Source organism: Drosophila teissieri, chromosome 2R, assembly GCF_016746235.2.
Source record: "Drosophila teissieri strain GT53w chromosome 2R, Prin_Dtei_1.1, whole genome shotgun sequence".
NCBI classification, from domain to species: Eukaryota; Metazoa; Arthropoda; class Insecta; order Diptera; family Drosophilidae; genus Drosophila; species Drosophila teissieri.
Genome location: NC_053030.1, coordinates 10,358,542 through 10,598,071, shown reverse-complemented (window position 1 = coordinate 10,598,071; position 239,530 = coordinate 10,358,542). Strand labels below are relative to the sequence as shown.

The window sequence follows — 239,530 nt, the reverse complement described above, 5'->3', positions numbered from 1 at the left end:
ATAACATCCCTGCCGCCATCCGGCCAGCACCCCCCTCCCCGTCCCCCCCTTTCGCCCAGTGTATTTAGTCACCTTAATGAATTCTACACATGATGTGCTCGGGAGTTTGTGACAAAAGCCTGCACAGATTTGCCAGCGTAAATTTGCACAGCAAAGAAAGTTTTCTCAAGTACTTACCCCAGTTATTCCCCCCCCCCCCCATCTCGTCCTTCGGCGAAGGATACTTTATAATTTTATGCGAAATTTTGCCGGCATGTGTTTGGGATTCTCTGAGGTTTTTTTCGTTAGCCTAAGAGGGAATGATCCATAAATTGGCAGGCAGGCAAAGTCACAGGAAGTGGGCCCAGATTGGTATTTATGCCATGTAAATGTTCCCAACTTGAAAATGTGATTTTAGAAAGTAATTTTAGTCCACTCTAACACTTTGGTCTTGGGATTTACGGAAATGGAATATTTAATTTTAGGCAAAGTCATAAAAATCCGTACCCTAATCCTTTTCTAACTCAAATCCACTTACTTTCCAGCTTGAGTAAATCTTAGAAAAAGTATAAATATGTTGATCTTTTTCCCAAGCGGTGATAACCCATGAATGGTATTTTTCACTTTCCACTCTCCAGCTGGACTTTTCTATTTCCGCAGCCATCGTGATCGGGTCACTGGCCAAGCTTGCTCCGCAACAAGTCACAGTTTTATCCAAGTCAAGAGAGAAACCCTCAGCCAGGAGTCCCCTTCTCGAGCTATATTAAATAATTATATTTTTAATTAAAATAGATTAAAGCCGTGTTGTGTGCTCGAGCGCCTTGTGAGGTGATTAAATAAAAAAAAAGGCAGACCGAGAGTTGAGGAGAGCCCGGCGTATTGGATCCTTTCGCAGGAAAGTTGAGGTGGAAGTGGGTTTTGGGGCTTGGGGCCTGGGAAAGTGGCGCAAAGGAAAACTGCCACAGGATGTGGCGATGTGGATGTGGAAAAAAGAAGACGGCAGGTGGGAAAGCCTTAACCATTGCAAGGCGGATGAAAAACACAAATCACTTCAAGTTGTTGATGTTGCTGTTGAGATTATGACGATGATGAAAAGCGCGCGCTCGGGTTTTCCTCCGCGCTTTTCCTATACAAACACGCGCAGACACCCACACACACCGAGACACACCAACACACACCGAGATACAAACGGATATACCGAATGAAATAAAAGCCAACAACAAGAGCAACAAAGGCGCTTGGGCGAAGGACTTGAGCCGTTCGCCGGGATTAAAAAGTGAAAAACTTTGGCGGCTGGCGTTGATGAGCGGCAAGGACTTGCGGCAAGATTTGGATTTGGATTTGGATTTTCGCACAAAACTGACACAGCGAGGCAGCCTCTTTGAGGTCGCTCAACGGCGGTAGCCATTCGCCATTCGCCATTCGCCATTTTAATTATACAGTCTATATGTACATCAATTAAGTCGGCATTATTAAAATGAACGTTGGCTCAAGATACGTATCGCGTAAGAAAGCCATTAATTCGTTGCCGTATTGTTCTCTCCCGGCGGCGATTGAAAAAATGCCTGAAATTTCAGACATCACATTAATGCAGCTATCTAAATCCAGCTCAAGGCACATCCTTTCAATGGATTATCCATCATTACTTGGAGACAAACCATCGAGCAGAAAACAGAAGCCAGCGGCTTCCCAGTCGCCCGACTGTAAGACGATATCCAAATAGGCAAGTCGACAAGTCGGCAAATCAGACTGCTGTCTATCCACACAAATCCGTTCACAAAGGGATAACTCTCGAGTGAGCCTGGCAAACCATACTTCCGCTTGTCCTTGTGGGTCAAGCAGCCACCAGGACACAAACAAACCCAATAGCTGATGCCTGCAACCTGATCGCATAACCCAAACTGTTGACTAATTAATGTCACCAAATGCAATGCGATATTTTCGGGCCTCCCAAAAGGCTCGAGGCGCAGGGTCAGAGGTTAGGCGGTCATGCCTTGGTGTTGATATTTGAATTTAAACTAATGCCTCGCTCATAAATAAGAACCCAAATTGGCCGGCGAGGATGTTTGTTTGTGCGCCGGCAGGCTGCAATTAGCAGGCCGAAGGAAGCCTCCTCGGCTTTGTAGCAGTTATGTATCTGTATCTCAGCGCGACTATATCTCGAGCACCCATGTGGCACAATCTCGTCTTGGATTTTATTTTTAACCGCACATTCCTCAACACGCCCGCTGGGTCTGTTCGATGCCCGGTCCTCCAGTAACTCCGAATCCGTTCATATGGTCTCTTTGACTCGTTGGGTCTTCTCAGTTGCTTTCTGTGTGTGTCATGTGTGTGTGATGTGTGTGCGCTGTGTGTTGTGTGTCGCCGACAGTGATGTTTTCATGACCTTTGCGGGGGTTTTCATTTCATTTTACTTCGTTCCATTTCATTCCGCTGCTCTGGCACTCGCTCTTCCTCGCTAGTCTCTTGTTGTGTGCGCCTTTGTGAAATCATTTATTGATGCCGCCTCGGATTGGCTGTGTCAGATGCCTCGCAGTCCCTTTGGGGCAAGTGGCGTGTACAAAAATACACATGATTTTCCTTCGATTTGCCCCCTTCCCCCCCTTAATTTTCCTTTGGAGCCCGGCTCGTTCATGTATGAGCACACACAATTATTTCAATACATTGTTCTTCCTTTAGTCTGTAGTCATTCGAGCACATGCGACGCCGCTTATTATGAATAGATACCACCATATATCCCCAAGATTTGATGATGAGACAGCCAAAAAAAGAACAAAATAAACGCATGAAAAATGAAAATTGAGTTGCTAGTCTAGGGCCATGATATGTAAATGGATGTGTGCGCGCATGGAGATGTCGGTGCGTTAATAAAATAAAATTGTTTGATGTTGTGTTAAGTAGCTATAAAATTTGAAAAATGAGCCCATTTGGTAGGTAGTTAGAGGAGGGCCACTCTCATTTGCATGGGCAACAGCCTGTTGGATCGAGGAGCTGATGCTGCGCCATCCGAATCCGAGCCAAATGAAGCTCATGGCAGCAGAGTAGCCTACTACTACCAGGCTCCACTGACAGCCCCGTAATATATATGTATATGCCTTCGGCTAATGAGCTTTCTGCCAGCCCCATTCCCCACTCCCCAATCTCCATTCCCCATTCCCTATTCCATCGCCGGAGACTGGCAGGCGGAGCAGCTAAGCCCCAGTGAGCTAATTACGACATCGAGTGAATACCCTGGCACATGATGTACGACCTGTGTCGGATAGCAAAGCTCCTTGTCTGCCTAAATCTCTTTTATATAAACTCTTGGACAACATATTTCACACTTTCACAGCAATACTGTTAGGGCTTTGGTGCACTTGAACTGGTTGATGGAAGTAAGGAACCTACAGCAATTATGAAACGATTTATTTATTAAGGTAGCGCGCAGTATGATATATGTACATCGTATTGCTGATAAAGAAAGTTCTCAATGCTAAGGTGACCAACTAGGTGTTTCGACTTTAAATATTGTTTCAGATACCAGAAGCAAGTGCTGAGATAGAAGTATACTTATAAATATTATATATAACATCTGTATTAATGTTATTTAATTGAGTGCGTATTATATTGAGCTGTGTCCCTTTTGGGCCCTCTGTACATACATACATATTCATATGGAAACGATGTTGCAAATCATTCCACACAGATTGCTGGTTAAACAGCCATAATCTGGCGAGAGTGTTTGAGTGTGCTCGGCCAGGGTAACCGCATCTGCCAAGAACATGCAGATGGCCAAGACAATCTTTCAATCAGACCGCGCAAACACCAAAGCCACCACTCCGCCGAGAAACCGCAGTGCAAACAAAAAGCGCAGCTCAGCGCCGCACAGGGACGACCCATCGGTGGCAGTCCCTGCCCTTGACACCCCCCTCCCCTCCACCTGGGTGCACACCCACCCACCCAATCGCCACACACACCCACCCACCTGGCACACACACGTGTCAAAGCAAACGGCAAACGGCAATCGGCCGCAGCACCTTGAGCAAATGCGGCTCAGTGGGGCGGCGATTGTGCGGCAGCATAAGTGGCACGTTCTGGGCTGCATATTTGTTCAAGTTTATGGCGACAAGCGATGCCATTTGCCATTCGCCGCCACTCGCCACTTGCCCCTCGCCATGCAGCATTCAGCATTCACCATTTGGTTCAACATTCTGCAGCCGGCTGATGGCTGATGACTTGTTCGATACAAAAGTCGTGGCAAACTCCTCGAGTGCGGCTGGGAATAAGGAAAAGGATTTCTCCGCCTCGGCAGGTGAGCAACAAAAAGTGTTAAGTGTGGGGGTTTTTTTATTTAAGCATAAAACTCGTGGGCCAAGTCAGCAAAAGAGCAGCGGAGCCGAAAAGAAAGGGGCTTAAAAGTAAGCAAGGTTTTCCGCGGAAATTGGTTCTTAAATACCCTTGGATTACAGCAGCCGATGCTTGCCGCGGTCTAAGTCGTTGAGGTGAGATATTAAACCAATAATTACTCGGCCAACAGGTGATAGTAAGTTCTAATTAAGATCGAAATTCCATAGTAGTTAGTTCAGATAGTTCTAGATAGATCTCCTTTAAATAAAAGTTGTTCATAGAAATCTTTGAGCCTATTCCAGTTTTGTTTCCTAACTATATTTACTTTATATATTTCTAAGATCCCAAACGTCGTGTGACAATTATAGCACCTTCGGCATTAGGGTATGAAAACATAAAGTTTCAGGCCGAGTTATCGCAAAAATACGAGGCAGGAAATCAGGGGTGTTGGCAAAAAATTTGCATGCAAGTCAGAGAAACGACTTTTCGGACTGGGTCCTTTCGATACATTCGACGTGTGTGTGTGTGAGTGTGTGCGTGTGTGTGGGGCTTGTGCTTAGCGATAACACTTTGACAGGATTACGCCTGCTTAAGGACCGCATCAAAGCCCCGACACCCCAAACACACCCACACGTCCTGCAAAGGATATTACCGCAATGCTTCTTGCGCCGCCTTCGATTGCCAATTGAAAAGACATTTGCAGGCACATTTTCCTCCACTTGCCACTTTCCACTTGCCACAGCTCGGCTCCATTCAACTTAACTGAACTCAACTCAAGCGGACTGAACTTGATTCGGTTCGGTTTGGTTCAGTTCGGTTCGAGTCCGGAACAAAGTTTGCATGACTTAAAAGTTATGTGGGGGGTCGTATTGGGTCGCAGGCCGAGAACGTGAGGTAATTTCTAATATTTAGCTCTAAATTAAGTTAAGAAAAGGGTTGCAGGCTCTTTTGCGGTCGGTTGGAGGTCTTAAAGGAACTCGATGACTTTACCAGGCGTATTTTATTGCAGCTCGCAATACGAAACCATTTCGTATTCGTAGTCGTAGTCGTATTCGTATTCGTATTTGTCTGCGTCTGGACAGTTGGTTTATTGGTCACACTTGGGCTCTCGCATAATTTATGTGGGAATCTTGGGCAAGTCACTCCCCATCACATCAGTCAGCCCAGTCAGCCAAGTTACCAAGTTACCAAGTCACTGCCAAGACACCGAGACACCAAGACACCGAGACAGTTGCCTAGTTGCCTGGGCCAAGCTCAAATGAATTGTGTGAACCAAATTAAAATCAAAACAAAGCATCGGCAGGGAGAACTGCACAGTACATATATGTATTTATATGTATACGAGATACCATATATCCCGGGCAATGCACGACAATCAGATATCCTACCTGTTGCAGATTGGGCGAGGGAATACACGCTTTCATCTGCATTAAGTAACCCCGCTGCCAGATGCACATACCCTGCAATCAAAGAGTCGACGACTTCTGCGGAAAGCCCACAAGTGCAGAATCACATTTCGCACAGGGAAACGCTTCATTGGCAGCTCAAGATACAGATGGAATATGGATGGAATATTCTGAAATGAAGTAATAAGCAGTTATTAGTGAGGCCTGTGTGAACCCAGGCTTTTTGGCCAAATACTCGCCACAAAACCCCTTGAAATCCTCCCCCAGTCTCGCTTAGTAGTGAAGTTGTTCGATTGAAGTTTGAAGCTACCAGAAGGAGGTATACATTTTCTCGCGGTGTGGCGCAGCTGGCTACCTCTGAACTGAAACGGGAACTTCCCTCTAACTGGGACTCACGGTTCAAGTTGCACGTTGCGTGTGCCCGAAACCAATGCATGCCGCTAATTGCCGAGTACTTGAGAAACTTACTACCGCTAAAAGTCAAGCAAGCATTTATTAAACTCATTTTAAAAATGAGGGAACAAAAGGGAAAAACTGGGAAAATTTGTTGCAGAAAAACCATTGCGTGTGGGCTCCATGATGCTCGTGATGTTCACGATGTTCTTGATGTTCATGCTGCTCATGCTGCTCATGTGTCTGAGCCCAAAACAAAGAACGCACTGATAACCCAGCCACGCCCCCTTTCCCACTTTCCCGCTGGCTTCTGCTTTTGATATGCAAATTTGCGAGTGTAACGAAAAACGCGAGCAGAGGGGGCGACATTTTAACACCCACCCGTTTTACGACCTGACGCAAACAGTTATAATTAATTGCCTGCTCGAAATTGACAACCCACTCGCCGAGTCGCTCCACTGCGGCCCACGCGTTCAGCTCCAATCAATAAAAAAAAAAGAATAAAGCTGAGCCATCCGAAAGTTACACTTGTAGAAACTGAGATATGGATACTTTGTGACGGACGGAACAGGTTCGCCCGGCCAGCCGAAGATCAAAGCCCCATCATCAGCGGTAGTATCTGCCGCTCAACATCCGCTGTCTGCCCACACTGAGGAGCCTCCAACGCCGCCATCGTACAGTGGATCCGGTGGATTGCAGTTAAGTCTCCCCCTTTCCCCTTTTCCCATTTACCCATTTCCCGATTTCCCGATTTCCCCACTGAAGTCCGCCTTTCGTCATAAATATAAATTCTTGGATTAGGGCTTTTGTAAGAGGTTGGGAGCTGACGTTACCTCGTCAAGCGCCCTGAAATATTATTTTAATATTTCGACGAGCTTATCACAAGCTGATAAAAACACTATGCAACAAATCAAGCATTTATTCTCCCAATCTATGCATTTTGGCATTGGTAAGAGCTATGTTTTTGACTGCATGAAGCTGCTCTGTGCCCAATTCGATCCACTGTGCAATATCTTGTGAACTTGATTTGGGGGAGCGAATGTGTGTGAAATCTGGTTTGTGTACATGGCTCAAACTGGATTTGGCGCTTGGGATTTTTATGAATGAATGAGAGTGGCAACAGCAGCTGTAGTTCGCTTCCCCATGGCCATTTACGTTTACTACGTAGAAGTTGCGGCTGCTGTTGCTGTGGCTTTCGCAATATGCTTTGCCACAGATACAAGATACAACACACCAGATACGAGGGCAGCCTGCAAGCTGCGGAGCGAGCGGATCCGGTGCGGGGCTGTAGATACTGGTACTGTGGTGTTAGGTTGGGTACTCGCATCCAAAGTCGGTGCCCGGTGCCCGGTGCCTGGGCAAATAATGAACATGGAACGACGCGTCGCAGGTGTATCGCCAGTCAGCCAGCCAGTCAGCCCGTTTCCCGTGTTTCCCGTGGCAAATGCTTGAACCATAGCCCCATGGCTCTCGAGTTACTTTCCAGAGCCGCAGTTGGCCACAGTTCATTAATAAAATTCACTGAAGCGAAGCAACTCTGCTTACCCGCCCATCTATTTTGCCATGTGTATCCCACCTATCGGTAGGTATCGGTATGCTATGGATTCATTTTGGGTTTCATCGCTTTTTCATGTATTTGCGAGCCAACATTCTAGTTCGGGTTTTCTTCGAAAACGTAACTAATTGAATAATAATCCGTGCATTTCCATATGAATAGCCGATTAAGACAAGTTGTTCATTTAGCATACATGGCTTTTGAGTATCGGAGATTCGGGGGAAACGCCTTTGCCAGTTTCTCTGGTGTGGTGTATGCTTACTTCAGGCTTTCTCGATTGGGATTAGGTTTTGGTGTGAGCTTAAATGGATATCAGCTCATACGCTCATTAGTTCCCATTAAGAATGTAGGCAACGCTAATTAACTTTAAATGCAGAGAATTGGCTGTAATCCCCGTGCAAAAGTGAAGATGTTCGCTCAAATCACATTGAAATTATTGGTAAATATGTACACAATTCTGGATAAAATTTGTACTTCGCAGAAAACCAACGTTTATTTGGTTTAATAAGACTTGGAGAATCCTGTATTTTATGTACCTCGAGGGCGCTTTTTACTTTTTATTTGGTCCATCGCCTGAACGAAGAACTTTACGCTGCCCACATTTTCAGTATTCGTAGAATTGGAATCACTGAACATCAGGATGATTTTGTACTGTCCATGGGGGAACGGCGGAACGTAACTGGTGTTCAGATACCCGTTCCTTGCGCTCACCTGACCCGGCTGTTGGGGGGAAAAAATAAAATAAAAATAACAAACTTAAAAATGCACTAATACCGAAAAACGGCAGCTTTTGGCATTCGTGAAACTCTTAAAAAGTTCCCAAACCATGACGCCATAGGGCAGAAAACTCCTCCTTTCGACCACCTCGCATAATTTGAAAGTCGCGTCAATCAAGAAGGGCTTGAACTGGTTGCTGTAGTCCTTCATAAACACTTGCACTCGAATCTGAAAAGTTGAAGTTCGTATATCGGGGTTTTTGAGGAGTTTTGGCGCAGTCTTACTGTTGGGTCATTTACAGGAAAAATTAGGTAGCAGTCCATGTTCACCACTGCCGTATTCCAATTAACCGCCTTCACTTTGCAGGTAACATTTTTAACCCGCGACTGGTTTGGTAGGCACTCGATCTTATTCAATTTGTATACCAACTGGGAGTCCGTCTGGTGGGATATTAACCTTATACGGGCTTATTCTAGGTTCTGGGCTTAATTCTCACCATATGCCAACAACAGCAGATACCCAGAAGCACCAGCCATGTGAGAGGCATTTTGATAACTGACTGCCCATTGTATTTTAATGAATTTGGGTTTGTAAGCATTCATAATTGAGATATAATATGGTTTTAATGATAGACCAGAGGTCAATGTTGGCAAATCAAATAAACGCTTTAAAAAGCAATTCATTTTTCAAACAACGAGAACGGTAAACTCAATATGTTTGAAATGGCAAACATACGTAGTTTTTTGCATTTATTGGATAAAGTATTATTTTTATACCTGTTACTCGTAGAGATTCCGCAAACCACCAACAAACCGCCCACAACTGCTACGCCTACACTTTTCGAAAATTGTAAATTTTCTATTCATTTTAATATTTTGTTCCCCAATTTGTAGCGATATTTAAGAAAATATTGAGTAACGGATATCTGATAGTCCGGAATCTGGGCAATAGCTCTTTCTCTTGTTTCTGATTAAGTTAAAAATAAAAATATTCTATTAATCCGGACATTTATTTATTTTTTATTTGTAGGAAACGGTATACTATGTACGTTTTTTATTTCCTCTTTATCAGTGGTAAGTATAAACGGCGTTTAACAAAACCTCGACATCTATACATTTTGGTTTATAAGGGCGGCATTAAAAGTTCATCACGAACTTTAGGAATCGTAAAAATCAATAATTATAGCAACTTATTCGATGAAACGAGCGCTAACTCTTATAAAAGGTGGCTGCTATGCAGTTGACGGCAGTCTTAGAAGTCAGTCTCCAAAATGAACAGGCTTTTTGTCGTCACTTTCTTGCTGACCATGGGTCTACTATCCGCTTATTCTGCTGAAGTAAGTAACAGAAAAGTTTTAATTTCAAGATAATTGAAATATGTCAATGTTCAACAGGAATACGATTTTTGTGAGGATTGTGTTCAAAATTGTGTTAAAAAGGAAATTTATAATGTTATAAACAAAACTGAATTCGAGTGCTTTGAATATTGTTTATATAATATTTATAGAAACATTTCAGGTTTATCTTTACCTGCATACCCGGACATAGGGTTTTGTCCCAATTCAAAGATAAAACACAATTGCGAGTTAGCCCACGAAATACAAGAGTGCTATCCAAAAAATTTAGATAAACATATCCGGATGAATTTTCCAGATAATAGCCGTACAATTCCATATATGAATTTTGTTATATGGTATTCAGCTACGTTACAGAATTTTCTGCGATGAATAAATTTTCAATGTTGTTTCAGAACACTTTTGATTTTTGTATTAGTGTAGCCTGTTATGCAAACAAAAAATAAATAAAATATTGATTACGAAAATCTTGTTGTGTAAAAAGATCGGGGCAACATTAAAAGTTCATCACGAACCTTAGTAATCGTAAAAATCAAAAATTGTAGCAACTTATTCGATGAAAGGAGCGCTAGTCTTATAAAAGGTGGCTGCTATGCAGTTGACTGCAGTCTTAGAAGTCAGTCTCCAAAATGAACAGGTGGTTTGTCGTCACTTTCTTGCTGACCATGGGTCTACTATCCGCATATTCTGCTGAAGTAAGTAACAGAAAAGTTTTAATTTCAAGATAATTGAAATATGTTAATGTTCAACTGGCAGACGATGCAATTGATTGTATTAAAGAAAAGATTGAATATCTTGTATACAAAAATGAATTACCGTGCTTATTTTATTGTGTATACAATATTATAAGAAACGTTTGGGATTTATTTTTACCTAAATACCCGGATATGGGGATTTGTCCCAATTCAAAGATAAAACACAAATGCGAGTTAGCCCAAGGAATACAAGAGTGCTGTGCTTTCCAAAAAATTTGGATGATAATTTCTGGACAAAGTTTTTCAAAAGGACTCTTAATATTGAATATGAGGATCTCCTAAGAAAAAGCCTTTCAATGTTTTAAAACACTTTGAATTTTTGTATTGGTAAAGCCTGTTATGCAAACAAAAAATTAATAAAAATTTGATTACGAAAATCTTTTTGTGTAAAGAGAGTCATGAAAATCAATAATTCGGGCAACACTAAAAGTTAATCACGAACCTTAGTAATCGTAAAAATCAAAAATTGCACAACTTATTCGATGAAAGGAGCGCTAATTCCTATCAGCCTTGCTGACCATGGATTCGTTATCGGCATATTCTGCCGAAGTAAGTAACAGAAAAGTTTTAATTTCAAGATAATTGAAATATGCCAATGTTCAACAGGTAGACAATGTAATTCTCTGAGCTAGTGCAAAGATGTTGTTTTATAACACTTTGAATTTTTGTATAATTTGGTATAACCTGTTATGCAAACAAAAAGTGAATAAAAAATTGATAACGAAAATCATTTTTCGTGATCGTGATGATCAATAATTGGGGCAACATTAAAAGTTTATCACGAAACCTTTAGTATTCGTAAAAATCAATAATTGTAGCAACTTATTCGATGAAACGAGCGCTAATTCCTATTAAAGGTGAAAAACAATAATTCGGGCAACATTAAAAGTTCATCACGAACCTTAGTAATCGTAAAAATCAATAATTGAAACAACCTATTCGATGAAACGAGCGCTAATTCTTATAAAAGGTGGCTGCTATGCAGTTGACTGCAGTCTTAGAAGTAAGTCTTCAAAATGAACAGGTGGTTTGTCGTCACTTACTTGCTGACCATGGGTCTACTATCCGCTTATTCTGCTGAAGTAAGTAACAGAAAAGTTGTAATTTCAAGATAATTGAAATATGTCAATGTTCAACAGGAAGACGATGCAATTTATTGTGTTATAAAGGAATATTTTATTCTTATGTACAAAACTGAACTGGAGTGCTTTGAATATTGTTTATATAATATTTTTAGAAACATTTCAGGTTTATATTTACCTGAAAAAACGGACATAGGGTTTTGTTCCTATTCAAATGTAAAACACAATTGCGAGTTAGCCCAAGGAATACAAGAGTGCTTTCCAAAAAATGTAGATGAAAATTTCTTGACAAAGTTTTTCGATAAGGGCTTTGGAATTCAATATAAGCAGATTGTATCGTATTCAACTATGTTAAAGAATAACCTTACGGAATGAATAAATTTTCAATGTTGATTCAGAACACTTTGAATTTTTGTATTAGTATAGCCTGTTATGCAAACAAAAAATTAATAAAATATTGATTACGAAAATCTTGTTGTGTAAAAAGATCGGGCCAACATTAAAAGTTCATCACGAACCTTAGTAATCGTAAAAATCAAAAATTGTAGCAACTTATTCGATGAAAGGAGCGCTAATTCCTATCAGCCTTGCTGACCATGGATTCGTTATCGGCATATTCTGCTGAAGTAAGTAACAGAAATGTTTTAATTTCAAGATAATTGAAATATGCCAATGTTCAACAGGAAGACGATGCAATTGATTGTATTAAAGAAAAGAAACGTTTCAGATTTATTATACCCGTTACTCGTAGAGTAAAAGGGTATACTAGATTCTTTGAAAAGTATGTAACAGGCAGAAGGAAGCGTTTCCGACCATATAAAGTATATATATTCTTGATCAGGATCAATAGCCGAGTCGATTTGGCCATGTCCGTCTGTCCGTCCGTCTGTCCGTTCGTATGAACGTCGAGATCTCAGGAACTACGAAAGCTAGAAAGTTGAGATTAAGCATACAGACTCCAGGGACATAGACGCAGCGCCAGTTTGTCGATTCATGTTGCCACGCCCACTCTAACGCCCACAAACCGCCCAAAACTGCCACGTCCACACTTTTGAAAAATGTTTCGATATTTTTTCATTTTTGTATTAGTCTTGTAAATTTCTATCGATTTGCCAAACAACTTTTTGCCACGCCCAATCTAACGCCCACAAAACCGGCAAAAACTGTATGTGCTGAAGACTTTCCTTCGCACTTCGAATATCTGAGTAACGGGTATCAGATAGTCGGGGAACTTGACTATAGCGTTCTCTCTTGTTTTTACCTAAATACCCGGACATGGGGATTTGTCCCAATTCAAAGATAAAACACAAATGCGAGTTAGCCCAAGGAATACAAGAGTGCTTTCCACAAAATTTCGATGATAATTTCTGGACAAAGTTTTTCAAAAAGACCCTTGATATTTTGAATATGAGGATATTGTAAAGAAAAGGCTTTTCGATGGTATTTTAAAACACTTTAAATTTTGATGTAAAATTTTGTTATGCAAACAAAAATTAATAAAAATTTGATAACGAAAATCATTTTGTGTAAAGAGAATCATGAAAATCAATAATTCGGGCAACATTAAAAGTTCATCACGAACCTTAGTAATTGTAAAAATCAATAATTGAAACAACTTATTCGATGAAACGAGCGCTAGTCTTATAAAAGGTGGCTGCTATGCAGTTGACGGCAGTCTTAGAAGTCAGTCTCCAAAATGAACAGGTGGTTTGTCGTGACTTTCTTGCTGACCATGGGTCTACTATCGGTTCTTTCCATGGATGTAAGTAATAATCATAGTTCATAAATCTGGAAAGTTTTAATGCTTATTATTCACTAAACTTTATGTCTATTCGCGAAGGACAAAGTGGTGGTCGAAAGAGACGATATCGATATAAGATGATGACGAATGTGAGCTCGCCTACAAACTTATAGATTGCCTAAGGAAAAACCTAAAAGGTGATGAATTTTTACAGTTTATCCATGCATTATGACTAAAAAAATGTTTTATCAATAAAAAATTGTATTCACTCCATAAATGAAATATTAAAAACTTATAGCTTATTCATTTTGTTCAAACATCTTGAGCTTGAACGAAAAATTTATTTATATCTAGCAAAAAATGTATTAGTATTTTGCACAAGCTTTTGCTATTTAAATTAGATACTAATTGTAGATCTTTAATACCCGTTCTTCGCAGAGTAAAAGGTCATAGGGTTGAGACTAAGCATGCAGATTCCAGAGGCGTCAAGTTTCAGAGCATGTTTCTTTACTCAGATTCCCACGCCCCCTCTAACACTCACAAACCGTCAAAAACTGCCACGCCCACACTTTTTGAATATGTATTGATATTTTTCCATTTTTTATTAGTATTGTGAATTTTGAATAGTCGAAGTAATAAACTATAGCGCGCGGCCTAACTTTTTGTTGAACTACAGTAATATTGATTGATTATTAGTTTAAGCTTCAGAGATATTTTTACTAGAAAATTTGTATGCAGGATGTCCGAAGTACTCGACTTTCCTATCGTTCTCTACACCGAAGTTATCAAAATTCGGTGCTCACATCATACCGACAATAAATGATTTTTTGAGAACCCACATAAGCTTGTGTTTTCATCTCGGCTAATTTAATCAGCACCATTCAAAATCAATGAATAAATGATAAAAACCAATATTACCCACATTCCACGGGCTTAACTAAAGTGCTATCCACGCTGCTCCTTTTCGGTCCGCATAATCCCCATTAAATGCCATTCAATAGCCAATGTACGGGTAATACTTTAATCCGTTAAAGCCGCTGCAGTTGTGAAGTTTTCGGTTGGCATTCGACGTTGGCCGTTTGCTCTTCCTTTTTTTTTTTTTGTTTTATTTCTGTACGACCATTTCCCCACTGACAGCTGGCAATTGTTCAATTATTGCACAGTGGCTCGGCTCTGTGGATCAGTGGCATATCCTGGCAGACAGGACCTCCATCGGCAGCGGCAGCGGCATCGGGAGTGGGAGCGGGAGCGGGAGCGAGAGCGGAAAAAGGAGGCAACGAACTATAGTTTAATCATAAAAAATGCATGCGCCCATAGAATAAATCCCAATGCGTCAATTGCCCTGCCCTCCGTTCCCCTGATGCTGTTAATTGCATATCAATGCAGCATCAGCATTGGGAAGTGAAACGGAATTGGCTTGCAGAAGGAGATGCAGATGGAGCAGGAGCAGGAGCCGGATCCAGATACTGATGATACCGATGATACTCGTACTGAAACACCGACTGCAGTTCATCAGAGTGTCATTGACATCGCCGGCGGTGGCTATAATATATATGGGACCGCCAGCTGCTCGCCGGCTGATAGTTGTAGCCACGAACGCCAATTAAACTGATAGACTTTTAACGCATTTTGCGATTTTAATTATTAACTTGGTCTATCGATAAGTCAGCCATCCAGCATGACTTCATTTCGCACATCTCCGCCCCCCCTCCGCCTCTCGTCCTGCATGATGATGAATGCCTTTTTAATGACATCACATGTGTCCATCTGTGTGCGGGGGCGGGTGTAATTGTGTGTTGCCACGTGCTTGGTAGTGTGTGTGAGCTTATAGAGGCAGTGCTGCCGGTGCTAGCGAGTTAAGCCAAAAGCACAACTCCATTATCTGTAAAACTGCTCATAATATTTTCAACAAAAATCTACTTTTTACATTTATATTCCAATTTATTTTATTTTAAGGAATTAACCGCCATAAAATAGGCAGTAAAACAGCTATATCGACTCGTTCAAGATTTAAAGTCTTAGTGTCTTTTAATTAAACACAAATATTCCTAATATTTCGTAATTTAAAATTAAATGACACAGAAAATTAAACGCTAAAAATTCATCCTTTTTCATGTGGGCATATATTCAACTAAAAAGCTGGTAATATTGATATAAATAAATATACTCATAAATATTTTATAGCTTAAAAACCTGTAACACTCGAAATTTTAACTGTTTCAAAGCAAGCTAAGGTAAATATTTTTGACTACAGATGGAAATGCCAAGAAGTATTAACATTTGCTACCCAGTTTTCAGCACATTTGCTGATTGCATACGACAGATTTCAGCAAACCCGCCAATAGACCTACATTTTAATAACCACTCAAATCGTGTCTTTTACTATATAGTCAGAGCAATATAAAAATATTCTAAAGTGAAGAAAATTTTGCCACATCTGAGCAACAGTTTTCGCATAAACTCGATTTGCTACCAACTATGTGGCAGCATGTGGTTTATCCATGGCTTATGGATCGGTTTTGCACCCACATCCACATCCACTGTTGCTGGCTGTGTGGCAACATCACTTCTGTGTCATGTGCCCCTGTACGCCTGTATCCTGTATTCTGTATTCTGGCTTGTCATTGCACATTGTCCTTATTTTAATGTTTTGCAATTTGGCAAATTTATTATGCCAGGATTTGAGTCACAGGCGCCCAACGTGTCACTTATTGCATTTATCATGGATGCACATCGACCCCGAAAACGTCACTGCGTCACTGCATCAGTACATCAGTATATCAGTAGAGCCGGCCACACACAGCACCGCACACTTCAGCCGAACTGCCAAAGCCTGACACTGATTGCAATTTTAATTTACAATAAAACTCATTAGCAGTGATTGCTGTTTACTGTTAGTCGGAGACAGCCGTTAGGGCCCAACTAAATGTGCCACAAGTGCAGCGACCACCCAGCCCATCATACCACCCAACTCCCGAACTCCCCTTTTCGCCCCAACTACCCCATCCTAAGTGCATAAACGTGTCGGTGTATTACGAGTTCATTTGCTCCGCACTTGCCGGCCTAGGGTCCTCATTCTCGTGCCCCTCATCCTCCATTATGCACCCAATGCCACAACTCGTCCTCCCTGCTGATTTAGTGTGCCACCTGTGTTGACTTTGCGAGGCATTATCATTACCAGGATGGGGGCAACCTTAAGCCGTAATGTCTTGGGCCCACGGAGCACCGACTGCCCCTGGAATCAGTCACCTTTCATTCGATGGGCATTCTAATTGCTATTCAGCTGACCAGCAAATCCCAAAATGTTTGACTGTGTAAATATGATTGTGATCCCGCTGGTAACAGTAATTAATGCGTTTTCCATTCTACGCATTTAAAACCTTATTATTACGGGCCTAATACATCCTTATTCGGTTACAGACGTACCTAGTATGCACTCGCACTATGATTTATAAATTATTTCTATTCGATTGTTTAGCTTTTTCGATTTTAATTGGATATTTTTTAGCCTTATGACTCACTATTAATTGTGCCTGTCCAGCTAGAAAGGGTCTGTGATCCGATTTTCGGCATTTGCGTACAAATTTCACATTAGCTCCAATTTCCTGCGAAACATCAACTGTTTTTCGATGCTGATGCTGGCCAAATTTAATATAATACGCACTACATGGGCTCATGTATTGGGCCAAATGCAATGCAGCTCATTACAATTAATCATGCGACCGGTAAGCCGGCTAAGCCGCATGGCACTAAAATCGAATAACCATAGTCCATACAGGTCGGTATATATGTACATATATGTTCATGTATAGTCTGTATCGTGTGCTGTCATTCACAGGCCTAAGCCGACAGTGTTAAACATTCGCGTCCCTTGGGCTTGAATCCGTTTTAATTAAGCAAACGCCATGGCATATTTTAGTTAATTTCATTATGCAACCTATTGGGTGAAGGCGAGCCTTTGTGATCGACCACACCAGCTATTATTGCTATTATTATTACTGTTATTGGCTTTAATTAGGCATTACCGCCAGCATTCGCATATTAGCCATGGCTTTCTGCACACGCATTATAGACCGTGTGCGTGAATTATGTGTTAATTTATATTAATGATCTTTCCCCCCAGTCGCCGTTTGGTGGTGGAGAATGCAATTGAATTCCTCTTCGCACTGCAGCCGATATTTTACAGAACTTTAAGAGGTGCACTTAATTACGGATATCTTGGTAATACGTTTACACAAAATCACAAACATCGATGGAGGCATAAGAGGTAAGAGAAACAATTTAAGTCGCTGGATAAATGGGTAATAAACAAACCGCCACCTATGAATATTTTATGAAAAGCGTTAGCAGTTTAAGGATGGGAATTTTCACCAAGGACAACTTAGATATACTCTATTCTAAGATTTATTTCTTCAATGCTTTCTACATTCCTTTCAATAAATAAAGAAAAATCCCTATATCTTTATTCCTTTTTTAATGAGGGGAAACATGTTGGGTACTTGTACTTAAATGAAAGTAATATGAAAGGAGAATGTAAGTGCTCGAAGAAGTAAGTGAACCAGGGCTGTGAGTGTAAAACCTCATCCAGACAGACCTGCAGCCAGCTCTCTTTTTGCCATTTTCCCTTGGATTTCGCCGGGTATTTTGCATACGCTGACCAGTTGATGACCAGGTCCAGAGCCAGGTCCAGAGCCAGAGCCAGACAAGGACCACAGACTCGGCCCAGAAGCAGTCTGCCGTGGGGCAGGTGATGTTGATGCCGCGGCGCTTGCGTTAATAATTATGGAAAATCAACGCTTCGGCATCATTTGGCAACTCATTAAAATTCATAAATTATACTTCAGCGTTTCATTAAAAAATCAGCCGGCGATTGCAGACACCATGATGTTGGACCTCCTCTTCAATAGATGCTGTGTGTGCTTTCATTTTTTAGTGCTGAAGGTAGCGAGACAAAAAACGATTTAATTGATACGAATACTGTCATTTAAGCAATGATTTTTTTTTAGAGAAGGCCGCACTGCAATGGCAGTTGGAAAAAACACATTAATCCAAATACATTAAATCAATATGAAATAATTTAATTAAAACTTAAATGTGCGCAGAACAGAAAGAAAAATGATAACAATGATGTTAATAATTCGCATTAAAATTGAGAGCGCTTTAAACAGCTTGGAAATAATTAACGATGGGTTTAATTAATACGGTTTTTAATTTCATTTACAAATTTAACAACATCAATTAAGCTAATTCAACAGGAGCCTCTCCAACATTAATTATTATGCTAAGTGGTGATTAATTAATAAATGCTGATACATTAAATATATCCGGCTGGCTGTCATAGATGAAATGTAAGCACTTCATTTTTTATCTGCATTGTGTTAACTGGTAATCCCAGTAATTTGTTGAATCCGAGCTTATTAAATTATTATTTTCGGGGTTTTAAATGCGCTATGCGCACTGCTCGAATTGCATTCAAATAATGTCTCTTAAATCAATCAATAATTAAGTGGAAAGTTCAAGTTTTAATAATTAATTCTGCGCTCTACTGCCAATTATGCGGGATTACATTTGCAAGGAAATCGACAAATAGGCATATAAACGCATTTATAAGCACATAGTTTTCGGCAAACAAGCAGACATTTAAATACACATTAATGTAATCAATTTGGACATTAATGATTTATTATTTGTGCTTCGATTTCAATGGCAATTCCCAGCTTAAAGCCTCCAAAGGCAGTCATGTTAAAAACGATTCAATAATTAACGAAATTAAATAGCGCAAGAGCAGCAAATTCTTTTTACCTCTATCGGTGTACATACATATACTCGTATGTTTGTTGCTGTTTTTTCGGTATTTTCAAATATGTAAATAAATATTTGCGCAAATGTTGTTTGCGGCATGGCAGGCAATCGAATAGTGGCAATGCAGCTATAAAAATAATTCAATCGCCCACATCCACCACCCACTTTTCTTTTGGCCTGCAACCCGGCAACCGATTGCGGATTAATTAAATAAAGCTGCATGTTCGTTTTTATAATTTAATGTCCGTACTCCAATAAATATCCAACTATTGCTATAATTTCGCCCGGCTCTCGCTGCGCATTTATTTTACAATTTTAATACTTTTACAAACTTTCTTAAAGCCCATAAATTGGTCAAGCGCCATTCACTGAACCGGAAAGTTGGCTCTTTCCTGCCGTTGGCCGCTCATTTAAACGCGTCAACGGCGATGATATGAAAATTATTTTTAATGGCTGCTCTCGGTAGGGACACCTTGTTAATTTGTGTTTCCCTCAGCAGGGCCGCGACTATTTATGCTAGTTAAGCTGTTCAGCTACGAGAAACTATACTAATACAAGATATTCTTACTTCAAAGTAGTAGACTTACTTTAGCGTACAAGAGATTATGCTACAGTCTGCTGGACTCGTTACTCTTCTCTACAGACAAACAGCCAGGATGTTGAAAAGAGCATGCAAAAGTCCCCTGCGAAAGTCAAAGTGTGTTATTTGCATTTCATGCTTCCCTTTCTGCAATAATTTGCCCGGCCAGTGCTCAATGAAAAGGACTCAAAGGGGCGAGCCAGTGGGTGGGTCAGTGGGCGGTGGGTGGTGGCTGGGAGGCGAAGGACCAAAGGCGGAGCCCCGGAATCAGCAACAAAATATACAAACACCCAAACAGCCGGCGTCACGGGAGCAACGAACGGCCAACGAAATCAATTAATGAATTGGTAAAAATTAAGTGCTTCAATCGCATGAAATTGATTTCGAGCAGTAATTTTCAGCACGAACGATGGCGGGCATAAAATGTGCATGTACACATACATACATACATACATATATATGGGGGAAAATGCAGCTGCATCTGAATCAGAATCACAATCACAATCCGCATCCGAATCCGAATCGGGCAGCAGCAGCAGCAGCGGCAGGATAATAATAATACATAATGGCCACAGCCAGCGGCGTGGTAAGTTTTTTCCACTTATTTCTGCTGCGTTCGTTGACTCCGGAGTCCGGAGTCCTGAGCTCCAAGCTCCCAGCTCCAATCTCCCAGTTTCCCAGTTTCCAGCTCCAAGCTCCGCGGTTCAAAAGGTCGTCGTCAAGCATCGTTGGTAGTTGGTTGGTTTGTTGGTTGGTTGGTTGCTTCGTTGGTTGTTGGTTGTTGGACGTCTGGACAACTGGCCCCAAAGGAGGACTTTTCTGTTTGTAGCATAATAAAAAAATCATTCCTCCTTTTTGCGCGCGTGCTGCTTTTCTTGTTGTTTTTTTTTTTTGTTGCAAGCAAACGGGAGCTGTGCATTATTTTCCTTTTGCCATTTTTAATGCACTTAGTTTGCGGCTGAGAAGGCATAGCCGCCAAAGGGACCACTCGTCTCGTCCTGCGAGAAGGATCGGCGGCAGGTGTTGGGCCACCTCTTTATCACGTTTGCCCTTTTTCCGGCATATTTTAATGGGCATTATCTGCATCATGAAAATTAAAAACTTTCTGCTCGTTACCCACTTGCCTTCCGTTCCGCGCTCCTCATTGTTGTTGCTGTTGCCGTTGCCGTTGTGGCAAAGCACACAAATTAATTTCTCTAATTATATGAGCGAGTCAAATGCGCACAATGCAATCGTAAATTAGCCAAGTTTATGTGCACCAGGCCACCAGATCCTGCCACCTTGCCACCACCACCTTGCCGCTTCGGCAGCAGAACTAGTTTGCAACAGTCGGCGCAGTCCAGGCGATAATGTTATCTAAACAAGCACAAAGTTTTGCATCTAGGGCTAAAAATCTAAATATTATTACCAGCATCCGGTCGGCCAGAACCGCACTGCCTCCTCCTCTTCCCGCCTCACCCATTGATTAACTTCGTAAAGAACTAGTTTACTCCGTCTTCGTCTTGGCAGTAGTTCTCCATCATATGCCCTTGCAAAAGGGGTTTCTACTTTGTATGTCATTTGGAAATATCAATATATATTCCTCTAAAATCATACAGTTTCCATATAAATGAGGTAACAGAACCAATTTTTCAGCTTTTTGATATATAAGATCCATTGCTTACGATTTCTATGTCACATATTGAAACTACATTTCTTGAGAGGGCAAAGCAACTGTGGCTTTTCAATCGAACCTATTTCGCAGCGATTTATTTTTAGCTCAAGCTGGTCCGTTGATTGTGGGCAATTGCCGGGAGTTGGCCAAAAGGGGGAGGGGCTGGAGGAGGTGCCTTAATTTGCCTAAAGGAAGTGGCTAGTGGCTGCTTTAAGGAAAGGAAGGGAGAACTGGCTTGTAGCAACAACAACATTGTGGCTTTTAATGTGGCAAGTGAGGCGCACATACGATTTCTTGCCCCAGTGGATTTTAAAGTTTATTGCTACGTTTGAGCGCACTCCTTATTTATTTGCAACAAGGGCGATATACAAACCGGAATAAGCCTTTTATTTTCCATATAAATACATTATTGATTAATCTGGGAATTATATGAACAGGGTAGCACGTTTTTTAAATTATATAAACTGAAGAATATTTAATTCGATATTTAATATAATAATTACATGTTATTACTACTTAGCAAATGCAATTTCATTTGGAGAATGCCAGACTTTCACATACCAAATTAACATCTAAGTCTTAAATCATTACTGATATTTTGATTCTAACACCTAACACAATCGAAAATACAGATAATTTTTGATAAAGTGCCAATTTGAAACCAATCGCCAAGGCTGTAATTCCTGATTTCCCATTGCGTTGAAGGCCTGCAGTCCGAATAATTAAGTTGCCACATCCCAGATCGCCAACGTGGCCATAAAATCGAGTAAACAGCTCCTCCAGACGTTGGCACATGCAGCATGCAAGGATGGCTGATTGCACACATGCACATTTGGCCTAATCCATGGCCATGCATGGCCAAGACCCAACACGCTTCGGGCCACATACGAGAGTATACTACATACTACATACAAGTTGCAGATTTCTTGCATTTTATTAGCCAATTTTTTGTGCACATTGCCGGAAACGCTGGGAAATGTTGACAACGGACGACATGCGACAAATGTGCCTGATTACACGAAATTAGCTTTGATTTGCTGGACGCTGCTTGTTCAAGGGGGCGCGGGGGGAAAACAGCAAAAAATGACAGAGCGATAAGGAACGGGGAGGGGGAGGGGGAGTGGAGAGAGTGAGCCAGACTGACAATATGGCCAAATGGAAATTGCTGTGAAATGTATGAACTACCAATTCTGTTTGCAGCAACAGCAAAAACCACTTTCGAGGGCTTGCTGTGGGGAGGAAAAGTGGGTGGGTGGCTGGTGGGTCGCATAAAAAAGGGGAAGGCCATCGAGACATTGACACAATAACACCTAAACTGGCATTGTCCGCCCCGCAATATTGACTGTCGGAAAAGTGCTCGCCGGCTTGACCAAAAGGGAGATGGCAAAAAACTGGGCGGAAAATGAAAACCACTTCTGGTGAGCCCTTCGAAAAATATCCATTTTCCACCCGAAACCCACTCCGTCCCACCCGTGGGCCATTCTGAATTCATGCATGAATTTTGAGAGAGAACCATTTTTATACCTTTCGCAATATTCCGGCAGTATCTGCTGGCTGGTGGCCCCTAGAAACCCAGCAGTCCGTTACTTTTCAATTTCCACTTTCCACTTGCGACTTGGTTACCCGGTGTCTTCGGTGCGATTTTCCGCAACGCTGCATTTTCATTACCATCAAGTAAATGGGTGCGAGCAGTCGAGCAAACTGACTTTGTCTCCCACTCGATCCATTTTCGGCTTTTTTGCACTTTTTTTGTGCTTTTTTGAAAGGCGGCGGCGCCTTATTGCAAATTGTTTGAATTGCTACCGACTTTCGAGGGAGTCAAGTTTCCCGGCGAGGCGCCACTTACACCTGCCCAGCCATCGGTGGCCATCCGCTGTTTGCTCACATCTCGGCCACAACGGACCCGAAAATCAATTGGCCAGTCGGATGGGGCTAAAGATAAAAAGATGGCCATCACCGGCAGGCAGCAACAGATTATGTTGTTTAACAATCAAATAAGTCACGCGGCGCTTAACACGGCCAAGTTGGAGGACCACAAAGGCCGAAGCCTGCCACTGCAACACTAAGTGGCTGCTTAGGACATGACCGACTGGGAAATACCCTTTCCAGGCAAACAGAAATGGCATCCAAAAAGAAGTTCGAAGCAATCAAAAGCTATTGCTATTACTATGCTTTAGTTTCATTATAGATTTAAATTTATATTTCAGTGAAGTATCTTTGAGTCCAGCTGGTTTTTAGAATCAAAGTGCCTGACTTAAGCGAGGTGCTTTCTTCGACTTTGCGTTTATGTACATGCCAGTTAGCAGAGACACCGCCGAGTTCTGCACGAAAGAATTTAGTTGCCTTTGGGCGCCGGTCGAGACGAGGTCCAAGCTGCAGTGCCCTCCGCGTGCCACCACCCACCCGACGTGCCCCATCCAAGCACCTAGCTCCCCTGACTCACCTGGTTCAACTGGCTCACCTGTGTGGCTTATTGTGGCATCGTGGCCGAGTGTGGGCGTATCGTATGGCGACGGCTCCTTAGTCTGGCTGCCTTTAGCTGCCTTTGGCTGATTGTTTTGATTCCTGCTCTTGGCCAGGTCGCATATGGTCGAGCGGGTTCTGTGTCGCCAGTAGACGTGGATGTGGATGTTGCCTCTGCCTCTGCTTGTGCCTGTGCCATCAGCCGTGTAAACATTGGCGCGTGCCGTTCGGCCAGCAAAACAGCAATAATAACACCGGCAGCAGTGGCATTAGCACCTTTGTATGTGCGCCCTCCTGGAACTGATTCTAATCGGGCTGTGGACTATGGTGTTGCTGCTGATGTATCAATTAATTTTTATTAGCCCGACTCTTTATGAAAAATGATGTTGAACCGAGCATGTGAGGTGTTGTGTTGCAGGTGGGCTCCAAAATACAGAAGACTCCAGCTACAGAAGACTCCAGTTCAATCAGGGAACACGCTTAAGCCCAAGCTGTTTATACCCACTACTCGTGGTGGAGAAAGGGTATATACGTATTGGTATAAAGTGTGTAACAGGCTTTAGGCTACATATGTTCTTGCTCAGGTTCCTTGGACGATAGCATATATCTGATCATCTCTCCTTTCATTTCTCCATGGAACCTGGAGATCTGGGGAAGCTTAAGCTCCAGAGACGGGTATCTGCTAGTCGAGGCATGCGGTTTTTTCTGGTTTGTCCTCTGCCCCGGGGCATATGGACACGACCCGGCCGAAGATCCATCAATTTGCATATTGCAGGCGGCGTCTGCTCGCTCTCACCTATAAATCCTTGGTTTCTGCCGCTTTGCACGCCGTAAATAACCAGCCAGTTGGCCAGTTGGCCAGTTGGCCAGCAGGAAGCTGAAGGAGGAACGGGGGAAGAGGGGGACATGGCCCGCCAATCATTTATCAAAAATATTATCAATCAGTCAATAGATGAAATGGCTTGATGAATGTCCAACAAGGAGGCGGGATGGCGCGATGGCGGCATGGCAGGCGTACAGGAGCTCCAAGGATCGGGTGTCGCCGCTGACAGGCCTCCTGTATGTATGGAACTACAGTGTTGGAAGGGGAACAGCAGCCAAACGGATGCCTGCATTTGATTGATTTCGGAAAATGAAGAAAAATCGTGTCGAAAACGCCAAGACAAAGTGAGGCAACCCAGCAATGGCCAAAACAGAAATTGGATAACGGCCGGGGGGCCCAGTTTGGACCAAAATAGGATGTGTGTGTATTTGGGTGTGTGTGAGGGGTAAAAGCACTTACCTCTTTTTATTGCTGGACGTTGGCCATTCTACGCATGCACTTTGTGTGGCGATGAATTGAATTTGCGGGTGTCTTCTATCTGGGCCAAAGATTGAATGCCGAGCTTGCTGAAATGGAAATTTTGGGAAAAAACCCAAATTGATGAAAGGGGGAAACACCTTCGAATTTGATTGTCATACCCCATGGCTCATATTTTCCCACACAATTTTCGAGAAACACTTGCTGGCTTGTAGCACTCACATTAGTTGCCATGGCACAGCCAAAATCCCTAAAGCGGTTTAAAGTAGCCCATTCGAGGCACTTGCCAAGTCCCAGTGCCATCAGCTCAATGGCCTTTTTACGAATTGCTCGTAAAGCTGTTTACCACCGCTCAGAAATATATGATTGCAACCATAACCCCTCGAAATTAACTTGCAACCCGAATTAAATTAGCAGGAGTAGGATAGATGGCAAAAGTGCAACTCTGCAGGATTAAAAGCCTTAATTTACTAACTCACCTAGGCGATAAAGTGGGGGTGGGTGGGTGTGTGGATATTCGGGCGAAAAATTTGATTATTTCAACCCGGGGCCACATGGCGATAAAGAAACAAACAAATTGTGTGTCTGTGTTAGCCATTATATGGCAATGTCAGTGCGGACTTATTCAATTTGCACTGCAACATGTCAAAAAGTTTTGCCCGGCAGATGAAAAATGTTCAGCAAAAGTGCAAAACGCAGCAAACATGCAACGAAAATTACGAAAAAAAAATGTGTATTCTAGATCCTTTTTCCTTTTTTTTGGTTTTTTTTGTGTTTTGGGGGGATAGGTTTGGTTCTTTCCCGTTTTGTTTTGGTATGTTACTATTACTTGCCCCTTTATCTGCGGCTTGTTGTTGTCTTTGCAGCTTCCGACGATGTCAAAAAGTGTGCCAACGTTGCAGGATGGAATACCAACGAGCTGAGTGATGGACGAACTGAGGGTCTCCAGCTTGGGATTGGGCAAAAGCAGCTTCCCCCAGTTGGGGCTGGGTCATGGGTCATTGGGTCTGGCTGCTGTGCCGCCCCCTCACTCCTTTTGTCCTTTCGACAGTTGACAAGTGGAGCATGCGGCCAAATGCCTTTTAGTACCTCTTTCATCTGCAAATATTTGTGTTATTAGAATTTTTAAGCCAACTCGCAAAAACGCTTTTGTTAGCCGGCAACAAAACTGTATGCAGCCAAAAGTTTTTACAAAATTAGGTAGTTCTGCACTGCGAATTTGGTGTACAAAATTGCAAAAAATATTACAGGTAGTTTAGCTAAAAGCAAAAGAAAAGCTCATTTCAACCACTGAACCCAAAAACTGAAAAGTAAAAGTAATCTACAACAAAATGATTATTTGTAAATTTACAGCAGTATTGTAAATATCTATAGGATACTGTAAAATATCTTTAAGATACCTATAAAGTTATAAAGGCAGTTTAAGTTAAAGTGAAATTATCTTAAGCGAAATTCATCCTTGGAACGTTTTCGCATTTGCTTGTTTTCCGTGGAAATTGGGTGTATGGGTGTGTGTGTAGCATACTTCGCTGCGCAAACATGACCAGCTCTTGTGAATGTATTTGTGCAAGTTCCCGGCTGTGTGTGTGTGTGTGTGCATGTCTGTGTGTGTGTGTGTGTCCTGGGGTCGCTGTCAACTAAAATGTTTTGAAATTGTTTCGAGTCTCTGCCGTCTTTTTCATTTTTTCGCTCGCGCTATTCAAAATATTTAATTTCCGTATTAACACTGCGCAAAATGCCAAAAAGTTTGAAACGCTTTGTGCTGAATTTTCGCCCCCAAAGCGAATTTTCTCTTTTATTATGCATTTTTCAATGTCAATGCATTTCAATTTTGTGGCGCGTCGCCGTCGTGGTGACAATCGAGCGGAATAGATTTATGACAGCGGCACTGCATTTTATTATACTTAAAGGAAATCTTTCTTGAAATTGGCACACGGCAAAAGGGCGAAAACTGAAAAGTTTTTCGTGGAAAATAACGCAAAATGGCCATGGGTATGAGTGCTTTTTTATCTGGGGTTGGGGGTAGGGGGTAGGGACTTTTCCAGGGGCACCTGATGGCCAAATTGGTTGGGGGGAAGTGAAGAAGTTGGCGTAAGTAAGGCACAGCCATTTATCAGCGTGACACCTTGCCGGGTGGCCAACTTGGTTACTGGAAGCCAAGGGATCCATGGGATCCCCATCCTGCCCCCCACCATCTTGTGGTGTGTCTGGTTGTCTGTGTGTGTGTGTGAGTGTGTCGGTTAGTGTGTGTGCAGCATTTTTATGGCATGTGAGAAATGGCGCAGAAAGTGTGACACAAAATTGTAGACAAATTGCTCGAAATGATTTCATTTCTTTTATTTATGATGCTCGGTTCACTGGGGCTTCGCCTTCGCCTTCGGCTTCCTTTTGGCTGGCTGCATTAAGCCTTCACTGAGGTTTCTACTCTGCCGTACAGTCCGATGAACTCTAAGAAATTCTGATGGCTGGGATTTGGTTCGGTTTTTGGTTACGTGACTGATGGGCTATTGACTGCAGGGACCATCAATTTGGATGGCAAATTTAATAATCATTGGTAACATAGCAAAAGCTTTAAGTAAACTACACTTTTGCATTTACATTTCAAATTTTTAACTTCACTTTATAATTATTTCATTTATCTAAGTTATTGTATTCATGGCAATTTAAAACCAGCTATGGTAAAACTTTTTATTTGCTTACAACGCTGTGTGCTAATTTTGTAATTTCATACGCCACTCCTGACATATGTAAAACTCCCTACAACAATGTCAATAGATTTAGTTGATTTTACAAGTTATTACATCAAATACCAGAAGGACTCGTGTGTTTATACCCGTTACTCGTAGAGTAAAAGGGTATACTAGATTCGTTGAAAAGTATGTAACAGGCAGAAGGAAGCGTTTCCGACCATATAAAGTATATATTATATATTCTTGATCAGGATCAGTAGCCGAGTCGATCTGGCCATGTCCGTCTGTCCGTCCGTCTGTCTGTCCGTCTGTCCGTATGAACGTCGAGATCTCAGGAACTACAAAAGGTAGAAAGTTGAGATTAAGAATACAGACTCCAGGGACATAGACGCAGCGCAAGTTTGTCGATTCATGTTGCCACGCCCACTCTAACGCCCACAAACCGCCAAAAACTGCCACGCCCACACTTTTGAAAAAGGCTTTGATATTTTTTCATTTTTGTATTATTCTTGAAAATTTCTATCGATTTGCCAAAAAACTTTTTGCCACGCCCACTGCAACGCCCACAGACCGCCAAAAACTGCCACGCCCACACTTTTGAAAAAGGTTTTAATATTCTTTGTATTGTCTTGTACATTTCTGATTGCAAAAATCCACGCCCCGAAAGCCCAACCCCGAAACAATTTTGTACAGAAGTTAAACCGAAAATGCCGGGCCCAACGCCACTGCATGCTAATCCCTTGCATACAGGATGGATCAAAACTACTAACATTCTTTTTTTTTTTCATTTTGCATAATCACCGAAACCAAAACATACAGAATAACGAATGCGTCAGATGCATACTGACGATGACAAATAAACAAATACATGTACATATGAGTAACACATAAAGCACGCGCGAGGGGCGCTTAAAACAAATCCCCAGCACAAATGACAACCAGCGCATTTGCATATCGCACAAAAAATATCCAAAAGGCAGGAATCTAACAAAAAAGCAACAAGCGAGGAAATGTCACAAAAATGCAAAACACTTCTGGAACAAAAATCAGCCATTTCCGTTCGACACGCGAATAAAAGCCCAGTAAACGGAAGGACCAGCTAAGCGAAAGGATATCAAATGAAGGGGTTTGCAGGAGGCGCGAAAAGCGTAAAGAATAATAAACGCCGAGCACATAAAAATCGGCGATGAAATCAGCAGAGCAAACAAAACGCCGAATCTGACAAAGGACACGAGTCCTTGGGTCAGCTAGTGAAGGGATTCGACTGCAAGTTACCAATTAATGGTAACCCCCTTTGGCAAAGCGAGATAGAAAGAGAAATATTCATATTTACTTATATTTGCATTAGTTAGTGACGAATTCCAGCAAAAACTATTAGGCCCCATTGCCTAATACCTTACCTTATAGGTACCTAATTACATTGTACACTTCTTCATCATGAATAATAAGCTTCACAATAGAAGGATGATTACAAACTCCTATAAACTTAAAGTCGCTGTATTATTAATTGCAATAATACGGGTATTATACTTGTCAATGCATTACAGTTTGCTGGCTAGAACCATATTTGTCGTTTTATCCTTTTAACCAAGTCTACAATATTCCCATGTTTCCAAAGTTTCCAGGTAAGCGACGAAACGGGGAGTTTTTTGTATATTTAAAGCATATGCCACGGATGCGAATGCTCTGGCTAATACAATAACATGAAACGCAATAAAATCCCGACCGGGGTTTTCAGGGGCTTCAAGTGCCGCTGGGATCAGGGATCAGGAACCCGGTATCGGGGATCGGGGATCGGGAATCTGGGATCTGGCAGCAGGCATCTGGAGTGCGGGATCTCCGGGGGGCTGTGAGGTACGGCAGCTGCTCTTATCAGTGTGAAGCAATCGAATTCGATTAGCCGAAGGAGGGTAAACAGCAATAACACCACCAACAAAGGCCCAAACACTTGACTGTTTTGGCAGCTGCAAAATCGGAAAAAATAAGCGCAAAAAAAGGGAAAGAAATGAAAGCCTTGGAGGGGAAGTTCAATTTTATCCGCACTTGAGGGCGGGGGAGTCCGTGGATTTGCCAGTTGCCCTGTTGCCGCGGTAATTGTTTGTTTTGTGTTCATATTTCCCTTCCCCTTGCGCGGAAATATTGTCAAGGCTACAACTTGTTGAAAGCCCAAAAACGCAAAACGGGCAAATTGAATGGAAATAATCAGAAAGTTGAGCCAAAAAAAAAACCATGCTCCCATGGAGGGGGCATCAGAGAGGCATAAATAGCAAAAAGAGGCAACCAGAAAAAAGAGAGGAAGAAAACAATTTGCTGCCCCGACGATATCGAGCTTAGCCCCAAAGACTTATATAGCGAAATGGCTAAGTGGTTTTCAAGGACGGCGAGGGCTTTTAAAGTTCGCCGCCGAGCCCAAGATAAAACAGAATTTGAAATGTACTACGATTCGATTCGATTTCGAAATGTGTTCGAAATGCGAATGCGATTTGGCCACTAGATTTGCAGGCGGCATAAACCAACCAGCGGCAAACGCGAAGGGCTAAGTGGCCACATCGAAAGCGGGCTTATACCCCTTGGGCCCCTTCTACTCACGCCTTTTGGCATTTGACCCTGGGGTCATATAAGACCCAGCTCCATCCTCCGTCATTAAAGATTTCTGGGGTTCGGAGGACGCAAAGCTCTCGGGTCTAGTTGTGCGACAGGGGCCAACCCCACAGCATCCCCTCACGGGTTGTTGGCCAGACAATTTTACCTACTTTATCGTTATTTATTTGCATATTTTGCAACTTAAAGACGACAAAGAATACGCCATTGTCGGCGACACAAAGGGCCGCTGGGCTCGGGAGCTGAACAATAGTAGTCGAGTCCCTGTATGTGCGCATTGTGCCGTCTTCTTTTTTATAATTGACAATAATACTTGGGGAAGATATGTTCGGGAAAAAGTAAAAAGCATAATAACGCTAAGTAATACATTAGCCAGACGTAAGCCAACCCACCTTAAAAGTGGGCCCTGTTGTCAACTCCACCCACCAACCACCACCCACCGGCGACACTGACAATGCATTTGCGAGCCCGTGTCGGAAAGGTCACGTCTTATCTATTTACCTAAACAATTTGCTTAAAATGTTTACAACATAAGCAACATCATCATCAGCATCGGTAAGGTGAGCCCCTGAGCCGATGGGTGGATGCCATTCGTCGAATGGTGGGGGGATGTGGCATGTGGGAGGCCGGGTAGTGTCATCTATTTACCTTAAGTAGTCATACGACCACTGCTTTCATTCTCTGCTTTCTTTTTCTTTTTTTTGTTGGCATCTATGTGTGTGAGGAGTCGGCAGAATGGGCCGAAAGCTTGGCCAACATTAGGGCGCAATAGCCAGGGGAATTGTTTTATAAGCTATGAATAACAGGGCCAAAAGAAAACGAAATGACAGAGGGTGGTAAAACGCACAAAAAATAGGGATTTCAGTGGACCAAAGGCAGAAGAACAAATGCTCTAGACCGCTCATGTTGTTTATATTTCACTACGAAAAAGGCAATATTAAATAGTATAGCATATTCCAAATGATTTAAGAATTTTAAGACGATAAAGAAGTTCAACCGTCGTTAGGTATTAAACCACTTAATTATTTTGATCAGCTTATGCGATAACATAGCGAAGGTACCCTTGACGAAAAGGGTGAGATATCAACAAGAAGAGCACAAATAAGTGAAACGAGACAAAACATGGCAAGGACCACCGCTCAGGGCCAGGACTCTGCGGCTTGTGGCTTGTCCCTTGGCCCCACACACCTCGCCCCACAACTCGCTTGTGCCGTCAAGAAAAAGCTTCTACTACCATTTTCCTTAAATTCTTTTTCGGCGCCCTTTAGCTCGTGTTTGTGCAGAGATGTTCGACGTCGGGCTAAAAGGACGCGTTTTATTTTTGGCAAGAAATGCGCCCAAAAACTTCCACAACCGACGCACCATTAACCTCCGGGAAGGGCTTGTGAAAATGGTCCTTGGTTGATTATTGGTTCCTCGTCGCATCAGTCTCTGCAATCAGCATCATCTATCAGAATTAAACTCGCAGGAAAAGCCTTCCAGAGAACAAAAAAACAACTGCAGACAAAACAATTGGAGGATGGTGAAAGGAAAAGTACTTCCGTTTAGACCCCGAAAAACAAGGCGTACCCAAAGAGAAGATTGTGGAAAACGGGAAAAGCGGAGAAAACGGGGAAAACGGCGCAAAAGGAAAGCTAAAAATTGCCTTTAATGTGTATGTTGGTAATTTTCTAATCACAGACCGTGGAGCGATGCAGACTTTAAGATAAACATTTCCCGCCTTCTCCCCCACTTGCCACGGTGTTAATTGTATAAATATAGAAAAAGTTTTTATGATCTACAGATGGAAGCTCTCAACGGAATCAACCCTCGTTTCAGGAAGCCAAACGGCTGCTAATTGAGCCTGGCTGTCGCTCCAGGACCTGCAGGATGTTTTTTACGAGCTGCCGGTGGACGGGGCACAAAAGTGAATTATCTTGTTGGGAGAATTCCTCGAACTGTGAGGGATATAAACAAGTAATAGATACCACTAAAAATGCACTAGTATTACATGGGTACGGCTTTAAGCTAAGCCAAATTGGGACTGCTTCATATATTAAACGTATTTATTTATTTTAAATTTATTTTGAAGTCTGAAGTGTCTGTGCCTGCTTGCTAAATATTTAAGCAGGCGCAAGACAAACGACCTGAAATGTCGTAAACAAGTTCCTGCTAATGTGTGCCTTTCATTCGACTAACCATCAATCAGGTCCATTTCCGCTCACAATGTGCTTCGTTTAGTGGAAAATTTTCGGTGGTCAAACGACCCAGTTACCAGATACCAGTTACCAGGCAGCAGGCCCTTTGCAATTAAATGCTATCCACGAGGCGAGATGTGCAGTCGGCAAAGGAATTAGAATAACAATGAAAGGCCTGACGCCGGGCGAAATTTGGCGGGTATGCCACCTCGACGGATTTCGACCAGAAGGCCCAAACCAATTGACATGGCCATTGTCATTCACATGACCGTTTCCATTTCCACTGCCACTGCCATTTCCATTCCCATTCCCAATTGCTGGATGCATTCGCGAGCTCCAGCATTTGCGAGTGGGTTTTTCGGTTGTGGGCTTGGCAATCGCGTTTTCCTGGGGCTCCTGCAGCGTTGCGTATACGTAATTTATTACAGACGACGCCATTTTGCGCCGCAGCCATGTACTTGCGTCGCTGAAATGAGCGAGTGTGGGTGTGTGTGTCCGGGTGTGTATGGGTGTGTGTGTGTCAGGATAAGCGTGAGCAGATAAAATGCAAAATAGACATCATGGATGTACGAGTCAAGTCCCCATTTGAACCATCATTTGCTTCTACACCCGCGAATGCTACTTTTCGCCAAAAACAAAAAAAAGAAGTGTCCTTGCGTCAGTTTCTAATTCAATTACGGCGAAAAAAATCGCATCATTAAAAGTGTTGTGTGACCTGCGTGGAAATTACAGCGAAGACAACGCGTTTCAACACGCCAAAAGCGCGAGAACAAAGTAATTTTATACGCCAGCTAGGATTTTAAGCAACTTGGCATTATGCAAATCAATTTGTCCCTGGCTGATGAAAATTTGCTTCGGCATTAATTTCGCGCGTCCAACTTTGTTAAGTTCGCTAGAGAAATTAATTTCCAGAGCGAATCTTTTATTCCGGAAAACAAGAAAATGTGCGCGAGAAATTCAATACCTCCCCATTTCAAGCTAAAGTTGAATTTTTGTTTTGCTTAAGGTTTCCTGCTCTTTCCTTTTCTCTATCATTTGTTTTCCCAATTTTTTTTTCGTTTTTTCTATTCTTTGTTTTTGGTTTTCCTTTGGATTTTATTCATCGAGCTAATTATGCGCTACAGTGCGTCTCCGTGGCCACTGTGCGAACTTTCCGCTTCCAAATGTTTGGTTTTCGAAGGATTCACGGACTCCTGGCAACCGGGTAAGTTCAAGGACGGAAAATGCGGTCTGTCTATTAATAAGCCTAGCTTTGCTGCGAAGGGGTGAAGTTGCTCGGCAACAGATTAAATAGAAATACAGCAGCCACTCTACTTTAGCATTTCAATTAAAGTTTGCCCATTCTGCGAAACTTAAACCGCAAGCGTTTTCTAGGCGTCAGATGAAAGAGATTTACGTTTCCACTGGCGGAGCCCGGCTAATTATTTTAATGCGCTGCCTTCCAACCATTATTTTAAATCAGAACGTCGATACCGCTTTTGACTTATGCATTGGCCCAATCTGCAGTTCAAACTGTTTGTTAACTGGGCAACAAAGTCCATCTATAAAGCTCAATGCTGTGTGCCCAGCCATAAATCACGCACAGTGGCTGCCAAAAGTTTATACCCCGCAGCAAACTGTCAGAGCATCTGCTCATTACCAGCAACTGCACCACTGCGTTTCAGTCGGACGGCAAACTGGTCAGCTGGCCAACTGGACAACTGGCCAACTGGACAACCGGCCAACTGGCGAACTGGTGGTCAGATATCGAGGGTGACTCCATGTCATGGAGGGGGAGGATGGAAGTGGCAGTGCTCATTATACTTGGAACTGATTTCTTTTTCAGAACACCAGCCAATGTGCAGCGCAAAGGATTCGATTGCGACACCATATTTACTAGAATATGTGCACGTCATTGTGCACTCGAAAAAATAGTTGGAGTAGCATATCTATTATAAAGCTGTGTACATTGTTTACAAAGCTAAAGATTAACTCATTGGTTACTACAAGTTACTACTACAAGCTAGTAACTTGTAAGAATATATCCTTGTGATGTAAATATGTCTTTGAATACTTAATAAATGAGAAAAATATAAAAGATATAAAATTGGACATTATCAAATTTTATTTTTATGTTGATTGATTAAAGGGAAATTCCACTTATATAATTTATAGTTCAATCATTCATCATGAATTTTATCTATTATAAAATTGTTTACATTGTTTACAAAGCTTAAGATTAACTCATTGGGCTAGTAACTTATAAGAATATATATTTCTCATGTAATTACGTCTTTAAATACCTACTAAATTTAAAAATACATATATCAAATTTAAAATTGGGACATTATTGAATTTGATTTGTATGTTGATTGATTTAAGGGAAATTCCACTTGTATAATTTATAGTTCCATCATTCCTTATGAATGGTTGTTTTCGCAGTGTACGTATGTGGTGGCCGTTGGCCATGCACTGCGAACATTTGGTCTATTGTTGTCATTGCTGGCCATTGCTAATATTGGTAGCTGTCGGTGGCTGCAGTCGATGCCAGTGTCAGTGGCATAGACCCAATACCCCAACATTCCGACTCATTCATGTGTTTTATTGCTACACTCACTCACACACCCACACACACACTTACACAGTGGTGCCCACAAAACAGCACCGGAAGCAACTGACCCCATGGCATCAGAGTTTTGCAGCAACAAGGGGAGCAGGATCTGGAGCTGCAGCATTGTGGGACTCGAATCAGGAGCAGAGACACACACTCCCCACATATTTATGCCCCATATGGTTGTGCCATATCTCCGTGGGCATAAACCACAACTCAACGACTGGGCCAGCGGAACTACACCAGAGTCAGCAGCACAACAGAAGTATGGCATCGCAAAATAAGTGCAGGACGAGGCGGGTTCACTTTCAGGCTCATTACCGCAATCAGGCCTGGCTTGGAATGGGCCAATTGGGGTGCGGGCTAACGGCAAATGCAGTTTACACCAAAAATTTGATGATTTCATACCAAAATCTAGCTGACTTGCGGTAATTTTCAGTAATTTAATCTTCACATCAAATATACATACTTTTTTCTAATAATGTAAATAGATGGGGAAGATTATTCGCCCTTACTATCTATAAGCTATCTTGTACCTATAATATAATATATTTATGAGAGTTAATATAGTAAGATAATTACTTAAATTAGACCAAATTAAAGGCTAAAACCACGCACTTCTCAATCACCTCGAAAGCCGCTCGTTGGCACCACAACCACTATGTGGGCCTACAAATGGCCCAAAAGCTAGCGCACACTTTAGCAGAAAGACAAAAGCCAGCTTTGGATTTTGCTGTCTGCTGATTTGGATTTTAATCAAGATGCCATAGGAGTGTTCGTAGTTGGGTCCTGCGTTGAGGCAATGCCAATGGAATGGGGATTTAGTCGCAGTGCCATTGCCCATAAATCCATTAAATTTCGAAGGGACAAGAAGAAAAGTGCAGGCGTCAGCAGATTTTTGGCTACGGCCACATTCCACAAATGCTGAGCCACAACTCTGGCAAATAATATTTATTGTCATTTATTTTATTTCACATTTAAGTGACTCGTCCGTGCTCGGCCAAAGCTAATAAGCTGCAGTAATAAATTATGCGGTGTGCAGCATATAAATTATGCGCAATTAACTACAAACATTTTTGCATAACTGCACAAAAATGGTTGTCGCCTGCAACTCGCAAACATATTCTCATATTTAGTGCACCGAAAAGTTTCGACGACACAATAGTTTTAAATGCATATTAGAAGCAGATAAAGCTGTGGGTCATGCCGCACGTTTGCTGTTTATACATACATATATATATATATATTCATGTGTATATGTATATAGAAACTTGTTCAGACACCCGCTTCTAAACACACACTTAATGAGGTATATCAAATGAATTTAAATTTCATTTTAAGTGGCGGAATAAACTAGCATTAAGTGCTGTCCGCTGCCATTTCGAATGCCATCTGAGCCATAGTGCCATAGTGCGTTGCTTTATTGGCATCTAATTTAGGTTTATTGGGGCACAACAAAAGATGATTAGCCAGCTGCCCAATCAGATACATTGTTTTTCCCAGATCTTGTCAGGCCAACGAGACCTTGAGACCTTGATGGAAAGTAAGCGAGAGAGAGGATTGTGTCTGAAAAGAGGAATTTAAATTTCAAATGAATTCTCTAAGTTGGCTCCCATGTTTATGGGCTATGCCTGCAAAAAGTTGTTTATGGTCTACTTGGAATTTCTTAACTAAATCAAAATGGCTGTGGAGTTGTGCAAAACAAAAAACATTAATTTGCTGCTGGGGGAATGCGAGAGGCACACACACAGAGGAATCACAGGACCAATCACAGGACCTAAGCTCACATTGTTATGCAGAGGGGATTGCCCCTACTCCCCCTCCCTCCCGCACTCTAGCGAATGCATTTAAATTTATGCGCAACTTAACGCTTCAGAATTGAGTGCAACGAACGCGAGGCAAGCCCAAAACAGGAGCAACAGTCGCATCAAGTATACGCCATGGCAGCCGGAAGCGAGACTCGGAGTGTTTGCCTGACTCCTGCTCCCTGGCCATCGCCTTTCGTCCTTCCCCCCTCGTCGCCCCTGGTGGCGCAACAAAGCGCGACAACAACAAGGACAGGCCATGCCTGCCTGCGTTCATGTTTTCTTTGCCGCTTTTAATTTCAAAAATTTATGCGCTCGCGCCACGCTAAGCGTAAAATAACGATGCCGGGCCAAGTCGGCAATACGACAACATTGTTGCGGATACCCTGCCACTTCAGGAGTCATGAATTCTGGAGTAGGACACTACCAATCAGCTGCGGCTTGGACTTGCTCCTGCTCATCTGGGGGAGCTATTAAGGCGGCACGCTCTGACAACTCAACTGTTTGTGAAGATGCCATTATATATCTAATACCTATAGTTGTATATTCCTACTAAGAAATATATTTGAAGCCTATCTGAGTCATATTCCATTACTATTCCGGTCTATTAACAGTTCCACTTGCATTAACAGTTGATTTTTGATTTCTTCCACAACATATCAATCACGCTAGTTACTGTCCTCACTTTGAGTTCTGTAGAGCAGCCTGGATTCGCCCTGCCAATTATGATATTTCCTCAATCTTTGCTATGGTTTTTGTTACCCGTTCTGCAATCGCCGGGCCCCCGAACCCTTTGTCCCTGGCTCGCTTTCGCTCGCTGGCAACTTGATCCTGTGCCCGTGCCTGTGCCCGTGCCGCCATTTCGCAGCAAACTACCCGAAGCTCAACCCCAACCCCAAACCCATTCCCAGAGCCAGAGCCAGACCCAACGTGCACTCCATTAAACTCTGCCGTTGACTTTGTTGCACAGTGTACAGCGTCACACTGAGCTGAGCTCTCGCAAATTTTATTTATTAAAAGGAGGGTTACAACGAACAAGTCAAGTGGCTCAGCTCGAAAACAATTAAAATGAAGTTTCTTTTTGAGCTGCTGCACTTTTGCATGGGCAAAAGGAACGGAGCTGCGGAGTTGCGGAGCAGCGAAAATGTTTCAGTTGCAGTTTCAGTTTCGGTTTCAGTTTGTGTACTATGCACTATGTACTCGTACATGTTGCCTACTTGAGGGCGCAAGCGAGCCGAGCGTAAGATCTTAATGAGTTTTTGGCTAGTTTCACATTCATTCACATGCTCGACTGGCATCCGAAATTCGCTCCCATAGAGGTACTCGCAGATACACAAATCTTTGCCAAAAGAATGGCATAATTAATTGACGTTCCCGTCGGCGTTGGTGTTGGCGTTGCCTTTGCCTTTGGCCCAAAGCTTTTCGTACTCAACGCTTCGGTTAAATGTTGCATGCAAATGTGATGGTTTGATCCGGGGATGCGGGGTTACAGGGATACAGGGATGTAGGGATCCCAGGATCTGGGAATTGAAGGAGAAAAAGGACCTGGTGGATGGCCCCAGAATGGTGCACTCTATTTGGGTCACCTGCCGTGCGTAACGGCTCGTGAATATTCAATGGATACTGCTGCTGCTGCTCCCCCACAAGGGAGAGCTATCAATTACGGGGAATTCAAGTTGAACCAGTTCCATTTTTAAAGAGTACAAACAAATATGTCAGCCCAAGACTGCGAATACGAAATGTATAGTACTGCATGACTACAAGAAGTTAATTAGACTGAGACACTTCCTAATTGCCTTCCTGTTTGGGAAGCAATCTATTGTGCGCTACTAGCAATGATTAACTACAAATCGTAGTCAGATATGGCGGGAAATTAAAATGCATTGCAATGTGTGCATGCAAAGACTTTCTTTTAAAGACTTCCTGTTTCTTTAGCTGCTCAAAAAGGCTCTTTGGGTCTGATGTCTGCTTATACAGAAAACACAAAAAAGCAGCCAGGCGCTAAGAAAACCCGTCGCACCTCCTTACTTCGTCCTTAGTCCTTCTTTATCCTCTAAAAACTAAACTAAGGCAGCAGTTTGTCTTCCCACCTCTCTCTCTGTCTCTGTGTAAGTGGGTGTGTGTGGGTGGGTGTTAGTGTGTAAGGACGAAAGTCTGTCTATGTCTGGGTGCAATTTTGCGGCGTGAAACCATTTAGCACGCAATGAGGTGCTGCCAGGCTTCTTGGGAGCGAGACCAAAACCAAGACCAAGACGCCGAACGCCGATGCAGCTCGTCAAACTCGTCCGCCCCGAACAGATGCCAATGTGGCTTAGACTAAGCGGCAACAGATACCGAGAACCGGAATTTCTTTGGCAACAATTTTCATTTAAGTTCTTGCTGGTTTCGCCATATTTTGAGGCTTATGGCTCCTTAGCCGAGTGAATGCTTCCCAGAAATTCGGCACAAGAAAGAGCATAAGAAGATAAGTTCCCGTAAAAGTACACATAATTCTAAATTTATAAATTACCAGAGCTAAATTGCTTTTACATAGTCTATAAGGAAATGTATTGCTGATGCTTAATAAAAAGAAGAATAAGAAGTCGTAACGATAAACGCGTTTCTGCGTCTGATGTTGCATGTGCTTAAATGTAAGGACTTCATTCTTTGACAGCTGTTATCCCATGCATTAGCAAGAGAAAAAAAACAATATGGGCGAAAAAGTTGCAGCACACATTGCCACTAATTCTATGCTTCTGTATTCTTTTATGCACTTGCGACATTGTTGCACGAACCACCCCTGGCGAAACTTCATCTGGCATCAACATCCCAACAGCAGAGGAGTGGAAACGTTTAGCATGCACGGCAAGAAAAAGTGTGGAAGTGGAAGCCAGCGTGGAGTGGAGGCACTACATTTTAGCAAACTTTGCGGCATTTTCAGCAATTTGTGGTATTTTACTATTTAATCCTTAACTGTCTCGGGTGTCGCCCTAATACAGAGCCAGTCCTCGTCCTGCGCTGCGCTGCTCTGCGTTGCGACCTCAGCCTGCCACAAGCCATCAACAGTTTGTTTCAAATCAGACAACTACGCCAAGAACAACAACAATGCCGACGATGACATTGTGTGGCACCTGGTGTGCAAGTCCCGTTCCTTCGCCAACTTCTGGGTCCTGTTCAGATCCTGCTGCCGCCTCCGTTTTGCCGTTTTCCCACTTCCCGCCTTTGGCTTCCCCTACTTTGCTGAGCCATTGTGCTCCTCTCATCCTAGACAGTGCCATTGTGCTCCGCCTGCTCCTGGCAATGTACGAGTATGTGTGTTGGTCGTGGATGCGAATGTGGATGTGGATGTGGATGTGGTATGTGTATGCGTATGCCAGAACTGCCAAAAGTCCTGGTCTCCAACCCGCACCAGTTGAGCTCTCAGTTCGTAGCAAAGTTTAATTAAAGTCGCGCTACAACTTTTGATATGTTCTTCGAGTTGCCTGCCTGCCGCGCACTTCCGCTTCCGCTGTTGGTTGGGCTTCGCCTAAATAGCATTATGTACAGTGGGTCTGAAGAAGTGATCGTCTATTCCATAGGTTCCATCTCTCGATGTCTATTTGCTGTGTAACATTTGGTTAAAAAATAATGAACAACCATTATTACAGATTTGTAATTGGTCTGCCCCACGTTGGGCGCCATTTTATGCTAATGTTACCTTTAACAGGGCTTAACTAAATGTCACTTATGCGATTTATTACCAGCCATTATCTATATTAATCGTTGATAATAATCGTAATGTAATGCATACATTTTATTTTAATATTCATTTACTGCAATTAAAGGAATTCAATTTTAGCATAATCTCAAATAATTTAGTTTCAATTGCTGTAGATTGTTATATTCAATTGTTACATTTTGCGAGTGACACTTTTGGCACACTTTCCACTGTTCTGTTTGTCGCGGCAAATTTTGCTCGAAAGGACTTACATACTTGGCTCAAATCTTTCTACGACAGTTTCGCCTGCATAGTTTTTGTTTAGTTTGCTGTTGAATGTTTTAGTTTTCATATCAACTCTGTTGCACATGAATAGCTCAGCTGCATTGGGGGCTGTGGAGGACTTTGTGGGTGCCTATGACAGGCACTGACAGCTGCGGCAATGGTATTATGGTTGCTCACCTCTGAAATAACTGATTTCGATTCGGTTGGAGTTGTCAAAGATGCTCGTGGTGGATGCTGATGCTATTAAACCGATTGCTCGTTACTTGAAACTGACAGCAGACGTCAGAAGTGTTCCTTAAATTTATATCATTATTACTTTTATCGAATTCAACGACAAGACATGCACAAGGACAAGCATAATAATGTATATAAAATATTCATAATTCTGCTATTATTATAGGGAATGCTAGGAAGGTCGTTGTATTTGATGCCCTACATAAAAAGGCGGAGGGAATTTGAAATGGAAATGGAAATTCGAAAATAAATGAATACATAAACATTTGATTGGTCAAATGTGAGTCTTCAATCTAGGGATTTTGTAAACAACTCCATAAAGGCTATATGCAAAGTGTAGAGTGTTCATTTTTTATCGGGCATCCGATAGCGACAGCTATGTATATGCAAGTGGTATTACGTAAGCATTGTGTGCAGGCAGGCGAACAAATTGACAGCATTATGAAAGGTCAGGTCAGAGCGGGGCACAGCATATTTATATATATTAGCCTGGCACGTAACTAAAAAGGACATTCCATTGTCCCATAATGTTGGGCAGTTAGCACACACATACACACAGGCACACACAGGGACATACACACACAGGGACAGAGCCACAGAACTGGGAATCAACGCAGCAGTTGTCCTTGCTCGCTCTCGATTCAATTCCGAGTTTTCTTAGCCAGTGGCAGGTCCTGGTCCTAGTCGTAGTCGTGGTCCTGTGGCCCTGCCGCTTGGCAACACATGCGCGCATTTCGAATGCCAAATGCAAATTTTATTTATGAATATGATTTCTGGCAACAAACAATGGCCGGGCCAAACATACACACATATAATACAAACCAAAAAAAAAACTCCAAACGCCCCAAAATATTTTCGGCTTGACAAACTCATACAAATGGCAGGACTAACTGCCTCCTGCGACCGAATGGGGCGTGGCTGCAGCTGTTAACCCTTTGCTCCTTTGGCGATGAGTTTGGGGCGCATTTCGATGGGCGATGGGTTGCTATCTGTGCGTGCCAAAAATTTAGCATTCTATGTGCTGATGCTGGCGCGTGTTAAAATAATAAAATATGCTGCTGCTTGCTTGCTCGTGGTCCTGATCCTGGTCCTCGTCCTCGTCCTCGTCCTGGTCCTCGTCGTCGTCCTCGTCCTCGCCCCTGGTGCTACTTGCCATAACCGCAGAGTGCAGGAAATCAAAAATTGAGGAAATGAAATTTGGTTATTAGTCAGCGTGCGACGAATGGCAAGGACGAATGGGTTGGGAATGTGAATGGCAATGGGAAACTCAAAATGGGAGGTGGTGGCACGTCGTCTGGTAGGTGTGGCAGATGGTCCTGCCAGCACACTCGACGCTCAAACAATAATTATAAATCAACGCCAGCTCTCGAATCAAGTCTAGACAATGCCTGACAAAGCCAGCCAACCAGCCACTCATTTCGGAGATGGTAATGGAAAACGGGATTGGCCCAGGATGGCATGGTATGTGGCACCATGGCCATGTGTGTTGCCTGACCACCAAGCGATTCGCTTGGCCAGTTGCCACACGGGGCACGCAGCCGTTGTTGCAGACAGACACACTCGCACCCATTCCCCGAAAAATTGTTTCAAATTAAATTTTTTGTCGTAATAAACAGTTAATCAGGGCTGAAAAAACAGCGGACACAGCTGAGTACTTGCATATGAGTGCGGAGCCACACTCAAAACTTTAACTAAAAATTAATATTCGATGTTTTAATTGCATATTGATTTATTAGCATTTTTTGCATGCAATATATCATGTGCTCGAGCCCACTTGACTTGCAATTAAATTACTGCTTTTATCGGTAGCTGATTTGCATCAGGAGCACGGCAATGAAGTAAGTGTGCTGGTGAAAAATCTAACCACATTCTATGCGAATCACTTCAATCGCTGATTGATCTGGCAAACCGAGAGCGCTGAATGGCGATTCACTGAAAGCAAACCAATGTGTTGCCACATTTCAATCGCATTTGCCAACTCTGGCACAATGCAGCCAGCCCGCAAATGTAGGCAGCGGATTTGTGTTCGCCCACCTACAACCTATTACCCTACCACCCACTCGCCACCCACTCAACGTTTTTATATTGACATTAAATAGCTGTTGATATAAATCAGCAAACGCATAAAACGCACAGCAAGGCAGAACTCATCAACAGCTCGGTGCGAAGTTCGAACGCCGGGCTTCAAACTCGCCTACCCTGCTGCAATAAACAAATAAATAAGCGAGGGCCTGTTTGTTGCTGTAGTCGATGTTTATTTTACGGATAAAAAACCAAAAAAACATGTAAGGGGAAAGGACGAAGGACGAAGTGTGAGCGGCGAGCGGTGAGAAAGAAATGCGGGCCATGATTTTTAGCGACATGGCACGTACACATCCAAAATGTTTGCACTGCCGGCTGGTGGCTGGTGGCCGGGTGGCCAACGAGGAGTGGATTCTGGATTCCTGGCGAGGATGGAGGGCCTGCGCTTCGTGGGATGCAAATTCTGCCAGACGGCTGGCCACTTCAAAACTCGCCGGCAGCACGGCTCCTGTTGCTGTCAATTTTGGACTCCGGCTTTTTGTTGCGCTCTACGTGCCAGACAGCCTGCCTGTTCAGCCCGAGCCATGAGCCTTCAGCCCTGAGCCTTGAGCCTGAGCCTTGATGAGTCGCAGCACCACCGATGTCCTGATGACTGCCTCCTGTCAGCTGCACACAAAGAAATATATGTGCTTTTATGTAAAATAATGTATCTTTATACTTCAACTACCTTTATATTAAACTTTACTCATCTTTTTTAAATTAAATCAGAAATAACTCTCTTGTGTTAGAAATGTATAGTATTTTGATAAAAAATAAAGGTTGTGTCATAAAATAAATACATATGTGATATATTTTCCAGTGCTGAACACACTATAGTATAACTTGATGCCTCCAATAAACCGCCGTTGTTCTTGGACGGCTCGGATTACCCACACAGCTGAGCTGAAAACCGAAAACCGAAAACTGAAAACCGAAAACTTAAAACTGAGTGCTCTGCGCGAGTGGCTGAACAATGGGAAAGTGCACCTAAGTAAATGAAATTATGCATAAAAGCAAAAGTAAGTCAAGGGCAAATGGAAATTAGAATTTGGGAGGAGAAGAGACTGTGAGTTCGTTAAAAGCACAATATTTAATCCATAAATAATAATAGATAGTGGAGTGTTTTAGAGCATATTAGGTACCACATTCATACGCATTCCAAACTTCTTGGAAAACCACCGAAAAGAATGAACTTTTCCGCCTAGTTGCATTATATGTGGCATGTGCCCGAATCGTAAAATTGTATATATAGTTCTTCCCCAGTTAATAAACGACATTGTAGCTCACATTTCGGATACATTGCAGGTGGTTAGGCCCATTGTTAGTTTCTGGGTGCTCTGCCTCAGTGCAGTTGCGGTTCAGTTCGGTTCAGTTCAGTTCAGTTCGGATTGGTATAAGTATGTATTTTCGAGTTTTGGTCGAGCACTCGTATATCCCGGGGTTGGGCCATAATTGCCGGGCCTTCCAGCGGTCCGTAAAAAACACAGCCAAATGTAAATGCGGCTCTGACTGGTTAATTAAAATGCTCTACGTTGCGTTCGGCGTTCGGCGTTTGAGCGGCAGACAATGCGAGTTGGCCCATCAGCTTGCGGGTTTGAGGACGCTCCAGGATAAAGGAGTCAGCAAGTTAATGCCGAACATAAATAACAAAGAACAAACAGAAGTGTTCGGCACAGCCATTCAGCCAGCCAGCCATCCAGTCAGCCACACCAAGAGCAATAATGGTACAAATAATATTCCGATGCGTGCATATATAGGTTTATATACACAACATGCAATAAAACAACAGTCTGGCAAAACAATCCACTACGAATGCAACAGAGATAGTTGACCGACAGTGGGATGGAGTCGAATGGCCAATACTTTAAAGAACAATTCCTAAAGGAACTATGCAGTGACTTGATGTTTGTATATAGTAAGTACAAATTCATACAAACAGGCCTGGGCTTATGCTAATACCCATCATGAATCCACTCCTGTAGTAATCCGCATTTTGTTCTACTAAAACCCGACCACATTCCATGGCAATTAAAGCCCAATTTAGGTGTACGTTTCCTGTTTTGCTGTGTAATTTAATCAATAGTCCGACTTTAACAAGGTCCTAATATACCTAGCATACCTCTTTCCGTTCGGATTGCAATCGACGTCCAGGGGTGGATTGCAATATAATTACACCAAATGGTTGTTGTGGTTAACAAATTTTTAGCGCTGAATAACAATCCGGCAGCAACAGTCTTTTTGGTCACAGCCAAAGGCATTCGTCTCCTGGTCATTTACTAAACTGGCCACGCCCCGAAGCCCTCCGCCCCTTTGTGGGCCAAAACACGCACAGGTTCCCATAGTATAGTGCTATTTGACCAAATGTTTCTCTGGGTATGGGCTATTCGCAGCCACAGGTTGTCACCCGAGTGGCTGAGGTGCCGCAGCAACGGAGCAGGACAAAGGGTAAAATTATTTCTGGATCTGCGGTGCTGGTCCAATTTGCCCCTCCCTCACCTCACCTCACCCCAACTCACCTCATAGCTCATTTTGGACTACTCCTGTTGGCCATAAACGCATGTGGTCCCGTTTCGCATTGTCGACAGCAGTCAGTTGTTTGATTTATGTTCGCAGCACGTTGTTATTATTGTTGGTGCCCAAATTAAAAACTTTCAAATGACTGGGGCCATAATTCAAATGTCAATGCATTTGTTTACTTTAAAATGTGCATGTGGCTGCATTGTTCTGCTTTGTTATAACTTTATTTAATTAAAATACATGAGCGCCGTGCAAACATAAAATAAATATCAATTGTAGTATTATAAAAATACAAGAATATAAACCTTTTGTTTTCATTTTTCTCAAAATTGACTTGTATCAGCATAACTGAATTGCCTTTGTATCTGAAATAAAAGTGCTTAAGTTTTGAGAACGACATCACTTAAGAGTCGTACTACCTACACTCGTAGTGCGTTTACCAATGCGAATACTTAAGGCCAACTTGCAAGGATTGGCCATTGAACGGCTGTCTATATTTCCCTTCTCGATGAGCCTTCTTCTCAGCAAACAAGATTTTTACATGTGCAACTTGTAGGACCACTTGGTGGTGCAGCACAGCTGGAAGTTGCCTCAAAATCCCCACTCCAAAGGCAGTAACTATAAACGTTCACCACAATCGGGTGGCGGAACCACATCAAAACATCAGTGAGCTTCTATCAATACGAAGGCAGGGAAATATGCAGGGAAAAGGGAACTGCAGACACTCGGAACTGTAGAACTGTAGAACTCCTGATGCCGGGTAGCCGGTCAAGATGCAACTAACTGCAGACGATTGGCGGCGGCAACAATTAGATAAGATCAACAGGCGGAGGAGGAATAGGAGGAGGAGGAGAAGGAGGAGGAGAAGTCTCGACCGCAAAACGGCGTCATCGCGAAATGGGCGGCACACGGAACGGAACCGCAGAACTAAGTGCCACGCCCATTTAATTGCAGAAAACAACGCCACATGGGGCGACAATTTGCTGGCGACATTTAGCATCAAAGGGCAGCCGAGCCACACGCCCACCGCCCCCCTGTCAATGCATAAAATTATTTCCGCTTCAAAGTACACTGCGCGGAAAAGAGTGGTGCGCTACATTCATAAGCTAATCGATATTGAGTGAGATAGATGTGTAAACTTTGTTGTGCGCCAACAATTTTTGAGATGCCTAATTGATTGATAGTTTGGTACCTACACTATTTTATTATACTAATTATGTTACACTATTTTACCTACACTATTATTATTTGATAAGCAAAATCCTATATCATTTTTCTTAATATCCTATATTTATTTTAAAATACTTCTCCAAATATAAAACACTTTTAGACACTTGAGAGCAAATGGTCCAATTGTCTGTGGCTTAACAGTTCAACTTCCTGTCTTATTTACTATATTTCATGTTTCACCTATAAAACGTGGAACTCCAAAGTTACTACCGCTGAACAAAAAACTCTTTTACACCGCGGAAAAAATACGATATTTATTTGTTGTGAGTGTAAAATTTCCCTGCCCTGATCCGCTGCTCAGCAAGCAATTCTAATTAAGGCAAAAGACATTTGGATTGACACGAGACAAGCGAAGCGACTGTGTAATCGGAGCAGTCGCTGACCACCGCCCAACCTCCATCCCATCCCATCCCATCCACACCAGAACAGAACAGAACCAGAGCAGAAGCACTGGAGTCCAGAGCCAAGAAGCCTCCCCCTCGCTGTGCAGCAAATTGCATAGAATAAATTTTCATTAAACACTGACTCGAATCGAGTCACAGTCGGCAATGTCGATGTAAAATGTCAGGACATACAAAACGGAGGGCGCGGCCTTAATAATGGGTCAATGGCCAGCCGTCCAGTTGTCCATTCATCCAGTTGTCCATCCGTCCATCCGTCCATCGGCAATGAAGATGGAGCTGAAATTCGAGTTATTTCTCTGCTCTGCTCTGTCCATTTTCATAATTTTTAATTATTTTTAATTTAATTGTCGCGCCTCGCGTGCTCTCTGCCGGCAAGTGACTCAGTTGAGCGCTGCTGATTGAGGACTGTACAGTGATGGCTGGCACAAGTGGACAGGGGCAGCGGAATAGTCAGATCGGGCAATAAAATTCGTCTACATTGGAAGCGATGAGTGCGTTTCCACGGTTTAATAAGATAGCGAATGGAAAGAGCTACAACGAATTTGAATGTCTCTTTTTCATTTTCTAATATATAAGTACAATGGGGGAAAAGTGCTTATTTATATAGAACTTATTAAGTAATAGTTGATGATTTACTTGTTAACACTTAAACAACTTAAGGCAATGGCCTTTACAAAAATAATCAGTACTTCATCTATAGAAAGCTTGGTAATTGAACACACATGCTTATGATTCAATATCAATATATGGTGTTAACATTTCATGATAAGCAAAGGCACTTGATTGATTCAGCTTATAAGCTCATATGTACAAATGTATTTACATATTCAGCTTTCAGTAGAATCAATTAAGACCAGCTAACCGAAGAGAGTATAGATTTGTATTCCTCCAAATTTTGATGGACTCAATTCTTGAGAAAGCACCGACAACGTGAATAATGCATTTGTACATATGTACATACTCGTACAAAGCAAATGTTGATTTCAATAACTTTCAGTCTTTTCCGAGAATTAAACTTTGAATTTTTCATGGTCGCGTTGGAGGAGGAGGAGGAGGAGGTGAGCCAACGAACCAAACGAGCGCTGGAAAACATAAACAGCAATTTTAATTACATCAAAATGTGCGGGCGCACTTAGTGACCATTTTATGGGGTCACGCGATCTGCAGACCCCATCCCGAAAACCCCGAAAACCCCTGAACCCAAACCCAGACGCTTCCAATTTGGTCTAGCCACTGGCAGGTGCCCAGTTGGACCAGGCAGTTCCGTTCGGAGGCCCGGAGTGTCGGAGGTTCAAAGTTATTTACCCCCTGGAAAAATGTTATGTAATTACAAAAGTTTTTGGCTATATTCCGGGCTATCTCGCTCGCAGCTAACCGAAAATAAACGCTCCGGCCGTTGTCAACGTTATGGCCAAAACGTTATCATCTGCAGAACTGACACCCAAAATATACCCCAACTATGCGGCGGAAGTGGGCGGCATGGGCGGCGGGGGCGTGGCTCTGGTTGTTGGGGGTTTTCGGTCTGGGTGCCAACTTATTGTCGCCGCTCAAGTAATTCACACAGCAGGTGCTCGCAGTTAGCTGCGGTTCCCATCGCCCAAGTCCAACAAAAATAATTATCACTCTTGATTATCTTTCGCAGAAATTAGTGTGCACACAGAGGGATATCCTGCAGGATCCAGGATTCAGGATCCAGGACTCACTCCTTTTGCGCCATCTCGAAATCCTCGTAAAAGTAATTGTTGTGTTTTGTTGTCAAAAACCTTGGGAGCCCTTTAAGTGGGCAACTTTTGCGCAGGTGGCGGCGGTGGGCAACTGTCAGCCAACTATGCTAACTGTTTAATGTTGTTACCTGAGCAAATTGTCGCCGCTTGTTGCAAATTTCTCAGCGTTTTATTGCCGATGTGGGAGAGGCTGTGGAAAAGGACGACGATGATGACGGGGACGGTGACGGTGACGGTGGCTGTGGCTTTGGCTGTGGAAGGACACCAGCAGCACATTGTGATGTTTGGATTGCAAATTGCTGGATATGATTCCAGCTTGACTGTTTTCGGGTTAACAGTCGAAGTTATCAAAACCGACAAGTACTTAATTGGTGCTTCTGAGTCGCATTAAGGGATTTGCGTAGCAGATTTGGGTGTCAAGAACGTAGTCCACCTTACCCTCGATTTTCGTAGAAGAGGAATATAAAGTAGAACATTATCGTAGCACTTAAATAAAATGTACATATAATCGTATCTACGTGAAAAGATTAATAATTAATACATGTATATGTATGTATGTACATATAAATAATATGTTTTTCAATTATATGGTTTACAAGTTATGGGTCACTTAATAGATTTACATACATTTATTGATATGGCTTTCTTTGTATCGATCTATATCTCTATCTATCTATATATCTATCTACCTGTCTATCTATCTATCTATCTATCTATCTACCTGTCTATCTATCTATCTTTCTATCTATATATCTATCTATCTGTCTATCTGTCTATCTATCTATCTTTCTATCTATCTATCTATCTATCTATGTATCTATCTATCTATTTTTCAATCTATCTGTCTATCTATCTATCCATCTATCTATCTATCTACCTATATATCTATCTATGTATCCACATATCTGTATCTACATATTTCAACGGTCCACATATGGCAGGTGTTTTTAAATTTGCTCAACTTAAGAAAAAAGTATTCACTTAGTAAATAATTTATATTTATAAAATACTTCACTATATGAATCTACATATTTTTAAAACAGTGTAGATAGTTAGACGGGCAGACTATATTTTTATCATACTGAAAATGTAAATTAGTTGCAGTCACTTTATTTGGAAAATATTACTTTAGCTGAACCGCAGAGCAGTGGAAAACTTTAACCCTTACTCAAAAGTTGTGTTACGGACTATAAGAGACATTTACCAAGTACATAGATAAAATATATAAATGTATATTTCTGGGAAAAGTTTTCAAATTTTAGCTTGTTCGTATCGTTTGCATACAGTGGAGAGTGCCGGCAAAGAACAGTCGCAAAATGTTGATTGTAGTTGGTTGGGCTTGACTGCCACTTCCGAAATTCCATAAATGGCCGGGGCCGCAAACTTTTCGATGACATTTTCAGTTTCCCCCCCGCGCGGGCGGTGGTGCCAAAGATTTTCCCCTTAGCCGGCTTCTTTTGAGCCAAAAACCTCTTCTGTCTTGGCCACACTTTTGAGCCATCTGCGCGCAGTGCGCATTTCCGGCGAAAACGTGGGTAAAAACTTTTACTTTTGTTTATTTGTCGCTCGTTTCAGTTGATGTTTTTCATCATTTGCAGCTCTCAAGTGGGATAGTAGATCGCTGTACCAACAGTGGGTACTTCCACTTCAGCCAGTACTGGAACTGCTCGGCTTTTTGTGCTCGAGCTGCAATCGCTCGCTGGCTGGGCCGCTCTTGTCTGCCGTTAAATGAAAGCTAATTAAGTTTTATTTTTTCGCCCAGTTCGCTTTCTGAATGCGGCGCTGCCTCGAGTTTTTCCCGGACTTAAGTGCGGCCGTCCTTCGTCCGTCTTTTGGTCTCTTGGTCTTTTGGTCATTACAAGTTGATTAACTCATAAACATTTACTGACAACTGACGTCGGACATCTGACAAGTGGCAAACTTTGTTAGCGGCGGCAGACCCCAACCGAAAGCAAATGATTTTTGTATTTTAACTCGACTTTGCCTGATTTCTTTATTATTTATTTAATTCTTCTTAAAATTCCACTTTGCCTTCGCAGCCCGCCTCGTTTGCATTTGCATTTCGAATAAATTCAGGCTTTCGCGGAATTTGTTTTTCGCACTTTCTCGGCGCTGATCTTCTGGCTCTTTTTGCATTTTGCATTTGAAAATTTAATTTCATTCGCTGCTGTCGCTTTGAATTGCGTTTCACTCCTTTTCGTTCGTTTTGTCATTTTGTGCTTTTCATTAATTTGGCGCTATTTTTTCGCCATCGTGTGAACCCATTTAATGTTTTTATTTTTCTTTTATTTCGCCGTCGGGCCGCAAAGTAATGTTGATTGTTTGCCTGGTTGACTTTGATTACAAAATTGTTCAAAATAAATAAAATTACACGCGCCTGCCCCTGGAAAAGCCCCTCTGCGCCACTCACAGACGCCTTTTAATTGAGTTTTTCTCGGTTTCTCGCCATGGGTCAGGCCAATTTTCTTGAACCTGGGCAGATTTCTCGCCGAGGATAAGAAGGCCTGACAGCCAACGCAGAAAAAAAGGTAAAGGTCCCCGTTTTCACATTTCCTACTGGCTTGTTAGGGCTAATTAAAATGTGACTAGCTGATGGGTGGGTCAATCAAGTCGTTCGGAAGAATTAACAATGATTTCGACCCTGCTTGCACGTAACTTCCCCATTTGCAGATCTATTAGACATGTAAGTAAGTTAGGGGCAGCTTGTAATGAATAATTTAAATCAATTTTTAATTATTACCAAAAAGCATGGTTATCATTTATACTTCATTTTCATTCATATGTATTGAGTGGTATATCTAAACAAACATTTACAACAGTCTTTCTTCTAATAATCTATCGTTCTAATAATTACAACAGAGTTTTATAAGTTTATCGAATAACCTAATTTCATATTTTCTAGTGGAAACTTCATAATAATACCTACAAAATCTGCGTCCGATCGCGTATTTCAAGCAGTATGCAAGTAACTATTATTTCAATCACGACTGTGAACAATGAGTTACCTTGCTTCGAATGCACAATTGCGAGTGGTCCATTGTTTTCGTGGTCACCAAACCCATGGGGTTGCTTAATTCGGGTTTCCAGATCTTTCACAACACATCGCCCGGGACAAATCCCACTCGAAGTGCTCCACTCACAGATGCTCGACAATGTCCAGGCATTTTCCCAGGTGTATTAGTCTAAAGCCAATACGTACGACTGCCGTACAATAATCAAGGTAATTAACATGCAAACGAAATTATGAACGAGAGCAAAAGGTAAACACACACACAGTTGGAGTCGGAGGCCGTTCTCAATGGAAATTCATTGTGGAATTTCGGGTTTGTACAAACACGGCTCTCACAGAAACGTGGCCCGAAAACGCCCGTAAAGATGCCCCAAGATGCCTGGGAAAACCGAGGAACTCCGGAACGTGATGCGACAGTTGTGATGCGGTCTATTGGTGTTGCCATTGTCATTGTCATTGCACAGCCTCTTTCAAAGCGGGGCAATGATTGGCAAACATGCAGGTAACATGGTAAAGGTGAAGGTAAAATGGTAAAGGTAAAGGCAATGCCAAAGTCAAAGTCCCGACTCGACCTCTATGCGTGCGTTGTGTTAATTAAGCAAAGTGAGCGAGAGCCACGTAGCCGGGTGGGTAGCTGGATATCTTGCATCTTGGCCTCTGAAAACGCCACGAAAGATGCATTCAAATAAATGCACGGGCACAGACACAGAAGCAGACACTCACTCACACTTACACATCCACACTCAGGGGCAGGAGATCCTGAGGATTCCGCGGACAAAAGGACGCAGCCGTCGACGGCGATGACGCGATGTCAAAGTCTTTCGGGGGAGTCCGTCTACCTGCCTGCGGGCATAAGGAGATCTTGGGTGCTGAACTGCATTTGATACCCAGTAAATCGGAAATTGCCATATCTATATGCAACAGCTTCAAAAGATTACATCCATATATGTGCGATTTTCAAATTGTTTCCTTACAGCTTTTAGACCTATTCTATGCCTGTGCATTGTTGACATAAAATCGATGCCACACAATGGTTTATTTAATTCTCTAACCCAGTTCTAAGCATGCCCAATATGCCCTTGCGGAGTCGCAGTCAGGTGGCATGGAAATGTTGCAAGGAGGCATTGAAGCGTAAGTCGGTGATAATCACGGCAAGCCGACGCCTCAACACGTAACCGTGACGTCAAATGCCACGACACGGTCCAAGTCGAACCCAAAGGCGATTACACTGCAACTTGGGGGAAAAAAACCACATGCTAGTCATAAATTCAAAATTATCTAGATAGATTATGTTCTATATAAGCGTTTAAAGGAATTACCATTTCCTCTTTTGGATGCATGCCATTGTCATTTCTCTAAGTGTAGAATTGCAACAGCATCAGCAGGACGCAGTCATTGTCATTGCCCCCACCCCGTGCCGCTTCCCCCCCAGCCAACGAAAATTGCAGGATAATCACAGCAACTTGAGTTCTCAAGTGCATGGCGGGGGGGAAAAAGGCGGAAAGAATGGGCCGTGGCAAAGGGAGAGGGGGTCGGGGGTTGGGGTCTGAGACTGACTCTGTTTATGCGTGGTAAGCCAATTTTGATATGAAGCCCTAGTCCAAAAAATAAACGTAGGGAAAAGCGAGTGCAGACGACGAAAATGGAAAATGGAAAAGCGGGGAAGCGGGGAAGTGGGCAAGTGGGAAACGTGGCCATTGTTAAAGTGCATAAAGAGATTTATTGAAGGACGGGATCGGAGGACTTCGTTGTCGCCAGAATAATGACATTCCCAGCTCTTCCAGATTTACTTCGTCATGGTCTTCGTGTCTGCACGATGAAAGCGAAAATATGAATTAAATTTTAATTGTTTGCTGCTTTTCGGTGCTGCTGCTCCTTAAAAACGCTTTAAGCAAGCTAGAATTCAAATATTACGCATAAAGTTGATAAGGCAATGTAAGTCTAAACAAGACAGGCTGAAAATAATTGCTGAGTTCGATTGGAGTTGTGTGCGACACTAACTGCGTGCATTGTTCTGCAGCAGTAATCAGTATCAGACTATAAAGAGGCATTTCCAGAAATCAAACTGAAATCAATTTGGAGCATAAATTTACCAAGGCAAATGCCCCGCAACAACTAATTGCGTATTCCAGAATGGAATTATACAAATGCGAAATATGTAATTACATGTAATTTAGCTAGGATAAGGGATTTAATGAGGGATCGGCCAAGTGAATAGAATGCCTCTGTGCATAAAAGTAATGCTGCAAATGTAATATATTTCGGTTGTAACGCAACTTGTTCAAATAATGTTCCGAAACATTTGAATAAATAGAACTCGTGCCACTTGTGAATGTTGTTGGGTGAAAAGAGCGAACTTTCGAGAGCTGCTCTTTCATTTACATTACCGTAAATGCTTTTTAATGGAAATATCATCACAATTTGGTTCACTTACATCTGGCATTTCTGGTATTAGTTGGGCAAGGACATTTCTTACATTTTTCGCGTTTTTCATCGGGCAAAGTGTATAACTCACCAGCATACCCGAACAGTTCAAATTTCGCAGAGCTCTTTGCACCCCCGTCGCTGACAATTTGATATGCCCTGCTGCAATTTCCGTAAATTGCGCGTAAATCGTTTCAAATTTTCACTTGTCTACATTTGATTCTCCATTGAAAGGACCCCCATATAGCATTGGTCCTCGCACAGACACACGCTTCCGTGTATCCGTATATCCACATAATTCAGCAAACATTTTTCCATTTCATCTGGAGGTGAGGTGAGGTGCGGTGGGGCTGCGGAGGCTATAAACCAAATAAATCAATAAAAAATTATGCGAAGTAATGCATGGGAAAAAAATGGGGGGAAATGGAAACTGGGAAATGGAAAATGGAAAATGGAAAAAGTCGAGGCAAAGCCATGAGCAAAGCAAACGGAATCCATAGGAAGCCACAGCGGCGAAATGAAAAACAAACTGTGCGCCCAGCGTTTCTAGCATCTCCGCTCCTTCTCCTGCCCTTTCCTTTTGCAATGTTTCCTTTCTATATATATGTATATATGTATGTATTTTGTCCTGGCAATCGAAGGAGCTCGTCGAGAGCGAAATTTTAAACGGCATCTAAAGCTGCAAATATGAAACTTATGGCAATAATATTGATGTCGTCTTTGACTCGGGGACGCCTGGCGCACCCGTAACCCCTGCTAAGCAACCCGCATCAAAAGAGTATGCCTGCCAGCAGAAAAAGGACGAGAACGAGAACGAGAACGACGAGGTCGAGGTCCAAAGGACTAAGACGTTTCGGGTTTGAGAATCCTGAGTGGGGAGGGGGGACAGGGCCAAAACGAATTGCGATAAAGATAAATAAGCAGCGATACACTTGATGATGTCCTTGTTGCTCTTGTCGCGCTCACGGCTTCACTCCCACTTCATTGCTGTTGTTGTCGTCCTTGTTATCCTGGCTGGTGTTTCTCCTTCCCAGCACCGCGCCCGGAGCCCCGCGCCCCCTGGCAATCGTATTGTATTATTTAAATTTGATTTTATTTCATGAAAATTGAGTTTCGTTGCGGGGTTGTGTTTTTGTGCTCTCCACTGTCGGTTATTGCCGTTGTCCTTTCCACCGCCTTTTCCACAAAAGGAGGCCCGCCATATCTGCTTATCGCTTCTTACGCTTTTCACTCGTATTCTTCCTATTCGCAGTCCTCTTCGTCCTTTCTACGCAGCCCCATTTTGCGGCGAAGAAAGTTCGTAAACAAATTATAATATTGAACTTGTCATAGATACGCGCTTTTGATTGTGTCTATCTGTGAATGGGCCAGTGTGTGGGTGGGTGGGCGTTCGACGGTGGGCGGGGTCGAAGGACACGTGGGGTAGGTCATTATATTATTTTGGCAGGCACTTCGCAGAAACGAGCTGCAGGTACAATTCTATGAATTCGAAACTCATTTACAGTTAAGTAATTTATTCATCTATTGAAGTATCCCCAATTTATTGAAAAATTTCTTTGAAATTCTGCTTTAAGTTTCTTGCTGGAAAGCCATGTTCAGTCATGTTCCTTGTGATTGAAAAACTCTTAACCGTGGATGGCTAATAAGCTGCTAGAGAAATTTTCCCTTATTTATTTTCCAACAACTATTCGCCAACAATTTTCCCTTGTTCTCCGCCATTTCCCGATTGTTCCCTTGCAGTTTTTCTGGTTCGTTTCGTGGCCATTAAAGCAAAACAACGGGCTTCATTTATTTTCAATTAAAAGTCAATCATAACTTCGCTTATCAATAGAACCACGCGCACTTTTCCCCGAACTTCGAGGGAAAAGCTCTGCTGGATGGGGATGGAAAAAACGAAAACTTTGCCATAACCAAACAATGAAATGCTTGGGCAACAATTATGCTGCAGTTTATACCCTGCTCGGTGGCTTTTCCCCAGATTTTCTGTGTAGTATTTGGATTTACACAGAATGTTTGCCTTATGCGTTTTCTGTTTTGTTACCCGAAAAACATGCGAAGCCGCAAACTGCACAACTTGTTTGTAATAGGCTTCCTCATTGTGCTCGACCCGACTTCTGTTGATTTTTCCTTTCCCAAAGGATGTGCGGATAGTTAAGCTTTCTCTGCCTGATTTTCTACTTGTGAATTGTGAGTTGTGGGTTCTTTTTTTAGGGTTTACCTTGGACGCGATGGAGTGGGATGGGAATGGGTTAGTCGAGACTCCTGCGGTTTCAGAGCTTTTCTAATTGAAGCGTTGGAATTCCGTAAGCGGATTTCATTTGTTTTTCCAGCTTAGCTGGCGAATTTCTCATTCGTTATTAATTTGATGTTTTTGGAAATTTGGTATCCCTCTTTTTCGCAAACTAATACATTTGCAAGGCCTAAAGCTTTTAAAGTGAACTCTAATTGTAGGAATTTATTTGTTTTCCACTTTAATATTTAAACTTTCACGTGCCTCATAGAAATGCTGAATTTTCATCTCCGTTCATCTAAAAGCCAAACTCGAAGCTTGTAAAAATATGTTTCATATATTCGTGTGCTACTCAGTCCAGTGGAGCGTCAACTGTAGCAGCCAATTATCGTAACAAGGAGCGTTGCAGACAATCAGGCCAGGAATCCTTCAGGTGGAATGCCCCCCCAGGAAGGACGAGTCTGCCAGCGACATTTACGCATTAGGGATTAGGGTAGTGAAGCTCCAACCCTTCGAGCTGCGTTTATTTGGCTGAAAAGCGTTAAGCTCGCCACTAAGCCAAGTTGACGGGCAAATATTCAGGGTTATGCCCATTTCCTGCTAACTGCTTACTGGTGGCTGCCATTGACATGCATTTGGAGAAGGGAACCGACCCCAAACGCAGAACAATGGGGTGCGTCTGGGAATCGTGATGTCAGACCCAACTTCAAGTTTTCTAGACGCCGCAAATAGAAGGACGTTTCTTTCTGGCACACAAAGTAAACAATTGCACAGGAAGGGCTCAAAATAAAAATGTTTTGATGTGGGTGTATGGCGAGTATATATATGTATTCATTCCCATTTCCTTTTTTTTTTTTGCCAGGCGCAGACAGGACTTAAAAATTGAATTTCATTTGCTTTTCAATTTGCCCCGAGGGCAACGAAGGGGGTTGTGCGCAAAGGGGGGAATGTGGTGGTGTGATTTAGCTAATATATGGTCGTGCCCCCCCAAAGCCATGGTTTAGCATCCCCCTCTCTCTCTCTCTCCCCCCATCTTTTGTCCCTTTTCCGCTTGCTCTAAAAGAAAGTAAATATTTTATTACACACATTTATGACGCACTTTGCTGCAGAGAGAAAGGGAGAGGGTGAGAAGAGTCGGGCAGAGCGAAAAACTTTTGGGACGCAAAACTGCCAAGTGGAACTATTAAAGCTGTAAAAAAGTTTTCCCACACACAGATACACACACACACACGCACACACAGTCGTAGCCGGAGGGGCACACACACAAACATGCGGCTAGCGCTGTCAGCATATCTCCCTCCCTGTCTTTCTGTTGTCGTCGTCGTCATTTTGACCGGAAATGCGCAGTTTTTAGTGAAGTGCATGCCATTTTGAATTGCCAACACACAGATACACACTCACACACACTCGGAGCCGCCTAGATGGACTCCTCACACTAACACAAGCACACACACACACTATCACGGATCCTAACCACTGGCGTTTGTCAACACAGCTCGCGCACTTTGGCTAAAACAAAACGAATAGGCAGTCGCTCGCTCTCCCGAAACCTTTCCCCCCCCCCCCAACTCCGACCTCCCTCCAAAATGCTGCCCCACGGACCTTACTCCACTGGATACCCCACTCGCCCCACCTTTGCCCCCAACGGAACACCCCCGAGTCTCATTGAAATGCTTTTGCAATGCTGCATGCTGCATGCTGCACTCGTTTGGTCAATATGGCGCACTTTTGCCCATTTGTTTCGCTTTCCTTTTTTCGGATGCTTGGTCTTCCCGGGAGATGCAAACGTGAGTGCTGCGAATGGCTCTGCATATCATATCAAAGATGCTGGGCGAATCCGGCAGCCACTGATGTGGCTATTAATAAGCGAAATGCCAAGGGAAGAGTCGACTGCTGCCAGTGTAAGGATGTGAAATCTTTATCGAATATAACGATTATTCTTTATTACCATAAGTAAGAACCTACATACTTACATGCAAGTTTGTAATCATTTCTATTTCAAAGATATCTTTACATAAGAATCTGAAAGCAAAGCAGATAGATTCCTTCGGATAAGGAAACCCCGAATAAGATATGCCCAATATTTGCCCCACTTTTGCCCATTTTCCCCACGAATTTTCCAGCTCACGCTGGCATCGCTGAGTTGTTGGTGTGGTCAGTGAACCTGCTGCTCCGTGTGTGTAAACTGTAAATGCAACTGGAAAACTATGCGACTGTGTCGCTAAATGTCGCTGTCGCCTCTTGTTGGCCCTCTTCTTGCCGCTTGTTGCCTGTGTTGTTCTTGCTGTTGTTGTTGTTGTTGCTGTTGCATTTGTTGTTGTCGCCGGCGGCAGTGTTGCAGTAGTTTTCGCAGCCACTGTTGTTGCTGCTGCAATGCTAATATCGACATTTCCGTTTAGGATTCATTTTGCTGGCCATGCTTCTGTGCCCCATGCCCCCGTTAGTTGTTTGTTTTTTTGTATGTTTTTTGCGCCCATTTTTCACACGCTCCCGTCCCTCTCCCCCTCCCGCCCTTTCACTTCCCTTTATGCCCCATGTGTGTTTATTGCATTTTGACCTAGGGATAATTCTCAGGATTGTTGTCCGATTCACTTTAGAGCTTTTCTTTGCACTTACTCGCTCGTTTCATTTCGTTATTTGGCTTTTCGGAATTGTTAATCTGGTGTGTCGAAGGACTTAAAGGATTTTAGTTTTCACCTGTCACGCTGCGTATTTAAAACCTTATGCAGCTTATTCGGCCAAGTAAATAATAAATGATTTAATAAGTGATGTGTATGTTGCAGCAAAGGAAATCAATTATATGCTCTTCATATTAAAATCGCACATTTGTTTAAACAGCAAATAAACCTTACTTCTTGTGCACTTTTCAAAATTGTATTACTGACTCTGGCTGAGAAAATCTCTCTTAAGTCGATGTTATTATTTTATCAATTTTTGTGCTGAGTTCGAGCATCTTGGGGTCCTGTTTGAATGACCTGTAAGTCCTGGAAATCTATTAAGTGTGATTCCTTGGCCGACACCCGAAACTTTATCCCAATGCATTTGCATCCCTCATCAGCAAAGTTTTGGCCTACTTCCGAGGCCCACGAAAGTCTCTCGCGCTCTTGCCAAGTTTGCATTTTGCCTCCGCCGACTACATATTTTTTCTTCTAAATCCCCAAGCCTCTTGGCTTTGGCAAGTTTCGTTGAATCCTTTCATCGGAGTGCTCAGACTGGAGGTCCGTGCCCACAGTTACAGCTTCAGCTTCAGCTTCAGCTTCAACTAGAGCCACAGCTACAGCTACAGCCACGCCCACCCACACAAGCGGCCTCCTTCCTTCCGGCTGGCAACTTGAATTACTTAAAGTTTTTCAGTTGGCAAGCCTGCCCGTGTTTACTCGTTTTAACAATCCCTCTTTGTTACTGCCTCACTTTTCACACAGCGTAATTTGGATGCGAAAGTTTTCTTTGTTCAATCTAACGTCATATGCGAATCCTATTCTGGCCTCTCGGCTTTATTTCCTATTTGCTAGCCCAACAAAAAAAATCAACAAAAAGCGAAAAAATAATTCATCCGACTTCGTACGCTTTGTATTCGCATCGGACCCTTGGCTTATACATAATCGCATCCGTTTGCGCAAAATTTTCATTAAATGTACACCCTTGTCTCGCCTGAGGGTGACTGGCGGCCAGGAACGGACAGGTTTTGGCCCGGCCTTTAAGAAAATCTTTAATACATTTCAAACTTTGCAAGTAAGTCATAGAAAACCGGAAACCGGAAAGGCAAAAATCCACTCTTCATATTGTCTATGCCTTCATATTAATAAGGTGCATTAGCAGAGCTGTAGTTAAACTCACAGAAAGGTTATAAAATTGAAGAAACTTTTTAATTACCCTTTAGACATTTCAATTCTTTTGCTGAGCAGTGTAGATAGTGAGTGACCCATTTTTTTTCTAAAGTCTATTCACATTTGTGTGCTCAGCCCGTCCGCGTTTGCATTTGTTGCTTACTCATTTAGGAGGGCGATGGCGATGGCATGCCCATTAGTTATATTAGTTCTCCTCCAAGTGAAGCCCTAAAACTCTGAAACTCATCCTAACCCCTTCTCCACCCCCTTACCACCCACTCACTTACACGAGGCTGCTCCCACTTTAATCATGCTTTGCCGTCCTGCTCTATTTATTATTTACCATCGAAGGACTTGGAAGGACATTGCATTAACTCACGTCCATAAACATGCATGGTAAAGCATATGGAGGCGTCTGCACCGCAGTATCCCCACCCCCACCTCCCCCTCCCCGAAAACACATATACCCATTTGTAGATGCTACATGTGTACATATGACGTACGTACGTATATGTGGCAAGTTTTAGCTCCAATGCGCTCGAAGATTTCTGATGGCTCCATTGAGTTTATTGCTAGACGCTGTCGTCGATTGCACACTTTCAGTTTTATTCCTGCGAAGTACGGGAGCTGCGAGCGGGGGATGGGGGGAGAAGGGCAAGGAGTGAGCCGAAGGCAATGAATTATTTTCATATTTTCCTCGTACTTTACTACCCAATCTCTTGGATACTTCCACTGCTCACTGCTGCCACTCCATCGCTCTTTGTCATTGTCAATCGTAAAAAGTCCAAGAGCAACAGCAAAAGCAAAAGCAAAAGCAACAATGGACTTGGGCTTGGAATAATAAGCGCAAACAAAGATTTCGATATCGAGACGGGCAACGTCATCATCCGAGAAGCGTTAGCCGTAATGGTTAGCCAAGTTAGCCCAAGTGAGTGAAAAATGTAACAGCAAGTGCACCTCCCTTTATACTTATACCCTTGACTTAAGCAGAACGTATCGGTTAGTTGGCAGCTTCAGTGTACCGTGTACAAAAAAATAGACAACACATATGCATATGTTCATACATTTCATGGAAATGGGGCAGAAAATCAAAAGTTTAAAGCTCTTTCAATTACTGAATTTTTACCTTAGATATTCTACTGAATAATAGCCTGAAAGTTCGGATAAGGGGTATGCTATAAACGAGTTTATTATACACGGCGATCCTCCTTCACATTTCTATGCTTTTTTTGAATTTGTGTGTGCCCATCTTATATTCATATTTATTGAATTTACGCTCGACAGCCTCAAGGAGCTGCACAAAATGCTTGATGTGGCCAAGAAGAAGCTGAAGCTGAGGCAGGAGGTGGTGGCGAGGTCAGGCGGGGATTCCCTTACAAAGGGGTGGCTCATATGTGAGGGGGTGTGTGTGTGTCGGTGTGCATGGCTTAGTGGATATTTATGTGGCTTGCACCGCGCGACTCCCAGGACTCCTCAGCTCTCGCCTTCATTTTTTTCATAAATATTAAAACAGCTGAAAAAGAAGCGCAACGAAAAAGAGCGCCCAACTGAAGTCAAAAGTCGCACGCGAATGGCTCTTCTTCTTCTTCACGGCTCGCGACTGTGTGAGTGTGGGTGCGGGTGTTGTATGTTGTGTGTGTGAGCTGCATTGGCATCTTTTAAATGCATTTTGCTCACTTGCCACGACCATCGAACTTGTTGCATTTCAATGGCCAACTCGAACGGGTTCGAGTTCGAAAGCCGTGGTTGTTGTCTGGACTAAGGCAACTTATAATATGCTGGTATATGAGTTTCGAAGTGTTTATACCATTTTCAATGGCTGCGCATTTGGTATAAAGTCTGCGAATGAACCTTAGAAATTGGGCAGATGTTGCACCTTGCGTAGCATATAACAGTTTGAGCGCCTTGCGTTGCATTCAACCTGTTTGGGTTGCTGTTGCAAGCGTCGGTTTTGTTTACATCCCAGAAGTTCGAGGAAAATGCCGGTGAAAGGCAAACGAACTTTTACAAGTGAACAATTGAAACAGCATCACCAATATGTGGAAAAAGCCCTGAGATATATTATATAGATATTATACATATACATACATACATATGTAAAAACAAATCAGATTAAAAATATACATAAACATTCCTTTGTTACAATATATTATATGGTCATTAAAATTACTTACATACGTACAGAATTAAAGGAAGTATTATTATTATATTTAATAAATGTATCTACAAATCAAATTAATATATTTTTTTAATTATTAAGTGAACTATTAAATCCGCATTCCTTTACAATACTTTCATTCCTATAACAACAGAGCAATTCAAACTTTTTTTGCTAATGTTTAATGAACGAAATATGTTCTTCTTTTTATTTCAATACTATTTTTTCTACTATTAGATTAAACAAACGATACGAGTAAATTTCTTTTTAAAACAATTAACAAAAACGAGTTTATATGACTTAAATTAAAGTTTTCTGCCAACTAAAAAATTCGTTAAACATAAAGTGCAACAAGTTTTCATCGATGAAGCTATTTTGTGCTATCCGGAAGTATAAAGACTCTTATTGACTTTTTGTAAGTCCCCATGAGCTGGTTGCAGTACATTATGAGTTTTTTCATTTCATTGAAATTGCCTGGAGCCATCATAAATTTCAGTCACATATCTCAATATATTTGCTAATCTTTTTCAGTCGGATTTTATGGCTTTTCATATCTGATTTAAGCACTCGATCCGTGAGCTTTTCCATCTTCATAGCAAAGGAGCACAAAGGAACTGGATTAACCCCGTTCCGATTAGATTTCCTTTGTCTGCGCGATGAAATACGAATTTCGTTTGTTTTCACAAATTAATTACCCACAGCGAGAGCCAAAAATACAGAAATCTTTTTAAGTCGCACTCAGCAACCACCAAAATACGAGTATTCGGGCACACACATACTCGAACTCGCGGGCACATAGACCAAATGAAAATCTGAATAATTCCAAAAGCAAACCGAATATTTTCGGTAGCATGAGGGTGCGCAGAAGTCAATGGTCCGTGCCGGGAGGTAGGGGTCCGCCGGGGGGGTGAAGTGGTGAAGGGGTAAAGGGCCAATAACTTCCCTGTCGACATGAAGTTAAATTCACTGGACGTTAGTTTTGTTGCACTTGAAACTTTAAACCTGCAACGCGCACGAATTACACACGAAGAAATTATTAGTTATTCAGCACAAGTCATTTATGAAACATATTTACATATGTGGCTAATTATTAGGTTCCATATATCCGACATTTACTCTATTGATCATTAAAAAATATTTGTATTTAGAAATAATTGTTTTTAAATTGTTTATTTAAATATATTTTTGTTTTCAGAATATTGTTTAAGATATTACATTTATTCCTATTTTTGTGTAAAGCGAACATATTCATGATTGGTAACTTTACCTATTATAAAATATCGAAATATTTTGATTGTATAAGAAAAAGCTAAAACTGGTAGTATTACTATATTTTGGTGTATTATTCATAAGATATTTCTGTATTTCTGTCGGAAATAAATGTGTTCTCACAAGCTACTTTTGTGCAATATAAAATAAACAGTGTATAGTATATAAAGAGTAGTATACATATTAGTTCAATATAGTGATTAAGCATCCCCTTTTGTTTCTGTGTGCACCCTACCACCTCACCACCCTACCACCCCCAACCCCCTGGCCCGACAATGAGCAAATGAGAAGTGCACTTCCGAAGCCCAAACGGGAGAGGTACCGCCGAGTGGAGGGGGGAAATCATGACCACCCGCAACTTTTTTAGTGAACCCGCAGCGCGGTAATGAAAATATAGCTTCGTGTGTGCGTGTGTGTGTATGGGGGGGGGATGGTGGTGGAGTAGGGGAGTAGTGTGTTTAACCCACCCGGGCCATGCTTTTCCCACTTTTCCACGTATTTCTTGTGCAGTGAATCGTGCAGCGTTCAACCCGTCAACTCGTTCATCTAAATTTCATTGGCCGCAGGCGGCAAAACTGTAACTGACAACGAGCCAAGACCCGAAATCCAGCTCAAAGTGCCACTACCCCACCCTCCCCCGCACCTGCCACAATTTTGGGGCTAATTGAAATGTCTGTCTATCGGATGGCCCCCTTGCTTTCGCCCCCTCACCCACATAGTCGACCCAGCCATCTGTCATCGGGGATCGCTGCAATCGGGCCAAAATAAATGCAGCTCAATCAGCGAAAGTTCCAATCAACTTTGGCAGCTATTAGACCAAAAGTGGCTGATGCATCTCCGCACTCGCCTCTCCTCTGGCCAAATATTCTCCTTATTTCGCTGAATAATTAAGCGAAGAGTCTGAAGATGAAGCGGCAGAATAAGAGACGGCAAAAAATGGTGAACAATTAAACATGAATTATGTATTAATAATTTCTTCCACTGCAAATGGGGTTGGGAAAACTACCCGAGTGCAGGGCGTGCGGGGGAATTCCGGGGGGCGGTGGTTGGTTGGTTAAGATTGGGCTGAAGTTCCTACAGCAACAAAATAAGCGGCAAAAAGCAACTTCTTTTCCAAACAAAACAAAACATTGGAAACGCTTCCCACGCGCCCCAAACAATAGTGAGAGAATTTTTGTTTTGCCCCGTAGTTTTATGTTTTCCAGGCATTGGTAATACTACGGCCGCGCCAACAAGAGCTTCAATCAAATACTGGCAAAAGAGGGCAAAAATCTTTTGGCCACATGCGATAAGTGCCAAAGCAGCGGAAGGCGAAGCGTCCCAATCGCTGGGCACAGTGGGATCATCTAGGGGGCTTTGGCTGTACAAATTATATCTCGATCTCAAAGATTTAGTCTTAAAAACTAATATTAAGATATAAGATATTATATATATCTATACATAAGCGATCAATATGCAAAAAAAAAACAAAATTGTAATGTTTAATGCACAGTTGACTACAAATTATGGACATTAAAACACTCTGAAACAGTTGACTTTCTAAATCACATTCATATATTTTTAAAGTGTGTCAAAGTAACTTAATCTATTCTTGTTTCCCTGTGTGTAAGGAGCATACTAAAAACCAATTTGCAATTATTTCAAGTTCATGAATCTGCTTAATTTCCTTAGGCATCACCATATATATATATATGTGTATGTATATAATGGTCGCTTCGTTTTAAATAGATATCCCTAAAAATATAAAAAAAAGCGTGATTGGAAAGCTTAATCAAAAGAGAAGCCAGATTAATAATAATAGCCCAAACGAAAAAAGATAAGCAAAATCGGTCAGCGAAGCGTTTTTATTTATTATCCCATTAATTGAAAGCGTTTTCTGCCGTTCGCCATTTGCATGAATGAAGTTTCCAAGTCCCATTGTGCTGTATTTGAAAAAAAAACAAAGAAAAGCCAATTCCCACCCACTCACACTCATGCACACATACACTGACTCGTGGGAGAGACACACACACTGGCGCAAGTGCATGTGTGTGACGCCATTTTCATAAGCAGCCAAAGAAACAATTTGCTTTTTTCGTTGGCTTCTGTGGCTCTTCAGCCACATATAGTGTGGATATATTTATTTTTGTTGCTGTCTGGAGCGGCGTCTAAATAAGTTTTTCCGTTTCTTGTTTGCATATTTTAACCAAAGCACAGCAACTTTAGTAGCTGAGTATCTATGTATCTGTGTATTTGCATCTGCATCCGCAGCTGTGCATTTGTATCTGTATCTGCATCTGCACTTGCTCCTGTCGCCCAGTCCTTTCATATTTATTCGTTTTCATTGCGTTTTCATTGTGGCTCGGACTTTGGCTTTGGGTCTCATTCGTTTTTAATTAAATGCATAAACCAAAACAGCCCGTTTGCCGTCAAATGTTGGACACAAAAATCATTTTTGCCAGCAAACCAGCAAAACCCAACAAAGCCGCCCCCAAAAGGGCCATAGTTTTATTTCTCATGTACCTTTTATTTTTCCCAGCTCTGGAGACAAATTACTGGGGGGAAAATGCTCCTCGGCTCTCCCATTATGAATTGTTTTTAATTGCATTGAATTTGCTTTCGGTGAAAATGCGGCAAATATCCACAAAAATCGAGGCCATCTGTGGAAAAAAGGCAACACAAAAAACCGAACAAAAAATTAAACTGTTAAGTAGGAAAAATGCAAGAAAAAAGGAAAACGCTCTTGTTGTTGGTGACGTTGATTAAAAACTTTTCGAGACAGTTGACGTTGCAGAAAATTCTCAAAAATGGAGATGAAAAATCCTGTATTTTGGCGTGTATGTTTGTGTATGTGTGTGTGTGTGCAGCTGAAGAGGCAACTGTAAAATTAGGTTAGGAAAGGAGTTTTGGGGTCTGTGGTGTGGGCTATGGGTTATATGGCTGACTATGTGGTCACATGTGCAATTTGATTAAAACTTGGGTGCCACTAAAAAAACTGCTCTCCCCAAGTGACGGAAAGAGTGGACAAAAAAATGACGAAAATCTAGAAACGAACGTCGTCATGGCTAAGTGGTAGCCATGTTTTACCTGAAATCGTTTTGCCACTCGACTGAATGGTTTTGCGGCTGGGGTAAAAACATAAAATCCACGAAAATTAATTAAAGATTGCGCAAAAATACCACTCGCAACCCCTGTTTAATTAAATTCCTTTCATTTCGCGGCACATTTTGTACTAGTCGGCCAGCTGCAGATGAACAAAGGCTTTTTTTTGTCTGTAGTGTCCTCTATTCAATATTTTATGCACACTATTTAATGAATTGATGGTATTTAAATCAAGGATACAGGTCTGCTTAATATGAGTGGTACAGCTTAATATGTACAATGTTATTTATTAAAACCATAATAACTTCTCAACTAGAAAGATTTTAATTCAATCAAAAGCTACAGATCTAGTGAATTTAAAAATATAAGAAAACATTGAAACTGCGCTTTTAAAAAGGCGTTATGTTTTAAAAAGTAATCGAATTAAAAAGAATCGATAACTAAACTGAATAGTCGAATAAACCTGCGTCGAAATCGGGATGACAACTTACTGTGTTTCTACACATGGAGATGGCAGCTCAAACACAGTTCTTCTGGGGTTCGTGACACTGCTAACAATCAAATGTAGGAACCATGTGGGATGTAATGTAAAAAAGGGAACCGGACATGTGACTTTTAAAAAGGATGGAAAATTAAAAAAAATTGTACGAACCCTGAAAATGTGTTTAACAAAACAATAATTGCTAAATTAGGTCAATAAAACTGATTATGTTCTGTTATTATTTATTTCTTCATATATACCAAGTATTTAAAAATTTAAATAGTTTCGACTTAAATACGATAGTTACAAAGAAATCTTCGTCACTGAAATTAAAATATATGTATATACAATACATATTTTGTAAATAAATAACAAACATGTTAATATCCTTCATAAATTTATTAAAATCCATACCTCATGCCTTTCAAGTTCAAGTACGACCATAAGTAAAATTACTACTTCAATGATAGAAGTTTAAATATAATGTTCAGTCGTTATAATTTATAAAACAAAAGTTGTCATCATTTTTTCCTAGGTTTCCGCGCAGTATATGTTGAGTATTTGAATTCGATGTTCGAATTTCTCCGATGTTTTCGGAGCGACTATCGATTGTATCACGAAGTGTCAAATGAAAAATAAATAATTTATTTTAATAAGCTCTGCCTTAACTTAAGTCAATTAATAACTCTATTAATATATTAATTTTATTTTTTCTTAGCTTAATGACAATTTGTTTTCCGGAGAGTCGCTTGTTATGCGTGGGAGCGTGAGCGTTGCGGAATGCGCGCGCTTTTTGTAAATGTGGAAAGCGGAAAGGCGGAGGGGTGGCGGAAGAAGAAGCAGGGCGGCGCAGACAGGAAGCTTTTCCCACAATTGCACAACGTCGGAGAGGTATTATTATTACGCGACGGGCAATCGGCGCGGCAACAACAGCAAACTAAGCAACGCATCGCAGACGCAAAAACAAAACTAAATATTACAACATATTTACTTGGCCCATTAGGGGGAGGGACGGTATACTTTCCGCCCAGCCCACCCGCCGCCAGCCACCCCCAACGAGTGGGTGGCGGAGAATCGCCGTAGGATCCGCTCCTCCGCGACCATTCATATTCATTCAGTCACGAAATCTCATTCGGTGTGTGAGTGTTGATGAGGTTAGTTGTGAAACGCGGTCCGTTCTCGATAAGTCGGAAAACCGAAAAGTGCATCAAGAGTGCATTCGTTTAATAAATCAGTGAAGTAAATTCATATCCAGCTGCAAGGGAGAATCACAAATCCTCGAAACAGTGTGCCGCGCGAAAAGACGCGAAAAAGTGTTGCATACTCCGGGGCTGGCTGCAAAATCTCCGCTAACATGTTGGTAAGTCGCTGGGTGTAATATTTTAAAACTAATCGGAGTTACTACCATGGAGTATCTATTAATTGATTTTCCTGGGGGGCCTTTTCAAATCTATTTTCCAAGCTCAAGTGATTTATTGATTTTTCCGCAATGCGTTTGTGTGTGTGTGAGTGTGTGTGCGTATCTTTTTCGGTATGCACTTTTTCCAGAGAAACACCCCACTGGGGGCAGCAACCCCCAACTAAAAAGCGCCAACTTCTATTTTTCCATCATCAATACTTCACACAAACACGCACACACACGCACACAGTGAAATAAAAACAAATGGTATTGGTGTGTGGAGCAGGCGCTCTATGCAACGGTATAGCAACCCCCAAACAATGCACAACCCACCCTCTTTCTCGCTCTCGTTTTGGTTTTGAAGGGTATTACTATCCCGCTCTCGCGACAATAGCTCAACTGTTTTGGCATTTGAAAACTAACTGCCGCCTACCCCCCCACCCACTCCCCCTAGTTTCCTTGCTTCTGGGTGGGTGGTTGTTTTTCACAGCCGGAGCACATCATAAATTTTGTGTCTATAACAATTTTTGTTATATTCACCCACCCAACACCCCCAAAAGCGACCCACACCCCTTATCAAAAAAGTGCAAAGGAATTGTGTTGCACTTTCGAGAGTTCAACTTCCGTTCGTTCACTCTCGCGCTCTCCGGGCAAATAGAAAATAACGGCACAGGCTTGCGCTCTCTCCAAAGAGAGAGAGATGCATTTTCATTTCGATTCAATGGGGGGTTTTTGCATATGGTTTTTTGGGGTTTCGGTTTTTATGCAACATATGCGACTACATATGTATATGTAGGAGTTATATAATTTGTATTTGATTATTTTGCCTTTGACGAATTCCGTTTGTGGCATGGTGTTTTCAAATGAAAACTAAAAATGTGTGGTTTTTTGTTGCCATGGGCAATATAGTGAAAATTTGTGGGTGGCAATGTCTGCTGCAGAATGCAAATAACTGCATTCGAGTGCTTTATATATATGTATATTTATATATATAATATTCACACGCACATATTTTATGCATTTATATATTATATAGAAAATGCAATTTGTATGCAGTCGAATTGCACTTGCCCGGGATTATGCCTATATAAATAAATACTATGTACGGGGTAGGGGGTAGGGGGAATACCGGCAACTGAATTTCGTTTCATGGCGTCTCCATGGAATATATATAGAAATTAGTTGTGTATTTGAAGCTGCCTACATAGACTGACAGCTTAATTGCTTTTTACTCGACGACAAAAATTGATTTTAAGCTCGAGTTAAACGAAGTCAAGCACTGGAAAATGCCTAGAATGCAACGCACATTCCTTTAGATTGGAAAGTAAGGGGTGGAAAACGGAAGCAAACGACGAGGAAAAGTTAACTTCTGTTATAAATACCGAACGAGTTCGTTAACCCATCAAAATATAGATTCAAGTTTTAAAACAACTTATTAGCGATCACTTTCTTAGATTTCTAAAAGAACTTTAAATAGTTTTAAACTTGATTCTAAGAAGTTATGAAAAAAGCGTAGCGATCATTTGATTTTATTCTTAGCCGCAAACTGACTATTTCCTGTTGAATTCATTTCATTCACACTCCCCACGCTGATGATGATGATTGAAAAAATCACCCAGGGGCCAAGACCCAGTGACTCACCCGACCGCAAGGCAAGCCAAGCGGAGACTGTACCCAACCCAATGCTCAAAACAAACCCAGTCTCGAAAACACACACACACACACACACACTGACACAAACCACCCACTCAGACAAAGCGGATTCGAGTTGGGAGTTCGGAGGGAGTTGCGCATGCGTGGCCGTGTCCCACGCCCACTCCACAAGGGGTGTCTCCACATGGAGAAATCTACATCTCCTCTACAGCGGAAATCTAGAGATTTGCTCATTGAAATTACGTTAGAACTCGCTTGATCTATAAGAACTAACTGCACTTGACTGTATCCCAATGCTCACTACTATGTTTTAATATTATAAAATTTATATCTTTATATTACATGTTAATATGGTAGTAATCATTTAAATCCTATCTCAGTGGTCTTTAACCTCATATAGACAATGTATTATAACATGTTACCACATTGACTGTATGCAAATGTGTTTAATCGAAGTCCCCTTTTTTCTCTGTGCATGTTGGATGTGGGATAGTGTTCGTACATGTGCAGAGGGTGGGAGCGCACTATACAGTGGGAACCAGTGATCGCACAACCACCCCTGGGGTTCCCAAGTTAAATGAGACGTGACAAAGTGCAAGAGTTTCGACCCCTTTGAGAAGTGCCAGGCAGATTTGCTCGTCACAAGTGGCGCCCAAAATGGGAAGCCCTATTCCAGCGAGTAGACTTTCTCCCAAATGAAGGAAACCGAAGAAGAAGGGCTTCGTCTTCAGGGGCAACAGGTTTTGCTGGCCGTAGGAAGCCATGTGCTGCTGTAATTGGCCAGGCTCATTACGGGTATTGTTGGTTATATCACAGCTTGCACCGGTCCAAGGATGGACTAACGGGTCCACCCAGGCCCAGGCCCAGTGAGGTCTGCCTCCGAAAGAACCTCTCAGGGGGATTCGAGGTGGCCCACATGTTGGCCACTGACGGCTGCTCGCGAACCGGTTCCCGTCCCCAGGCAGCTCCTTTATCCCCGATCATCATCATCTCCATTTCCATCACCATCACTACCACCACCATCATCATCATCGCCTCGGCCAGCCACTTCCACTTGAGTGGCAATGAAGGCAAAGTAGGGTGCTCGAACTGCTCCATTTCGAGGGCTAACCTGTTTGCAGATACCCTGCGAGTGAGGTATGTGGGTTGTTGAGCACCTTTTGGTAACTCCTTGATTTCGGGAAATACGTTTAAGTCTTTAAGTGCAGCCCTTGAAACAGCAGTCGTGTGTACATGACAACTACTAAACTTTCTTTACCCAACCCCAATAGTATTTTCTTTATATCAACTAGGAGTTGCGCGATTACTTAATGAAGGAACCTAAAACCCTTTCCAGACTAATATGCTAATTACTTCTGAATGCTAGCGCATTTCTTAGTCTGCCTGGCCGAATAGCCATTGTGCATCTTCTTCACCTCATGGCACCATATGCATTTTTGCAGCCACACATCGCTGGCGTTGTCTTCCTTTTGCGGGGGATATACATGAGTAGTACGATCAAAATCAGCGACATCGCAACCTGCAAACCTGCAGTAACAACTTGGAGACCGAGATGCACTAGAGTCCATTGATTGCCAGTAACTTTCAATTTCATTGACTTGATGCAGTTGTCTTTGTTGTTGCACCGGGAGTTCCCCATTTATGAGTCATGCATATATGTACATATCAGCATAGCAAGGCAACTGTATCAGTGATAGCACATTTATAGGATAGCCAACCAAAGGTTGAACGGCAAGTCTTGAACCCGAAATCGATTGCGGCCAAAAATCAGCCCACGCCGAGAATTGGCGGGCTATGCCACCCAATCGAGGCTGTCATGTGGGTGACTCTGTTTATATAAACAGTGAAACTCCGAAAGTATGAACTTTGCACTAATCATTTATGTTTAAAAATCATATCTGAATCAAAATTAAATCTCTAGAAAATAATAACATTTAAAGTTGGAATCGATGGAGTTCGCTTTCAGTGAAGACCAAATGTATTCAATTAGTAAAATGTCGGGTTTTGGGAGTTCGACTGTGGCTTCATTATGTGTCTACCTGGACCATGTATCGCACGCCCTCCTTCTGGCCATATACCATATACCGAACCCAAAAAGCCTCTGCCCCGCTAATGAACGCAACAGTCACAGTCACCTTCTCCTCCTCCTCCTACTTCTCCACCACCATCATCACCAGCAACAACGACGGCAACCCACATGCACGAAGATCATTACCAACCCGAGCAGCGCATAAAAAAACGTAAGCCAGCAGCAACAACAACAGCGAAATCAAGTTGCGCCGTCGCAAACGCAAACTGACCTGGTCCGAAAATTCTACTCTGAAACCACCCTACACGGTTTCCCACTCCCACTCTCGCTATCTGCCGCTGTCGCAGCTTGCCACAGTGGTTCGATTTAAGCAATTGCCATGCTTTGTTTTCAGTAACAGCATAACCGATTATTTAAAAATGTTTCATTATCAGACAGCTGAAATAACTTTACATTAATGTAATGTTCATTAGCCAGGAACGTAAACTGTAGTATTGCGACATAAAATGATTTTATAAAATTATATATTGATTTCAATATAATTACTTAGTTTTTCTTGGCAGCTTGCTCAAGTTTCCCACTGTGCGACGCCGGCCCACACACAATAACTGAAAAGAGGGAGAGAGACAGCAGAAGCAACAACATACGACTTGAATGAGCGGGTGGCTTGCCTTGTTGCAATTTCTCTTTTATGCGATCATTCGTTTGTAAGGTGGCCACTTGCACAGTGGGCTTGAAACACGGCAATTGCTTGATTTTTAATATGAGGTGCACTAAAATAATTTATTTATACTTTTAATATTGACGAATCCACTACATTGTTAAACCAAAGATTTTAGACATAAACAATAATAATTTATATTTAGTACCAGAAGTAATTATAATTATAATTTAGCAACGCTTTTTTATATTCTTTTTAAAGTGTCAGAAGAAAGGTAGTTTAAAGTCTAGCATAGTTCAAGCGTATTAATATTTAAGCTCGTACGCTAAACACGAATCATCGTCCCACAGTGCGCTGTTTTGTGCGTCGGCATTGCCATCGTTTGTTGTTTCCATCTTTCTCAGTCTGTTGGAATTTCTCGTGGTGTGCGGTTCGGCCGTTCTCGCTCTCCTCCTTCATCGTGTTTGGAATTGACTTTGTGCGGCATTTTTATAAGAATCATTGCAACGCGTGGTTTTCCTGTGAGTTTTGGCACAAGTTCTTATTATAAATCTATACAGAAAAAATCTCCGCTGATTGTGCGTGCTAGCGTATCAATTGTAACTAATCTGTGGTAATTAAACAGAAGTGAACAAATTGTGAACAAATAGTGACTGTAATTCGAGGAAATCGACGCAAGCCGGCTGGACGGCCTAAATCGGAAAAGGAGAGCAATGGCCATAGGGCCATCTGGAAATAACTAATACTGATCAGCATAAAAAGGTATAATATAATTGTTTGTGACTTCAGCACAAGGGGGAATTAATTATTTTCGGGGAAGTTTGCTGCATATAATTAATGGAGCAGACCCAAAAGCCAAACCGAACCCACACAATCTGCGAGCCATCGAGAAATCACCTCGAAGGCCATGTGCAGAGACAAGCCCAACAACCCACAGGTAGCTAGGCCCAGAACCGGTTACCCAATTTCCAATTATAAACCAAAAAATAAAAAATCCGAGCCACTCCAACGCCCCACAATGAAAAAAAGGGAAAAAGCAGTGGGCACCCCTTTCCTGAAAAATGAGACCAAAGATCCCAAATGCGACGCCGCGAGGGGCTCAAAAAGAAAAGAAATCGAAAGAAACCCACCACCAATCCTTGCTCCTACTCCCCCTCCTCCGCCACCTTCGCCTCCTTTGCCTCCTCCCTCATTATCCTACTTTCTTCGCTGCCGCTGCTTATCGTCTTCTCAGACACGCACACACACTCACACAGTGAGAAATCTTGCCTGCCTTGGAAAGCCGCCTACTCACATGCTCTCTCCTATTCGTTCTGCTTTGTCACATGTTCCTCTTCCTTTCCCTTTCACCCTGTTGCGCAGGAGGAGGAAAAAACCGAAGAGTGGGTAGGGAAGGGGAGGGAGGCGACTGACCGTCGCGACGCCCGCTGTTTCAAATGGTGATTTCTTGTAGGTTCTCATTTTGGCGTGGCTCTTGTCCCCTTCCCTCCCCCGCTGCTTTATCACTTCGTCTGTCTCTCCCACACTCTCCCTTTGCATTCTGATGAATTTTTTACACCCACCCATCGATAGCAACTTTTGCATTCACCCTACTCCTCCTCCCTCATTTCCCCTCTTCGCTGAGTTGCCGCCCCCACTGGCAGTCGCCCTCTATTATTTGCTTGTTTATTATGGACTCATCTTCGTGGTTGGCTCGCCTTCCAAGGAGTTGTCATTGGAACGATCGGTTGGAAAAAAGGGTTGCCGTTGGAAAACTCCATATTTCCATGGGGGAGATGGAAATCAACACACATGCAATAAAGCACAATTCCATAATTTAATCACATATGTACGTAAGTGCATGTAACTTATACCGAGTTATAAATACTTGTTGATATTGGAAGTAAGAAAATCACTTGTATTCTTTCAATAATTTAAAATTCAATAAAGTTTACATTGAAAACATTAATTTTCTGTTAAAAGCACTTTCTGCTAAATCTGCTTTCTGCGTAGGCAATGAAACGTTAAAAATACTTGTTGATAAAGTGGGGGAGTTATGGCACCAAAGTTTCTAGAACTCAACAGTATTGAGTCATCAGCCATCTTACATTTGCCTGCGTTGCACGGACCCCCCGCTTTTTATGTTACTGCCAACCCACGCTTGGCTTCCTCCCCCCGCCGCTCAACTTCGGCATTCCCATGGAAAAAGCGACCCCAAAAAAAGGGCAAAAATAAATTACGCACTTCCCGTCGTCGGTGGTAGAGCAATTTTATGCAGCCAGTGAAGGGAGGGAGGTAGAAAAGAGGGGTTGCGATGGTTGGTACCTGCCCGAGTCGCAAAGAGGGTTGTTGTGCTGCACCGATACTGATCCCGATTCTCGATTCCCAATCCCTAAACCGATCCTATGCCGCATATCCCATGCGATGGCGATGGCAATGGCGATGATGGTGATGGTGCTGGTGATGCGACCCCAGTGAGGCAGCAATCTCACCGAAAATCACATAGGAATTTCCTGTTACACCCGCCCCCTGCCCGAAAGTTACCTGCCCTCGTCGCCGCGTTCCGCACTCCTCGCTTACCTGTTTTCTCCCTCCCGCTCTCTGCAGCAGCTGTTTGTTTTGCGGCTTTCAAGGTTTCTACTTTTTACCTGTTGGCGTCAGTCGGTTCGATTGGGATTTTGAGTCGGATTCGGAGTTCGTCCCCTTTCGCAGCACAGCCACCCCATTGCGTAGGATTCATTCCACTTCTTGTGTGTACATCTCTCACTTCTTTGTTCGCTTTGTGGGTGGGGTGCCTACCAGGTGGGAGGGGGGAGACGTATTCTCATCTTCTTCTCCATTTCTTTTGTTGGCCCAAAAGCGGGCAGAGTCTCAAACCAAACCAAACCGAGTCGAGCCGAAAATCTTTTGGGCGTCTTGAGTTTTGGTTGGTCTCGTTTTTGCTTTTGTGCCCGGCGATCATCATTATCTTCGTTTCGCTGGCTCATTCTATGGCACCAACCACCACCACCACCACCACCACCGCCACCAGCCACTCCTCCTACTACAATTTGCCTAAAAAACCCCAACCGTTTCGACCGTTTTTCAATATTCAACGAAACCAAACCATACCATACCGAACCAAAGTAAAAAATAAAAACTAAGAAGAAACTCAGAAAATGATGGTGGCGAAGAGGAAGAGCACGACAGACGGCGACGATGTCTGCTTGAAGGTTGTTGTGAAATTTCATTATGGGTCTGGGTCTGTCTCCTCGCCTCCACCTCCCACTGCTTCCTCCTGGTACTCGTACTCCTACCCCATCCCATCCCGAAACCCAAGCTAAAGCCCAAGCCCCACCCCCACCTCGGCCTCCTACTCCTCTGATTGCCTGCTGCTGTGCATGTGGTTGTTGTTATTTTTTTAAGAGGCGTCCAGCGTCAACATTTCAGCGAGGGGTTTCGCTTTTTGGGTTGGGTTGGGCTGTCTTGGCTCTACATGTATTATACACGTATACGGATAGGCTGGCCCACGGATTGGGATGGTATGGTATGGTATGGGGTATGGGATTGGGATGGGATGATGATGGCTGCTTGGGCTGTGGCATTTCTCGTGTGTAGGTAGGTGGTTTCTCGGAAATCCATTTGTTCATATGATAACCCAAAGAGTACAACACGAAACCCAACTGGCGGCTGTGAGGCGAAGGAGGCGCAGTCATTTGCTGACGGTCGAGAATTGAAGCTTTCAACCCGATCGCCATTCCAAAAAGCGGATGGGCGCATGTGGAAGCCGTGTGAGGCTAGGGGATCTACAATCTATGAGCGATTTTGTGCCATGAATGAAATCAGATAAGTCATTCCAAAGGAATTTATCTGTAAACCCCAGCCCTACTTGGCGATAGATTCAACTAGAAAGTCACACCTAAATGCATCCTCTTCAAATGCCGGGTCCAAATCCATTCATCATGCTCGTATGTATGTATCCTGGAACCTCCTTCTACTCCTCCTCTTCCTCCTTCTCCTCCTCCTGTGAAGGATCGCATCCGTTGGTCCGCAACAAAAGCAACAGGATCGGCACTTAAAACCCCACTCCACCCCGCAGCAACCATCCCCTCGGCCACCCCAACCACCGGCAAGTGGCAGCTGCAACCTGCAGCCCAACGGGGCAACCCTAAAAGTGATCTCTACTCTGGGCAGCAGGTTGTTGTCGGCCTGGATTGCAGTTGAGAAACGAAGCGGCAAGACGGAAAACCACCCCTAAAAAGGGAATGGAAAACATGGCACAAATTGCTACCCCATGGATGATCGGACACCGAGCACATGTTGCATGCGGCAAAGATTTCACCAGAAAAGGAGCAGATCAGGGAGGGTGCAACTGACACGGCTCGGACTTAGGTCTCTCAAGACCCCTGAAGTCCTCAAGGCGAAGGACAGACGAACATGTGCAACGTCTGCGCCTGCATTTCTGTATCTTGCGCATGTATTTCACTTTAGTATTTCTTTTTTGCTGGCTAACTGGCCATTTTATGAGGGCGCGCACCTGCCAACAGCTGCTGCCGCCGCCGCCGCCGCAAAAGATGAGGAAAGTAAAGGCGGGCAATCGTAGCCAAAAGCTATGGTCGCTGACTTGTTTTCTGGGCCTGCCCTTGAAGCCGTCGAACGCCCACCGCCAGCCAGCAGATGAACCACCCAAAAAACAAGAAGAAAAAACCAACTTAATACAAAAAATTGGAATGAAGCAACAAACGAAACCAGCTCCGAAGACTTTTGGGCCCAAAAGCAATTTGCTTTTGTTGTCTGCTGGCCGGCCATCATCCGCCTCGCAAACCTAAAAGCAAGCTCAAAGAGAAGACGCGAAAAAAAGTGTAGTAAGAAAACAAAGAAGAAACAGCAGCAGCAGTAGCAGCAGCAAAAGCAGCTGCCATCGCATCGTGGCCACAAAAAGTACCACCTGCCGCCCATATACATGTCGCCACAACCGCCGTCCTTTGTTCGCCGGCAGCCCCATTAACCCAAGGATATGCCGCCATGGGAATGGGAAAGGAAGTGTTGGGAAAACGTGCGCCCTTAGGATGCAATTCAATTTTGTTCGTTGGGAGCAGAAGGGGAGAAAGTCCTTAGGTAAATGCTTAATAATCTTACAGCAACGCACCTTCCAGATCTGAAATTTGCTAAGAAAGTAACCATCGTTGACCTAGTGGCATTATTTATGGCCAATTCATTGAAAGCCGTCAACACGCAACCTGTTAGCGGGGATCTCTCGGAGATTTTTCTATTGACGTCTAGCTAAGATAGAACTGATGACTTATAACAATACGATGAGTAATGGGTTTTATTTGCCAGAAGCTGTATTTGAGCTTACAGACTAAGCATTTGCTTTAAAAATTATATTTTAATCTTGAATCTTCCCCAAAGTAAAAACTCATCCAATGTGCAAAAGAAACATTGTGCCACGCAGCGAATCGGCCAACGAATGCAATCGATGACAACAGCTGCGGCCCACACACATACGCGCTTAGCTCACCTCGCCCCATCCCAGCGACCCACCCACTCGCCACCCCTCGTAGCCCCCCACTCCTTGCCGCCCCTTCCACTTTAGCCACCCAGCTGCGCCTGCGTCGCGGTCGCTGTCGCCGCCGATTTTTGGATGGTGGGCGTTGAAAAAGCGCGGGTAGCTGAAATAAACAGCGAGAATCCCGTTGGCAGTCGCCGTTGGCTTTTGCTTTGGCTTTGGCTTTTGTTGGGGCCTTTTGCTGTTCGGTGTTAATTTGGCTCGCATATAAAATCTTCGATTTTATTCCGTGGTCGGTGGAATCGGTTGGATCATTGGGACAGCTGCGGTCAGTTGGATTGGACATACGAGGGTCGTTTGATAAGTCCGTGACTTTTTGTATTTGCCGCGCACCTGCTCTAAATACAACACTGCTCCTGTCAGCAGTTATCGATTAACAGCTGACTGTAAAATTTTGAGAAAGCTGCGTTTTTTGGTTTGCGTTTTATAGGCATTGAAGCAGACGATCTCGTGAATTTTTTTGTCCATCAGGACAATGCACGGTGCACACGTGTGTAGTCAGCATGCAAATTCATAATTGGCTACGAACTGCTACCATCCAGCATATTCTCAGATTTAGCCCTGTGACTATTTTTTTTTCAAACATGAAAATGGTCGCGTAAGAGATTCGGTCAAATGAAGAGTCATCACAGAAAAAACGACTATTGAGGCTGAAAAATATATTGAAGAATAAAAAAAAAAAACTGACTAAATGTATAGAGCTAAAAAATTATTGAAAATAAAACCTTTGACGAAAAAAATATTTATTCAAAAATCACGACTTATCAACGACCTCGTACGATGGTGCTGCTAGACACCCACCCACTTTGATGATTAGTGCTTGCTGCCAAATACTAATGACACAGTGGTTGGTTTTAAGATTTCAGTTATCTAGGTATCTATAGATTAGTTTAGTATATTGGATATGCAAAATGTAATGTCATATGTTCGATATGCACAGTTCCCAGTGCGGACAGGTCGGTAAATGTATGGACTTGTGGATGGAACCCGTAGAGTAGCGCTACAGTAATTGACTGCTGCACTGCGATGCGCGTAACTTCCTCGTGCAGCTCCACCCGTTCCAGCCCACTGTGCGTCATCGGCTAAAGCGTTTTTTAATAACTGCGTGCTGGTCGCTCGCAAAGTTGGCGGTTACCATGGGCGGGGATGGCGAGGGGCAGGGGTCAGGAGGGAGGGGGCTGTGTGGAGGATTGTGTTAACATGTCATTAGCTTGGTGGCTTCGTCCGCTGTTGTTTCTGCTGCTGCCGCTGCTGCTGCTGCTGGTACTCCGCCCCCATCCCGTCGGCCCCCTCCCACCGGAACGCCCCCTCTGCGGTCGCGCTTGTGGCCTTTCACCGCAACAACAAGTAAATGTTGTGGCTCACCCTGAGCTGCCAGGTCGCCAGATTGCCAGATCGCTTGGCCCAACCCACGGGTGTTAAAACTGTGTGCATAACTCTACAGACCAACTTCCTAAATAAAAATGCGAAAAACGTTTGAATTTGACGGTCGAATCGGTGAAACAAGTCTAATCATCATTACAAATAATCCTTGAAAACTTTTAATAATCCTTATAACCAATATTTTATTAATGAAAGAATTAATTTGAAGTAGCAGATCTAAGCTGGTGTTTTTAAAATACATAAAGAATTGTACTGAATTTACAATTTAGCTTAAGTTCCAAAAAACATATATTCTTTTGCTTTCAACATAGTGAATCTTCACTGTATCTGCGAATATCTCTGTGTGTTTTGCAATTGGCACTTTGATGACCGCCCTCGCCTAGAGGCTATAACATTTGATTAGCCTACGCTTTAAATAATTATTGCAAATACCCAAAATTAAAAAAAAACCCAACAAAATTAGATCCAACAAAAACACCCCACTGGCCCCCAAAAAAGTGGAGAGCCAATAATGCGTTTACCGTTAACAGTTGCCCGGCATCTGCGAAAATGCAACATCTGCCAAGAGTGAGAAAAAGAAAGAAAAAGAAGAGAGTGGGGGATCAGCGCGCTCTCACTTATTACGTGAGAGCCAAAAGCGGCGAAAATTCCCCCAACCGGCATTTTTCAGCTGCCCAACCGGTTTCTCTCTGCCTCTCTCTCTCGCTCTCCCTCTCCTTCTTTTTATTGCTCTCGCAACTCCCCCAAGTTGGCGTCTGTTTGCGCACCCACCACAATTCGGCGTCGACTGCGCCGCCAGCGTCGACTGATCGCTGTTCTGATGTGCGCGTGGTGTGTTGCTGTTGGTGTTGTGAATTGATTTTGTTGCTGGCCTGCGCGCCCATTTTCAACCCACTCCCGTTGCTGTTGTTGTTGCTGCTGTTGGTTTTCTGCTGCCGTCTGTTATTAGCAAAGCGGATGTTGTTGTTGCTGCCAGCAAAAGCAGAAACAGCAACAAAAACGCAGAAAAGGGGGAGGCACAGCACCCACACGCGCGCTTTTGCTGTTGGCAACGCATGACACTTTCCGCTTTTTTTCCCCCCATTTTGCTGTTGGGTTTTTTTATTTTGCTGTTGAGCTGTGTGCGTCTCGCCCACAACAGTTGACCCCTTGGCGGCGGCTTATCAAATTCAGGGGGCGGCGGTGGGGTGGCGCAAGTTGATAGAGATCTTGGGCACGGTTGGAAATTTAACTTAACGAACTTGTCTAACTGGATCTTATGAAGGCGATACTAGCTGTAATTTTGTTGCGAGTGTAATCCTTTTGTAATTCATTAATTTGCAAGTGATTAAACAATTTGTTGTCATTACAAAATAAATGGCTTGATAATATAAACTAAAAATTCGCCTGTAGAGAGAGTTAAACTAAACTGATACCTTAGATGATGCGAATTACCCAAAAGTAAAAGAGAAATATAAAATAGGTATGAAGGTGATTCCTTTCAGAAAGCCTTCGCTTTGTGGCAAATAACTGGTTTGCAGCCCCACACTTGCACTTTCCATGCCCATCCGGGGTTTTTCAGATCCCAAATGGAGCTTATGTTGCGGCATGATCTTGAGAGCGTGGCCAAAGTCAAGCGGCAACCACCACAATGGCAACAACAAAGACGTGCCCTTGGCTCGAAAAACCACACGCAGAGAACTGAGTGAGGCCAGACCAGTAGATCAGGGCAGAGCCGATCCCCGAGATCCCCGAGCCAGTCGCCAGAGCCGCGGAGCTCCAGACCCCCAGACTTCCCGAAACACTCGAACTTGAACAAACAACGAACGCAGCAACAACACGAACACAAACACAAACACCAACAACAAGAACAACAAACGCCCCCATGGCGGCAGAAAACACCAGCAACACCCCACTGTAAAAAGCACACGAAGCATAAAAATCAAATATGCAAAACTCAGATACGAAATATGAACCGAAAAGAGACGACCAGAAACAGGCTGTGTATCGGATCGGATCGGATTGGATTGAATCGGAACGGATCTCGGGACTGGGAACGGTCGTGGGTGTGTGGGTGGCGCTGTTGGTGGTGCTGCTGGTGGTGCGGTGACATGGCAGCGGGGCGTCTTGGGCTGGGGCCACCAGTGGGTGTGTGGGTGGGCGCAGCCATTGGCGCTGGGCCGTAGAACGTGCCCAGGGCCCAGCGGCGAAACGAACACACGCTTTTTGTCGCCACGGAGTGGCAGAAAAACCGTTTCTTCTCGAAAAACAGGGCGCAGCAACATGTGGCCAAGAAAAATACACACTGATAGTCACACTTAGTAGCATTTCGTCAATGGTGAAATTTCGTCACGAATGGAACAAACAAATCAGACATGTACTTTTTGAACTGATAAGCTTAAATTAATCCTCAGTTGTATATTAATTGTTTCAAATTCTTTTTTCAACCATTCAATATTGGTAAATATTTTGCTCAGTGCAGAGAAAGACGGAGGAACGTCTAGCACAACCCACACCCACCCACCGCACAACAAAAGCGCCGCCAAAAAAAATGCCGCGATCGTTGGCAGTTTGTCTCTCTGTGCGGATGATGCTGGGCTAGTGATGTGGATGGTGATGATGATGATGACGATAGACCCGTCGAGAGGAAGACGATCAATGGGTTTTTGGGTTGGTTCGTTAGTTGGGCACGTCAAGGTGGTAAATTTATTAATTTATGCAGCTGGGACCCCAAAAAGAGAGTCGATTGTGTGTGAGTGTTTCTGTGCATTAAAAAACTGGTTCAGGCGACGAATATTTCAGTTTGTTTCTTTAAAATAAATAAATATAGTTGAACCAATTGTTTTTAATGGCTGGCCTTTAGTTCCTAGTTGTGTTCTTTGTTATAAAGTCTTGGCAACCACTTAAACAAAACGCTTTTAACATTATTGTGACCCGACACCCGACATCGGTGGTCCAAAAATCGGAGATTCGTAAACAAAAAACGCAGTCGAAAGCATTTCTGGCTGACTCAGCGATGCTGCGCCAAATCGAAACTCAAGCCCAAGCCCCATCCCAACCCCCCACCGAAACCAAAAGCAAAACCCCCCACGCAAGCGTCCCCAAGGCAGACCGGTACCACCCCTTCGCCGCCCGCCGCAGCAGCCCCTTTCCCATCAAATCAGAGATGGATGTGTCAGCGGTCGTTTCCCACAAGTGACGTCGTTGGGTTTTTTTGGTACCGGATGTGGCACTAAGATAGTTGCACATATGTAAGCTGCTGATGCTATGAAAACCCGATAGAATTTAGATTTGATAATGCATATTCTTTTAGTGGTAAGGGACACGTTCTTAAAGTTCTTATTTACTCTTAAAAATGAATTTCTTATCTTTAAAACCAATTATTAGTCTAAAATTCCCAGTTCACCATAGAATTTCCGCATTTTTCGCATTTCATTATTCAGTTCTCGGTGAGTGGACGTGGAGGCAACAGCAAGAGCAGCAGCCTCCGCCCCCTGAAAGCAGCAGCAGCAGCACGCCCGCTAGCCAAGGCCGACGGCAAAGTGAAGCACCTGCAATGGCCACACTAATACCAGTGAACGGCGGCCATCCAGCAGCGAGCGGACAATCCTCCAATGTGGAGGCGACATATGAAGATATGTTCAAGGAAATCACACGCAAATTGTACGGCGAGGAGACCGGAAACGGTTTGCATACGCTCGGCACGCCGGTGGCGCAAGTGGCCACCAGCGGGCCAACGGCGGTGCCCGAGGGCGAGCAGCGCTCCTTTACAAATCTGGTAAGCACGACGACGAAGCTGACTCCAAATGTGATGTATGTATCTAATGAAACCATCTGCTTGTTCGCCCTTTCAGCAACAACTCGATCGCTCGGCAGCGCCCAGCATTGAATACGAGTCCAGTGCGACAGGCGCCTCTGGTAATAACGTGGCCACCACCCAGGCCAATGTAATCCAGCAACAACAACAGCAGCAACAGCAAGCGGAGTCGGGCAACTCCGTAGTGGTGACGGCCAGCAGTGGGGCGACTGTGGTGCCGGCACCCAGTGTAGCGGCCGTTGGTGGCTTCAAGTCTGAGGATCATCTGAGCACTGCCTTCGGGCTGGCAGCCCTGATGCAGAACGGCTTCGCAGCTGGCCAGGCGGGTCTGCTGAAAGCCGGCGAGCAGCAACAGCGCTGGGCTCAGGACGGATCTGGTCTGGTGGCGGCAGCAGCCGCGGAACCACAACTCGTACAGTGGACCTCGGGCGGAAAGCTCCAGAGCTACGCTCACGTCAACCAGCAGCAACAGCAACAACAACAGCCGCATCAGAGCACACCCAAGTCCAAGTAAGAGTCCAAACCAATGTTTTAAATTTTGTATTGAACAAAGCGAAAAGTTGTGATTAACTATAGTTACTTACGTTTTAAATCTTCTCTCTACCCATAGAAAACACCGTCAGGAGCATGCGGCAGAATTGATCTACGCCAGCCCCTCCACATCGGCCAATGCGGCCCAGAATCTGGCCCAATCCACACCCACCTCAGCGCCCAGCAACAGCAGTGGCGGCAGCACCAGCTCCTCCGGCGGCGGAGGCGGTCGGAAGAAGGCTGCTCAAGCGGCTGCAGCCGCCGCTGCTGCGAATGGAGTGCACATCCAGAAGCGTTACGCCTGTACCCACTGTCCATACTCGACGGACCGGCGGGATCTGTACACGCGGCATGAGAACATCCACAAGGACGAGAAGCCCTTCCAGTGCTATGCCTGCCTCAAGCAGTTCAACCGAGCCGATCATGTCAAGAAGCACTTCCTGCGCATGCACCGGGAGCTGCAGTACGACATTAACAAGACCCGGCGACATATCTCGGCGGGCAGTGGCTCCTCGGGCAGCGGGTCCAATGGAAGCGGTTCTCATCACTCCGGCGGCCGTGGTAATGTGACCATTAACTCGGCGGGCGTTAACATAGACAATGCCTTCTTGGAGGCCCAACGACATCCCACCTCGAGCAGTATGAGCATTGTGGAGACCATCGAGGCAGTGGCCTCGGCCACGGACATGCCGCTGGCCCAGCTCAAGCAGGAGAAAATGGACGATGGCGCCGGTGTGGTATTGCCCCTTCACGTGGGCGTTATGCAGCAACCGGTGGCCAGCTCCAGTTCCGGTAGCAGTGGCAGTCATGTTGGCAATGGAAACGGTGGCAGCAGCTCCGGCCTGCTGAAACCGAAGCGGGAGAAGCGCTTCACCTGCTGCTACTGCCCGTGGTCTGGTGCGGACAAGTGGGGTCTCAAGCGGCACCTCAACACGCATACAAAGCCCTTCGTCTGCCTGCTCTGCGATTACAAGGCGGCGCGTTCCGAGCGCCTGGCCACCCACGTGCTAAAGGTGCACAACAAGCGGGCCTGCAGCAAGTGCTCTTACTTGGCGGACACGCAGGAGGAGTACCAGGCTCACATGAGCGATGTGCAGTAAGTATTCGCCGTTATAACATGTCCCTTTGCTGTATCCTTGAAGTGGATTCGGCAATCAATCCTTACGGGAAGAAGACAATGTAATGAGTTGTACCTACTCCTGACTCCGTTTGTCTGCGTGTTTTGAATAAGCGTGTTAAAGATCGTAGTGGTTTGCAGGAATATTGTAAGCCAGACTTGGCATTGCAATAGGCTTTAACCATCATTTGACTATAAATTGCTGCCATTAACTCGTCTGCTACATCCAATTGCAAGGATACTCAAAGCTTCGGTTCACCGAATCTAGCCTGTCCCTCTCGTTTGTCCTGGGAATTACGAAAAACTCTAAACAGCTTTTGAACTCTCTTTCGCCCCACTTCTCTGGCTACCCCCCAAAATCCCCGGACGTTCTCTATATCTAACCATAAATACCCTGATCTGATCAGTCCGCACGATAATCGGCCGGCGCGCAGCGGCAACGGCAACCAGAGCGGCGGCAGCAGCAGCGGCAATAGCAACGGCAACGGCGGCGGCAATGGCAACAACAATGCCAATGCCGGAGGCCACAGCCAGAACCTCAATGTGCTGCGAACTATTGGCAACAGCCTGGTGGCCAACAACCAGCTGAACACCTATGCCGGCAATGCTTTTGGGTAACATTCTCAGACCGCCCTGCCCCATTCAAAAATACCAAACAAAAAAAAAAAACCAAGAAACCCCTCCCAAAAACAAAACCAACACATCCCAAAAACCAAAAAAAAAAAACAAAAACCCAACCGAGCGCGCACAACGTTCCTAACTCTAGTTACTACCCTCGTTCTCTCGTTCTCTCGACTCTCGATTCCCACGACATCCCCACCATGATCACCACATCTCCACATCACCATCGACCACCACTTCACCACCATTTCGGTTAGCTCGTCCAGTGGCAATGTGGGAAATGCGAATGGAGGCGGCGGCGCCGTAACCATCTACACCACCACCACCAACGAGGGCGTGGCCGGCGGCGGAGGAGGCGGTGGTGGCGGCATAAGCGGCAACATTTCCGGCGGCGGACCGCTCCAGGAGATCATCGTGAATCCTTCGTCGATGGTCGGCTGGCGGCTGAGCGCCAATGGATCGCTAATCCCGCCGCACGATCTGCTTACCGGCGGATTGCCAAATGCAGCCACGCAAAAGCGCGGCTCGGAGCGATTGTTTCAATACCTCGAGGCCGAGGGCAGCGATCCGGAGGACTATGCGCGGTATTTGGATAACCAATCTATCCCCGATCCATTGCGTTTTCGTTGGTTTTCACTCAGTTTCCCTTTTATATACTTTTTTTACTTTCTTAAGCGTGCTTATTTAATGCTTTAAGATTATCTGTGCATAATTTTCCAAGAAGTTTACCTATTTGTTTCCGCTTTCGTTGGTTCTTGAGTTTTACAAAAGTGGTCATCGTGTTCTAAACCACTTTGCAAATTCTGATCGCTTGTGTTTTTCTTACACCCGTTCCATATTGTGTACAAATCCCTTGTTTGAATGTCCACTGACTAAGTAAAATGTTGTGTTTTGTAAGCCTTTAAACAATTTAATTCTTACACTGCTTGTTTTTCCTGTACCGTTCTTAGTTACAGGTTCTTGGTTACAGGTTCCTCTGTTTCTGTTTATGTGTTCCCTATTTATGATTTTATACATTGAGTGTTGATATGATAACCATTTTATTCAGTTGTTCCCCGGAATTCATCCTCAATTGCAGTTTATTTGCCACTTGTTTGGTTTTCCTTCGTTTAATTATCAATGTCATAATGCATGTTTATAAAATCTAATACATTTCTATTTGCTTATCCTTGCAGTCTGCTGAAAATGGACGCCATTAGTCGCAACACCGCTTCGGTCGCTCAGGATTTTCATAAGGCGGGAGGCGTGCACGAGTTGAAAATACCAGCCAATCATCAACTCCTGTTTAACAATAAACTGCCTTCGCAATGGACGACACGAGAGGCTGCTGCACTGTTGTACAGCCTGAGCAACATGGGTGGCGGATCCGCCGGCTCCGTTTCCGGTTCCCAGCGCCAAAAGTTCGGCATGCGAGCGCGACAACATTCCACCGGCGAGGACGACGAGAATACACCATCGTCTGCCTCTTCGTCGAGCTTCTCTGGCGATGAGTTCAACATGAGCGCCACATCGCCACTGAAGCTGTCGCGTCATGCCGTGAAGCTGGAGAAGATGGATGATATGGACGCCAAGGACATGGGACCCACCAAGGCGATGATGGCAACGGCATTTCTAGAGGCGGCCAACTACGAGCAGACGGCCATCGAGCTGCTGGCCAGCAAACGGAAGATCAAGGTCGAGAACGACAACGACGAGGACCAAGAGAACCAGCAGCATCAGCCCCATCAGCAACATCACAGCCAGCAGCAGCAGCGATTGCAGCTTATTAAATCGTCTCCCGCGTACAAATTGAACAACAACAATAACAACAACAATAGCAACAACAACAACTATTACAAGGACAAGTCATCGCACAGAAATGCCGTTCACCATCATCGCCAGGATGACAAGGAGAACAACAAGACCAAGTCGCCAGGAGCAGCAGCAGTGAGTGTTGCAGCTGCAGCAGCAACATCGCCGCCCAGCATCAGCGGCAACACCAACCAGACCCCGTTTCTCACCCAAATGGAGTACCAGAATCTCAATCGCATTGGCACCCAGTTCCAGAACTACGTCAAGGACATCATCAACAAGTACTATGCGGCAGAGACACCATTGATGCTGGCCGCTGCCGCAGCAGCTTTGCCCACGGCCACGACTACTGGCCAGCAGCAACAGCCAACGCTAGATATTGAGAATCTGTCGCCGAGCAAGCGTCGCCGTCTGCTAAGCGAAACTGAGGAGTACATCGAGTATCTGCGGAACAAGGAGGACATTACCCTGACCATTGCTCCAAAGGTTCAGCCAACAGCGCCGGTGACATCTCTGCTCAAACGTCAATTGGATCTCAGCACACCTCGTCGAAGTCCCAAGAAGGCGGCTCCGGCCCACAGCAACAGTGCCTCGAATGCCTCCCGCAAGTCCCTCAACCAATTGGCCACATTGTTGCCACTGCTGGCGGATGCGGCCAGCCAGCAAGAGTATCTCGCTGCACCGCTGGACTTTAGCAAGAAGTCCAGCTCGCGGAAGCAGGCGCAGCCAAAGAAGATCCGCTTGACGCCCGAGGCAGTGGTCACCCTGCTGAGGGACAAGTACCTCAATCGCATGGTGCGGCAGCGATTGGGCTGCCTTAAGTGCAACCAGTTGCGTAAGAACAGCTCAATCAGCTTCAACTACCACACGCTGGGATCGCTGGCTCTTCACAAGTATTGGCGACATGGCCAGCTTGGATCCTCATCAACTAGGAGAGAGAAGCTGCAGGCAGCTCTGCAGAAGAGGATTAGCCGAGGACAGGCGGAAAAATGCTAATGTGGTCGTGTAGTTTTGGTTCTATTTTATTCGCTTAAGATTAGAAAATGTTTGCTTGCCATATATGGAATGCATTAGGCATTTGACATTGAAAATTATTTAAAAAATTGCATTTAATTTTTTAAATTTTAAGTTGTGATGTACCTGAAATATGATTTCTCTTAAACAAACAAAAAATACTTAAAAACAAACAAACACAATTCATGCAAACGGTCTCGAAAGCGCTTTTGCAGCCGACTGCAAATGAATTTCATTATCTTAGTTGTACGATTGAGCTATCTCACAAACACACCCCACTCACAATGAACATTTACACACGGATATTTAACTATTTAGTAACTTACCTGGAATGAGCATTTATCAAATGTGTCCCCCCAGTCCCTGATTTCCACCTCCATTTGTATTTGTATTCGATTGGATGAAATGTGAAGTAAAAGCTTTAATTTGCCATTTACAAAGCTTCAGTTAAGTTACGAGTAATGATTGCCATCTTTTTACACCTAGCATTTAGTCGTCTAGTTACCCTAGTTTATGGATTAATGTATGAAATGCAAACGCGAACCTCATCGAACCCTTTGCCTTACTTATCATTTAAGCTTTAACGTGAATGTACATTTACTTTAAGTTGATTTAGTTACTCCTCGGAGCAGCAGTCACGCCCACAATGCCCACAAGAACAAAACAAAAAGCATTATCACGCAAAACGTTTTAAATATGAAAGAACAAACGTCTATAAATATTAACAAAACAAAATGAACAAAAACTATATTACTGTACGTGTAGATGTATTCATGATTTTATCTGAAAAACGGAATAGAAAGTCGGCGAGAACAAGAAGGAAACGCAAGAACAACTTACAAAATACTCAAAGAACATGGATAGAATGGATAGAATACAACTTTTTACCACACTGAACAAGAAATATTTGACTGAAAAGTGTCGGGGGAAGATATGATATATGAATAAAGGTATAAACAATTTTAGTGTAAAATGTGTGTTTTTGCTAAATGTGGTAAACTAAAAAAACTTAAATTTATTACACAAAACTAAACTAAAGCGTAAACGAAGAGAAAATTCTTAAGTAAAGTAAATTTTTGGATGACAAGCCATTTAGACAAAATTTTTGAGACGAAAAAAGACATTTATAAGAAAGGAAACAAAAAGAACAAACCGAATTACTTTAAATTTTATTTAAGCAATGAACTTGCAAAAATAAAAGGTATAATTACAATAACTGTAATGTGAGTGTTTTTAGTTTAAAATTATATATTTCCAAAACATTCAAAATAAAATATAATTAGTTTAAAATATAAACAAAGTTCTTTTATTTGTGGCTTCACAGAATATGGGAATCAATTTTTAACTGAAGAGTACGCATGCGTGTCTTACAATAATTAATAAAGGCGCAAAATATTGAAAAATTACGATCGAATTCATTTTTGTTAAATACGAGTATTGTATGGTAAACTATAACTGTATATTCAGTATTGATTTAAATTATATTATAATGTCGAGTGCCAACCTTTTAAAGTCCTTTTAGATGTACTCAATAGATTAATTATTTAATGATAAAACGCTGTAGTTCTTGGGGATGACATTGATTTATTGAAGCACAAGCTTTTTTTTACGAACTAACTGCTTAAAAGTATTGTTTAGACGGGTGTCTATAAGTTTTTAGGATTTTTTAACGAGCATCAAAGACAACAACTGCAAATTAAACGAAAGATTTCATCAGCATAGTTTGAGAGCCATTGGAGACTTCTGGGGGAGAATATAAATATGAAGGATTACTTACGACGCTTGGTGCGTTTTTTGTACATGATACGATATCCACATTCGCGACAACGAATCGGATCCCTGGGACGCGTTTTCATGATGACATTCTGCAAAATATTAAAATAATAATTATAAACTGCACATCAAACAATTTTGTTGCCATTCTCGCAGCCATGTGCCCGCAATTAAAAAATCGTTTTTCTGTAGAACTTAATTTTCTTGCCAACTTACCTCCGCAAATATAGGTCATTGCCGTTTTGACATTATCCTTGGAGCTAGTTTCCGACATTTCTAATAAATATTATTTAAATTACGGCGTGTTTTCTGTAAAAATGTGTTTTGTTTTGCCGAAAAGTCTTTTAGAGTGACCGTTGTCAGGTAAACTATAAAATGATCAGTATTCGATAATCCTATTTTCCCGGCTTAGTATATTTCAGTAACTTTTATTACCGCGCAACTTTTGAAGTCAGCAAACAATATAAATAACCCCTATTTAACCCAAAACTAAACTAAGCACTCCCTCGCAATTCCCCTAGCTGAGAAACGGGTATCATATAGTCGGGGAACTCGACTTATACCAATGACAACGACTCGATGATCTACATATGTATATACCCACTTGAACATGGCCCTTCCCGTTTTGGCATCTGTTTGTTCCAAGCGCAACAGGTGCAGCTCCCGTCGTTTGGCCAGCTTCTGGGCCTCCTCCAACGTGGTGATGCTCATCGACTGATTCTGTTGGATGAGGGTGATTTTCTGGACACTTGCCTTCGGACTCCGGGTGTCTCTGGCTCTACTTTCTCCTGGGCTTCCACCCACCGGCTTTTGATTCTGGGCCAAACTCCAGTGGATGGACAAAGGACGCAGGTGCTGAATCGCTGCTGCAGCAGCATGGTTTAGCATCAATCTTATGCGCTGCATGCTCGTCTTTAAAATAGGTTCACGTTTGTATATCGTTTGGTTATTTCCGATTTTCTTCTTTTCAAGCTAAAAATCAGGATGATAAGGTGACAAAACAACAGGATCAGGGCATTCCATATACTTTTTAAAAAATCGTTTCCTCCAGAAATCCGATAGGAACATAGAAAATCGATTGCTCGCGTAACACATGAATTCTAAAAATTTGTTTTTGTGCTCTTTTGAGATTGGGTGTATAAGAAGCCGAGCTTCGGAATCGAATTCAGTTCAAAGAAGAGCCATCACGATGAAACTACAAGTGAGTGAATTGTTTTGCTAAATAATATTCAAGCATTAAGTGTTTTTATCCTTTAGTTGCTCCTGATTACCCTATTGGTTTGCTGTTTGGTCAGTAAATCTCTACAATGGTTTTCGTGTCCCATATACTATATTAATCAACTTGGTGTTTGGGTGGAACATCGAATTATGAAACCCTATCCGTGTCAATATGGGATAGTTCCTCCTTATGTGGCAGTAACTCCTTATGGGCCAGCTACTCCTCTTGGTGCACGCGTTGAACCAGATGAACCAGATGATTAAAAAAATATATATATGGAAATATGGAAGTGTTTTAAATTAATAAAGACCGTTTTCAATTTATAAAAATACAAATAAAGTTAAATTACAATTAAGCTAATGCACAGCTCTTAGTACAAGAATAACAAAATTATAATATAAAAAGTTTTAGTTTGAGCGAAAAGTTTCCTTAGAAACAGACATGGTTGGATCGAATTGGTCGTATAAGATAAGCGAATAGTGGGTTGAGAGGAAGAGTGTCGAAAATTTCTAGTTCACGCGGACTTTATGTGCTGATGAGCTTATCGACGACCTTCGAAACTCGCAACTAGCAAAAATTCCGAAAAATCTCACCAAAGGTGACACGGGAATCATTATCCTAAAAACAGATTCGAGCTCTAGTAGTTCTATAAGGTCGACCGGAAGATCATTTACATACAAATATATACATATGTATATACTTTATGCGCTGTACATTAGGTTCAAGAGTTCAGCTCTCTTTAATCTAATTCATTTATTTGACTGCGAAGTTCATTAAAATTGTTTTGCTAAATATTATTCAAGCATTAAGTGTTATTATCATTTAGTTGCTCCTGATTACCCTATTGGTTTGCTGTTTGGTCAGTAAATCTCTACAATGGTTTTCGTGTCCCATATACTATATTAATGAACATGGTTTTTGGGTGCAATATCAAATTATTCAAATCTATCCGTGCCAATATAGGGCAGCTACTCCTTATGGGGCAGCTACTCCTTATGGGGCAGATACTCCTTATGGGGCAGCTACTCCTCTTGGTGCACGCGTTGGAGAACCAGATGATTAAAAAAATATATATATGGAAATATGAAAGTGTTTTAAATTAATAAAGACCGTTTTCAATTTATAAAAATACAAATAAAGGTTAATTAAAATTAAGCTAATGCACAGCTCTTAGTACAAGAATAACAAAATTATAATATAAAAAGTTTTAGTTTGAGCGAAAAGTTTCCTTAGAAACAGACATGGTTGGATCGAATTGGTCGTATAAGATAAGCGAATAGTGGGTTGAGAGGAAGAGTGTCGAAAATTTCTAGTTCACGCGGACTTTATGTGCTGATGAGCTTATCGACGACCTTCGAAACTCGCAACTAGCAAAAATTCCGAAAAATCTCACCAAAGGTGACACGGGAATCATTATCCTAAAAACAGATTCGAGCTCTAGTAGTTCTATACGGTCGACCGGAAGATCATTTACATACATATATGTATATACATATGTATATACATTATGGGCTGTACATTAGGTTCAAGAGTTCAGCTTTCTTTAATCTAATTCATTTATTTGACTGCGAAGTTCATTAAAATTGTTTTGCCAAATAATATTCAAGCATTAAGTGTTTTTATCCTTTAGTTGCTCCTGATTACCCTATTGGTTTGCTGTTTGGTCAGTAAATCTCTACAATGGTTTTCGTGTCCCATATACTATATTAATGAACATGGTTTTTGGGTGCAATATCAAATTATTCAAATCTATCCGTGCCAATATAGGGCAGCTACTCCTTATGGGGCAGCTACTCCTCTTGGTGCACTCGTTGGAGTGCCATTCCCAGATTATTAAAAAAAAATATATATATATGGAAATATGGAACTTTTTTAAATTAATAAAGACCGTTTTCAATTTATAAAAATACAAATAAAGTTAAATTACAATTAAGCTAATGCACAGCTCTTAGTACAAGAATAACAAAATTATAATATAAAAAGTTTTAGTTTGAGCGAAAAGTTTCCTTAGAAACAGACATGGTTGGATCGAATTGGTCGTATAAGATAAGCGAATAGTGGGTTGAGAGGAAGAGTGTCGAAAATTTCTAGTTCACGCGGACTTTATGTGCTGATGAGCTTATCGACGACCTTCGAAACTCGCAACTAGCAAAAATTACGAAAAATCTCACCAAAGGTGACACGGGAATCATTATCCTAAAAACAGATTCGAGCTCTAGTAGTTCTATACGGTCGACCGGAAGATCATTTACATACATATATGTATATACATATGTATATACATTATGGGCTGTACATTAGGTTCAAGAGTTCAGCTTTCTTTAATCTAATTCATTTATTTGACTGCGAAGTTCATTAAAATTGTTTTGCCAAATAATATTCAAGCATTAAGTGTTTTTATCCTTTAGTTGCTCCTGATTACCCTATTGGTTTGCTGTTTGGTCAGTAAATCTCTACAATGGTTTTCGTGTCCCATATACTATATTAATGAACATGGTTTTTGGGTGCAATATCAAATTATTCAAATCTATCCGTGCCAATATAGGGCAGCTACTCCTTATGGGGCAGCTACTCCTCTTGGTGCACTCGTTGGAGTGCCATTCCCAGATTATTAAAAAAAAATATATATATATGGAAATATGGAACTTTTTTAAATTAATAAAGACCGTTTTCAATTTATAAAAATACAAATAAAGTTAAATTACAATTAAGCTAATGCACAGCTCTTAGTACAAGAATAACAAAATTATAATATAAAAAGTTTTAGTTTGAGCGAAAAGTTTCCTTAGAAACAGACATGGTTGGATCGAATTGGTCGTATAAGATAAGCGAATAGTGGGTTGAGAGGAAGAGTGTCGAAAATTTCTAGTTCACGCGGACTTTATGTGCTGATGAGCTTATCGACGACCTTCGAAACTCGCAACTAGCAAAAATTCCGAAAAATCTCACCAAAGGTGACACGGGAATCATTATCCTAAAAACAGATTCGAGCTCTAGTAGTTCTATACGGTCGACCGGAAGATCATTTACATACATATATGTATATACATATGTATATACTTTATGGGCTGTACATTAGGTTCAAGAGTTCAGCTCTCTTTAATCTAATTCATTTAATTGACTGCGAAGTTCATTAAAATTGGAAAAAACCACCCGTTTGGGATTAATAAGATAGAAACAATGCTAATACAATAGTAGTGCAGTATCGGCTAATTGCACGTTTTATGTTTATACCCGTTACTCGTAGAGTAAAAGGGTTTACTTGATTCGTTGAAAAGTATGTAACAGGCAGAATGAAGCGTTTCCGACCATATAAAGTATATATATTCTTGATTTAGGATCAATAGCCGAGTCGATCTGGCCATGTCCGTCTGTCCGTATGAACGTCGAGATAACAGGAACTACAAAAGCTAGAAAGATGAGATTGAGCATACAGTCTCCAGAGACATAGTAAATTTCTATCGATTTGCCAAAAAACTTTTTGCTACGCCCACCCTTACGCCTTCAAAACCGACCAAAACTGCCACACACACATTTTCGCATTTTTGTTAGTCTTAAAAAAATGAAATACATTTTATAAAATGAATTCATAATAAACAATTTATAAACAATTATCATAATAAACAATTTATAAACCACCTGTTTATTGCAAAATTGATTTTTTGAGGCAATGTAATTTGTATGTAATTAGTAAACACAAAAACAAAGTAAAAAGAAATTAAAATATTAATGTTATATGGATTCAATTTTAAATTTTATATACACGTTTTGATTGTTTTTTGTCTTTTAGGTTTTTCGTTTTTACTTAAATACGAGTATTCATATAAATAACTTCCTCATATTGGGCTTAATAATTAACAATAGTTTATACGAAAAATTACGACTCAAACTATTCCCATATGAAAAAGAGTTAAAACATTCCGATTTTTATATATTTAAAGTTAATTATAGCTAGATAATTAATCTTTGAAATCGTAATAAAAAGGAAAGCCCGGACTCCGTGACAATGTTTGTTTCAACATTGCCGTGACCAGGATTTTGCATTTAATTTTTTAAATTTTAAGTTGTGATGTACCTGAAATATGATTTCTCTTAAACAAAAAAAAATACTTAAAAACAAACAAACACAATTCATGCAAACGGTCTCGAAAGCGCTTTTGCAGCCGACTGCAAATGAATTTCATTATCTTAGTTGTACGATTGAGCTATCTCACAAACACACCCCACTCACAATGAACATTTACACACGGATATTTAACTATTTAGTAACTTACCTGGAATGAGCATTTATCAAATGTGTCCCCCCAGTCCCTGATTTCCACCTCCATTTGTATTTGTATTCGATTGGATGAAATGTGAAGTAAAAGCTTTAATTTGCCATTTACAAAGCTTCAGTTAAGTTACGAGTAATGATTGCCATCTTTTTACACCTAGCATTTAGTCGTCTAGTTACCCTAGTTTATGGATTAATTTATGAAATGCAAACGCGAACCTCATCGAACCCTTTGCCTTACTTATCATTTAAGCTTTAACGTGAATGTACATTTACTTTAAGTTGATTTAGTTACTCCTCGGAGCAGCAGTCACGCCCACAATGCCCACAAGAACAAAACAAAAAGCATTATCACGCAAAACGTTTTAAATATGAAAGAACAAACGTCTATAAATATTAACAAAACAAAATGAACAAAAACTATATTACTGTACGTGTAGATGTATTCATGATTTTATCTGAAAAACGGAATAGAAAGTCGGCGAGAACAAGAAGGAAACGCAAGAACAACTTACAAAATACTCAAAGAACATGGATAGAATGGATAGAATACAACTTTTTACCACACTGAACAAGAAATATTTGACTGAAAAGTGTCGGGGGAAGATATGATATATGAATAAAGGTATAAACAATTTTAGTGTAAAATGTGTGTTTTTGCTAAATGTGGTAAACTAAAAAAACTTAAATTTATTACACAAAACTAAACTAAAGCGTAAACGAAGAGAAAATTCTTAAGTAAAGTAAATTTTTGGATGACAAGCCATTTAGACAAAATTTTTGAGACGAAAAAAGACATTTATAAGAAAGGAAACAAAAAGAACAAACCGAATTACTTTAAATTTTATTTAAGCAATGAACTTGCAAAAATAAAAGGTATAATTACAATAACTGTAATGTGAGTGTTTTTAGTTTAAAATTATATATTTCCAAAACATTCAAAATAAAATATAATTAGTTTAAAATATAAACAAAGTTCTTTTATTTGTGGCTTCACAGAATATGGGAATCAATTTTTAACTGAAGAGTACGCATGCGTGTCTTACAATAATTAATAAAGGCGCAAAATATTGAAAAATTACGATCGAATTCATTTTTGTTAAATACGAGTATTGTATGGTAAACTATAACTGTATATTCAGTATTGATTTAAATTATATTATAATGTCGAGTGCCAACCTTTTAAAGTCCTTTTAGATGTACTCAATAGATTAATTATTTAATGATAAAACGCTGTAGTTCTTGGGGATGACATTGATTTATTGAAGCACAAGCTTTTTTTTACGAACTAACTGCTTAAAAGTATTGTTTAGACGGGTGTCTATAAGTTTTTAGGATTTTTTAACGAGCATCAAAGACAACAACTGCAAATTAAACGAAAGATTTCATCAGCATAGTTTGAGAGCCATTGGAGACTTCTGGGGGAGAATATAAATATGAAGGATTACTTACGACGCTTGGTGCGTTTTTTGTACATGATACGATATCCACATTCGCGACAACGAATCGGATCCCTGGGACGCGTTTTCATGATGACATTCTGCAAAATATTAAAATAATAATTATAAACTGCACATCAAACAATTTTGTTGCCATTCTCGCAGCCATGTGCCCGCAATTAAAAAATCGTTTTTCTGTAGAACTTAATTTTCTTGCCAACTTACCTCCGCAAATATAGGTCATTGCCGTTTTGACATTATCCTTGGAGCTAGTTTCCGACATTTCTAATAAATATTATTTAAATTACGGCGTGTTTTCTGTAAAAATGTGTTTTGTTTTGCCGAAAAGTCTTTTAGAGTGACCGTTGTCAGGTAAACTATAAAATGATCAGTATTCGATAATCCTATTTTCCCGGCTTAGTATATTTCAGTAACTTTTATTACCGCGCAACTTTTGAAGTCAGCAAACAATATAAATAACCCCTATTTAACCCAAAACTAAACTAAGCACTCCCTCGCAATTCCCCTAGCTGAGAAACGGGTATCATATAGTCGGGGAACTCGACTTATACCAATGACAACGACTCGATGATCTACATATGTATATACCGACTTGAACATGGCCCTTCCCGTTTTGGCATCTGTTTGTTCCAAGCGCAACAGGTGCAGCTCCCGTCGTTTGGCCAGCTTCTGGGCCTCCTCCAACGTGGTGATGCTCATCGACTGATTCTGTTGGATGAGGGTGATTTTCTGGACACTTGCCTTCGGACTCCGGGTGTCTCTGGCTCTACTTTCTCCTGGGCTTCCACCCACCGGCTTTTGATTCTGGGCCAAACTCCAGTGGATGGACAAAGGACGCAGGTGTTGCTGCTGAATCGCTGCTGCAGCAGCATGGTTTAGCATCAATCTTATGCGCTGCATACTCGTCTTTAAAATCGGTTTACGTTTGTATATCGTTTGGTTATTTCCGATTTTCTTCTTTTCAAGCTAAAAATCAGGATGATAAGGTGACAAAACAAACAGGATCAGGGCATTCCATATACTTTTTAAAAAATCGTTTCCTCCAGAAATCCGATAGGAACATAGAAAATCGATTGCTCGCGTAACACATGAATTCTAAAAATTTGTTTTTGTGCTCTTTTGAGATTGGGTGTATAAGAAGCCGAGCTTCGGAATCGAATTCAGTTCAAAGAAGAGCCATCACGATGAAACTACAAGTGAGTGAATTGTTTTGCTAAATAATATTCAAGCATTAAGTGTTTTTATCCTTTAGTTGCTCCTGATTACCCTATTGGTTTGCTGTTCGGTCAGTAAATCTCTACAATGGTTTTCGTGTCCCATATACTATATTAATCAACTTGGTTTTTGGGTGGAACATCGAATTATGAAACCCTATCCGTGTCAATATGGGATAGTTCCTCCTTATGTGGCAGTAACTCCTTATGGGCCAGCTACTCCTCTTGGTGCACGCGTTGAACCAGATGAACCAGATGATTAAAAAAATATATATATGGAAATATGGAAGTGTTTTAAATTAATAAAGACCGTTTTCAATTTATAAAAATACAAATAAAGGTTAATTAAAATTAAGCTAATGCACAGCTCTTAGTACAAGAATAACAAAATTATAATATAAAAAGTTTTAGTTTGAGCGAAAAGTTTCCTTAGAAACAGACATGGTTGGATCGAATTGGTCGTATAAGATAAGCGAATAGTGAGTTGAGAGGAAGAGTGTCGAAAATTCCGAAAAATCTCACCAAAGGTGACACGGGAATCATTATCCTAAAAACAGATTCGAGCTCTAGTAGTTCTATAAGGTCGACCGGAAGATCATTTACATACAAATATATACATATGTATATACTTTATGCGCTGTACATTAGGTTCAAGAGTTCAGCTCTCTTTAATCTAATTCATTTATTTGACTGCGAAGTTCATTAAAATTGTTTTGCTAAATAATATTCAAGCATTAAGTGTTTTTATCCTTTAGTTGCTCCTGATTATCCTATTGGTTTGCTGTTTGGTCAGTAAATCTCTACAATGGTTTTCGTGTCCCATATACTATATTAATGAACGTGGTTTTTGGGTGCAATATCGAATTATTCAAATCTATCCGTGCCAATATGGGGCAGCTACTCCTTATGGGGCAGATACTCCTTATGGGGAAGATACTCCTTATGGGGCAGCTACTCCTTATCCTCATAGTGCACTTGGTGGAGAACAATTCCAAAATTATTAAAAAAAATATATATATGTAAATATGAAAGTGTTTTAAAATAATAAAGACCGTTTTCAATTTATAAAAATACAAATAAAGGTTAATTAAAATTAAGCTAATGCACAGCTCTTAGTACAAGAATAACAAAATTATAATATAAAAAGTTTTAGTTTGAGCGAAAAGTTTCCTTAGAAACAGACATGGTTGGATCGAATTGGTCGTATAAGATAAGCGAATAGTGGGTTGAGAGGAAGAGTGTCGAAAATTTCTAGTTCACGCGGACTTTATGTGCTGATGAGCTTATCGACGACCTTCGAAACTCGCAACTAGCAAAAATTCCGAAAAATCTCACCAAAGGTGACACGGGAATCATTATCCTAAAAACAGATTCGAGCTCTAGTAGTTCTATACGGTCGACCGGAAGATCATTTACATACATATATGTATATACATATGTATATACATTATGGGCTGTACATTAGGTTCAAGAGTTCAGCTTTCTTTAATCTAATTCATTTATTTGACTGCGAAGTTCATTAAAATTGTTTTGCCAAATAATATTCAAGCATTAAGTGTTTTTATCCTTTAGTTGCTCCTGATTACCCTATTGGTTTGCTGTTTGGTCAGTAAATCTCTACAATGGTTTTCGTGTCCCATATACTATATTAATGAACATGGTTTTTGGGTGCAATATCAAATTATTCAAATCTATCCGTGCCAATATAGGGCAGCTACTCCTTATGGGGCAGCTACTCCTCTTGGTGCACTCGTTGGAGTGCCATTCCCAGATTATTAAAAAAAAATATATATATATGGAAATATGGAACTTTTTTAAATTAATAAAGACCGTTTTCAATTTATAAAAATACAAATAAAGTTAAATTACAATTAAGCTAATGCACAGCTCTTAGTACAAGAATAACAAAATTATAATATAAAAAGTTTTAGTTTGAGCGAAAAGTTTCCTTAGAAACAGACATGGTTGGATCGAATTGGTCGTATAAGATAAGCGAATAGTGGGTTGAGAGGAAGAGTGTCGAAAATTTCTAGTTCACGCGGACTTTATGTGCTGATGAGCTTATCGACGACCTTCGAAACTCGCAACTAGCAAAAATTCCGAAAAATCTCACCAAAGGTGACACGGGAATCATTATCCTAAAAACAGATTCGAGCTCTAGTAGTTCTATACGGTCGACCGGAAGATCATTTACATACATATATGTATATACATATGTATATACTTTATGGGCTGTACATTAGGTTCAAGAGTTCAGCTCTCTTTAATCTAATTCATTTAATTGACTGCGAAGTTCATTAAATTGGAAAAAACCACCCGTTTGGGATTAATAAGATAGAAACAATGCTAATACAATAGTAGTGCAGTATCGGCTAATTGCACGTTTTATGTTTATACCCGTTACTCGTAGAGTAAAAGGGTTTACTTGATTCGTTGAAAAGTATGTAACAGGCAGAATGAAGCGTTTCCGACCATATAAAGTATATATATTCTTGATTTAGGATCAATAGCCGAGTCGATCTGGCCATGTCCGTCTGTCCGTATGAACGTCGAGATAACAGGAACTACAAAAGCTAGAAGGATGAGATTGAGCATACAGTCTCCAGAGACATAGTAAATTTCTATCGATTTGCCAAAAAACTTTTTGCTACGCCCACCCTTACGCCTTCAAAACCGACCAAAACTGCCACACACACATTTTCGCATTTTTGTTAGTCTTGAAAAAATGAAATACATTTTATAAAATGAATTCATAATAAACAATTTATAAACAATTATCATAATAAACAATTATACTGTTTATTGCAAAATTGATTTTTTGAGGCAATGTAATTTGTATGTAATTAGTAAACACAAAAACAAAGTAAAAAGAAATTAAAATATTAATGTTATATGGATTCAATTTTAAATTTTATATACACGTTTTGATTGTTTTTTGTCTTTTAGGTTTTTCGTTTTTACTTAAATACGAGTATTCATATAAATAACTTCCTCATATTGGGCTTAATAATTAACAATAGTTTATACGAAAAATTACGACTCAAACTATTCCCATATGAAAAAGAGTTAAAACATTCCGATTTTTATATATTTAAAGTTAATTATAGCTAGATAATTAATCTTTGAAATCGTAATAAAAAGGAAAGCCCGGACTCCGTGACAATGTTTGTTTCAACATTGCCGTGACCAGGATTTTGCATTTAATTTTTTAAATTTTAAGTTGTGATGTACCTGAAATATGATTTCTCTTAAACAAAAAAAAATACTTAAAAACAAACAAACACAATTCATGCAAACGGTCTCGAAAGCGCTTTTGCAGCCGACTGCAAATGAATTTCATTATCTTAGTTGTACGATTGAGCTATCTCACAAACACACCCCACTCACAATGAACATTTACACACGGATATTTAACTATTTAGTAACTTACCTGGAATGAGCATTTATCAAATGTGTCCCCCCAGTCCCTGATTTCCACCTCCATTTGTATTTGTATTCGATTGGATGAAATGTGAAGTAAAAGCTTTAATTTGCCATTTACAAAGCTTCAGTTAAGTTACGAGTAATGATTGCCATCTTTTTACACCTAGCATTTAGTCGTCTAGTTACCCTAGTTTATGGATTAATGTATGAAATGCAAACGCGAACCTCATCGAACCCTTTGCCTTACTTATCATTTAAGCTTTAACGTGAATGTACATTTACTTTAAGTTGATTTAGTTACTCCTCGGAGCAGCAGTCACGCCCACAATGCCCACAAGAACAAAACAAAAAGCATTATCACGCAAAACGTTTTAAATATGAAAGAACAAACGTCTATAAATATTAACAAAACAAAATGAACAAAAACTATATTACTGTACGTGTAGATGTATTCATGATTTTATCTGAAAAACGGAATAGAAAGTCGGCGAGAACAAGAAGGAAACGCAAGAACAACTTAAAAAATACTCAAAGAACATGGATAGAACGGATAGAATACAACTTTTTACCACACTGAACAAGAAATATTTGACTGAAAAGTGTCGGGGGAAGATATGATATATGAATAAAGGTATAAACAATTTTAGTGTAAAATGTGTGTTTTTGCTAAATGTGGTAAACTAAAAAAACTTAAATTTATTACACAAAACTAAACTAAAGCGTAAACGAAGAGAAAATTCTTAAGTAAAGTAAATTTTTGGATGACAAGCCATTTAGACAAAATTTTTGAGACGAAAAAAGACATTTATAAGAAAGGAAACAAAAAGAACAAACCGAATTACTTTAAATTTTATTTAAGCAATGAACTTGCAAAAATAAAAGGTATAATTACAATAACTGTAATGTGAGTGTTTTTAGTTTAAAATTATATATTTCCAAAACATTCAAAATAAAATATAATTAGTTTAAAATATAAACAAAGTTCTTTTATTTGTGGCTTCACAGAATATGGGAATCAATTTTTAACTGAAGAGTACGCATGCGTGTCTTACAATAATTAATAAAGGCGCAAAATATTGAAAAATTACGATCGAATTCATTTTTGTTAAATACGAGTATTGTATGGTAAACTATAACTGTATATTCAGTATTGATTTAAATTATATTATAATGTCGAGTGCCAACCTTTTAAAGTCCTTTTAGATGTACTCAATAGATTAATTATTTAATGATAAAACGCTGTAGTTCTTGGGGATGACATTGATTTATTGAAGCACAAGCTTTTTTTTACGAACTAACTGCTTAAAAGTATTGTTTAGACGGGTGTCTATAAGTTTTTAGGATTTTTTAACGAGCATCAAAGACAACAACTGCAAATTAAACGAAAGATTTCATCAGCATAGTTTGAGAGCCATTGGAGACTTCTGGGGGAGAATATAAATATGAAGGATTACTTACGACGCTTGGTGCGTTTTTTGTACATGATACGATATCCACATTCGCGACAACGAATCGGATCCCTGGGACGCATTTCATTTTCATGATGACATTCTGCAAAATATTTAAATAATAATCTGTAAAAATGTGTTTTGTTTTGCCGAAAAGTCTTTTAGAGTGACCGTTGTCAGGTAAACTATAAAATGATCAGTATTCGAAAATCCTATTTTCCCGGCTTAGTATATTTCAGTAACTTTTATTACCGCGCAACTTTTGAAGTCAGCAAACAATATAAATAACCCCTATTTAACCCAAAACTAAACTAAGCACTCCCTCGCAATTCCACTAGCTGAGAAACGGGTATCATATAGTCGGGGAACTCGACTTATACCAATGACAACGACTCGATGATCTACATATATACCCACTTGAACATGGCCCTTCCCGTTTTGGCATCTGTTTGTTCCAAGCGCAACAGGTGCAGCTCCCGTCGTTTGGCCAGCTTCTGGGCCTCCTCCAACGTGGTGATGCTCATCGACTGATTCTGTTGGATGAGGGTGATTTTCTGGACACTTGCCTTCGGACTCCGGGTGTCTCTGGCTCTACTTTCTCCTGGGCTTCCACCCACCGTCTTTTGATTCTGGGCCAAACTCCAGTGGATGGACAAAGGACGCAGGTGTTGCTGCTGAACCGCTGCTGCAGCAGCATGGTTTAGCATCAATCTTATGCGCTGCATGCTCGTCTTTAAAATCGGTTTACGTTTGTATATCGTTTGGTTATTTCCGATTTTTTTCTTCTCGCTATAGTCGAGTTCCCCGACTATCTGATACCCGTTACTCAGCTATTCGAAGTGCGAAGGAGAGTCTTCAGCACATACAGTTTTTGGCGGTTTTGTGGGCGTTCGAGTGGGCGTGGCAAAAAGTTTTTTGGCAAATCGTTAGAAATTTACAAGACTAATACAAAAATGAAAAAATATCAAAACATTTTTCAAAAGTGTGGGCGTGGCAGTTTTGGGCGGTTTGTGGGCGTTAGAGTGGGCGTGGCAAAAAGTTTTTTGGCAAATCGACAGAAATTTACAAGACTAATACAAAAATGAAAAAATATCAAAACATTTTTCAAAAGTGTGGGCGTGGCAGTTTTATGCGGTTTGTGGGCGTTAGAGTGGGCGTGGCAAGATGAATCAACAAACTTGCGCTGCGTCTATGTCTCTGGAGTCCGTATGTTTAATCTCAACTTTCTAGCTTTTGTAGTTCCTGAAATCTCGACGTTCATACGGACAGACGGACAGACGGACGGACAGACGGACATGGCCAGATCGACTCGGCTACTGATCCTGATCAAGAATATATATACTTTATATGGTCGGAATCGCTTCCTTCTGCCTGTTACATACTTTTCAACGAATCTAGTATACCCTTTTACTCTACGAGTAACGGGTATAATCAGGATGATAAGGTGACAAAACAGTCAGGATCAGGGCATTCCATATACTTTTTAAAAAATCGTTTCCTCCAGAAATCCGATAGGAACATAGAAAATCGATTGCTCGCGTAACACATGAATTCTAAAAATTTGTTTTTGTGCTCTTTTGAGATTGGGTGTATAAGAAGCCGAGCTTCGGAATCGAATTCAGTTCAAAGAAGAGCCATCACGATGAAACTACAAGTGAGTGAATTGTTTTGCTAAATAATATTCAAGCATTAAGTGTTTTTATCCTTTAGTTGCTCCTGATTACCCTATTGGTTTGCTGTTTGGTCAGTAAATCTCTACAATGGTTTTCGTGTCCCATATACTATATTAATCAACTTGGTTTTTGGGTGGAACATCGAATTATTCAACCCTATCCGTGTCAATATGGGATAGTTCCTCCTTATGGGGCAGCAACTCCTTATGGGACACCTACTCCTCTTGGTGCACGCGTTGGAGAACCAGATGATTAAAAAAATATATATATGGAAATATGAAAGTGTTTTAAATTAATAAAGACCGTTTTCAATTTATAAAAATACAAATAAAGGTTAATTAAAATTAAGCTAATGCACAGCTCTTAGTACAAGAATAACAAAATTATAATATAAAAAGTTTTAGTTTGAGCGAAAAGTTTCCTTAGAAACAGACATGGTTGGATCGAATTGGTCGTATAAGATAAGCGAATAGTGGGTTGAGAGGAAGAGTGTCGAAAATTTCTAGTTCACGCGGACTTTATGTGCTGATGAGCTTATCGACGACCTTCGAAACTCGCAACTAGCAAAAATTCCGAAAAATCTCACCAAAGGTGACACGGGAATCATTATCCTAAAAACAGATTCGAGCTCTAGTAGTTCTATACGGTCGACCGGAAGATCATTTACATACATATATGTATATACATATGTATATACATTATGGGCTGTACATTAGGTTCAAGAGTTCAGCGTTCTTTAATCTAATTCATTTATTTGACTGCGAAGTTCATTAAAATTGTTTTGCCAAATAATATTCAAGCATTAAGTGTTTTTATCCTTTAGTTGCTCCTGATTACCCTATTGGTTTGCTGTTTGGTCAGTAAATCTCTACAATGGTTTTCGTGTCCCATATACTATATTAATGAACATGGTTTTTGGGTGCAATATCAAATTATTCAAATCTATCCGTGCCAATATAGGGCAGCTACTCCTTATGGGGCAGCTACTCCTCTTGGTGCACTCGTTGGAGTGCCATTCCCAGATTATTAAAAAAAAATATATATATATGGAAATATGGAACTTTTTTAAATTAATAAAGACCGTTTTCAATTTATAAAAATACAAATAAAGTTAAATTACAATTAAGCTAATGCACAGCTCTTAGTACAAGAATAACAAAATTATAATATAAAAAGTTTTAGTTTGAGCGAAAAGTTTCCTTAGAAACAGACATGGTTGGATCGAATTGGTCGTATAAGATAAGCGAATAGTGAGTTGAGAGGAAGAGTGTCGAAAATTTCTAGTTCACGCGGACTTTATCTGCTGATGAGCTTATCGACGACCTTCGAAACTCGCAACTAGCAAAAATTCCGAAAAATCTCACCAAAGGTGACACGGGAATCATTATCCTAAAAACAGATTCGAGCTCTAGTAGTTCTATACGGTCGACCGGAAGATCATTTACATACATATATGTATATACATATGTATATACTTTATGGGCTGTACATTAGGTTCAAGAGTTCAGCTCTCTTTAATCTAATTCATTTAATTGACTGCGAAGTTCATTAAAATTGGAAAAAACCACCCGTTTGGGATTAATAAGATAGAAACAATGCTAATACAATAGTAGTGCAGTATCGGCTAATTGCACGTTTTATGTTTATACCCGTTACTCGTAGAGTAAAAGGGTTTACTTGATTCGTTGAAAAGTATGTAACAGGCAGAATGAAGCGTTTCCGACCATATAAAGTATATATATTCTTGATTTAGGATCAATAGCCGAGTCGATCTGGCCATGTCCGTCTGTCCGTATGAACGTCGAGATAACAGGAACTACAAAAGCTAGAAAGATGAGATTGAGCATACAGTCTCCAGAGACATAGTAAATTTCTATCGATTTGCCAAAAAACTTTTTGCTACGCCCACCCTTACGCCTTCAAAACCGACCAAAACTGCCACACACACATTTTCGCATTTTTGTTAGTCTTGAAAAAATGAAATACATTTTATAAAATGAATTCATAATAAACAATTTATAAACAATTATCATAATAAACAATTTATAAACCACCTGTTTATTGCAAAATTGATTTTTTGAGGCAATGTAATTTGTATGTAATTAGTAAACACAAAAACAAAGTAAAAAGAAATTAAAATATTAATGTTATATGGATTCAATTTTAAATTTTATATACACGTTTTGATTGTTTTTTGTCTTTTAGGTTTTTCGTTTTTACTTAAATACGAGTATTCATATAAATAACTTCCTCATATTGGGCTTAATAATTAACAATAGTTTATACGAAAAATTACGACTCAAACTATTCCCATATGAAAAAGAGTTAAAACATTCCGATTTTTATATATTTAAAGTTAATTATAGCTAGATAATTAATCTTTGAAATCGTAATAAAAAGGAAAGCCCGGACTCCGTGACAATGTTTGTTTCAACATTGCCGTGACCAGGATTTTGCATTTAATTTTTTAAATTTTAAGTTGTGATGTACCTGAAATATGATTTCTCTTAAACAAACAAAAAATACTTAAAAACAAACAAACACAATTCATGCAAACGGTCTCGAAAGCGCTTTTGCAGCCGACTGCAAATGAATTTCATTATCTTAGTTGTACGATTGAGCTATCTCACAAACACACCCCACTCACAATGAACATTTACACACGGATATTTAACTATTTAGTAACTTACCTGGAATGAGCATTTATCAAATGTGTCCCCCCAGTCCCTGATTTCCACCTCCATTTGTATTTGTATTCGATTGGATGAAATGTGAAGTAAAAGCTTTAATTTGCCATTTACAAAGCTTCAGTTAAGTTACGAGTAATGATTGCCATCTTTTTACACCTAGCATTTAGTCGTCTAGTTACCCTAGTTTATGGATTAATTTATGAAATGCAAACGCGAACCTCATCGAACCCTTTGCCTTACTTATCATTTAAGCTTTAACGTGAATGTACATTTACTTTAAGTTGATTTAGTTACTCCTCGGAGCAGCAGTCACGCCCACAATGCCCACAAGAACAAAACAAAAAGCATTATCACGCAAAACGTTTTAAATATGAAAGAACAAACGTCTATAAATATTAACAAAACAAAATGAACAAAAACTATATTACTGTACGTGTAGATGTATTCATGATTTTATCTGAAAAACGGAATAGAAAGTCGGCGAGAACAAGAAGGAAACGCAAGAACAACTTAAAAAATACTCAAAGAACATGGATAGAACGGATAGAATACAACTTTTTACCACACTGAACAAGAAATATTTGACTGAAAAGTGTCGGGGGAAGATATGATATATGAATAAAGGTATAAACAATTTTAGTGTAAAATGTGTGTTTTTGCTAAATGTGGTAAACTAAAAAAACTTAAATTTATTACACAAAACTAAACTAAAGCGTAAACGAAGAGAAAATTCTTAAGTAAAGTAAATTTTTGGATGACAAGCCATTTAGACAAAATTTTTGAGACGAAAAAAGACATTTATAAGAAAGGAAACAAAAAGAACAAACCGAATTACTTTAAATTTTATTTAAGCAATGAACTTGCAAAAATAAGAGGTATAATTACAATAACTGTAATGTGAGTGTTTTTAGTTTAAAATTATATATTTCCAAAACATTCAAAATAAAATATAATTAGTTTAAAATATAAACAAAGTTATTTTATTTGTGGCTTCACAGAATATGGGAATCAATTTTTAACTGAATAGTACGCATGCGTGTCTTACAATAATTAATAAAGGCGCAAAATATTGGAAAATTACGATCGAATTCATTTTTGTTAAATACGAGTATTGTATGGTAAACTATAACTGTCTATTTAGTATTGATTTCAATTATATAATAATGTCGAGTGCCAACCTTTTAAAGTCCTTTTAGATGTACTCAATAGATTAATTATTTAATGATAAAACGCTGTAGTTCTTGGGGATGACATTGATTTATTGAAGCACAAGCTTTTTTTTACGAACTAACTGCTTAAAAGTATTGTTTAGACGGGTGTCTATAAGTTTTTAGGATTTTTTAACGAGCATCAAAGACAACAACTGCAAATTAAACGAAAGATTTCATCAGCATAGTTTGAGAGCCATTGGAGACTTCTGGGGGAGAATATAAATATGAAGGATTACTTACGACGCTTGGTGCGTTTTTTGTACATGATACGATATCCACATTCGCGACAACGAATCGGATCCCTGGGACGCATTTCATTTTCATGATGACATTCTGCAAAATATTTAAATAATAATCTGTAAAAATGTGTTTTGTTTTGCCGAAAAGTCTTTTAGAGTGACCGTTGTCAGGTAAACTATAAAATGATCAGTATTCGAAAATCCTATTTTCCCGGCTTAGTATATTTCAGTAACTTTTATTACCGCGCAACTTTTGAAGTCAGCAAACAATATAAATAACCCCTATTTAACCCAAAACTAAACTAAGCACTCCCTCGCAATTCCACTAGCTGAGAAACGGGTATCATATAGTCGGGGAACTCGACTTATACCAATGACAACGACTCGATGATCTACATATATACCCACTTGAACATGGCCCTTCCCGTTTTGGCATCTGTTTGTTCCAAGCGCAACAGGTGCAGCTCCCGTCGTTTGGCCAGCTTCTGGGCCTCCTCCAACGTGGTGATGCTCATCGACTGATTCTGTTGGATGAGGGTGATTTTCTGGACACTTGCCTTCGGACTCCGGGTGTCTCTGGCTCTACTTTCTCCTGGGCTTCCACCCACCGTCTTTTGATTCTGGGCCAAACTCCAGTGGATGGACAAAGGACGCAGGTGTTGCTGCTGAACCGCTGCTGCAGCAGCATGGTTTAGCATCAATCTTATGCGCTGCATGCTCGTCTTTAAAATCGGTTTACGTTTGTATATCGTTTGGTTATTTCCGATTTTTTTCTTCTCGCTATAGTCGAGTTCCCCGACTATCTGATACCCGTTACTCAGCTATTCGAAGTGCGAAGGAGAGTCTTCAGCACATACAGTTTTTGGCGGTTTTGTGGGCGTTCGAGTGGGCGTGGCAAAAAGTTTTTTGGCAAATCGTTAGAAATTTACAAGACTAATACAAAAATGAAAAAATATCAAAACATTTTTCAAAAGTGTGGGCGTGGCAGTTTTGGGCGGTTTGTGGGCGTTAGAGTGGGCGTGGCAAAAAGTTTTTTGGCAAATCGACAGAAATTTACAAGACTAATACAAAAATGAAAAAATATCAAAACATTTTTCAAAAGTGTGGGCGTGGCAGTTTTATGCGGTTTGTGGGCGTTAGAGTGGGCGTGGCAAGATGAATCAACAAACTTGCGCTGCGTCTATGTCTCTGGAGTCCGTATGTTTAATCTCAACTTTCTAGCTTTTGTAGTTCCTGAAATCTCGACGTTCATACGGACAGACGGACAGACGGACGGACAGACGGACATGGCCAGATCGACTCGGCTACTGATCCTGATCAAGAATATATATACTTTATATGGTCGGAATCGCTTCCTTCTGCCTGTTACATACTTTTCAACGAATCTAGTATACCCTTTTACTCTACGAGTAACGGGTATAATCAGGATGATAAGGTGACAAAACAGTCAGGATCAGGGCATTCCATATACTTTTTAAAAAATCGTTTCCTCCAGAAATCCGATAGGAACATAGAAAATCGATTGCTCGCGTAACACATGAATTCTAAAAATTTGTTTTTGTGCTCTTTTGAGATTGGGTGTATAAGAAGCCGAGCTTCGGAATCGAATTCAGTTCAAAGAAGAGCCATCACGATGAAACTACAAGTGAGTGAATTGTTTTGCTAAATAATATTCAAGCATTAAGTGTTTTTATCCTTTAGTTGCTCCTGATTACCCTATTGGTTTGCTGTTCGGTCAGTAAATCTCTACAATGGTTTTCGTGTCCCATATACTATATTAATCAACTTGGTTTTTGGGTGGAACATCGAATTATGAAACCCTATCCGTGTCAATATGGGATAGTTCCTCCTTATGGGGCAGCAACTCCTTATGGGACACCTACTCCTCTTGGTGCACGCGTTGGAGAACCAGATGATTAAAAAAATATATATATGGAAATATGAAAGTGTTTTAAATTAATAAAGACCGTTTTCAATTTATAAAAATACAAATAAAGGTTAATTAAAATTAAGCTAATGCACAGCTCTTAGTACAAGAATAACAAAATTATAATATAAAAAGTTTTAGTTTGAGCGAAAAGTTTCCTTAGAAACAGACATGGTTGGATCGAATTGGTCGTATAAGATAAGCGAATAGTGGGTTGAGAGGAAGAGTGTCGAAAATTTCTAGTTCACGCGGACTTTATGTGCTGATGAGCTTATCGACGACCTTCGAAACTCGCAACTAGCAAAAATTCCGAAAAATCTCACCAAAGGTGACACGGGAATCATTATCCTAAAAACAGATTCGAGCTCTAGTAGTTCTATACGGTCGACCGGAAGATCATTTACATACATATATGTATATACATATGTATATACATTATGGGCTGTACATTAGGTTCAAGAGTTCAGCGTTCTTTAATCTAATTCATTTATTTGACTGCGAAGTTCATTAAAATTGTTTTGCCAAATAATATTCAAGCATTAAGTGTTTTTATCCTTTAGTTGCTCCTGATTACCCTATTGGTTTGCTGTTTGGTCAGTAAATCTCTACAATGGTTTTCGTGTCCCATATACTATATTAATGAACATGGTTTTTGGGTGCAATATCAAATTATTCAAATCTATCCGTGCCAATATAGGGCAGCTACTCCTTATGGGGCAGCTACTCCTCTTGGTGCACTCGTTGGAGTGCCATTCCCAGATTATTAAAAAAAAATATATATATATGGAAATATGGAACTTTTTTAAATTAATAAAGACCGTTTTCAATTTATAAAAATACAAATAAAGTTAAATTACAATTAAGCTAATGCACAGCTCTTAGTACAAGAATAACAAAATTATAATATAAAAAGTTTTAGTTTGAGCGAAAAGTTTCCTTAGAAACAGACATGGTTGGATCGAATTGGTCGTATAAGATAAGCGAATAGTGAGTTGAGAGGAAGAGTGTCGAAAATTTCTAGTTCACGCGGACTTTATCTGCTGATGAGCTTATCGACGACCTTCGAAACTCGCAACTAGCAAAAATTCCGAAAAATCTCACCAAAGGTGACACGGGAATCATTATCCTAAAAACAGATTCGAGCTCTAGTAGTTCTATACGGTCGACCGGAAGATCATTTACATACATATATGTATATACATATGTATATACTTTATGGGCTGTACATTAGGTTCAAGAGTTCAGCTCTCTTTAATCTAATTCATTTAATTGACTGCGAAGTTCATTAAAATTGGAAAAAACCACCCGTTTGGGATTAATAAGATAGAAACAATGCTAATACAATAGTAGTGCAGTATCGGCTAATTGCACGTTTTATGTTTATACCCGTTACTCGTAGAGTAAAAGGGTTTACTTGATTCGTTGAAAAGTATGTAACAGGCAGAATGAAGCGTTTCCGACCATATAAAGTATATATATTCTTGATTTAGGATCAATAGCCGAGTCGATCTGGCCATGTCCGTCTGTCCGTATGAACGTCGAGATAACAGGAACTACAAAAGCTAGAAGGATGAGATTGAGCATACAGTCTCCAGAGACATAGTAAATTTCTATCGATTTGCCAAAAAACTTTTTGCTACGCCCACCCTTACGCCTTCAAAACCGACCAAAACTGCCACACACACATTTTCGCATTTTTGTTAGTCTTGAAAAAATGAAATACATTTTATAAAATGAATTCATAATAAACAATTTATAAACAATTATCATAATAAACAATTATACTGTTTATTGCAAAATTGATTTTTTGAGGCAATGTAATTTGTATGTAATTAGTAAACACAAAAACAAAGTAAAAAGAAATTAAAATATTAATGTTATATGGATTCAATTTTAAATTTTATATACACGTTTTGATTGTTTTTTGTCTTTTAGGTTTTTCGTTTTTACTTAAATACGAGTATTCATATAAATAACTTCCTCATATTGGGCTTAATAATTAACAATAGTTTATACGAAAAATTACGACTCAAACTATTCCCATATGAAAAAGAGTTAAAACATTCCGATTTTTATATATTTAAAGTTAATTATAGCTAGATAATTAATCTTTGAAATCGTAATAAAAAGGAAAGCCCGGACTCCGTGACAATGTTTGTTTCAACATTGCCGTGACCAGGATTTTGCATTTAATTTTTTAAATTTTAAGTTGTGATGTACCTGAAATATGATTTCTCTTAAACAAACAAAAAATACTTAAAAACAAACAAACACAATTCATGCAAACGGTCTCGAAAGCGCTTTTGCAGCCGACTGCAAATGAATTTCATTATCTTAGTTGTACGATTGAGCTATCTCACAAACACACCCCACTCACAATGAACATTTACACACGGATATTTAACTATTTAGTAACTTACCTGGAATGAGCATTTATCAAATGTGTCCCCCCAGTCCCTGATTTCCACCTCCATTTGTATTTGTATTCGATTGGATGAAATGTGAAGTAAAAGCTTTAATTTGCCATTTACAAAGCTTCAGTTAAGTTACGAGTAATGATTGCCATCTTTTTACACCTAGCATTTAGTCGTCTAGTTACCCTAGTTTATGGATTAATTTATGAAATGCAAACGCGAACCTCATCGAACCCTTTGCCTTACTTATCATTTAAGCTTTAACGTGAATGTACATTTACTTTAAGTTGATTTAGTTACTCCTCGGAGCAGCAGTCACGCCCACAATGCCCACAAGAACAAAACAAAAAGCATTATCACGCAAAACGTTTTAAATATGAAAGAACAAACGTCTATAAATATTAACAAAACAAAATGAACAAAAACTATATTACTGTACGTGTAGATGTATTCATGATTTTATCTGAAAAACGGAATAGAAAGTCGGCGAGAACAAGAAGGAAACGCAAGAACAACTTAAAAAATACTCAAAGAACGTGGATAGAACGGATAGAATACAACTTTTTACCACACTGAACAAGAAATATTTGACTGAAAAGTGTCGGGGGAAGATATGATATATGAATAAAGGTATAAACAATTTTAGTGTAAAATGTGTGTTTTTGCTAAATGTGGTAAACTAAAAAAACTTAAATTTATTACACAAAACTAAACTAAAGCGTAAACGAAGAGAAAATTCTTAAGTAAAGTAAATTTTTGGATGACAAGCCATTTAGACAAAATTTTTGAGACGAAAAAAGACATTTATAAGAAAGGAAACAAAAAGAACAAACCGAATTACTTTAAATTTTATTTAAGCAATGAACTTGCAAAAATAAGAGGTATAATTACAATAACTGTAATGTGAGTGTTTTTAGTTTAAAATTATATATTTCCAAAACATTCAAAATAAAATATAATTAGTTTAAAATATAAACAAAGTTATTTTATTTGTGGCTTCACAGAATATGGGAATCAATTTTTAACTGAATAGTACGCATGCGTGTCTTACAATAATTAATAAAGGCGCAAAATATTGGAAAATTACGATCGAATTCATTTTTGTTAAATACGAGTATTGTATGGTAAACTATAACTGTCTATTTAGTATTGATTTCAATTATATAATAATGTCGAGTGCCAACCTTTTAAAGTCCTTTTAGATGTACTCAATAGATTAATTATTTAATGATAAAACGCTGTAGTTCTTGGGGATGACATTGATTTATTGAAGCACAAGCTTTTTTTTACGAACTAACTGCTTAAAAGTATTGTTTAGACGGGTGTCTATAAGTTTTTAGGATTTTTTAACGAGCATCAAAGACAACAACTGCAAATTAAACGAAAGATTTCATCAGCATAGTTTGAGAGCCATTGGAGACTTCTGGGGGAGAATATAAATATGAAGGATTACTTACGACGCTTGGTGCGTTTTTTGTACATGATACGATATCCACATTCGCGACAACGAATCGGATCCCTGGGACGCATTTCGTTTTCATGATGACATTCTGCAAAATATTAAAATAATAATTATAAACTGCACATCAAACAATTTTGTTGCCATTCTCGCAGCCATGTGCCCGCAATTAAAAAATCGTTTTTCTGTAGAACTTAATTTTCTTGCCAACTTACCTCCGCAAATATAGGTCATTGCCGTTTTGACATTATCCTTGGAGCTAGTTTCCGACATTTCTAATAAATATTATTTAAATTACGGCGTGTTTTCTGTAAAAATGTGTTTTGTTTTGCCGAAAAGTCTTTTAGAGTGACCGTTGTCAGGTAAACTATAAAATGATCAGTATTCGAAAATCCTATTTTCCCGGCTTAGTATATTTCAGTAACTTTTATTACCGCGCAACTTTTGAAGTCAGCAAACAATATAAATAACCCCTATTTAACCCAAAACTAAACTAAGCACTCCCTCGCAATTCCACTAGCTGAGAAACGGGTATCATATAGTCGGGGAACTCGACTTATACCAATGACAACGACTCGATGATCTACATATATACCCACTTGAACATGGCCCTTCCCGTTTTGGCATCTGTTTGTTCCAAGCGCAACAGGTGCAGCTCCCGTCGTTTGGCCAGCTTCTGGGCCTCCTCCAACGTGGTGATGCTCATCGACTGATTCTGTTGGATGAGGGTGATTTTCTGGACACTTGCCTTCGGACTCCGGGTGTCTCTGGCTCTACTTTCTCCTGGGCTTCCACCCACCGGCTTTTGATTCTGGGCCAAACTCCAGTGGATGGACAAAGGACGCAGGTGTTGCTGCTGAATCGCTGCTGCAGCAGCATGGTTTAGCATCAATCTTATGCGCTGCATACTCGTCTTTAAAATCGGTTTACGTTTGTATATCGTTTGGTTATTTCCGATTTTCTTCTTTTCAAGCTAAAAATCAGGATGATAAGGTGACAAAACAAACAGGATCAGGGCATTCCATATACTTTTTAAAAAATCGTTTCCTCCAGAAATCCGATAGGAACATAGAAAATCGATTGCTCGCGTAACACATGAATTCTAAAAATTTGTTTTTGTGCTCTTTTGAGATTGGGTGTATAAGAAGCCGAGCTTCGGAATCGAATTCAGTTCAAAGAAGAGCCATCACGATGAAACTACAAGTGAGTGAATTGTTTTGCTAAATAATATTCAAGCATTAAGTGTTTTTATCCTTTAGTTGCTCCTGATTACCCTATTGGTTTGCTGTTCGGTCAGTAAATCTCTACAATGGTTTTCGTGTCCCATATACTATATTAATCAACTTGGTTTTTGGGTGGAACATCGAATTATGAAACCCTATCCGTGTCAATATGGGATAGTTCCTCCTTATGTGGCAGTAACTCCTTATGGGCCAGCTACTCCTCTTGGTGCACGCGTTGAACCAGATGAACCAGATGATTAAAAAAATATATATATGGAAATATGGAAGTGTTTTAAATTAATAAAGACCGTTTTCAATTTATAAAAATACAAATAAAGGTTAATTAAAATTAAGCTAATGCACAGCTCTTAGTACAAGAATAACAAAATTATAATATAAAAAGTTTTAGTTTGAGCGAAAAGTTTCCTTAGAAACAGACATGGTTGGATCGAATTGGTCGTATAAGATAAGCGAATAGTGAGTTGAGAGGAAGAGTGTCGAAAATTCCGAAAAATCTCACCAAAGGTGACACGGGAATCATTATCCTAAAAACAGATTCGAGCTCTAGTAGTTCTATAAGGTCGACCGGAAGATCATTTACATACAAATATATACATATGTATATACTTTATGCGCTGTACATTAGGTTCAAGAGTTCAGCTCTCTTTAATCTAATTCATTTATTTGACTGCGAAGTTCATTAAAATTGTTTTGCTAAATATTATTCAAGCATTAAGTGTTATTATCATTTAGTTGCTCCTGATTACCCTATTGGTTTGCTGTTTGGTCAGTAAATCTCTACAATGGTTTTCGTGTCCCATATACTATATTAATGAACATGGTTTTTGGGTGCAATATCAAATTATTCAAATCTATCCGTGCCAATATAGGGCAGCTACTCCTTATGGGGCAGCTACTCCTTATGGGGCAAATACTCCTTATGGGGCAGCTACTCCTCTTGGTGCACGCGTTGGAGAACCAGATGATTAAAAAAATATATATATGGAAATATGAAAGTGTTTTAAATTAATAAAGACCGTTTTCAATTTATAAAAATACAAATAAAGGTTAATTAAAATTAAGCTAATGCACAGCTCTTAGTACAAGAATAACAAAATTATAATATAAAAAGTTTTAGTTTGAGCGAAAAGTTTCCTTAGAAACAGACATGGTTGGATCGAATTGGTCGTATAAGATAAGCGAATAGTGGGTTGAGAGGAAGAGTGTCGAAAATTTCTAGTTCACGCGGACTTTATGTGCTGATGAGCTTATCGACGACCTTCGAAACTCGCAACTAGCAAAAATTACGAAAAATCTCACCAAAGGTGACACGGGAATCATTATCCTAAAAACAGATTCGAGCTCTAGTAGTTCTATACGGTCGACCGGAAGATCATTTACATACATATATGTATATACATATGTATATACATTATGGGCTGTACATTAGGTTCAAGAGTTCAGCTTTCTTTAATCTAATTCATTTATTTGACTGCGAAGTTCATTAAAATTGTTTTGCCAAATAATATTCAAGCATTAAGTGTTTTTATCCTTTAGTTGCTCCTGATTACCCTATTGGTTTGCTGTTTGGTCAGTAAATCTCTACAATGGTTTTCGTGTCCCATATACTATATTAATGAACATGGTTTTTGGGTGCAATATCAAATTATTCAAATCTATCCGTGCCAATATAGGGCAGCTACTCCTTATGGGGCAGCTACTCCTCTTGGTGCACTCGTTGGAGTGCCATTCCCAGATTATTAAAAAAAATATATATATATATGGAAATATGGAACTTTTTTAAATTAATAAAGACCGTTTTCAATTTATAAAAATACAAATAAAGTTAAATTACAATTAAGCTAATGCACAGCTCTTAGTACAAGAATAACAAAATTATAATATAAAAAGTTTTAGTTTGAGCGAAAAGTTTCCTTAGAAACAGACATGGTTGGATCGAATTGGTCGTATAAGATAAGCGAATAGTGAGTTGAGAGGAAGAGTGTCGAAAATTTCTAGTTCACGCGGACTTTATCTGCTGATGAGCTTGAGAACAGATTCGAGCTCTAGTAGTTCTATACGGTCGACCGGAAGATCATTTACATACATATATGTATATACATATGTATATACTTTATGGGCTGTACATTAGGTTCAAGAGTTCAGCTCTCTTTAATCTAATTCATTTAATTGACTGCGAAGTTCATTAAAATTGGAAAAAACCACCCGTTTGGGATTAATAAGATAGAAACAATGCTAATACAATAGTAGTGCAGTATCGGCTAATTGCACGTTTTATGTTTATACCCGTTACTCGTAGAGTAAAAGGGTTTACTTGATTCGTTGAAAAGTATGTAACAGGCAGAATGAAGCGTTTCCGACCATATAAAGTATATATATTCTTGATTTAGGAACCGAGTCGATCTGGCCATGTCCGTCTGTCCGTATGAACGTCGAGATAACAGGAACTACAAAAGCTAGAAAGATGAGATTGAGCATACAGTCTCCAGAGACATAGTAAATTTCTATCGATTTGCCAAAAAACTTTTTGCTACGCCCACCCTTACGCCTTCAAAACCGACCAAAACTGCCACACACACATTTTCGCATTTTTGTTAGTCTTGAAAAAATGAAATACATTTTATAAAATGAATTCATAATAAACAATTTATAAACAATTATCATAATAAACAATTTATAAACCACCTGTTTATTGCAAAATTGATTTTTTGAGGCAATGTAATTTGTATGTAATTAGTAAACACAAAAACAAAGTAAAAAGAAATTAAAATATTAATGTTATATGGATTCAATTTTAAATTTTATATACACGTTTTGATTGTTTTTTGTCTTTTAGGTTTTTCGTTTTTACTTAAATACGAGTATTCATATAAATAACTTCCTCATATTGGGCTTAATAATTAACAATAGTTTATACGAAAAATTACGACTCAAACTATTCCCATATGAAAAAGAGTTAAAACATTCCGATTTTTATATATTTAAAGTTAATTATAGCTAGATAATTAATCTTTGAAATCGTAATAAAAAGGAAAGCCCGGACTCCGTGACAATGTTTGTTTCAACATTGCCGTGACCAGGATTTTGCATTTAATTTTTTAAATTTTAAGTTGTGATGTACCTGAAATATGATTTCTCTTAAACAAACAAAAAATACTTAAAAACAAACAAACACAATTCATGCAAACGGTCTCGAAAGCGCTTTTGCAGCCGACTGCAAATGAATTTCATTATCTTAGTTGTACGATTGAGCTATCTCACAAACACACCCCACTCACAATGAACATTTACACACGGATATTTAACTATTTAGTAACTTACCTGGAATGAGCATTTATCAAATGTGTCCCCCCAGTCCCTGATTTCCACCTCCATTTGTATTTGTATTCGATTGGATGAAATGTGAAGTAAAAGCTTTAATTTGCCATTTACAAAGCTTCAGTTAAGTTACGAGTAATGATTGCCATCTTTTTACACCTAGCATTTAGTCGTCTAGTTACCCTAGTTTATGGATTAATTTATGAAATGCAAACGCGAACCTCATCGAACCCTTTGCCTTACTTATCATTTAAGCTTTAACGTGAATGTACATTTACTTTAAGTTGATTTAGTTACTCCTCGGAGCAGCAGTCACGCCCACAATGCCCACAAGAACAAAACAAAAAGCATTATCACGCAAAACGTTTTAAATATGAAAGAACAAACGTCTATAAATATTAACAAAACAAAATGAACAAAAACTATATTACTGTACGTGTAGATGTATTCATGATTTTATCTGAAAAACGGAATAGAAAGTCGGCGAGAACAAGAAGGAAACGCAAGAACAACTTAAAAAATACTCAAAGAACATGGATAGAACGGATAGAATACAACTTTTTACCACACTGAACAAGAAATATTTGACTGAAAAGTGTCGGGGGAAGATATGATATATGAATAAAGGTATAAACAATTTTAGTGTAAAATGTGTGTTTTTGCTAAATGTGGTAAACTAAAAAAACTTAAATTTATTACACAAAACTAAACTAAAGCGTAAACGAAGAGAAAATTCTTAAGTAAAGTAAATTTTTGGATGACAAGCCATTTAGACAAAATTTTTGAGACGAAAAAAGACATTTATAAGAAAGGAAACAAAAAGAACAAACCGAATTACTTTAAATTTTATTTAAGCAATGAACTTGCAAAAATAAAAGGTATAATTACAATAACTGTAATGTGAGTGTTTTTAGTTTAAAATTATATATTTCCAAAACATTCAAAATAAAATATAATTAGTTTAAAATATAAACAAAGTTCTTTTATTTGTGGCTTCACAGAATATGGGAATCAATTTTTAACTGAATAGTACGCATGCGTGTCTTACAATAATTAATAAAGGCGCAAAATATTGGAAAATTACGATCGAATTCATTTTTGTTAAATACGAGTATTGTATGGTAAACTATAACTGTCTATTTAGTATTGATTTCAATTATATTATAATGTCGAGTGCCAACCTTTTAAAGTCCTTTTAGATGTACTCAATAGATTAATTATTTAATGATAAAACGCTGTAGTTCTTGGGGATGACATTGATTTATTGAAGCACAAGCTTTTTTTTACGAACTAACTGCTTAAAAGTATTGTTTAGACGGGTGTCTATAAGTTTTTAGGATTTTTTAACGAGCATCAAAGACAACAACTGCAAATTAAACGAAAGATTTCATCAGCATAGTTTGAGAGCCATTGGAGACTTCTGGGGGAGAATATAAATATGAAGGATTACTTACGACGCTTGGTGCGTTTTTTGTACATGATACGATATCCACATTCGCGACAACGAATCGGATCCCTGGGACGCATTTCATTTTCATGATGACATTCTGCAAAATATTTAAATAATAATTATAAACTGCACATCAAACAATTTTGTTGCCATTCTCGCAGCCATGTGCCCGCAATTAAAAAATCGTTTTTCTGTAGAACTTAATTTTCTTGCCAACTTACCTCCGCAAATATAGGTCATTGCCGTTTTGACATTATCCTTGGAGCTAGTTTCCGACATTTCTAATAAATATTATTTAAATTACGGCGTGTTTTCTGTAAAAATGTGTTTTGTTTTGCCGAAAAGTCTTTTAGAGTGACCGTTGTCAGGTAAACTATAAAATGATCAGTATTCGAAAATCCTATTTTCCCGGCTTAGTATATTTCAGTAACTTTTATTACCGCGCAACTTTTGAAGTCAGCAAACAATATAAATAACCCCTATTTAACCCAAAACTAAACTAAGCACTCCCTCGCAATTCCACTAGCTGAGAAACGGGTATCATATAGTCGGGGAACTCGACTTATACCAATGACAACGACTCGATGATCTACATATATACCCACTTGAACATGGCCCTTCCCGTTTTGGCATCTGTTTGTTCCAAGCGCAACAGGTGCAGCTCCCGTCGTTTGGCCAGCTTCTGGGCCTCCTCCAACGTGGTGATGCTCATCGACTGATTCTGTTGGATGAGGGTGATTTTCTGGACACTTGCCTTCGGACTCCGGGTGTCTCTGGCTCTACTTTCTCCTGGGCTTCCACCCACCGTCTTTTGATTCTGGGCCAAACTCCAGTGGATGGACAAAGGACGCAGGTGCTGAATCGCTGCTGCAGCAGCATGGTTTAGCATCAATCTTATGCGCTGCATGCTCGTCTTTAAAATAGGTTCACGTTTGTATATCGTTTGGTTATTTCCGATTTTCTTCTTTTCAAGCTAAAAATCAGGATGATAAGGTGACAAAACAGTCAGGATCAGGGCATTCCTTATACTTTTTAAAAAATCGTTTCCTCCAGAAATCCGATAGGAACATAGAAAATCGATTGCTCGCGTAACACATGAATTCTAAAAATTTGTTTTTGTGCTCTTTTGAGATTGGGTGTATAAGAAGCCGAGCTTCGGAATCGAATTCAGTTCAAAGAAGAGCCATCACGATGAAACTACAAGTGAGTGAATTGTTTTGCTAAATAATATTCAAGCATTAAGTGTTTTTATCCTTTAGTTGCTCCTGATTACCCTATTGGTTTGCTGTTTGGTCAGTAAATCTCTACAATGGTTTTCGTGTCCCATATACTATATTAATCAACTTGGTTTTTGGGTGGAACATCGAATTATGCAACCCTATCCGTGTCAATATGGGATAGTTCCTCCTTATGTGGCAGTAACTCCTTATGAGGCAGCTACTCCTCTTGGTGCACGCGTTGAACCAGATGAACCAGATGATTAAAAAAATATATATATGGAAATATGGAAGTGTTTTAAATTAATAAAGACCGTTTTCAATTTATAAAAATACAAATAAAGGTTAATTAAAATTAAGCTAATGCACAGCTCTTAGTACAAGAATAACAAAATTATAATATAAAAAGTTTTAGTTTGAGCGAAAAGTTTCCTTAGAAACAGACATGGTTGGATCGAATTGGTCGTATAAGATAAGCGAATAGTGAGTTGAGAGGAAGAGTGTCGAAAATTCCGAAAAATCTCACCAAAGGTGACACGGGAATCATTATCCTAAAAACAGATTCGAGCTCTAGTAGTTCTATACGGTCGACCGGAAGATCATTTACATACATATATGTATATACATATGTATATACATTATGGGCTGTACATTAGGTTCAAGAGTTCAGCTCTCTTTAATCTAATTCATTTATTTGACTGCGAAATTCATAAAAATATATATATGGAAATATGAAAGTGTTTTAAATTAATAAAGACCGTTTTCAATTTATAAAAATACAAATAAAGGTTAATTAAAATTAAGCTAATGCACAGCTCTTAGTACAAGAATAACAAAATTATAATATAAAAAGTTTTAGTTTGAGCGAAAAGTTTCCTTAGAAACAGACATGGTTGGATCGAATTGGTCGTATAAGATAAGCGAATAGTGGGTTGAGAGGAAGAGTGTCGAAAATTTCTAGTTCACGCGGACTTTATGTGCTGATGAGCTTATCGACGACCTTCGAAACTCGCAACTAGCAAAAATTCCGAAAAATCTCACCAAAGGTGACACGGGAATCATTATCCTAAAAACAGATTCGAGCTCTAGTAGTTCTATACGGTCGACCGGAAGATCATTTACATACATATATGTATATACATATGTATATACATTATGGGCTGTACATTAGGTTCAAGAGTTCAGCTTTCTTTAATCTAATTCATTTATTTGACTGCGAAGTTCATTAAAATTGTTTTGCCAAATAATATTCAAGCATTAAGTGTTTTTATCCTTTAGTTGCTCCTGATTACCCTATTGGTTTGCTGTTTGGTCAGTAAATCTCTACAATGGTTTTCGTGTCCCATATACTATATTAATCAACTTGGTTTTTGGGTGGAACATCGAATTATTCAACCCTATCCGTGTCAATATGGGATAGTTCCTCCTTATGGGGCAGCAACTCCTTATGGGACACCTACTCCTCTTGGTGCACGCGTTGGAGAACCAGATGATTAAAAAAATATATATATGGAAATATGAAAGTGTTTTAAATTAATAAAGACCGTTTTCAATTTATAAAAATACAAATAAAGGTTAATTAAAATTAAGCTAATGCACAGCTCTTAGTACAAGAATAACAAAATTATAATATAAAAAGTTTTAGTTTGAGCGAAAAGTTTCCTTAGAAACAGACATGGTTGTATCGAATTGGTCGTATAAGATAAGCGAATAGTGGGTTGAGAGGAAGAGTGTCGAAAATTTCTAGTTCACGCGGACTTTATGTGCTGATGAGCTTATCGACGACCTTCGAAACTCGCAACTAGCAAAAATTCCGAAAAATCTCACCAAAGGTGACACGGGAATCATTATCCTAAAAACAGATTCGAGCTCTAGTAGTTCTATACGGTCGACCGGAAGATCATTTACATACATATATGTATATACATATGTATATACATTATGGGCTGTACATTAGGTTCAAGAGTTCAGCGTTCTTTAATCTAATTCATTTATTTGACTGCGAAGTTCATTAAAATTGTTTTGCCAAATAATATTCAAGCATTAAGTGTTTTTATCCTTTAGTTGCTCCTGATTACCCTATTGGTTTGCTGTTTGGTCAGTAAATCTCTACAATGGTTTTCGTGTCCCATATACTATATTAATGAACATGGTTTTTGGGTGCAATATCAAATTATTCAAATCTATCCGTGCCAATATAGGGCAGCTACTCCTTATGGGGCAGCTACTCCTCTTGGTGCACTCGTTGGAGTGCCATTCCCAGATTATTAAAAAAAAATATATATATATGGAAATATGGAACTTTTTTAAATTAATAAAGACCGTTTTCAATTTATAAAAATACAAATAAAGTTAAATTACAATTAAGCTAATGCACAGCTCTTAGTACAAGAATAACAAAATTAAAATATAAAAAGTTTTAGTTTGAGCGAAAAGTTTCCTTAGAAACAGACATGGTTGGATCGAATTGGTCGTATAAGATAAGCGAATAGTGAGTTGAGAGGAAGAGTGTCGAAAATTTCTAGTTCACGCGGACTTTATCTGCTGATGAGCTTATCGACGACCTTCGAAACTCGCAACTAGCAAAAATTTCGAAAAATCTCACCAAAGGTGACACGGGAATCATTATCCTAAAAACAGATTCGAGCTCTAGTAGTTCTATACGGTCGACCGGAAGATCATTTACATACATATATGTATATACATATGTATATACTTTATGGGCTGTACATTAGGTTCAAGAGTTCAGCTCTCTTTAATCTAATTCATTTAATTGACTGCGAAGTTCATTAAAATTGGAAAAAACCACCCGTTTGGGATTAATAAGATAGAAACAATGCTAATACAATAGTAGTGCAGTATCGGCTAATTGCACGTTTTATGTTTATACCCGTTACTCGTAGAGTAAAAGGGTTTACTTGATTCGTTGAAAAGTATGTAACAGGCAGAATGAAGCGTTTCCGACCATATAAAGTATATATATTCTTGATTTAGGATCAATAGCCGAGTCGATCTGGCCATGTCCGTCTGTCCGTATGAACGTCGAGATAACAGGAACTACAAAAGCTAGAAAGATGAGATTGAGCATACAGTCTCCAGAGACATAGTAAATTTCTATCGATTTGCCAAAAAACTTTTTGCTACGCCCACCCTTACGCCTTCAAAACCGACCAAAACTGCCACACACACATTTTCGCATTTTTGTTAGTCTTGAAAAAATGAAATACATTTTATAAAATGAATTCATAATAAACAATTTATAAACAATTATCATAATAAACAATTTATAAACCACCTGTTTATTGCAAAATTGATTTTTTGAGGCAATGTAATTTGTATGTAATTAGTAAACACAAAAACAAAGTAAAAAGAAATTAAAATATTAATGTTATATGGATTCAATTTTAAATTTTATATACACGTTTTGATTGTTTTTTGTCTTTTAGGTTTTTCGTTTTTACTTAAATACGAGTATTCATATAAATAACTTCCTCATATTGGGCTTAATAATTAACAATAGTTTATACGAAAAATTACGACTCAAACTATTCCCATATGAAAAAGAGTTAAAACATTCCGATTTTTATATATTTAAAGTTAATTATAGCTAGATAATTAATCTTTGAAATCGTAATAAAAAGGAAAGCCCGGACTCCGTGACAATGCTTGTTTCAACATTGCCGTGACCAGGATTCGAACCTGGGTTACCACGGCCACAACGTGGGGTCCTAACCACTAGACGATCACGGCTACGTCAGGCGTTGCAAGGTCGTTGCCAAATGATTGTTTTCACCGCCGTGCGCAGATTATCTCAGGAAATCAAAGTTTGCGCTTTCCCCTGTTTATGATTACCTTGCAAGTAATTTAAATCAAATCGGAAATAAATCATAGTTAAAGCAATAAAGCAATTCATGAATTAGTATTTAAGTGTCTGGAATAATAATGAAGGGCGAAGTTTTTTTAATTTGTCGTTTCTTATAAATATTTTAACGTTTGTGTTCCATTTATGTATCTGCCTACATGATATGTGTATTTGGTTGTACCTGAGTGTGCTGAGCTACCAGAGCAGCTCCCCAATCTTTTATTTCGTCTAATGGTTATACTTATACATTTAATGCTTATATACTCTTATTGGATAGTAATACTACGGTTTTTTGGCCTTCACAACTCCCTTGGTGGGTCCCTTCTGGGTGCTACTGGCTGGAGATGGAGCCAAGGAGGATGAATTGGCACTTCCACGGTCCCGACGCTGCTTGAGGCGCTCCCGGAACTGATTGCGCAGTGTTTCCATGGAGGTGTTGAGGGCGAAGTTCATGTCGGGAAGCTGATAGGTGGCCAGGAGGAAGTTGCAGCGAACCCGTTCGTTGGCGATCCGCTTAATGAGCTCCTGCATCTCTTCGCTCTGTACCAGATTTCTGATGGCCACGCTCACCTTGTCCTGGGCGACCGTGGCTTCCTTCTCCATCTTGCGTTTCTTAGATGCTTTGGATCCACCGGCTCCTAGCTCGTCCACAGCAACCGACTCGAACTGGAGGTCAGCACTTATGCGTCTGGCGCCATGCTGGCTCTTCCTTGACCTGTGGCGTCCAGTCTTGCTGCATCCATCTGCCGCAGTGCTCGTCGATGTGTTTGCCTGGGCCAAGGAGCATGGATATGCTAATTCAGGGTCAAGTTTATGGAACTTGCCTGTTTTGACACCGAGGTCGTGAATTGTCTTAGATTTTTCAACGGCACTTTGATTCGGGACCAGTGTGTCTCCAACCTCGCTTGAATCGGAGTCTATTTCGATGGCCTTATAGCTGCTCATTCTTCCCAATTGTTGTCTCCAAACTGCTGTGACTGTTATAACTCTAGTCAACCATTTTAACTGACCATATTCATTTACAAACTTACCTTAATTCAACATTATCAGGCTGCCTGTTTGTTTGGGCTTATTATTGGTATCGATAGAACGATAACGACCAAATAGTGCTGCGTAACGAAATACTGGGGTGGCGCCATCTAGTGCTCGAAGTTGTAGACATATTTTTCAAATACTTTTTATGTGTGTAATTCTTGAATTATAAAGAAAATCCGATTAGCTTTCGTGTTTATCGACTGATTGCTTGCAGTAATTAAGATTTATTAATTTTCTGTGTCGTTCTGCAACACTGTGCCTTAGATTTGGATTCTGGCTGGCCATTTCTAACACCCCGTTGTAGCCGTGATCGTCTAGTGGTTAGGACCCCACGTTGTGGCCGTGGTAACCCAGGTTCGAATCCTGGTCACGGCAATGTTGAAATAAACATTGTCACGGAGGCGGGGTTTTTTTTACATTAAATTATTAAAAAATGTAAATATATTGTTAAATGATAAAAACTTCTTTCATTCAACCAATATGGTTTCAAATTATAGTCAGCTGTGTTGTACATATTATATTATTATTAAAATGTATACACTGAAGAAGACCTAGGTGAATGGTAAAAAATGTTTAAAACAGATAACTTAAGCGACATTATGACACGTATGTAACTCGAATAATAGTGTTTACGTAAGTTAGTGTTTCATGGAAATTGTTGTCAAGTTTCTATAATTTTACGCATATGTGTAAAAAATTGTTTGTAATGGTAGCTTTAGTGTATATAGCTCGAAAAGTGAGAGGCACTCGGACACGCCTAGTGAAAAGAAAGGCTATCTCTAAATAACACATAATCATGACTTCAGTGCGGTAAGAAAACTTGTTCTGCTTTAAAATAAATTACTTAATTTAAATTACTTTACTATTTAAATTACTTTAAATATACTGCTTGTCGAAAGTTTTAAGAGTAGTGATTAATTAAACCACTAAGATTGTTACTATCTATGCTATTTATAGCAATACACTGTATAAGATTATGGTGAAAACTGATTTGTTTTAAAATAGTAATTTGGCAGCCGCTAGACATCACCCGATGTAGCCGTGATCGTCTAGTGGTTAGGACCCCACGTTGTGGCCGTGGTAACCCAGGTTCGAATCCTGGTCACGGCAATGTTGAAATAAACATTGTCACGGAGTCGGGATTTTTTTTTATTTTTTTAACGTCAAACCTTTTAAGAAATAAATAAAAAGTACTGCTATATTTTTATTAGAAACCATTAACTACGCATTATTTTATTTTACACCTCCCTAGCTTTCAAAGAATCTTGATACTTTTAATTATTTTAGACTAAAATCTTTAGTTAACCATTGATGACCATTAGGTGACCAGCTGGGATTTTGGAAAGCTTCATCCAACAACCCGACGTAGCCGTGATCGTCTAGTGGTTAGGACCCCACGTTGTGGCCGTGGTAACCCAGGTTCGAATCCTGGTCACGGCAATGCTGCGATATGCATTGTCACGGAGTTGGGTTAATTTTTTGATATTTGCAATAGCCGCAAGCTACTTTTGAATCGTAAAAGGCTTTGGAAACTTTTCAATTTCTGAAACGCCAGCGCTTGATTTGTTTTATAGACTTTTAATTTTGATTATTTACAGTTTGCCTCTTTGCATAACATACAGAAGATATAATTATTTAATTAATATTAATTAAACTATTTGCATTACTAAAGCTTATAGGGGTTTCTGCCGGACCTCGCATCTGGATCTGTGATTTAGTGTTGTTTTTCGGTTAGCTTAATAAACAAACGCCAGGGCGGAATGTAGTTATACTTTAGTTGGGGGAGGCATAAATAACAAAAACAAATTGACACAATTTTATAGAATTAACTACGAGGAAAGAGCTTCTCTACAACACAGGGTACAAAATTAAACGGTCAGGTGGATTGAAATTGAAATACACTTTCAACACTCCTCTTCACTGCTGGCCGTAGAGCAGCTCCGATCCGGGCGGTATGCTACTGGGGTCCACATTCACATTAAAGTAGTTGGCTGGCGTGGCAACGGCGGGAAATGCGGTGGCCATTCCTTGGGCTTGCTGTACCTGCTGCTGCTGCTGATGGTGCTGCTGCTGGGGATTCTGCTGCAACGTAAGGTTGTAGGGATTTTGCACATATTCCTGATAGATATCCGCTGCTGGACCAGTTCCACTCGTCGCCGCCTGGCTTTCGTAAACGGGTGCAAAGCTGTGCACGATTGATGCCTGCGGCATTTTGGGTAGCGAGGGGTACGCATTTCCGGCCAGCAGATGGCTGATTGGCACATTGATGGCAGGATCACTGGCTTGAGCTGGCAACGGTTGCTGCTGGGCGTGATACTGTTGATAGTACTGTTGGTAGAGCATTTGTTGCTGCTGCTGCTGCCCAAACTGTTCCGCAGTAGTGTCCGGTGACATGGGCACCTCAATGGCGTAGCTATTGTACGTATTGTTGGTGGTAACGATGTTGGTCTGCTGCACTATTGGAGCCGGCTGCTCCGCCTCCAGCGGGCTGTGCGCCGGGGACGTGGTCGCGGATTGCACGGCAGCAGCAGTTGCCTCATTCACCAAATCCGGCAATAATGTGCTTGGCATCGGGTCTGTAGCTGCAGGCTGCTGGGGTGGCACAATCATGGGCTGTCAGATACACGAAAAATATTTAGTTTATATTGAAAAAAGTATATTTTATTCTTCTGAACCCACCTGAGCGAATACAAAGCTGGGCGGGTGTTGCAGTGCATCTGCCACGGGTGGCTGCAGTATAATGCTCCTCCTCGGGGACTCGACAGGAGAGCCAAGTACGGGTGTAGCTGCCGGCGGAGTGGGCGCGTTCACCACTAACTCGTTGGAAACCTGGGTTTGCCTGGGTAAGATGGTCACCGCTGGTAACTGTTGCTGTGGAGCGACAGCCACAGCTGCCAGAGGAGCTTGGTTCGTTAAGGTCTGAGCTCGCTTGCCTGCAAAATTTATCACATTTATTGTTAGCATAACTATTCGGTTTGTATAAAAATATAAAGACAGAAATGCAGGCTAGGGACTTAAAAGGAAATGGAGAAGTATTCAATTCTTTTTGCCAACTTTCTTTAGCAACTTAAGCTTGGATCTTAGCTTGGCCCATGGTTTCTTGCGCTGCGTAGCTGGAAGGGTATCACTTTTGCCCGTGGTTATAGAGGAAATCTTTGGACTATAGCCATAAAGCGGCAGGGTCAAGGAATACTCAGTTGGGCCCGGAGAAGGGGCGAATCTAATTTGCGTAAAGTCCAGCGAGATCGCTGGAGTAATTGAATCTGATGGTAGGATTAGAGGTTAGGCCCATTCTACAACACTGCGTTACTCACCCTCATCGTGGAATAGCTCATCCTTTAGGTTGGGCAAAAATTCACCAATGCGCCGCCAGGTTAGCTCCCAAAGAGCCTGCTGTAAGCTGCCATCCTGATTGTGGAACACCCGGACTGAGTGCATAACAAGCAGCATGTTCTTCAGTATCTCCTGCATCTGTTCCGACAATGTGTCCGATCCCACCTTCATAAAGCGCTCAATGTAGTCCAATATGTCCAGCCAAAGCTCGTTAAACGCGTTGCCTAACTCGATGAGCGTGGTAAGGTGTTGTAGGAACACCTTGGACATGATGGTGGCCGTCCGTATACGCGACTCCTCGAGGAGCGAGGCGTCTAGCTGGCCGGCTGCACTGCTCTCGGGCAGCAGTTCGTTTAAGAGGGGGAACAGCACCTGGTGGAAGCAAGAGCACCATTCTGTTCCCGACAACGTCTGCAGGTCATGCACCAGCAATGCCCGCTGCTGCAGGCACGAGATGGCATGAGTGCGCACCTCTCGCCGCCGATCCATGGCCAGCCTGGCGATGCCCTGCAGCAATGGGCACCAGCCCGGTGACCACAAAGCTGCCGACTGCGGCACTGTGCATCCTTCTTCCGCCCACCATCGGAAGATCTGTGCAGTTCGCGTGTACAGCGTATACATCAGGTCCAGCAGTTGAATGGACAACTGTTCGTAGCGCTGGGCCAGGTCCTCCTGTTCTGCCGCATTTCCGTTTATCTGGTTGTCGGCCGGGTCGCCCGTCAGAAGAGTAAGATTGCTGCTCGATGCAGAGGACGCCATGCCCGGTTTGCGTTCGCTGCGCTTCTTGGCACTTTTCTGCTTAGCCGCCGACTCCAGCTTTCGGCGCTGGCGTATACCTCCATCCCGGCAAGCCTCCACAAAGATGCGGATGCATCGAACGCAGGCTTCAAAATTGTAAGGCGTAATGTGGGCAACACTGCGAACGATAAAGGCCAGCGAGTCCCAGCACTTGAAAAGGGCAAAAGGTGCGTGGTCCAGTAGCTGGCAACTGTAAACAAGTGTGTTTACTGAAGGAGCACTCAGGCTTGGCGGAGATTGAGGTCTGCAAAACGAACTTCGATGTATTAAATGAAGAGTTTAATAAGTTAAAAAAATCTCACCTAGAGGCCGTTGTTAACTCACTGTCCTTGTTATTGACCAGAATCCAGTTCTCAGCACTTGGACTGGAGGCAGCAGGAGCTGCAGATGCCTTGGTGATCTCCGAATCGGATGTGTATCCACGCTCTGGCACAGCGGTTGCTTCCTCCTCGCCACTTATAGCGCCATCCGACTTTGCGCTTCCATTGGGCGGCATGGGCAACTGGGCATCATCGTAACTGGGCGGCACAGCTCCGGCTCCCACGCATTCAAGTAGATTGAAAATAATCTGCCAGTCCTGCTCGGAATGAATATTTTGGGCCGACGTCTTGAGCAGCTCGTAGATGCCAATAGAAATCTGCTTAGAAATGCGCAGCAACAAGGCAGGCTTCAGCATCAAAAGCATCTTGAGAGATTGCAATACAATCGGACACAGCTCTTCGTTTCGCATCAAATAAATTGCTAGTTTTAGGACCGCTACAATACATCGGTTGAGTAGGTAGTCGTATCCACAGGAGGCACTGCCCATGAGAAGTAGATACATTTGGTCTCGAACTGCTGGCCACAGCGGTATCATGCGATCCCGATTATGAACCACTATCTTGACCAAAAACTCCATCCAGAAAACAGTTTGATCTTCGGCGTACGGTAGGCCAATGGATTTGTGCCCCTGGGGAGCCTTCAGTAGCGCCAACACGCATTTGAGCAACTCCTGTAGCGACTCTAGTTGCACAAACTTTGATTCCTGAAGCATTTGATCCAGCTGGCACTCCTTAATGCACTTCCGTCCAAGCTTGATGAAATCCTGCTCCTCGTACGTTGGTTCTCGCTGACCCTCCGAGCTAATAAATGAGTACAGACTAGAAAACAATCCTGATTCCTGCTTCTCCCGGGGCTTTTCCAGGATTAACATGGCCTTTCCGTTCGCCTCACAAAAGTCTTCCACTTCGATCAATGATTTCGGGAGCAACTTAAGACGGAAAAGCTGAAGGTATAGATCCAAAATGTGCTTCCAGCTCTCTCTTAAGCAGTCGCCATAATCGTGAACCAATAAAAACACCGTGCGCATTGCAGCCTGAGCCTTTCCATTCAATCCAAAGTTCACAGCTTGTTGGATTTCATTGTTTGCCGGAGCGGGCTCATGTTGTTCTACGCTGCTCAGCAACGTTGTGAATTTGCAGAGAGTTAAAACGAGGGCATCGAAGTCCGAATGCAGATTATAGTGCGCAGATATGGCAGCGGATTTGCTGAAACCTGCAATGAACTCGTAAAGTAAGAAATGAATTTTAAATATGACATGTCAACGTACCTGCTAGAGTTCGTTGGTAACCCGTTTCAGTGCTCTTATCAAACATAAAGCTTAGGGCGCTCAGAGAAGCACCCCACACAATATTGAAGATGTCCACGTCGTATGATGCGTCATGCACATAATGGAAATGTCCATCGTGGGTGTCTCCTCGACGAAGCAGTACTTTCCATTGGTAGTTTTCACGTACCAAGCCTGTTTGCTCTGCTGGCATCACGATCTCTTCGTTCCTTTTATAACAAAAAATCGGAAATATAAGCGAATGGGGACGAGTCATATGTAATAAGGCTTACTTGATTGCATTAAAGACTTGAGCCAACATTTCTTGATCGAAATCTTCGCCACCATTTAGACCACGCAAGTTCTTTGTGAAATCCTCCAGCGTCATTGGAACATTTAAACGCTTCGCGTTAGAGTTATGCTGATCCATGTTCAGCATGATGATAGCATACGCCAAGCGGAAAGCAGCATCTACGTTGGCAAACGGGTCTTGGTTTTGTTTCTAAATGGGGGGATAAATTTCTAATTAGTATCTATGGCTCCAATTAGCTTATTAGATATATATACTTACATGCCAATGATCAGAAAAGTGTTCCAGCACCAAAAAAATCAATGGAGCTTCTCCGGGCAATCTGAAGGTCTCCAAATAAAGGCGCAATGCTTGATCCACTCGAAGACCAGTAAAATCAAACGAGTCCACAAAATTAATTAGAATCTTAGAGTCGACGTTCTTCTTTTTCGAGATGTATTCCCCAATCATTTTCTTATCGAGCCCGGGATTTTCGCGAAGGAACAGGGCCACCTGCATGGGATCGAGCTCGGCATTAAGGATGCCGTGTTCTTGCAGATACTGGATGCCTTTTTCTGGGCGCTGATTAAAGCGCTCTGTGCCCTGAGATAGCAGGCGCTTCTTTTGTTTGACATTGGCCAGCTGTTCAGTGGTTATTCCCACTCCCTCGCCGCCAGATTGTAGTCGTAGTCGCTGTGAGCTAGCGTTTATAAAACTGGCGATGTTCTCCACTTTCTCTTCTACAGCTGCACTATTACCAGAATCAATTACGATTCCCTCCAATCCGCTGTTGTGCCGAGAATGGCGACTTCCACCTGTTGCTGGTGCAGCTTCTGGCAAGGACTCCCTGTTGTTGCTGTTCTTGCTCGCGGCACAGTTTCTCTCGATGCTGTCAATCACACTTATGAGGGTGTCCATTGAGATAATGTGGGTGCTATAAACTGCATTGGTTGCTGACAGCGTGTACTTGCTCAGTAGGTTTGTCAGACTTTCAAACATATCCGTGCAGTACAAGTCACAATCGTAGTTAATATACAATTCAGTGACGAAGCCGGGGATGCGCCACAACTGCAGAAGATTGTCCAGAGCGAGTTCTCGCATTTCGTAGGGCGTCTTGGGATTGTCGCTAGCAATAATCTCGCTCAATTTCCTAAGGTAGGCTTCAAGCTGAAACTTAAGATGTCCGCGGAGAGACTCGAAGAGCAAAAAGCAGAGCTGCAGGTCGGCAGCAAAGATGCTAAGCCGCTCCGAGCTGAGGAGCTGCAAGGAAATGAAAGGCTTAGTTCCGCAATGACTAAGTGAGGAATTTGGAGTCCCTTACCGATATCAAGTTTCTGCACAGGTCGTCCTTTACCAGCTCCAGCAAGCCCTCATACTTCCCAATATTATCGGCTGCCACCTCGAAGGCTACAGTAAGAAGGCTAAGGCCCGTGTGCATCATGCTATCCGAGTTCTGCTTATCCAGGGGATTGCAGAGGATTATAAGGAATCGGAACAACTCCTGGATGAAGGGCAGGCCATAAGGAGAGAGAGATGCGGCATCAAGGTCGGTAGACTGCTGTGTGAAACGGACGCCCACCGAGTTGATGTACTCGCTGCTATTTGCCTCGGCCAGAGTGCCGGCTGCTTCGCCCGTTTCGCCGTCCAGCAAAGGCTCCGAATCGGTCGACTCTACTTGAATAGCAGGTGTCTCTGGGACAGGGGTTTCGTCTTCCCCCGTGATCGCAGTTGTTGTTGGTGTCTGCGTAATCTTTCCCTGCATGTCCAAAATGTTTCCCGCTGGACTGGCGGGTGTGGTGGCCAGTATGGGCGCCTTTAAATGCCCGGGAACTGTTAGGTTGGCAGACTGCGGCGTCTGTGGCGGTTCCTCTACTGCTGACGATTTCCTGGGGGCAGCCGAGACTTGGGCCACCGCCTTACGCTTCAGTTTTTCTTGGGTAGCTCCGCTGGCAGCATCTCCGATAGTAAACCGCTTTTGAAGCATGGTGTCACTTCGCTCTTCGGCAAACTGGGGAAGGCGCATGAAGAAGAGCAGCACCATGTCCTTGAGCGACTGTTCCGCCGAGCGGCGCAGCAGTTCACTTAGCCTCGGCTCGAAGCAGATCTTGAAGCAGCTGAGCATCACCTCGCACATGGACTCATTGCTGACGGCAGCTCCCTCGGGACTGCGGATAAGCGTGTGCAGCACCTCAATCACTCGCATAAAGGTGACACCATCCGAGGACTGATCGGTGCCCATAAAGCGGGCATGTGTCACAGCATCGGCAATGCGCTCCACGATGTCAGCCAGATTTGGAGATGTGGGATCTGTGGATAGATAGAGAATGAGCAACTGCAGAGGACTAAGCACTAACCTTATTTACCTATTAGCCCGTAAGACAAGAATTTATTCACCGAGGACAGAGCCAGACTAGTCAACGGACCCGTGGTGTCCGCTGTTCGAATCACCTCTAGAAACGGAGCCAGGAAGACCTGGGGTTCGATCAGGCGCAGGTCCTCGATCCGATTTAGCTCAAGCTTGAGGTCAATGAACAGCTTTAGCAGCGAGTCCTTCTCGTCGTCCTGAAGGTGGGGAAAGGGGGTAATTTACTTTCTACTCCCAGTGAGCATTAATAGCACTAGTTACCACGTAGGCGGTGGCATTCCAACGCGTTCCACGTCGCATGGCCGTCATCAGGGTGGCCATTTCGCCCCGCACCACGTAGATGCCATTGCCTGGAAGCGCCATGGTGTCCGGTTGTCCTCCGTTGCGGCTCTTCGACTGCAGCTAGTTGGCTTCCAGTTCCAGGGCTAGCGCAGAAAATTGCAGTTTTCGTGGGGCAGGGCAGCTCCTCCTCCCTTCCGACGACCTTCGCATATGTTTTGGCAATCGCCACTAGCCCAATCGCACACTGACGCAGCCTGGACGAATCTGGGCGCGCTGCCTAGTTGGACATCTCTCACTAATCCTAACTAATCGAACTGGATAGCTGCTTATTTTTGGTGACGTTTACGTGTCGTTTATGTTCTTGTGTGCAGCCCGAATATTTTGCACTAACGTCTTCCAACACCGGCGCGGCAATTCGTCGCTTCGCAGCACTGGCACAGCTGTAGATGCCAACTCGATGCGATGATTTAAAACGATTGTAAATAAAATACAGCTGCAAACTCAAGAAATATACGAACTTGTTTTTCAAATAAAATATGTAGCCAAGCTGTTTCATGTACTTAAATCGATTTAAAAACTCGATATTCAAATATGAAGACCAAAAAGTGGGAGAAAAGGCAGTCACGCACCCATCTCTATTCGTGAGCGCTTAACCCACCTCTAAGTTACACTGGCAATTGGTGCGTAGGCGAATTTCTAATTGGAATTGTTCGAATTTTGAGAAAGAATCGCATTAAATGCAAAGCACTCTTATTCCAGACTACTGCAGACACTTGCATTGAGGCGACCGAGCACGGGGCAGGTGGATTTACAGGACTCAGCGTTACCAAAGCAGCCCACAGGCCGAACAATATGGGAAACACGGACTCCAAGTTGAACTTTCGCAAGGCGATTGTGCAGCTGACGCAAAAGAACCAGAAGATCGACCCCAGCGACGAGCAGTTCTGGGAGCAGTTCTGGCAGGGCCACCAGACGACGCTGGAGGATGTGTTCGCGCTGGTCACCTCAAGCGAGATTCGCCAGATCCGCAACGATAATCCAGCGAACCTGGCCACCCTATGCTACAAGGCGGTGGAGAAGCTCGCCCAGGCGGTGGACAGCAGTTGTCGCACACAGGCGGAGCAGCAGTGCGTTCTGAACTGTGTCCGCCTGCTGGTCCGGTGTCTGCCCTACATATTTGAGGACGAAAAGTGGCGTGACTTCTTCTGGAGCAGCCTGCCGTCGCAGGATAAGACCATGCCGCTGGCCCAGTCACTGATCAATGCCACCTGCGACCTGCTGTTCTGTCCCGACTTCACAGTTACGGCCACGCGCCGAACGGGTCCGGAGAAGGCCGAGGAGCTGGCGAACATCGATAGTTGCGAGTACATTTGGGAGGCGGGCGTGGGATTCGCCCAGTCACCGCCCCACAACGCCCACATGGAGCGCAGGCGCACGGAGTTGCTGAAGCTATTGCTCACCTGCTTCTCGGAGCCCATGTACCGATCGCCCCAGCAGTCCGAGGAGCCCAACAAGTGGATAGCGTACTTCACATCGGCAGACAATCGCCATGCCCTGCCCCTGTTCACCTCGTTTCTGAACACCGTGTGCTCCTACGATCCTGTGGGCTTCGGTGTGCCCTACAATCATCTGCTGTTTGCAGATACCACGGAGCCACTGGTGGAAGCGTGCCTTCAACTGCTTATTGTCACCTTGGATCACGACATGGTGGTGCAGCAGCAACTTACACAGCCCGGACAGGCGTCCTACGACGAGGGCAATTGCGGCGACAACTTGTTCATCAACTATCTGTCGAGAGTTCACCGGGATGAGGATTTTCACTTTGTGCTCAAGGGCATCACCAGGCTGCTGAACAACCCACTTGTCCAGAACTATTTGCCCAATTCCACAAAGCGACTGCATTGCCACCAGGAGCTGCTTATTTTGTTCTGGAAAATATGCGACTACAACAAAAAGTTTCTGTATTTTGTGCTGAAGAGCTCCGATGTTCTGGATATCCTGATTCCTATATTGTATCACCTAAACTACTCCCGAGCGGATCAATCTCGAGTGGGCTTGATGCATATTGGAGTATTCATACTGTTGCTCCTATCGGGTGAGTCATATGTGTAATTTTGTGCGTGGAATCAGTACACTTCAACGAATGTTTATTGATAGGTGAGCGAAACTTTGGGGTTCGCCTTAACAAAGCTTACTCCGCCACGGTGCCCATGGACATACCTGTGTTTACTGGAACCCATGCGGACTTGCTCATCACAGTGTTCCACAAAATAATAGCCACTGGCCACCAGAGGCTGCAGCCGCTTTTCGATTGTCTGCTGACCATTCTGGTCAATGTCTCTCCATACCTGAAAACCCTCTCGATGGTAGCTAGTGTGAAGATGTTGCATCTCCTAGAAGCCTTTAGCACTCCCTGGTTCCTGCTTTCGGCACCCAGCAATCATCATTTGGTGTTTTTCTTGCTGGAGATCTTCAATAACATTATACAGTATCAATTCGATGGAAACTCGAATCTAGTCTACACCATTATTCGAAAGCGTCATGTGTTCCATGCCATGGCGAACCTCCCTACCGATATGGCGGGCATAGCAAAGTGTCTGAGTGGCCGTAAATCGGGTGGAAAGTTCAACTTGCCGCGAGTACCGCAGAGAAGAACGCCAGCTGTGTCCCAGGAGCTGCCCTCGGCCCATGTGCCAGAGGAGTACAACGAAGAAGACGAGGATGAGGACGAGGAGGAGACAGTTAATGAAGAGCCCAAGGCGGAAGAGGATCTCGAATCTGAGACAGAGTCTCACGAGCGATCTCAGGCAGGTGAGCTGCAGGCGGACATTCTTACAGCGCAGCCAGCCGAGCCAGGAACACTGAAAACATCCTTGCTGGACACCCCTGGCATTAGTCAGATGACGGAGCGGGAGCAGGCTCATCCGAATGACAAGCCACAGGTGGAGGATTCTACGGACATTGTGCCCTACGACAGGTCAGCCGCATCGACGCCCACTGACGAGCGCAAGTCCACCTCACCCACTGAACTGTCCCGTTTGTCGGTGGCCCACAGAGCCAGTATTCGCATGGTGCCCGGCGAGAGCGATCGTTGGACGCCCACGCCCGAGTGGATCGTCTCCTGGCGCTCCAAGCTGCCACTGCAGACCATCATGCGACTGCTTCAGGTCCTGGTGCCCCAGGTGGAGAAGATCTGCATTGACAAAGGACTGACCGACGAGTCAGAGATCCTGAAGTTTCTGCAGCACGGCACGTTAGTGGGCCTCCTCCCCGTGCCGCATCCCATCCTCATCAGGAAGTATCAGGCCAATGCGGGAACAACGGCATGGTTCCGCACCTATATCTGGGGTGTCATCTACCTGCGCAACGTAGAACCCGCCATCTGGTACGACACGGAGGTCAAGCTCTTCGAGATTCAGCGCGTCTAGGTCAGTATGTGGATGGATACACAGCCACGCAGCAGCGAGCCAGTAGCTTACACGCTTTGGCATTTACTGTAGTTAATTTATTTAGTACATATTTCATTCCAAATGTCCTTGTGGAAAATCAGTGTGTAATGAACTACCTTTTCCATATGTTTGCGTATCGGCACCACAAAAATGAGGCTTATCAGTTACGATGTGGCGTGAGTTCAATTCAACACATTTGTTATCGGCTTTTATCATTGATATTTAATTGCTTTCCTAATGTATTAATTTGAAGAGTTTTTTGAAAACAGTATAAGCACAAAGTGTTTTTATTTTAGTTAAAGACTAAATAATTAAACAACTCATGTTTTTGTAGTCTGTGACAGAAAATGTTCCTTGTGCCGTATTTTGATTACATGGCTTTATTTATTTATAATTTGTACAATTTTACTATTTCCTGTTTTCACTTTTGAATTTACTGCTATATTCGTAGGCTTTTGCTGCTGATAGACTTTTAATCAATTTTATTAAATTACTTTCACTCAGCCACTCTATAAACGATTTGCTTTATCTAAATTATTTTGTAGCTGCTCCTATTGACACCATAAAAGCTTTACGTTCTTTTGTAATAACTAGGAAACTTTAGTTGAGTCTAATTAACTGCTTCGTAACTTTAATTATATCTAGATATTAATGGTAGAATCGAGAAAGTGTAATAATTTACTGTCTACGTGTGCTTATAAACAATATACACAAACTCAAACTAATCTTATGACAACTATACAAGTCAGTTTATAAAAATCATGTACGAAATAAAACAGAACCCGAGAGAATAAATATTGGTTTTCATGTCATAAAACGAATAGCATCTTATATTTTCATGGCGAGTAATTTATAAAAGTGGCGAAGTGAAGGGCAAAATGACAGTTACCAAAACGCAGTTTAATATTAACATTAATCGCTTTTACATTCTTGTAGCTTGTGATCGCGGTAGACAGAAAGGACATCGTCTTTTCTTTTCCGCGTCCTTAGTCGGTCTTCTTGCTCTCGTTTCTCCAAAAGTTTCATCAAATGCTGATGCCAGTAGAAGTATTTAAAAACAAATAACAGAAGCAGTGCAGATGTGGTGACAATGGATGCGGCACTGATCTCGACGGGCCTCTCGCCTTTCCCTTTCACTCTCTCCGAGAATTGGCGGGTGGATATTCTAAGGCCGAACTTTGGTTTGCTCGCCGCAACAGTGTGCTGATCCTTGAGCACCCAAGGCAGCAGCGGTAGTTGTCACGACTGGATTGGGTTCTGAGTGGATGTGGATGGGGCTACTGGTGGCGGAGCTACTGGAATAATGGTGAACTTGATGAACGCGCTCTTGCTGCGCCTCTGCACTATTCTGCCAATTAATTGTGGTTCCTTAATGGTCTGTTCGATGGCCTTTACTATGCGCTCGGCGCTGCTCTCGTCCGATCCACTGGCATTGCCCTGTATGAGGATGCGAACCTCGTGGCGCTTGGCCAGCCACTTGACAATATTCTTGAGTCTGGAGGAGAGATCGTGCTCCGTGATGCGCGCACCAATGGTTAGGGATTTCTCCGTTTTCTTTTCCCTAATTTTTTCGCTGGCTGATCTCGACTGCTCCGCATCATCCGACAGCATTTCAGCTGCAGTGACTAGTCTGCAAGGCATAGCAACTTTATACCAATGACAACGACTCGATGATCTACATATGTATACCCACTTGAACATGGCCCTTCCCGTTTTGGCATCTGTTTGCTCCAAGCGCAACAGGTGCAGCTCCCGTCGTTTGGCCAGCTTCTGGGCCTCCTCCAACGTGGTGATGCTCATCGACTGATTCTGTTGGATGAGGGTGATTTTCTGGACACTTGCCTTCGGACTCCGGGTGTCTCTGGCTCTACTTTCTCCTGGGCTTCCACCCACCGGCTTTTGATTCTGGGCCAAACTCCAGTTGATGGACAAAGGACGCAGGTGTTGCTGCTGAATCGCTGCTGCAGCAGCATGGTTAAGCATCAATCTTATGCGCTGCATGTTCCTCTTTGAAATATGTTTATGTTCGATATCCTTTGGTTATTTCCGATTTTCTTTTGCTTGTGCAATTTTTTGTCCAAGAGTTGTCAAGCAATGTGAAGCAGTATTTTCTTTATCTCTGGCAGATAAATATCAGCTGACGGCTGGAGTTATCGATAGCTCAAGCCGCCGATAACCATAGAATTTAAAGATAAATTTGTGTAAGAATTGTTTTATTTCGAGCAAAAATTCAAACCGATAAGGTGACAAAACAGCCAGGTTCAGGTCAATCCACAAAAGATCTTTTCCTCCAAAAAAACCGATAATAACAATAAAATTCGATTGCTCGCGTCATACTTGAAATCTAAATCTTTTTGAGATTAGGTTCTTAAGAGCCGAGCTTCGGAATCGATTTCAGTTCAAAGAAGAGCCCTCACGATGAAACTTCAAGTGAGTGAATTTTTTGGTGAAAACATAATCAAGCATTAAGTGTTTTTATCCTTTAGTTGTTCCTGCTTACCTTATTGTTTTGCTGTTTGGTCAGCAATGCTTACCATTACCATAAACATTGCCATCGAGAAAAAAGAATGATAAATGGACGGTGTACGATAATAAAGAAGTGCCACTACCATCGGTATCGTTGTATTGTAAAGCGAAGTTCATTTTGTGGAGATTTTTTCCAATATGGTTAAAGATATGTTTAAATATAGAAAATGTAAATCGGAACATTTTAAAATTATTAAAGACCATTTTCAATTTATAAAAATACAAATGAAGTTTGTCAATTAATGCTTAAAATTAAGCCAATTAACAGCTTTTAGTACAAAAATAACATAATTATACTAAGATATACGGAAGATTGCACTAGCCAACATTTAATAGTCACACATGCAAAGGTAAATACTCTCCTGGAAGCTACTGACATAGCGCATCCTTACATTTCGTTATTGTTGTGCCGTATCAAACATGTCAAAGGGGGGGCCTGAAAAATCGTTTTTGCGGGGAGTTTTACATCTTCTCTTCTGGAGTTGTCCACATAACTTGGATTCCACTTTTCGACGGTCAGATAATCCTCAACGCCATAGGATTGATGTGAACAACTCCAGCGTCATCTTTCGTAAAACGCTACTAAATAATCCGTGTGGGGTGTTTCCCCCCGGGCTTGTAATCCCTGTCGCCGGGCCTGCGTATAAGATAAGCGTATAATAAGTTGAGAGGAAGAAAGTCAAAACTTTCTAGCTTACGCGGACTTTTTCTGCTGCTGCTTATCAGCGACCGGAACTCACAAGCAAAAAAACAAGCAAACAAGCAAAAATTCAATATATAGTTGCAAAAAAGCTCACCGAATGAGTACAATCATTATCAGTTCTACCGTAGTTCTCTACGGACGATCGGAAGATCATCTCTCTCTGTTTTGCGTAGCCTACATGGCTGCAAGAAGTGTGGCACCGAGCTTCGAGTAGTTTCGGGCCTGAATTCCAGTGAAACTCGACGCATGGTTTTGACGCGACAAATGCAGTCGCGTAGATTTGGGGTGCCAGGGTCCGTTATGCTGATCTGGCACAATCCCATAAATAATGAGTTTGAAGGGTCCATCGTCACCATTACTTATGGAATATGACTTCATTCAAATGACCTCCACGGCTTCGGTTGGTGATATGCTAAACAAGTTTTGGTCACGCCCACTCCAACGCCCAGAAACAGCAAGAATCCGTCATCCTCACAATGTTTAAAAAATGTTTTAATTTTTTAGCCAGTAGCCGAGTAACGAGTATCTGATCGACGAGAAGCGGAAACTACGATGTTTTCCGATCTCAGAAATGTCATTAAGAACTAAGGATCTAGTTGCGTATGGATATATTGTATATTATTTAATATAAATAAATTATTATTTTGGCGTATTGCTTATACATGAACAGAAGTTGCACTGCCCATTTGTATTACTTGCACAGTAAGAGGGCATACTAGATTCCTTGAAAAATATGTAACAAGTAGTGGAGAGATATATTCTTGTCTGTCTCGATCCTGGAAACTATAAGTGCTTGAAAATTAATATTAAGCATCTGGTGACCAGACTTGAGAAAAACTTTTATACATATTTGGCGTATGTATATGCGATCAAATATTATGTATGCTAGAGTGCAGATGAGTTTACATCCTCATGTAACACAACAAATGTAATATCAGCGTATAGCTTATTTAAGTGCTAAGGGTTCTACTTTCTCCTGGGCTTCCACCCACCGGCTTTTGGTTCTGGGCCAAACTCCAGTGGATGGACAAAGGACGCAGGTGTTTCTGCTGAATCGCTGCTGCAGCAGCATGGTTTAGCATCAATCTTATGCGCTGCATGTTCCTCTTTGAAATACGTTTATGTTTGTATATCCTTTGGTTATTTCCGATTTTCGTTTGCTTGTGCAATTTTTTGTCTAAGAGTTGTCAAGCTATGTGAAGCAGTATTTTCTTTATCTCTGGCAGATAAATATCAGCTGGCCGCTGGAGTTATCGATAGCTCAAGCCGTCGATAACCATAGAATTTAAAAAGAAATTTTCGTAGGAAGTGTTTTCTTTCGAGCTAAAAATCAGGATGATAAGGTGACAAAACAGTCAGGATCAGGATATTCTATTTAAAATATCGTTTCCTCCAGAAATCCGATAAAAACATAGAAAATCGATTGCTCGCGTGGCACTTGAATTCTAAAATTTTGTTTTTGTGCTCTTATGAGATTAGGTGTTTAAGAAGCCGAGCTTCGGAATCGACTTCAGTTCAAAGAAGAGCCCTCACTATGAAACTACAAGTGAGTGAATTGTTTTGCTAAATAATATTCAAGCATTAAGTGTTTTTATCCTTTAGTTGCTCCTGATTACCCTATTGGTTTGCTGTTTGGTCAGTAAATCTCTACAATGGTTTTCGTGTCCCAAATACTATATTAATGAACGTGGTTATTGGGTGGAACATCGAATTACTCAACCCTATCCGTGCCAATATGGGGCAGCTACTCCTTATGGGGCAGCTACTCCTTATGGGCCAGCTACTCCTTATGGGCCAGCTACTCCTTATGGGCCAGCTACTCCTTATGGGCCAGCTACTCCTTATGGGCCAGCTACTCCTTATGGGCCAGCTACTCCTTATGGGCCAGCTACTCCTTATGGTGCATTCGATGGAGTGCCATTCCGAAATGATTAAAAAATAAATATATATATATGGAAATATGGAACTCTTTTAAATTAATAAAGACCGTTTTCAATTTATAAAAATACAAATAAAGTTAAATTACAATTAAGCTAATGCACAGCTCTTAGTACAAGAATAACAAAATTATAATATAAAAAGTTTTAGTTTGAGCGAAAAGTTTCCTTAGAAACAGACATGGTTGGATCGAATTGGTCGTATAAGATAAGCGTAAATTGAGTTGAGAGGAAGAAAGTCAAAACTTTCTAGTTTACGCGGACTTTTTCTGCTGCTGCTTATCAGCGACCGGACCTCACAACTAGCAAAGAATTCATAGATAGGTGTAAAAAAGATCACCGAATGAGTAGAATCATTATCATTAAAACTGTTTCGAGCTCTAGTAGTTCTATACGGACAATCGGAAGATCATGTACATATTCTATGTGTCGCCGCTTTACATTACATGTTGCGGCTTTATATTATATTTGTCATGCTGAAGCATTATACCACGTTAATGTTAATTTAAATAAATGATGAAATGTAAAGCAATTCGCAGAATTCTCTTCGACGCATGGTTTTGACGCGACAAATGCAGTCGCGTAGATTTGGGGTGCCAGGTTCCGTTATGCTGATCTGGCACACTCCCATTAATAATGAGTTTGGTGTCGAAATGGGAAGGTCTTCACTTGACAGTTCAGCATGTCATTGCCTAGGAAACGCGCTGTCCGTGGCATCGACGGTATCGATGTAGTGGACAGTAATAATAATCATGATCCGACATACATATGTACATACATACATATATACTTTACGGGCTGTACGTTAGGTTCACAAGTTTGGCTCTCTTTAATAAATTTCATTTATTTGGCAGGGCCCGTTTTTCAGTGAAATTGGCAAAACCCACACGTTGGGATTAATTAGATAGAAACAATACTAATAAAATAGTAATGTACTATATTTTAGCATTTGCGAAATTTTTTTTTTATTTGAAAGGTCCATCGGCACCATTATGTATGGAATATGACTTCATTCAAATGACCTCCACGCTTCGGTTTGTGATATGCCAAACAAGTTTTGGTCACGCCCACTCCAACGCCCAGAAACAGCAAGAATCCGGCATCCTCACAATGTTTAAAAAATGTTTTAATTTTTTAGCCAGTAGCCGAGTAACGAGTATCTGATCGACGAGAAGCGGAAACTACGATGTTTTCCGATCTCAGAAATGTCATTAAGAACTAAGGATCTAGTTGCGTATGGATATATTGTATATTATTTAATATAAATAAATTATTATTTTGGCGTATTGCTTATACATGAACAGAAGTTGCACTGCCCATTTGTATTACTTGCACAGTAAGAGGGCATACTAGATTCCTTGAAAAATATGTAACAAGTAGTGGAGAGATATATTCTTGTCTGTCTCGATCCTGGAAACTATAAGTGCTTGAAAATTAATATTAAGCATTAAGTATTTGGTGACCAGACTTGAGAAAAACTTTTATACACATTTGGCGTATGTATATGCGATCAAATATTATGTATGCTAGAGTGCAGATGAGTTTACATCCTCATGTAACACAACAAATGTAATATCAGCGTATAGCTTATTTAAGTGCTAAGGGTTCTACTTTCTCCTGGGCTTCCACCCACCGGCTTTTGGTTCTGGGCCAAACTCCAGTGGATGGACAAAGGACGCAGGTGTTTCTGCTGAATCGCTGCTGCAGCAGCATGGTTTAGCATCAATCTTATGCGCTGCATGTTCCTCTTTGAAATACGTTTATGTTTGTATATCCTTTGGTTATTTCCGATTTTCGTTTGCTTGTGCAATTTTTTGTCTAAGAGTTGTCAAGCTATGTGAAGCAGTATTTTCTTTATCTCTGGCAGATAAATATCAGCTGGCCGCTGGAGTTATCGATAGCTCAAGCCGTCGATAACCATAGAATTTAAAAAGAAATTTTCGTAGGAAGTGTTTTCTTTCGAGCTAAAAATCAGGATGATAAGGTGACAAAACAGTCAGGATCAGGATATTCTATTTAAAATATCGTTTCCTCCAGAAATCCGATAAAAACATAGAAAATCGATTGCTCGCGTGGCACTTGAATTCTAAAATTTTGTTTTTGTGCTCTTATGAGATTAGGTGTTTAAGAAGCCGAGCTTCGGAATCGACTTCAGTTCAAAGAAGAGCCCTCACTATGAAACTACAAGTGAGTGAATTGTTTTGCTAAATAATATTCAAGCATTAAGTGTTTTTATCCTTTAGTTGCTCCTGATTACCCTATTGGTTTGCTGTTTGGTCAGTAAATCTCTACAATGGTTTTCGTGTCCCAAATACTATATTAATGAACGTGGTTATTGGGTGGAACATCGAATTACTCAACCCTATCCGTGCCAATATGGGGCAGCTACTCCTTATGGGGCAGCTACTCCTTATGGGCCAGCTACTCCTTATGGGCCAGCTACTCCTTATGGGCCAGCTACTCCTTATGGGCCAGCTACTCCTTATGGGCCAGCTACTCCTTATGGGCCAGCTACTCCTTATGGGCCAGCTACTCCTTATGGTGCATTCGATGGAGTGCCATTCCGAAATGATTAAAAAATAAATATATATATATGGAAATATGGAACTCTTTTAAATTAATAAAGACCGTTTTCAATTTATAAAAATACAAATAAAGTTAAATTACAATTAAGCTAATGCACAGCTCTTAGTACAAGAATAACAAAATTATAATATAAAAAGTTTTAGTTTGAGCGAAAAGTTTCCTTAGAAACAGACATGGTTGGATCGAATTGGTCGTATAAGATAAGCGTAAATTGAGTTGAGAGGAAGAAAGTCAAAACTTTCTAGTTTACGCGGACTTTTTCTGCTGCTGCTTATCAGCGACCGGACCTCACAACTAGCAAAGAATTCATAGATAGGTGTAAAAAAGATCACCGAATGAGTAGAATCATTATCATTAAAACTGTTTCGAGCTCTAGTAGTTCTATACGGACAATCGGAAGATCATGTACATATTCTATGTGTCGCCGCTTTACATTACATGTTGCGGCTTTATATTATATTTGTCATGCTGAAGCATTATACCACGTTAATGTTAATTTAAATAAATGATGAAATGTAAAGCAATTCGCAGAATTCTCTTCGACGCATGGTTTTGACGCGACAAATGCAGTCGCGTAGATTTGGGGTGCCAGGTTCCGTTATGCTGATCTGGCACACTCCCATTAATAATGAGTTTGGTGTCGAAATGGGAAGGTCTTCACTTGACAGTTCAGCATGTCATTGCCTAGGAAACGCGCTGTCCGTGGCATCGACGGTATCGATGTAGTGGACAGTAATAATAATCATGATCCGACATACATATGTACATACATACATATATACTTTACGGGCTGTACGTTAGGTTCACAAGTTTGGCTCTCTTTAATAAATTTCATTTATTTGGCAGGGCCCGTTTTTCAGTGAAATTGGCAAAACCCACACGTTGGGATTAATTAGATAGAAACAATACTAATAAAATAGTAATGTACTATATTTTAGCATTTGCGAAATTTTTTTTTTATTTGAAAGGTCCATCGGCACCATTATGTATGGAATATGACTTCATTCAAATGACCTCCACGCTTCGGTTTGTGATATGCCAAACAAGTTTTGGTCACGCCCACTCCAACGCCCAGAAACAGCAAGAATCCGGCATCCTCACAATGTTTAAAAAATGTTTTAATTTTTTAGCCAGTAGCCGAGTAACGAGTATCTGATCGACGAGAAGCGGAAACTACGATGTTTTCCGATCTCAGAAATGTCATTAAGAACTAAGGATCTAGTTGCGTATGGATATATTGTATATTATTTAATATAAATAAATTATTATTTTGGCGTATTGCTTATACATGAACAGAAGTTGCACTGCCCATTTGTATTACTTGCACAGTAAGAGGGCATACTAGATTCCTTGAAAAATATGTAACAAGTAGTGGAGAGATATATTCTTGTCTGTCTCGATCCTGGAAACTATAAGTGCTTGAAAATTAATATTAAGCATTAAGTATTTGGTGACCAGACTTGAGAAAAACTTTTATACACATTTGGCGTATGTATATGCGATCAAATATTATGTATGCTAGAGTGCAGATGAGTTTACATCCTCATGTAACACAACAAATGTAAAATCAGCGTATAGCTTATTTAAGTGCTAAGGGTTCTACTTTCTCCTGGGCTTCCACCCACCGGCTTTTGGTTCTGGGCCAAACTCCAGTGGATGGACAAAGGACGCAGGTGTTGCTGCTGAATCGCTGCTGCAGCAGCATGGTTTAGCATCAATCTTATGCGCTGCATGTTCCTCTTTGAAATACGTTTATGTTTGTATATCCTTTGGTTATTTCCGATTTTCGTTTGCTTGTGCAATTTTTTGTCTAAGAGTTGTCAAGCTATGTGAAGCAGTATTTTCTTTATCTCTGGCAGATAAATATCAGCTGGCCGCTGGAGTTATCGATAGCTCAGCCGTCGATAACCATAGAATTTAAAAATAAATTTTTGTAGGAAGTGTTTTTTTTCGAGCTAAAAATCAGGATGATAAGGTGACAAAACAGTCAGGATCAGGATATTCTATTTAAAAAATCGTTTCCTCCAGAAATCCGATAAAAACATAGAAAATCGATTGCTCGCGTGGCACTTGAATTCTATAAGTTTGTTTTTGTGCTCTTTTGAGATTAGGTGTTTAAGAAGCCGAGCTTCGGAATCGACTTCAGTTCAAAGAAGAGCCATCACGATGAAACTACAAGTGAGTGAATTGTTTTGTTAAAAAAATTCAAGCTTTAAGTGTTTTTATCCTTTAGTTGTTCCTGCTTACTTTATTGGTTTGCTGTTTGGTCAGCAATGCCATCGTTATACCCGGTATATATTATTGTACAACTTATTTTTGGAGTAACGAGCTTAATTGTTGTTGTGCTCCGAAAATTGTAAGGCAAATGTATCCTTGCCGAATTGTAAGACAAGCATTCTGTGGAGAAATTTTCCAATAGGATGAACAATACGGATGAAAATACGGCAACATAGAAAATGTAAATCGGAACATTTTAAAATTAGTAAAGACCATTTTCAATTTATAAAAATACAAATGAAGTTTGTCAATTAATGCTTAAAATGAAGTCAATTTACAGCTTTTAGTACAAAAATAACATAATTATACTAAGATATACGAAAGATTGCGCTAGCCAACATTTCATAGTCACACATGCAAAGGTAAATACTCTCCTGGAAGCTACTGACATAGCGCATCTTTACATTTCGTTATTGTTGTGCCGTATCGTTTTTGCGGGGAGTTTTACACCATCTTTTCTGGAGTTGTCCACATAATTTGGATTCCACTTTTCGACGGTCAGATAACCCTCAACGCCATAGGATTGATGTGAACAACTCCAGCGTCATCTTTCGTAAAACGCTAATTAATCCCAACACCTGGTAATATAAAAAGTTTTAGGTTGAGAGAAAAGATTCCTTAAAAACAGACATGGTTGGATCAAATTGGTCGTATAAGATAAGCGTAAATTGAGTTGAGAGGAAGAAAGTGAAAACTTTCTAGTTTACGCGGACTTTTTCTGCTGCTGCTTATCAGCGACCGGACCTCGCAACTAGCAAAAAATTCATAGATAGCTGCAAAAAAGATCACCGAATGAGTAGAATCATTATCATTAAAACTTTTTCGAGCTCTAGTAGTTCTATACGGACGATCGGAAGATCATGTATGTACATATTCTATGTGTCGCCGCTTTACATTACATGTTGCGGCTTTATATTATATTTGTCATGCTGAAGCATTATACCACGTTAATGTTAATTTAAATAAATGATGAAATGTAAAGCAATTCGCAGAATTCTCTCGACGCATGGTTTTGACGCGACAAATGCAGTCGCGTAGATTTGGGGTGCCAGGTTCCGTTATGCTGATCTGGCACACTCCCATTAATAATGAGTTTGGTGTCGAAATGGGAAGGTCTTCACTTGACAGTTCAGCATGTCATTGCCTAGGAAACGCGCTGTGCGTGGCATCGACGGTATCGATGTAGTGAACAGTAATAATAATCATGATCTGACATACATATGTATATACATATATACTTTACGGGCTGTACGTTAGGTTCACAAGTTTGGCTCTCTTTAATAAATTTCATTTATTTGGCTGGGCCCGTTTTTCAGTGAAATTGGCAAAACCCACACGTTGGGATTAATTAGATAGAAACAATACTAAAAAAATAGTAATGTACAATATTTTAGCATTTGCGAAATTTTTTTTTATTTGAAAGGTCTATCGGCACCATTGTGTTTCCCTGTCGCCGGGCCTGGCTAAGGGTTCTACTTTCTCCTGGGCTTCCACCCACCGGCTTTTGGTTCTGGCCCAAACTCCAGTGGATGGACAAAGGACGCACGTGTTGCTGCTGAATCGCTGTTGCAGCAGCATGGTTTAGCATGAATCTTATGCGCTACATGTTCCTTTGAAATATGTTTATGTTCGACATCCTTTGGTTATTTCCGATTTTCTTTTGCTTGTGCAATCTTTTGTCGAAGAGTTGTCAAGCTATGTGAAGCAGTATTTTCTTTATCTCTGCCAGATAAATATCAGCTGACGGCTGGAGTTATCGATAGCTCAATCCGCCGATAACCATAGAATTTAAAAATAAATTTTTCTAGGAAGTGTTTTCTTTCGAGCTAACAATCCGATAAGAACATACAAAATCGATTGCTCGCGTGACACTTGAATTTTGTTAGTGTGCTCTTTTGAGATTAGGTGTTTAAGAAGCCGAGCTTCGGAATCGACTTCAGTTCAAAGAAGAGCCCTCACGATGAAACTACAAGTGAGTGAATTGTTTTGCTAAATAATATTCAAGCATTAAGTGTTTTTATCCTTTAGTTGTTCCTGCTTACTTTATTGGTTTGCTGTTTGATCAGCAATGCCAACTTTATACCCGATACATATTATTGTACAACTTATTATTGGAGTAACGAGCTTAATTGTTTTGCTCCGAAAATTGTAATGCAAATTTATCCTTGCCGAATTGTAAGACAAGCATTCTGTGGAATTATTTGGGGATATGGTTAAAATATATGGAAATATAGAAAATGTAAAGCGAAACATTTTTAAATTAATAAATACCATTTTTAATTTATAAAAATACAAATGAAGTTTCTTAATTAATGGGTAAAATTAAGCTAATGCACAGCTCTTAGTACAAGAAGAACACAATTATAATATAAAAAGTTTTTGTTTGAGAGAAAAGTTTCCTTAGAAACAGTGATGGTTGGATCGAATTGGTCGTATAAGATAAGCGAATAATGAGTTGAGAGGAAGATTGTCGAAACATTCTAGTTCCCGCGGATCTCAAACGCTTCTGAGGTTGTCAGCGACCTACGAACCCTGTAAATAGCAAAAATTCCATTGTAAAGTGCGAGATTAAGTTCAGAAACTCGGCTCTCTGGGCAAAACCCACAAGTTTGGAATTACATAATAAGAATTAATAAGAAACAATAATAATTAAATAGTAGTGTAGTATCGGCTATGCTGGGTAATTCCGTTTTCATTTGCACGATTTGTGTTTTTACTTTGGAAACTTAGAAAAAGGTTCCCTTTCCTTCGTCAAAAAAAGGTTTGCCATAAAAATCATAGGGCATTTTTATAAAGAGGGTAATTTAAGGCAAAGAGCCCTGCATGCGTGCAAGTGTGCTTATATTAATAAAATATTAAAAAATGTGTAATAAAATGTGGTAAAAATGTGTAAAAAATGTTTTAAAAATGCCAGAACAATCGATTTGATATTTTGGGTATTTTGATACCCACTACTCGTAGAGTAAAAAGGTATACTTGATTCCTTGAAAAGTGTTAAGTGTAGGCAGCGTTTCCGACCATATAAAGTATATATTATATATTCTTGAAAAATGTTTTTATATTTCTTCACATTTTTAAGGTCTTGTAAATTTCTCTCGATGTACCAAAATACTTTATGCCATGCCCACTCTAACGGACACAAACCGCCCAAATTGTCGGTGTAAAAAGCGATCAATACACGGCAGCGCCCCTCGGTCGGTTGGGCGAGGTGTGGGAGGTGTGAGATTTAAAAAAAAAAAAAAGTCTCGCCTTCACACTTCCACTAGCTGAGTAACGGGTATCAGATAGTCGGGGAACTCGACTAGCGGTCTCTCTTGTTTGTTTTTTATTTTATAATTTGTCTATCGGTATGTCAAAAATAATGTTGAACTTCCTCGTTTGCACTCACACTAGCTAGTGTGATAATTGGGGAACCCCAATTCCCCGTTTCCTCTTGTTATTAAAGTCTTGTTATCAAGTGAGTTATATTCAGCACGCGACCACCTTTATGAAAAAGGATATTATACACAGTAGAGTTAAAAACGAAAAGGGATTAATAGGAAGGTTTGAAAAGCGGATTTTCCCGACTATCAGATACCAGTTTCTCAGATATTGGAAGTATCAGGTACTCGATACCAAGAAATTTTCGAATATCGACAGAAACTGGCTAGAATGTTAATAAAATAAAAAATATGGCCTATGCTGCCAAGAGGTTTGCTACAAATATTCGATATGCCGAAAACACTTTTGACACGCCCACTCCAACGACCTTAAGGTCATAATGTGTGTTTATAAAAACAAATTGACTGTAATTTGACTGTATACTTTCTATTTATATGCTAAACAAGTTTTGGTCACGCCCACGCCAACGCCCACAAACAGCAAGAATCCGTCATCCTCACAATTTTTTTTAAAAATCGCGCTTGACTTCGATATTTGCCGACCTCAGAAATTACATTTAAAATTAAAGATCTAGTTGCGTTGTGTAAGATATATTTTATATTAATTATTATAAATAAATTATTATTTCTGCGTATAGCTTATGCATGCATGGAAGTCTTACTGCCATTTGTATACTCATTACTTGCACAGTCAAAGGGGCTTACTAGATTCCTTGAAAAATATTTAGTGTAAATAAGTAGTGGGTTGATATATTCTTGTCTGTCTTGTTTGTCTGTCTCGATCCTGGAAATTGGATATTAATTATTAAGCATCTGGTGACCAGACTTGAGAAAAACTTTAATACACATTTGGCGTATGTACATGTGATCAAATATAATATTATATTATGCTTAAACGTAGAGTGCAGTTGAGTTTACATCCTCATGTAACACAACGAATGTAAAATGAGCGTACAGCTCAGCGGAGTAACTAAATGTAGAATTAATTTCTAGTTCGATGTCTATAATCGCCATAGTTGCGTCTGCGGCTTGATGCACTCTTTTCCTCCCGAGCCCGCTGCTCTGCCCGCCAAATGGCTCGGAAATTATCGCATTGGGGTGAATTGGCGTGCTCCTGCTGCAGTGCAGCCATTTCTGGTTCACGGCACTTCTCGCAATCCTCCCACCGCCTGAACTTGTTCGCATTCCGGTCGCAACGGTCCGCGGCATACAGCATGCACTCGTTCGCACAGAAGTTGAAGAACCAGAACTGACCCGTAATAGTTTGGTCGTGGCAACGTGGCTGCGCCGTCTGAACCATTTGGAAGCAGCGGTGGGACAGCGAGGAGTCCACATCTCCTCCAGGTGTGTACTTGTCCTGACTGCCAAAGTAGTTCGTCCTTTGCCAAGGTTCCCTTGGCGAAACCTTTTCAGGGGCCTCTTCCATGGAGCCGTACTTGTTGGAGGGCCTTTGACGCTGCCAGGGAGCTCGTTCCACATCCTCCAAGCGCGGAACATCGGGACGTGGCCAAGTGGGTCGTTGTAATCTTTCTGGTTGCTGGCGGGCACCGTCGTAGTTTGAGGGCCTAAGCGACGGATCATCCCTACCCAAATTTGACTGCCTGTTCGAGACCCAGTTGCCAGTGGTACCCTTAAGATTGCCCACTTCAAATCCGCCAACTGCTCCATTTCGTGAGTCATCGTAGTCCCCGAAGTTCTCTGCCTCTGGTTCAGGCTGTGGTCCATACATATTATCTCCAGTGCGTCCTTGAGAGGAAGAAGCTCCACCGTACGGATTATCCATGTCGTCGTCGTAGGATCCTGGTATGCTACCAAGACAGGCTCGGCCGGCGCACTTTCGCGTTTCCTGCAGCTCCATGCGATGCACACTCTGGCATTCCGATTCTGCTTGAGGATTGAGGTACTGCCTCTGGCGCATCTCGTAACCATCTCCACAGGTAACACTACATGGGCTCCAGCTGCCCCAGGAACTCAATTGGCATTCGGCACGGCGTTGTGGGGGCGATTGATAGCCATTCCTCCTGGGGTCTGGCTCCAGGTCCTCAAACTCCTCCGGCTCCCGCATGAGATTATTTTGACCACACATCTCGCCCTGGCACTCGCGCTCCTCATACTGCGGCACATTGCAATTGTAGACCTTGGCGAGCTCCGGTTGCTTGTAGACACGTCTTCTATACTGCATGCCAACCCCGCATTTGGAGGAGCAGTCGCTCCAACTGGACCAGGGATGGGTGAAACATTCACGGGGCACATCGGCATCGTTGTTGGCTGGGAAAGTGACATGGTTTGTTAAGGTCTTCCTAACTAAAAGCCAGCTTACAGTCCTCATCTGCACATCTTCTCTCGTAGATTCGCTGGCGCTTCACTGTCAGCATGGCCATGGGTTTCATGGGAGTTCCGGATTCATCATAGAAAGGAGAGCGCGGATCGTTGGGAAAGTCGGAACGCATGCGTCTGATGACATCTGGCGGAACCTGGGGCTGATCGGATGACTGTCAAATGAAAGGTGAATTTTGCTGTTTTACGGTGCAAATTCCATTTTCATTTCCAATTACCGTATAGCTGGGGCCCGAATCTGTGCCCACATCCCACGGGTAAAGGTTGATAGATTTTTCCTCCATCCACGTGCAGTTGCGCAGGCACAGTTCCAGTCCAGTAACGCCCACAATCCAATCCGGCGAGGGTTCTATCTTGGAGGCGAAGGACACCATGTGGTGAATGGGATCTACTCGCACCGAGGCCATCGTCTTGCTGCTCATGTTGGGGTACGATGGACCCCGTGCCTTGATGATCGTCCGTATTTTCTGGTCCTGTAAAACGGGGGAAAAGCCTGTAACATAGAGTACTTCCTCCCAGCCAGTTCAATCGTGGAGTCACCCGAAAATTGATGCTGAACTCTCGCTCCAGCAGACGCGAACTGCAATGCTCCGCATATTCCTTCAAAGCTAAGCTGGCCAGTGCTCCGGATTCCCAGAAACGATAGTCTGAGCTGTGGGCGGCTCCCAGAAGCTCACAGAAACGAGTCTCCCAGCCCCGAGCAGGAAAGTCCTTGGGATGCAGGTTCCTGGACCAGACGCCTTCGAATATAAGCTTATGCAAGGCAGATTGGAGAAGGTAGTTGAGGCTTTGGTAATTCGGTACGGACTCACCTCATAACGCGCCTCATCGCAAGCGCAGCAGGGAACATCCACCGCCGGAGCAGTTGGCTGGCTCTCCACATCATCGGTGACCTCCGCGCAGATGCGTTTCGTTAATCCGCCATCATCCATGTGCCACACCTCGCGATGCTGCTGAACTGTGGCCCGGATCAGGATGCAGCCACTGCCCGACTCACTGGGCGCCACCCAGGTCAAGTGCATGTGCGTCTTGGAGTTCGTGTTGGTGTTCTCCACCATGTTGATGCAATTGGGACTGAACCGGGTCTCAATCACGTCGCTCAGCTCAAAACGACCCAAGTCGTCGTTGTAGCTGAAGTCACCATTCTCGTTTTCCAGGGCCATGATGAAGCTGATGTAGCGGTGGCCATTGAAGGCATTAAGGGAGACTGAAAGAGAAAAGTCGAGTCGAGTTGAGTTGAGTCTCAGAACATAGAGCAATCAAAGCCGGGCCCTTATCGGCGACCTTGAATTGGAACGAATTTGCAAAGTTTCGTGATAAGCGCCTCTTTTGTTTACCAAACAATAAACATTGCGCGAATTCAGTCTTAGAATAATCCGAAAGGCCTATGCCCGCCACAATCACCCGCGAAGTTCAAGCGCAAGGCCAGTGAACCATCCACACTCACCGTTGTATTCCTGACCGAGAATGTACGTTTCCGGATTACCGGACACGCTTATCACAAAGTTCTCATCCACCGGGGACTTGGGAGAGCCCGTGTTCGCCGGGCGGCGCGTGCAGATCAGGGAGCTGACTCCTCCAATCACCAGGGACCCCAGCAGAAGAAGCTCCACGAGAGGAGCAGCACTTGACCACCACATGCTTTTCTATGGGAGAGCGTAGTTACCATATAGAACCATTCCCCGCGAGCGACTGTTGCAAACTGAGCGAAGATTCCGAGCAATTGGCTTACCAGAAGGCGAGAAGAGAGGTTTCGGAGCCGACAAACCCTCCGATAAGACAGAGCGTATTGTTTTTCTGACCCACTGATTCAAATAGTCTGTCGTGGCTCTTATCGGTCGACGATGCAGGAAAGCAGAAAGCAGAGTTCAGCTCTTAAAGACCGACTCAGAGAGAATTCAACCCATGAGATCTCTTGGAATGAAATTGCATTAACAAATAATGCATAAAGAAAGCATCGACTGACACATACCCTTATTGCACGAAACATGGGGTAAAGTTAATCAAAATTATACCATAAATTAATTTTTATTCTCTTTTACTTTAAATACTTTCAAATGGTTCAGCCGCCATAGCGACCGCGTCTGGATGAGTCGTATCTGCTCCTGGTCTGAGACATGGGTTCTCCAATGTCGCCTGCTTCTCTTGTTTGGTCATAGGATCTACTTCCTGCCAGATCGTAGGAACTTCCTCCCGGTTGATCATAGCTCCTTCCTCTAGATAAGTCAGAGGACCAATTCTCCGGTTGGTCATAGGATCTTCCGCCTGCCAAATCATAGGACCTTCCTCCCGGTTGATCATAGCTTCTCCCTCTAGATAAGTCAGAGGACCAATTCTCCGGTTGGCCATAGGATCCACTTCCCGTTTGCTTATAGGACTTACCAGCTACTTGATTATACGGTCTACCAAACGTTTGATCATAAGATGTACTTCCTGTTTGATCATACGGTCTACTTTCTGTTCGATCATAAGATGCTCCACCTGTTTGATCGTAGGGTCTAGCTCCCGTCGGCGTTTGGTCATAGGATCGAGCTCCGTACAAATCCATGGCATCGTTTTCGGTTCGCTCCATGTTTATTTGGGGCTGCAGACAGGTGCCCTCGCAGGCCGCCAGGGTGCGGAACCGGTTCCTGTTCTGATCACAGTTGTCCGTGGTGAAGATCTTGCACTCGTGATCTTCGTGGTCGTAGAACCAGTAGTTGCTCTCCACCATCGGCTTGGCGAAACAGCGACGCGTCGAGGCATACGGCTTTTCAAAGCAATAGTCCTGAACCACATTATAGTTGCCATTGCCATTGTCGTTGGTAGTGCCCTCCTCATCCTCCTGCTGACTGGGATATCGACCTTCATAGGGAGAGCGAGGTGTGACGCTAGGAGTATTATAATTATTGTAAGGGTCCTTATTGTTATAGCCCGAATTGAAGTCATTGAAACCGGGTCTATTGCCCACAAGCTTGTCATTGCTGTAGCTGTTTGTCGGAGGAAACCCCTTGCCATAACCACCCAAGTTGTCTGATGGGTTATAAACAGGTCGCTGTGGATTTTCCATCTGATCGAACGGTAGGTTCGGGGACTCCTGCGCGTTATCTCTGGGGCTGGAGGGAGATTTATCATTCCACATATTAGAGGGTTTTCTATTCCACGCCTGGTTGCTCCATGAAGGGCTTTTACCCTTGTAACCGCCCTGATCAGCCTCTCCGAACACATCTGGCTCCGGTAAGCCGTCGAGTTCGCCATTATCCGGAATGGTGCCACCGCAATCAGCTCCATTGCACTCTCGAGTTTCCTCGAGCGGTATTCGCATCACGGACAAGCAGCGCTGCCTGGCCTGCGGATTGTAGTAGTTCCGGGTGCGAGTGGAGGATCCTCTGCCGCATGTCTTCGAACACGGTGACCACTCGCCCCAGTTGCTCAGCTGGCACTCGGCCATTGAGGCACCACCTGGTGCATTTTCCATGCCCAGACCAGGCTCCTCTCCTTCCCCTTCCACTTCCTCCTCCGCTGCCCCGCACTGGGTTCCCTGGCATTGGCGGAACTCCTCCAAGCGCCTGTCGCAGTTGAAGTTGGCTGCTAGATTGGGACTCTTGAAGCTGCGCTGACGTTGGGAGTAGCCCTGCCCACAGCGCGAGCTGCAGTTGGACCATTCGTTCCAAGGGTGAACGGCGCACTCCAGCGGTCCTTCCTGGGGAACTAACGCGAAAGATCACCAACGAGCTTACTAGGATTACCATAAGGATCACTTACCCTCTTCGCACTCCCTAATGTACAGTTTCTTCCGGGTCAAGTAGAGCGTGGCCAGGGGCTTCATTGGGGCACCGGTGTCGTCGTAGAATGGCGAACGATGGTCGCTGGGATACGACGAGGTTATACGGCGCACCACATCCGGTGGCACTTGTGGCTCATCTGAGGACTTCACAAGGCGATAAATATATAGTTCATACTGCGCCATTTTCACGTACCATGTACGAAGGCCCCGAATCGGTGCCGATGTCCCAGGGATACAGATTCAACACCTTTCGCTCCAGCCAAGTACAGTTGCTTAGGCAAAGCTCCAGGCCAGCTACGCCCAGTATCCAATCGGGTGAAGGATCTATCTTGGCAGCCAGCGAGATCTGATGATGTACGGGATCCAGACGAGCATTGGCCAAGGTGGTGCCAAATGTTCTCAGCCGATGGGGAATGCCGGGAGCCTTTATAATAGTCCTCACCTCGCCATTCTGCGAGAAACTGCGAGATGAAGCGAGTTCAAAGTGAGCCAATTTGGATACCTACCTGAGTGTTTTCCCTGATCTCATTCTCCAGGGTGCGTGTAGCTCCGTGCTCGGCCATCTCCTTCATGCCCCGGCTAGCTCTGCCTCCGTAGGCCCAGTAGCGATAGCTGTGGCTATGCGAAGCACCAATGACCTCACCCAGGCGTGTGCGCCAGTCCTCAGCGGGAAAGTCCTTCCAATGCGTGTTCCTCGCCCACTTTCGCTCCAGAACGATCTAAAGATTCGCCACTTTAAATACAATATCACCCAGGATTGAGGAGCTGTTACTACCTCATATTTGGCTTCATCGCAGGCACAGCAAGTTTCCAGGGGTGGCGTAAGACTGTTTAGTTCGTCGATTTCCTCGGGACAAATCCGCTTGGTCAGGAAGCCATCGTCCAGAAACCACACATCGCGATGTTGCACCACACCAGCCTTGAGCAATACACATCCGCTGTCCGGATGACGCGGCGCTATCCAGGATACCGCGACGTTGATCTTAGCATTCGTATTGGTGTTCTCCACCATGTTCTCACAACTGGTACTGAACCGCGTGTCTGCTACTCCCACCAGTTCAAAGTGACCGGTCATATCCTGGCCACTGAAGGCAGCGGACGGATCCTCGGCCTCGACAACCAAGGTGAAGCTCACGAATTTCATGTTTATGGGGCAGGATAACGAAACTATGAATGATAAATGCTGAAGTGAGAGCTTCAAGACCATTCGAGCATCTCACCATTGTACTGATGCTCCGGCACATAGGTCTCTGGATTGCCGTCGATCAGGATCTTGAAGTTGTCATCCACAGGCGATCGTGCGCCACTGGCTCCTTGGGGTATCCGATTGCAGACTCCTCTTGCCTCGGAGGACAGCAAAACAAGGAGCAAGATATGGCAGAGCATCTCTTCTCAATCCGTACTGGGTCGGGGCTCAACGACGACTGACCAAAGTTGGTGGGCAGCCGTCTCCATTAATTGATGAGCATTTTCAATTTATCAATTATCCCTTAAATGGCGCTCTCGGCGTCGACAGCTTATGGCAGCTTGATTGAGTTGCCATCAATTAGGAATGGTTTGCTTTTATGGCAAGCTTTTCAATTGCTGAATTGTGCCCGGGTTCTTTGATCTTGCAACCCGGCGAAAATCACTCGTAAACTGGCCACAGTTTCTCAACATATCTGGGTCAAGGTTAAACTGAATCGGAATTGGAATTACCACGCGAACAGAACTCTGTTATATTTTATACTAGAGGTAGGTAGTCCGGAAAGTTTCATATATTTAAAGACATCCATGGGTAATGATTACATAGTTGGATAATAACTAATACTTGTAGCAGCTATGTATGTGTGTTTACCACCGCTCCGGATCATCGTTGCTGGTCAGGAGGCACGGCATCATCACGCACTTCTCCATGCGCACGCGATCCTTGCACTTGAAACTCAGATCGGTGTTCATTAGGGTTCGAGTGCGCTGGCGAACGGCGTTATCGCCACAGGTGGCGGTGCATGGTGTCCAGGCGGACCACTCCGAGTAGCGACACTCGTCCTGCGGCTCCGGTTGCGGAGCTCTCACCACATGCCGCCGCTCGCCGAATCCCCGACCGCTGATGGAGTACATGTCATCACACCGCTGGTAGCAGCGATCCAAACGGACCAGGTGCTTGGGACACGGCTTTCCGCCGTACTTCGGAGTACGGAGCACGCGACGCGTTCGCAGCTGGAAGCCATCGCCGCAGGAGGCGTTGCAACTGTGGGAAACCCAGTCGGAGACCTGGCAATCAATGGCCGGAATGCCATCGTGCTGGAGCTCCTGTTTGTGGCGCGGCAGCCGACATGTCTCCTCGCACTCCTCCTTCGACTTGAATTTGTTGCGATTGGTATCACAACGGTCCGACCAATAGATGGCACACTGGTCACTCACATGGTCGTAGTACCAGAAGTTGGCCACATCGTTATCCCGACACGGACTGTCCGTGAGCTCGTCGTAGCAGAAGCCGGGAACAATGGTGTCGCAGCTGGGATTGGTGCAGTTCACCTCCTCGTGCAGCTTGATGTGTCGACAGGGATCCTGCCCATCATCATTGGGATCAGTTACTCCGTACACCTGGTTGTTGTTCCACACCTTGCGAATGCGTTGCCGCTTTCCCTGTCCACCGCAGGGCCCCATGCACGGCGAGAAGTCCGACCAGGGAGTGACCCCGCACACCGGTGGTATGTAGTCCTCGCGATGCTGACTGTAACTCTCGAAGTTGCGGAATATGGAGCGTTTCTCAGCGGATCCACCTCCGTCGCCGCCGTCCTGTTCCTCCTCCGGCTCTCCAGCGCCACCTTCGTTCTCAATGTCGCCACCGCATTCCATTGCCTCGCAGATCTTGGTCTCATGCAGCCGCACCTTGCTCGCCTTCTGACACTTCTTCTTGGCCTTCTTGTTAAGGTAGTGCCGGGAGCGGGTCATCTCGCCAGTGCCACAGGTCACGGTGCAGGAAGACCACTCCGACCAGTCAGACAAGCCGCACTGCGGATCGTCGCTGCTGCCTGGAGGAGGAGCCACCTCCGGCTCGCCGCCTTCAGCTGTCTCCTCGTTGAAGCCAGCGCACTTGAGTCCCACGCAGTTCTTCTCCTCCCGCAGGGCGTTGTTGCAACGATGGCGCTAAGGTGTCAGGATGGTATAAGTAATAATCTCAGCTTCCATATTCTATATTTAGTTTCTATTTACCGAAGCCAGTGCTGGGTTCTTGAACTCTCGGATCCTGTACTGCTTGCCGGGCCCGCACTTTGTGGTGCATTCATCCCACCTGGACCACGAGTTGGTGGCACACTCCGCTGGTACCTGCTCCGCTGCAGGATTAACGTATATAGTAAATAGATTCGCAACACAAATGTATGGTTACATTCCACTTACAATCGGAGGACTCGCAGTTTTTCTCGTAGAGTCGTCTGCGATTGATGTGCAAGGTGGCCAGGGGTTTCATCTGGGCGCCAGTGGGATCGTAGAAGGGCGAACGGGGATCGTTGGGGAAGTTGGACTTGATGCGGCGAACCACATCTGGAGGCACCTGTGGCTGGTCGGCGGACTGAAAAATATTATGAATACCTATTACGAACTATGAAGAAGACTAAATTGAGTATATCATCTCACCATATAAGATGGCCCACTGTCGGTGCCCGCATCCCAGGGATAGAGGTTGTGCACCTTGTTCTCCACCCAGGAACAGTTGGGCAGACACAGCTCCAGGCCGGACACACCAACGATCCAGTCCGGGGAGGGATCCACCATTGAGACGAGGGAGATCAGATGGTGGTTGGAGTCCACGCGGAAAACGGCAAATGTCTTGCCCGTTACATTCGGATAGGCGATGCCCCTCGCCTTGATGATCGTGCGAATGTGCTCGCTCTGATCCTTCAGCTCACTCTCCAAGGTCCTGGTGGAACCATGCTCCGCCACCTCGCGCAGCCCCTCGCTGGCCAGCTCTCCATACTGCCAGAATCTGTAGTCCAGAGTGTGCGAGGCCCCGATGATGTCGCTGAATCTGGTGCGCCAGCTGTTCGCTGGGAAGTCCTTGGGATGTGTGTGCCGCGACCACTTGCCTTCAAAGGTAAGCTAAGGAAAGGAGTTTTAAAATGCCACTTCGATAGTAGGGGAAAAGCGCACCTCATATTTGGCCTCGTCGCAGGCACAGCAGGGATCCACGATGCTGGGCTGGGTGTCGATGTCGTCCACCTCCTCCTCGCACATTCGCTTGGTGAGGAAGCCGTCATCCATGAACCACACATCCCGATGCTGCATCACCGTCGCCCTCAGCAGGATGCAGCCCTGTCCTGGACTGGACGGAGCCACCCAGAACACATCCACGCGCGTCTTCACGTTCGTGTTGGTGTTCTCCACCAGGTTTGGGCAGCGCGGACTGAAACGGGTCTCGGCGAGATCGCCGATCTCCCAGGTGCCCAAGGCATTGGGGTCTCCATCGCCGTCACCACTCTCCAAGTCCAGGGCCAGCATAAAGCTGATGAAGGTCAGGCCCGAAAACGCACTGAGGCTTACTGGGGATAATTAGGGAATATAAACCAGAATCTAGAACTTTGTAAATTCAATTTAAATCAAAGCAGCTCTACCACTCACCATTATACCTCTGGCCGGGCACATAACTCTGCGTATTTCCGTTCACGGACAGCACATAGTTATCGTCCACCGGTGACTTGGCTGCAGTGACTCCCGGTGGAACCCTAATGCAGCCCTCGATCCGGGGAACACATCTCGTGAGTGCCAGCACAATAGTGAAACATGCCAGAGCTTTCATTTCAAAGTGCTGCAATGCAAAACTGAGTCGGAATACAATGTTACAATCATTTAGTGCGGCCACGTGGTTGGGGAAAACTACTATTTCTGGATACTTCTAATTGTCTTAATTATCCGCAGTGGTATCGAATGTCAATGGCAACCAATGGACATTAACTTCCAGTTTCGAATTGAACTTGAATTCGTAGCAATAGCCTTCAATTAAATGACTGCGTGATGTCGCACACAGTGCATATTGCTATTTTCACAGACACTTTCCATTTCCTTTGAGATCCCAATTGTGCCAGCTCAATTGCCATGCGGAACTTGAACTAGGCGGGCAGTTGGTTGTTTACCCCTTGAAAATCGGATCGCATTGCGTATATACTCGCATGTACATGCATATATATGTACATATGTACTATATAGACCGTCTACGTCACTGATTAGATTCAATTGAAAAACGCGCCGACTGTCTACAGCGAATTCGAGCAGAATAGCAGTCGCTGGAGGGTGACAAAACCCCATTTCCCATGGATTTAATCATTAAAGTCACTTTTGGGGCTTCACCTCAGCACTGCACTTGTATTGTAGCACCCACTTTCACCAGCTCATCAACTAAGTTACTCCAGTTGAATTAGTTACTTCGAGATTACAAGTTAGTAGCAAGGTATTTGGGATTGTTTTTGGAACTCTGGTCACTGAGTATCGATGGATCGTAGGTGAAACACTCTCGAAATATATGCTTTCAGAGGGTAATCCGAACTAAGAACTTACTCGCTGGGCGCACGAACAGCAACTGAATGCAAATTGCCCGAGTCGATTATTGGATGGACGAAGTGCATCATTCGGGACCCACGAATGGATTACATGGCGAACCTCAGAGAGGGCAAAACTGCGCTCTACTTTTCCTCCCGTTTAGCTTAGTTTTTGTTTCTGCCACAGATTCGCATTTGTTGATACAAACCATTCGTTTTCATACGCTCATTCTAAACAAACAGCCTTAAAAACACCGGCTACACTGGAACTGACTTATCGAAAACCAAATTTCGCGTGAAGTGTGCTTTGAGTTTGAATTCAGGTTACTTTCACGGAACAACACGTAGGATCGGTCAGAAAGTATTTTTGTACCATTTACACTAGACGTAGTTCAACTTGAATTATTAGGAAATAAATTTTGTATACTGTTTTTTTGTCTTTTTGATCAAATAAGTCGTTGATTTCCGAAACTTGACCTATTGAATAGCAACGTGATGCCGCATCCTGTTCGTGGTAAGTGCAGTATTTCCAACGCTATACGATAGAGGGCTCCACTTATGCGTTATCCTGGCTAGGTAACAAAGCTTCCTTGCTGAGGGCCACTGGAAAGGTGGAAAAGCCAGCCCCTAGCACTGCCACTTGGGTGAGTGAACGAAAGGGAGAGGGGTTTTCCTGTGGCATGAATGCTTTTCATTTGATTTTTCACAGTCCCGCACTACCACACGTGGTGGTGTCTTCTCCACACCTCCCCTTCTCAATGGCGACGAGAGTTTGGCCAGAAGCTACACGGCAAGTCGCATTCCAGTCAGCTGCAGAACGAGTCCACGCAAGTCGGCTGCCCCATCGCGGAACACTTCCCCGGCGCGGGTTAATCCTGCGAGGAGAGCTCTCCCGTGCATCAGTGTGTGCTCATTGCCAAATCGACGGGTCGAGCCGGAGCCAAAAGTGGCCGAGAGCGATCGGAAATCTGTGGCTGATGAGGTGACTCCCAAGCGGACCGTGGTTGCAGCGCAGACAAGCGGTGGGTATCGAATCCTCTCCTGGCCCCCAAAGCGTGGACCAATTCTTGATTATTCCGTCCACAGTGCCCAAGCAAATCCCAAAGACTGATAAGAAGTCGCATCGCCGGGTCCTGGAGCTGAACAAGGTGCGGGTCTTTGAGGCGCAGAAACAGAAACTGGAGTCCTTGCAGTCCGAGTTTATGGACAAGATCCGGTTCATGGGTCCGGAGATCCGGAATCAAGGGGTCTTCAAGTTTGTGGCACTGGCCGTTAACGATGAATGCAAGGTCGTGGTCCAAAATGATGATCTGCTTCGATTGCCCAAGAATATTCGTAAGCCTTTTAGCTTCACTGCTTCGATTGGCCACACTTTCAATTGCATACTTTTGTTTTAGCCACCGAAAGTATCGGTGACTTGAAGAACCGGTGTCGTGCGATTGTAGATCAGGGATTTCTGATGATCTATGACCATCTACCGAACATTCAGAGGGCCAAAACTGATTTCGAGGCTGCTGAGAGGCGCGAGGAAATTCGATGCAAGTTAGCTGCGTTACTGGTAAGATTTCTGCAACCAATATAATTTGTATTAGTAAGCTGAAACTATTTTATTGTGCCTTTAGAACCGAAAAATGAGTTCGATTGTCGAGGAGATCGACGAGCTGTGCGGTCCAGGCTCCAATAAGTCCGATTCACCCAACAAAACGCTCTACCGCGAGTTGGCTGAGCTGCGATCCCAGAAGCAGGTGATGGAGAGTCGTTACTTTGACGCCAAGAAGGAGCACAATGACCAGATGAACCAATTGCGCACCGAGAACGACGCCAAGCTGGAACAGCAGCTGGCCAGTCGGGATCTGGCCATCGCGGAGCTGAGGAAGAGCCTGCGGCGAACCGAGGAGGTGGTCAGCGAGCAGTCCATGCGATTGGCCGAGAAGAACTCCAAGCTGGTGACCGAGGATTCCACCATCGAGGGGCTACGTTCCGAGGTATCCAAGCTGAAGAGCACGTAAGTCAACTGGTCACCTCACTATTAAAGGATCCTACAGATCTGTACACGGTGTTATATCGTCTTTAGAAATCAGCGCCTGATTCATCGCCTGGAAGAGGCGGATATGGGCCTGGAGCGTGCCCGTAACTCCGTCGATAAGAATCTGGGGCAGATCACCTACCTAGAGGGAGAACTAACCGAGGCCCGGGAGCTCATCGTCCATCTGCAGAAGCGTCCGGACGTCATGGACAAGGGCATCATGGAGAAGGACCTCATCATCGCCGATCTGAAGCTGCAGCTGCAGAATCTCGAGCAGCACAAGAATGTCCTGAACAAGCAGGTGGCCAATGCACTGAAGCAGCACGCCGACTTCGAAGATCTGAGTGCAAACTATAAGAACGCCTTAGGGCAGATAAGGTAACCAGTCTGCTCCACACTTTGTATAATATGTTAATTAAAATATCTTTCCTTCGATAACCAGCGACCTAAAGGAGGCTCTGAATGCTACCAATGCCAAACTGGAGATCAATCCGGAGTCGAGCAGCAGTTGCGGCAGGAGGTGACCAAGCTGCAACAGCAAACGGAGCTCGATCATAAGATGCTCGCAGCTCGCACCGAAGTGATCTCGACACTGCAGAAGAACGAGCAGGATAACCGCTCCAAACTAGACCAAATGTACTATCAAGTTAGCGAGAAAGACACGCTGATCAATCAGGTCCGCCGCAGAAGGATTTGGCTAGCCCCGCTTATGCTTATCCCCTTTCCTCCTGCAGGTAAACAACCAGCTGAACTCGAAGGAGGAGGAGTTCCGGAATCTCTTCGGGACCCTCGCGCACAAGCAGACGGAAGTGAGGAGGCAGGAGCACGTCATCAAGTTGCTGAAGGAGCAGAACTCACGGGTATCCTTGTTGCGAGCCACCCAGGACGAGCGGAATGCCTCGATGGAGGAGGAGATCAAAAACCTCAAGAACACCCTGTAAGTTCATCACCCACACGAGTTTGAGTAGAAGTTCGCCAGCCTGCCATTACTTCACACACACGCACAATCCCCCTGGCAGATATTCCATAACCTTAGGGCCATATGCCGTGGAATGAGGCCAACGCCAATTGAAGACCCAGTTTCCACTGGCCCAGTTTCCAAACTATTGTGAGTAAGTGATAGCAATGCTGCGAACTTTTTACTTGGAGAGTCAATAAAATGATTACAATTTTAGCCGTGATTATGCCAGAGTAATTATTGGCAATAATGGTCAGCATTTTTTTGAAGTTGTGCCAGCTGGCGAAGTGGAGGGCACTAGAAGCGGTGGCCACCGCGAGCGAGTGGACTCTTCCTGCGAGTTTCTGCAGCACTCCCATCTGCAAGAGCCGGAGATGTCCCCACCACGTGCCCGCATCTTTGAGCCACTGCAGCATCAGCTGTTCCCCCACGAACCACCATGCCCCATTCCGCGGCGTAATTCCCCCCGGCATTTAATCCGCTCGCGCTATCAACTGCAACATCCGCGTCTCCGTGCCACGAGTCCTCAAAGTGAAGCGACTCCCCAACCACCCCAGCCTCCTCAGCGATTGCGGCGACACCAGCGATCCCGAGACCAGCACTAGAGAACCGATTGGAACTACCAGAACCACAGGAAACCCGAACCCCGAAGGAGAACGCGCAGCATGGAAATTCTAAGATGCACAAACCAAATTTATTGTAATCGTTGGCCAATGGCACCCACATCGTTTGTACCCACACCCACAGTAGTAAGAAGTAATTGCAGAAATCTGGTTAAGTCTCGTTTAGGGCGGCGGCTGATCAATCGTGAGCTTCGATTGGTTTAGGAATCTGAAACTGGCACGCTTAATTGAGATGATTTGGATTTTTAGCGCAGGGTCAAAGTTCCATATACACTCATGGGAATTAAAAACATGCGTATATTCAAATATTTTGAATACTGGTTCTTCAGGAACCTAGTATAAATGCTTTTTCGTTATAAAAATCGGCTTGTGCCGCTGCTCTTGCGTGGGTTCCATAGGTTTCCTAGTAGATTATCTGGCACATGTCGGTTAGTCGCATCAGGCAGCTCGTTAGGAACGGTTCGTTTTTGGAGTCCAGATTGTGTATGTTCCCGAGGTATTCATAAATTTATTGTGGTACTTAGTGTGTGGTGCTGGTTGCAGATCAAATAGTGCGTTTTTGAAGAAGATAAAATGGAATTGTTCCCACAAAATTGGGCACAACTTTATACCTTGATCCCGGCCAATTGTGATAAGGCAACCCACATGTGAAGCACCCAAATCTTTTCCAAGAGCTTGTGTCAACATTTTCCGTCTGGCTATTAGATGTGAACCGTGTGTACATTTGGCTGCCAACACTTTGCAGTCGACAGGCATGCATTCAGATAAGAGATTCCTCTGGCGATTCTTCGGATTCCACGAATATTTGGGCATAGGTACCTTGGTGCCAGAGCTGCAGAACATGGAAGACATGTCAAGTGCTGTGATTTGTGGTCGCGTTGAACTGTCGGTGATTGCAATTTTCGCGATTTGCCTATCAGCCAACTGAGCAAGACTCATAAATTACATTTCGAGATAGGTTTAATTAATTTGTGCAAACAGATTTCTGATTTGTATGGAAGTGATTTGACAACCAGCTTGTTGTGATATTCAAGAATAATTGAGCTGTGATATCTTGTCAACAAGGTAGCAAGAGGGGGCCTGGCTTTTTATCCGTGACTAGATATGCAAATTTCTGCTAATAACGGTCATCATAAATGGGGATTAAGTTCGAATTTCTATTTTTGGGCCAGCTCAGCGATCGAGAGCTATAAAATTCAGAGTAAACAAATTCATAAACTAACGAATTAACGAAAGTCACCTGTTGCTCAACGCTTGACGTTAGCCCCACATTCTTAACCAACTAGTTTTTGGCCAACTGGAAATCGCTTAATCGCGTGTTTTGGTGACGAGCCCTTAAGCGCCATGATACTTGATATACTGATCCTCTGATCTATATAAACTGAGCTATTGTGTTCCAGCCCGTCTGGTGTCTTGTGGCCGTCCATCTGGATGCATTTCAGCTTTTGTGTTGTCTGCTGCCTGCATTTCATTTGTTGTCTTGAACCCTAACTTAGCTGTAAGCCTAAAACATGGATGATGCTGCAGAATACCAGAAACTCCGGCGAAACATGCAGGGAGCTCAAGGAACGAGTGAAGGACACACAGGCTCACAGGATGGCATCAGCACTGTGGTCTACAGCGCGGAGGGCGAAGAGGTGAGTGTGTGTCCATTGGACGTAGGACTTGCGTCTCGAAAGCTCACCATAAATTGTGAGGCGGAGTCGGAGTCCTCCGGCCAGCGCGATCAGTGGAGCAGGGGAGTGGAGTTCCTCTTCTCCTGCATCGCCTTGTCCGTGGGCCTCGGCAATGTCTGGCGGTTTCCCTTCATTGCCCTGGAGAATGGCGGTGGCGCCTTTCTGATACCCTATGTGATTGTGCTGCTGCTGATTGGCAGACCCGTTTACTATCTGGAGGTCATCATTGGGCAGTTCTCGAGTCGTGGCTGCATCAGGGCCTTTGATATGGCGCCCATAATGAAGGGTGAGTTTGATGGCATTCATTCCTGTGATGGTTGCTATTTCTGTCTTTCGTTTAGGAATTGCCTATGGACAGGTGTATTCCACTGCCTTGGCCACCACCTACTACGCCTGCATCATGGCCCTGACCATCAGGTATTTGGTGGCCAGCTTCAGCGAGGTCCTGCCCTGGACATATTGCCTGTTGGAATGGGGCACAAGTTGTGTGGCCACAGGAGACACAGCTGCCAATGACTCATCCATTGTGCAGGGGGTTTCCTCCGCCGAGCTGTTTTTCACGTGAGTTTGGAGTAACTGTTTGCAACATAGAATCCTTAATTACCTACCCAAAAAAACAGGCAAACGGTTCTAAGGGAGCCCGAAACGCTGGAGGATAGTGGACTGGGCACTCCCAGTTGGGATCTGGTCCTGTGCCTCCTGGCCACTTGGGTGATCATTGGCACTGTTCTGTCGAAAGGCATTCGCAGTTCTGGGAAGGCTTCCTACTTCCTGGCCCTGTTTCCCTACGTGATCATGATCGTACTGTTCATCCGGGCGGTCACCTTGCCAGGTGCCTGGCATGGAATCGTGTACTTCCTGAAGCCCCAATGGTCCCAGCTGCTCAATCCGCACGTGTGGTACGCGGCCATCACCCAGATGTTCTTCTCGCTGGCCATTTGCTTCGGAACCCTGGTCATGTACGCCTCCTTCAACGACTTCAACAAGAATGTGCACAAGTAAGTCGACTCTACAGTTTGATGGTTTAGATCGGTAATTTTAAAACTCTTTTATGAACCACTAATTTCCAGGGATGTGATAATAATCACCACCATAGACTCGCTCACGTCCATTCTGGCTGGGTGCATCATCTTTGGAATCCTGGGCAACCTGGCCTATGAGACCAACACCCAGGATATCTCGCAGGTGGTCAAGGGTGGAGCTGGTCTGGCATTCATTTCCTATCCGGAGGCCATTGCCAAGTTCAAGTACCTGCCCCAACTGTTCGCCGTGCTGTTCTTCTTCATGCTCCTGGTGCTGGGCATAGGATCGAATATTGGCATGGCCTCGGCTGTGGTGAATGTGGTCAAGGATCGATTCACCCACTTGCCGCATTGGCTGCTGGCCGTGGGTGCTTCCGTAATTGGATTCCTCTGTGGTCTGGTGTACATGACTCCGGGCGGACAGTTCGTGCTGAATCTCGTGGACTTTTATGGCTGCACCTTTATAGCCCTGGTCCTGGCCATCGCGGAGTTGTTGGCCGTGGGCTGGATCTACGGCGTGAAGCGCATCTGCAGCGACATTGAGTTCATGCTGAATGCGAAGACTGGCTTCTACTGGCGCATCTGCTGGGCCCTGGTGGCACCTGGGCTGATGTTCCTGGTCCTCGTCTACATGCTCTTCAGCTACGAACCTCTGACCTACAGGGGCGTTCAGTATCCAGCGGAGTACTACATGGCTGGCTGGATTATCTGGGGCCTGGGGGTGCTGCAGCTGCCCTTCTGGGCCTTGGTCACGATTTTCCAGCAGCCAGGGAAGACCTTTGCCAGTGTGAGTAAACAGAATATACATCTTTGAAACTATAAATTCAACATGTATCCTATAACCAACAGAAATTCCGAATGGCCTTGCAACCCACTGCCAATTGGGGTCCGCTGCAGACGCAGAAGTTCGAGGCCTACATACTCCATCGGAAACGCGAGGCGGACTTCAAGAGCCCACGTGGCGGATACTTGTTCGACAATATCTTTGGCTAATAGCTAATGGCTAAAGGACTACTTTAGTGTTTTTTTTCTGTGTTACGCTTTATTGTTAATGCTAAACGCGCTCCAAGCTTGCAGCTCAAGATGTGACAAAAAATTTCGAACATTTGGTAATTAATATATTCTTAGGCTTTAGGCTTAGCATAAGCATTGAGAGTTATCTGTTTTAGGTTATCTAAATAATTGGATTTGTTTTGGAAAAAAGCCACAGACCAGTGAATATTCAATGGTAGCTAAATGATATTGTCTTTGACTCTGGGTGAAATTGGGTTCTATGGCTGGGACTATCCCCATTCATGGGTTTGATTATGTTCTTTGCATTTGCGGCTCTGCTCTGCTTTAGTTTAGTTATCACAGCACTTTTTGATTCTGTTGTTATTGTGCAAAATTATATAGTTCTCAAATATTTGTGTATTCGGAGCAAAGACTATTTACAATTGTCATAAATGTACGCTATTATGTACGGTATAAGTCCTAAAGTGTACACAAGTGGCAAGCTGCAGCCAAGCGATAATTAGTCAATGTTTTGATAGAAAATCGTATTTGGCTTAATCATTTGCTTAGATATATAAAACTAGCAATTTTGAACAATTGTTTGATTCAAATTAAGTTTAGACTTGCTTATATCTTTGGCAGATTTGTGTTAGATTTGGGCAAAGTTAGCTACATCCCCCATCCCTCTGATGAAACCCTTTCAATTGCACTCATTCCCCAGCTTGACAATCTTTTAGGTTTTTAATGCTAAGAATTGACTCTTGGTTTGCGGATTTCATAGCCTACATTTCAGCGCAAAATTCAGCGTTCGAATAAGTGATTTACTACTACGATATATCGGTATACATATATAGTTCCCACTGATTCTCTATTTGTTGTGGCTAAAATGGAAGTTCCTCGCTACCAACTCACACTAGATATGGTCCTATTAATTGGGCTTGCCTCTATATGATTTATAGAAAAACCTAGCACACGATATGAAGTTGCCTTGAGTATATTGTCTACTACTTAAGTAAGATGCCTAATCGCATCAACCCGCTGCCATTTCTACTTCGCAGCGCTGATAATGCCGACTCTTAGTAGAGAGAGAGTTGAAAAATTTGTTTATGCCTAGTTAATATCGAATTAGAATCACGTAACAGGTGCAGTTTCCCTCACATTGCAGTGCTTGCTTCGCATTAGCTATGGCTTAGCTCCAGATCCACTATGTACAGATACAGATAGAAAAATACGTGGCTCCAGCTCCGGCTCCGGCTCTAAACTAGAAGGCCTGTATTGGTCGATAGAGTCCGGTGTAGCCGCACAGCCGCGCCCGCAGCGCCGGAATCAGGAAGGCGGCCAGCGAGATGTCCTTCAGCAGCTCGGCGCACTCGCACACCAGCAGATACATCTTGTCGCCCTTCTGCGAGGTGCTCTTGTGCAGGGCGATGCGCCGCAGGCCCGCGGCACGTGGCAGGTACCTGGAACGAGTCAGACTTCGGATAAGCGCCACATGCAATGGTGTAGAGAACACTTATAGATGGCAAGTACACAAGGGGAAATCATTGTGTTGGTTGCAAGCAAGCAATCTTTGGTTGCAAGGGAAATCTATAAGTGCCATCTGTAAGTGTATCTCAAAATGAAAACATTATATGAAACAGCCATCAATACTATATCCTCCTATGGCCAGAGACAGTGTTTCGTGCAGTGTACCTGTACAACATCCGGGCGCCAGTCCAGTAGAGCCAGTTCTTTTCGAATCGCTCGCCATCGTCGCCCTCGAAAACCTGCGGAATTAAAATTGAATTTTTCATGATGGAACCCAATCCCGCTTGGACGGCCACTACTATCCCACCTTGAACACGCTAATAATGTAGCCGGTGGCCGCGGTCTGCGATTTCTTGAAGCTGCCCGCCTCGTTGGAGGGCAAAACCAGCGGCGGACGGCAAATGGCCGCCACCTCGCTGTACAGGTCCAGTGTGTGGGCGGCAGTGTATCTGGCAATGAATCGAAACATTGAGATTGGCGAGACTGAGATTGAGATTGGGCCATTCAGAGCCCTGATTGGAGCACTCACTTGAGGGCCTTTGGCTCGAACTTGGACAGCGAGGAGACGCGCAGGCCAGCATAGAAGCTGGAAGGGTCCGTCTGCAGCGTGTTGATCAGGTAGTACGAGATGAAGGGGAACTCGGCTGGGAAAGGTGTATATGAGATCAGAATGAGATGTATCTGGAGGCGGGTGGTCCAGGTTGCACTCACAACTCTTCTCCATGTTGGCCAGCAGCATTCCGCCCACTGCCGTGTTGGCCTGCTGCACTTCGGTGACCAACTCGGCGGCAATGGAGCGCTGCTTGAGCAGCGGATGCGCGAGTGGCGACTCCATCACCGGGTCGATGGCCTCCAGGGGACTCATCAAGTGCACCAGGATGCACAGCTTCGGATCGGAGACTTCCAGGACACTGAGAGGGCTGGTGGCCTTACCATCGGCACTTAAGGCGGGCAGCTGCAAAGGGAATCCATACTTTCCGATTATTTTAAACATATAACATAAGAAGAAGTTGAATACTCACAGGAATGCCAGCTGGCAGGAATCGGTCCACACTGTGCACGGGAATGATGAAGCAGTCGCGATCCAGGGTGGCCAATGAGATGGGTTCCGCTCGTGTGACTCCCGAGTTGGCGCCGCCACCAAAGTTCACTGTAACGTACAGTGGAATACCATTAGTAGAGCCCTCGAAAATGCATTGCCACAACAGTTAGCCATTTAGTTATAGAAATATTCAAGAAACGTTTCAGCTTTCGGCAAGCCCATGATGATCGATTCAAAGCGTTGCCTTAAGATCCTTTTCAGGCTGCGATTAATAGGCGATTAGCTGGAGTTAGAGGAGGTCGATACCAGAGCTCTTGTTGTGGTGCATGTGAATCCCCAGAAGCTTGCGGCGAAATACTGAAAGCGTGGCGTCTCCGAGAACGTGTCTAGCTTTCAGTATTTTCACTAGTTAATCACCAACATTCAGATGTGGAAAACGGGAAACGCGAACACAAAACAGAAATAAAACCGGAAACGGAAACAAGACAGAACTTGCAACAGTGGAATTGAAGTATTTGTCGAACATCCGGCTGGGAAATCGGAACTCTCGAGGGTTAGCTACGTAAAACGTGCAACAAACGTTAATTGGGGAAACTTTGGGAGGTATTAGGGGGTGCAACATATAGGTTTGTGTTTGAGTGTGTCAGTGTGTTTTATCTCTACGGTTTTCGGGGTGAGCTGGCTGGCAAATGACATTAGTGTTGATCGAGTTTGGGCAGCAACAACAACAACTATAGTTGAGATCGCATCAGATCGTATTAGATCGCATCAGATGGGGCTCTCAATTATATTTCGATTTCAGGGGGGACTCAAACCTTGCCGCGTGGCTGCAGCTGCGGCCGCTAGCAATGTTGTTGTTGCCGTGGCCACCGTTGCATCAGCGTACCCCAGTGTTGTTGCTGTTGCTGTTGCCAATAGATGTTGCTGCTGCTGCTGCTGCATCTGCTGCTGCAGTTGCTGCTGTAGTTGCTGCTGCTGCTGCAGGCGGATCAAACTGTTACTGGCGCTGTTGCCGTTACTGTTGCCGTTGCTATTGCTGTTGCACTCCGTACCCGGTCCGCTGCTGCTCCAGCGCATCAGGGAGACGGACGGCCGGCGGTCGACCAGCGGCTGCGGAATGTCCAGCTCGTAGGGCAGGTTGCCGGGCAGGGCCAGCGAGGGGGCGGTGCTCGAGAGCGGGGTGCTCGGGATGCCTGACAGGGCGCTACATCGTTCTGAAAATTGGAGGCTCTCGATACTTTATATGCACACAAACAACACAAAACACACACAGCGAACAACACAGAACAACAGAACAACTGGAAACCTGAAAATCGGGGGCGGGCGGGAAATGAGGGTGTGTTTTTGGTTAAATCATAGTCTGTGTTGCGTTCGTTGGATATGAAGGCCGATTTACATTTGTGCACTCGTGAAGGGACAAAGGCGGCTTAAAGGATTCTCTGGGAATATTTTAAGTTTCCGTTATTCCCATTTAAAAGAAAAAGGATAAGCTGAATATTTTATATTACACTTCAAATAATTTATTTTATCACTATTATATATATTTACAAGAAAGAAGGTGTTTAATAATGTGCTGGTGACATGATTACAATCTACAAAGTAGATTTTTTTTAGGAAACCGATTTGAAGCGTTCTTATCGTTGCTTTGTATATATTATCGGAAATTAAAGCCTTTTAGAAGATTTGTGGTATATTATTGAATGTAACTGGAGTTCAACACAGACTTTTGTAAAATATTCCCAGGATATATTATGACCAACGTAACCTTCCCGTTTACTATGAAGTTCCTTCTCGTTCGCTGATTTTATTAACAGTGTGCTCCAAAACTAGACACATTCACCAGTTCCGTGGGTTAGTGGGCTCCGCTGCCAAAGAACTCCCAGGACCTTGCGTTTTGGCCCAGATTCAAGGCCATTGCCAAAAGGGGGTGGGTGTGCAGAAATTGTTAAAGGCCGAAATCAAATGGTAACTTACATACGCTCTTGCTTTGCCTTCTGTGCGAGCAGAGTGCCCCAAAGCCAAGCCAACTGGAAACTGCAAGATTAGCTGATGCTGGCACTCACACACTCACCTCTTCACACACACTCTCACGCACAAAGTTGCACGAATGTAATTAAGTTCCCTTAAGTTAGTAATGCATGAAATATTTAGCAACAAATAGCATACAACAAGTGCTTCATTTCATTTGTTTTCCTAATCAAATGTTTCCATATAATTTCATATTATTTAAAACCAAAGATAAAAATCAATTTAAACGTCAAATAATCTTCTTTGGAAAACTGATCTGTATGCTATAAAGGCATAAAATTGGATCTTAAAGAACTATTTATATATGTGACACAAATTAAAAGTTATTATCTAATCACTGCTAAAGAGCAAGTATTTGTTATTGATTATTTAATAGTCCGTTAATGAACACGTTGAAACTTTGCCTTGCCATCCATTCAGACTCAATAAGGCACTTTTTCCCACCATTCAATTAGTGATACACTCAGTCTCACGTTGTATAAATAATAAACCACGCCCCCCGCTAAACTGCGCCCCAATTAGGCCGCCACAATAAATGGCCCCACCTGTCAGGAGGCCGTTTGTGGAATTGATAAAAACATTTCAATTGAATGCCCTGCTGCCCTGCAATGGCTGAAATGCAAATGTCTGGTTAATGGAGCACGAGTAACTGAGGGCCAGGCTCAAGCGGCTACAAATGACCAAAGTAATCGGGTGGGACAGAGACAGAGAGAGAGGGGGGAGGGGGAGGGAGTGAGAGGGAAAGTGAGCCATGTTTGTGAATGATTGAAATGTACGCTAGGTTTAAATGCCGACACTAAGCAGTCGAAAGAGTGAACAGGGCGTCTAAATTAAATATCATGAACAAAACTGGACCAGCCTTTCTGGTGTATTTAGAACGAGATTTTACTAGATAGATAGTAAACTTTTTTTATAATATTAAATGGGTAAATTCATATCTGCTATTTAGAACAAGATTTTACTAGACAGATAGTAAACATTTATCTAATATTATAATACATATCTGCTGTAAACAACAAAGCAAAAGTAGTTCATTTATAGACTTCTTTATATATGTATGTATAAGTATAAATAAGCTTGTATCTGGTTCATGTATTTATTTTGTTCCACTTCATATAGTAAGCAATACACGAAGTACGCTGTTCACCCTTTCGACGCTCTACTGTACTCGCAATGGCGTTGTTGTTGTTGCTGCTGCTGCTGCTACTGCTGTGCCTGCGTTGTGCAAGGCAAACGACACTTTACCTTCGCCCACATCGTAGCCGGGTCGGTTGGGCGAGAAGAAGAGGTGGGTCCTGTAGTGGATCTCCTCCGGCTGCTGGACGAGTCCCATGTCCCGGGAGCGCTTCGTCCTGTTGGCCTTCGACTGCAGCTTTCCGCCGCCGCCGCCCGACTTGCTCGCGCCCTCGCGGAAATTCTTGCGAAACATTAAATTCATCGTGAGTTCGGTGGCTCAAATGCGTCTGGTGGGGTGAACTTGTTGATGTCGGTGGGTGGTGTACGGTGGTTGGTGTACGGTGGATAGTGGGTTGTTGTTGGTGGTGCTTCTGCTGCTCCTAATTGCTGACCGCTCGGGATGGGTTGTGTTTATCTGTGTGCGTGTGCCTGCCCGCTTTGTTATCTGATTTGTCGTTGCGGGCTTTTCATTTGAATAGCTTTCGCCGAGTGCCTTTTTGTTTGCCCTCCTATTTGGGGCGGTATTAAATTTAATTTCTGTTTTAGAGGACCCGCAATTTGTTTGCATTTGGCAAGGCCACACAGTCAGAACGAAGTTAATTATTTATATTGGCTTTCCGCGCTCGTTATTCAAGTGTTTTTGTCGACAGACTAGATTATTTATGTAATTACAAGCAATAGTTTTCTCTTCCTATAATTATAATTATGTCGTGAGTTATGGTGATATCCATCTCTAAACAGTTTTTTTCTCGCCATAGTCTTGGCTCTCTAACTCGGCCCGCACACGCGAATTCACACTTAGCCCCTCGAGTTCGTTGACTTGTACATACGTACATCGTTTGGCCAACGAAAAGGCAGCAAGTCCTTTTTGGAGCTAAGTGAGCACACACAAGTGTGTGTGTAAGTGGCAACGGCAAGCGGAAATTGCCAGTTTCCGGCTCAAAATTACTTAGCCCAACCGAACCGAACCGAACTTACTTGCAGGATACGCGAACTCGGGCTCAAGTTTCCCCACGACAAAAAAATAAAAGGGGAAAAAAGGCGAAAAAAAAACTAGAAATGCTAGGCAATTACTACTGTGTGTTTGTGCGAGTTTAATTAGTTCAAGACACGGCGCAATTAGTTTTATGGTCGCCTTTTGATCGCCTTGGTGCGATAAATTTAGACAGCTATTCGCTGCAAACAGCGAAGGGGCGTGGCAGGACGCGTGGACGGGCGCAAATTGAAAAGTGCTTAGCCAACAATGGGTTGGCAATTTATAAACAGGCTGCTGGCTCAAATGAAGCATTAAAAAGGGAAAGCTCAACGGAAATTTCGCAACAGTCAGCAAAGCAGAATTGGCCGAATTATAACTTTTCCAATAATACTCTTTTCAATTAATTGAAATCTTTGACAGCTGGCATTAATTCCAAAACTCAAACTACAGCATCAAATATAAGTCATAATTTAATCAACTCAATGTAATATATGCCACATTGCACTTCTGTTCATCTTTATACAGTCACTAAATGATTAGACCATAAAGTTCAAGGCGAATAAACTTATTCTATTATCATTATATTGCTCATACGCCCCGTGGTGCTTCTACTTAAGCAGCCAAAGGGCATTACTTGAGCATTATTCCTTTCGCAGCCACTTGGGCACTGCCCTTTGGCAGTCGATGATGATGGGGTATCATCATCAGCTAAATCCATTAACTAAGTCAATCGCGTAGGCCATCAACTCACGCGAAAATCAAACGCCACAAAGAGCCACAAGGAATTCGATCGTAAACATTTTTACACCACTTTCAAGTGGCTGGCCCAACTACGAGTGTAATTAATTCGCTTTACGAGCCCGGCTACAGCAATAATGTCCATCATTAAGTGGGGGCCACATATCATATTGAATCGAGGAGCCGAGAAAAGTGTGAGAGGTAATAACCCAGCCGAGGAGAAAATCGTGCGGAATTTTCTGGCCAAAAATAAACAAGCTAATGACACACAAATTTTGCGTTCTGTGCTTTTGCCAAAATACAAACCGAGCAAGAGGTAGAGCCACGAAATTTATAAAATTAGATTTTCTTTTGGGGGAGAGGGGGAAAGTGCGCGTGCTGGGCTGGTTTCTTTGTGTGATTTTTGTACTAGGTCATGGGATTTACGGCCCTTGACCTTGGCCACAATTCAACCCTACAGCTGCATTGTGTTTGTGTGCATATAAATCTGCTGAATTCTTTCATGAATGATTGCGTATCGTGCAGGATGTGCGTATAGCCATACATACATATAGATACATCAGCCCGTTTATGTGGAGCTAACAAGCTACAAGCTGAAATGGTAAATTAGTTCAAAGTTGTTTTAAATCTATTATTTAGCATTCCATAGCTCCTCGTTCTAGCAACTGTATCTAAAATGGAGTGAGCTCATTGGTTTTCCGCGTTTCAATTTCACTCAGCTATTTGCACTTGACCGATGAACACTTTACTCGTAGTTATTATTGCTCCAAACGGGCACTTATCAAGATATATATCTTATGCACATATATGATTATTTTGCATTATTATTTGGCCCACAGTTGTGGCTCTTGGCCCACAGAGCAACCAGTTTCGACTGGTTTCAAGTGGCCAGAAGCGAAAAAGCGAACGCACACAGGACACAGTGACACCTTTGTTGTTTTGTAACGAATTTTTATTTGTATTTGCCCGGGGCGTATGCGTAATATTCTAATTAGTTGAATATCTCGTTCGATTTATGAGTCATCCATCGTTCAATAAATAGAGCGATTGATGGACCTTATCGGCCATTAATGCTTTTCCAATATACACACGCTCTTTTCGGTGACCCGCAGGGTATGTGAAAACCATACGAAATGTGAAAACGTTTTGCCTGCGACGCGACAAGAAATCAACTGGCACTTGGAGAGCTTTTCCGCTTTTCCGCCGACGCGACTGCTGACAAGGCGCTGTGGTCGCTGTCAGATCGCTCATCGTTCGCGGGGCGAGCATTTTTCATTAACTTTGTTCAACTTATGAAATTTTACAGCCACGAGACATCGCAGCACTGCGAAAAGCTCCTGTTCGTCACTTGTTGCGTATACGCCGTGTGGCACGGACTTTCAACGGCCGCTCCGGCTATAGTTTATGTTGTATATTAATCAAATATTTATTGCATTGTATATATTTCATGTGTGGCCACGCTTTATGTCCTCGCGGCTCGACCAATTAATAGCAAGTGAAAATGAAATCGAAAATGCTTCTGAAGCAGAAAACAAAAAACACGGCGAAAACATTGAGCTGCCCACAAATAAAAACCCGCAGACTGAGTGCTCACTTCTGTGGGCCAACGTAGAAGTTGGCGGGCATATTAGTTTCTCAGCTTGTTGGTTAAAGGAAATGTAACATTTGATATATATTTTTGTGGCTTACAGCAGAGCCAGAAAATAAGGTACACCATCTTACATATAAAGTTAATAATACATTGGGAAGGGGTACTTATTGTTTCACTCCACGATTTGCTAGCTTTTTGTTCTGTAGCTTTCCGTTTCTCTTTTTATACCTTTCATGGCTCCTGTTCGCCGCTGAGTCCTTGGTATTCGTGTGTTGTTTTTGTGCTGCGTGCTCTGTTCTCCGCTCGACTTTTTATTGATTGTGTGTTGTTCCTGTTCCTGGAGTTCCCCCACCCGCCAGATATTCCTCCCCTGCCTAAAAGTTCGCTCAGGGAAAAGTTTTCTCCTGGCATCCGGAAGTCATTTGCTTTTTGCTGTTCGTCCTGTGGCTTCAGCCTAATTGGTTGCTCACAAGTTGCCGTCTTTATAGGGTATATATAATTCTGTACGGTACTTAGTTTATTTTAAAATATAATCAAAGTTTATCGACACCAATTTACCAGCAGACTCAGTAAAGTGATTTTGAACTTTTCTGAATGCCTGTAATTAATTTGAAGGATATTTTTGGACACATTTGTTAGCACGATTATCTTGGACCTTGAAAGCAATCCTTGAATATTTATTTCTTGTTTTGGACTTATGCCTACGGCAAAGTGAACCATAAATTTGGTTGGAATTCCTTGTGCAGCTGGCTAAATCCCAAGCCCAGGTGCATCCGCATTTGAAAGGCTTTCATTTTTGTGGCTTCAACTGGCAGGAGAGCTCGGGGGACCCGGTGTGATTTACATGTGTCTAAGCCGCCTCCATTTCCCATTTCCCAGCGCCCAGGACCCCGGTCACCGGTCACCGCAGTTGTCATGCAGTGGGGCCTGGCTATGTGAGATGGCCCTGCCACAGACCAAACTGTCTAACCCCCGACCATTTCCCTTCATTTCCCTCCTGGCTGCATGCAACATTACTGCATTTTGGACTGCGGCAAACAAACACGCAACTTGCCGCTAAGTGCTCGGCAAAAACAAAGTTAATCAGCAAAAGAAATGCAGTACCAACCGCAATGCTGCACTCAGAGAAATGGGGTTTATCTTCTGCTATACCATTGTGGTCATTAAAATAGTCTATACCTATATATTTATTCCACCTTGTGTTACTTTTAGAGATCCTTTGTGGTTTCGTTTTGTCCCAAGTTTGATGACCACATAGATATTCTCCGCGGACTTGATTTAGTGCTTTATTAAATAGCGAGGGGAACGAACATGTTGGCCTAGTGACACGTACTTAAACCTGTGCTCCAAATGAATTTCCACGCTTCATAAATTTAAATGAATTCCGTTTTCATGGCCCACTTGAGTGGTCCTCGTGGGGGAAGTGTCGCCATTTCCCATTCCCCATTTCCCACCCATTGTGAATCTTTAGTTGGCTTTTAAGTTGCCCGTTATGAGCTGCTCAACGTGTGCATAAATTTGCTGCTATACGAGTATAGTATATGTATTTCCCAGTCTTTTAGTTTTATTTGGCTGTGCGTTTAAGCGGGTCGTAACTGCCTGATTTTCCCCAGCAAGTTGGTGCTTGGCACGTAATTGTGTCTAGCTATTTGCCCCAAACTGAAATTCCCCCGGCACTTCGACTCTAATTTGGTTTCTAGTGGGATGAGTTGGCTTAACCAGGCGAATGTTATCTTAATTGTTAGTTATACGGAGTGGCTTCCTGAGTCAGCCCGCATTTAAATGGAAATGAAAGCGCTGTTCCTAATTTATGACATTCGTTTAGACAACGTCTAGTTTGGTTATTAAATCTGCCAGCGATGACAGTCACAACATGACTCCGTCAACCTTTGTTTACTGGGTGTCGGGGGGTGTGCTCGAATACCGATCATTAGGCTAGATGGATGGGCCCTTCATGTTTATAGATAAATGTAATTTATTTTAGCATTAGCTTTACATTTTATGGTACAGAACGTCTAGGTAGATATTTATGTCTATATATAAAAAGCTGTTTACGACATAAACAACTTTAGGTTTTTGACAATTCGACGCAATAATCTTGTTATGTATGTATTTAAAGACGGAGTAGAGCGAAACCTCCAACTATCAATTAACAGATCGAATCGTCCTTGAGGCTCTTTTTGAGGTCAAGAAGGTGTCCTACACCTCCAGCTCCACTATTTATTTAATGACTAACAATCACATGACAAGTTCTTCAAAAACTTCTACTCCGCTGCGAGCAGCCAGCCATCATGTGTCCGAGCTGTCAGTCCAGATAAATGATAAAAACGGGGTAGCTTTCGGTTTGATTTTGATAAGGGGCCGTCAGAGATACGCGATTGATGGGCAGGGAGACTGGGAACTAGGAGCTATTGGCAGTGGATGGGAGCTGGACGAGGGCCCATCCATCTATCAGGCAGTAAATACCAATCAAATCCCTGGGTATCCCCGATGTCAGCTGCCGGATTACTTTTTTTCCCCATTTACGGTATGGAATTTAAAATTCCATTAACGCCAGTCACCACAACAAAAAATGTGGAATAGCATCGGCAAAATGGCAGGCAAATTGCAAGTAAATCTGTGTCAGCATTTTGGCTCTGCCTGCATCAGTTTCAATTTTCGCAGCTGCTTTCGTCACTTTATGGCCAACATCAAAGGGCCAAGTTGGGCAAAGGGTGGCAAAGGGAGGCGGAATAATGAAGGGAAATGCCCGGCACAAAAGGCAGAGCATAAATAACGACGTCATACCATTTCCGAGCACATAAAATTGAAAAATGCTGTGCAAATTACGTGTAAATACCAAAAGGCAGCCGAAACCAGCAGCGAAATCGCAATGAAAATGCGCGTAAATGTTGTGGCCGGAAACTGTTTGTTCATCTGCGCCTGTGTGTGCGCCTGTGTGTGTGTGTGTGTGTGGGTTTCCTCCCAGTTTGTCTGCCAGTGTATGTGTGTGAGTGCGAGTGTGTGCGTGCTGGCGATGTCTGTGTGCAGGACGAGAAGAAGGAGGAGGAACTGCAGCGAAGTTTATGGCGACACTTGCTGATTATTCTCGCATTTGAACGTGCTGCAAACTTTTATGGTAAACAAGTTTTCTACTATTATTTATTTGTGGCTATAAAACCGACAGGACGGATACAATTCAAACATCCAACAGATGCACACGGCTTTTTGGGACTCACTTAAGCCACCCAATTGGATAAAGACTCTTTTAAACAGCTTGGCCATGGAAAATACCTCATGAAAGCGTCTTTGATATTAGATATATGTAATTTAAAACGGAGAATCAACTTTGGGCGGTTTAATGGCTTCTTATTTAGTTCTGAATAATATACAAAAATTAATGCTCTTATCAAAAGTTAAAGAAAATGTCAGGATCCTGGATCCTTTAGTTGAAATTTAAGGAAAAAAATATGAACAACTTAAAAAAAATCATATTATTTACCAGAAAAGATAATTAGTGAATAAATAGATGTTACTCTTTTAAATAATACTAGCAAGTCAGTAGTGCATAAGGCAAATTAAATAATTCAAATAATATTCTTTTCCATTTTAATACCAATTACTCAAAGCACTCGCAGTCTGTAAAATCTAAATGAGGACATATTAGAACAACCGCCTATTAAAACGCACTAGATCATTCTCAATTTCCATTGGCCGCACTTCCTTTGGCCAATTTTCCAATGACTGGGCCAGGATATTTGCCATTTGCATAAGATTTGACCACAATAAAGAGGCTCGCATATGCAATTATGCCGCACACACATGGAAACTGTGGCATTAAACGCGTTACACACTGGCCAGAGCCAAAATGCTGATGTATAAATAAATGCCTACCATTCTGCCATTATACGGGATGCTGACACAAGTGGCCATAACCTCCCATAACAAACAGTCGGCTATATTCTCGATCCCAAAACCGATGGCAAGTGGCCAAGAGCACGCACAAATGCGAGGGAAGAGGAACATTTTCACAAATTATACGGAATCGGTTTGCACTTAGAGGCAAATAGGGGGTAAACCGAATATATTTCCGAGTTAATGTGCCACTCACTCATGTAGTCGCACTTCAGGGGCTCCGGGGGGCATTCGTTGAGCTTCTTGAGCCAGTGCATCAGGTCGGCCAATTTGGTGCGCTTCGTATTGCTTCTTTCGCAATCGAGAACAGTTGGCTCAAAGTCCATATTCAGCTGGAATTTGCTCATCTCCCACGCTTTTTGCACTGCCTTCTGACACATTCTGCACTTCCTCGCGAACTCTGGACGGGAACTGAGCCACAAACACCTTAGCCGCCACCTTTTTGCCTCACGTAGCCACATAAATAGGCCATAAATTAGCCTTAAAATAGCATTTGGTGTAAAGCCTTTTTCGGCCATAATCGCTGATATGAGACTTTGAGACTTGTCACTCACGGAATGCGTTTCATTCTGTCCGTTTCATTGTTGTGTGACAAAATGAAATCCCCAACTAATTTTTACTGTCATTGTTCATACCCAGCGCTGGAATCAAGACCCTGAAAACAAGGGAGTGAGTGGATATTTATGTGGCTGCCGCTGACACATCTTTTGGGCCACGAAAAATTACAGCCCCCAACAATACACAATCAAAAATTGAGAAATTTATTATGCAAAACTGGTTACGGGTTGGGGCCAAAAGAATTGTTCTGCTGTGGATGGCGTACTTTTGACACCATAAATCAACCACATCATTCATTGGCTTTTAGATTTATATTTACTGATAAATTGTATTTAACATGCTCTTAAAAAATAAATCTTTCAAAATGTTACAGACCATTTTGATGAGCGTTGATAGACATGTGAAGGTTTTGAGAATAAATCATTGGAATTTTAATGGAAGATTAGTATTGATCTTCTATTTGGCATATAAAGCTATCAATAAATATTCCCAATTTTTAGAGTACAACCAATACTAAATTAGAACAATCATTCTCAGTCTGCACTCTTCCTATCAATTTCATACCCACACTCGTTTCATCTTTTTTTTGTTTTAAGCTGGCGTCATAAATTCCATATTTTTATGGGAATCATGGCCGTGACTGGCCAACCACACCCACTCCGCCCCACTTGGGCTGGTGTGTGGTTCTTTCGCAATGGTCAACTACTGCTAATTATGGTTATTATTTATGCGCTTGTTTTCCAAATTTGTCAATTTCCGCAGTAATTTGCGACTAATTTTTTTACTGGCCATACATACTGGTGGCGACCAGGAAAGCCGCAAAAAGCAATTAGATAGGGAAAGTGGTGTAGGATATGGATGTGGTTTCTGTTTGTTATGGTTAGGGTTTGAGTGTCCCAGCGATGTCCTTCATCGATTTTTTTGGCTATTGAAGTGAATATGAATCTTTCCGGGGCCATCGCGAAGTATTTACTTGCTTCAGATTGGCTGAAAAGACCATTAATCTCGCCTAACGGCTGAAACAAATCAATTATTCCCTCAAGAACTGAACTCTGTCATTTTCAAGGGGGAACTAATTCCACTGTCCTTTGTCCTTCGTCCTTCGTCCTTGGCCAGGCTCATTAGAATGGCTTATCACCAGCGCAGTGATGAATGTCGAAACTTTGGCGCAAAACCAACAAATTGTGAAACACCAATTCCGGGGAACTGGGTGTGCAAAATCGAGTGAAATGCTTTTCAGAGCGCCGCCCTCAGCGATTTTTCATCCTAACAGCTTCGCATTCATCTCCAATATGCCTGCAGTATACGAGTGTACACACATCCTTCCATATATCCTTGTGCCTTCCATAGCCCATGCAACTTGAAAACTCAATTTTGTTTCGTCTTGCGTTGCATCTATATTGCATTTCCATGCCGTAGAGCAAGGAAAAAGCATAAATAATTAAATAAATTAAAGGCATCAGTGGGGGTGGATGCCTGATCCTGGCTTAAGGACTCTCCCAGTTGTTGGCTTATTTTCACATGACACAATTTCAGGCACAATTTGAAGACGTTTTCCGGCTTGGCTCAAAACTCATTGAAGCCCGTAAGTTTTCGGGTTAGTCGGTAAAATGGAAACTATGTTGGCCAAACTGTAGAGCTCATTTCCTACACAGAAACAAATTTAGTTGAAAGTTATCGGATAATACTTTTAAAAATATGTATATTTAATTTTAAGTTTTCCCTCTGTAAGAAGTATACATCTATGTATTTATTGTTACATAGTTACATATTCATTATCTAGGATATTCACTACTTTTTTATGCACCCCAAAGTCCGACCTTTATTTACGTGACTTTCAATTGGAAATGGAACATAGAAGGAGGAAGGAGAGCCTTTCCTTGGCACTCGTTTCATTTGCTCCGTCCTTCATCATTCTTCCACCATGAGGAGCAGCCATTGGGCCGTTGGGGGCGTGGCCAGCCCATAAATTCCACGTGAGCGTGTGGTGCAGTGGGTCCGCGCTGGAATCCGGCATCGTAAATGCAGACATTCGGAGGCTGGATGGCTGAAAAGGGTTTTATGGAGTCCTTAGCCGGGCTTCGCGAAATGCCGCGCCATATGCATTAACGCTTTTTATTGCTAGAATAAGCGTGCTTATACTCGTATAAGGAACATCCAGCATACTCCTTTATGGGATTCTTGCTTTCCGCATAAATCAGAGCGTGAAGAATAAGGTTCGCAAAGTGGATTTGGGAGGGAGAACGAGAGGAAATTGTGAAGAGTTGGTTAAGCTACTTAAGTGCCTAACAGGACATGACATCGACGAAGAAAAAGTGCCGAAGAAGAATTTCAAGTTCCGAAAATATACTCATATACAAGGCAAATAATAATTTCAAGTTTTAAACTTAGTCATTAAAGTACCCTAACCTAATTCCCGATTCATGTCTATGTTAAACATATAAAAAAGCATATAAAATAATTTTCAACTTTATCGCTTAGTGCACGACAACTAAATCTTAATAACACAAGCATCCTGCTTGTTCAATTTATTTTAAGTTTACATTTGATTCATGGAAGAGCTTACGATTGCTCTTATTCCATCTGATCCCCAAAGCCCCCAGCATTTGGCTGCCGGCCACCAAACACAATTTATCCCCATTGAGATTTAATCCGACTTGCCATCAAATACGAATGACAGCAGCCTTTGGCTGCCCAGCTGTATCTATACTAGATGCATCTAGGACATCCATGTCCTTTCCTCTGGAGTCAGCTGTAATGAGCTCGACCTTAGACCTGCTTGTCAGTGACAATCGCTGCCAAAAGATTCAATTCCATTCCTGACCCCTGCTGCAAAAGTCCAAGGCTAAGACGATTCCGGCCAAGAAAATTAAAAAAAAAGTGAATGGGGTATCAACTGCGGGAGTTGGCCAGAGAAACAGCTGCAGTGGCCACACAGTGGCACAAATTACCACGCGGATGTTGGCAGAGTCATAAATTCTGATAAATGAAGTGGTCTGCCATGTCGCCAGCTACTTATCAGCGTTGTCATTGTCCAGGTGGCTCCTGTCCTCGTCCTTTGCCACCGCACCCACACCAAATGATTCCGGCGTTTGGCAGGCTTCCAATGACTGTTGCTCGTGCTCTCCGCTCGAAAAATACCCTGAACGGCGGGTAGGTAGGCATTTAGATGGGGTTTTCTATATTGAAAGTACTCGAGGGGATTTGCGTTCGGTGGCTGTGGCTGTCCACTGGATTTCCTTCCTTCTGGTTGGCTTTTCAATTTACGGTTTTGTTAGCCTTTCGCAATTCGCATTGTTATGCCGTTCTATTTGTACTCCCATTTCGCTACCACCGCCATATATTTGCCCTGCATTTTTTGCGGCTCCGCAAAGGCTGCTCATGCATATGCAACAGCTCCTGGAAACGCTGCATAAATCATACGCAGCGTTGCCCGTCGAGAAATCGTCGACAGAGAAGCGCTTTCTGTTGCCTACTTTGCGGAAGAAGGACGTTCATATTGACATTTTCTAGCCGGCTGGGCAAATATTAATTAACCATCCTGGGTGAGGGGAGGTGTCCTCACCCCATCCTATTAAATTCCAGCCACAGACCCGTTCAGTGGGTCAGATTAACGACATGTATCCATCCGTATCCGTATCCGCATCCATGAATCGCCCGTCTCAAGTCTTGTACTTTGTGGGTCACTTTGAGCATAATTATAATTACGAGCAAGTGTGCTTACAACATTTTCCAGTTTGCTGCAGTCGCTCAGCTCGCTGGCCGTTTTTGTTATAGTTGTTATAGTTGTGGGCCAAACTGGGTGCTCTGCTTTCTTGCCGGGCGATGGGACCATAAATTTTAAATTAAGTTGCAGCGCCGTTGGCGGATTTCGTTGTTCTCGGCTTTGCATTGCTTTATTTGCCATATATATACATATATACGTGCGGCTGCGTTGACAGCTGCAAAGGCTGAAAACTGCATTTCGCCTAATTGTGAGCGATGGGAATGGGATATTTACTGGCACTGCATTTTCACACATTATCGAAATAAATTGAAATTTGTGTAGATCGCTTAAAGCGCTAACGAAGCTATAGGGCACACAAATCAAATTACTTTTGATTGTATTTCTCGTGTCAGCTGAATCGAAACTTAAACTAATGCTAAAACTTCTCAGATAAACGCTGACTAATTAGGAAGGCAACATAATTGTAAGTCCATCATAGTAGTATAATACCCCAATATTTATATTTTAACATTTATATTTTAAATGGTAGTTATGTGATAAAATGACTCTTTTATATTAGACCAACAATGTTCTGCTTAAAATATTATAAGTAAGCTGGTTCTTATGATGACTTTCCGTTACTTGCAGAAGATATCTACGCATATAACGCGAAAGCATATTTTGCTTATACCAGAATTACATTTTTGTTTCGATTACTGGTCGCACAACTTCGCTGCATTCTATTTCGGTTGCATGCAAATCTAATTCTGCGATCTGCAATAGAAATTCCCGAGCTTGCCGGGGACTTTCCTCAGTATCGCGTTGTTTGCAATCAGCGCTGACAAATTGCCAATCGATTTGATGCGCCAGACATCGGCGTCGGCCTCTGTCATCCATTTTCCCCGCTCCGCCGCAGTTTTTCCCAGCGTTTCTTTAAAATCGAAAAATTTCTGTTTGCGTTTTGATGATTGCCGAAGACAATGAAATGACAATCAAAGTCACGTGCCGCCCAACGCCAGCTGCAAAAAACTTGCATGCAAATTTGTGCGAAGGAGGAAAACGAATCGAAGGGAAGGGACGATCGTTGGGAAGGGAAGGGAAGCGAAGGGAAGGGAAGGGTGAGCCACCCAAGGTGAAAATAAGTATCATTCGAGAATGATTCGTTTTGATTGCCAGGGCCAAATGCTTCGATTGCCAGTCTCCTTGTTGAATTCAGAATTCAGAGCCCTGCGGAACAACTACAACAATTACATGCTCGCATTGTGTCCCCACACGCTCATTAGCCCATTAATGCCAAATGCTTATACAAGACATTTTCCCAGACCTGTGCCTTTGTTCTTAGCCCATATAGGCTTAACCCTCTAACACCCATGTCGAAATTGGGCCTTAAAAAACTATCAAAATATTTAGCAGAGACCAATAGTTGAGTTTTTAGAGGCAACTAAAAGCCACTTATTTTACTCTTGCCCTATTTAATTATTTTAAAAATGTAATTATGGTATCCTAGTAAATAATTAAGTACACGCGTAATTTCTGGTTTACTATATCATTCCCAATACAGACCTAAAGTCAAATGAATAATCAGAGCCTGAAAGATTTCGGTGGCGTCGGGAAAACTTCATGGGTTGTGCAACTCTTTAAAGTTTCATAACATGGAAAACGGAGCAAGGAAGGGCTGCATGGAAAGATACCCGACCTTGGCTGTTAGAGGGTTAAGCAGAGTGCACCAATCGGATGACCCAAGGACCCAGACTCACCTTTTGTGCCGGGTCCGTTGGCCGTCTGCAGCGAGGACATCGGGATGGCCAGGCAGTTGCGCGGCGGCGGCGGAACGGCGAGCGCCAGATCCTGCGGCGGTTCGGAGCGCGGACACGGCGTATACGCAATCTTGCTGCCACGTCCTGGCGTTGGACTGACGCGGGCATGCCGCCCCCCCGTCACCGCTCCCCCGCTGCCCCGTTCGCTCATCTCTGCTGCGTTTCACGTTACTGGAAAATTAAATGCATTTTCTTTTCGTCGTCTGGCAGGCACTTCCGCTGCTGCTGGCGCTGGCACTAGTGCACCTGCAGCCTTGGTTGCTGCTTTGCTGGCTTGCTGGGCTGCTGGTTTTCCGGGGCTTATGGCATCTCTCGTTATCCGGCGATTGTGCGTCAATACCCAGGCCCTTTATGCTAATGCAAATGCACGGATTGCAAATGTCTCGGGGTTATGCTGGCTTCTATTCCCCTGCCCCACACCACCACGCCACACGGCTAGTGCATTCAATTGGCTCTCGGGCGGGCGACCGTGAGCAAGGCTAAGGATGCGGCAAGGACACGCAGGCGACGACGACAACAACAACGACAACGAATCGAAACTTTAGCCAGTCCGCACAGTAACTTCACGTGCCACTGCAGCAGCAGTAGCAGTAGCAGTAGCAGTCAGAGTCACACGAGCAACAACCAGAGCCGAGTTATCGGAAAAGCGCGACCACGCGACTTGCACTGCTCGATGTCCTGCTGTCGACTGAGCGGAAAAGTGGAAAATGTGGTGAGTGGCAGGAGGAAAGCGACAGCTTCTCGTGCGGGCAAGCATAAAAATAACACGATGCCAAAGTGCCGACGACACACAGCAGCAGTGGCAGTGGCAGTAGAAGTAGCAGTGGCTGTGGCAGTGGAAACAGCAGCAGCAATGGCACTAGCACCAGCTACAACGACAACGACAACGACAAACGACATCGACAAAGGCCGAAGCGCAGCGAAATCAAAACAAACAAAATCGTTGGACTCAACGCGGCATATGCCAGACCTCGTGCACGGCCCACAAGAGCCCTCTCGGAAAAACAACCAGCCCAAAAACCAAACCCATACACCACCCATAGCCCACCTTCCTCCTCCCATCGCAGACTTCTACTTTCTCTCTGCGGGAGCATCTTCAATGCCGCACCGCTGCTGCTGCTGGTTGCATTGAGCGAGCTTTCCACTTCCTGGTGGAGTAAAGCTCGCCAGCTCCAGCTTTTTTCATTCACAAAAATATGTGCGAGCAGTGCTGCCAGATCGCTGAAAGATTATACCAGGGCCTAGCAGGCGTATGCGCGATATTTCTCGGGCAGAGTTACCTTAATGGGGCGTATTAGTAATTTGGCAAGGAATGCAATTGTAAGCAGTATGCTGTTTAAGTGAAGGAACCAATGCATCATATAGTTCTTATTATAATAAATTAAGCTAAACAAAATAAGTAATATGGTTTTTTTTTTGCCAAATTGTTTAGTTAGTTACTTTTAATATTGTTCACTTTACACTGAAGATTAAGCACACATGTAAAAAGCCATTTGACTTCGATATGTTCTAAAACAGCCAGCCTGTCAAAAAGCTTAAAGCACAGTAAGGACACCCGTAAAAGGGATGCAGGACCCTGAAGCTTTAAAAAAAAGTAACCGATCGATTCTAACTTTTGAATGCAACAAACTACTTATTGAGTTCGGAAGAATCCCTCATTAACTTACCACAATTCGGATATGTAGCTTATACATACTTACCCAACACTTGTAAGGCCAAAATAAATAACCCACAGCACTTAAATTGTATATTCTGCTTTTGTCTTTATTTAGTTTTTTCCTGTTAAGTAGAATAGAATTATTAAAATGGTTTTATATTCGTTTCCTTTTGCCTGGATTTCGCTTCCGATTACACAGATTTACGTTAAAGGAATTGGTTTGCATATTGCATTTTGCATTTGCTGCGCAGATTGGTTTGGGTAGTGGTGATACCCTAATACTTGTCACCTTGCCACCCACCGGATTGTTCTATTTAATCATGTCTCAAGGTTGGTTGGTATAATCAGTTTTACGGTTTGCCGCTTGGAAATTCATATTCGATTAGATTAATTACAATTTATAGCTTAGAAATTACAGTTCTTTCATAGAGTCAGTTGTTGTCCTGCGGATGAAATTTAGTTACTGGTTTTGATTAGGTGATCTTGCTCTGCTACAGTTTATGTCTGCTGCCGCACAGTTGCACTCTCATTTTGGTAGGTAAAGCTTTGGATATTTCGTATTTTGATATATAATGTTTAACATTTTGCTTGCTTAAACTTAGAACATTTTGGTATATATCTCAAATTTCAATCGATGTCTCGGAGCGCTGTAGCTGCTATGTGTGTTCTTCTGTTCGCAGTCCACAACAAATTTGTTTTGCAAAAAACTCGGAAATTGTGTTCAGTGTATGTGTGGTGTCTGAGTATGGGTGTACGGATAGATAAAAATACATGTCTACTTTTCGGCTGTCAAGGAAAAGTGTAGTTTAAGTAAAATAAATACAAATTCAAAATATATACAACTTATGTTCCGATACAAATTCATTACAAATCAGTTTAAAAACAGAGTTCAGCTTTAACTATCACTTAGCTGTATACATTGATTTATATCTAGGCGCAATAATTCTAATAAATATGTGTATGTACCATTAACAAATTGAGTTCGTTCAAGGCCTACATTTGCATTTGCATGTTACGCATTTAATCTATGACAAGACTAACATCCATAGTTTAAAGTACTAAAATACGGAATAATTCGTTCAATATTTGAAAATATATTTGTGGTTACAGCAATACGAGTATTCGTGGAAATCGGTTATTCTCATAGACATTCAGTGCGGTTCCGAATCGAATCGAGGAAAATGGGTGCGGGAACGGACAAGTAGTAGTTGCCTGGCTTAAAGGTACACTTGGTTATGCTATATGGTTTATGGTATATGGTATGTGGTATATTGGACATCAAGAATAACTTGCACACGCGCTATACATATATTCCTAGGCTTTCTTCATTGTGATGAAATCTCTTAATAGGTGGTTTTAGTGCATACATTTAATGTATAACTTGTTAAATTCTTATCGGCATACAGTGGGGCATATCTCTCGGTTCGTGGAGGTTCCGCTGCAGTTCCAGGTGTCGTTGGCTGGCCGCAGTCCAACCACTAAGATCGGGATCAGATCGGATTGAATCGGCATCCTTGGCAATCCGCTGGCTATACTTAATCTATAAATCAACTTGACTCGTGGAGCTCATGGATCCAAGACCCATTACAGTGGGGATAGCATATCCTTGGGGGCCGAATTGGACCAATGTTTAGCAGGGGGATGGATGATTGATCGATTGATCGGTGTGTCTGTGAGAATGTAAGCCAATCCAGGAAGTTTGCGTGAAAAGAAAACGACAATTTTGGTTTTTGTTCGAGGTTTTTAAAATGTTTGTGTATTTTTTCAAAGAAATTTCTGTATGTTCTTGTTTGTTTCGCTTGTTGATGCTCATAGTTTTTCTTCATCGGTTTTTGCAATTTTTACAATATTCGTAAATATAACTTTTATATAGCTTTATTCATATATATTTATATATATTTGTTTGCATATATAGATAGAGGCGCGAGTTCTTTGTTTGGTTTCTTTGCCCGTCAAAATATTGTAATTTGCTAAACACTTTTAGCATATCTTAACAAGTTTCTTTCTGTTTCTGTTACTTTGCTTTCCATTTCTTTGACTGCCTTCTATGCAAACGAAGATAAATATTTATGCAAGTTTTGATTTGGAAATCGAAAATCTCTGTGAATCCGGCCTCCAATGCCACAACTGACGCACTTCAGCAACCAATTTGAATTGGAAATGCTCCATCATTTGACATTTTTGAAACGGGAAAATTCGGAGTGACTACATTCCTGGAAAAGTGGCCGTTCAAAAAGTTTACATATTCATTTAGATTCGACTGTTTTTTTGGGGATTAGAAAAATTCGTCTGTGTCAATTGATTAGAGTTAAATTTTCATTTCTTTAAAACATTGCACAAATTTCGCTACAAAATGTTTTCTTCTTTTTGTTTTGTTTGTTAAAAAAAGTTATAGAAAAGTGTTGTTTTTTTTTGTTGATTTTTCATTTTTTATCTTTAGCGCAAATGGTGTTTTGTTCAAATCTTGTCGTTGCCCTTCAGAGCTTTCCCTCCAAAGTCAAGCAAAAACAAAGGAATTCTGCCGTAGAAAACACGCAGTGGTTGCCTTGGTGTTCCTGCATTGCTAGGTTATACTCACAGTTGTTTTTTGCAGTGGAGAAGAGTTAGAGTTAGAGTTAGCATGGGAAAGATCGGAGATGGCGTGAGGTGTGGGTTGGTATGGTATGGTATGGTATGGTATGGATAGATCGGTTAGAAGACATCACGACATCAACGCGTTCGTTACAGTTTCCGTTACAGTTGAAGTTGAGAAAGGAAACAGGGTTTTCGATATGAAATTAAATTAAAACCAAGTATAGAGTGCGGTTCAGTTAGCATTGGTCGCGCAGACTTTCGGTTCACTATCAGTTGGTTAACATGAACTAGGCAGCAGTGGACACAGAGGAAAATAGATAGTTCGTTGGACAGATAGACAAGTTGACAGATAGTTAGATAGTTTGGTGGTGGTAGTGGTGGTGGAGGCAGAGCGGATGGGTTAAAGCTTGCGGTTGCTGTGGTGCCAGGAATTGCAGTGGCTGCTCTAACTTCAACTTACACCATTAGGTTCGTATATTAATTTAAGTTACGCTTAGCTAGCTCTCTCGCTTTTGTCTAAAGTTTGCTTTGGTTTTCGTCTTGAATCGTCTTGAATCCACGCTTGATTTGCTTACACTTAAGACAATTGTCTTTGCATTTAGCTAGTTTAATTCATATGTATAATTTATTTATAAATATATATATACGTTAATATATATAACTGTTCCGATGCTGAACCGCTGATTCTCCACATCGTCTCGTCTCCACGTCGTCTCCTGCTGTTAAGAGTCGTCTTCCTTCGCGGGAGCCTTCTGCGATGGTGGTGCTGCTCCTCCATACTTCGTCCTTTTCCTTCTTATATATGTGTGTGTTTGATGAAATCTTCTCCTTGCTTCTTCGTCCTCTTCGCTTCCTCCGCTTCGTCTCGCATATAAATATTTAATTTTATATTTCTTTATAATAAAATTATATTACTTTAGACTTGGTTTTCCTTTTGCATTAAGTACATTAGGTATTTATATGTATATATATATATATAGAGTTCCTTCATATTTATATTTGTAATAATAATATTCGGTTTACTGCTTTTGCTGCCGCTTATGTACTAGAGAAATGTGTTGCTGTTGTGTTTTTGTGGCGTTTGCATTGTTAAATGTTAAATCTGCTCATATACACGTATTCATATATATAGTATATATATTCAGATCGCCGTGTGGTGTCGCTTAAGTTTGCTACAAATAGTGCCGACAAAAAGCTGCCTTTCAAGGACCTTTTGGACTGCGGTCCTGCTGGTCCTCGTACAGCCCCCAAAAATATGCCTCATCTTCTGCTGCGCGCCACATTTTTGGTTTTTAATTTAATTTTATATCGAAAATGTATTTGTAGTTGGTTTCTTTGTTTTTTTTTTTGTAATTTTTATTTGTTTTATTTTTTATATTTATTAATTTTAAATTTAAATATAATTTAATAAGAAGAATTTGTTGTTGTTTGATTTTACATTATTTATAATATATATATGTTGTATTTATAATATATTTTATTTCTGGTTTTCTGACATGTCTGTGTGTGGGAGTTGGTGTTCATGTGTATGTGTTGTGGGTGTCTGTGTGTGTGTGTATGAGAGTGTGTTCGTGTAGCGTGTCTATATAAACTTTGCCAGTTTGCAAAAATTTCAAATAGTTTCTTTAACAGTTTTTGTTTTATTTGTATTTTTATTTTTATTTGTTGTTTGTTTAGCTTTTATTTTTATTCTTCTTGCAACGAAATCGACAATTTTTCATTATACTTTAAACACAATTTGCTAGCTTACAGAGTCGGGTTTTCATTTACTTTTTAGTGGAAAACTGTCAAACAAAATGCAGCCGTTGCGTGCCGCCGTCGCCAGGTGGCGCGCTGACCTTGATGCGCCATGGGCGCCATCAATCGGCAATACTGGTGGATGCTGCTGCTGCTTCTTGCTTCGCCCTCTGCTTGCTCATCTTCTCGCTGCTCATTTTGTTTCAGTGTAGTGATAGACTTGTTCTAGTTACTCGAAACGATAACATGCGATTCTTGTTTGTTGCTGCTGGTTGTTCTTGTTGTTGTTGTAGTTGTTTGTGGTTTTAAACGGTGACTTCATTAAGTATGCTGCTTGGTTGTTGTAGTTGTTGTTGTTTGTTGTTGCATTAAAATTATGTTGTTTTCTCGTTTAACCTTCTCGCTCAGTTTAATGTAATTCCTTCCCACTGAATTCGGTTGTTTCATTTTTGCTTGTTTAAATTTTCATTTGCTTTTGCTTTTGTTTTTTAAGTGTAAGTTTTATTTGTTTTAAAGTTTCTTAAATGTTTTTTGCTTCTTATTCTCCTTTATGTTGGTTGTTTTTTGCTTAACTCTTTGTTGTTTGTTGTTGTTTTTTTAAGATCTTTTACTGGGGTCCATAGCAACAGCGTGGCGCGATGTTATTGCGCACAGCTACAGTCTTCGTCAACATCTTAAAAAAATAGAAAGGCTTAAAAAGAAATAATTTAACGCTTCACTTCGATGTCATCATAGTCACGAATTCTGCAAAGAGAGAAGGGGAAGTCCGAATTAGTGTTAAGTTCATTTCATTTTGCAAGGATAAATAAAAAACTTTAAATTAGAAGCTAAATAAGGCTAAATATTTAATTAGGAGTCAAGGACATCGATCCAAGTCATTATTTCCAACCTCAGAGTTGACACAAAATGAAAAGATTCACACGACAAATCAAGTATCGCAAATAGCCGAGCGCTGTCATTAACCTTCTACTAAATTAAGACGCCAATTAATCAATAGCAAACGAGCATTACACTGCGGCCAGCTAATCAATAAGATAAACGAGCAAGTCACGAGACGTCTGATGAAAACACTTGCCGCACAGGCACACACACAAGCACACAAACACACACACACACAGTCGTGATTGAAAAATAGAGCCATGTAGCCGAGGAAAATTTATTGAGTGCAAAGACTCAGACAGTCAATCGCCAGAGATTATGTACTCTCTTCGGTTCCTCGGCCAAAAATAGAAAGCAGAGGATGCTTGCGACGTTGGCGGCGACGCAGGCCAAGTGCAGCGAAGGCGATGCATTGGTGCATTGTTCGCGAACTAATGGGTGAGATAACGGGAAAGCTAGGCCCGAACGTCCAGACTAGGATATACCTAGCATCGATAAAGGCTGCCTGCGTACATTGCATCAAGGGTGGCATTATAGATCATACAATCAAATTTTATCCATTTATTACAATATCCTTATATATTCTGTAAGCTATTAAAGTAACTCATCAAATTCCGTAATTCGAGTAAGATGTATTATACCACAGATACAGGGAATCAGGAAGTGGGGTGGTTCCTCCCGCCTGTGTTGGTGTCCCCGATTTATCAGGTGTTTGCCTGCTTCTATTTTTAAAGGGAGAAACCAATTCTCGGACGCTGGTGCAGTGCATCTGTTCTTGCTGATTGCACCGCATCATCTCCCTGCTTTCTCTGGGCGAGGGTGATGGCTTTTTATAAATATTTAAGCACGACAACAAGAGGGGGGCACCAAAAGTCACAGATAGGACAGGCGGATTGGGTGGGCGTGTAATTGGGTGGATTTCGTAGGAAGCAATGGTCAAGAATTTGCAAGTATCGATGGGATGCCAAAAAAAATGTGTAGAAACCCCAGATTCTTGGGAATATACGAATAATGAATGGTCTCATTATTTATTTATTTGTAGGCAAAGTTCAGCCAAAATCGAGATTTGACTGCCGCATTTTTACAATCTTATCGTTTTTCTAGCTTACCCTATAATCTATAGACGAAACGGACTGGCTATTGAATTGAGCCATAGATTGCTATCAAGCTTTTGGGAAATCAAACGCAACATTTATAGTTATTTTTCCAGCTAGCGGCAGCACTCAAGTTGCCCAACACACCTTCGATAATAAAACTAAACCCTTTCGAGGCCGTAAAAGGCTTCAAAATAAAATGTTATTAGCCCAAGAAGTTCAGGCAACGCCCGGAAAAGGGCGAAGCCATGTGTAAAACAAGCTGGCCGCGAATGGAAGCTCCTTTGGGCAGCCTTGACATTTCCCTTGACATGCAAATGCTCGGAGGTTCACTCCTTTGATTAAATCTGCTCCCACTTCTGCCACGCCTACTAGATGACCAGTGGTTTGCACTGAGCAAAATGAGATGCCTGAATAACATTTAATTATGTTTACCAATTTATTTTATATTTAAATGGTGTTTTAGTCACGCTCTAAAGTTTATTGATGACCTTTGGCTAGGCCAATTAAAATGAAATGAATACCGATCGAGTTCCAATTTGTGCAGCTGTTCTTGGCCAACGAAATGTTTTGGCCAAATTTTCGTGCATTTCGTTTTAGAGTTTTAGCACCCCGCCCCGATTTAGCCGCAACGCCCCCCTCATTACGTCGTTTGTGGTTCTGCTGTTTATCTTTCGTCGTTTTGTTTACATTCGCCAAACTTACTTGTTCCCCAATTTTTACTATTTCTGTGCAAAGGTGTATTTTCCACATTTTTGTTCGTTTTTGCTAATTTTGGAATTCATCTCCGCTGCTCTCGCTCACACATTTCGGGTTGTGTTCATTTAATTTGCTTCGCTTCGTGTGCTAATGTTTAATTTGTTGTTCTTTGTATTTTGTTTAACATTTTATTTGATTTTCGACTTGTTCTCCTGGCTGCTGGCTCTCGTTCCCTTTGCACGGCGCTTTTCTATCTCGCTGGCACTCGGCCAAAGTAAGTCTCATCTCATTCTCATTCCCATTCTCATTCCCAACCCATTTCCAACCCATTTTCCACCCATTCCCAATATCTTTCTCTGCAAATTCATTGTTTGCGCCATATAATTTTCACTTGCAAAATTACCAAGGAGTGGCGGGTGGGTGGTGGTTGGCGGTTGGCTATACCCGGCACACTGTATTGCCGGCAAGACAACAATAAAGACTTTGGTTAATTGGCAATAAGCAAATATATATGGCAACAAGGCGCATTTTATATTTACGTTATGCTGATTCCGCTGACTGAACGAAAAAACACGGCCAGGCGAAATGAGATTCATTCGCTCGGTCAATGTTCATCCAATCCCATCCCATCTCATCGCATCGCATCTCCTCTGTATTATAACACCCCGATTTTCCGGCAGTGTGCGGGGAATTGAGGAATATTGCACAATATTTATATATTTTATTTTAATTGTTCTTTCCCATCCGCACTGTTGCCGTGCGCCGCGGACTGTGTGCCACTGCCACTGCCTCTGCCTCGCGCCTCTGGTTGCCTTTTGCCCGGCGGGTTAATCATTTAAGTGTGGAATTTACGCGCGACATTTATTTTGGCTCTTAAAAACATTTCAATTTCGCCGGCAGCAAAGTGGCGAAAGGCGTAAAAAATGCCGATTGGGAGCAGGCGCAGGAAAAGTATAAATGGCCAGTGAAATATGGCAGCCGAATGATGCCACGAAATGCTTTAAAAAGCTCTTTCCTCTGTTGATTTTCCACCAATTAAGGGATTTACAAGGCAAACTGCATAAATCATCATGAATATTTTCTTACGGTGCAATATTTTGGGAAGGAACCACTTGACAGTTTTCATTATCGCCTGATTTGAACTACTTGAGGGTTTTGCCAAGCCCGAGTTCCTCGTAACTATAAAATACCACTTATCTGACAGTTTGAAGCACCTTCTTACACTCGGCACTTCCTTAGTACCAACTAATCCTACTTTGCTTGTACTCTATCTATCGGTGTTTGCTTTTCTAGAAATTCTACCTTAAGAACGTAGAGAAATTGATTATAAATGTAGATCATCATTCTTCGGCTTGCTTTGTTTAAACTTTTCGCTATTTTTATGTATTTTGTTCATAAATTACTTGTGATTAATCTATTTGATCCGAGAAATGCCTCGGCGGCAGCCAAAAACGATTTCTATTTGAACTTGAAGATCAACATATAAACGTGGGATAGCAGATAGGAATATATAGAAGATAGGGGCAAATACTGTCCGATTTTAATTGCTACTTTTCCCCGGTCGCTATGTGTGTGTGCACAACAAAGGGAAATTCGGAAAAGAGCCAAGGAAGTGGGAGGATATGCCATAGTAAATCTACTGAAAACTCGTGAGGCTTTTTCGCATTCTCAAACTCGTTCCATTTTCTATTTTATTGTTTTGGCATTTCAATTTGATGGCGATTGCTTCTCTCACTGCTGGCGCGGTTTGCTCAATTGAAAAATCAATTTTCGAGCCATTAAAAAATTACCAAGAACACAAAACACGAAATTTTCGTATAAAACTGCACTGCACATGGCGAGATATTTGTTTTAACTGACTATATATATAAATACATATATGTACATGGCTAGCACTGAAAATAAGTAATACTATAACAAACAACTCGGGGAGGAGCGCTGAGAGATCTGGTTAATTAGCAAAGCCATATGACACAACCAAGTGCCAATTGTGACTCAAATGCGACTCGATGCCAGTGATTCAATCATTATTGCGTTTTTTGTTTTAGTTCCTCGCCAGGTGCAGCAGACAGATCCAATTAGGCAGCCACACGCGACCCACGGAAACACCAGAAACTATCGCGCCATTACAGCGAAAATTGCGGCAAACGACACCTCGCAAAGTGAATTGAATTGGTCGATGCAGATTATCGGAAAATTACCGCATTCAGCATTTTCTTAGGCAACGTCTTCAAGGAAACCTATTGATTCTGTCTTTTCGTAATACCTTATTTCATCACGCGGAATTCTCAGGTTTCAAGTGTGGAAAACTGAGCTTTCTTAGTGTTTTTTGAGTATAAAGAATAAGTCGCTTAGTAAGATAGTTGTTCACCACAGATCACTTACCTTCGTAATTGACCTGACCGTCGCCATCGATATCAGCCTCCCGGATCATCTCATCGACCTCCTCGTCTGTGAGTTTCTCGCCCAGATTTGTCATCACGTGACGCAACTCGGCCGCGGAGATGAAGCCGTTGCCGTCCTTGTCGAACACTCTGAAGGCTTCCCGGATCTCCTCTTCGCTATCGGTGTCCTTCATTTTGCGTGCCATCATTGTAAGGAATTCAGGGAAGTCAATTGTGCCGTTGCCTGTGCGGAAGGAGGAAACCATAAAGAATAACAATTAATTTCGTTGCATACTTTGTGGGTCGGATTTCGGGGATTCCACCGCCGCATCCACTTCCACCCACTTCCACCACTCCCATCAATTTAAATTCCTTCCCCGGGGCGTTATAATAAATTCAAGTCAGGGATAAAGAGGCAGCCGGCATTTTTCATCATTACGGCCAAGTTTGCTCTCCATTCCCAACGCCTTCCCATACAAAACGAATATCCATTTCTACATCCACCCGGGGGCTGTGTACACTACTTAAAGCTTTTCCATCGCGTTGCCCGCCCGCCTGCCTTTTCGACGCCAAAGCCCTGGGAGGTGGTTCCTATATAATCGAGCATATTTTCATATTTGCCTAAGCCCCAAACAAACTTTCCTACAAGGGGAGCACCGTACCGAGATCCACACCCACACGTGTGTGGGCCACCCACCTTGCGGAGTGCGAGAGATAAGTCCGCCTAATCCCATTTCTGTTGAAACACTCTCTTTTCTACATTCTTATCGGGCTCCTTCATCGCCGGGCGCAGAATGGTGCAGCCAAGTGGAATGGAAATTTGTAAAAGAATTTGGCCAAATACATTTCCTTGAGGTTATCCCATAAGTGAAACGCAAATGAAGTGGTCCAACCGAAATTCTTGTTATACTAATTGAAAAAGTTTCCCTGCGACTTGACTTGGTTTTAAGTTGAGAATAGTTCTTGTTTTTAGGGGCCGCACATAAAGGCAGCAACAACTTTTGGCCTTAATTGTTATTGACTGACTTTTTCGAGCCATCCCCAGCAGTCCGGGCAGAAAGAAGAGTCTTTTGTCCATTAAATGGAACAGTATAAAATGTTTTTCAGTTTTCTGTTTGCTGCTACCCTCAAAACCAAATGGAGCGTGGTTCATTGTGGGGCTATCATTTTGTTTCTTGCGAATTGAATGTGTTTTTTATTACTTTGCTGGAAATGGGTTTTCTCCAGAGGAAACTTGCAGTATATGATTGCTAAAAGGCAGAGGTTCGAGCCCTTTTAAACTCCAGCAGCCAATGATCTCCTCAGGGCAATCTAGATTTACCGACAAAGAGTTAAGCCAAATAAAATGGAATGAACTTTTGCTTTTGTAGGTACTCGCATAGCCCGTAAAACATAATGGAAAGTAAGATAAATAGTTTGCTTCCTCGATATGGCGCCTTCAAGTATTTGGTTTATAAAAATCTAAACAGTAATTCTGCGAATTAATCGATTTAAAATAAATAAATAATTTTCGAGCACTCGAGCTGAAATGGATAGAAAAAATCTGGAGGCAATTCCACTTCAAAATAATGTGCATTCGATTCGAAAATTTGCGAAAAGAAAAACATTACACTTTGGGCTAATTTAAGTATTATAATTATTCAATTTGGCCGCATTGAGAGCCAAAAATATATTTTGAAAATCGCAAAGAACATCAAATAAAATATCGACGGGTGGCTTTAGTTCATTTCGATTTCGATTTCGGTATCGGTTTTTTTCTTCTTTTTGGGTTTTTTTTTTTATTTTGTTGCTTGTTGTCTTGCCTGCGTTTCTGTTTATGATTCTATTTAAAACATTTGACGCGATTTTCTGTTGCTTTTGGCTTTGTCGATAGGATTTCCCCAGCCAAAAAAATAGAAAATCAGAAAACAAATACCAAGGAAAGCCTCTAACCACACACACACTCATAGAAACGGGCGACAGATGGACAGATGAACGAAATGGGCACTGCGAAATTTGTTGCCATTTTTGTTAGACGCTTCTTAGACTGGCCCGAACGCCTTTGACGAACCCGCGCAGCCCAATTATCATAATTACGATAATGATGATGCTCATCGCGCTGCCAGTGGCGATGATGATGGCCAGTGTCTGGCGGGGATTTCGGTTCCATTACGCCGTTCCGCCAATCCCCTCCTCCTCCTGCCCACCATCACTCCCACTTTCCGATGCGCAACGTTGAGCGCAAAATTTTGCAGACAATTTAAAATTGTAATAAGTTTTGTCTTTTTTGGTCGGCGCGCAGTGGCATCGCTAAATTTAGTTTGCGGGCATCTTCCATTGCTCTCATCAAATATAGCGAGCTTTTATACAGATCGACTTTATAGCAAGCCAGAAAAAAAAGGGTGCTGCTAAAAGTGTACGTTCCGCCTTTTTGCAAGCGCAATTAATAGAAACCAAATTTACCCATGATAATTATATATATCGTTCTATAGCGCGCTTTCGAGTTTATTCCGCTGGACAATCCCCTTCGCCCCACCAACCCGCGATCCCCAACTAATTGCAGTCGTTTGCATGCAGTTCAGAGACCGAGAAAAGCTGGCACTTTGGCCATCGTCAACTGGCTGCGACGAGACGCCGACGAAATTTTAAGTAATGAATGTTTAATGTTTCCGTCAGATTCCTGACTGCCTGCCTGCCAGCCAGCCTGCCTGTTGTGACCAACGTGAGTGGGCCATGTGAGTGGGTGCTTCGGATGGCCAGGCTAGCTGTTGGCCAGAAAGTACATTCCATCGCGGAGGATCGTAAATTAGAGGAGTCAGCAGGGAGCAGGGAGTGGGAAGTGGGAGCCACTTTCGAGTTGAAACAATTTTTGCAAGTAATTTGGAATACTAAACGCTGCAAAATAAAGTGGCCACAACATTTTGTTTCCACTCAATGTAAAAGTTTGCCACATATGCAAATTCCAGCAAATAGTGCCTGGACTCCCAAGTGGCGACCCCTTGCCACATACCAAGCTACTATTTTTAGCCCTGATAAACAGTTAGTGTGCGCATCCCACCCCTCTCGCTTGGCCAAAACCCCCCACTTGTTCATGATTGCAACACTTTAGTCCCAGCAAAAAAAGAAGAATAAAATCATTCGAGGGTTTTCAGGGCGCCTGCGCTCGAAATTCTGTGCAGGACGACTTTGCAGATGGTGTCCTGGATATTTTCGACAACATGCGCACAGAATTTCCACGTGCAAGCGCAACAGCAGCAACAACGAGCAGCCGAGAAAAGCTGGCAAAGAAAATGGAGCAGCAACGAAAACAAATACAAATTGGGCGGGGACAGTTGCAAAACTTATAAAAGAGCAAGTGAGCATAGACGTTACATTGTGCCACTGAGTTCTCATGATTTAGTTGCTAAATTGTATTCTAAGGAAAATGTACCCATCGATAATAAAAGCAGAAGGAAAAGTGGCTGCTTAATTTGAAAATCTTTTAATTTGCGGCACTCTAGTTTACCGCCAAAAGGTGAAAAACCTCTTACTATTAAAATGGGCGACACATTTTCAATTTAGCCACATTTTTGGCGCGCGGCGTGTGTCGCTCGATTTCCTCTTGCATCGAAAATAAAATTGGATCTTCCTCGTTTCCCGAAAAAGTTTAACAAACTACAACTTGTTCGAGATTTCGAGCTAAGCGAGCAACCACCTTTACTCAAAAATAAACATAAAAAATTAAATACCAACGGAAAAAAAAAAAAGAAAGAAAGAAGAAAATCTGACAGCAGCGGCTGCCAAAGACAAGACACGGGAAAGAGCCAAAATATTTTAGTCATCTATTTTTAATGCCTATGACGTGTTTTTGTTGCATATTTTTAGCCAAGAAGTGATTTTCCTTCTTCCTCACCCATTGTTTGTCGTACAAATGTTGGTCTGATCTATGTCTGTCTGCGAAAGGTGGAGAACGGAACGAGTGAGAGGGATTAGGCCCAGAACACCAATAGATTTGGGTAAACAAAATTAGACACCTCGGGATCGGGTTAGAAGGGGTTCTCACCAGCTCATTTATCGCGGCCACTGAGATGGCCGACTGAAGCCATAGCAAATCAGCTCATTGGCACAGAGTCGTAAGCTCTAGAGTCTGACTCCATCGCCTAAATGTTGTAGGTCACAGAAAGTTTAGCCAAACTCGCAATTTGCTTAAAATATTTAAGTTACGATTACCGAACCGTTAAGTTAGCATATGCAGATGCAGTTCTAAAGCACTTATGGCATGCAAAATGTAAAATATCGAAAGAATCTGACTTGATACTTATTAAATCGCCCCAAAGACAGTACGATCACGTCCCTTTCCCACTAAGGCTACCCATCATGGCTTTCTTCGCCCAACTGCCCCAACTTACCGTCGGCATCAACCTCGTTGATCATGTCCTGCAGCTCGGCCTCTGTGGGATTCTGGCCCAGGGAGCGCATGACTGTGCCCAACTCCTTTGTTGTGATGGTGCCATCGCCGTCCTTGTCGAATAGCGAGAATGCCTCTTTGAACTCGGCGATCTGTTCCTCTGTCAGCTGATCGGCCTGGAAAACACAAATGAATCGCACATTAATGGGATGAACCACAGCGAAAGGAGCAGACACACAACACACACACCATTATGGCAATCGTTGTGTAACTTCCGACTTTATATGCTTTACAAAATAAATATTACAGCTAGATATGGACTACTCTAGTCGACCTGGTTGGTTTGTGAACTGCTTTTCAATGACATCTCGATGGCATTTCAATGTCAACACGGAAAACTACCCAAGAGTACAATCAGGAATATCAGAATAACAAAAGACGAGCAGGGAGAACAATTGTGTTTAATTTGAATAATTTTGCGTATTGTTTGCTCGCCGCCAGGCAAGTCCAGATACAATTGTATCTGTATCTAGGTATGTTTACAATATATATCTGGTATCTAGAAAAAGGTGTTAAGTTTCCGTTGAATCAACAAAACCTGACGTCAGCGGCGACTGAATAATCAAGAAAGCTAAAGAAAGGCGAAGTGGAGATGGATGGATACGTTACCCAAAACCAAAATTTATTATTGTCATGCGAGTGATGTATATGTGACAAGAGACGTGCGACGTGCGAGTTGTCAGTTTCAGGAGCCGGTCATTCTGGCCAAAAACGATTCTCGATTCTCGGGGTCTAATGTTGCAGCACCAAAAGCAAACAAAACCAAAAACCGGGCGTATAAAATTCCCGTCTGCCCCTTGCTGTTATTGTTTTACGGCCAGGCCAAATGAATGTTTATTTGTGCAACTCGCACTCGCTCCCCGCCGATAAGCCCAAGAATTTAACGAGTATAATATAAGGCCTGGTTTGAGTTGCGATAATTGTTATTAATCATGAAGCAAAAATGCAAAAGCAAACTTCGCCTGCGTCATAGGGTGACTTATACTATATATTTGCTCAAGCTGATAACTGCTGAAAGCTTCGCTATATAGAAATGCTATATATATATACTAAATACAATTGTTTGTTGAGCGATCCTATGTAATTACAACTTAATTTGCTTCGTTTAATAATGCCTCCTACCAACCTAGTCTATGGTTATTATTCTGAGCTGTTGAAAATCAAGTTAATTTATGTGAATTTCCCTAGCACGAACCAATTCGCCTTATCTAATCGCCTTGGTACCATCAAATTGAGCACCTCAACTCGACTTGAAGGCCAAAAGGGGGTTTCTGCAAAATGGCACACCAACTTGGCTCGCAGACATGTTGTGTTGACCAGCCTTTATGGACAACATCCGTTGCCCGAGGAAAATGGGGAGAACAGAAACCCACTTGCCTTAAGCCAAATCAGCAATCGGCATTGGAATTATAGCGCCCTGCTTGACCTTATCTAATCGGGGTAATTTCGGTGAGTTTAAACAGCAAGTACGAGCACATTCGGTTGGCTGCCGCGTTTGTGGCACCTGTTTTATTTGCACTTTCTGTCGCGTTGGCGTTCAATTGAATTTGGCCAGCTTATCTGGGCGTACTCTGGGCAGATAAAACGCTTTTCAACTGGGTTATGTCATTGGCAGGCGTGACTAAGCCAGAAACAGAAACAGAGACAGAAACCGAAACCAAAAGAGAAAGAGCAACACCCGCTGAAAAGCAGATTGGAGCCCTCTCTTTAAATGGCGACATTTGCAATCAAAAACATCAGCCAGCCCCACCCACCGATGATATCCATTAATGGCAGTCAATCGGGCGGGGTCGTTAATCGAGTAGGGGGCCAGCTAATGCCTAATTGGTAATCCATTTGTATGCACAATCAGACGCCCACGGCGGCGTCCCGAGGAGGCTTCCATATCCAAGGCAAACACAGTGCCTTCCGAAATTGTGTGCCTTGGATCAGGACTCAAGCTGCGCGTATATTCATCGGAATTTTCTTCATAACTTTTGAGGTAGTGACTCATTGTGAAGTCCTGACTTCAAGATCAAGAAAAGTTAGTCAACATCTTTCAACTTTTCACTTGCAAATAATAAGATATGCGACTATTTTTTATAAATCATGATTCATGAATAATTTCATGAGTACGTTTTGATAAATATAATTTTGATATATTTGGTCTTGAATCACTTATAAATTGTAAGAGTTGTGATATTTCTCGCAAACATGTTCTGCTGAATAATACAATTTCTCCCAATGAAGTTTGACAGCAAAATACAACATAAAACAGGTCTTTGCTGAAATTATGAGGCTTTATGTTTAAGCCAAGTTTGCCGGGTTTACCGTTGCAAGCCGACGCTTTTTTGCCGGTCTCAACCGGTTTCATGGAGTTTAGTTTGGTTTTATGAATGACGGGACGGTTAGTTTGAGGTTGGTTTTTGGGTACAATTGAAGTTTATCCGCACCGGGTTTCAAACAACTGTGCTAATACTGAGCCATAAGCCAGGCATTTGCCATTATTAACATGCCGCTCACATCATCGGGCATTCATCATAGGCCATATGATCATATGATGAAGTCAGCCCAGGAACACAGTGACTCATGGAAATTTATATGAATGTTGGCTAATTTTCAACGGAAACAAATAAGATATACAGGCAAACGTATCTCATAATTAGCCGAGCTAAAGATCAACAAACTTTGAAGATCAGTCAGTAAAACCCTTGGCAAATGTTTGCTTGTTTTCTTCTGGGCCAAGTTAGCAGCGTTGAATCACTGCAACAAATTGGGCACATAGAAAGCGATGCGATATATTTTAATTAAAAGCTGTTTGCATTCTGCGAGAGCTGTAAAATCGCTAATTAAATTAGGCGACACCAGATGAGGCTGAAACAAGGGGTGGGCGAGGGAGGGGCATCGCAGTGGGCGTGGGGTTTTCTTATCAAAAAGCGCAGGAAAAAGCAAACGAAACGAGAGAAGAAAGCGCAAAGAGGGCGACAAGAAAATTGGATTATGTGGTTAAGCGGCGTCTAGCAGGAATTTTTCTTCATTTGCAGCGCTTCTCCTCCCGCGCCATTCGCCTGTGCCGTTACAATAAAATTCTTGTGCGAAAAGGCAAAGTGGAACAGGCAGCCGCCAACACACACACCCATACACTAACCCACACGCAAGCACTCATCTACACACGCACACAAATACGGCGAGCCGAACGAATGAACGACCGAAGCGGACGAACAAAGGCGAAGGCGAAACAGCAAAATAACCGCAATGCGGCAAATGAAACGGTTATGGAAGAAAACAAGAAAAGGCAGGCGCCGATAAAAGTGACAAGCGCAAGGCGCAAAAAAAAAATGAAATGCCGAAAGAAACGGAAAGAGAGAGACGCAGCACAAAACGGAACTGATAACGCAAACGAAATAATTGCACATAGAGAGAGACGCGAAAGTGTGTGAAACGGTTACGCGAGAGAGCGTCGAAACGGTTAAACTGAGCGCCCAGTGCGCAAGAGCGCAAAAAGAGAACGCATTCTAAAGAATTTTTTCACCATTTCCATGGGGCCGTGTCTAACCTCAATTTTTGCGGCCAAGTGTGCGGTAAATAAAAAATACAAGCAGAAAGCATAGAAAAAGCGAACAACGAACGGCGGGGCGAAGAGAAGAGGCCAATAATGCCGGGCCCGGCGACTTTGTTGTTCATCATCAATATATATTCACACATTTTCCACTGATAAGCAAAATGGAGGGCGCTTTTCTATTATTTGCGGGGATCTTTGAAAAATTGCTGATAAAAGTGCCGATGGCAACGCGGATATGTATGCATGCGAGGGTGTGTGTTTGTGTGTTGCGTGCGTGTGTGTGCATAATGCTCAACAAATTGGCTAAAATCACATTGATTTATGAACCAAGTAGAGGGCGGAGGTTGGAAAATGAGGTGTTGCTTGAGATGCTGATAAGAGCTCCCACTTTTCCACGGCTGATTGGGTTTCCAGGGGTATTTCTAGCGAACGTCATGGAATTATTATAGGGCGAACCCGATCGAGTCAACATTCCGTGTGCGACAGCCTTGATAAAATAAATAATAATTTTGACGAGTGACGTGACATGTGTGTAAATTCTTGCTATTGGCATTGCTATATAATTGTGCTGCTTGTTTTCTGCGACCCCCGGGGCCAAAGTTGAACATTTGATTAAGCCAGGTTAATAACATGAAAATCTTGCCACTTATTTTCAAATCATTTGAAGTCTAAGCAATTTTATGGCTAGAAATTTAGTAAGGAATTTAGTAGGTAAGAGAACTACTTTTGCTTCATGAAGTGAAAGGGGTATGAACTACCATTTTTTGGGGGATGCATGTTGTTCGCCGTTTCTTGTTTCTAAATCAACGATATTGGGTTGTAGAACAAACCAGTTTTTTCTACCCGTAGGTGCGATATATTTTTGGGGTGCAAAATGTAAACGAATTTCCCGGGGACAGCTGCTTTTCGACGGGGTGTTTGGTGTGCTGGGATGTGTGTGTGAGCGAGTGTGTGTGTGAAAAGCCGTTAAAACCATATAAACAACGTCTAATTGGAAGCGATTCGCCCCCTCCCGCTCGCACCAATGGCAATTGCCCTGGGGGTCGCTGTCTGACTTTGATTTTTCGCAAAAACTGTGGAAATTTCAATGGAAAATGATGGCCGCAGGTTGTGTAAACAGAAAATAAAGATGCACATGTTTTCCAGCCCCATAAACTTACCATTTTGTAGGTGTTTTTTTTCTGTTTGTTGCTAGAGTGACGAAGTTTTAATCCGCTGCGGCTACTGCTGCTGCTGCTTGGGTGTTGGTATGTGTGTGAGTGGAATTACGGAACGCGCGGTAAACTTTATTTTTTACTAATTAATACACTGCAAAAGAAGCAAGAAGAGGTTTGATGGGTATTACTTTCGGGGTCAGCTGGAGGTGGAAGAGGCAGAGGGGGAAAACTACTGCCAGCTTGGAGAGAAAGAAAGGCGTCCAAATCACCGACGCCGACGCTTTTTTTCCTCGCCGTGGCAGTTTCTGAAATTCTGTAGTGTTGTTGCTTCAGCCGAATTTAATACAAATTTTCGCCTTGCGTTTCTTCTTTATTTTTTGTGGCTTTCATTCGGGGTTTTTTTTTTTTTCATCTATTGTGCGAAATATGCCAAACACACGCGCGCACACGGCAGAATTCTCGTTTATATAGTAGATATGTGGCGGGGAGAGCTAATACATATAAGAGTTGCTCGAATTCGGTTTTTATAAAGATATTTGTTTCATTTTTTTGCTCGTTGGTTTTCTTGATTTTTGGCTGGCGCCGAGAAATTGGCTTTTCCGCGAAACTTTCGCCTGGTCCTGGGTGTGTGCTCTATAGTTCTTTTTTTTTTTTGTTGGCCCAATACTGCTCTCTATATGCAATCTCTGGTATGTTTGTTCTGACAACTCACGATCCTAATCTGAATTTCCGTCCGCAACGGTCGACGACTCAAAACTTTGTGTTCGAAATAGCGCTGCGTCGCCATATATACGGTTTTATTTTGCCAGCAGCGCCAAGCTCTCTCGCTCTCGCGAGAACGAACCGGGTAAGTTCGCTCGTGCAGCGTCTGCATGTGTTTCTGTTGCCTTCCCACTTACCTTCGTAAACCGAAAATAAGTTTGATTTCGCCGTTGTAACGGTCGCGCCGGCGCTCTTTGCGAAAAGAGTGGGGAGTGGGGCTTTTGCAGGTCCGATTTTTTAGGCGTGTACAAAAACATATAGATTTATCATAACTTAAGTTACCAGTTATAAACAAAAAGGAAACTATCTCCAGCAATCCAACGTTTGTACATATATACACATACTTATCCTTGGAGTTACATTGGAACACATTCCATTGATATTGCTGACAACAAGAGTTCCGATAATTAATATACCAAATAACATTATAAAAAAAATATAATTCTGAAAGTTTTAATTAATTTTATTTAATATGTATACATTTGTATTTCTTTTCTTTACTTCACTTTGCGCTTTTTTCATTTGCTACGCCACGAACTGCGATTATCGTAGAAACATTTTTATCAATAATACAGAAATGAAATCTCTATTTACAAATGAACGAAAATTTTATCGGGCTGGAGGCTTATCGATCACAAAATTTAAGCTTAAACTTACATACATATTTTTTGACTATATTTTTTTTTGATGTTTATACTTTATATGGTCCAAAAGTCTCCTTTACAGCGTGGCAAACTTCCGACTGAAATCAATATACATTCTAGGAGGGTATGCAATTATCTATATTTAAAGCCATAAAATCCTCTAATATAACAATACTTGGAATTTATTTGACAATTGCAGTTTTCGAGATATGTTAAATTTAGTTTGATTGCTTTTGTGATAATGGTGCAACTATGATTTATTCGTAAATCGACTAACTTTCCTTGGGCGCATCGTCATTTTCCTTTGACGCTCTGTTGGATCTGGGCGCAGTTTCCTGGGTTTCGGGCGCAGAAGAATCGGACTTTCTATTAGACACACTAATTGTGGACCTCCGTTCCGTCCCAGTGGCGGAGGAGAGGAGCATCCGCTTGGTGCTGTACAGATCCCCACTGCTGGCACGCGGATCCCTCTGGCGACCAGCGAAACTCAGCGAGGCGCCATGGGTGGTGATGAAGGATGTGGGCGGCGGGGGCTCGCCCCGTTTGAGGGCCTCCTTCTTCTCCTCCTCGCGGCGCTGCTTCATGGACATTCGGGCCTCCCGCATCCGCTTCTTCACCTCCCGCTCCTCGAACTTATCCTGATCGAAGGGTGTGTCGACCGCAGGACGTGCATGACTTATGTTCCGCTTTATGTAGGTCTCCAGCTCCTCGTCGGTCATGTTCTTGGTCTTGATCAGCTCGGTGAAGGCCATCTTGGCCTCCAGCTGCTTCGCCTGGGAGCGCTTCAGGCGGTAGAAGTCCTCGCGCTCGAACTCCTCCAACTCGCCGCATATATAGTTGTAGGTATTTTGCAGAACGGGTATTACCTGGGTGTATTAAATCATATAGATCACCACATAATATGTTATAGTTATAGTTACCACATGCTCCAGGGCATTGACCCTCATGTTGGTCTGCAGCGAGGCCGCCTCCAGCATGCGCACTTGGTATTCCAGCGAGGAGAACTCCACCAGTGCCTTGAGTGCCGTCGTATAGCAATCCCTGATCCGGTTGACCTGCATCCCACCACAACTGAGCCCCGTCAGCGGAAAGGCGCCCACGCCCTTCGCCTCCAGCTCCAGGGTGTTCAGCTTGACGCCCACAATTTTGATCTCCGTGCGGCGCAGGGATACGGATGCCATGTGGCTGCGGCTCACCATCTGCGGCTTGAAGTCGGCGCCCAGGAGATTGGCCTTTGCCATCGAGAATATGGCATGGCGCATCGTCTCATCCCCAATCATGTCCTGGTCGAAACGGATGCGCCGCAGCTCGCGCAGCTTCATGTCGATGGCGTCCCGCTTCCGCTTCAGGAGACCCACGCCCCTCCTCGCCGCCAGAACCCGCTGCTTCATGATCACCGAATTGGCTCGGGAGGGAAAGACGGGCAGGATATCGCGTTTGGCCATGGCGGTAACTTTGGAATTGGACTCAGTTTACGAGGGGCTTGAATTTGGCCGAATTTTAGACTTTGCTACAAAAGAATTACTGATCTGAGTTTGAAAACCTATGTATTTTAATAAGTTATATCAGGATTTTAAATGCCTTTGGAATAAATATGAGAATAATGAAAGAGTGATAAGCATTGGCTGGGATTTTAAGACTCATTCCTCAGAGAGTCAGCAAATGTACACCCATGAATTCTTTTCGAGCTTATCAAAACTTTTGTTTTCAGCATGAATGCACAGTGATTAACGTATGTTTTGGAGTATTTTTTATGAATAAGAAATTTAAGTGCTTGCTAAAAAAAGCAGTATAAAGAAAACCTTATTTAAGAAGGTACTTATAATAATTCTAAATACAAATTAGTTAAATAAATAGTAAACCTTTTAATTAACCTGACCCACCCAAACCACTTTACATTGCTCATACGCACAGTTGCCTAAGAAATGATCGATCACCTATGACAAAATGACGCATATTATTGATTTATTAATGCCTGGTATTCAAACCGTCGTCTTTATTCAGCTCTACTTAAAAATAAATGTCTATTTAGATCTTAGCTATACAATAAGAAGCATAAGTACATATATAGTACATTTTTTATTTAGACTAAAGATAATGTCTACCAATTGGTGGTCAGCGAATGCGTGTTTGCCATTACAATGCGGAACGTTGGGCCATTCCACTGGGATTTCGCATTGGGCATTGGACATTGGACGTGGGACAGTTGGCCACTGGACACCATTGGACGGCGATTTTGCGCATTTTCCAGCTGCCGTACGATTTCCTTTGCCGCAGCGAATTGTCGCAATGTGGCGCCGCTTGGTGCAACGCTGCAGCCTTGGCGCATTTGCAACGCATGCCAACAAGTTAAGTATGTTAACCTCTGGAAAATTAGACATGCCACAAGGGTGGGCCATGGGAGGTGGGTGGTGTGGCGATGGGGATGGCGATGGCTAGGTAACGAAAACGAGAATGAAAATGAAGTAACAATGCAGCAAACATCGGGCCAAAAGAGCGTTTGTAGTTGTCGTAGTCGTAGTCGTAGTCGTTGTCGCTTGGCGACGACAGCAATGCGCCATTTTTCGTTCGCCCCGCAAGACATGAAAATTCGGCTTTTCCCTCCTCCCTTTTGCATGTGTGTGTGTGTGTGTGCGTGTTGGGTAAACATTCTGCCAGGCGTTTTCATTCTCTCTTGGATTTTCGCAATCGCAGGGAAGCCCCACAATTCGCCCCTTCACCCCGTCGAAAAAAAAACGTTGACAATGTCTTAGGCGCAATTTATCGCAGTTCGATAAGAAATCCTATCAAACTGGGTTTCATTTTATGTTTCAAATAAATTTAAATGTACATTTGCTTACATGGTTTGGCTCAAAATTAACCAAATAAAATAAATAACTTAAGTAACTAATTCAAGAATAACAAATTAAATAACAAATTGTATTAGAAATGCTAGAAAGTTTCAGTAAGCAAAAGTCAATTCACATTTGTGTGCAAACTCCGTGTTTTGTCAAGTGCCAAGTAAACACGATTTAATTGCGAGTAAACATTTGCCTTTTCTCTTATGGAAATATTAATTTGCATACATGGGTACTTATGCATGCTTTGTCATTTCATGCCACAAAAGCTGGCAAGCCAAACTGGCAAACAACATTTAAGCTGTAGCAAACAACTTTTTAACATGTGACAGTTTTTGAAAAATGGAAACAGGACTTAAAAGTTAGTAGTAGTAGTAGAAGGTGGGAATATATTTGTATCTCTACATATAAATGGTACAATGTAGAAACATATAGAGGTCAGGAAATGGACACTACTTTCCCTTCTTGCCCTTGCCCTTTCCCTGGCGCTTCCTCTTGCGCTGATCCTTCTTCCACTTGCGCCAGTACTTCTGGATCTTGGCCGCCGCCCGGTTCATCATGAAGATCACCAGCTTCTCCTGCTGGATGCGACGCTCCTCCTCCTCCCGCTTGACCACGATGTTCTTGTAGACGCGCTCCTCCTGTCTGTACTGGACCATGAAGTCGTCGAGGACCTTCTTGGCCGCCAGATACTGATCCTCCGCCACCAGATTCTCGCGCATCTTTTCGCCCAGGCTGGTGTCGTACTTCTTTAGCATGCTCTGCAGTTGCAGGAGCAACTTGTTTCTATTCAGGATTATCAGAATGCATACATTTGGTAGATAACTCAGAATGTAGCCTACTTTTCGTTTCGCAGCTCGTGCTCCTCGGCCAGGTGCTTCTTGGTCATCTTCTCGTAGCTTTCCCGGGCATTTACCAGCTCCTCCTCCAGTTCCTTCTGCCTCTCCATGCTGCTCTTGTGGTAACTTCGCATCGTGCGATTGCACTTTTCACTGTAAATTGGAAAATAAACGATGTATCTAGCTTATAGTACTGAAAATCGAGACATACATTTCGTTCTGAATGGCCACGTTGTTCTGCCACTTCTTGTTGGCCAGGTCCTCCTCCACCTTCATCAGATAGATGCCCTTGGCGGCGTTCTTCCACTTGCCAATCACCTTCTGGAATGCCAGGCTCGCCTTCAGGTCCTTGATTTTCTTCTGGATGTCCACATTCTGGTGATAGATGGCATGCAGCTTCCGCTCCTTGGTGATCTCGCTTCGCGAGGATCGGTGCAGATGGACATGGGCGCTCTCCAGGAGGAAGTGGAAGGCGGCCAGCAGCTTTCGATCCCGTTCGTTAAGGTTCTTCTTCAGGTTCGGAAAGAATCGGTGAATGCTATGGTTGACCAGAAAGAAGTCCACGATTCGCATGGTGGTGTGGTCGTGTGGCAGCTTGGAACGTCCACTCTGCTTGCCGAGGTGGTGGATCATGTCATCGATGGGCTCGAGGACCTCCTCATAGCAGGTGCCTTTCAGGACGCTCTTCAGCTTCTCGGGGTTCTCCAGCAGCTTCGGAATGATCATGGCTATCTTGATGCGCTCCTGGGACATCTTGAGCACGCGTTCCACTCCTTCCAGTCTCACCTGGCGTTCGGCGGTGGTATCTGGAATAAGGATATAGCTCTAACTGGCTTTAACCTATAACAATCAATTTATACCAACCCATTTTTACTTTGCAGCTTTACGGATCTTGGCTTTTATAAAAATTCTCATTGAAATATCTTCGTTTTTATACCTTTTCAATGCGGTATTTTTGTGTTTCAAGTTCTTTTAAAATGTATAAATTTAAATGCACACAGGAATTTATAGTAAACAAAATCACGAAGTTAAAGTAATCTGGTAACTAAAGCTTCCTCCATAAAATGCAGAGTATTCCACGTATTTGCATAAGCTCAACCTCTATGCTCCCTTTTTCTATAATTCCCGATTTATGATTTTGGGTTTTCTGGGTATGCCTGTGTCGAGGTCTTGTCGAGTTCTGAGTCGAGTTTGTTGAGTTTGTTATTGTTTTTAGGGATAAACAAGCATGGCTTGCTGTGTTGACCGTGTTGCCTGGTTGCAAAGCCAAAGAATATACCAAATAGAAACCCTTTCGATCGAGGGGCAACTGGAAAAAGGGGGCGTGGCGAGGGGGCGCTAAATTTGAATGGCACTTTCATGGCAATGCCTGGTAGAAACTTTTGCCAAGTGCAGTAGTCGAGCACGAAGAGGGTGGGTGGCGGGTTGGTAGGTGGTGATTGTCTGGGGGGCGGTGGGTGGTCGCCTTCAGTGGGTGGCTTTTTGCTTGTGTGTGGCCGTGTCGCATTATGTCAACTGACGTGGCATGAATGAAAGCTGCTGCAGCAAAGCAAACGAGGGAAAATGCGATGCAGAGGGGCCTGCTGGGAAAAAAGAAAACCATAAGGGCATGAAACGAACTTGTGAATGCAGAACATTGTTGTTGGGTGAGTGGGTGGTGGTGAAAAGTTCCTCGCTCAGGTGGAAAATCTACCTAATGAAACTGGCATGAAAGGGGAGCCACAGAGTGAATGTAATCTGAAAGCCCTTCGGTGCGTTCTGCCAAAAATGGGATTCACTAGTACAGTGGTCTCTCTGTACTTCCTACCTAATTTAACGTTAAATTGAATTGAATTGAATTGAAGCAAGATCAAAGCAACGTATTTTGGATACTTAAAAGAAGTAACATTCCAAGATTTAAATGGGCTAAATTAAAAGAAAGATTTGGAAAATAATGTAAAGCTTTTTTTTAAGAATTAAATGCGGGTGCGTGGTGAGGGGAGCTGGGGAGGGGTGCGTGGTGCGGGGTCTCTGAAGTCTGCATGCTGAATCTTGCACGCTTTCTAGCTTTTACAGTTCCTGAGATCTCGACGTTCATACGGACAGACGGACGGAAACTCTTCCTTCTGCGTGTTACATACTTTTCAACGAATCTAGTATACCCTACTACTCTACGAGTAAAGGATATAATAAATAAACCCAGTAGCCATTGCATAAATTAGCTAGCAAAAGTAAGCGTAGTCATTCCATTCCCATTCCGTTCTCATATCGTTTCACCATTTTTTCGTCCCAACGAAGGGTAGAGAAGGCAAACATGCAGAAAAAGGCAAGTGCCCAAAAAGGGATGAGTGGCAAAAACACTCATTTATTTCTCGGAAACACCCGGGTGTCTCGCCAAACACCCGGGTGTCTGGTAGACACTGGAGTGCCTGTGGTAGCAAAATTCCTGAAAAACGAAATATATTATGCCCAAAATCTGAAGATCGCCTCCTTTTTTGCATTCTTTTTACAGAAATTTAAACAACGCGAAATAGACTTTTCTTTTTTATATATTATATTATTTGCTTTGTTAAAAATTTTAATATTTGTTTCTATAAATGTATAGTTTTATAAAAAAAATAATAAAAAATTAAAATAAATAAAATTGTTTTAAAAAAAACAAGCGAAAAAACAATAGAAATAGAATAGTGTTAATAATGTATAAATATTATTTAATAATATATAAGATTGTTTTTGTTGAGACATTAGGTAGATCAAAACGCAAAAACATGTGCCCGACCTTTTTCTTGGGTGACGAACGCCAACAAGTAAGAAGAAGCATTCACGGCGAGGCCAAAAAGTTTTCCAGGCACCATCCCAGCCAAAAACAACAAGCGCAGCAACAAGGACAACAGCAGCAAAAACAACAACAATAGCAACAGCAAAGGCGCCGATGACAAAAATGAATGGCGAACATTTGCTGAAAACGTCGCAAAGCCTTCCCTCTTTCCTCTCTCTTTCAGGGAAAAGAATGTGCTCGCTTGTCTGCGTAAAATGCTGCAATGCGAACCAGCAGAAAAAAAGGGAAGGGCAAGATGAAAAGGAAGAAAAATAAAATTGAGCAAGAAATAATATTTGTTGTTGCCCCTGCGTTTGCTTCGTAAGAAAAGCGATGGACGATAGACGAACGAATTACTAGCCAAAAAGAGAGATGAGTGAGAAAAAGCCAAAAGAAATGACGCATAAACAAGCGGAGAGAGCAAGGAGAGAGTGTATGCAGCAAAACGTGAAAGTAAAGAGAGAGAGAACAAAAATTCAGAAAGAGAGAGAGGCGGCGCCTCAACTTATGCATCGAAATTTAAAAAGACAGGAGTAACGGGAGAGCGCCTTACAGTATGCAGCCAAATAAGGCAAGTCTGCAGAGAGAACGAGAGTCCTACTGCTCCGCATACGTAACAAATGGCCATGCAAAGTACGAAAGCAGAAAAACGCTAACGGTACTGCAAAGGAGGTGCAGTTCAAAAGCAACAATCCAAAGCCCAAACTGTTCGCTCTCGCTCTCCTGCTGGTGGCCCACATTCGCTCAGCTGAGCTCGGTTTTACCGTTAACCGATTAGAGACTTACCGCTTACCATTTACCGTTTCGGGCCGTCTGGCCCTGGCTCATTATGTCCCGTTGCCTTGGCAGTATTGTTGTATATTTTTATAGTCGTCCTCACTCGACAGTTTCCTTTTGAGTTCCATTTCTCCACTTCCCCTCCCATCCCCTCTGCACATCCACTCACATAGATTTCACAGAAATGTGGGCCCGTTATGCTCGGCCTGGCCGCATTGCAGCTATAAATTTGTTTGTGGTTCACATTTGCCTTGGAAGATTACTTTCGGCCATAGTCGTCGCGCAGAACTGGGCGGCAGAGAGGAGAGAGCAGCGGAGATACCGCGGAACAATGGACTCAAGGAAAGGGAAACGAGAAACAAGGAACGACTAACTAACTGTGCTTAATGGTGGGTGGTGGTTCGAGGCTAGGGAATGCTGGTTGGGGAATGGACTGGAATGGAATGGGGTGGAAACCCCATAAAGAACCTTTTTGAGAAAGTGTTATTATAATGCTCGGGCTGCCATCGGGAAGGTCACCAGCGGAACCTAAGATATGCCCCTGGGGCTGGTCTGCCTTTGAGCAGATGGTTTGGCGTTTTCACGATAAAATACGAATTCTGGTTGGGGTAATTCCGCTTTAAGGAAGGCAGATATAGATTTGTGTTAGGATGTGGTAGTTTGAGATGGGATTGCTTTTATTTAAAAAAGCTTGTTTTATTTATTTAATTCTTGTTTTAATTTTAACATACATTCGTTAGTTTCTCTTATTCCTATTTTAATTTTAACATACATTCGTTAGTTTCTCTTGTCGAGTTAAAGCATCCTTATGAAGGCGCTTTTCCGGGCAAACTATGGCCATGGACAGGATTATTAAGCCCCGGAGTACAATACAGTTATAGTTTCCCCTTCCACAAGTCGATTGTGCTCGGAAGGCATTCATTTACCGGGCAGGATCCATTTGGCCGGGCACCTGGTTTTGTCACCTGGGCGAGGACCAAAGGAAGCGCTCGCACTGCCAAATGAAGTGGCGCCCAGCCCAGTTGCCGCCCCATTGAATCCTGCCGCCCACCTGGACAAGTTTCTGCTGAATTTTTCATGGCTTTCTCAGGTTTTTTTTTGGTAATTTCTTTCTTTTTTTTGGATTTTCCCTGTCTTGTTTCCGTTTGGCAGTTACACTTTTGGACTGTAGTTTTGGGTCTGTTCCGAGGCAGTCTGGCATGTATTTTGAGTTGGTAATGTTTGGCACATTTTATGGAGCAACTTGCACTCAAGTTGCCCCGAGAACTTTTGGCTTTTGCTTCCGTTTGGTTTGACTTGCCAACCTTCTCTGTAATTTGAATGTTCTGAACTGTGAAGCGAGCGACAGAACAAACTGTCGTTCAGGGCCTGCAAAGAGTTAACTTGGCTAACAAAGTGTATCCAGCCAAGCCAAGCCACCGAAATCACCCAAGCTATCCAAGCCATCCAACCACCCAACCAGCCTACCCATCCACTCGACTGGGTTGTTTCAAATTTTTGTTGCTATTAGAAAAGTTTCTGTTCGCTTTGGCGAACATTTTTCCTCATTTTTTTGTAATAATTTAATAAACTATCAAAAGTTGGGAAAGATTTAGCTTTCGCTACGCTTGGAGAACAAACGAAATTGAAATTCAAGCAGCAAATTCGAATCAAGGATTCCAGGACCTTGGCAACTTTATCAAAGAGTTCTGGGCGAACAGTTTCACAAAACTTTAATTGGATCAGCTGTAGATATTGGCATTTCTTTTGGGGGCCCGTGGCAGAAATGCTAAAGTAATTACGTATTTAATACTTACAAATAATATCCAATTACAAGCATTTTTGCATTGGCTTGCAAGATTACTTTTCTGCACTTGCTTATATATTTTCATCACGCAACGTTTCTGTAGCTTTTTCTTCGTTATGTAACCTTTGCGGATACTTAATTATGATATAAGAAGGATATTTTATTTCGTACATATTCGGCACGTGCTGACTATCGCTTGGCTGGGATCATCTTCAAATATTATATTTCTTATATACTTTCTGTTTGACCAAAGTCAACAATAAACGACAAAATGACCGCACGTGCACCGGGCTTGTTTGCCAAACCTCACTTCCGTTTTCCTGCCCGCTCACATCCCGACTTCCCTGTTTAATTTGGGCCAAAAGCAGCAAATGTCCTGGCCAAAATGATTGATGACATTGCGTTGCGAAAAAAGCGAACAAATGAAATTCACTTGTTAGTGGTAAACCAAGCCGCTTACTTCCATCCAACTGATTCCTCGCGAAGCCTGCGAAAATCTCTTCAGGCCAAGTTAATAAATTGTTTACTGTATTTGTTGCATTTAGCGCCTACACAATTTGGCAAACTTTGTAATGAAGTCGCTGTGGGAGCAACCTTTATCAGGTTTCTCATCTTGTTTGCGGTACAGACAAAAATAAAATTCGAACCAAAATGCTAGTGAAATTATACTTTGCTTACTTACATAACTTTTGTAATTATTGTGTTAAAAATGGTTATGATCTCGTTTCTACTCCATTCAAAAGCTAGAACTGAAGTTTATGCATAGTTTGAAGTTCTTGGTTTTTAATGCCTTTTCTTTTGTATTAACGACATGTTCAAAGTACCGATTTTTTACTGTAGTGAACTCTGCGATTGTTCTCTGGCTTTCGTCCTTTTCCCGTTTTTGTTCTGTATGCAAGGCACGCAAATTTGTTGCCAATAAGCGACCGAAAACAATTTTTATAAGGCTTGACTGGGAAGATGACTGGGTTAGGGAGGCAGAAGGGGGGATCACAGGACTGCCAGCGGGGAGTCCTTTTTCCTATGCGTGCTGCGTGCTTTTCTGTTCTTCTGCTTTTGCTGTGCTCTGTGCCCTGTGCTCCCCGGACTTCCCGCTTTTTTGGATGAAGCCCAGGGTGAGATGGTGGCTTTGAGACCCTGGAGTTGCTTAGCTACATCGTCGCCCGGATCCGGAATGTAGGTCATGTTGGACTCTGTTTGAAGGGGCGGCCACTTCGCCAAGCGAGAGAGAGAGAAGGAGAGAGAGGTATCGCACTCACACGCTCACACGCACACACGCATAGAAGCATTTCCACCAACCAATACACAGCCAGCATTCATTATACACACACAGAATTTTCGGATGTTGGAGGGGAGTTTGACGGGGGAAATGGAGCAGGAAGGAAAGCAACACTGTTTCCCATGAATACGTTAGCCTGGTCTGTAGGTGGGCGTGGTCTACAACCTCCCATGACTCGGATATGTGCTTTATTATAATAAAAATTTCATTAGAAAATTGAATGTTGACGTGTCGCATGTGCCGCACTTCCTGATTCGCCTTACGCACTTCATTACATAAATATTGCTGTAATGTATCCTACATTTCTGCTGCATTCTGGTAGTTGCTTTTTATGGCTGTTATGGTTGACTTATAGGAAAAGGTTCAAAAAGGCTCGAAAACGTACTTTATAAACTTATTTTTACTTCCAGTACTTACAATCCTGAATATTTCCGCTTGAGTTAATGAAAAATTCCTGAAAAACAGCTAATAAGATGGTGATAATAACGCTACTACAGTTACAACTTACTCTTAATACACTATATATCATTCGATTTAGTTTAGAATTTTTATCTTACGAGATTCCATACAATGTCACGGCTTAAAAGTACCATTATCTGCGACGATTCTTTTCATCTTAAAGATCTTATTGTCTTTAAATTGCACAGCATTTACCCATTACCAATGAGTTGGAAAAGCAACCCTTTTGAAGGCAGGCTAATCATCCTTGGCCACAAACTTTTCCACTTAACTGTGTGGCCAAGGCCACGTTGCGTATACGCGATGCGGGCCAAAAGGACCGCTATCAGTCCGGCAATCCCTGTCCCAATCATCCTAGACAAATGAGGGTCCTTGTCAATATGAGTAATAGCTCATCAAAGTTTCATTTTCAAGCATTTCCTTTTTTATGATACCCCGTGCTTTGTTGTTTTTTCCCACACTTGCCGTGCATGCAAATCATGTAGAGCAGTGGGAAAATCAAATGAAATTGGGAACTTTCGACAAACCATTTAACCCAAAGCTGAAACTATGACAGAACAAAGTTTTATTTATTATGGCAGGATTCGGGGGCTGTGAAGCCCAAAGGCTTGTTATACACTATACACTGGGTTATTGACGAGCAGATATGTATATTTATGGTTGTTTGGGCTTTTTGTCACCCCAAGAGCCGAATGAAAGTTGTGACACATGCAATAATTTGATTTTGCTCGCAAATAAATCGTAAATCGCAAAGATTGGGGAATCAACAAAGTGCAAACAAGTTTTGGGGCCAGCTTTCGTTTTCGTTTTCGGTTTCATTTTCGATTTCAATTTTCAACATGCCTCCGACCAAAACACAGGACTCGCTTTTGTTGTGGGCGTAATGAGACAGAGTCCACCTCACTCCGCCCATGAAGCATGTTTTATCGATAATTCGTGAGTTCGACGCAGAAAAATCACCCACCAGCCCACCAGCCCACAGCTGAGCCACTCCACTCCATTACAGCCACCCAGAATCACCCAAGCCACCCACACCACCCAAACCACCCACGCACTCACATCCATTTAGTCGGTATAACAAACAAATGTTTTTTGTATGTGTCAGGCGCCGGTTTCCCTTATTTTCCTTTTGCCTTTTCCCTTTTCGCCTTTCCCCATATTATTATTATTTTTATATCTCTTTGTTTTTTGTTATCCAAAAATCGGTTTTTGCGGACGCTCAACTGACACGAAACTCGGTGAGTATATACATATTGGGGTAAACTGCGAAAAAATATGATCCTTAATAACAAGGCATACGAACTTCTTAGGTAGGAAATTCGTTGAAGCTTATATATTTTCGCAATAGAACTTCCTTATATTGTGCTATTCATACTTCACTTGTTGAGCATTGGATTCTTCACCAAGGAAATGTTTAGTTTTTGCAAGTGTACTCCAGCTTTCTTCAGGTTCAAACCAGAAGGTATTGACAGGAAATTGGAACCGGTGCTCCCTATTCCGGTTGATTTCTGAGCCTGGGTGTCATGTTCGTGTCGAATATGGAGACATGTGCCCAATAATCGTCCCATAAAGCTAAAAATAATACGAAATTTATTGCTGTAAATGACAAAACTAAATTTACATACGCTACATGTCCACCCATTTGATTTATTTGTTTACCTACGACGACGGGATTCTTCGCATCGATTGATTGGCATTAAGTGGGCCATTAATGGGTTATAGTTATATGGCGACTATATGTTACATGGAGGTTCACAGGCTGACTCAGCTTCATAAATAAGAAATCCTCGAAAGTAGGCTATGAAACATTAATTTTCCGGCTGGCGTTTAAAATTCATTGGTATGGTGATACTATTACCCATTAATTATACGGTATTATTATTCAATTAGCGTGACAAATATGGCTCATGCATAATGCAGTGCAATGAAAAGTGTTGGCCAAGAAAAAAGAAATGCAGCTCAAAGCATGCAAGCAAGCCGCAATGGAAAAGTCTTAAGCTTATTAATAGCAAATGAGGAAGAGTCCGGAAAAACAGCGCAAAATGACAGCGGCATGTCGGAAAGCGCATTAAGCAAGTGGAAAGTGAAAAGTGAAAAGAGAAAAATGGAAAGGGCGGACTGCTTGGAAAACAAGGCGCGAAAAAGTTAAATGGAAATGGAAAATAATTAGCAAACAACTGCAGTGAGGGGCCTTGTCTGGGCTCGCCTTGCATCATTGTTATGTTAAAAATAAACTTTTTATGGTTTTTCATTCGTTTTTATTATTATTACCCCCCTCCTTGACCTTGTGTTGTACCAAAAAGTCAGTCCAAGCTTCTGAAAGAACGACAATAGCCGCAAATAGCGATAAGCATGCCATTCGCAGGACATGCAATCATCCATTCAAAATGCTCCAACTAATTAAAGTGCATTTCCCAACCGCCATTTTCCCTGCATTTCCACCTTGGCCTAATCATTCTTAAGCTTTTGCATACTTTCGGCCGAAAGCCGCAGGCCCGTGGCATGGCAAATGCAATTTATTCAAAAAAGTAATCGTACTCGTAACCAGAGCTTAAGCTGCACTTTATCGCCGACTAAATAGAAAGAGGTCAAAGGGGAGGCTTGCGAAGGTGCGATAAAAACTGAAAAAATAACAAACGCATGCGAGCTACCAAAAACAACAGCAATCAGCAATAAAAGTATGAAATATACATGCACAAAAAAGCTGACCAGCTGAGCCACGAACTCTGTATGCCCTTTCTGACACTGCTATATGTGGCTCAGAATTAAATAGCTCACTGAACACACAAATGGCATCGAATGGCGAATGTGCTTTAATCTGGATTTTGGAGTTTACTTGGAAATGCAGTGAAATGAGCTCGTGACATGACATGCCAGCTATGGAAATGTGAGGTGGAAAATGGCAAAATGAAAAACGGTGGGCATTGTAAGTGCACTGAGGAAAACTCCCTACCAAGCGGAATGAAACTCTTCGAGAAAAGCTTCAAAAGCTATCAAGTAGAAATCAGCAAGAACATAAAAAATTATTCCATTCTATATTTCTTTTTTAAAGCCTTTCCCCTGCTATTCAATAAAATGACATTCTTTAAAACTGCACTTTTGGTGTTGAAATGTAGCTTATCCCATTGTTTGATTAATCCTTTCAGTGGCTTGATTTATGCCAGTGTTTTCTTTTAGTGAAGGTAGCTGGGGACTTGAAACTCGCATGATGGACGGACAGGCAGAAGACTGATGGTTCTGACGCATGGAGTGCGGGAAAAGCGAGTGGCAGCCACGGCGATAGGTTTTCTACTAACGAATACTCACTGCGCTGGTCCTGCCTGCGGATCCTGCCGCACCTCCCCTTCGTAATTGTATTCCTCTGGCCTATTCTGGCTCATTTTGGGCTGGGGTAATTATATAAGCTGTTTTCGGCAAGTCCACGAAATTTGTACAACAAGGTCATTTTAATGAACAAAATAACACTAATGTAAGTGAGGAAAGTTTTAATGGAATGTGTTGCAAAGTGAGATCATCCACGCTTGGATAGCTTTCCTTAAATTAAACTTTTTACTTATTAGTACCTAATTGTTTTTCCATTCATTTGTGGAAACCTTTCCCATTCATTTGTAGGTTAAACTGAAACGCACCTGCTACAATTTCTCCACAAACTGTGGTATTTATCCATCGGCTGATTGACTGAGCGCTGTCACCTTCTATTTGATCGGGCAAACATTTGGAATTGGCTTTGGCTTACTCAACACCAGATTTTGGCAAGAACAAAGCCAACAAAAAAGAAAGCTAGCTTTGGCAAGCCGAAGTTTTTATGCTCTTGTAGTGACTACGTATGAACACTTTATGACTGAAAACAATAAAGCAATGATTACGTATCTATGGCAGCTAAGTGATAAAGTCGTCTCATTTGTATTACATTAAGCCCGATATTATATATTGTGGAAAAAGTTTAAAACACTATATTCCTACTACTATATTCTCTACGACTTTTGGAAAAGTGTCATGCAAAAACAGACGGACGGATGTACAGTCGTACGTGACTATATTGACTTGGCTGTGAATGCTGATCAAGCATATATGTATATTGTGCTCTGCAAGCCTCTCACTCAAATTCATATACTCTCTGAAAGAGTATAACATAGTTTAGGGCCTCTTTTCGAATTTTACTTTCGTTAATATCAAATATTGGCCGATCGCAAACAGATGGCAAAGGTAGGTACTATAAAAACGGGTGATACATTTACTTCGAGCCAGTTAAAGATCAACCTTCAATTTCAAGCGATTGGCACTATGAAGTTCCTGGCTCTCATTGTATATGCCTTCGTGATGCTGAGTCTGGTTTCTCAGCTGGAGGCTCGGCAGCGCTTCTACTGCCTCTGGAGCACGAAAAGGACCTGTTCAAGGACCAGTCCCAGGTGCATTCGACTCCAAACGGGCGTTGATTCAACAAGTACAGCGGTATACACGTGCAAGTACTATCAAACTGATTGCCAGTACCTTCTCGACAATTGCAAGGGCAAAACAGGTAAGCTGCTTTTGATCTAACTATATTTATAACAGCTTTATATTAATAAGCTCTGAGTAATTAGATGTGCATTCATATTTAAACATTTCGTTTTATAAAGGCTTTTAATTTATTTATAAATACATATATTTTTGACCCTGAAACCCCTATTTTTGGATCTAAAAAGTGAAAGTTATTGGTTGACCATGTTTGGTTTTAGCTTAATTATTTGAAAACCCAAAAATCGTATTATTAAATATGGTATTCTTTATTTGCAGCTTATGGCCAACTTGGCACATCAGTGAATGTGCTTACGTATTGCATTACAAATAATATCGCGATTGGAGGAACTGGAGATTGCACATAAGCTAATTGTACTTATTGCTCCCTTACCCGAGTATATGAGTTTTTAATCAAAAGTTGTTCTACTTTTTAACTCTAATCCTGTCTTATTGAAGCAAGGAACTGGAGATTGCACAAAAGCTAGTTGTATTTATTGTTCCCTTATATAAGAGTTTTTAATTAAAAGTTGGTTTATTTTATAACTCTAATCCCGTCTTGTTGATGCAAGCCCTCTTCTTTTTTATTTTTGGATTTTAAGCCACAAAGTGATTAACTGAAACGTTTTTGTGGGCTTTGGCAACTGTCGTTTAGTTTTAATGGCTTTCATATCCGCATGATGTATGCTTTAACATTTTCGCTTTTTTCGCTCTTTTTTAATTGCAATCGAATAAATCGCACTACTTGACAGGGGGAAAGCGGGGGGAAAACAGTGTGAAAAGGGGGAAAACTGCGGGAAATTATGGTTACGGCCACGCAGACAAGCGAACAAGCGTACACACACATGCATGCGGACAATGTAAATTTATGGAGCATCGCTTTTTAGTTTGCAATTTTTCGCCATTTTCCTTTTTTTTTGCGTAGTGCGGATGTGAATGGCGAACGCCTGCGGATGCAATTAGAATGGCACAGTGAGCACTCTGCGCACGCACATAAATAAATGTTGGCATGCCCGAAATATAGGTCATTACGAAACGTTTCGGCAGTGAAAGTTCAAGTTATTAGCATAATTTAGGAATAAATCTCTTTAGTCTTGCTTTTATGTGATTTCACAATGCCATTGTTTTGCAGGCAAAAGTGCAAAAGACTTTAGGAAAATTTGAACTTTAGATGCAGAAACAAACTTGTTAGTTAGTTCTGTAAAATGTATTTATTCTTAAAATTCAGCATTTCATGTAGTTCAAAGAAAAGATCGATTGCTTATAGTGTAATAATATATATATCTCCTCAACCTCTGCGTATAATTATGGGCGTGACCCTCGAGGATGAGGATGATGATCCCAGAATGGAGGAGAGTATGCTGGCCAGTTGTGAGTTGGAAGTTGAGGTCGATGAGGATGATGAGAAGGTGCTGGTACAGGTGCCGGTATTGTTGACAGCTATGCTCGAACAGTTGCCCAGATTAACCACGTTCCAGCCTGTTAAAAATGTTTGAAATTTATTGTTATCTATAATTGATAAGAACTATTTTCTTTACAAAAGTTACTCCACTGCATAGCAAGACTTTCACCTATGCTAGTCTTAGATACATATGTAATTCAGATAAATATTCTGGCTATGATTCCTAAGATACTTTAGTATCTAATGGAACTCAGCTAATACTCACTTGAAACGGTTGTCCGGCAGTTGGCCCGCTCCATGAGGCACCTGTTCTTGAACCGATGACACCGGCGAGTGGAGCTCCACCGACCGCAGACATTGGAGTTGGCGTAGCAGCTTGTGGTAGTTGTCCGGCATCGGGAGGATGGAGTGGAGGTGCTACTGGAGGAGGAGCTACTGCTTCCGTTGCCCACGATGATCACGGATTTGCGGCTGGCGGAGGCACGCTTTCTCGAGGTTCCAGCTCGGGATTTCCTGGACGTGGCGGTGGCCAAAGTCCTGGCATTCGTCCTTCTCCGATTCCTTTGGGCATCGGTGGCCACGGCGATCAGAGCCAACAGCAACAGAAGCGACAAAGTCAAACGCATTTCAACATCTAATTCATTGGCGATGGCGTATTGCCACTTTTATACGCTGCAAACTTTCATCTTTCCTGGCGACCTTGGAAGATGTTTACCATCTCAATTCTTTCCATGTTCTGATGTGCAAAGAAACATATTTTTATTACCTGGTCTTTGTTCATTCCGCATATCAGTTCAGTTTGCTCGCAATTGTGTAAATATATCTTAGTTCATATAAAAAGTGAGTAAAGCAACACGTGAGCTGTTCGGAATTTTAATAAGTTTGCTGTTCAAATAAAAGGGAAGCTTCGTGTTTTCGAAAGTTTATAGAAATATACTTTTAGGCTGTCCCTTAATTGTTATTGGGTTTTTAGTTAAAAGTGGATTTCAAATTTTTCACATTTTTTATACCCGTTACTCGTGGAGTAAAAGGGTATACTAGATTCGTTGAAAAGTATGTAACAGGCAGAAGGAAGCGTTTCCGACCATATAAAATATATATATTCTTGATCAGGATCAATAGCCGAGTCGATCTGGCCATGTCCGTCCGTTTGTCCGTATGATCGTCGAGATCTCAGGAACAATATTTAGCATGCACCCCGCACCACGCACCCCGGACCACAGTCCCCGCACCACGCAGCCCAAACCACGCACCCCGCACCCGGCACCACGCAGGCCAGAAAAGCAAAACCAATATAAATAAAATAGAACAATGGTGTATTGACTCTCCAACTCGTAAAGTATTTAACTAATTCAGATATCAACAAAGAACTAAGTCCCAGATTGAAAGGGAACCCCGGACCTCGGACACCAGACCACGCACCCATTTTTTCACATGTTTGTTAGTTAGAGTAACGGGTATCAGATAGTCGGGGAACTCGACTATAGCGCTCTCTCTTGTTTTTGATTTATTTGTTAATCGACACCATGTTCGGTTTTTATTTTCAAAATCCATCTTTCTGATATTAAATATTTTCTGAATTCGATATATGTATTTTTAAGCGTATTATCTATTCTGTGTCTGTATATACTGAATACACAATTTAATTCACAATTGACAGTCTACTAAAGTTTTACCCTTAGTTGCTTTTTAGTTTAAGCATTAAATTAAAAGGTTGGTCTAGTTCTTTAAGAAATAGTCAACAGCTTTGTTAAAGTTTTTCTAAGGCTTTAAGGCACTAGGATTGCCCACTTCCGCAGGGTCGCACGACATCGATGGGCAAGCCACGACAGAGGACCAGGTCGACCTTGCGATAGACTGCAATGGAAATGGTTAATAAGGGATATGGACCCCCTGTCCTGTAGTTTCACTCACACTTTTTGGAGCCACAGTTGCTCAGTTGGCGTTGGCAGTCGTTCTTGAAAGCCTGGCAAATGTTGGCTCTTCCCAGGCGACCGCAGGTCTTCGTGGAGGAGGAGCAATTCTTCTGGACACTTCGACGGCAGGCCTGGGACCTGCGAGACTTAGTTTTAGAACGGGTCAGGGAGATACCAACTGGAGAGTCGAACCCTTCCTCGGAGGAGCTGCTATTGCTGCCGGAGACGTTCAGAATGAAGACCGTCGCCAGGATGACACACACTATCAATGAAGCTTTCATCTTGCTTTCAACTAATTTAAATGCACTCTACTCATCTCGGCTTTTATACCACACCTACCTTGTTTGTATCGCGAAAAAAGGAAAACAGTTCGTTCTACTTTAATACATATAATGCAAATTAACAGCTGAGCTAACAAGTATTTATAATTTGCATTGGATTTTTGGTCTCTAACCTTGAGTCTATAGCTACCGTATTATACTGTTCATCTATAATTTTGAAAAGCAAAACCAATATAAATAAGGTAGAACAATGGTGTATTGACTCTCCAAGTCGTAAAGTATTTAACGAATTCAGATATCAACAAAGAATTCAGTCCCAGATTGAAAGGGAAGCTTAAATTTAAAGAAATTGATATAACAATGATATATTTGTGAGAAGATGCCAAATTATTTCGATGTTTAATTTAAACGTAATAGATTAAAGATATTTTATTTTCATGAACAGCAACACAGATCAGCCCCTGCGTATGATAATGGGTACAACGTTTGAGGACGAGGACGAGGATGAGGAGGAGGACGACGATCCTCCGCAGGTTCCACGGGAACCCACGCTGATCCCGGAGCACTGGGACAGACTGACCGCCGTGTAGGTGGTGGAGCCCACGCAGGACTCGTATCGCAGGGTGCAGCTGTTCTTGAAGCGATTGCACAGATTGGAGCGTCCATAGCGGCCACAGGCGTTCGTGCTGGAGTTCCAGTTGCAGTTCCGCAGGACACAGATCTTGGGTGAGGAGCTGCTGGTACTGCTGCTACTGCTGTTGGCCAGGACCACACAGGCGAACGACAGGATAAACAGGACTGTCGACAGACGCAGAGGGCTCTTCATTTTGCTTGGCGTTTAATCGTGATCTTAACTGGCATTTCACTGCGCAGCCGGAACTATTTATAGTCACTCGACTTTCCAGGTTTCGACCCAGTGAGTTTGGCCAAGACCACAGCACCTGTGCACACATTGAAATGGATAGTAAGAGTTTGGCATTTGGCATTGGCAGATGAACAGAACGCCTTGGGAGCTAGTGGTCCATTGCCATTGGTTTACGCACGTTGCCAATGGATTAAAGTAGCAAGATGTTGGTCAAGTACTTAACTGAATCTACCTTCAGATGTCCAACAGATTATTAGTAGTACTAGTAAAGCTGGCACTTGTAGTGCAAAGACTCGAGCAGCCAGATCTTTTTCTTTGCCTAAATAAAAGATTCCAAATTTTGTCTTCCATAGCCGAGTATTTTTTCACACTCCTCCCAAAATTATGCAACTTATAGATACACAGATTCGTATCTTTACACATCTTCATACACGTAATTTACAATTTCTTACATTTTCTTTACGTCACATTAATTTGTTTTATTTATAATACCTTAATAATACTATAATAGTTGTTAATAATAATATACATAATATACATGGTTTTTCGTTTAATTGGGCTTGATTTAATTTTGAACATGATCATACTGAATGAATCTGATAATTAGACGCAATTGCTGTTTTTATTGAGCTCTGTTGGTTTTTTGATTCCACTTAGAAGTGCGTGAAGCACAATACAGCAAAAACTATTGAAAGTATTCGGTTCATGTGCACTGTGTACTTTTTGCTCTGTGCGGCCGAGTGCTTTGTTGTATTTCTGATCGCCTTTTGTTTGTTTACTTATTCCATAAACGCAGTTTTATTAAATGCCGTCGACGGCATTGTTAAGTGGCTTTTGGTCAAGGCCGAAAATCAGTTTCGTTAATTGGCTTGGGATTGATTTTCTGAAGAGCACTTACATTAAACCACTTCTTGGCTTCATTTTTGGAGTTACTTGAAAGAATATGAGTGGATTTCTAAGCGCAATCAGTGAAGTATTTATGCAAAGAAACCGTTTAGAGCTGCCAATTTGCGGGCCGGAGTAATAATGCAAATTTATGTATGCATTTTGTGAGCAATTTCGTGTGTGCGTGACGCCCAGTGCTTACCATTTTGGCCTCCGGGCTCCGAGCCAAGTCAAGCATCCATTTGGGCCAGCAATTAGTGGCCCGTTGAATCGATAACCCGTCCAAGTCATCATATTCATATCGCAGAATTCTGCTTGCCTGGCCAACTATGTCAACTATGTCAACTGTGCATAATGTGTGGGTTGTGAAAAGTTTGCCACACTTTCTATTGATTTGATGTGAGTTCACCTTTTGAATGAATCGCCGCGTAAATGGAGTGTGATTGAGTGCTGGCTGCATTAACTTAAATTAAGTGCAGTAGACATTCTGGCCTTAAGTAGTGCTTCTGATGCGATAAAATACAAATATCTGACTATGAATTTGTTGTTTATAGTATAAATAACTTTAAGCATAACATTTAACAGACTAACAAAAATGTGAAAAGGTATTAAAACAGCATCAAAACGATCGACTCGGAAACGCTTCCTTCAACCTGGTAGAAACTTTTCAACGAATCCAGTATCCCTACTCTACAGTATTATCAAATACAATCGATTTGTTCTAACATTTTAAACATTCTTACAAATTTAATCATTTTTAAGATTTTTACACATTCAATTTTTTACACATAACAATACATAAGCGTACTTTAATTTATAATCACCCTTACTGCTGGGTTCTTTATTCACCTTAAATTTTATCCCTTATTAAAAGGCCCCCAATTTCCAAAGTACAAACATAAAACGTGCAAATGAAAACGAAATGACCAAGCATTGCCGATACTTACTACTACTTTATTAGAATTGTTACTATATTATTATTCCCAAACGGGTGGTTTTTGCCAATTTCACTGAATAAATTTCGCAGTCATTTGATTGAATTTGATTAGAGGGAGCTGAATTCCTGGACCTTATGTACAGCCCATAAAGTATATTTGCAGTGACGCCTTCGGTTTTTCGCATGGAATTTTTGCCAGTTTCGAGTGTTTTGAAGGTCGTTGATAAGCTCAGCAGCAGATAAAGTCCGCGTGAACTAGAAATTTTCGACACACTTCCTCTCAACTCACTAATCGCTTATCTTATACGACCAATTCGATCCAACCTTGTCTGTTTTAAAGGAAACCTTTCTCTCAACCTAAAACTTTTTTATTATAGTTGTGTTATTCTTGTGCAATAGCTTAATTTTAACCATTAATTTACCAACTTCATTTGTATTTTTATAAATTGAAAACGATATTTATTAATTTAAAAATGTTCCGATTTGCATTTCCTATATTTCCATAAATTTTTAACCAATTTGGAAGGGCGCCTGTCCCAATGCTACTTTCGGACAAGGAACAAGCGAACACCAGTTTGATGCAACATTTGTGACCAAACAGCAAACCAATAAGGTAATCAGGAACAACTAAAGGATAAAAACACTTAATGCTTGAATAATATTTAGCAAAACAATTCACTCACTTGTAGTTTCATCGTGATGGCTCTTCTTTCAACTGAGGTCGATTCTGAAGCTCGGCTTCTTAAACACCTAATCTCAAAAGAGCACACTAACAAAATTCAAGTGTCTCGCGAGCAATCGATTTTCTATGTTCTTATCGGTATGTTCTCTTGTTTGATATGAAAAACCAGAGAGAACGCTGTAGTCGAGTTCCCCGACTTTCAACGAATCTAGTATACCCTTTTACTCTACCAGTAACGGGTATAATCATATCGGTTTTATTTTACTAAAGTAAACCCATAGCTACTGATTGACATACAGAAATGTGTAAGCCCATATTGAAGTGATTTTTCCCTCAGGGAGCGCCATGATTCGTTTCGGGCACTTTTAATGAAGCTACTGGCCATTAATCAATTCGCGGGACTTTATTATGCTATAGCCTCTAACCGGAAGATTATATAATGCGATCCAGTGGCATCCCGAATCGGATCATATTAATAAGCCATTTCGATGAGCACAAAGGCAGCAGCAGACACTTCGGATAAAAACAGAAATGAAGTACACAGAGACAAAAATCGGAGTGCGTAGTGGTGAAGAGTTGTGGCCTGAAGATGCCACTTGACGTTGCGGCCAACGGGTTTGGTTTTCGCTTTTTGTCGCATTGCAGGAAGTTGCAAGTTGACATCGAGCTGGCCGCATTTGGCAATGCCACTACCGCTGGATTGATGACGATGATGAGATGCTACAGGGTATGCTGGGGTATATAGGACTCCTACTATTTGGACGACCAAATTCGATAGGAATTACGCAACATGACATGGCGTAATATGAAAACCCAAACATTGTCGGATTTATATCATTGTTTTAGAAGTAACTAGCATATTAGGATTTTCAGGCGTACTATAACATACAATGACGTCAGCAAACGTACCCGCCGCTAGATGGCGCCTGAGAAGAAATTGATTTTTTTGTTAGTTTAGAAACGGTCTTCAACTGAAACCGAAACTCAATTAAAACTTAACTGTATTTGCGAACTTTTTATGTGTACTACTAGAGAATGGAAACACAAACTTTTGATGGCCCAAAATTCAGTTTGGCCAATTCCGTGCGGTGGCAAAACCATTGAAATGGTAGTGGTAAAAACAGTTTAGTGCACATTAATTGACCCATGATAGTGAAAATGCAATATAATTGGTGGTGAAGTGGGTATCTATTGCTTTGCATTTGAAAGTGCTGCGACTGCTGCCGTCAACGGATCTCCCACTTGACGGCTGTCGCAATCAAATCAAAATTATTTAATTCGGATGCGGCAAATGAATTTGCAGCCGGCAAATTCACGACTCCCGTGATGCTGCCAATGCGGCAATCGCCGGGGACTGCCACTGCGACTGCGCCCCCGTTTAACAGTAGATCGCCAGCAACAACAAAACTTTCACTTTCGGCCGCCTTTAGCTGCGTCTCGTTTCATTTTGGCCAAGTCCGTCCGTCCGTCTGTCCGTTCGTCCGTCTGTCCGTTTGTCCGCTTGTCTGCTTTCTGTTTCTGTTTTCGGGCAGGTCAGTTTCGGCCCGATTAGTGGAAGTTGGTAGCATACTGTAGTTAACTAACTGCTTCGGCTTCGATTCGCTGGATGGTTGAGTGCATTTTCGATTTGGTCTCTCTCCTGTAATCAGTGGGCTCTTGTTGTTGTCCAAGAAAATGTTGTAATATAATTTTAATTTGTACCCAGAAATGATTGCCAATTGCCGCTGCCTAATGCTGATTATACAATCTTATTTTTTTCCTTCGTTTTCATTTTCCTCAAACGAAAGTGTTTCGAGCGCTCAAAGCGCGCCTAATACTTAGCCCACACAGATTTGAAACACACAATCTGTGTAATTATTTTCCCGAGTCTTTTGGCCCGCCCTGCACCATTAGATTTTCGGATGCGATTGACCTGGGGCGGATCCGCGAGCAGGGGCATTTAGCGTGTCCATAACCGATGGGTAGGCCCCACATCGAGGCTCCGATGTCTTTGAGCCAGCCCAACTCGGAACGTAAACATGGCTTGTTGATAGCCCAAAGCCAAATATATGGGCACTGGGGCTAAAAGCTACGTTGCCCATTACAACTATCATGATTTGTTCCATAATTATAATAAACATACAAACCACAGATTCAATATTAAATAAGAAGGGAAATAAGAATTATAATAAACATACAATCCATAGTTTCAATATTAAATAAGAAATTTATACTTGTTCGCATAAGAATATTGCGATAAATGGTTAGTAATACATTAAATTCATAGATAATAAACGATGGTACCAACATTTTCTTGCCGTGTAACTGGGCCTGTGGACTTGAGCCCCGAGGAAATCCCAGCAACAAAGCCAAAACGAAGCGCGCATGCGTGAGGTCGGCGGCGCGCTTGAATGTCAAACGGTTCAGTGCTCTAATGAGAGCCTCCGAGCCGGATCCCCTGCCCCGAGAAACGAAATAAGTCGAGGAAAACCAGAGAGCCCTGTCGAAGATTGGTCAATTGGATCTGGCCAAGAGGCGGTGAACGGCTGGCCAAATCTGCTCGCTATTTGGCCACTGACTTGTACTTGTCGCAATCGTGTGGCAAGAAGAATGACCAAAACAAGACACATTTTCAGCCTGTCCGATTTTACAACTCATTGCGATAGAGGCGGCGACGCAGATATTGCCACGGTAATTAATGCGATTTCTGCTCGAAGCTAATTAAGCTTGTGGCTCTGTTGGGCAGACACCGTGATAAAAAGTTAACATTGATCGGGAGATTACTTGAGTTTTAACTAATTAGTTGGGATGGGGAGGTAGAAACTTGGAATGACCTGACCAACAGTAATACCATTTGGTATAATTTACGTTATACATATATATATTGTATCTTTGTATCTGTGCAGGTGCGCAGGTGAGGCTGGATGAAATAGGTTCTCACAGCACCTGCTCTTTGCAACATGTTTGAAATCGAACTTGGCCGATGCAGTGACCCCAGAAATTTTACTGCTGTCTTGCATGCAAATTGAGCGATTGTTGCTTTTGCCTTTTAATTATGTTTCTGTGAAGCTTTTTTTTCGTTTTTTTGTTGCTTTGTGGTTTCCCTTAACCAGCCGCGTCTGGCTGCCAAATTTGTGCGTTTAACGGTGTTCGTTTCTGTCGGAGTGGCCGACAATCGTTATGGCCATCTATAGCTGCAAAGCCTCGAAATGCCACAAGAACCCAATGTATGGACGTGTCCAGTTTGCTAATTGCCACACAAAATCATTCACTCTTTGTCTTTTGTAGGCCACTATTCTGCGATTGCAAAACTTTGGCAGGCGGAGGAATCGGAAACGGAATATCAATAAATATATTTTTATTACAGGGACATTCGTCGAACGTTTTTTCTTTAGGTAAAGAAACGAATTTTCCCTTTCCATTTTCCCATATATCTAAAAATAATTAAAATTTTAGCAGTAGCCTTTTATTTATTCGCTAACGTTAATGATAAATGCTGCAAATGGAGCGTTTTTTATGAGCAACTCTATAAAGAATGGTATCAATCACCTTTAGTATTCGCCCCAACACTTGCCCATAGATGTGAGATAACGATTTGTTTAAAATTCCTCTCTTAAGTGCTAATCAAAGCAAATTAAAATTTGCATAAGCCCAAAACGATTTCCTTGTATTCGATTCTACCGATCGCAGCTGCGACTTCATGGAAAAGGTGTTTGGACTGCAGCGATTTGGTCAAACTCAATATAATAATGACAATGATGATGATGATGACAGGGAAAAATTCACACACCACTGACAAGTTCGTTTGTCTTGTGTTTATTTAGGTATTTATCTTCGAGGCAAAGCAAATAAAATCACATTACTGGTGGTAGTAAAAGGCACAATGCATGAATACAAATAACTCTTTACTTTTCTGTGTCGCAGTGTAGGAAATGATCATAATGGGTTAATAAGAAATAATAAACACAAAGATTAAATATTATGGCTTGCCAAATTATGGGAGCCTTGAGTGAATTTGGACAGCACTACTGTGTGCTGTTTTTTGGACAATTGGCCGTCAGTGTGTTAATTACATTGCCAAATGCGAAGCCTAGAAAATCGGGCTTAAACTACACCAATAATAAATAAGTTGGCCAAGATGAAAACTCAGTGTGTAGAGCAGAAAACGTGGACTAACTTATGCAACTAGGTAAGTTAAGTGCTGGGGAATTGCATATAGGGGATACAGAAAAAATATCCTCAGTAGTGAAAGGCACATTGATGAAATCTAATACTTGGAAAAGGTGATCATGTTTCAGTCATAAGAAAATCTATAAGATTTGTTTATCAATGTCAATCAACAAATTAGCGAATGAATACAGCTAAACCATATCTTTGTTATGCAAAAACGGATTAAATTTTGTTTGCGAACGGAAGCAAATTAAAAAGCGTTAAAATAAATTGATGAATTGGTTTTTGATATGGTAATTATGTTCGCCAAGTTTGCCCATCGAGAAGTAGTCGTAAATTCGAATTATTCTAATTATTACCAACTCGATTTCACTAAAACCTAAGTAATTTGGATCACCAGTGCTATTATCTCCCCTATCATTTGCGATAAGGCGGCGTTCAATTTCAATTAGTAAG

General features: G+C 42.1%; 27 protein-coding genes, 4 non-coding genes and 2 pseudogenes across 45 annotated transcripts; 10 read left to right on the top strand and 23 right to left on the bottom strand.

The window, feature by feature from the left end:
- Nucleotides 1-8,187: 8,187 nt before the first annotated feature.
- Nucleotides 8,188-8,923, bottom strand: LOC122614438. The gene is made up of 4 exons (XM_043789000.1): nt 8,873-8,923; nt 8,661-8,816; nt 8,434-8,604; nt 8,188-8,379 (listed from the first exon to the last, which is right to left on the bottom strand). Exons 1-4 carry the CDS (start codon nt 8,921-8,923, stop codon nt 8,188-8,190), a joined length of 570 nt encoding a protein of 189 aa, XP_043644935.1.
- Nucleotides 8,924-73,741: 64,818 nt separating this feature from the next.
- On the top strand, nt 73,742-89,615 carry LOC122613770 (protein charlatan). Of its 2 annotated transcripts, XM_043788144.1 has the most exons (7): nt 73,742-74,085; nt 83,656-83,990; nt 84,067-84,539; nt 84,640-85,656; nt 86,085-86,291; nt 86,565-86,882; nt 87,474-89,615. In XM_043788144.1, the coding sequence occupies exons 2-7, from the start codon at nt 83,769-83,771 to the stop codon at nt 89,083-89,085; spliced, it is 3,849 nt and encodes a 1,282-aa protein (XP_043644079.1). In that variant the 5' UTR covers nt 73,742-74,085; nt 83,656-83,768; the 3' UTR covers nt 89,086-89,615. The 2 variants fall into 2 exon arrangements, with proteins under 2 accessions (XP_043644079.1, XP_043644078.1); XM_043788143.1 differs by lacking the exons at nt 86,085-86,291; nt 86,565-86,882.
- A 1,052-nt stretch (nt 89,616-90,667) lies between these two features.
- On the bottom strand, nt 90,668-91,239 carry LOC122614188 (annotated as a pseudogene).
- A 154-nt stretch (nt 91,240-91,393) lies between these two features.
- On the bottom strand, nt 91,394-91,782 carry LOC122614437. The gene is made up of 2 exons (XM_043788999.1): nt 91,481-91,782; nt 91,394-91,397 (listed from the first exon to the last, which is right to left on the bottom strand). Exons 1-2 carry the CDS (start codon nt 91,780-91,782, stop codon nt 91,394-91,396), a joined length of 306 nt encoding a protein of 101 aa, XP_043644934.1.
- Nucleotides 91,783-97,607: 5,825 nt separating this feature from the next.
- Nucleotides 97,608-98,179, bottom strand: LOC122613480 (annotated as a pseudogene).
- A 154-nt stretch (nt 98,180-98,333) lies between these two features.
- On the bottom strand, nt 98,334-98,728 carry LOC122614436. Its single transcript, XM_043788998.1, has 2 exons — nt 98,421-98,728; nt 98,334-98,337 (listed from the first exon to the last, which is right to left on the bottom strand). Exons 1-2 carry the CDS (start codon nt 98,726-98,728, stop codon nt 98,334-98,336), a joined length of 312 nt encoding a protein of 103 aa, XP_043644933.1.
- Nucleotides 98,729-103,710: 4,982 nt separating this feature from the next.
- On the bottom strand, nt 103,711-115,901 carry LOC122612271 (DNA-directed RNA polymerases I, II, and III subunit RPABC4-like). Of its 2 annotated transcripts, XR_006325604.1 has the most exons (5): nt 115,742-115,891; nt 109,728-109,820; nt 109,455-109,639; nt 103,924-104,016; nt 103,711-103,835 (listed from the first exon to the last, which is right to left on the bottom strand). XR_006325604.1 is itself a non-coding variant. In XM_043785766.1 (3 exons), the coding sequence occupies exons 1-3, from the start codon at nt 115,797-115,799 to the stop codon at nt 115,414-115,416; spliced, it is 174 nt and encodes a 57-aa protein (XP_043641701.1). In that variant the 5' UTR covers nt 115,800-115,901; the 3' UTR covers nt 115,312-115,413. The 2 variants fall into 2 exon arrangements, 1 of the variants encoding a protein (XP_043641701.1); XM_043785766.1 differs by lacking the exons at nt 103,711-103,835; nt 103,924-104,016; nt 109,455-109,639; nt 109,728-109,820 and adding exons at nt 115,312-115,436; nt 115,525-115,617 and having other exon boundaries at nt 115,742-115,901.
- Nucleotides 115,902-116,042: 141 nt separating this feature from the next.
- Nucleotides 116,043-116,433, bottom strand: LOC122614435. The gene is made up of 2 exons (XM_043788997.1): nt 116,126-116,433; nt 116,043-116,046 (listed from the first exon to the last, which is right to left on the bottom strand). The coding sequence occupies exons 1-2, from the start codon at nt 116,431-116,433 to the stop codon at nt 116,043-116,045; spliced, it is 312 nt and encodes a 103-aa protein (XP_043644932.1).
- A 4,896-nt stretch (nt 116,434-121,329) lies between these two features.
- On the bottom strand, nt 121,330-121,919 carry LOC122614107 (DNA-directed RNA polymerases I, II, and III subunit RPABC4-like). Its single transcript, XM_043788587.1, has 3 exons — nt 121,760-121,919; nt 121,543-121,635; nt 121,330-121,454 (listed from the first exon to the last, which is right to left on the bottom strand). The coding sequence occupies exons 1-3, from the start codon at nt 121,815-121,817 to the stop codon at nt 121,432-121,434; spliced, it is 174 nt and encodes a 57-aa protein (XP_043644522.1). The 5' UTR covers nt 121,818-121,919; the 3' UTR covers nt 121,330-121,431.
- A 141-nt stretch (nt 121,920-122,060) lies between these two features.
- On the bottom strand, nt 122,061-122,445 carry LOC122614434. Its single transcript, XM_043788996.1, has 2 exons — nt 122,144-122,445; nt 122,061-122,064 (listed from the first exon to the last, which is right to left on the bottom strand). Exons 1-2 carry the CDS (start codon nt 122,443-122,445, stop codon nt 122,061-122,063), a joined length of 306 nt encoding a protein of 101 aa, XP_043644931.1.
- A 3,988-nt stretch (nt 122,446-126,433) lies between these two features.
- Nucleotides 126,434-126,505, bottom strand: Trnah-gug. The gene has a single exon. It is a non-coding gene; the product is annotated as a tRNA-His (tRNA).
- Nucleotides 126,506-126,799: 294 nt separating this feature from the next.
- On the bottom strand, nt 126,800-127,740 carry LOC122614103. 2 transcript variants are annotated; one of them, XM_043788582.1, is made up of 2 exons: nt 127,649-127,740; nt 126,800-127,585 (listed from the first exon to the last, which is right to left on the bottom strand). In XM_043788582.1, the coding sequence occupies exon 2, from the start codon at nt 127,560-127,562 to the stop codon at nt 126,900-126,902; it is 663 nt and encodes a 220-aa protein (XP_043644517.1). In that variant the 5' UTR covers nt 127,563-127,585; nt 127,649-127,740; the 3' UTR covers nt 126,800-126,899. The 2 variants fall into 2 exon arrangements, with proteins under 2 accessions (XP_043644517.1, XP_043644516.1); XM_043788581.1 differs by having other exon boundaries at nt 126,800-127,594; nt 127,649-127,715.
- Nucleotides 127,741-127,955: 215 nt separating this feature from the next.
- Trnah-gug lies at nt 127,956-128,027 on the top strand. Its single transcript has one exon. It is a non-coding gene; the product is annotated as a tRNA-His (tRNA).
- A 663-nt stretch (nt 128,028-128,690) lies between these two features.
- Trnah-gug lies at nt 128,691-128,762 on the top strand. The gene has a single exon. It is a non-coding gene; the product is annotated as a tRNA-His (tRNA).
- A 258-nt stretch (nt 128,763-129,020) lies between these two features.
- Trnah-gug lies at nt 129,021-129,092 on the top strand. The gene has a single exon. It is a non-coding gene; the product is annotated as a tRNA-His (tRNA).
- Nucleotides 129,093-129,214: 122 nt separating this feature from the next.
- On the bottom strand, nt 129,215-136,716 carry LOC122614910 (Golgi-specific brefeldin A-resistance guanine nucleotide exchange factor 1). Of its 2 annotated transcripts, XM_043789650.1 has the most exons (10): nt 136,284-136,709; nt 136,021-136,219; nt 134,979-135,964; nt 133,940-134,917; nt 133,662-133,870; nt 133,372-133,598; nt 132,086-133,316; nt 130,967-132,027; nt 130,332-130,585; nt 129,215-130,265 (listed from the first exon to the last, which is right to left on the bottom strand). In XM_043789650.1, exons 1-10 carry the CDS (start codon nt 136,383-136,385, stop codon nt 129,570-129,572), a joined length of 5,943 nt encoding a protein of 1,980 aa, XP_043645585.1. In that variant the 5' UTR covers nt 136,386-136,709; the 3' UTR covers nt 129,215-129,569. The 2 variants fall into 2 exon arrangements, with proteins under 2 accessions (XP_043645585.1, XP_043645586.1); XM_043789651.1 differs by lacking the exons at nt 129,215-130,265; nt 130,332-130,585 and adding an exon at nt 130,604-130,915 and having other exon boundaries at nt 136,284-136,716.
- A 241-nt stretch (nt 136,717-136,957) lies between these two features.
- Nucleotides 136,958-139,954, top strand: LOC122614911 (protein HID1). Its single transcript, XM_043789652.1, has 3 exons — nt 136,958-136,984; nt 137,064-138,399; nt 138,462-139,954. Exons 2-3 carry the CDS (start codon nt 137,157-137,159, stop codon nt 139,730-139,732), a joined length of 2,514 nt encoding a protein of 837 aa, XP_043645587.1. The 5' UTR covers nt 136,958-136,984; nt 137,064-137,156; the 3' UTR covers nt 139,733-139,954.
- A 608-nt stretch (nt 139,955-140,562) lies between these two features.
- Nucleotides 140,563-141,898, bottom strand: LOC122614912 (translation initiation factor IF-3). The gene is made up of 2 exons (XM_043789653.1): nt 141,447-141,898; nt 140,563-141,383 (listed from the first exon to the last, which is right to left on the bottom strand). The coding sequence occupies exons 1-2, from the start codon at nt 141,752-141,754 to the stop codon at nt 140,993-140,995; spliced, it is 699 nt and encodes a 232-aa protein (XP_043645588.1). The 5' UTR covers nt 141,755-141,898; the 3' UTR covers nt 140,563-140,992.
- A 2,496-nt stretch (nt 141,899-144,394) lies between these two features.
- LOC122614675 (peflin-like) lies at nt 144,395-145,010 on the top strand. Its single transcript, XM_043789295.1, has 2 exons — nt 144,395-144,528; nt 144,585-145,010. Exons 1-2 carry the CDS (start codon nt 144,517-144,519, stop codon nt 144,915-144,917), a joined length of 345 nt encoding a protein of 114 aa, XP_043645230.1. The 5' UTR covers nt 144,395-144,516; the 3' UTR covers nt 144,918-145,010.
- A 1,962-nt stretch (nt 145,011-146,972) lies between these two features.
- On the top strand, nt 146,973-147,588 carry LOC122614674 (peflin-like). The gene is made up of 2 exons (XM_043789294.1): nt 146,973-147,106; nt 147,163-147,588. Exons 1-2 carry the CDS (start codon nt 147,095-147,097, stop codon nt 147,493-147,495), a joined length of 345 nt encoding a protein of 114 aa, XP_043645229.1. The 5' UTR covers nt 146,973-147,094; the 3' UTR covers nt 147,496-147,588.
- Nucleotides 147,589-153,773: 6,185 nt separating this feature from the next.
- Nucleotides 153,774-157,200, bottom strand: LOC122613139 (spondin-1). The gene is made up of 6 exons (XM_043787169.1): nt 156,947-157,200; nt 156,312-156,706; nt 156,040-156,252; nt 155,718-155,972; nt 155,483-155,654; nt 153,774-155,430 (listed from the first exon to the last, which is right to left on the bottom strand). The coding sequence occupies exons 1-6, from the start codon at nt 157,137-157,139 to the stop codon at nt 154,145-154,147; spliced, it is 2,514 nt and encodes an 837-aa protein (XP_043643104.1). The 5' UTR covers nt 157,140-157,200; the 3' UTR covers nt 153,774-154,144.
- A 361-nt stretch (nt 157,201-157,561) lies between these two features.
- Nucleotides 157,562-160,657, bottom strand: LOC122613795 (spondin-1). Its single transcript, XM_043788177.1, has 6 exons — nt 160,486-160,657; nt 160,041-160,432; nt 159,772-159,984; nt 159,459-159,716; nt 159,244-159,409; nt 157,562-159,189 (listed from the first exon to the last, which is right to left on the bottom strand). Exons 1-6 carry the CDS (start codon nt 160,649-160,651, stop codon nt 157,562-157,564), a joined length of 2,823 nt encoding a protein of 940 aa, XP_043644112.1. The 5' UTR covers nt 160,652-160,657.
- Nucleotides 160,658-160,997: 340 nt separating this feature from the next.
- LOC122613253 (spondin-1) lies at nt 160,998-164,806 on the bottom strand. The gene is made up of 7 exons (XM_043787345.1): nt 164,801-164,806; nt 163,868-164,067; nt 163,400-163,788; nt 162,887-163,348; nt 162,650-162,821; nt 162,464-162,585; nt 160,998-162,397 (listed from the first exon to the last, which is right to left on the bottom strand). The coding sequence occupies exons 2-7, from the start codon at nt 164,043-164,045 to the stop codon at nt 161,099-161,101; spliced, it is 2,622 nt and encodes an 873-aa protein (XP_043643280.1). The 5' UTR covers nt 164,046-164,067; nt 164,801-164,806; the 3' UTR covers nt 160,998-161,098.
- Nucleotides 164,807-165,137: 331 nt separating this feature from the next.
- On the top strand, nt 165,138-168,534 carry LOC122612120 (girdin). Its single transcript, XM_043785513.1, is given in 11 exon segments — nt 165,138-165,295; nt 165,358-165,425; nt 165,491-165,803; nt 165,868-166,116; nt 166,179-166,339; nt 166,404-166,786; nt 166,856-167,185; nt 167,250-167,290; nt 167,293-167,483; nt 167,542-167,744; nt 167,983-168,534. Coding segments are annotated over 11 exon segments (2,346 nt in total). The 5' UTR covers nt 165,138-165,276; the 3' UTR covers nt 168,371-168,534.
- Nucleotides 168,535-169,660: 1,126 nt separating this feature from the next.
- LOC122612121 (sodium-dependent nutrient amino acid transporter 1) lies at nt 169,661-172,115 on the top strand. The gene is made up of 6 exons (XM_043785514.1): nt 169,661-170,025; nt 170,068-170,350; nt 170,406-170,625; nt 170,685-171,062; nt 171,135-171,873; nt 171,936-172,115. Exons 1-6 carry the CDS (start codon nt 169,900-169,902, stop codon nt 172,077-172,079), a joined length of 1,890 nt encoding a protein of 629 aa, XP_043641449.1. The 5' UTR covers nt 169,661-169,899; the 3' UTR covers nt 172,080-172,115.
- Nucleotides 172,116-172,121: 6 nt separating this feature from the next.
- On the bottom strand, nt 172,122-191,806 carry LOC122612123. 9 transcript variants are annotated; one of them, XM_043785516.1, is made up of 9 exons: nt 191,073-191,806; nt 177,922-178,093; nt 175,464-175,862; nt 174,629-174,756; nt 174,318-174,561; nt 174,136-174,250; nt 173,914-174,055; nt 173,772-173,845; nt 172,122-173,539 (listed from the first exon to the last, which is right to left on the bottom strand). In XM_043785516.1, the coding sequence occupies exons 1-9, from the start codon at nt 191,238-191,240 to the stop codon at nt 173,341-173,343; spliced, it is 1,641 nt and encodes a 546-aa protein (XP_043641451.1). In that variant the 5' UTR covers nt 191,241-191,806; the 3' UTR covers nt 172,122-173,340. The 9 variants fall into 9 exon arrangements, with proteins under 9 accessions (XP_043641451.1, XP_043641454.1, XP_043641456.1 ...); XM_043785519.1 differs by having other exon boundaries at nt 172,123-173,539; nt 175,701-175,862; XM_043785521.1 differs by lacking the exon at nt 175,464-175,862 and having other exon boundaries at nt 172,123-173,539.
- A 5,189-nt stretch (nt 191,807-196,995) lies between these two features.
- LOC122614888 (calmodulin) lies at nt 196,996-212,037 on the bottom strand. Of its 2 annotated transcripts, XM_043789598.1 has the most exons (5): nt 211,993-212,037; nt 211,284-211,431; nt 206,524-206,698; nt 202,158-202,400; nt 196,996-197,844 (listed from the first exon to the last, which is right to left on the bottom strand). In XM_043789598.1, exons 2-5 carry the CDS (start codon nt 211,284-211,286, stop codon nt 197,816-197,818), a joined length of 450 nt encoding a protein of 149 aa, XP_043645533.1. In that variant the 5' UTR covers nt 211,287-211,431; nt 211,993-212,037; the 3' UTR covers nt 196,996-197,815. The 2 variants fall into 2 exon arrangements, with proteins under 2 accessions (XP_043645533.1, XP_043645534.1); XM_043789599.1 differs by lacking the exons at nt 211,284-211,431; nt 211,993-212,037 and adding an exon at nt 206,772-206,907.
- An 805-nt stretch (nt 212,038-212,842) lies between these two features.
- On the bottom strand, nt 212,843-214,242 carry LOC122614108 (V-type proton ATPase subunit D). Its single transcript, XM_043788588.1, has 2 exons — nt 213,607-214,242; nt 212,843-213,552 (listed from the first exon to the last, which is right to left on the bottom strand). Exons 1-2 carry the CDS (start codon nt 214,129-214,131, stop codon nt 212,959-212,961), a joined length of 1,119 nt encoding a protein of 372 aa, XP_043644523.1. The 5' UTR covers nt 214,132-214,242; the 3' UTR covers nt 212,843-212,958.
- A 1,636-nt stretch (nt 214,243-215,878) lies between these two features.
- On the bottom strand, nt 215,879-217,564 carry LOC122613974 (dynein regulatory complex protein 10). The gene is made up of 4 exons (XM_043788421.1): nt 217,227-217,564; nt 216,574-217,168; nt 216,366-216,515; nt 215,879-216,309 (listed from the first exon to the last, which is right to left on the bottom strand). Exons 1-4 carry the CDS (start codon nt 217,228-217,230, stop codon nt 215,976-215,978), a joined length of 1,083 nt encoding a protein of 360 aa, XP_043644356.1. The 5' UTR covers nt 217,231-217,564; the 3' UTR covers nt 215,879-215,975.
- Nucleotides 217,565-227,744: 10,180 nt separating this feature from the next.
- On the top strand, nt 227,745-228,325 carry LOC122614830. The gene is made up of 2 exons (XM_043789499.1): nt 227,745-227,979; nt 228,237-228,325. Exons 1-2 carry the CDS (start codon nt 227,745-227,747, stop codon nt 228,323-228,325), a joined length of 324 nt encoding a protein of 107 aa, XP_043645434.1.
- A 920-nt stretch (nt 228,326-229,245) lies between these two features.
- Nucleotides 229,246-229,985, bottom strand: LOC122614822 (uncharacterized protein DDB_G0271670). Its single transcript, XM_043789484.1, has 2 exons — nt 229,625-229,985; nt 229,246-229,436 (listed from the first exon to the last, which is right to left on the bottom strand). The coding sequence occupies exons 1-2, from the start codon at nt 229,983-229,985 to the stop codon at nt 229,246-229,248; spliced, it is 552 nt and encodes a 183-aa protein (XP_043645419.1).
- Nucleotides 229,986-231,136: 1,151 nt separating this feature from the next.
- On the bottom strand, nt 231,137-231,556 carry LOC122614686. Of its 2 annotated transcripts, XM_043789303.1 has the most exons (3): nt 231,468-231,556; nt 231,274-231,413; nt 231,137-231,216 (listed from the first exon to the last, which is right to left on the bottom strand). In XM_043789303.1, exons 1-3 carry the CDS (start codon nt 231,554-231,556, stop codon nt 231,137-231,139), a joined length of 309 nt encoding a protein of 102 aa, XP_043645238.1. The 2 variants fall into 2 exon arrangements, with proteins under 2 accessions (XP_043645238.1, XP_043645237.1); XM_043789302.1 differs by having other exon boundaries at nt 231,274-231,556.
- A 454-nt stretch (nt 231,557-232,010) lies between these two features.
- On the bottom strand, nt 232,011-232,385 carry LOC122614808 (uncharacterized protein DDB_G0271670). Its single transcript, XM_043789465.1, has one exon. The coding sequence runs from the start codon at nt 232,380-232,382 to the stop codon at nt 232,011-232,013; it is 372 nt and encodes a 123-aa protein (XP_043645400.1). The 5' UTR covers nt 232,383-232,385.
- Between the last annotated feature and the right edge of the window lie 7,145 nt (nt 232,386-239,530).

Bases quoted from the DNA above. Each gene is read 5' to 3' on its own strand.
- LOC122614888 (XM_043789598.1), bottom strand. The intron at 202,401-206,523 runs GTAAGTTGGGGC...CCTTCCGCACAG, and splicing joins CAACGAGGTTGATGCCGACG to GCAACGGCACAATTGACTTC. The intron at 197,845-202,157 runs GTAAGTGATCTG...CTCTCTTTGCAG, and splicing joins CGGTCAGGTCAATTACGAAG to AATTCGTGACTATGATGACA.
- LOC122613795 (XM_043788177.1), bottom strand. From the start codon at position 160,651: ATGCTCTGCCATATCTTGCTCCTTGTTTTGCTGTCCTCCGAGGCAAGA. The intron at 159,985-160,040 runs GTAGTAACAGCT...GCGAATCTTTAG, and splicing joins GCGATGAAGCCAAATATGAG to ATCGTTCTGGAGCGAAAGTG. The intron at 159,410-159,458 runs GTACGTGAAAAT...CGCCTTGTGAAG, and splicing joins ATTCGGGGCCTTCGTACATG to TCCTCAGATGAGCCACAAGT.
- LOC122613253 (XM_043787345.1), bottom strand. From the start codon at position 164,045: ATGAAAGCTCTGGCATGTTTCACTATTGTGCTGGCACTCACGAGATGT. The intron at 162,822-162,886 runs GTGAGATGATAT...AATATTTTTCAG, and splicing joins ACAGTGGGCCATCTTATATG to TCCGCCGACCAGCCACAGGT. The intron at 162,398-162,463 runs GTAAATAGAAAC...CTGACACCTTAG, and splicing joins AGAACCCAGCACTGGCTTCG to CGCCATCGTTGCAACAACGC.
- LOC122613974 (XM_043788421.1), bottom strand. The intron at 216,516-216,573 runs GTATGTCTCGAT...TCCAATTTACAG, and splicing joins GTGGCCATTCAGAACGAAAT to TGAAAAGTGCAATCGCACGA. The intron at 216,310-216,365 runs GTAGGCTACATT...AATCCTGAATAG, and splicing joins CACGAGCTGCGAAACGAAAA to AAACAAGTTGCTCCTGCAAC.
- LOC122614808 (XM_043789465.1), bottom strand. From the start codon at position 232,382: ATGAAGAGCCCTCTGCGTCTGTCGACAGTCCTGTTTATCCTGTCGTTC.
- LOC122614911 (XM_043789652.1), top strand. From the start codon at position 137,157: ATGGGAAACACGGACTCCAAGTTGAACTTTCGCAAGGCGATTGTGCAG. The intron at 138,400-138,461 runs GTGAGTCATATG...GTTTATTGATAG, and splicing joins CATACTGTTGCTCCTATCGG to GTGAGCGAAACTTTGGGGTT.
- LOC122612121 (XM_043785514.1), top strand. From the start codon at position 169,900: ATGGATGATGCTGCAGAATACCAGAAACTCCGGCGAAACATGCAGGGA. The intron at 170,026-170,067 runs GTGAGTGTGTGT...GCGTCTCGAAAG, and splicing joins ACAGCGCGGAGGGCGAAGAG to CTCACCATAAATTGTGAGGC. The intron at 170,626-170,684 runs GTGAGTTTGGAG...CCAAAAAAACAG, and splicing joins TCCGCCGAGCTGTTTTTCAC to GCAAACGGTTCTAAGGGAGC.
- LOC122612271 (XM_043785766.1), bottom strand. From the start codon at position 115,799: ATGTCGGAAACTAGCTCCAAGGATAATGTCAAAACGGCAATGACCTAT. The intron at 115,618-115,741 runs GTAAGTTGGCAA...AATATTTTGCAG, and splicing joins AATGACCTATATTTGCGGAG to AATGTCATCATGAAAACGAA. The intron at 115,437-115,524 runs GTAAGTAATCCT...TTTAATTTGCAG, and splicing joins CAAAAAACGCACCAAGCGTC to TTGTTGTCTTTGATGCTCGT.
- LOC122614434 (XM_043788996.1), bottom strand. From the start codon at position 122,445: ATGCAGCGCATAAGATTGATGCTAAACCATGCTGCTGCAGCAGCGATT.
- LOC122614435 (XM_043788997.1), bottom strand. From the start codon at position 116,433: ATGCAGCGCATAAGATTGATGCTAAACCATGCTGCTGCAGCAGCGATT.
- LOC122613770 (XM_043788144.1), top strand. From the start codon at position 83,769: ATGGCCACACTAATACCAGTGAACGGCGGCCATCCAGCAGCGAGCGGA. The intron at 85,657-86,084 runs GTAAGTATTCGC...TGATCTGATCAG, and splicing joins GCTCACATGAGCGATGTGCA to TCCGCACGATAATCGGCCGG. The intron at 86,292-86,564 runs GTAACATTCTCA...TAGCTCGTCCAG, and splicing joins TATGCCGGCAATGCTTTTGG to TGGCAATGTGGGAAATGCGA.
- LOC122613139 (XM_043787169.1), bottom strand. From the start codon at position 157,139: ATGTGGTGGTCAAGTGCTGCTCCTCTCGTGGAGCTTCTTCTGCTGGGG. The intron at 156,707-156,946 runs GTGAGTGTGGAT...TTTCTCTTTCAG, and splicing joins TCTCGGTCAGGAATACAACG to TCTCCCTTAATGCCTTCAAT. The intron at 155,973-156,039 runs GTGACTCCACGA...CCCGTTTTACAG, and splicing joins AGTTCAGCATCAATTTTCGG to GACCAGAAAATACGGACGAT.
- LOC122614436 (XM_043788998.1), bottom strand. From the start codon at position 98,728: ATGCAGCGCATAAGATTGATGCTAAACCATGCTGCTGCAGCAGCGATT.
- LOC122614830 (XM_043789499.1), top strand. From the start codon at position 227,745: ATGAAGTTCCTGGCTCTCATTGTATATGCCTTCGTGATGCTGAGTCTG. The intron at 227,980-228,236 runs GTAAGCTGCTTT...CTTTATTTGCAG, and splicing joins CAATTGCAAGGGCAAAACAG to CTTATGGCCAACTTGGCACA.
- LOC122614910 (XM_043789650.1), bottom strand. From the start codon at position 136,385: ATGGCGCTTCCAGGCAATGGCATCTACGTGGTGCGGGGCGAAATGGCC. The intron at 136,220-136,283 runs GTAACTAGTGCT...CCCCACCTTCAG, and splicing joins GGAATGCCACCGCCTACGTG to GACGACGAGAAGGACTCGCT. The intron at 135,965-136,020 runs GTAAATAAGGTT...ATCTATCCACAG, and splicing joins CTTGTCTTACGGGCTAATAG to ATCCCACATCTCCAAATCTG.
- LOC122612123 (XM_043785516.1), bottom strand. From the start codon at position 191,240: ATGCCCGCGTCAGTCCAACGCCAGGACGTGGCAGCAAGATTGCGTATA. The intron at 178,094-191,072 runs GTGAGTCTGGGT...ATGTTTCGCAAG, and splicing joins CAACGGACCCGGCACAAAAG to AATTTCCGCGAGGGCGCGAG. The intron at 174,757-175,463 runs GTTTGAGTCCCC...TGTACGTTACAG, and splicing joins AGCTGCAGCCACGCGGCAAG to TGAACTTTGGTGGCGGCGCC.
- LOC122614822 (XM_043789484.1), bottom strand. From the start codon at position 229,985: ATGCGTTTGACTTTGTCGCTTCTGTTGCTGTTGGCTCTGATCGCCGTG. The intron at 229,437-229,624 runs GTGAGTATTAGC...CATTTTTAACAG, and splicing joins CTGCCGGACAACCGTTTCAA to GCTGGAACGTGGTTAATCTG.
- LOC122614108 (XM_043788588.1), bottom strand. From the start codon at position 214,131: ATGGCCAAACGCGATATCCTGCCCGTCTTTCCCTCCCGAGCCAATTCG. The intron at 213,553-213,606 runs GTAACTATAACT...TAATACACCCAG, and splicing joins TCAATGCCCTGGAGCATGTG to GTAATACCCGTTCTGCAAAA.
- LOC122614437 (XM_043788999.1), bottom strand. From the start codon at position 91,782: ATGCAGCGCATAAGATTGATGCTAAACCATGCTGCTGCAGCAGCGATT.
- LOC122614103 (XM_043788582.1), bottom strand. From the start codon at position 127,562: ATGAGCAGCTATAAGGCCATCGAAATAGACTCCGATTCAAGCGAGGTT.
- LOC122614107 (XM_043788587.1), bottom strand. From the start codon at position 121,817: ATGTCGGAAACTAGCTCCAAGGATAATGTCAAAACGGCAATGACCTAT. The intron at 121,636-121,759 runs GTAAGTTGGCAA...AATATTTTGCAG, and splicing joins AATGACCTATATTTGCGGAG to AATGTCATCATGAAAATGAA. The intron at 121,455-121,542 runs GTAAGTAATCCT...TTTAATTTGCAG, and splicing joins CAAAAAACGCACCAAGCGTC to TTGTTGTCTTTGATGCTCGT.
- LOC122614686 (XM_043789302.1), bottom strand. From the start codon at position 231,556: ATGAAAGCTTCATTGATAGTGTGTGTCATCCTGGCGACGGTCTTCATT. The intron at 231,217-231,273 runs GTGAGTGAAACT...TTTCCATTGCAG, and splicing joins CAACTGTGGCTCCAAAAAGT to TCTATCGCAAGGTCGACCTG.
- LOC122614438 (XM_043789000.1), bottom strand. From the start codon at position 8,923: ATGCCTCTCACATGGCTGGTGCTTCTGGGTATCTGCTGTTGTTGGCAT. The intron at 8,817-8,872 runs GTGAGAATTAAG...ATATCCCACCAG, and splicing joins TCTGCTGTTGTTGGCATATG to ACGGACTCCCAGTTGGTATA. The intron at 8,380-8,433 runs GTATTAGTGCAT...TCCCCCCAACAG, and splicing joins CCAAAAGCTGCCGTTTTTCG to CCGGGTCAGGTGAGCGCAAG.
- LOC122614912 (XM_043789653.1), bottom strand. From the start codon at position 141,754: ATGCAGCGCATAAGATTGATGCTTAACCATGCTGCTGCAGCAGCGATT. The intron at 141,384-141,446 runs GTGGGTATACAT...TATGCCTTGCAG, and splicing joins ACGGGAAGGGCCATGTTCAA to ACTAGTCACTGCAGCTGAAA.